This window comes from Pezoporus flaviventris, unplaced genomic scaffold (genome assembly GCF_033815535.1).
Source record: "Pezoporus flaviventris isolate CSIRO_AGI_PZ_B2104156 unplaced genomic scaffold, CSIRO_AGI_Pfla_v1 ptg000097l, whole genome shotgun sequence".
NCBI classification, from domain to species: Eukaryota; Metazoa; Chordata; class Aves; order Psittaciformes; family Psittacidae; genus Pezoporus; species Pezoporus flaviventris.
In genome coordinates, this window is record NW_026892645.1 from 6,131,988 (window position 1) to 6,408,944 (window position 276,957).

Below are 276,957 nucleotides of genomic sequence, written 5' to 3' on the forward strand. Positions count from 1 at the left end.
CTGTCTGAAAAACAAGATAATTATTTGAAGTCATCCGGTCATTAAATGAGCTATGGTAGTGTTTATGTTTGAGGCTTCATTTTACTACATACCTGATATATTTACTACATACCTGCCAAATGAAAGCTCTAACCAGAAGTTCGTGGGAAAACTGACTAATTACAAGTATTCCTAGGTAGAAAGAGAAATCACAAATAAAGACGCTTTCAAACTGGAATACTACAGTATTTATACTTGGAGTTATTCCGGAATAGCTCTGCCAATTAAATTTTTTATGTAGAAGGCCCTGAAATTATTCACAGGGGAAGTAGCTACTGTCTATCCAGTGCTGCTCTGCCTAAAGAAAGGCTGTAATTTCCTCGCAGCTAGGGCAGAAGCTCTGGTGCTAGACACAGTCCTTCTAATGAGACAAGAGATATGGATAGAAATTTGGGACAGTTACAGTGTTATAAATTTAAATGAATGCTGAATTGAAGTTTTAGGAGAAACATTGAGGGTAGAGCACTGCTGAGGACTAGGAAAAACTGTGTTTCTGTGGGTTCTCCTGCAAGGCAACTTCCAGATGATCCTCTCCCTCTTCACTCCTGGGAGCAGCATTTCTACAAGATTTATAAATGTTTGCTTTCCAGGATTTTAACTCTGGCCATTTCCCAAAATTCTTATTTCTCATCTCTTCAGGAGTTCTCCAGCAGGAAAACTCTTGCTGAATCCTAAACAAAGTTGAGTAACACTTGAAGATTTGGTCCCTCAGGAATAGCAGTAGAGTTTTACACTATGTGTATTCCATCCATTGTCTTGTTACCAAGTGCCAGCTGGTTTTGTGGGAATCATTAAAAACTTCCCTTGTTACGTAGAGCACCATTGATACCTGAACTCAGGGAGAACCACCTCTGTTTCTATCCAGAAAATATTAGATGAAACTAAGCAGTGAAGAGCCAGTATGTTATTTGCAGTTCTGCAGTTTCAAGTTGGCATTGCTCAAACATCTGCAGAGTGTCTTAAGTAGGAGTACAGTGACAGAAAAGGTGAAACAAAAAAGAGGAAAATATGTAGGGAACTGTTATATACAGGTTTTGCTATAATAATACATTGTACACATTATTCCTTTCATCTGAGAAAGTCAAAGCTCATTAAAAAATCCAGTTAAATATTAAAAGCTCTGTGAGGAAAGCAATTATTTTATTGGTAGGTTAACTGAATGTCAGTCATTCAGACTTATTCCTCATTAGCGCCTAAACAGAACTCAAGAATAGATTTAGTCTCCAACTTCAGCTACAGAAAATGCTGCGCAAGTTGCCAACAATGAAGATCTGCAAGTGGAATTTGGTTAATTGTGTCAGTCTGTAGGAACACGTATTATTTTTTGGTATTATAATAGGTCTGGGAATCCCGAGAGTTCTGAGAGTGTGATCCCTTGTGCAAGGTACTGCCTGAACACAAAGGTGGTTCTGGTTTGGAGGAATGTAAAGTCTTTCAGGACATAGTTTGACAAACTACGTTTCAGTGGAAGTTCTACTTACACATTCCCCAGCACACATTACTTCCCTCTTCTCCTTCTCACTGTCCCTGAATTGTGCCAGTGCAGGGTTGAGGTTTTTTGTAGCCTCGTGTTAAATCGAAGCAGGAAACTGATTTCAATTAGAAGTAGTCCCCATAAACCCCATTTATTTTTAACTCAGACTAGTGCTTAGATCTGCTGCCCTGGTGCAGATGAACGAACAATGACACAAAGAAAGAGGGTCCCTTGGAGGCAGGAATGAACAAGGAAAGAGTAAGGAACATGTTTAAGTCTTGCTTACTTAGAAGAGTTATTTGTCAAACTGTACCCTTACCATGACATGGTTGCAGTTGTAACTGGCGTGAGAAACAGCAATTTTGTTGTCTTCTTGGTAAGTTTTGTTTAAATTAACACAAGCGAGTGAAATATATCAATAGACAAACAGCTGCTCTGCCACCTCAGGTGACACAGTGTAAGCTTTTTCAGACTAAGATTTGAGATCATTGGCAAAAAGTCATCCTTCCCCTTTAGGATTCAAAAATGACATCTCTCAGAAGTACACGAAGGAAATAACCTTTAAATTCCGTGTTTGTTTTCACAGTGGTATGGCTGGAAAATAATTTCATCTGCCTTTGCAAAGGGGGTTGGAGATGGTATAAAACAAAGTAGAGACCATTTCCCTCTCACCGCAGTCGTATATGTATTATCTGACTCACCACTTGTGGGACTCCTTCTGGCAGCACTGCTTTTATTGAAAATTCAAGCATGTGAAAATATTGTCTATTTTCAGGTTACTTTGTTCACTGTTTCGTTCAGGTCACTGTTTCTTTCCTTTAGAGGTTTGGAACACTACATTCAGTAAGTGCTGGATATTGCTGTTCTTAAGCCTTGTGAGAAGGACCAGCACAGTGGAAAGGAAGGGGGGAGGGAAGGGAAGGGAGAAATGAAAGGGGAGGAGAGTCCATATCTGAAGAGAGACTCCAGACTAGAGAAATTTTACTGACATCCATTCAGTTTCCAGCAGGGTCTCCTTCAAGGGCTTTTACTGAGATCCAAAGGCCCTTGCAATTCACAGAGGCATTTACATGCAACGTTGCCCTCTGGGAGCTAAGGTATAACTGTACTCCTGGATAATAATAACAAAGAATACTACCAGACTCCTATTGAAATGTCAACCAGGCACTACTGTTGTAGAGGGTAACAAAGAGATGCTAATATAATTAATTATGAAGCCTCAGTACCCTCATTAACACATCTTTAGTGCCTGGATCTTTGAAAATCAGCTGTGTAAAGTGACTGTCAGAGTTAATTCCTTATAAATTGCCTCTTGTCACATCCCAGAACTGCAGCAAGTTCTCTCAGGCCTTATTGATGCTAAGAAATCTGTTAGGGCTTTTTTCCCCCCCCAGCACCAATGCAGTTATACTGGTGTTATTAAAGTTATAAGTTGTTGCATAAGCAGGAGTTTGTGAGGCCAGAATAGAGCAGAATAAAAATGCCTTTACTCAGTCCAGCTTCCACAATTGGCAGCATAAATAGGAAAAAGCTTCTATCAATTACATGGAACACTAAGGACAAAAGAAAAACAGGAATGAAAGGTGTCACATCATTTGGCATTAAAATGTTTCCTGACGCTACTTTTTCAATTGAGGATCGCAGCCAGTTTGCAGCTCTCCCTCCTCCTCCTGCCTTTACCACAGCGTTTCAGCTCCAGGCCTCATTCCAGTGCATCCTCCCTCCCTCCCCACCACTCCCGCTTACAAATATATATTTCAATAGACTTAGGCTACATGGAGTTCCAAAACCAGCATGTAATTGGTGCAATTGTCTTTTACACTTCTCCACAGAGAGCCACATTCATGTCTTCTTAAGCCCTGTTTTGTCATGTTTTCACTCCTCCTTTTTTTGTTTAAGTCAGACTGGCATCCGTACTTGTGTTGGGAACCCTACACACACACTACTGGAAGAAGTTACACAAGCTGGCTGCATTGGTGGTTCATTCTCTAATTTCTGAGCACCAGACTACTACACTCTCATTGTGAAAGATAAAGGTGCCACCTTACAGAGGCGATAAAAAGTGATCATTACAAATGACTTGGCATTTTCTGCAGCAGTCAAAACACTCACAATGACATACCTAATTTGTCTATACAAGAGATTCTGCTTCCCTTAATCTTTGTGTGCTTTGGAGAAGATGATAATCTTTCTGCAGTGCATAATTTTGTAAAGTTATCTCTGTGTGTGTTTGTATAATGTGCTCCAGGATCCTTTGGGTTCCGTGTTATACTTGGGATAAGAGACCAATCAAAACGGGATAGTTTGATTTGCCATTTCAGAAGTGGCTTTCATACCAAGTATAAGATGCTTTTGCTGGTCTGGCTACACAGCAGTATGCAAACCCTAAATGGAGGGGAATAAAAGGAGTCCTTGCAGATTTCTCTTTCTTACTGTGTAAGCTAACATGGTAGGAACACTATTTTATTCTCCACTCTTCAATCACATATCCACACCCCAGTAAAGCTATATGTACTGATCATTCATAGAAAAGATATAGAAGAAATTAAAGTAGTATGCTTGAAATGAAATACAGAGATTTCTGAAAAGCCATCAAGAACTATCATGCACATTCTGCTTGTTTGACGTAACTACAAGCCTGATGGTACTGAGTGGAATGGAACTACTTATTTCTCAATGTCCTATTTTGGACACTTCTGCAAAGGATAACCAGTTCTACTGAGATGAGTAATACCTGTCCGATGCTTTTTGAGACAGCCAACTGCTTTATACATGTCAATTAAAATTCCAGCAACTGTTTGAGGTACTGATGTACAGAACAGATAAGTAATTTTTAGCCATACATAGTTACTGAATATGGGATTAATTTAAGGGATCTCATAGTTTTCTTCCATGTTGTCAGCAATGCAAAGAGTCAGCTACCTTTTAAGAGTGGCGTACCAGACTGTACTTTCATTTCTGAGATTAGATGGTGTGCATGCTGGTATCATCTCAGCAGGAACTAGAGGCTGCTGGAGAGGGAGAGACACTGCCAGTCACCTTACTGACAGCATCAAGGCTCTGTCCAAGGCAGAGGCTCCCAGCTGCCACTGAGTTCAGAGCACTACAACAGCTAGGAATTGGGATCCAGAGCCTTTCACAGATGCCTCCTCTAATATGCCACAGCACTTGGTCCCATGCCAGCTCTTGCTTGCCATTCAAAAGCCACCAGCACCGTGTCTTTGCACCCCTGTGGTGGTAGCCTGCTGCCACCTGCCACAAAGCAAGCTTTCCCTGGGCTCCTTCCCATTGAGCTACCCTTGACTAAAATCTTTGCCTTATTATTAATGAATATGGAATAGGCAATACCTGTATAGTACAAGAAATCATACCTGTGATATTTAAGTAAGGACCCTCTCACTCTAATTCTACAAAGCATAATGGATCTGTGACTTTAATGGAGATGGATTCTTTTTATAATGTATCATGTCTCTTAGTGTATCAGAACTTCAGAAATGAGGCAACATGTTTTCCGCCTTAATTGAAAGTAGTTTTCAAAGCAAATAGGGCACAGCATGTGGAGGGACTTCTGGGACTGGGGACAGGGAAAAGGAGGTCAGAAATTAAAGAAAATGCACAAGCCCTTTACAAATGGCACTCGAGGACTCACACCGAGTCCACGCAAGGACCTGAACCTTCATTAAGTTACTGAGCATCTAGTAGGCTACATAGACGCTGTGTCCTCGACACTGCACAGCTGCAGTGACCTTTCTTCCCTTCATTTTAGTGAATGTGGAAGTACCTGATGGTTTAAAATCACAAATCTCTGACAAAAAGAAACAGCATGTGTACATTAGCAGTGTGTCCACAAAATGGATATGGCTGAAATACCACACTGCAATTTAGGAACTTGAGTCCTGTTCTTTCTTCTGCCATACATTCCCAGCATGATTCAGCAAGTCATCTAACCCTTCCAACTGGAGTCTTCCCTGTCAGAAAGGGGTTTCCCTTCTCCACCTTGCAGAGCACTGACAAGGGTAAAATAAACAGGTGGTATATTCCAAATAAGAGATGAGGAACATCACAGGTAATGCTGCAGATAAACAGGCTCCAGTCAATTCATTACTTCTTGCTCTTGCTTTTGAACTCCAAAATTACCAACTATGGTAGTGCAGTGTGGTGCTACTGTCACTAAAAGATTTCAAGAATGAGCTATACCAGACTATTGATGAAACTAGAGGTGTGCTTTTAAATAATGCTGCAGATGGTAGGGGTTTCCCAGTTATTTTGGGCAGTATCTCCATTTTTTTCTTGAGGGGTATTTCCATTTAATGCAGACCTCCACTCCTCAGTGAGACCAACTTCTACATGTAGAGCAAAGAAAACTCAAGCAAATGACAACATCTAGTTCAAAACTAAACAGTATGGGAGTAACCAGTCAGGTATTATCTAGACCCAAATAACGAGCACAAAGTGTCAGCATAAAGCAGTTCAAACTCTACGTTGCATACCTGGGTTAATTCAAAGGCAGTGCAGCTATCTACCCAGACCTCAGCCAAACCCCATATGTCATGCTAGGCAGTACAGCAGTGCACAGGTTTTAAATGAACTGGGGAAACCTAATAGGATCTTGCTGGTTATACTAATCTTACACTAGTTAGGGAGACAAGTAGGTTCTCTGATACAAACGTGTTTTATTTTTTGAAGAATTTTGTTGTTTGGCTGTTTTGTTATTAATAAAGGAGACTATGTAAAAAGTGCTGTCCCTCTGAAGAGAGCCATCAATCTGATCCCATTTCAAGCCCCACACTGCCAAACTAAACCCCCAAGAGCTTTTTCTCACGGCCAGACACTCCATCCGTGTTTGAACCATGCGTGTTGTTTTCTTCGTCCTTACTTGCATCTGTTTGGGGTGGCAGGAATGAAAGGGAAGGTGTAAAAGGGGGAGGCTCAGTTACGTCTGTTTTGGGGTAGAGACTGCTGCTTCGGCTGTCTGGAGCCTCAACAGAGCTCGGTTGTTTCATTTATCACAAACAGAGGGCAGCTGCTGCACCCACTAGTGGGTGAATTTTTACTGAGCTGTAGCTTAGACTATTTGTTTTGCTCCACGTCCTAGAAATCAAAGCCTCACTCGGTGTATGCAGGGTTGTATCTGTCCTGTTTCTGGTACTTTCTCCCCAGTGCTTCTTCCCACACTGCTTTCTCTTTACGTCTGTCTTCTCTTGTTCTTGTTTGTTTTCTGATGCTGATTTGCTCCATTATGTGAAAGTGAAAACTGATTAATACTGTGTCTCAGGAAGCACAAAGAAGAAAAGGCACAGATCAGCACTGCAATAACAGCCACTTTAGAGGGACTTAATAGCTTCAGGCTAGTAACAACCTTCCCTGATTAGCCCTCATTTTACCTTATTTCCAATGTAGTGTTACTATGACAAAACAAAGATCTCTACTTATCCGATAGTGCCATGACAGAAAGAAAAAGAAAGATATGATTTATTGAAATACGGTTGATATAGTGAAACCCCAGAAAATCAAGAGATACTGGGATAAAGAAAGGTTAAAATGCATTCTTTAAAAAGTCATTTCTTTGGAGCAGTTTGCTCATTTCTCAGAGCTCTTTGCTCCTCTCTCATCCTCAGGGAAGGAAGAGTCCAGACATGCACCACATTATGGGGAACCTGCACTACATTTGCAGTAACTTTGCATATTACTGCTGAAGAAAATGTTGATTTAGTTTTGGTCTGTTTCATATATTCAGATCCAGTTTTCTTATCTCTTTGCCATCTCAAAACCCCACCAACATTCTCCTTAAATTCCCTCTGCCAAGTTATTTAAAGTTTTTCAACTGCTGTTTGTGCTTAGCATTTTTATGATGCAGACTGGATATAAATTCACGCTTGTAATATTTACTCTCCTACCAAACAGTAATATTCCTTGGCAGTTCTAATCATACCAGTTAATTTAGTGGTGACTTAAAATCATCTATTTATAGATGATAAATCTTAAACGTTAAGATCCTCTTGAAAAACCCACTCTACTATTGGGCTCAAGTATTTAGTGTCAGTTATTCGACAAAGTAAATGCAGATTAGCATTTACTTCCTGCATTTATTTGCAGAAGAAAAACTCATTCAGCAACAGTCACTTTATGAACTTTTAATAGGGCTGTTGAATGGAAAATACGTTTATTTTTTCATTAAGGGATAGATTATCTTGTCACTGGTTTGTGTCTTCAAGCTGATCTCATAAAAACGAGGCATTTCGCAGTAAGTGCTATACTAGGATTTCACCAACAATAGCAGCAGAGCACTGGTTTATGATACAGCGGTTGAGTTCCTAAATGAACACACTGAGGCAGAACATCAAGTATTTTCTCCAGAGGAGGGTCTGGAATCCTGCTGTCACAAAACCAAGTGCATTGTTTCCAATGCTCTTTTAAAGTTGCTGTGTAAATGGATGTTTAGAAGAAGGTGGAAAGAGAAAACTGAATGAGAATTAAGATGGTAAAGTTGTCTCAAACTCGGGCCTACAGACCCTCGGTTGAAAATCTAGAGTCCCAGAGCTGTGGCTTTTCAGATATTTCACTTGTGTTAAAATTGGTACAAAGGACAACAGTATGCTTTCAGTGTTGTAATTCACATCCTAACGTTCTTAGCAGTGCTACGGAGCATTGTCAATGTCCACACGAACCAGAGGCAGAATCACAGGATTGAGAGATGGAGGCTTCAGTTCCATCAGGACCTTTTTTCCTTGCTTCTGAAGGAGGTACCACTTAACCTTTCCGCTTCAGTTTCACTGTCTGTAACAGCTCTTTATCACGAGTTTTAGGGACTCTTATTTCACAATTACTTGTGAAGTACTTCATATTCCTCAAAGCCACTGCGCTCAGCTCTGACACTGGATTCACATGTGCTAAAGCAGCACTGTGTCTGTTCCCACAACCGCCTACTCTGTATCCTGTAATCCCGGTCTTTACATAGAGGCCAAACTCCCTCCCAGCAACAGCAGCAGTAACGCTGCCGAAGTTAGCGCGTCTGTGCCTGCTTATGCGAGGGCTAAATTTAGCCCGTGTGTTCATCGTTGTTGTCCCAGTGGAGTTACAATTAGAAAAAACCCTTAAGCACAGTCATACCCATTAGGAATAATTACTTAAGGAGGCTGTGACACCACTAAGCGTTTCCGCAGACACAAGCAGCACAACCGTTGTCCGGCTGTACCCACACCGACAGGCAGATGTTGTACCCAGATACCTACCCCTCCCAGCGCCTGGGAGGAGAGCTGCCCAGCTCTGGCAACCCTGCTGGCGTGCAGCGAGTTCGCAGTGATGTTCACTAGTACAAAGCACCGTAATTCCTTCCTCCAACCCAACAGACGTAAAAAGGAACTCGATACGCACCAGGCTTTACACACACAGCTTCACTCCCCTACCCCATTTCCTCAGCAAGCACACGCTGTACGCGCCAACCCAAGCGGCGCGCTGCGCCCTGTGCTTCTCTCATTGCTGACAATTCCTCCTCCGGACGGCGGGCGCCTGCAGCGCGGCTTCTGCTGCCGCACCCCGCGGCCCCAGAGCACACAGAGGGACCACAGTCCGCACCGCTGCGGGACCTCTGCACCGCCAGCCACCGAGCCCCGGGCTGCTGCTCCCACCGGCGGCCTCCTCCAGCGCTCGGCTTTGTCGCCCCCTCCTCGCTCCCGGCGCCATCTTAACTCCTGGCAGCCCCCGCGCCCTCCCGCCAGCTCTGCCCCTTATGCCCGTGGCGGCGCGGCGGTCCCAGCCGGGGCTCAGCATGGGTATGGCTGGGGTGGCCGAAGGGGAGAGAGCAGGAGAACCCCCGGCCAACCCCACGGCGTTAACAACGTGGCGGCTGAGGCGCCCGCCGGTGCCAGCCCGTACCCCACATGGAGCCCTGCCCGCCCAGCACAAACCCTCACTGCCCTTCCCCAACATGGCATCCGCCCGCCTCAGTTTACCGCTTGCACGCCGGCAGCCCTGTCGCCCGGGTTGACGTCATCCCTCCGCGCCTTCCCCGTTTCCATGGTAACCGCAGAGCGGGCGGTGGGAGCGCGCTGAGTCGTGGCCCCCTCTCGCCGCCATGTTCACGGACACCTCCGCGCCCGGCGCCGATGTGGAGTCGCTGTGGAGGAGCGCTCGGAGCGCCCGCTGCGAGGCGGTGAGACCCCGAGAGACCCCGTGGGGCCTCGGACCGCGCTCTTAACACCGCCCCGAGCGGCCGGGCCGGGGGCAGCCGCTCCTTTCCCCCGTCATGAAGGGGCGGCCTTGTCCCTCGGTGAAGGCCCCCCAAGGTTCTGCTGCTCCAGCTCGGGGCGGAAGGAAACCTCCTCCTCAGTTCTTTACGTCCTTACCCCTTTGCAGCGTTTTACTAATCTAGGCCCTTTATATAATTTGGCAAAGAAAGAGGTGCAGCAGCCACAGAATTGGTACCTTGGGAGCTGATAACGCTGTGCTTGCCCTCATGTTTGCCATTTCTTCTGGAGGCTTGCATCCCTTTTGCTTTCTCTCACCCTCCCCATTCTATGCACGTGGCCCAAATTTGCCTGGCACGCAGGTGTCCCTGCCTCAGGTCAGATCAGATCATGTGAAGGTCACAAACGCATCACCAACACCCAGACGGTTACACAGGCACCCTCCTGTTAGCCGTGAACCAGAGGTGTGCAAACATGCTTGGGTATCTCTGAAATGCCAAAAAGGGGAAAGTGCTTTGAATGTTCTGTGCAGCGCTCTTTATTTACGTTTGCATTACAGACCCTGTCTTCTTTTACTAGAAAAGCTGCCAGACTAGGAAAATTTCAACAGTGGAAACCGCAGCGCAGGCTCGTACCAGCCGAGATGCCAGCGTGCAGACAGAGCAAAGTACAGATGCTCTCTGTGACTTCCAGCAAAAGGTCCAAGTAGATTATGCTGGCCTTCGGTCATTCCTTCAGAGGGTGGAGGACACTGTTATCAAAGAGCTAAAGAAAAACTGGGAAAGCCGTGCCTTTGATGGCTTTGAAGTGAACTGGACAGATCAGAACGAAAGGGTAAGTTGGCAGAATTCAGATCCTTGTCCTTACCCCAAGCAGAACCGGTTGCAGTGGCTCTAACTCGTTAGTTCTGTTTCTTACAGCTGTGATTGTTCTTGCCAGATTCTAATCATTAGTCATTACTAGATGGGTTTCTTCCCACCTGCTCGTGGCCTGGCCTGGTAAAGCTCTTCTTCCTACTAGCGACTGTGTTGCAGTAGCTTTGTGAGAATGAAGCCCACAGATGGTGTAGGCTTGTCCTCACCTTCCAGCAGCCCCTTTAGAGCATGCCAGGCAAGCAGGTATCTAGAAACAGCTGCAAACAGTTATTTGGCAGCTCTTTCTGCTTAAGTTATATTTGTTGGGTGTATGGTGCTCAAGAGTGGAAGCAATCTATATCAATCAGTGCGTGTTGGTACCATCGTTTGCAACCCATCGCTTGTGAAACAAGTGCTAGGCTCATACCTGGGGGGCTGTTATAAATCCTTATAGCACAGCTTTCCAGAGCTGTGGTGCAGCCCCTGAGGTGTGTGCTCTGTGAGAGGCAGTTACAAGGTGACAGTTAGATAGTGTCAGGTCTTGTGTGGGGATTTCTTCCCAGTAGGAATTCCACAACTTTTCCACATGTGCTGCTTGGGCAGAGAGGAAGCCGGCACTGTGCAGGGGTGTGCACAGCTCCCATTTCCCTGCTTCAGTGCTTGAACTCGATCTCTTCCAGGTGTTGTGTTTGCATACATTGTCATACCCAGAGGCTCAGGATCAAAACCTGCAGGTTACCAGCATCTCATGGAATGCAACTGGATCCGTTGTTGCATGTTCGTATGGCCGGTGAGTACCTGACTGGATTGAGAGTGCAGCAGAGGTTGAGCTGGCTTTTAAGATTGACCTGAGTTTTAAGTATGGTCACTTTCTCTGCATTTCTAAACTGTATATATCTATAAATAGGTACACCTTATGCAAGTTAAATAATTCATATTCAAAGAAACAATATCTTAGGGCAGTCTTAAATGACAGCTTGTATTTCTTCTGCCTTCCCCCTACCCCCAGAATGGATGCACGTACTCTCACTGGTTTATTTCTAGATAGATTCTGTTTGGAAAGAAAACATAGAGAGCAGATGCACTTGCAAATCTGTGTAGGTGAGGTTTGGAAGTACGTGCTTATCTTCACTGAAGATCCTGTTGTTTTAATGTGGTCTCTCGGCACCCCGGATGAACCTGGCACCCGTTCGCGCGTGCGCCTGGTGTCGTGGACGTGTGCTAACACACACTTCAGGATTTCTGACACGAGGGCTGGAAAAACGTTCATCGAATCCAGTGAACGTCCACAGCAGCTTCTCCCTTCTGTGCCTGGCTGCTGCCCTCATTAGTTTTTTATTCCACTGCCGTTTCTTAGATTAAAAGCCCCAGCAAAAAGGGTATCCACGAGGGAATGTGCAGGGAAGAGTAAAACAAGGCAAACCTGTATGGTACTTGCTCCTTCTGCTCTCCCAGGCTACAGCTGTTTTCAGATGAGAATGTGGTTTCTGTGTCTGTGGTTACCCTCAGTACAATTCCCTTCCACGAACTCCTACAGTCTCTGTGAATTTGTGTAAACCTGTAGCGTCTACAACATCCTTTAATAAGGAGCTTCACAGCTCAACTACCCGTTGGATAAAATCTGCTCCTTTTATTTGATCATATCTCTTCCAATAAAAGAATTAAGAGCATCAGCTAAAGGCAGTAGAAGTCAGGCTCAAAATCCTTGCTTCCTGTCCCAGCCACTGACTGTTCTGTAGATCTCTGTCCTCTGTATCATCTCCTTCTAGCAAGAAGGGGCATCACAGGGGTCAGCTTGGTGCTGGTGCAGAAATCCGTGTAACATTCTGGCAAGTGTGCAAGGAATGAACTGGATAGAAATAAAATGAAGTATCTGGTGGCTGTCAGCATCCCAGAGGAATACTTCAGAATCCACTTGTGGCAAACAAGTACAAAGGGCATGGGACTGGATTGAATTCTAGAGCTGGGGTGTGCAGCACGATTTGTGCAGGGTCACCCCCACCATTTGGTGGTTGTGAAGAACATTCTCTGCTCCTGCGGAGGCACCTGGGCTTCAAATCACGCTGCTTCTCTCAGGCCAACCGAGGCTGCTGTGAGCCCTCCAGCTAAGGTACTGTCCCACGGTGTATTCCTAGACCTTGGATCTTGCTTGGAGTGCTCCTTTAGAGGAGATGTGGTTTGCAACTCAGCAGCAATTCAGTCTCTTTAGATTTTCATTCCCAGATACTCACAGCAACTCTCTGTATGGACCCTTTATATTGTTCTCATTATTTGAATGCTCAGTAGGCCTTGGAATTGTTTCTGAGATTTACTTGCTGGTACTTTGTAAGTACACTGACACATACTGTATGTATACAAGCCTGCAGAGAGCTTCTATCACCTCATGATCCCCTCTCCTCAGTTTTCCTTCAAGCCACAAAGCAGAACATGTAAATGCCCAATGGACACCAGATACTGGATCCTCTGGAGCAGATAAGGCAAGACACAGCTTTCTCTTCTTCAGGTTGGACGATGGGGACTGGAGCACAGAGAAATCTTATGTTTGTACCTGGAATCTGGACAGAAGAGGGCTGAACCCAACGCACCCTGACCTAGTGGTGGATGTTCCCAGTTCTGTCATGTGCCTGGCTTTCCACCCTTCCCAGCCTTCTCTGATAGCTGGTGGGTTGCTCTGACTCTGTCTGAAATGCGCCCTCATTTCCTTCAGCTTGAGTCATTTTCTTCCTCTTACTCAGCTTCATTTGCTCATTTGTTCCGAGCTCTCTGACCTCAGTGTTCCACCTTTGTCCTTTCAGGTGGCCTCTTCAGCGGGGAGCTGGTGGTGTGGGACACCAGCAGAACAGAGGACCCGGTGATCTTGAGGACAGGGATGACAGATGACACTCACACAGATCCAGTCTATCAGGTAACAGAGAACGGCTGCAGCAAACAGGGCTGGGGCAGACGAGCAGTCCCATGACTATTTCACCCCTTCAGTTCCTGTCCACAGCCAGGCTGCTGGTTCAGTGGTTACGTTCTCTTGTGGTTGGCTGTTTTCCCCCAAATCCAGCTACTGAAACAGGCATTTGCTGAATTTGACACCCTGTAAAAAATAACTTCTCACTATTCAGGGCAAACAAGGAGTTGGCCTGTTCCTGTGCTGCAACTCTTTCTTGGTGCAGATGCAGCCAACACCACTTACGATCAGCAAAGTGTTGCTGATCCTTAGTTGGAAGCTTAAAGCTACACCCTTTAAGGATGTCGGAGTCTCTCTTCCTGATGCTTTTCATCCCTCTGGGGTCCTGTGACTGGGCAGTCTGTGTTATTTTCATTTCTGAAAGTCAGGAAAACGCTGTTTATGGCTGGGTGAAAGTGCTGTAAACACCATGTCTCAGAAGCGATGGCAGATGAACCACAGACGCTGCGATACCTCATGCAGCCCTGAACACCCAAACACGTTTCTATCCTAGCACTTCCATCCCTGCGCCAGCTCCCCGCTGGGTCGGTACCAGGATGGCTGGCTGCTGCTGGGCTCTGCTCCCGTGTCATCCTGGGGTGGGGTGGGGGTGTTAGGGGACTGCCAAGCAGGGGCTGGACCAGCGTGCTGATGGTGTTTGGAGCAGGTGAACTGGTTGCCTGACGCCAAGCACAGAAACCAGTGCCGGCTGCTGAGCGTGTCGACGGACGGGAAGATCCTGGTGTGGAGGGAGGAGCGAGACGGGCGGCTGGTCCTGGCTGAAGGCTTCGCCTTGGTGGCACAGCAGATCCCTCGTAGCTCTTGGCTGAAGAAGGTGAGCTCAGCGGTTCAGGGAGGGCTGATCTTACAAACCCACTCCTAATGCTAGAGCCCGTGTGGCAGAGCTCACATCCCATGTGAGAATGGTGAGGAAAAGCCCCTCTTGAACAGATGCACTAACCCTTGATCCCCATCTCCTTTCCCATACTGAAATCTCTCCTTGGAAGTCTGACAACAGGTGTGGTTTTGCCATGCTCTGAAGAGAAGCTGCTGGGATGAGGAAGAGAACTCGCTTGTAATGATATTAATTGGCATGAATCCCCTTGTAGGGGGGTTCTGCAGAGGTTAAAGGCTGAGCAGTGCTACAGATGTGGTGGCTGGTGCCAGCTGTGCTGCTCACTGGGTCCCTGGCAGGCTGGTTCATGCTGCTCCAGCTGCCCCTGTGTTCACTGGCGGCCCCGGCTCTCACAGCAGCTTTGTCTCTTCTCGCAGGTCGCCTGTGGAGAGGCGGCGGTCGGTGTGACCTCGCTGTCTTTCTCCCACTTCGATCCCCGGGTGTTCGTGGTGGGTGTGGAAGGTGGTTACTCCCTGCAGTGCTGCACGGCTGCAGCGACACCGGCTCTGCACCGCACGGGCAGCTCTGTGCCGCTACGGGCACCGGCAGAACTCGCCTTCTCCCCGCACGGTGGCCCTGTGTACTCCGTGAGCTGCTCCCCCTTCCACAGGCAAGTGCTGGGCAGCGACACTGGTGCTGCACCTCGGGCACAGTTACTGCCTGGCTCTAAACACCCAGTTTTCAGGTAGCCCCAGGGGTGGGAGTGTGTGTCCAGCAGCAAAAAATTTCTTCCAGACACCTAATATAAGCTCCCCTTGGTCAGTTTAAAGCCATGACCCCTTGTCCTGTCCCTACGTGCCCTTGTCAAAAGTCCCCCTCCAGCTTTCCTGTAAGTGATCTGCCCCTCAGAAATCTTACTGGTACCTGCCTGAATTTGAATTGGATCTCCCATCTCTGCCTGCAGTTTACCCACCACCCGCAGAAGAGGTCCCACACCGTGTTGCTGTGAAATGTGCTGACAGAGCTGGTTTGCATCTAATTTGCAGGAGACAAACGTGACTCCAACAAAGCCCATCCCTGTCTCAGCAGTTCTCAGGCCTCTGGGCCACACAAACCCTCATTAAACTTAATTGAGGGCAGTGACAAAGCTGCATCTCCACAGCCCAGGGTACGGGTTGGGAATCACTGCCTTAGGGTATCACTTAGGCAAGGCAGTGATACTGTCCAAGGTCACGCTCCTTGACTGATCTTTAGTCTGTATCTTTAAGCAGTAAAGCAAAGTAAGTTGTTTCTTGTTCCTCCCTCCCCCAGGAACCTCTTTCTGAGCTGTGGGACTGACGGACAGGTCCACCTGCACTCCATGCTGCAGACACAACCCCTCGTTTCTCTTCAGTTATCAAAGAAATACCTGTTCTGTGTACGCTGGTCTCCAGTCCGACCACTCGTCTTCGCAGCTGCGTCGGGTGAAGGCAAGTACCTGCAGGAGCTTGCTCTTAGAGAGGAAACTGGGATCATGCTGGGTATTAATTAGTCCAAGTCAGTTGTATTGATGACACTTCCTGGGAGCAGACAGCAGTGACCATGTCTGCGCTGTGGTATCATTGCAGTGGGTAACGTTTAACTCTAGCCAGGACTGCATCGGTCACGGTTGTTTCACTTTTGATGTATCTCTTCTGCTGCTGCCCCAACCACCCACGGGTGTAACACGGTGAGATCGCCCTCCTGCAGCTTACTTTGGTCTTCCTTGGTTTTCATGTTTGCTTCCAGAGCAAGATTTAAACAGGAACTTTTCCCTTAGCAAACTGCCCAAGTTTTGGGTTAAGGAACGGGGATGTGGCAGCACTTGGCTGCCTGGTTTCAGGTCTCTGACAGCTGAATGAATCCACGCTGTCCTGCAGTGATGTCAGCTGCCTGTCACAGCCCAGACACCATCAGAGGGAAGGGAAATGGGTTAAAGAGAACAGCTCTGAGCTCCAGGCTGAGTAACTACTCTGCTGTTAAACAGAGTGACCAGAGCTGTTAAGCTGCAGGAACTGTTTTACAGGAGAGGTGCACCTCTTTGACTTCGAGAGGAGCTCGCAGAAGCCGGCTGTATCCATGAAGCAGGCTGCAGGCGAACACCCCGTGTACTGTCTGGAATTCAACATGAAGCAAACTCATCTCCTGGCCTCAGGGGACGCCACTGGAGCCATCAAAGTCTGGCAGCTCAGTTCAGACTTCACTGAGCAGCGACCCAGGGAAGTGACACATCTGGAGCAGCTGGCAAGTGAGAGCACGGACTGAGGTGGCAGCACAAGCCTGGTACTTCTCTGCCTCCACAGGTTTTCCACTCACCTCTTCCACAGCATTGACCTGAGAAACACTTTGCTATGACAGTGGGAATTTCATCCATGCATCAGTTAAACTCTTATTTAACCATGAAACACCAGCCGCTGTGGTTCGACCAGTAACTTTTATTGAAGCACACTGCACCATGTTTTGTTTTCCCTAAGAGTTTTAAGCTAAGCAGTTTAAGGTTACATCATAAAGTAACACTGATTATTGTAGAGCACGAAGAGAGAGAGGGAGAGAGACACATGCAGAGCTACAGTCAGCAAACGTGAGCATGTCCTTCGCATCTTTTGGTACGAGTGGTGGGGGGGTGTGTGTCAGATCAATTCACAAAGAGTGAACGTGTAAATTCTATGTAGTCGTAGGCAGAAGGAAGTTCTCTGCCTTTGCCGTCCATGTAGGGCTTCATGTGGGAGATGCAGTAATCGGCTTGTTCCCGGGTCAGGTTCTGAAAGACACAAACACAGAGGTGGAGACGAACGCTGGGGCTGCGGAGGGGCGGAGGGCTCCGTGAGGAGCCGGCCCGTTCCCAGCAGCACAGGGAGCTACGCCCAGCCTGGAAATGCACTGGCTGCTGGCACAGTTGGCTGAGGTTGGAAGGTCTGACCTGCGCTTCCCACCAAAGAACACAGAGCAGGTAACTGATACGAGGAAGTAGTGCAACCTCTTTGTTTCTCTGCCAGCCGGTGGGTTCAGACAGGAAAAACCTGCTGTCCTGGCAGGGCAGCGAGAGGGAGGAGACGTTTCTACTGTCTGAGCTTAGCCTTAAGTTTCTCCTTTGCATCAGTGTCTGGAGAAACATCTCCCTCTAGTCTTCACAGTGATGAAAATAAAGTGTCAGTCTCTGAGGACAGTGAACAACCTCCCAGGCCTAAAGCAGCTCTTGTTTTACTCAGCCTCAGTAGTTCTTTGCCAGTTAAAGCTTTTCCTGTTCCTCTCAGAGCCAGGAAAGCAGGTAAGGGCTGTCACCATCATCCCTGCTTTAGCTGCAGAGGGCACCTTGGCAGGTTTGGAGCTAACACACCACCAGTGACTCAAACCTCCAAGCAACCGGTGCCCATCTTTGTTAACAACTTACAACCCCTCCATCATCCTTCCTCACTGGGCCCCAGCCAGCACATACCTGGTAGAGCTCCTCCTTGGTCACATAGGGCTTCCCCTCTGAGCTGAGGGCACGGAAAGCGCTCTCAATCTCCTCACTGGACTTCACGTTCTCTGTTTCCCTGCTGATCATGAAGGCCATGTACTCCTGCAGTGAGACGTGTCCATCCCTGCCAGGGAAACACAGAGTGAGCCCTGCTGCCCATCAACGCACAAAGCACAGCGCTTCCGTACCCGCCTGAGGGGTCTTGGCTTTTCTGGGAGGAGCCTTAAGGCAGGGGAGCATCAACACCACATCATTTCCTACAGTAAGTACCTGTTGGGATCGACAGTGTCAAGAATTGCCTCAAATTCTGGGTCTGGCTCTCCTTCCTCAACCATAGGCAGGTCGTAGCCGAGAGAGCGCAAGCAAGACTTAAACTCCTGGTGGTTAAGTCGTCCAGATTTGTCCTTGTCAAAGTGCCTAAAAACATAACACCAGAGCTCACATTTTTAAGTGTCAGTTGGTGAGTACCAAAAGCTATAAAGTGAGTTGAAAACCTGAAGAGATTACAACTAGTCCACTGTTCTGGACAAATGAGCTTGAATCAACCAATAGTTCTATCTCACGTGCACGAAAAGTAAGCACAAATTCTTTGCTTTGCTTAAAAAACATCCAGAAATGGCTGTATTCCCAGCCGGAATTCCCTGGCACTCCCGGTTCTTGCCCTCGTGCCCAGCAGAGGTTCTCTGTCTCTGGAGGCTCTCGCCATCTGGCAGCCATCAGAGCAGCTCAGCACAAACCAGGGCAGACAACAAAGGAGCTGGAAACAGCCCAGTCAGAGAACCCCATCAACAGGAGCCATCCACGCGCCAAGAAGCCTTTTCCGAGCGCTCCCCTGCACTCACTTGAACATCATGCTGAACTCCTTCAGGGCCTCCTCCGTCACTCCAGTCGTGTTTCTGAAAAGGAAGAAGCAAAACTGGTGAACAGCTCCTGAACTGCAGAACTCTGCTGGTGTCCACCTGCCCCAAGCCAGTGGCTGCATCAGAAGGTGAGGACAAGGAGCAAACAGCACATTACAGCACCACAGTTCAACAGAATCAGTCCATTCCTCCAAGATCCTGTCGCTGCTAATGGCTAACAGGAACTATATCCAAAACTCCTAACTTCATCCCTCTGAGGACAGCCAGGAGGTGGTGGGGATTTACAAGCTCCCTACATCCATAAGAGCATACAACTGTTAGCACAGACCATACAAGGTCTGTTTTTAGACATGGGCAGATGCCTCATCTTCTATCGCCCCCCCAGGCCCAACACACACATGAGCCAGGCAATACCGAGCTTGGATTTGCTGTTCCAGGTTGTGCTGCATTCTCATGCCCAGCTGGTCAAGCTGGTCCCACTGCTGGGCCAGCCCCACGGTGCTGTGTTCCGTGTATTTGTTGTCCAAGATCAGTGCCTCTTCCATGGCTGCTCCAAGGTCCTCGATCTTCTTCAGTTGGCTTCGCATAGCTCGGATCTCCTGGTGCTTGCGCTGTTGGGAAGGAAGAGGAGAGAAATCAAGTAGTGCAACTACCCCCTTAAAAGGTTGGACATAGGCTGGCAGGGGAGGGAGCGTTCTATCCTTTTTCTGCTGGGATTATGTATATGTATATTGGGATTTGTAAAATCCTACTCAACAACGTTCCTCCTTGTGCACACTGTTAGAAAACCACTTCTTGAGCCAAAACACTCTGACTGGGAAACGTGCTGGAAATACTGGATCCTCCCTGCCCCTACGCTGCTCATCAATAAACACAGAACAAAAAGGAAAATGGTATCAGTGTTGTTTTGTAGTTGTGATCAAACATCAGGTATGTGAATAGATAATCCCAAAGATCCCTTCAGTACTTGGAATGTGAGCAGTCACTTAGGATTTTACCATGGAATGACACGCATTGCCAGTCCCACCCCAATTCCACGTTTTAGCATCACTTACTTTAGTAGCTTCCAACTGTGATTCTAACGTTCCCGATTCCTCCACCATGCATGACCTAAACACAGAATCACAGTGAGAGAATGCACTTATCCCAGAAAAAAAAATGGCAAGTGGGGCTTGAAATTAACAGTCCTTCCTTGAAAATAAAGACCCTGACAGCAGTGTTGTTCTCCTATAGATATTTAAACACTGGTTTTGTGTTTTATTCTGACTCATCCTGTTTCAGACGGACACACGTTTGATTTTTATCTCTTTATACAGTTAATTTCTAGCCCCATTTAAAGGCAACACCATCAGCAGCCACACTTCATGCCAGATCCAAAGCACCCGCTTTACTGGACCTAATGAAATTAGGAACTTGGTGCAGTCCCACCCCACTCCCCCGTGCCCAGCACACACACACACACACACACACACACCTACAGGTGATTCCCTGGAGATGGGCAGCGCTTGCCAGTGGGGTACAGGGGCTCTACAGAGGGATGTTACATGAGGATAAAATGGGGGAAAAAGATGTTGAAAACTACTGGTTTGGTGTAAAAGTAATCCTAGTATGGCACAATCACTGCAGGAAGCCGCAGACCTCCCCTGCCCTGCAGGGGCTGGGGGACAGTTGCCCTTCCCACCCCTACTGTGATGCACCCAGAGCAAGTGAGGCATGGTCACTCTTCTACAGCTGATTTCCACACTGAGCTTCTAGGCACACCGCAGCCCCTGCTGCAGCAGATAAAGATCACACTGTGGTGATGGTCTGAAGATCTATTACATAGGGACTGGCTATGGGAAGTCTCTGGATGCTGCTTCCCGCCCCCCCCCAATATCCTAACATCCTTGAAATAGCGGTGGTTTAACAATCCCTGCCCTTCCAACACGTAGGGTGAGAGCTCACACTGAATGACCCGTGCATGGACAGCAAGCCTGGGCGCTGCCTCCTTTGACTCTGTGGTATATAAGTTCCTAAAACTTAAGTAGCTGGTATTTAAGTCACTAACGCCGGGGTTTTCATCCCCACTGAGGTTTATCCTCCTACACACCCTTAAGCTTCTTGAGGGAGATTTCAAGTGCTGAATCACTCTGTACCAAATATCTGGGGGTTTCTCACCACAGGGGTAAGCTCAGGTTCAATGCACATCTAAAGAGATGAAGCGCACGCACAGAACCCTGAGCAGGAAGCTGGGAACCACCCATGGAGAGAGTCAACAGGGAAACAAACCTCCAAGCATCTCTAAGGCGTGAGAGTTAGTTGGAAAGAAAGCGAGCCTTGGAATTAAAGAGTGCATTTGAAAACCAAAGTGAGGTAAGAAAATAAGAGGAAAAAACCTTCCAGATAGATCATCCCCAACTTCATACTGATAGACACGAATGACACGACGATATGCTATGCTAGTCAAAGAAAAGAAACCAGGTAAATTCCTTAAAAAGATGGAAGAGCGAGCAAAGGAAAGAACACACCGAAACACGGCCACTGCAGCGGAGCCACACTCCAAGCCAGCACCACCTTACAGCAAACACAAGCAAGTGCTTTAGGAAAGGAAATTACTCAAATGCTGGTTGCACACACACAAAAATAACGTGTTCTTTTTGTGTAAGTCACAACGACCGAGTCTCACTAAGAGACAAGTTGAAGCCCTGCAGTTACCTCCTCTACAGGTTCTTAAAGGCATTTATTCTTCCTGATCTCTGCTCTGGGCAGCAGAGATGTACACACTGCAACACCCATCTTGAAACTCCTCTGAGGCTCTGCCTTCCCTCTTGCCAAGGAAGGCTAAGCACAGTCAATGCCTCTTTGAGCTAAATCTGTGGTTTTAATCTATTCAGGCAGAATTAAGGACAGAGTCAGCCTGGCATATCAGCAGCCTTCTGGTAATGTGTTCAACAAAAGAGCCTGGCATGGTGATCTCGAACTCTGACCCTACATCTTTCAGTAAATGGCTCCTTTCTGCTGGCTTGTTCCTGGACACCAGAACTAATCTACAACACTGCTTCACAAAGGAGCAGGGAATTCAGCATCCGTTCCAGGAAAATCTGCTCGGTGCCATTAAACTGTACAACAAAAAATGGGGTAAATTATTTTTATCTGGCAGAACACAAGACACTGGGATCATTTCAGAGCAAATAAGCGGCAGTTATCTGCAAAGATTCCACCCTTTTATTATGAAAAGCCATCTCTCTCCATGTGAAAGGCTCTCTCACCCTACAGAGGGCTGACACACAGGCCCTTGCTCCAGGCCCAGACATCATTTGTTGGCATTTTATGTGATGTCTTACTACAAAGCTGCCATTGTGCTTTTAATACTGAGGAGATTTAAATGGACAGACTCACTTGCAGAGGGCTTGGCAGTCCAAAGACATTTAAAGATATTATTTCCTTTCCACTACTTGACAAATGACCAGCATGCATCCCTCCTCAGGAACTATTCCCTTGGACACAAAGTGGACTTAAAGCTGCCAGCATCAAACTGCCCTCAAAGCCAGGCACAGCCCTGGGTTCCTGTTGAAAGGGTCTGATTTCTCCTATGGAGGATTTAATCTTTGGGGAGTTATGTGGCAGTTTAAAAAATGGGCAGTTTCTATTTGCATACTACAGAGTTTTAAGATACATAATTTCAGTAAAGCCTCTTCATCAGAATCTTCCCTTCTCCTTACCAAAACCGGTCAGTACTTCAGAGCTTTAATTGTTCTGAGAACAGTTATAATGGAAAAGTTTATTTCAGTGATTCAAGGTTCAGAGGAATGCTGGAAAACTAGGAATGTCAGCTCTTTTCCAAAGGTAGACTAGTCCATGTCCTCACACACCTCACTGGATTAAGTCTTTTCTTGTACAAGCCCTCAGAGAGCACAAGAACAACAGTTGGGACCTGCATGGTATGCCAGTGGCTTACCATGGAAGTCATTTCTTCTGCTTTTGAGTACGAAATCACAACATTTCTACTGGTTTGTACTAAATCTAACCCAAAATCTCATTTCCTGTGTGTGCATCTCAGCCAGACTGCTCTTTTCAAATAAAAGGGTTTTAGCACAGCTTTCACAAGCAATGTAATGACAGAAGGAAGCACACAGACGGAGCAGAACACACCACCAAACATTTAAAGGTATAAAATTCAATACTAACCCATCTAGCAGGTATGTCCTGTAGGATGTGAAGATCCAAACATCAGGCAGCAGGACAGAGACAAGACAGTAAGAGAGGGACAGAGGTTTGGGTGGGAAGCAAACATCAACAAGTTAAAAATCATATCTGAATTTCATTATTTCATGAAGACGGAACTATTTGTAAACAGAGAGACAGGGGATCACAGGATTACACAGAAACAGAACTCACCTCTTAGCACAACCAGAGTGTGTCAGAACTGGCCAACGGCTCTGTCTGAGCACCGTTACTGCTGTTTACTAGAAACATGCTCTGCAGTTCACTGCTATTCTCGGCCTTGAGATTGTTTTATTTCTAACACAGTTCCTAAATCTTTACTCCCTCTCCCTAGGCAAGGGTATTACCAGACAGCACCCTGGGCAAGTGACAGAAGTAGATTAAGCTTTTTTTCACAGCTTCTTTCTCTACTGGAATTCTCATGAGGTTTCTACTATATCTTCAGTACAAAAGGAGCACTGACAGGAAAGCCACTGGCACTTCACAGTCTGCTTTGAGCTATTTATTTCCCACCCATCCAGCTGTGCTGCAAACTACTTCAGGAATAACTGGAGAAGAATGGAATCCTGGATAACTGGAATTACTGCAGGAAAATTAAGTCAGAAGCAGAAACATTGGTGTTTCAGAGCTTTCTCTTCCCTGTGGCTAACAGAGCCTCCCTCAAACCCCAACTGCAGGAAATGAACAAGCCCTGAATAGCTGTTTTTCAGCAAGAGATATTTACAACTTAGAACAAAAAGATGGTTACAAATATTAGCTGAGGAATCTCTAAGGGCAGCTCCTGGGAAGACAAACTATACCTGGTCTCCTGAATCCACTGATGGAAAGCATTAGCATGCTGAGCGAATTCCTGGCGTAATTTGTCGTTTTCTTCCTGCCTTCTCTGTTCCTTCTGCAGCTCCAATTCACGCTCCTGAGAAATGAACAACAGCAATTTCAAACAAAGAAATAACATGATTGTCCTTGGCCTGTAATAAAAAGCAAAAGCTCAGAGCTGCAGCTCAAAGTGAGACTGAGTGCTCCAGTGGTGTCCTGGATATCTAAACAGAATCATCTGAGATGACAACATAGAATGTTCCTACTTAAGTCTTGACACCTGGAACTGAACCAGCAGTTATTTTTCTGCACAGTATGGATGTTAAACTTACTTTATAGCTAGGAAATGAGGTACATCTGCTTTGTCTTTGAAAGACCACAGGTGGAAGACCATGAAACTAACTGACAACAGCACAAGTTTATAGCTAATGTAGCTAATGGAAATCTTTCTCTGCTCACAAATCTCAAGGTATTTCCAGCTGTGGAGACAAACTTTTATACTGATTATCTTGGAGGAAAACTTAAAGGGAAGACCTGAAAGGTTGTAACCTATGAAAAGAGTCCTTCTCTCTGACTTGCCTTGATAATTTTCTGCAGGTTCCTCCAGGTTTCTTCAAGAGCCTCCATAGTAAACCAAGTGTATGGGTTGGAGGCTACACGGAAGCTCTTGATCTGGCGGTCGAGCTCTGCCAGCTGGTTGAAGTCAGCCTGGGCAGAGCTAAGTGAAGAGCGGAAAGCATCGTGAGCTTCTCTCAGTGCTTTGATCTCTTCCAGCGAGTTACAGCGCACAGGATCTGTCAGGTCCTCTTCAGCATTCTCAAACCAGCTGTTAAAGGCAGATGCCTTCTTTGCAAAAGTCAGGAACAGATCCTCAACCTTGGAAAGAGAAAACAAACCAGTTCAGTTATGCAGTAATGCGAATGTTCTACACGAGTTGATCTGGAACTAACATCCATCAGTTACAGTTTGCCTTTATTCCTTTTTTCTTCCAAGCATCTACAAAATTCTTATGGTAAGTCTCCAGGATTGTTAAAATCATTAGCTACAAATGACAAAGCTACACAAGTTGCAAGTGTGATGTATGTGTTACAAAGAGACCGATTAGATGTTTGTAGCCCCATGGTTGATCACTCACCTTTCTGAAATGCTCCTGAGCCTCCAAGAGTTTCTTTTTCCTGGCAGCAGAATTGGCAAGTAGCTGATTCCACCGTTTCATGAGGGAAGCGTGCCGAGCCTCAATGGCCTTTGACTGGATGTGTTTGGCTGCTAGTAGCTGGTCTTTCAGAGCTGTGATGTTTGCAATTCCCTCCTGCTGGAAAGCCTGAAGTCCAGCATCAAAAGTTTCCTGAAGCATTAAAAGAGTATTTCAGACTGTGCTTTATTTAAGCATTCCAATACCCTGCATATATTTCAAACATAAGTACTAGATCTGTGTATACTGTAGAAGAGTTCTCCTGTTCTCTCCAGCACTTCCAGGGTGGGAGCAATATTAGCACTAACCTGTTTGGTGAGTAGGGTTTGCACAGAAGAGAGGTCACGTCCATAATCATCTGTCTTCAGACTGTTTTCCTTCTCACCTGGAAAATGAAATAAATGTAGTAAAAAAGTCAGGTCTCCTATCTCAAACATTCCCTCTATCCCAATCAGGTTACCTCCAAAGCAAATCAGTACAGCACTGCTGATTACTCTGGGTTTAGGTCTGCTTGTTACAACAGCAACTGAAAAGCTAGTTGAGGTCTCTTGAAATAGAGGAGTATTTTGTTTTCTCTGTGCCAGACTACTGTGCTCCATATAGGACATACCTATCCACGACTCCACTACATCTGCTTTCCAGTTGAACTGCAGGAAGGCAGAGTTCTCATCCAATTTGGCTTTCCTCTGAGCTGCTGCTTTCTCCAGATCTGACACCTTGCCTCTGAGGCCCTTCATCTTGGCTGTAATGTTCTCCACGTGGTGATTGTTCTACATGACAGGAGAAAAAAACAAATGCATCTCCTATGATGTTAAGGTCATTCAAGGCATCCAGTAAGCGGGTGACAGAGCAAGGGCTTCAGCTGAAAGATTCTGTCCAAGAAATAGCTCTGAAAGCACTTTATATCCACAGCTTATTCAGCTGCAAAAAATGAGTAAAAAGCACTTTCCAAAGGATGATGAATCAGTCCTCAGAGAAGAGTAGGTCTACTTTGACACAAAGATGTCCCTAGTAGCCTTTGAAGGTTTTTCTTTACCAGTTTATGCTCACCTTTTTAATGAGATCCTCCCCATTAGCACAAACATCGTTCACTCTGTCTTTGTGGACAGTGAAATCAGTCTCGAATGCTTCGTGCTTTTTCAGCAAGCCCTGCAAACATGAGACACAGGAACTTCTTAAAATCATTTCTCACCACTTTTTAAAAATCATTTTTGCAAAAGCTCATTTATTGGTAGATATCAGCTAACAGAAACTATTCCTCTTAGCTGGTTTGCACAACTTGCTGGCTTTCTGTGCACAACAGAAGTCTGATACTGACTTCCCATACAACTTCAGTCATTTCATTTAACCAGGATTGCTCACCAGCAGTCACGATACAACACTACACCAAACTGCAAGTCATTTCTACAGGAAATAACGTATTTGGGATGCTTTTATGAAGTTAATTCGTGTTTTTTTACAATTTAGGCCTTCTAAGGGAACCAACAATAACCTCTGAATTGGAAAGACAGTTAAAGAAAAGATTTGTTAAGCTCTAAGTGACAATAATGCAATAAGAACAACGACGAGCTGATAACTTTCTCCATACCTGGATAGCAGCAAGTGTGTCTCCATAATCCTCACTGGCTACCAGGGTCATTTTCTCATTTATCCAGGCTTCTTCTTCCTCAACATTTGCTACAAACTGCTGGTACTCCAGAGACTCCTCCAGACGCTGGCCCCTGTATGGGGAAAGGTAAAGTTAGTCACTGTGTTTCTTTATAGCTTTTAGACAGGAGATGTAAAAACAAATTACAGCAGCAGAACACCTAAGACCCAGTACATCCAGCTACTACAAGTCCATGTAACTGTTCTAGTTCATACTGAATTTTACAGACATCTCACACACCTTGCAGCTGCCAACTGCTTTAACTCTTTCCAGTGATCCACAAACTGAGCCAGTCTCTGCTGTATCTCCTCCTTTCCAATTGTGTTATCATCTGAAAGCTTCTTACCAGTGTCTAGAACACCCTGCAAAAGCAGAGATACATACAATTAATGGAATATCACCTCTTCTTATGCATTCTATCTGGATTACAGCAAACCTCTTCCTGACTTTCATGTTTGTCACCAGCAAGAAACGTGCCATTTACAGATAAGTCTGTCAGGGAGAGAGGCATTTACCTGGATAGCAGGTTCATGGGCAGCTAATTCTGCTTCTAAGCGCTTGTGTTTCTTCCTAAGGTTCTGCACACCAGTCAGGTCTCTGCCATAGTCCTCTGAGCTCACCAGTAGTTTCTTCTCTCTGAATTCAGGAGAGAAGGAAGACAGACAAAGATTAGTTCTATAGGTCAAACCTGACAAAAGGAAAAAAAAATTACTGCAGATCAGGAGCAGCTGCTCTGCACAGCACAGCAATCTCGCTAGAATAAATACTTCAAACTGAAAAAACGAGTTTTTGGTAGGAGCTTTCCCAAAAAGACTACAATCATGTTTCAGTTATCTAGGCCAGGTCTAAACAGCATTACTCTATCCAGTACAGAGCTTTCCTTCTCGGGGTTTGACCAAAGCAAACCCTAGATAAGAAGTCTCACCCAAGTAAGCGCTGAAGTCATTTTGAATACAGTTTTCCTTGAATGGGGGCAAAGGTGATTTCTTGTAGAGACACATTCTTGTGGCACACTATAAATCCACGCTGCAAATGCTGGTAGCAAGCTGGCAGTAAGCGCTTGTCCCATGCCAGAGCCTAGAATTTCTGAAATACGTACTTGATCCAGGACTCCTCATCATCCATATCCCGGAAAAACTGGTGCAAGCGGTGGGACTCATTCAGCTTTGCTCGGCGGGCAGATGCCATGCTCTTGATCCTCTGAAAACGCCCATTAATGGTCTCACGCTTATCCTTGACTTGGGATGTGTCAAAAGCACTGCTGGTCATCAGACTGTCAGCCTGGCTGTTCAGGTCCTTCAGACGATCCTGGAAAAAGAGGTGAAAAGGTGTGTGAATTGCTTGGATCTCATTTGTGTTTGTTAGGTCAGTATAAAAATCACAAATCTGATTGGTGGGCAGAGGCACATTTTTTATTAAGAAAATGCATTTCAACAAGTGTATGGCCACAGCCTGAAGTGGTATCTGCAGAATTTGCTGGTTACTATGATGTATCTTCCAAAACTAAAAGAGAAAGCAATACCTCATGAGCAGATATATCAGCTTCCAGTAACTGGTGCTTCTTCAAAAGGTTGTTAACTGATGCCAAGTCCTTCCCATAATCTTCAGATGCCAACAAAGCCTCCACCTGCAGGTGGGGATGGAGAACAAGTTGTGTTTTCACAAACCCCTTGAAATTACAATGTCTTTTAAACTGTCCAAATTAATTTTCTTCTCCATTTTCTATGGTGTGGATAAACCTTTGCCTCATCATCTGTTTAATTCCTAACAGATTCTAAGCTTCTTAAATATGCTTCTTCTCACCTTACTGCTTATAAATAACAACATAAGAACATCCACAAGGTTTTTAGCTGCAATAAAGATCCTTCCAAAATAAATCTAGACTTGCTCAAAGGTGGACTGTGCTCCACAAAATCTAACAGCAAAGGGAATCAACAGTTAGAAGAACAGGTCTTGCAAGTAAACAATCCAAATCTCAGCTACCTCTGAAAGCCAGAAATCGAAGTCCTTGATTCCAGTATTGAAATTCTGTTGCTTATTGGCTTCTTTCAGTTTCTGACTCTTCTCTGCTGATTTCTGGACCAGGAACTGCCACTGGTCAGCCAGGGCAGCTAGACGTGCCTGTTAGAACATAGAAAAGGTAAATGCTGCAACCTGAAAACTAAAGTTCTGATGAATGCAAAACCAGAATAATGCATGTGTTTGCCTGTTGATTCCAGACAGGCAAATGACACAGTCACTGTTTCGTGCTGCCTGGCTACAATTCAGTTCAACTTTTACATCCTCATCATTGATCAGAAAACTTCCCACCCTTGAGAATGATGCAGAATGATTACCCTGATTTCTACTGCAGAGCTGAAATAGAAAAGCTTCTATAAAACAAAATCTGGTAAAGGGACAATTATCCACAATTATCCAAACACTTCTCAAAGCAAACACTAAGCAAATCTTCTAAGACTTATTTACCTTCACAGCATCCTCGCTGCCAGCACACGCTCCTCTTTCGATCAGTGAGTTCCCCATATCAATGACTCCACGGATCCGATCTGCATTGGCATGGAGCTCAGCTTCAAAGGCTTGGTGCTTCTGGTGCTTACTCTGAGTCAGACAAAAATAGAACTGTTGGAGACTGGACAAAGGGCTCCTAAATTGTTCTCATGGGTTGAAAGGGCAGCATAAGAGTTCTTGACATAAAGAGGTTTGTATATAGCTTGATCTAAGGAAGTTCTCTCTCTCAGTAAGAATACTAACTGTTCACTCACATAGTAACTCTTGTTGATCTGAGTAACCACCAAGCTTTTGACCTAGCAAAACAGTCAGTGAGCTGACACATAACTCGGATAACATCCATCTGCATTTTACAGATGCCCAGGCAATGTTCCTGCATTACACTCAGCTGTTAAGTGAAGCTTTCCCATTTTCACTGCCATCACCCTTGAAAAGCAGCAACTGTACATACCCTAAGCAGAAGCACAGTTCATCAGCCTTTCTACTCCTATAGTAATTCCACAAATTTCTGTTTCCCTTCCTAATCTTAGAATGGTTTGGGTTGGAAAGGACCTTAAGATCATCTAGTTCCAACCCCCCTGCCATGGGTTACCTACAGGTAATGAAGACAAACCACTGCTGCAGCCTGTTTGCTTTCTGCACAGTTTTGATATTAGTCCCAAGTCATCCATGGCCACATTATACATTAAAATAATGATTTAACAATCAAAAACCTCTATAAAAATAACTGAAATATTTGAGTTTTTCTCTGCCTAGTTGAGAGCACCATGAGAACAACAGGAGCCTTGGTGTGGGAGGAAATATGCAGTTATCTCTCATATATACATGATCCATCCACCCACCAGGAAGATAACAATAGCACAAAAATGCCAAGACAGAATTTACAAGTATTAACTGGAAATGCTAGTAACATTGGACATGGGGATACAATGCCCTGAGAGAACGGAATGAAAGGAAATGTTAGCTTAAAAATAAAAGATGGAAAATACTATAGCGCCAGCATGAGAAATTCTGCATGAACTGCTGTAGTTTGGGAACTGATAATCCTGAGTGCCGATATTATAAAAACATCCTTCAAAGCAAGATTTACCAACATGTAAAACTCAATTAAAAAGCTGCCAATTGCATATCTCCACATAACTACCATGACAAACAAATCCCAGACAAGCCTTTTTGGTTTAATATCAAATTACCAGTTTTTTCAACTAAGAAAAAGCAATAATGTACAACAGCCTGAAGTGGCAAATGATGATGCTTTCCTTTCTTACTCGTTAGCTTCCCCGCTCTTTGTTCTGTTTTCTCCTTCCATGTATCCTCATTTTACTCCACCTCTTGCATTCCTACAAGTCCTGCCAGCCTTCCAGCTGGCACATCTTTTTCTGGAGTGTTCCTTCTGTACCATTCCCTTCCAATGCTACTGCTGTCTATCATTTTATTGAACCTCCCATCTTGAGTATTTGATTCTACAAAGGCAAGCTAACAGAGCTGGCATTATGCCATGTGTCAAATCATCAGTGCTGAAGATTCAGACAGGAGGATGATGGGCCCAATAGGCAAATTTCTGAATAAAGAGGATAGAAACCCGTTTTTTTTTCTATGGGCTAACTGCTAAAAGCCCCAAATGCAAAATAAATTCAACAGATCATGCAGAACACCTGCAAAATGAATACAGAAATAAATGATGCTGAATAGGCATTAAGAAAAAGCCACACCCGTGACATGAAGACCAATAGCTGTACCTGGATGGAGGTCAAGAGCTAACAGAAAACAAAGAGATTGCATGAACTGATGGATGGAGCGACAGACTGCAACCAGACCTTGTGCTCACACATAAGCTATACAAAGAAAACAAGTTCACATACCAGGGCTAGTCCAAACTACTTACCAGCAGTTTGGAAAGCTATAAAACAGATTGAGAGAAGTAGTTCAGTGCATTCATACTACTTCATAAACCAGTATTAGAACATAAGAGGTAACTTTAAGTATTATTCCTTCATACTGAAAAATAAATGAGACTTCACAGACCCAAAAAACTCCATTTCCTTATTATCTAGATGCTAGGAAAAAGACAGAATAGCTCCAGGGTTTCTTCAGGAAACTTGCTGGTGCAGATACCCCATATCTTATTAATTACATGCATCAATAATTACCAAGTGAGCTCTATTTTGGGTCTGCTTTCATGCATAATGTAACTTCCATTTTCTCCCTGTTAAACAGACACCATGTCCAATATGGTCTATTATCCTGTTATCACTGAACAAGAACTCCAGAGCAAATTTTTTCAGAGTACTGCTTTGCAAAGCTCAAAATCACATTTTGATTTTTCAGCTGAGAATCATATTCACCTGGATGTTTGTGGGATCCTTATATGACTCATCACTCGCAGTCTGGAGCTTTTCACTGATCCAAGCTTCTATTTCATCCACATCACGACTGAACTGCTGGAGTGTTTGAGACTCTCCCAGCTTTGACCTCTTTTCAATCATCTGAGCTTTCAGACGAAGCCACCTGTATGCAATTACATAAGTATGCTGAATGAAGAACCAGGGCTGCACACAGCATCGTGTTCAACCGCTACAAAATGTTGCCAAAGAGCATTCTCTCTCAGTCAGTATCTGCATCCCATCTCACAGGGCAATACTGACCTGTCCAGAACCTCATTGCGTCTGTTAGCAATGACTCCTTTTGCATAATGATCAGCAGAGATCAACTGGTCGGCAAAAGATTGTAAGACAGCAATTTTCTCTTCCTATTAAAAACAGAAGCCACAAATTAAAACTGTGGGTCCTTAAAGTCAAGTGGTGAGCAGGGTCTGGAGCAGAACAAGGCTTTCTTTTCTTCTTTCAAGATGGATTTACACAAATACCTGCCACTCCTCCTACACTGTTTGTAGACAGTGAAACATTCTTATCTGCAACAGCTGCTTCTAAACTTTTGCAGCAAATCTGAAATGGCTAAGTATTTAGAACTGAATTTTGGAAAGCACAGATGGTGGTAACTTCTTTTGCTAATAATCTGCGTAAGAAAAATTAAACTATTTTCCCCTTTCTTCAGCTACACTCCTCACCTGGACATTGATTGCCTTATCAAAGTCTTCATGTTTCTTGATGAGTGCCTCCACGCTGTCTAGGGAGTCTCCTTTATCTTCTGTATTGAGGAAAGCCTCTCTGGCAGCCATCCAGTTTTCAGCTTGCTCACAGTCTCGATGGAACAACTAGGGAGAAAAAACTCCTAAGCATGAGAAAGGCAGACCAACAGCACTGCTCATCACTATGAAAGAAGAAACTTTTTCAGGAAAGGAGGAATTCTTTTCTTTCTTAAAGTGCAGCAGAGTACCTGTAGTTCCAGACACTGGTCTAACATCATTCTGCGCTGGACCCAGGCCTTCTCTAGGTCCGTCCGTTCTTGATCCAGAGTATCCAGTTTCTCCTTGATCTCTGGGCTGGCATAGTGCCCATGTGCCAGAAGCTGTTGTCCAAACTGTTCAAATGCCTGGAAAGTGCCAGCCCTTGCATCGATTTCAGTGCGGTGTTCCTGAAAGGTTCAGAGATGAGTTACCAAATAAACAGATGGCAGAGCTAGAACAAATCTATTTTTGGAACTCTAGATGCAAAGTGTCGGGAAAAGAAACATTTGTTGATTTTTGATATACACTTATCTTTCACGTACCTGGTGCCTTTCCAGTAAAGCTTCAGCTCCAGTCACATCCTTTGCAAGTTCATCTGAGGAGACCAGGCCCCGGATTCCGTTGATCCAAGACATAAGGTCCCTGGGAACACACATTAATAGAAGATTTTTCCTTCCCTCCATGGAAGTAAGTCAGAACAGGGTTAAAACAGTCCTTTTTGGACACACACCCCCCCCGAAATACTCCTATAGAACAATAAGCCATATATACTTCACTAGTAACATACCAGACAGACAAACTGGGGGAGAAGGGGAATAGCACCTTTACCTGAAGTCACTGAGGAATCGCTGCAGGTCATGAGAATCTCCAAGCTTCTCTTTGCGCTGGTCAGCACGTTTTCCCAGACTATTCCAAGCCTGATTCAGCTCAGTACATTTTTCTTGGAGATCTTCAGCAGATTCTGGATGTGACTGGATCAGGCGCTGGGCAGTTTCACCGAGAGAATTCACCTAGAAAGAGAGAAAGGGAAATGAACACAACGAAGACAAAAAGGATCTTTTCTATGGATCAATCATTTCTGCTAGATAAGAAGAACGCTTTTGGCTTTGTCTTCCTCACAATCCCACCTTGTCTCCCAGAGCTGCTAAGTCTCTCTCAAAGCCTTCATGTTTGCGCTGCAGAGCCTGCACGCTGGCCAAGTCGTGTCCGTAGTTGTCTGTATTTAATGCTTGATTCTTCTCCTCTATCCATTCTTTTGTTTCATCAGCATCTCTGATTTGAGTGAAGGGAAGGCAAAAAGAGAATGAAACTGGAGGTTGTACTAGGGATCTCTGATACCACGCAGAGAACCAGAAAAGCTCATGTCATTAATGGCTCTATTTCACAAGATGACACAAGTGAACCTTGGTGAAACAGGACAGCAGTCCAGACCTCCCAAGCCCACAGCAATTCCATGCTTTCATGTTAACAAATCTGCCTTTTTTTCCTAGGAAGAATATAAAGAATTCTCGTGGGACCACTGGTGGTCTAACTTCCACTGAACAGACTGGGGATTGATGCATGATCTGTTTAGCGTTGGTCCCACCACAAAATCGGCTAGGTTGGAAAAGACCTTTAAGATCATTGTTACCCCAGGACTGTCAAGCCCACCACTAAGCATGTCACTATGGGCAAACTGATCTCCCCTCATGATTTCCAGTCACAGCCACCCCTCACAATGGCCCACACTATATGGCTGCTGCCCCTACCCCTCATGGCCACCCCTCATTTTTCCTCAGGATCTCCCATGATGGCTGCCCCTGCTCTCACCTCATGATCTCCTCATCACTGCCCCACCTCTCCCCTCATGGCCGCTCCTCCTGTCCCCCCATGATCTCCCCTCACAACCACCCCACCTCTCCCCTCATGATCTTCCCTCATGACTGCCCCTGCTCACCCCTCATGTTCTCCCCTCACCTCTCATGGCGGTCCCTGCTGTCCCCTCATCCCTTCATGGCTGCCTCTCCTGTGTCCGCTCCACCCTCATGGCCACCCTGCTCTCCCCCCTCATGACCGCCTCACCTCTCCACTCATGATCTTCCCTTCATGGCTGCCCCTGCTCTCCCCTCACCCCTCATGGCCACCTCTCCTGTCCTCTCACCATTTTCCCTCACCCCATATGGCTGCCTCTCCTGTCTCCTTACCTGTCATGGCCACCCCTGCTCATCCATCACAACCACCCCTGCTCTCTCCTTCACCATCTCCTCTCACCCCTCATGGCTGCCCCTGCTCTCCTCTCACCTCTCATGGCCAGCCCTGCTCTCCCCTTCATGATCTCCTTTTACCCCTCATGACTGCTCCCTGCTCTCCCCTCACGATCTCCTGTCACCCCTCATGGCGGCCCCTGCTCTCCCCTCATGATCTCCCCTCACCCCTCATGGCGGCCCCTGCTCTCCCCTCATGATCTCCCCTCACCCCTCATGGCGGCCCCTGCTCTCCCCTCATGATCTCCCCTCACCCCTCATGGCGGCCCCTGCTCTCCCCTCATGATCTCCCCTCACCCCTCATGGCGGCCCCTGATCTCCCCTCATGATCTCCCCTCACCCCTCATGGCGGCACCTGATCTCCCCTCATGATCTCCCCTCACCCCTCATGGCGGCCCCTGCTCTCCCCTCATGATCTCCCCTCACCCCTCATGGCAGCCCCTGCTCTCCCCTTCACGATCTCCTCTCACCTCTCATGGCTGCCTCTGCTCTCCCCTTCATGATCTCCTCTCACCCCTCCTGACTGCCCCCTGCTCTTCCCTCACCCCTCATGGCCACACCTGCTCTCCCCTCACCATCTCCTCTCACCCCTCATGGCTGCCCCCTGCTCTCCCCTCACCCCTCATGATCACCCCTCATGGCCACCCCTCCTCTCTCCTCACGGTCTCCTCTCTCCCTCTCCTGCCAACAGACACCCCTCCCACGCCCCGGCACCAGCACCATATTTAGGACTCCAACGCCTGTAAAGACCAAAGAGCTCACCTGTGGAACCTCTGCACCTCATGGGCACTGCCCAAGAGCTGGCTCCGCTCCTCCGCCAGCTGCTGCAGAGCTCTCCAGCGTTCGTTCAGCTCCTGCAAGCAAAGCAGCCCCACGGACACTGCAGGCTGTGCTGCAAGCGTGCCGAGAACCCTTCATCTGCACTCTTTATTTCAGGGCCTGAGAACCCTGACAGCAGTATTGGAACGTTTACCAAAGAGCCATGCCCTCCTCTTTTACAGTAAATAAACTTCAACAAGCAATGAGACAGCCAAGACTGGCCTTTCACCTGACTATCAATAAGATAGCCAAGACTGGCTTTTCCCTATAGGGGAACGCTACTTTCTTCTGCTCGGTTCCCGAAGAAGGCACAAATTCAAGCAGCCTAATTAAATATGTTTAAGGGCTTCCCCTGAGATATAAAACCAAATGATTTTATGCATGTAACATACTGATGTCACCTGAGAAGCGAATGCTATTTGTCACTGACAGCAAAGGCTGTCAATGCTTCTTTCGGTAAGTTGATTCAGAAGGGTTTATAAGGAGTAATGAAAGACAAAAACTATGGAAGGGGAGGGTAACAAACGTTGTCCACTCTAAAATCAGCTCAGAAAAAGCTGTATTATTACCTTGATCGAGCTAAAGGTTGCCACTGTGTGTACCATCAAACGCGCAGACTGTACGGAAAAGGCAGAAATAAAAAATGCAGCATTAAAGTCAACTCCAAGCAACTGGAGCAAAATCAAGACTGAAAACTCCTTAAAAATCCATAATAATTCAGCCTAGGTCAAAACTAGACTCTGTAAAATATATGTCTGCAAACTGTAGGAAGAAAGAAACACCCTAGATTTTACAGGTTTAGTGAAAACTGTTCATTCTTCATGTTTTTTTAAGAGAAGCAAACCGTAAGAAAATCAATACAAGTAAATTACAAAAGCAACTAAGAAAAATTAGCTGCGATACCAAGGTATTCTATAGATCAGACTAAGAACAGTTAGAAATTCACAATTGATTACTATGCTGTTGGTGTAAACTGAAACTAAACAATAGCCTTAATATGGACAAGGAAGAGGAAAATTTAAAGGCAACGTTCAGTGAGTGAATTAAACCCCAAGCTCTTAGCCATGGGAAAGGAAAAAAATCTTACCACCCAAATGGTTTGGCTCTTGGCTGAGTTTTTAACAAAAATCAGCTTAACAGTGAATTCAGATATTTTTAGAACATAATGAAAACTGGTGAAGGCTTATCAGAAAAAATGACAACCAATTCTCTCCAACACACAATCTACTTTTCTGACAGTGCTGCATTGCTTCCAAAATTCATCCCCTTGCACATATACATACAGAAAAACTTAGTTTGCTAAGTTACTATGCGACTTTTAGGAGTCAAGGTACACACGTACACCCTGTGCAAGAAAAAAAACTAATTGAGAAAATCACCAATTCTTGCTGACATGGCTGCATTTTCTACAACGCTGTCAAAATATTGCACTTATCTGGTTTTCCCCACATTCCCACAGCTTAAAAGATGTACAAGCAGCTTTAAGTCTAACAGGGTGATGAACATGAACCATGGGAATGAAATACTACAGAAAAGCACAATGTTGGATAGTGTCTAAGATACTGAAGATATTTTTGTGCATCAGCGGGTGACAGCTATTCTATTGTAAGCCATTAATGAATGGAGAAAGGCTTCTAGCTATCATAGAAAATGAGCTAGAGATGAATAATGGAAGACAAAGATACTGATATACACATACAACATATTCCTTACTAAAGGAATATTGATATAAATGGCTTTGACTTTCAGGAATAAAAACATTTCTTTCTGCTCACTACGTAAAGAAAGAACTCACGCTAAGCGAACAGGGACTATTGCGCATCTAGTGGCCATGTAACACCTAAAAACGTTGGTATAAAAACTGCAATCAGTCAAGCTCAAAACCAAATGGAGTTCTGCAGCAGAGGTAAAAAATGGACTGTTGGCAATTTCTATGGCTACAGAATTCTACTGGAAACCTATCTCGGTTATTATCATACCTGCAACTGGAGAGCTGCCAGTTACTTCACTATGCCTACATAGCTTTTATTTTTAAAACGAAGAGTACTACCTATGTGACATCCCTATATAGTGAGAGAATTTGTGTGCAGGTATATGAAGGTGAACTCCTGCTGAATGCCTAAACTTCACTAACACGCTTGTTGAAGCAAGCAAACAAAGTGAAATCAAAGTCACTAACCCTAAATCAACCCCAATTCAAATACTTGCTGACACTAGGTCACCATTAAAATCACTTTGTCAACAGTCTTAAAAAGGGGAGGGAATTAAAAAAGGAAAAGAAAAAGAGAGCAAAACCCATGAGAAGGTTTATGGTCTAAAAAAGATGATGTGCTGTACTTTTACTTCCCTCTTGTATGCTACTAAGTAATGACACCTACCTTCCAAGGAGAGGCTGTCTTAGAATCAGTTTCATCCTGTTTGAAAATGTGAAGAAACAGCTTTAAATAGGAAGCAAAATCTCAAAGATTTTTAGCATATTCTGATACTTTTTAAGTTCCCCACGTTCTTAACAAAGTAAATCTATTTCTACAAGTAAGCACTTGCATAATTTGGGGTTATCCTGCTCTGCACTGATTTATGATGTGGGGTAAGACATTCAGGAAATAAAGGGATCAAAGATAAGACAATCTTTTTATGTCCTTTCAAAGTCATTATTGAGTTCCTTCATGGAAATGAGCTACAATTATGGCTGAACTTCTACTTGTACATCCCAAACCTGTTCTAATTGCCACACCATCTCAGAAATTAACACTTACCCTGGGCATACCATAGACCTCCTGCAAAGAAAAAAGGACAAACAGAAATAACTTGTTATTTTCTAATGGAAAGAAATGTTTTTGAGAAAGGGAAGCCAGCAGGAGATATGCTTCCACCCTTCTACAAATTGGTTACCAGTGTCATTAAGCCAAATAGTGCTTGCACAACTAAACGAGTAGCAGAAATGAGTTTGAGTACTCAGCCACCTACTGCAGCCCATTGTCTCAGAGCTCAGCAAATAAACAGTAATTATTTATAATAGCACAAGTATGTGAAAAGCTGGCAAAAAAATAGGTTACTAAAAAAAACAAACCCCTCAAAACAGAAAACCCAACAAACCCCCTCCACTGCAAGTTGAGCTCTATTTTCTTTTTTGCCCACTGCACCACTTTTCCGGCTAATAAAGGCTGAAATTTCAGATTCCTACAAAGCAAAGCTAATGCACGGATTCTCCACGACTTTTAGTGTTATTTTAGAGCCTTTTCATTCCCCCCAAAAGAAAAATAAACCTCTAAGTGGTGCAATTTGTTATAGCACTATTTGAAAATAGAGTTTAAAGGGTACCCCTTGTGACGGCCACACTAAACAGCAGGCATTAAATATCTCTGGTTAGAATACCAGTATTATCAGACCAGTTGATAGAGATAATACAGATGAAGAGCTAGAACCATGCAATGACACACAAAGCAGAAGACAACAGACAAATGGAAGAAAGTCTTGTGCTTCTCAAAAGGATTAGACTAAGGCAGAGAAAAAGTGGACCTGTTGCTGTACTGCTTGCACTTCATCTGCCATCAACCCTTCTGACTCCAGGTCATGGGCAACCTTGTTAATGTCCTTCAGACGCGACTCGTTAGCTTTTAAATCCTGCACAGGAGAGTAAAATATCAGAGCATTAACACTGGCACAAGCAAAGCAGGTGGAACAAGCTGGCACAACAGGGGTGCCGAAAAGTACTTGGTTTATAAACAGCAGCAATTCAGCAGGCTTGACCTTGACAGTCACCACTGAATATATAATGCATGAGAGCCCGCACCAAGAAACCCTGGCTGCCAGCACCAGGCATCAACACGTTAAAGAAACTCACTGCCAGAGTTCTCCATACCCAGAGTTAATGAAACAATCAGGACTGGAGTACATTTTAAACTGCCAGGTATACAACATTACCACCACCATGAAGATCAAAAGCTATTAACCCTATTACTGCATGAATTAGCTAAGAGCCAACTTAAAAAGTAATTTTACTGTGACACCTAAATACTTTCAGCCAAACAGACTGATACAGAGCTTTCTGTAAAGCAGAAAGGGAACTTGGTTAAAAAAAGCAGTAGTAGGGAACTTGTAATTAAATTCTAACAGATGACAGATTCTAATTTCAACCATTAGCTTAATCTAAAAGAACCCAAACCCATAACTGCTATCATCTTCTCACCTACAATAAAAGGTTGGCTCAAATTAGCTAACTTTCAGGCTGTAAACATGGTAATGTCTACAAAACTGTCTTTTCAAATGTGAAAGGTCAGGCATCTTTGCATTTCAGTGCTCAGTATCTTATCAAAGTGGGCAGAATAAATACATCTGCCCAAGCAATTCTTTCCTATCTCATGCAAATAAAATAAATTAATAAACCAATAAATAAAACCTCAACTAGTATTGCAAACACTGGGAGATAAAAAAAGCAAGCTGAAAGCCTACAAGCATTCTGAAGCACGGAATGATGTTTTTCTCATCTTGGGAAAAAATGAACAGATGGAAATCAAAATGGATCTTTCCTTTCAATGAAAAGGAAGACTTAACCAAAGGTTATGCTTTGCACAAAATGAAATTCCTCCAGAGCTTGGCAGAGTCTATATTTGAATGTTCTGAAAGAGAACTTCTAGTCCTCTGGGAGCTGTGAAGCATGTAGCAACCTGGAGACTGTAACCAAACTGAAGACTTTTGAGAATGTGGAATTCTCTCTACCATCATAAAAGAAAACATCTCTTTTCCAATCAAAGTTATGTTTCCTTCTCAACTATTAAGGATTATCAGAGATATATGATCAGAAAACCTGACAGGAAAGGGCAAAACTAACATACCCATTATGCATCATTACAACACACCTTCTGAAAATCGTCAAACTTCTTCTGTAGCACCTCCACCTGCTCCAGATCAGCACCCACTTCCTCATTTGTGAGAGCAGCTTCCTTCTCATTGATCCACTGCTGAAGCTCATTGGCTTCACGGAAAAGCATGAATTTTTTGCAGCTTTTTTCCAGCATGCCTTTCCGCTTTTCTCCCAGCTCAAGAAGAGAGTGATACCTGGAACAAGCAGAAAAGGGAAGTGGGGGCAGGTTACAGTGAGCAGAGTCACAGTAATTTACCAAGTACTGGTCTCACCAGAGATGTGGGATATCCCTGCAGCCTACACTGTTCTTGTACAGAATGATCTACTTGTACATAGGTCGATGTAGACTGTACGTGTCTCTCCTCTACATGGATGTGCACACCAAAATGAGATCTTCCACATGCAACACTTCACTGGGTAAAAACAAACCCTAATCACAGCTGAGGTCAGGACAGGCTCTCAAGCTACAGCAGCACTGCAGTGCAGGAATGACTCCATAGGTCTTGCTTTACAAGAGGTGTTTCCCTATAGTACATCAAGTTTGCTACTGAATCATTAAAATCCACTACCTCCCAGCTTTTGGACATAAATGTTTCACCTAGCCATTATTCATTGCAAAAATCAGCTGGATATTTTTTAAAAGGTTTTTTTTTTTTGATAACACAACTACATTAAACTGGAAATCCATGAAACTCATTTCACATATACTGTTTTTATACCTGTGGAATTCCCAACATCATCAGTGAAATTACTTCTCATTTACATTAGAATAAATGCAAAGTAAAACCTCTAAAATGCTTAAATTGGCTTGAAGAAGCAAATAAACCTCAAAGGAGCAGTCAATGTTTTAAAACCACAAGAAAACCAGTGACTCCTCTTTGAGTCCTGGCAACCAGCTAAATACAGAGGATCCATCCTACAAGACCTTTCCCCAGCTATTGCTGAATAAAAGCCAACAGAAGCTTTAGTCATTGGTACTGAATTACAGATTTCTTCAGCAATGAATAATGCTTGTTTTTAAAGAACCTGCATTCAGAAAAGCCACATCCATTCTTACTCCTACCCTATTTTAAGTCTTCTGGAAGATGAGATATTCTGGCTGCATCTGGATGGCTTTTTATATCCTCCATCAGACCGCACATTGGTCTACTACAGTGATCAACGCAGCAACTGATTCTCATTATTAAGGCATGAAGATATTAATTTTGGTGTTATTAAATCAAATAATGGAAGACACTGCTGAGATACCTGCAGGGCCTCAAGTGGGGAAAGGGCAGCCCTGTAATGTTTTCATTTCCCACCTTGGAGCACAGAGGCAAACACCGAGCAATTACACCTCCCAGCTTGAAGAGTTCAATGATGCAGCATTTTCCTAGCAAGTAACTCAGAGAGGACAAAGTCTGTTGAAGAAAATCCTCGATACCCTGGGCTGTAATGTCTACACACCAAGCTGATAACCAACTCTAAGTCTTTCATGGAAGCAGCAACTTTGCAGTCTCCTGCCTACCCTGGTTTAAGACTGAATAGAATGGAACTAAGAATCTTTTGTATTAGGTTTGAATAGAAACATCCTACCCTGACTTGGGGAAAACCCTGTTTTGAAGCCTGCCCTAACTGCAGATGTTTGCCTCAGCATACAATTTTAGATATTAAATACTTGTGAAGCTCACAGAGGATCCAGGGCAGAATTCCTTTAGAAGCAGACCTTACCTCAAAGCTGCTTTGCAACACTTCAGAGGTTAACATAATACTTTCCCTTCTGATCCTCAAGAAATACATTCCCTATGAAAAGGCTGCCAGGCACAGCTGACGAACACCACTGCTTTGGCTCTCCCAGCAATTTCCAAGACTCACAACACAATCTTGGTGTTTTTTCAGGAGACATGAGCACAAGTTTGAAAATTAAATTACTTTCATAATAAAACCCAGTCATCCTATGTAAATAAACTAATGCTTTTGGATTACTCTGCATGTTATTTTATACAATAAACTAGGATAACTCCACCCTTTCCAAGCTCTGAGACACTCATGTGATGAAACACTTCATGTATATATATTATATATATATAACAAACTAGTATTTCTGTCTGCACCTCAGAAAAGAGATGGTTTTTTTTAAAGAGAACAGTCTAGGTATCACTAAAGCCTCATAAGGTAAGCAAAATCAGCATAATGGAAAACAACATCAACCCATTCAGCAGCACAGAGGTGACCAACAAGATAAGCAGCTGGCTGGGTAGCTGGCTATAAAGAACACGTACCATGACACTCGTCTACACTGAAACCAATTCACATCACAAATTGCTTCCTTTATGTCTCTTTGGAGCAGCTTTCCCAAAGAAATAAACAAACAAAGGAGAATGAACAGTGACAGTATGGAGACAGCATGGTTTAGAAAGGACTAATCCTACTCACAGTTCTTCGACCTGTTTCATACGCAGAGATACACTGCCGACTTCCTTAGTTATAAGAGTCCTGCACAGACAGAGGGAGCACAGCAAATGCATGCAAAAAATTAGTCAGATTAACAAAAATAATGAAAGCAGCAGCTCCATCCATGGGTTGTCTGTGGTAGGAGATGGTTAAGAGTTCACATTTAAATGGAGAAAATTAGGTGTCATTCAGAAGCAAACAAAGCAAATAAGACCAGGAGTACAATTCACATAAGGAAACTTCAGCAGTACAGTGCAACTCTCTCTATAAGGTCTCCTCGTTTCCTGATCATTGTGCCATGGGGTTGTAGACTAAAAGAGTGGCCCCCTCTCCTTGGCTCTAAAATACAGAACCCCTGTTGTAGTTCTTAAAAGCAGCATGAAAATCCATAGGGAAAACTACACATTATTAAAATCCTGAGTAATGTGTCAGTTTTCCAGCATCCTTTCTTCTCACTGGTACAAGCTTTTCGCTTTTTAATTCTAGAGCTAAAGGTAGTTATTATTGTATGTCATTGTAATAACTGGTGACTCAAAACAAGTGAGTGGGAAGATACTCTCATGCAGAATGACAGCAGAGCTGTGCAAACAGATGGGAGTATGCGTAAAACTTTCAGCTTTGGCTTCCAAATGGCTTGATAAGATGAGCCAGTAGCTCACAGCTATCACCCACAGCCCTTGCTTGCACTAATCTCTAACTACCACGTGCTTTAGGAGCCTTCTCTATTTGCAATGGCATGTTCCTCAAAAAGGAGGGGACACTTTTTAGCCCATAATGGCACAACATTTCAGGAACACAAGTAATGAGCTAGCACCAAAGAAGTCACAGCTCCTGAGGAGGTCACCTCCAGAGGCAGCCCTGTATAGGGAGGGCACTGTACTTCATGAAACCAAATTTAAGAAAGCTTTTCAAAACAGATCAAACATTAAGAAGTGACAATTACAAATACAAGAGCTGCTTAGGACAGATATAACTCACAAACAAGTTTTAAGTTGTTAAGTACAACAACAAAAAGAACACAAAATACTGAGGTCAGACAGCAAGTTGAGCTCTAGTGTCATGAGTTTTACAGTTAAAAAATGTGAAAAGCAGTAAGAAAATTTAGAATAGGAATGACTGAATACGGCGCCCTGGTAAAGAAGCCAATTGTTTTGCTCCAATTAATTACTCCCTAGTGTAACAGGCAGCAACCTCAGCTTCCGGCATATGTGAGGCAACGGCCAAGCCAGCAAATGCTGAATGGGTGTCATGTATCATCAGTTAAATCTTACTGGTTGTCAATTTGCTCCTGTCGCAATGCTATGCTGCCCTGCTCCTCCAGGAGGTTCTCTCGGGATGCAGACTGGGCAGGATCCAGTTTCTTCACATAGGCAGCTGGTACAAATCCCTGACGGTCATTAACTTCCACCTTCCACCAGTCCTGGAAAGAAAAAAACCCCAAATGACCACTAAACCAGCGATGCTCCCAACAGTTTGCTCTTTCGATGGAGATCGTTTCAAACAGTTTCTTGAAGACACCTATTTGTTACCTTCCGTGTCTCCCCTTGTGTTGGGTCAAAAATTCCACAACAATAGGAAAATAAGTTTTCTGACAGACACATGCCCTAGAACAGATGCTGTTTATCTGACTTGGAAGCTATAGAGGAGTCATGAGAATGAGCTGAAGAGGTATGCTAAAGCGCTGAAAGGGAACAGGGACTAAATATGCAAATTCTTTAACTTCTTTGAATGCTCTTTTTAATAAGACAAACCCAAAAGACCCCCAAAACAAGCTCTGCAGAGCACACAACCCCAAGTGAGCCAAGCAGCTCAGCAAAAACCAGAAGGCAAGAGTGTACCTTGTTGGTGCTGTTGAGTAAGGTGAGGATATCTCCCTTTTTCATAGTCACCTCCCGGGGACTCTTCTCTTGGTAATCATAGAGTGCCAGAACAAGCTCTTTTCCAGTTTCATCATCTGTGGGAGCAACTTGTTGCTAACAAAGAAGGAACACAAGAAAAATGAGTTATTCCATGTTTATGACAATCAATGTAGTTGTCCTAACAGCCTTAGTTAAAGCTACTGTAATGCCTTAAAATTACTCCTGTTGAAACAAATGCAGATAGACTTAGCTGAGGTGCTGTCTGGGCTCAAACCTTGAAAACCATATTACACTGTCTTCTTCTTAGGCAACACAGCTGTCTGCTGTAATTATAAAAACAGACCACTAATTCTTTTGAGAAAATCAAGTACAGTCTGCAACAGGTTCTCAAAAACAACCACTGTTATTAGGCTTTGTCTTTACCTTTTGCTGACCCAAGAATTTCAGCAACATGATTAGCATCTTTCCTTACCCTGCATGACTGGGCCTGTTCCCTTAAAGCCTGTATACTACTGCCGTAAGCAGAAAGATCAGACATCAAAGCTTCATGTTTCTTCAGAAGAGCCTGAAAGCGAAAGACAAAAACAACATGTACACCATTTTACAAATACCTCGCTGCTTAAAATACATACTTTGGCTCCATACACAGGGAATGTGTGTTTTTCAGAGCTGCCAGTCTTGTGACTCTCATGAGAATAACCACGTCTATTTATTCACAGGCTAGATAGTGCTCCAAATGCTTCTGGTGCTTTTGCTCTACCTTATCTCAGAAACATTCTTTTTGTTCTGACCAGGAATACCACGTATCACGCTGGAAATGGTGTTAAGTTTGAAAGTATGCCTTTAAACTGCACTTCAATTTGATGAACTGTCAGTCAGCAGTGTCTGGGATGTCGGGTTTGACTGCCGAATGACACTAGGAAAATAACTCTAGACAAAAAATTACTTCCAGAGCAATGAACTACTAAAAACCAGACTCATACTGAAATGCAACGTCACATAAAGAATTTGCTGACATTAGTCTCATTATACTTTATCAAAACCAAGCAAAAAAACCCTGTAAAAGAGCTGATGCAAAGTAAATGTAATGTTTCCTCACAACTGATTTAATATACTGAACAGGAAAATTTCATGTACACTAATGAAGACACAGGGAAAACTGTCATCTTTTGATTCGGAGCCAAAATTCAGCTTGATGCAAGAGTCTTCTGCCATTTTTTGTATGAATCTCAAAATCAGCAGAGCTCATTTTTTTACCACTGGACAAATCCTTGCTGTGTTTATGCAAAACAGATTCAAACAATCTCAAATACCTCAGCAGAGTCTTCATCTTTTCCATAGTCTGTACTGCCTACAATGGGCTCCTTTTCCCTCATCCACGATTCTGCCTCATTAGCATCAGCAAAGTACTGCTGAGCTTGCAGGGAATCCTCTAGGTCTTGTCGACGTTGAGATGCTTTAGCTTTCAGTGAGTCCCACTTTTGGTTTAGCTCATTCAGTTTGATTTTCACATCCTCAGCTGCAAAATGTCCTATGTAACAGAAGGAGAGGGAACTGAAGATTATCTGTACTTCTTGCAAGTCACAGAAATTAAACCCATTTAAACCTACATAGCCTATTCTGCCTAGAATAATGAAAGCACAACTCAGCTTGTCCTTTTGCCTTAAGACTGGAAAACACTGTACCTGTCAATCAAGCTGTACTAGGAACATTTGAACCATTCTAAACCAAAGAAGCCACATCATAATATTTCTTTTCAGTGATACAACACAAAAAGCCACCTTTTTCCAGGGGCAGTTTTGGCAGCAGACAAAATCTTACTTCAGACCAGCATTCTGAATCCTGGAATCAGGGAATTTGAGTAATCTGGTGTCAAGAAAACCCAGTTAGAAATAAAGATCCCTACTTATTTAAAAGCAGGAATAACTCGTATTGTCTTTGTGAAGGATTCTCTCTCACGTCATGACTATGTATCTCTGATATAAGCCTTTAATAGACTTAAAAATGGAGACTAAATATCATAGGCACAAAGGTGCTGAATACAGGCATCATATGTGCCTGCTGATATAAGCCTTTAATAGACTTAAAAATGGAGACTAAATATCATAGGCACAAAGGTACTGAATACAGGGATCATATGTGCCTGTCAAGAGCAGATGCACATCTGTGAAAATCATGACAGGTTCCCATCAAGGAACCTAGTTTTAGGTTGAAGAATGACCAGAAGTTCATCCTGCCAGCAGGTATCTGGATAAAAACAGGCACTGATCTTTAACCATACAGGACCAAAGTCCAGTATTAAGACTTCTGGATTTCTGAAAGAGGAGGAGTTAAAACCACTGAGACATACCCTCTTCAACCATAGCATTTCCCTTCTGTGTGACGGCTTTAATGCGGGGCTCATGGCCTGCAATTTCTGCCTGCAAAGCCTGGTGCTTCTTTAGCAGATTCTGGACACCGATTAAGTCTTTGCCTGAAAGAAAGAAAACAGTTCATCAGCTCATTCTGGGTCATTAACCAAAAATGTGAAGGCAGCTGCAACCAGCATTAGACAACCTGCAGAGTAAGTGCTATCACAATGAAGACAGAGCACTGAAAACTCCTACCCATTCAAATTTCAGAAGTAATGTAACAGTTAAAGAGCCATGGGTGATGGCAAATCTGGAACTCCAGGCAATGGCAATTACAAGAAACGTTTCAGAAATTTCTAGGGAATCTTCCGTAAAGAGACAAATTATAACAGAGCAATTTTGTCACTGAAATCCTGGAGGTACCAGGATGGACCAACCTCGGTTTGTTGAAGCTGCAATGGGTTCTTTTTCCCTAATCCAGGTCTCTTCATCCTCAATGTCACGGAAGAGCTGTTGCAGGCGAAGAGAGTCTGCAAGTTTCTGCTTTCGAGCTACCATAGGATCCTTCAGAGCTTCGTAACGAGCTACTAAAGCTTCTTGCTTCTTCTTGATATTGTCAGCATCAAAGTGCCCAGCATCCTGGAACTGGCGTGCCTGGATGGTAATGCCATCTATACGATCCTAAAATTAACCCAGCAATAGCATTATGTCAGGATTTCTCTAAGATGGCTGCAACGACTGTAAATATTTTCAGGTCTAAGTAAGTTATCTTGTGACAGAAGAAGAGAACTTCAGCTGCATGCTGCCAGTGCAACCAGTTTGGTGATAATTAGACCCCGCCTAATATTCAATGTTATGTAAATGCAATTGGTTTCAGTCTGTCAATTTCATAAAATAAAGATCCTTGAAGTTACATTAACCTTACAGATGTGCTACTCTACACAAACCATTTCTCAACTGTTAGCAATTAACTGGCAGTTCCAGTTGTGGAAAGCCAGATTTTGTTGATAGTCGTGCTGTGGATTTTATCCCCCTAAAAGATCATCAGCAAACGAAGGCATCATTTGCTATAAAGTGCTATATTTCAAAACTGATCTGTTCTCCCTTCCCTCCCGTTTCTTAGAGCTATAATGAAAACAAACTGAACACAAATAAGCTGTTTGCAAATGGAGAGTCTAAGGGAGAATTATTTCCTACGCAATGCACAGCACATCATTTTAAGTTGATATTCCCAGCACAAAACAACGCTGTGCTGTCAGCAGCTCACAGTATGGAATCACTGTCCTTTTTCAAAAGCTTATTTTTGTCAAAGGCACAAAGATATTGCTCTTAGAGACATACATTTACATTTCAGTTCAAAATTATTTCTGATAAATAAGCTGTAAAGCCCAAAACTACAAAATTCATGACAATCCAGACCTGCTAAGGTCTCTGCGGTGAGTACTTCTGAGTGAGGAAATCTGAAATGACAAGAAGAAAAATAATTTCCCTTACCTGATGGGCAGCAACATCTGCCTCTAGCAGGGCATGTTTCTTCTGAAGATTCTGCACATTAGTAAGGTCTTTTCCATAATCATCAGAAGCCAAGTGCCCCTCTACCTCATACAGCCACAGCTCAATGTCTTCCACATTGCGATTAAACTGTTGCTGTTGATTGGCTTCACGCAGTTTTATGCCTGACCAAGACAGAGTGGCAAGAGAAAAAAATGACTTATAGTTTCCACTTCATTTAACTCCCTTCCTGTCTTCTCCCAGCTAAACTCTCTAGCAAAAGAATTAGCCATATTCTTCTGAGCAAGTCATACCTTTGAGTTCAGTGGCCTCCAGAAGCTTTTTCCACAAGCTGATAACTTCATTCATGCGAGCTGCCACTTCATCAGATGCGTAGTGATTGACATCTATCAACTTCTGGCCAGCTTTCTCCAGTGCATCAATACGACTCTGATTAGCAGAAAGCTCTGCTTCAAAAGCCTGATGTTTCTGAACTTTACCTTGTAAGTTTGATGGGTCCTACAGATGAAGAAAGAAAAGAACCCTTCAGTCCAAAATTAGTATCTATGTGAAGAACTTTAAAATTAGAGTACACTCATTTACATGCCAAGATACTGCCAGAGGATTTGGTGCCAAAAATATGCCTAAATCAGAACGCTTAAGCTGTTCAATAAGCATGATTACAGCATGATGGGAAAATCCCCCTTGGGGTCAGGGAGAAATCACAGCTCCTTCTGTTGCCATTAATACTGCCTACTATCAGCAACATTTTGGCTGACATTGCTTCGTGTCATTAGGCTGATTATATTAAGCCTGGTATTGCCTTAAAATGACTCTAACATTTGTCTTTGTGTCTACCTTATATGCCTCATCTGTTGCAGTTTTCATTTTTTCATTAACCCAACTCTTCAATTCATCAGAGTCTCGGAAGAACTGCTGCAGGTGGAAGGAATCTGCCAGCTGGGCACGGCGGTACATGGCTCTTTCATGAAGGGCATTTCGGCGGCTCAGCAGCTGAAACAGAAGTAAACGTTTAAAGGTTTTTAAATCCCTCAAGCTTGTAAGAACCACCACTGCATTGTACTTTCATGAGAGCTCTGCTCTATTTGCTGTCATGTACTGCAGTCATAACATTTAAAATAATACAGAAAACTATGATTTGAAGTCTAGAGTACAAATGTGTTTTAGATACTTACAGCATCTCTGCGTGTAGCAACATCATCCATGGCATAATGGTTATTCTGAATCAATTTAGTAGCAAACTCATCTAAGGCCTAAAGAGAAAACAGGTTTCCATTTACTTGGGGTAATACACATTGTTAGTGCAAGTTTAGTTAGATTAGTTCTCAAAGGTTTATCACTGTAAAACTAACAAAACCCCATTCAGATAGCATTGTTATACCCTTCTTTAAGTGTACCATCATCTTACATGTGGAAGAATGCAGATTTTGACAAACCTTCATCCACATGGGTGCTGGCATGATATGAAAGTACTGGGTTACCCAGCTCTCTGAGGCAGCAATCAAGTCCTATCCTGTCTTTTCCATTATTTTCCATTTTAGAGACACTACACATAATTTAGAGATAATACATCCCACACAACAGTGGATCATCCTACAGAGCAAACCCCATCCTCCTCTGTCATTCTCCAGCAGTGTCTCCTCCCTAGGCAACAAATTCACTTGTTTTATTTCTTGCCCATTTAGTGATCACCTAATGTAAATGTCTTACTGTGATTTTCTCCTCTTGGGCACTTAGGGATTTCTCAAAGTCTTCATGCTTCTTTAGAAGAGCTTCCACACTATCCAGAGAATCACCAAGGTCTTCATTTAGAAGAAATGCCTGAAGTCAGGAAACAAACATATTTTTATGTTTCCATGCTTAGCTGCTCTAAGTCAGCTCAAGCAGCGACAGTGATGTTGAGAAGTAAAGGATGATGTATTGGGATAGTGTTCCCTGTATGCCTCTAACAGGTTCCGAATAATTCTTTTTAGCTTGTTATTCAACCATCACTTTACAAGAGTTAACATACACAAAAGCAATCTCAAGCCAACTTGTCACAACAGTTAAAACCTTAGATGGAAACAGTCATTGTAGCAGCTGGGGCAGTCAGATAAATAACTCTGCCCAGCACCCTGCTCCCTAGTGCATGTTTAGTGGCAGTCACTCCACCCATAAACCAATTGTTTTAAGTCTACAGATGCAGCCTTGAAATGAAAATCAACTGTATGTGGAGAGTTCAAAGATGTGCACTCACTTCTTGTTTGCTCATCCAGTTGTCAACTTGTTCAGTATCTCTGTAGAAAAGCTGCAAGTCCATGCACTGCTCGTACTGTTGCCTGCGAAGCTCCCATAGTTCTAGCAAGGCAGATCTTTCATCCGAGAGGATGGTCAGCTAATGAATTGGGAAGAGGAATACAGAACAGTTTTATCTAACAGTTTGGTTCACTTCTATCCCAATGTAAAGCCAAGTTGTGACTCTAAAAAAGCGGTTTAACACCAGACTGAAAATGATCTCCTGTGTAAAGAATCCTCCTATTACTGAGAGCATCAACTTCACATAGGGCAAGCCTTTTGTTAATTTATCAAGCTTCAACGGTGGCCACAAGTTTCTGACTTCAGCCAGAAACCTCTCCTTTTCCAAACTGCATCTACAGAGAGATATTTAATGGACAATCACATTTTTGACTGCAGAGCTATTTGTAAGAAAAGCTCTTAAATTCTTCCAGGAGCTCTTGCTCTCCACTTACCTTTTCTTTAACTTCATCAGAAGCATAATGCCCAGCAGCAAGCAAAGCCTGGCCAGACTCATCAGCAGATTTGAAGCTGTCTTCATGAGCATCAATTTCTCCCTATGAAAGAGGACATGAATGAGCTGTTACCAAAATTTATCTCGGGATAGTGTCAGAATATGAAAACTGCTACTGAAAATAACACCTGAATGATAAACCTTAAGCTATCTTTAAATACATTACCCTTAACAGGAAAACTAGAATGAAATGTACTACCTTACAGTGCAGGTAAGTATAAATTCATGTGTTGAAATGAAACTAAAGGTTGATTTTAAGCTGCACTCTCTTTCCGCTTACTTATTACAACTCCTCATGATGGAGAACTAAACCAGTCATTAGCCTGAATTACTGCTATCACATCTGATTTTTAATGAAATATTATCATAAGCATTCTTAAATATTTATTAATGTATACCTACTATAGAGAAACAAAGTAAAAACATTAAATCAGGACAGCCATCTCGTACTGCATTAGTTGCCTGATCAAAGGATTCTGGTGATAGAACATCAGCAGTTCTGACTCAGAGACTGTGACAGACATACAGATCAGCTATTGAAGGCTGCTGACTGGATTTGGCTGTATAGCCATTGTACCTTGTGTTCCTGATGTCTGTCTAGAAGGGCTTCTGCTCCAGCAACGTCATTGGCAAGTTCATCAGCATTTATGAGAGCCTTCATCTCAGTCACCCAGCTGGTGAGGTCTCGGAAGTCCGCAAGAAAGCGCTGCAGCCTTAGGAAAGCACAATGAAAAATGGTTGGGAATAATTAAGTTTGCATTGTTTCTCCATCCTTACCCCACAGAAGGTGTTGCAAACATAAAAGCTGTTCCTCAGATAGAACAAAACAATACCAATTCACAGTCGGAATATTAAGTAACTAAATAGGCTCTCCATCAAAAAAAGAAACCTTTTGTAGACAGAAAAAAGGTACATTCAAAATCAATTTCTCAAAGACATGTTTTACATATAACTTATCAAAGTAAAAGGAATATTCGTGACTACAAGCCTGTATGTTGAAGACAACAGAAATCAAAAGGCAGTTCTCCAGCAGAGCGTTTAAAGGTAGCCCACGGACTGCTTGTCACAATCGTAACAGTGTGGGGTGCAGACTGACAGAAAGCTTCAGCTGCACATGCCTCAGCCTTAAAACAACAAGCAAATGAATTCTCAAATTCCTTTCAGCATGCCTGTAAGTTATTTGGCACATGCTTATCAGCAAAAGTGATCCGTTTGTTTCCCTTTCACATTTGCTGTTAATTGATGTGAAGAGATGACAAGGAAGGCAAAGGAAAAAATTATTATTGAGTCTCCACCACCATAAATCTTGCATCATGAAAAGGAGCAAACAGCAGAAAAACAAAACCAAGAAGGGTGGAAACTAACCACAAGATTAGGTTAAGTTTCTTTTTAGTGTGGCTTCTCAATAGTGATCTAAAGGACTGTGTTACATAGACAGCCAGGCTTGTGTAGAAACAAGACTGGATGGAGACAAACCCCACAGCAACAAAGCAACTGCCACAGAAACAGGTATTTCGTTTTGTTGAGGACAATACATCAAACAATAATCTTCACTGAGAATCGTAACAACTTCATCATGGACAGATTTGCAATACGTGTATTAAAACAAAGCCACATTACTTCAAATGGCAGATACCAACTCAGATGGGGGAAAATAGAAAATCAAATATCCTAAAACATCTAGGTGTCTCTTCACATAAGTAATCTACACCCAGAGAATGACCTAAAGCTGTACGTATTTATCATCTATTTATTTTACTACAAGAAGTTATTGTAAAATATAATTTGGTGAACAAAACTGCTTCTGAAAACACCAGAACCATCCCAAAATGTTGGAAATGGCATCCCTTTTTTTCTCTTCCCAAGAGCATTCTGTCAAATCCAACTGAGGAAGAAAGGTCACTTCAGCATGACGGCATTCCTACCTGTAGGAGTCATTAAGGCGAGCATGCCTCTCTGCTGCCAGAGTTCGGATCTGTTCCCAGTTGGCGATCAGCTCCTCCCGTTTCACTTGAATTTGAGAGGCATTTATTGGGTGAGACTGCTGCAAACGGTCAGCTTCTGCACAAAGGGCTTTAACCTAAACCAGGTCACAAACAGGGAGTAAGCTTCTAGCCTTTTACAAGCAGCTTACTTCTTACAAATTGTAGGTAAGAATGCATCTCGCACGGGTACCTTATCTTCAAGAGCTGCAAGATCTCTCTCCAGGCCTTCATGCTTACGCAACAACGCCTGCACACTGGCAAGGTCTCTGCCAAAATCATCTGAGGCCATCAACTGCCCTTTCTCCTTAATCCAGCTGATTGTTTCATCCACATCCCTTCAGAACAAAGCACAAATTGAAAACAGTCTATCTTGTACCGAAAAGGGAAGAAAGCAGGATGTTTTCCTGTACATATGCCAGGAGTACTGGGAGAGACACCACAGTCAGCCCTTGAAAAAAATGGACTTTAAAAACCTCAAACCCCCTTGAAGTGTATTGGCAGCCCCTCTTCAGATGGTGTCACCAGATGCAAGCAAGGAATTATAGCACTACTGAGCACCACCACTTAGTAGGTACATTTCCCACTCCGGACCTTTCTCCAACTTAGTAACAGCAAATCTCAAAATGCTGTAGATGGGGATGAGCACAGCAAGACACTGTCCAAAGACCTCTGAGAACAATTGCACTGACATCCAGCTGACAATAAAAACCTTTTAAGGCTCATCTAGGACAGAACTGGGGGGGAAAGCCCTCAGAGGAAAGGAAAGCAAAACTGCCAAGTGTTGAACAGCTAAATCAGAATGACTATTCTAAGGCAATTCTAGAGCAACAATGCCCTCTTTCAACAAGTCATGAGGAAGAATAAAGCAAAACCGTAACAGACAACAGTAGCTCTTCTCATACTACTGGATAGAGCTGAATGCCTCATTAAACATCCACACAAATGTTACATCACTTCAGCAGATCCAGCCAAGACCATACCTGTTAAAGCGCTGAACTTCAGCTGCCCCAAAGAGTTTTCCTTGCCTCTGAAGGGCAAGTCCCTTCAGACGCTGCCAGCTTGCATTTACTTCATCCTCCTTGGACTTTATCAGTTCCTCTTCAGGGTGCTGCTCCTAGCAAGCAAAGGAAAAATGCTCTTTTCCCATGCTCTGTGGTTTTATCCACTGACAAAACCGAGACACCGCTGCTTTCAAGAGATCAATTTATCAATACTATTCTTGCCAGATGATCACTCAATTCAATAGCTTCCCTCAAGCCCCACTGTGTAAACATTCAATGCTCCTGTAGTAGTTCCCTATGTACTAATTAATCAATGGGAAGAGGACTGTAAACACTATCTTTTTTTTTCCTGGAAAGCAGTACTTCCTGCCCTGTCTCCATCCTTGGTCAAGTCCAGGTAACACACCAGAAGAGAAGATATGTTAATCCTGGTTATCCAAGGGAAACACATTTAACCCCAAATACAATTTCTTTGACTAATCACTGTTCTCCACATTTTCAGGAGCATTCTCAGCTGGAGCAACTAAAACTGTTAGGCAGAAGAATGAATGAATCAAATGACCACCACTAAGATGGCCAAGTATCTTGACACATGTAGAGTAATGCTTAAAAGATCAGCTACCAAACCAGAGGGAATACAGAGGAAGTTGCAGACAAAGCTTATTGTGTTACACCAGACCACCAGACTTGCCAAAAGGGATTTTCAACATACATTAATGTTTACCTGGATAAGTTTGCCAGCAAACTGGTTCACTTCATTTACTCTTTCCTCATGAGCTGCCAGGTCTGTCTGGAACTCCTCAAACTTCTTCTGCAAAACTTCAACGTGCTCTAAATCCTGCCCGAGTTCTTCTGAGGTCACTATTGCTTCCTAGAACATTGAGGGGAAAAAAGCAAATGTCAGTACATCCTATGGGAAATCACGACTGAAATGAGGAAGGAAACTGTTCTAATTTTGAGTAGGTCAAAGAGTTAAAATCAGTGCATTTAAAGGTGGTTTTAAAACTACAAAGTTTCCTCTGCTAAATCCCACTCCCCCTCCCAGCATCTGTCCATTACTGCAGCAAACATGCAAGATCACTAAGGGTATTAGTTTTTCCTCTTGCTTGTTCTTACTAATTTTTCAAGTTACTGAATATAATCAGTTCTTCTATCCTAAGTTTTCTGTTCTGTGCATGATGATCTGTACTACAATAACCTAAATTAGTGAAAGAAAATATACACAGAAAAAAACCATACTTTTTAAAGTACAAAATAACTGCCCATGTTATTGTGGAGTACACAGTGACTAGAACTTGGTTACATTTTTAGACTGTTTATTAGCATTTGCTTCCAACTCCAGATGAAAAGTGCACCATCATATTCAGTAACAGTTAAGCAGTGTTTACAGTTTGAACCCACAGTGACACAAAATAACAAACCATTATTAAGAAAACCTCTATGATCATTTGTGGCTTTTTTTTTCTTGATAGTGTGGTTTGTGGTCTGTTTCCTCAGAGTTCAAAGAATCAAGAGCCAACAGTTCTCCTGCAGCTCATGTCCTTACAATGAATATCTAAAGATATTGCAACCATTAAGTAATTATATGCACACTGCTTGCTGGTTTGGGCTGGCTACTTTCTAGAACTGGTCATTTAGAACATTTAGAAAACACATTTGCTTTTAGATGTTGTGTATTTCCCTTACAGGAAACGTGAATTTGATTACAGTGAGAAATATGAAGGTCTCCTCAAAGCAAAGAATTCATGTTTAACTATGCTTTCCTTCATGCAAGCTTCCTCTTAGTCCAGGTACCTTGTTTTGTGGCTGCAACAGAACACATAGCAGCTGGCATGCCTATTGCTTATGCAATATGAATAAGCTAAATAAAATGTACAGGTGCCTTTAAAAGCTTTCTTTGACTACCCAAACTCCAGCAACTATACAGTGATAGACAAATTCCACACAAACACATCACATTTCACACACCAAAGGCAGGTAATAATATACCTTGTCATTGATCCAGTCCAAGACATCTTCACATTCACGTAAGTACTGCACCAGCTTCTGTGCTTGCAACAGTTTGACTCCCTTCTCTCTCATCTTTTCCAACAGCAGTTCCCATAGCCGATGCAGCTCCTGCAGCCGAGTCTAGAACAACAGAATGTTGTTATTAAAATCCTGTATCAGAGAAGATCAGATTTGTTTCCTTCCTGACCTTAACAGATGATGATTTTTTCCCCTGGAACAGTACACGCTAATCCTCAGTTTAGACACAGGGTGGACAAAAGGAGTAAGTTTCATCTCCAGTCATTAGTTTTCAAATGATGTAAAGTGATCTAAACAACACTAAATTAGAAATTACTGAATAGTTACACATTTGTTCATAATTAACGAAGCTATCAAATAGTTACATTCACATAACTATGAGTTAAACATTTTGAAATCAAATTTGATTTAAATACTATGTTGACATGAAGTCAGATCAAAAATATGCTGCTGTCCCCTTCAAATGTTCAGTCTTCTAGAGGGAATTCAACTCCCAATAAATGAATGTTGTGCTCATTTTCATATTGATTTTTATTTAAGGTGACACATTTTGTTTCCAGCCAAACTTGTGCCACTTTACAGTATTTTAACCTTTTCTCTTAGCACTAATCACTTAATATATTTAGCCAACATGGTTAAGTAACATAACACTGGAATACTAGGAGCAATTACCAGCTTTAATATAGAGTCTCTCTCTGGCTACACCTCTGCCTTTCAAAACTGTTGGGAGCAACCATAAGTTTTATAGACAATTAAAAAGAAAAACCACACTCCCACACAGACACACAACTTGCAAAACAGGAAAGTATCTGCTCCACCCATCGTCTATAACGCTTTGCTCATCGAGAATTGAAACTTGAAAGTCATGCTGGAGGAGCTTTTGAACATCGAGCATGGGCGGATACCCGTTTAATCCGCTCAGTTAGGTAGGTTTCCAGAGGGTAAAGAGCTCACACTGCTCGGTTTCCTAGCACTGCAGAAGAGGATAGGGCAAATCATCAACCAAGGAAGAAAGGAGATACTGCAGAAAGAGGTTACACAGCATTGCAAGATGTTTCACCTACTCGGATGTGGGACCCAACTTGAGTTGCTGTTACTATTGGGCGCTGCGCAGTCCGGTACGGCGTGAAAGACTGAACCATTAAAAGGCAAATTACCACTCCAAACACAACACAAATGACCTTCGCTGCAGCTACGACACACTAAGATCATCCAATTGCAAAGCATTTTTTTTCTCCCCTATTTGGAGTAGAGATCCCATTGTGATCACATAAAATAAGCATTACCTTAGCAGGGCTTTATTAATGCATTAAAAGTAATACCAAGTTTTATTGGTTACCATCTTTTCTTAGTTATAATGAAATGATGAACATGTAAGTTTGATAACCCCTACAAAAACATCACAAGGGTTCTCCTTTTAAAAAGCTGTAACAGTTCACGTCTAAAACTTATAAAGGAAAATGCTTTAAACAACTTCTTTGCATTAAATTAAAATGCAGCCACAACCAACATGGAAATGAGGTGACGTCCAGAAACAGCAGCTTTAACAAAATGAGTCCTAGAAGAAGCAGCTGGTACGCAGAGTAAGTGTTTATTGGTGGCGTATGCACATGTATGTGTGCCTGCACACACAGAATGGTTTGGGTTGGAAAGGATCTTAAGATCATTCAGTTCCAACCCCCTTGCCATGGACAGGGACACCCCACACTAGACCACATCGCCCAAGGTCATGGGGGAGTAAGAGAGAAAACACTAATATAACCGGAGGAAAACAAGAATACATAGGAGAAGGAGTAAAAGATAACCAGCAAGTCATTACCTAAACCTTACAGTTTGCTCAGACTTTTTATAACATTGATAACCGCTCAAATACTGTCAAATGTAAACCTATCTAGCGCAGCAGCAAAGATGTGACAACTACATTTGTCACTGTATTACAGAGTTTGGGAGATTTAGAGAGAAATTAAGAAACAACAGTCTATCTCAGCAAGGGACTTAAAGCAAGCTTAGCGCTTGTTACTGGGGAAGCAGCTGTCCAGAGAGATGTGTGCTGCCAAATAAACAGAGCAGACAGAGCACTGCACTTGAAGCTCACAGGAAAAGCCGCGGAACACAAATTCAAAGAGACTCAAGCGTATGGGCAGTACAACTTCAGCAAAAAGTAAAGATCACAGAGACCTGATCTGAGCCAGAGCACATAGAAATTACACGCCTGAAGTTTACTGCTATGGTTACTTATATTACTTGGAATGACTATTGCAGAAGATGAAAATGCTCTACATCAGCAAAAATCGAGTGGTCAACATCCCTGACACCAGGCCTTGTGAATCTGCTGCTTCTTGGTCTTGTGTCATTTTGGAAAGAACCACAAATACAATTAATTATTTGCCTTGTGACTTTAAACACATCTTTGAATTACTGATGATTTTGCATTCCAAGTTCCTGGGCTCCATATGCAGACAGTTCATCTCAGAACTGGATCCAAGAAGAGATATGAGCTGGGTGTTCATGAAAGAGAAAAGTCAGCTTTACAAATACAAATTCTCTAGTGATTTCTCTAACCAATCACTTGTGTAATTTTTAGAAGTGTTTTAGAATGCAGAGTTATCTGTGCAATCTGCACAAAGTGTTAAAGGAAAAGGCTGTAAAAGGCAAAAAAAAAAAGAAGTTTTAAAACTCACTCTTATGGTTTCAGATGCAAAATGGCCTTCATTAATCATCTGATTTCCAGTCTCATCCAGTTTAACGATGGCCCCTGAATTGGCCTGCACCTCAGCTTCAAAGGCTTGGTGCTTCTGCAGCTTCCCCTACAAGTAAAACATGAAAGTACATGACAGATTTGGTGCACGGTCCTCCTCCACATCTCCCAGCATCAAGTATTTTTAGTGTATTTTACACATATTCACTACCAACAACCAACCAGCAAAACAGCAGGAAACATTCCTGTATTATGTGTTTCATAGCTGGATTCAAATATCCCAATTTTAGTTACTTCATTGTGTTTGCTTTGTAAACTGCAGTGTTCAGACACCAGCTAGCTCCACTAGCTTATTTTTTACATCTTTTTAGTGGAAACAATAAGAATTAATTCATGTTTGCTCACAAAGTGTCCAACAAATTCTAGGGTTAAACAAAGCTGGTTCTACACTACACAAAGTAACTTTTCCTATGCTGATTCAGCATCTGATCATTACTAGAAATACTCCAATTATATCAGCAAAGAGGCCAGGCTTTTGAAGAACGCTTTGGGAGGCTGTGGGTATCTGCATTCATCTCTCTTCACCGCTCTCAGATCAAGTTACATTTCTGTGTTTGTTCTATCCCAGCTGACCTGGTACGCCCTAAAGTTTATAGGACAGGAAACATGAGATGGCAGCAGGACTTGCCTGTAAATTGCTTGGGTCTTTGTAATTTTCATCAGATGCTATCTGCAGTTTCTCTTGGATCCATTTTTCAAGCTCATCTGCATCACGCTGGAAAAACTGGAATCGATAGGAATCTTCAAGTTTTTGGCGCCTTAGAGAAGATAGTTCCTTGAACCTGTGGTAACGGTCCAAAACTTGTTGACGCCTTTCTTGGATATCTTCTGCTGTTTCCAGCACTTTCACACCACTTGGATCCATTTTCTGAAAGCCAAAAGAAATACATTTTGTGTGTATTCTATGACAAAGGAAGGGCAGGAGGAGATCCAGGAAAGAAAAGCCTGCTCTTTTCAAACTTGCTTGTGGTTTACTCACAGTCTTACTCTGTGTGTGCAGGTATGCGCATACAACACAAGTATCACACACTTAAATAAAAGCACGCTTCTAGCAGAAAATAATGCGAAAGGAATATTTACAAAGACATTTAACATCTTCTGGAAAAATATGGCTGCAGTCATATAAAGGCCATGTCGCCTCAAACTGCAGCATGCAAGTCTAATACAAATGTGTTTCTGGGCATATACATATATATGTAGATGTGTAGACATAAAAGGTTTCTTGCACAATGTGTACAATCTCAAAACATTTAAAACAGTCAATATAAGTAAGCTGAAGAACACTAACTTTTTTTAATCAGCAGCTAACTGGTCCACAGGTATCTATCTGTATTATTCATATACACACATCCATGTGTGTGTGATGGTTCTCCTCTCTGTTCTCTCAATTAAAACATTACAAACCCATCCTGCCACTCCCTACATTAACTTTTCAAAAGCCAATACAGAGGCTCATGATGCCTCACAGATCTGACCTTAGACAAGTCAGTCAAGGAGCATTTCATTAGGAAGTGATCCTGCTCTGACCGCTTCAACCAAAAATCCTCATACATCACTTTATATACTAAACCCTGTCACTGTTACCACAAACAGCAAAGAACTGACTGCTCTGCTTTGTTTCCTTTCTATTAAGAGTGGGATAACCTTTAATCTTCAGTCCCTAACCTTCGTAAAAGCAATTTTTCAATAGGAGACCTGTGCATTAGACCAGAATGGTAACATAAAGTAAAAAAATAGGATCATAATTCTCATCAGTTTGGGTATTTACCCATTTATTTGACAGCTCACTCTGCGTATCAAGAAGCTGCTGCAACAAACACTCTGTGCTTGGACTAGTCTGTAATTAATGGCTTGATGTACAAGCGTTTACATGAATAGCTCACTTCACGTTTTTATTATAAATCCTGTAAGCATTGAGCTAAATGTACTTCTCATCAATGTTATCGAGGATAGGGAAGAAACAGACTACAACTGCATACTAAAAGACATGGCCAATCTCTTAAAATACATTGTTAAATATTAAAACGTGATTTAATCATTAGTTAGCCACATGCTTTACTTAAACATGCACCTTGCATAATCGTTTGAGAAACACCACAGGATGGAAAGCAATCTATATGGCCGCGTTTTCTGTTTGGTTTCCAAGAGCTTGCAACGGGACCAGCTGACAGAAAGGAACATATGGGGGCGAATTCACACATTCCTGAGCTCTCTTCCAAGAGTCCCACCCTGCAAGAGGACAGCCATTCCAGCGGCAATCGCTGCGCCCGTGAACTCTGAGCCCCAACTGCATTGCGGCAGTTGAAGGAAGGAAAGAAAAGGCAGCTTTGCTTTCCCTTCCAGGCCTGTTGTCAACAGAGGGCAAGGGAAAAAAAACAACCCCGTCTATGTAGGCTGTGTGATATAAATGAAACCCAAGTTTCACCTGGCAGTGGTACCAGAGGCTCCACCTGGTTAGAGTTATCCGAGTATTAAAAGATCAAACCTCCGGACATAACCTGAGCTCAACAACACCTCTGTTTCCCTGAGAAAGCTGTGGTTTCGAGTGCTCCTTCAAACAGCATTTTCCATCCAGGAGAGCAAGTTATTGCTAAAAATCTTCCTTTCCTGCACTGACAAACTGCGTGTGAACTCCAACAGGGCTTCTTTTAAACTGAATTGTGTTCAGGAATAATGAAGTGGCAGTGAATCAAAACGTACTGCAGGATGGTGGCCTGTCTCGCTGCTTATTCTGGTTATGAACATTACCAGGAGAAAACGAAATCCTAGTTTGTCTTTGGCACACTGTCCAGTCTTCTGCTGTCCACTTGTATTTCAGTATTAGTAATGATATCCACAGCCCAAGTGATTTAAAGTCTCTTTAAATCATTATTTACAGTATTAAATGACATGAATAGTTACATTATTTAAATTACAATTTAAATTAATTCTACATCTTTAAAAACCAAATAGGAGACCTGCTGTAATGTAGCCTGGTGGCTGGTTTGCCTCTCACCACACGAGTCATGCAATCTGGCTCATCTTTTTGCGGGAATTCGTTAAAAGAAAGGCTCCTTTTGTAGCTCCAGTAAGTCGAGCTAGTCAATTGTAAAAGAAGTGCTTTGGTCTAGCAATAATAGACTGTTCTTTCCTGCAGCAGATCAGCTGACGTCAGCAAGTCTGTGCTCTGCCAGAGCGCGATCAGCACTCACTGGGGAGCTCTGAACTCGAAAGTCATCGATGCTGCAGAACGATGCAGTCTACCTCCGATGGTTTCACGCTCCAACTGCGGCACGCTCCCTCTTGAATACAAAGCAGCCCTCCAAGATGTTTCCAAACCTTCTTGGTTCAACTGCACCATTTGAAGGCAGCTAGGGTACAGCTCTTTATCCCTAGCTCGAGAGCTGCCAACGGGAAGCTGCACTTTCTGCTTTTAACGTGAAAAACAACAGCTTACACTGGGCTGTGCGCAAGTGCCCAGCCCCGACCCCAGATAACCGGCCCTGTGCGCAGAGACAACATTCCCATCGCTGCAGCCTCCAGCCCCTCCCAGCACTGCCTGCGCTGGCTGATAAGGTCAGGCACCGGGGAACCTTCCCGGCAGGAGGGACAGCACCAGCCTTCCAGGCAGCCAAGGCAGGCGTCATCGCAACCACGGCCCCAAACCAGCCCATCTGAACTGTCCCGAAGGCATTCACACCGTACTTCTGTGCTGGAAGACTAACTTTAGAAAGGCACCTGTCAGCTCAGGTCTAACTGAAAAAATAATCAGAAATGACTGCACCATCGTGCTGGTATTTTTTTCCAGAAAAAAAAAAGAAGAAAAAAAGCAATAAAAAGTAGTAAATTTAAGACAAAAAAAACCCCAAACAAACAAAAAAGAACAAGCTTACTACTCTTATCCTTCAATCTGAAATAATCAGCCGTCTCCAGACAATACAAATTACACTGAAAAGTGCATGGGAATACACAAGTGCAGGTATTTATAGCCACCGCAGTGCAACAGCCATGATGTCAGCAACACCATTCAAGTTGAGGACCAGCGGTATCGAGGTGGGTTAAGCAGGAATTACAGCGGTGCCACCAGGGCAGACACACGCAAGAGCTGTCAGCATTTCCCTCACCAAAACATGTTTTCAGGGATTTAAAATCTTGAATCTCAAATACATTTGACGCTGTATGTAAGACTTCAGTGTATTTTTAAAACCAATCAGAAGAAGCTTAAAGAATTCAACTCCCTGAAAGGCAGTCAGGTATCAGTATATATAGTAAAATAATGACTTTCTCTTAAGCCAAGTCCTGATGCATGTTATGTACATTTAGCATACGTGACCCTGGTCGTAGTCTGCAAGAGAAGCACCTTCCCTATCAAACACTCCCTGCTTCCCACGTATGCACACAAACAGCTTGATGCAATAGTTTGTGTTCATCAATATTATACACCATAAGTCAAAAGGACTGATCTTGGCTACTCCCTCCTAGGGAATGGGAATGAATTGCTGAGCTTTCTTCTGTAAGCAAAAAAAAAGGTTTCTAATATTGGATGTGAAAATAACCTTCAAAAGGAAGGGACGGGGTGGGGGGGAAGTAGTGTGTATTTATTTCCAACCTTCATTTCCCCCATTCAGCTTCCTCAAAATGCTCAGGAAGCGGCAAAACACTATGTCTGCTTCGAACACAAAAGCATCACGACTTCCTAGTTCAGCGCTATGTTATGTACCAGAACTGCAGGGAACTAAAACATAATCCTTCTGGAAAGTATGTGCAGCTCCGGGTCCTGTGAAGGAAACTACATGAGCATATGGTGTTACAAAGAAGGAACTAAAGGATGTCGAATCATACACCCTATACTAGAGACTTAAAACACTAAGGAGACAAAATTAATGCCCTGTGCTTTGGTTTGTTATGAATTTAAACCTATAAAATGAAGACATTTTAAGGGTGGACTATGTGCAGCAGAACCCTGCGCCCGAATACCCCTGGTTATTGTTATGGGAAGGTCACCTCCAACCTCTGTGAATTCCAAACCAGAGAAATGGGGCAAGCGCTGCAGTACAAAAATCCAAGATGTGCTGAAGTCGCTGCTTAATGCCACAGGCTCACACACACCGACTGCAGCACAGGTAAAATTCAAATGAGCCCCAGAATTTAAGCAGGTGCTACAGGGACACAAGAAATAAGCACTAAAACTTAAAAGAAAGGTGAATTCTGTCTGAGGTAAAGCAGGCTGCAAAGCCGGTGATGTAGGCTGATTAGAGGGGCTGTGCGCAGCCTTAGCCAGGCACTGTTGGAATATGGAAGACGATTAAAGACCTGCTCATTTTTAGGCATTCAGTCTTGAAATCTTAACTGCATTATTCAAGCAGGAGCAGAATTTCCTACCTGCATTTGGTGCCTTTGTAAGGGTTTCTTTGGCTTTGCTTTGCATTTAATATCACCACAGAGCTTTGATAAAACTATGCAGAGCTGGCAAGGACCGCACTCTGCTGAGACTCCAGAGAAACTCCCTTGACTGCATTGCAGGAATGCAGAGTTTACAGGTAATGTGATCTTATATAATTAACCCCAGCATTTTCCAACCCCCTTTTGTTATCTTTCCATTGTAATATTAATTGCAGTATAAACATTTACATTACTATCCTTTCCAAATGAAACCTAGTTGCTTGTGTTGCCCAGCTGAAGGCTGGTCCCTACATCCTATTTATTTTACCACCAACTGGACAAAAACCAACAGAGAATATAAACAGTAACACCACAAAAATACAAAGGATTATAAATTCATGCAAGTGGATGGAACAGGAATGAAATCCAACTGCAGATGTGGAATGTTCCCCAATGTAAATCTTTTCACGGTTGCTTTGTAGAGGCTTTAAGTAAAAAGATACCACTCAAGTACTTTTTAAAGCTAAAATTAATCCACATCAAACCCCGACCAGACTGAAGTAGATAAAATGTTCACACGTCATGCACCACAGACAGGAATCAGGAAATTCAAAGGGTTAAAGGAAAGGCAGATCAGACTCAACACTGAGGTGCAAATAAAGCACCTGCTGTATAGAACAAATTCAAACAAATGGGGCTTTGTTACAAACAGGTCACTGCAATACAGACAGGCAAAGTATGGCGATGACACTTCATGCATGATGTAAAAATACCTGGACTTTGACTTTACGAAACGATGACAACATGATGAAGGAATGTAGAGTCTAAAAGGGAGGGGGAAATCAAGATAACGTTCAACTAATGACTAGCATGAGGACATGGCTTAATTTGTTTTCTCTTTTTCCCCTGACATCCACAGTCTGTCACAGCACACGTTTCATACTTCCCTTTTGATTCCTTGCCACATACAATTTGGCATTATTGTTCTGTGAACAACAGACCTTCCCATGCAAAAAAAAGGTTATAAATATCAACTGAAAAGTGAATTCATTTGGTATGTACTAACCTTTCCAGTTAGTTAAAAAATCCAACAAAACAAAGCAAAGAGAGTCATCTGGAATTGGAAAACAATGCTTCTTGCTGTGGCATGATCAAGTGCGGTCGCTTAATTTAACGACACAAGCTCAATAAGGAGGTTTTGAACACAAGTATCAATAAAGATGTTTATTTTCAACTACCACTGGAAAATATGCAGTAAGGTATTTTTGAGATGGCTGACGCTGTAGCTGCTCAGTGCATCTACCCACTCCATTTCTATCTGAACATTCTCTTGCCTCCCTTAATCTTACATTTTCCCCATGAGAGCACTGTGATCCCTGCAGCAGCTCGGGGCCAACTGCAGTTATGTGCCTTTGTGCCTGCTGAAGCCACTGCATGTCTGGCGTGGCATTTGCATAGCTTAACACGTATCAGTTGCAGGAGTGAGCAGGCAGCGCGCCGCTCCGCTTGATCCATGCTCAGCTACGGGAGCACAATGCTGGACTCCGCTTGGCAACCTCCATCAGCGGCATCTGCAGCCTGCTCCACCCCATTCTTCTGCTGCCTACACTCCAGGGGCAGATGGCAAAACCAAACTCCCACACTAGACTAACACACAGCAGAAAAAAGGGAGGAATTCGTATTATTTCCTCCAATGCAGAGGAAGCAATGAATTGCACCCAAAAGGCAATGTATTTATGAATAGAACAAATACAATCCCATAAACACATTCAGTAGACAAAAATAAGGCAGCAAAGGTACTAAGCCATTCGCATCAATTTGCTAAGGTTAATTATAAATGTGATAGTTGAGAATTAGCAATGTCAGACCATGAGGGACCACCCTGTCACAAGAGATTTAATGCTTCTCCTGCCTTTCTAACAAACAGGGGAAAGAAGTCCTAAAAACGCTTAAAAGCCAGTTTTTGTCATTCAACATTTTTGTTACTGTCATTACTTTCTGTTATTAAAAAATAAACCCAAATATGTTTGTTCACTTCATGCACTACGGATCTCGTAGAAGTATAACATCTAAATCTGACCTTAAAATGCAATTTCTATTTCAACAGCCAATTGATATATATATACATATATATAACATATATATATATTTTGTTTCTTCAATAGGAATGGAAATAAATTACTTCTTGGGAACAATGTAACCTGTTCTCTTGGTTTATCCACAGCTTAACAATTCCATTACCACAGTTGCAGCTCCTGCACACAACGCAGCAGAAAGCATCTCATTTTCAACCTTTTGTTCCTGCTTTTTCTCTGCACAATTTCTAAGTAAGGACAAATGAAGATTCCATGGAGGAACCCATTGCTCGTTGCATTTAAAAGCACACAAATCACACAGTGGGATTTGCTATCTGTTTTGAACAAATCCGAATCCCTGACCAAGGCCTTTCACTGAATACAGCCATCAGAATCTTCTGGCACTTTGCTGAAAACAAAATGCCAAAAGGAAATGGATTATCTGTTTTCCAGAAAGATACAGAACCATTTCAGGCTGAGCAGGATTTCTGGCTTTGTCTTTTTTTCACCCTCCTAATGTGTTCTGCTCATTCGCCATCTCCAGACAACTGCTCTCCAGAACCTACTTAAATATGTATGAAAGACTGCTCAAGAGTCACGTACCTTTTAGACTGGAACACGTATCTGTTTTACGGTAAAATATCTACTAAAACCCCAGAACAGTTAACATGGACCTGCTGAAAACACGTACAGTGATAAACGCTTAGGCTTTTCCTTAAATATCAGGGCAAATGATTACACTGGTGGTACCTATTTATGATCTAGCAGTGTAGATTTATATCAGTGTAAGCAGGTAAGGTGTATTCAGGCAACAAACTGAGAAACAATTGACTGTCATTAATTTATATTAAATTAAAATGGGAAAAAAGTTAATAAGAGAAGAAGAAATCCTGATTCTTTCATGAAAGAGACCGTAGTGTTTGCCCTATATATGAAAATGACATCTATGAACGGAACACAGGGTGGGAGGATTTCTTTTAAATGTCTCCCTGCTCGGGCAGACAACTCCGCTGTGCAAGCAATTTATGTGCTCCTCGTTTTAGAGACCCGAGCTCCTTGAGGAAAGGGCTCTCCAGCCACCACTGAACACCCAGCCCTTTTCTCCTCTCCCCTCACCCAGACTCTGCACTGCATCTCCTGACCTTGGACAGGGCTGGTGATTGCTGAGGGAAGCCATTGCTGTGCACTGAATCCCCTCCGCCGATGGAGAAGCTCCGAGTTCTCCATCTCCCCCCAGGGCTGCTCCTCAGGGGGGCGGCGGGGGTTTACCGCAACCCCCCCGGGGCAGCGGCAAAGGGAAGGGCGCGGGCCCCTCGCTCTGCCCACAGGGACGGGCCCTGCTGTCCCCGCGATCCCCCCGCCTGTTCATCCCCTCCCCAGGGCGCTGAATGAAATTCCAGCCGCGGGTCGAGGCTGCCCAGGGCGGCTCCCGCCGCTCCCTGACCGCCTGCCCTTAATCCGCGCCGCTCCCCCGCCCTTTATCTCCCTTCCCTCCCCCGAGAGACCCCGGGCGCCGCCGCGGCCCGGCTCTGCGCCCGCGGTAACACCCCCTTCAGGGCGGCAGGGCGAGAGCAGAGGGCAGGGCCGGCCTCAAGGCTGCCCCACGGCTGAGGGGAGCGCGCACCCGTACACCTGTCCCCGCAGCGGCGGAACGGGTGCGGGGGGGCTCTGCGTACCCGAGTGGGGCCGGATGAAGGCGAGCGCGGCTCCCCCCCGCCCAGCCCCGCCGCCTCCCCGGGCCGGAGCGCAGCGCAGCGCAGCCCCCGCCCGCCGCCTCACCCGCTCGGTGCGCAGCGTCCCCTCCGCCGGCTCCGCGCCCTCCGCTACGGACGCGGCGCGCCGCCGGAGCCCGCCCTTTTATAAGGCGGCCCGGAGGTGACGTCAGCGCCGCAGAACGGTCCCTACCCGGCCAGCGGAAAGAGCCGAAGGACTTCGGTATTCATCGGGAGCTGGGAGCGGGAGGGAGCGCTCCCACCCACCCGAGCGCCGCGGGCGAGCTGCGGGAGCGGCGCATGCGGGGAGGGCCGGAGGGAGCCGAAGAGATCCGGGAAACACCGAGCGGTGCCGGAAAGAGCCGAAGGGTGGGGCCGGGTGGGCGCGGGGCGTTCGTCCTCGTCGCGGTGCTGCGGCTCTGCGGATAGCGCTGTCGCGTCAGTCGCGACACGAAGTACAGGGTTCCATTGGGAGCCAGTTAACATGTCCGTGCAGCGTGGCAACAGCAGCGGTGTCTGCGCCCTTTTCCTCAGCCAGGGGCCGTTTGGGCTCTCGAGGTGCCGAGCAGTGCGGAGGAAAGGTTTTACAATTCAAATCAACAACAGCCCAGCCTCCAAGAAGCATTCTCATTAGTTTTATGTTGTTAAAAATCAGGCTTTGGAAGCAGAGTGCAGTGCCACAAAGCAGCCTGTCAAGGACACAGCATCAAGATGCTGCAGGCGCTTGTCAAGAGAAAAATCTATTTTTGAGAAGCTGATGCATAAATTCAAAGGAAAATGAGGCTTTAGTGCAAACTGGCTGTTCAAAATAGACACGGCAAAGGAGTTCTACTTTAATCGCTTTAAAAATAAGAAATTGAAGAGGCCTGGTAAGGCAGCAAGAACTTGATGGGATCAAAGAAGCGAGGGGGTTTGAGTGATTTTCGAGCTAATAACACTTTCTTCAATAAAAGTACTTAAATGGCAAAAGCACACTTGCAGTGCCATTGCATCACAACCCATGGGACTGCCTGGAACTATTGTCTCCAAGGAAGAGTATGACTCACGGCGATTTTAACGCATCTCGTCCTGAATGCACAGTATTTTCACAGCTGAGATGCTCTCCTTTGTCCTATTCACTACAAATAGCACAGGAACATACCAGAAATACATGCACGAAGACCTTACTTGCACTGCACCTTCACAACACTGAATGGCTAACACTGAAAAGCGCTCTAACAACAAAAAGCAGAAGAGCATAATACAAGGCAACCATCAGTTCAAGCAGGAGATGCAACCTTAAGCTGCATCTAAAAATAAGTGTAGATTTATTATGATTCTTTTGAAGTGCACTCGTTCAATTAGATTTCATCAGTTTTGACATAGTAGGTATCTGGATGCCCTTTACCGAGGCAGAAAAGGATACCGTGCTTGTTTCTTATAAAATATGTACTTAAATTCCCCCACAAATGTTGGAAAACCTGTCAGCAAAAAAAGAGGAAAGTCATTGTACCCAAGATACACATCATCAAATCGCTTCCTTGTGTTTTGGCACAGGCAGACAATTGTTCCTAACAGACAGTACCAACTACTGTCTTGGCAAAGCGAGTCTCCCAACATAACTGTAGATCTGCAAGATGTAATTAAAACATCTCCACTTGGTATAAGAAAACGTGAACATTTTCAAGTGTACTAATGGAAGTTGTATTGCTTCAGTGTTATCTGGTACAAGGATACTGGAAGGAGAGTTCCAGTACCCCAGAATAGTCACCGGTAATATTAGTCTAAAGAATTCCAGAGTCAGTTCATAAAATACATAAGCCAAATACAAATCTAAGTGCTTTGCAGTCAATTCTAAAGCCAAGGTTAAAGGTTTTAAAGGCCTGAATTCCAAAGTACATGTTACAGCCTTTTCTCAGGAATCTCAAGAGCTATATAAAAATCAGATTCTCATATGGCCTCAATTGTGCTTTCTACAGCCTCAAGTTGTGGTGCCTCCAAGAATAACAAACCTGATCTGGTAAAAAGAATGATTTTAACCTGCAGCAGTATATACAAAAATAACACACTGCTTTCTAGAACCCAGAAGCAAATCCTCTCATCTTAGAGGCCACCAAATAGCTCAAGGTCAGAAAAGTCACCCATCACTGCTCTCCTGTGCTATTTCCTGCATTCACCAAGAAGCTGTGGCTTTTCTTGACTACCCCTAAGAGAAAAACAACATTGCTCCCCTATAGAAAAAAAAAACAGAATCAGGTTCAGATTAAAAGGAAAAACCAAACTTTAATATTAAACATTTCTAGATTGAACTATTGGTACAAAAGTATTACAGTACAAAAAATACTATTATTATTAATGAGGAAGAAATTCATTTACATAGAGAGACCTTACAAAATGTACCTTAGGGAACCCATGTGAGGATGGAGGCACGGACCCAGAGGTAGAGTGCAAGCTGGCTCTTTTATAAAGATTACATGATATTTATATGCTTCCAAGCAATTAGCAAAGCACATCTATCTGATTTTCTTATCGACATCCTCTTTCCAGTTCCGACATCCTTGTTCCTTGCCAGTTCCAACATCTTCCAAGTACCAGTCAGGGACAGGTCACACTTAATTGCCAGCTGTAGTTTCTGCTTCCCATGGTCTCTGAGAGCTTTGATACATTCCAACCCCCACAAACACAAGCATGCCATATCCCCCACAAATGATGGCAGAACATCAGCCTAAGTGCTAGAGTGAATGCACCATTTTTCCACCTTTTAAAATAAGAAAAGGGCTTATTAGCTTCCATCCACCTGATGAAAAACAGGCACAGAATTTGTGTTGTTTCAGGAACTCTGCTCTTCCCCCATGAAGTTACCGTTGTACATTCAAACCTTTTAAAGCCATAAGTCTGCCTCTCTTAAATCAGGAGTAATCCCTTTTGGGGTGAAGTTACATTCAAGACGGGTGTCAGTACTGCCAGGCCAAACGCCTTCAATCTCACTGTAGTTTTAGGATGTTGTCAAGACAAACAGGATGCAAGTACATCAGCATAATCAAAACTGAATTATAAAAGATAGATGTAGTAAGTACAAAAATGAAGTTCTAGCAGTAATTTTGAGGTTGATTACCCCGTTAGGAGTTCATAAGGCTGTGAGGTATTTTCACTTCCATCAACAGAACAGCACTGTGCAAATTTTCAGTCTTTTATCTCTGTAGCTCAGAGGTCATCAGGATACTCTATTTACAACATCTTCCACATGTTTAAATGTATGAAGACTCTTCATATGTTTTTGCAACAAATGAAACACAAGTTTGTCCTGCCCAACGTAAGTCTTGATGAATTTAACATCAATACGTCAATGGAATATTTTCCTCCTGATTTCTCTGTATACAGAATAATTCTGCCTTTACTTGTAAACAGGAATCCAGGTCTGAAAGCACTGACATCCAGGGGGAAATAAACATAATCTGATTTATGATCTCCAAAAAGAAGACTGCAGAGTTCCCTTTGGTAATGGAATCTCCTTCTGCTGTAGACATTCCTGGTGGAAAAAGACAAAGAAGAAAGAAATGTGGGTCTTAGTTTGCCGTCTCTTCGCAGGAATTTTGACAGATAGAATCATAGAATACTTAGGGTTGGAAGGGACCTTAAGATCATCAAGTTCCAACCCCCCTGCCATGGGCAGAGACACCTTACACTAAACCGTATCACCCAAGGCCTCGTCCAACCTGGTCTTGAACACTGCCAGGGATGGAGCATTCACAACCTCCCTGGGCAACCCATTCCAGTGCCTCACCACCCTAACAAGAAAGAATTTCCTCCTCATATCCAATCTAAACTTCCCCTGTTTAAGTTTTAACCCATTACCCCTTGTCCTATCACTACAGTCCCTAATGAAGAGTCCCTCCCCAGCATCCCTATAGGCCCCCTTCAGATACTGGAAGGCTGCTATGAGGTCTCCATGCAGCCTTCTCTTCTCCAGGCTGAACAGCCCCAACTTTTTCTGCTGTCTTCATACAGGAGGTGCTCCAGCCCCTGATCATCCTCGTGGCCTCCTCTGGACTCATTCCAACAGTTCCATGTCCTTTTTATGTTGAGGACACCAGAACTGCACACAATGCTCCAGATGAGGTCTCACAAGAGCAGAGTAGAGGGGGCAGGATCACCTCCTTCGACCTGCTGGTCACGCTCCTTTGGATGCAGCCCAGGATACGGTTGCTTTCTGGGCTGCAAGCACACACTGCCTGCTCATGTTCATTTTCTCATCAACCAACACCCCCAAGTCCTTCTCTGCAGGGCTGCTCTGAATCTCTTCTCTGCCCTACCTGTAGCTGTGCCTGGGATTGCTCCGACCCAGGTGTAGGACCTTGCACTGCTAATAAATGCACCAAAATTCATTTTTAAATGAAAGTACAAGTTCTGAAGCTCTCATATTTTAATATCATAATCTAAGTCAATACAGAACAATTTAAATCAAATATTTTACAGGTTTGCAAGCTTTCTTAAAGAAAAGACGCAGAAATGCTCAACAAATGCTACAGAGAGAAGATCAAACTGTCTCCCTCCACATGTATCTGATCAGGGCAAGAGAGAAAACCAAGCAAACCACTGATAAAAAATAGCTGTTACAGAAATGACTCAGCAGAATCCTCCTCAGCATACACCTCTGCTCTTACTGCAGCCAAGCTCTCAGAACTTCACTTGTGAATAAAACACATTTTCTCAGAGAAAAACGAGATGCTAGGTAAGAAAGCAGCAAGATTTTTCACATCGTAACTATCATTAAGGTAATGCAGTAACTGAGAAGTTTCCAAAGAGGGGTTACATCATAGTGACAGGTCTGGACTGTCAGGAATGCTGCAAGCGGTGCTGGCCTCATTAGTCAAAATGATGCAGATTATCAAGCAAAGGGAGAAAAAACCCACAACCAAATTACTTGAAAACTAAAGAAAAAAACCACTTCTTTACCTCCAAGAACTGTCTGAAACGCATCAAAGAGCCCATCTGTCTAGAGTTGGTAATGGCTTCAATTCTGCAGAAATAACAGCGTGTTTCAAAATCCACTTAGAAAGGTGGGTTTGATTTATGAGTGGGTATGGGGGTGAATGGCAGAGGTTGGAAAAGATGAAGGAACCACTTAAGAGCAAACACAAAGTAAAAGCCAAGGATTATTTCACTTTCCTAAGCACAGATACCATACCTTGGGCAATAGTCGTCTTGGATAAGCAACATAATTTTCCAGAACTGAGCCTGATACTGTTTCATGAGAGCATTGCCACAAACCTGTGGTACAGAAATCCACAAAGACTGGGTTCAGAATTGCATTTCAGACTAGCAGGACACCTTCACGGGGCCTGTTCACTATCAACCACTTCATATTTCAACCAGACAGTTAAAGAAATGTACCTACACCCACAATAAAACAAGCAAATCCTCTAAATGCCATTAATGCTGCCACAACCACCTTCTTTTCTTGGTGACTGAGGGGTGGCCACTGATACCAACCTTACATTATTCTTCCTCTCATTCTAGTCTCCCTCCAAAAGTAACACCATTCCCTATTACCATTTGCTAGAATATACTCTGGTCATTTCCCCACTTCTATTACTGCAGTGTGGATTCATAAGCTTTCTTCATTCAGTTTACAGGAGAAATGTTCCTCAACCTTCACCACTACTAACAGAATCCCCACTTTACTTTTGTCATTTCCACTTTTACAAAATCCATTAGAATGCATGTGATAAGCAGAGAAGCTGCTTGTGTTCAACAGTGTCTCCCCAACTTCAACCTTTAACTGTGTTTTATCTAGCACAGGCCTATATCCTAGGATATAGGATAAACATACATCAGGCTCTATCCTTTTCAGCCTGAAAAAAACATGTTTTACAAACTAATTCAGGCTGAAGAACACAGGGCCTTACTGCATTGTACAAAGTGATGCCAAGTGCTCAGCAGACTTTATTCTTACAGGGCCACACATAAAATACCACAAACCTTAAACGGAACCAAATAAAACAACAGAAGGTGCATGTGTAAAACCTTTTGGTTTTAAATCACTCCACTCCAAAGCTGTGTTTGCAAGAACATGGAAATACTCACATTCCCTTCTGAAGGAAGTACAAACTGAAAACATCTGCTGTTAAAAACTCACAATGAACCTCAGCTCAGCAATGCCTTCCGAAACTAAAATGGCACCAGTTTAGCTACCACCAGTCTGCACCTCTTACCTCCAGAAAATCATACAGAAGTGTAGCTGTCACATCTGCTAGAGGCTCCATGTTCAACATCTGAGCAAGCCAGCGCCATCCGTGGTGTAGCCCATGAGGATGTGGCTATAAAGCAACAAAAAAACGACAAGCTACCCACCACTTGTTTTACGACCTGCAAAACACTATTATCAAACCAGGCAGCTTTCTGATTTACTTTCTTCTTTCTATTTTGCCATAACCTAACATAAAACTTAGTCAGTATGAAAATACAAAGAAAGGAATTATATGTCTACATTCCAAATGACTCTGCATTGCTTTGTTGATTATGGTTATGACCATCTCCCTCCAGATAAACTGTGAGCTGGTTTAAGTTCAGCACACCTTCACTACTAATCAAGTTTACAATGCATTTACTAGACTCTTGGGATAGTAATGCTGTACACACATACCCCTTGTTTGTTTCCATAAGGCCACCGGAGCTGAATGATAGCAGCATAAAGACGGATCAGTCCTGACATCCGTTTAAGAAAATGATCTTGCTCTTCCACCTTAGAATCATTAACTTGATATCCAAGCATCCTAAGTATGACAAAATGTTGCATTAGTTGTATTAGTACAGCAAAACACATTCACTTGAGTCCCTGCAGTTCTCAGCTTACTTTAAGTCAACTGTATTGAGTAAGGGATATGCCAAAACCACACAAGAATTACTGCAGAGGCTGACCATAACCCTCAGAATCACATGTTCCACTATTTTATACCATATAGAATATTTGGGTTCTGTACTGGATATCTCAATTCCAATCAAGCTATGTCTATCAAATGTTCTTTGAGAAGGATGAGGAAGAAGCAGCAAAAGCTAACTTCCAAAGCTGAAGGACACAGCGTCCTTCAGGAAACAGGGTCAGGGGAGCCACACACTTGTGTGTTAATCTCCAGAGTCTATGCTAACACATCACAGTGCCTGTGTAATCCAAGATGGGAGAAAGCGGAGCTCACTCATAAAAACACAGTCTTCACCCTTGCAGGGTTCATCTGAAGAAATCCAGTAACAAACTTACTTCTGATACTCTTCCATAGAAGTCCCCTCTTTCAATGCAGGGTAAAATGGCACAGCATAGGGGCACTTTTTGTGCAGATGAGCTAAAAAGAGGTCTCCAACTCGAGGGTGCATTTCCCAGATTCCTGAGGCCACCACAGCAATTGGGAAAGCTGAATCACGGTGAGAAGATACTTCTTCTTCTCCTTGATTCTGGAGAGGGGAAAGGGAAGTCAGTCTCCAAACCCTTCAAACTACTTCTCAGACAAAAAAAAACCTCCTCTTTCTTTGTGTAGTTTGCCTCTACTGAAGGATCCCACTGCTTCCATGTTTCCTTTCTTTTTGTTGTTCCTCCCAGTTCTGGCAAGGTTTTGAGTATATATATATATATATATATATATATATATATATAGCTTCGTGGTAGATCATAAATAAACTATCAACCAGTTCTCCACTAACACTGTACCTAACTAGATCAGAGTATGTACCATTTAAGCTTGGGATTTAAAATAGTTCTCCTAGGAGAGATGAAAGGGAGCTGGGAGGGAAAGAGAGACTAAGTTCTCACTTGTTTTTAATCCAAAAGATGCTTTCTCTAATCAATATGAACATTAATACATGCAAGCTAAACACCTAGTAATCTTGTTCTTAAGAGCCGAAGACAGAGGACAATGTCCCAAAGAACCTCTCAAAGCACCAGCACCAGAACATTTCCTCACCACAAATTTCTCCGCAAGTTTGTAATAAACAAAATCCAGTCCCTGTGGATGCTGAGTCACTGATACAGATCTCCCTCCACTCTGAACAGTCTTCCCAGAGAGCAGGTTATTGATCTTGTCAAATATCTCTCTCAGCTGAGAGCCTGCAAATATATCAGGAACGTATAGAGACAGAAGATTAGGAAACAGCAGACAAGCCTGGACCAGACCACATTAACTTAACAAAAAACTAGACCTACATCCTGAAGGGCAAGGCACCTCAAACTGCATGTTTGCTACATCTGATTAAAGAAACTTAATCATGATGAAGCAAGATGCCTCTGAGGGAAGCAACAAAACTTCAAAACATAAGCAAACACTGTGCTGCAAAGACTTGGACTGCATGCAAGCCGCCTTCTGCTGTAGGGATGATTACAGAAACATTAGGTATGTTGTGTTCTACTAAAGGCAGAAGGCATTTCAGTTGGATTGGGTTCTTGGTGTTTTCCTGACCTGCAATTCGAGAGATCTGGCTCACAGGGATCGTAGCTGCTTTCTGCAAGTCTGTTTTTATCTTCTTAACCTGCAGAATAAACAAACAACTTTACAAACCTTTACAGACAAGTAAAGTACTACGATAGTAGAGATTCAGAGCAACCCTGCAGAGAAGGACTTGGGGGTGTTGGTTGATGAGAAAATGAACATGAGTTGGCAGTGTGCGCTTGCAGCCCAGAAAGCAACCGTATCCTGGGCTGCATCAAAAGGAGCGTGACCAGCAGGTCGAAGGAGGTGATCCTGCCCCTCTACTCTGCTCTTGTGAGACCTCACCTGGAGCATTGTGTGCAGTTCTGGTGTCCTCAACATAAAAAGGACATGGAACTGTTGGAACAAGTCCAGAGGAGGCCACGAGGATGATCAGGGGACTGGAGCACCTCCTGTATGAAGACAGGCTGAGAAAGTTGGGGCTGTTCAGCCTGGAGAAGAGAAGCTGCATGGAGACCTCATAGCAGCCTTCCAGTATCTGAAGGGGGCCTATAGGGATGCTGGGGAGGGACTCTTCATTAGAGACTGTAGTGATAGGACAAGGGGTAATGGGTTCAAACTTAAACAGGGGAAGTTTAGATTGGATATAAGGAGGAAATTCTTTCCTGTGAGGGTGGTGAGGCACTGGAATGGGTTGCCCAGGGAGGCTGTGAATGCTCCATCCCTGGCAGTGTTCAAGACCAGGCTGGACGACGCCTTGGGTGATAGGATTTTGCGTGAGGTGTCCCTGCCCATGGCAGGGGGGTTGGAACTAGATGATCTAAAGGTCCTTTCCAACCGTAACCACTCTATGATTCTATGATAGTTTGGATGAGCAGACTGTTTACAGAGGCTGCCAAGTTAGAATTATTATTATTATTTGTTAATGAAAGCTGTCCTATTCCCCCTAGAAATGAAGATAATTGCTCTTCAGCAGTATTAATCATGTTCATACCTCATTGTTGTCTTTGCAGTTGCTGATTCCTCTGAAAGCAGCAACACACTGCTCAGCAGCATCTTGAAGCTGCTGGTACCACTGCATGGTACTTTCGTCTGCCTTAACTTGAAGTCCTGGTAAAAAAAAAATTAAGCAGAAGACTAAGAAAGACCAAAACCTCTAAAAGACCTTAAGAAAACTTAAAAAAGAAAATGCAAGCAACTAAGACCTGCAGGAATGGTCTTCCCCAGAATTTAGCTTAGAAAGTGCCATGGTTTAACATAAACGGACTACAGGTTTACTAAGCTGAAGTCCTTCTTCGGCTTAGTACCTTATAGGTGCAGGACATCAGGTTTTAACTTAGGAGGAAGCCATTTCAGTGATCTGTCCTTGTATGTTTTATTGTATTATGCACGACCCATCTACAGTGGCACCATGTTATTCTTTAATATTCCAGTATATGGCACACAGTCTAGGAAAGCAGGTTTTGCTTCAGTTAATACAGCCAATTTATGCTGCATCCATTTCATCTCACAAGTTTGCTGTCAGTGGTCCTATACCCATTTTGCTAGTTGGGCTAAAAGTAAAGGCTACAAGAAGGTATGCTGTCACAACAGGACGATTCCAAAGTAGTATTTAAACTAAGCGCATGAGGGAAAGGAAGAAACAAAAATCCTAACCAACCTTCCTTCTGCTGCTTTCCCCCAGCCTGCTGTGCAGGGGCAGGAGTCTGAGCGCTTGTCTGCTCTTTGTTCAGTGACCCTTTCTGCTTTTGTTTCGCTTCCTCTTCATCTCTCTTCTTTTTTTCTTCCACAGCTGCAGCAATTTCTTGCTGCATGCTGGATATCAACCCTCGCATCTCCTGCAGCGCTCGTTCAGTATTGGCCACATCTGCTTGAGTAGGGAAACCTTTCTGTCAAGAAACAGAGGAGGTACATACAGCATCAAACTTCGCTCTGCTATCCATAGACCAACAGCAAGAGCAAGGAGCTTTTGAAGCATCAGCCTTCAGATCATTGGGAGCTAACCACACATTTCATCCTCTTTGGTGAAAATACCATTTTCTCCTTTATCTGTACGTAACACAGGTCATAACATCTGTGAATAATGTTAGTGCACAACTAGATCTCACAAGACCTTGAACAACAGAAATTAACACCACACTGACAAGTCTAAGGGAAGCCCAATGCAGAACTTTGACAGCTCTCTCTGTGACAAGCTGGAACAGAGAACCAGCCTTCTCCTGTTTTATTTCTCCACGTTTGTATCCCACCTTTAAAGAAACAAGTTTTCAAGGAAACCTAGTTCCTGCACAAAGGCAGACAAGTACAGGAGAATCATCATGTATTTAACAATTTGTGAACCACCCCGCTTCCATGGTTGTCTCAAAAGGGAACTTTACAGCACCAAGAATTTATAGCATTTGAATACTGAATCTTTCTCCTGTAGAAATCCTCATGCATTTTTATAAGCCATTTTCAAGAGAACAGCTGAAGTGCCATAGTAAAGAATTCTCCTTTTAAATTAGATGCTTAATAGGACAAGTATCTAAAAGCATTTCTGTGACATCTTATTTAGCAGCCTCATAACAAGCTGCCTTTGAAGACAACAGCAGGAAGCTTTACGAAGGAATGACAACCAACGTTAGAAACAACTCTAGAGCCTTTACCTCACTTGTGGTGCGGATGAGTCCTGACACCAGCCCACAGATCTGGTTGCCACGATTACTGTATGCAGAAAGATCAATTCTTGGCAAGTCTTTGTGTTTGTAATTGGGATCAATCTGCTGGTTAAGCTGCAGCACTTCCTCCTGGATGGAATAAAGGCGACGCAATCTTTCCTGGCTCTCTTCCTTACGCTGACGCTCCAGCTCCTCCTGACGCTGCCTCTGCTGCTCTGCCTCACGCAGTTTGAGGTTTAATACCTGGGGAGAGAAAGACCCAAGAGACACAAAATACTTAAAAAACTCCAGTTTTACAGCTCCTTCCTGATCCGATGCCTCCGGTTTTACAGGTCCTTCCTGCTCCTACAATACATGTGCTTTTAACCACATTTCCACAACAACGCAGCAGGTGTCTAGGACAGCACCAGAAAACACTCCCACTCCAGGGGTGCATGTAAATACAAACAAATCAATCGGTCTTTCCAGTTCCCACCAAGTAGTCACAATCTCTTATGAAAGACAACTCTTAGAAGTCTCAGACCTTTGCTCTGTGTCGGTGTTCTTCCTTCAACTTCTCTTGCTGCCCTTGAGCCTCCTTTGAGCTACAATACACAAAGACAGAAAAACTCTATTCAAGACATGCACAAGACAAAATACAAACACACAGCAAGCTACTTTTCATAGAATCATAGAATAGAATAATTAGGGTTGGAAAGGACCTTAAGATCACCTAGTTCCAACCCCCCCGCCATGAGCAGGGACACCTTATGCTAAATCGTATCACCCAAGGCCTTGTCCAACCTGGTCTTGAACACTACCAGGGATGGAGCATTCACAACCTCCCTGGGCAACCCATTCCAGTGCCTCACCACCCTAACAGGAAAGAATTTCCTCCTTATATCCAATCTAAACTTCCCCTGTTTAAGTTTTAACCCATTACCCCTTATCCTATCACTACAGTCCCTAATGAAGAGTCCCTCCTCAGCATCCCTATAGGCCCCCTTTCAGACACTGGAAGCTGCTCTGAGGTCTCCACGCAACCTTCTCTTCTCCAGGCTGAACAGCCCCAACTTCCTCAGCCTGTCTTCATACGGGAGGTGCTCCAGTCCCCGATCATCCTCGTGGCCTCCTCTGGACTTGTTCCATGTTCTTTTTATGTTGAGGACACCAGAACTGCACACAATGCTCCAGGTGAGGTCTCACAAGAGCAGAGTAGAGGGGCAGGATCACCTCCTTCGACCTGCTGGTCACGCTCCTTTTGATGCAGCCCAGGATACGGCTGCTTTCTGGGCTGCAAGCGCACACCGAAGCTGGCTCATGTTCATTTTCTCATCCACCAACACCCCCGAGTCCTTCTCTGCAGGGCTGCTCTGAATCTCTTCTCTGCCCAACCTGCAGCTGTGCCTGGGATTGCTCCGACCCAGGTGTAGGACCTTGCACTTGGCATGGTTAAACTCCATGAGGTTGGCATCAGCCCACCTCACAAGCGTGTCGAGGTCCCTCTGGATGGCATTCCTTCCCTCCAGGGTATCAACCGAACCACACAGCTTGGTGTCATCGGCACACTTGCTGAGGGCGCACTCAATCCCACTGTCCATGTCAGCGACAAAGATGTTGAACAAGACCGGTCCCAACACCGATCCCTGAGGGACGCCACTCGTTACTGGTCTCCAGCCGGACATTGAGCCACTGACCACAACTCTTTGTGTGCGGCCATCCAGCCAGTTCTTTATCCACCGAGTGGTCCATCCATCAAATTGATGTCGCTCCAATTTAGAGACAAGGATGTCGTGTGGGACAGTGTCGAACGCTTTGCACAAGTCCAGGCAGATACATCAACTGCTCTACCCCTGTCCATCAGTTCTGTAGCCCCATCATAGAAGGCCACCAAATTGGTCAGGCAGGATTTCCCCTTAGTGAAGCCATGCTGGCTGTCACCAAGCACCTTGTTGTTTTTCATGTGCCTTAGCATGCCTTCCAGGAGAATCTGCTCCAAGATGTTGCCAGGCACAGAGGTGAGACTGAGTGGTCTGTAATTCCCCGGGTCACCCATCTTCCCCTTCTTGAAAATGGAGGTTATATTTCCCTTTTTCCAGTCGTCGGGAAGTTCACCTGACTGCCATGATTTCTCAAATACGATGGCCAGTGGCTTTGCAACTTCTAGATAAGCTAGAGGAACTTTAACTGTCACAAATACAGTCTTTTTCTCACCAATGAAACCTCAATAGCAGCCAAAGATCTACTCTGGAAAACAAATAGTACCAGGATAGTTAAGGTAAAAGCAGCAGGTGAGATTTTCAAGCACAAGAGACCAGCACAGAATTGTCCAGCACAAGAGTTAATCCTTATCTTGATTACATGCTATAGCACTTTAAGGATATCAGAGCTAATCTTACCTCTTCTCCATTACTTCTTGCAAATCTTGGAATTCCTGATGCTGCTTTAGCTCCTTCAGTTCATCAAAGCGCTTCAGTTGTTCACTGGCCAGGTCATACACTGCCCTCACCATCTGCTCTTGCTGCTCCTGCCGTTGCCTCAGCCCCTCCTGCAGATTGCAGAGGTGCCACAAGAACCACAGTAGGGTGATCACAGGAATTTAGACAGAAGAAAATACAAATTAAATTGGCCAAAGTCATTCAACATTTAGGATAACTTTAACCAGCGCATTGCTACACATGGTTATGTAGCTCTCCTGTGACTCATATACACCCTTTTCTTCTTTTACCTTTCCTTTCAGCCTGTGCATCTCCTCATACATCTGAATACAGCCTTCAACTTCTGTAACTTTAGATGGAAGAACTGCTCGGTAGAATTCTTGATCCACTTCCAGCAGATTGCGGTCATCACTTCCCTGTGTGGCCACCACAAGGCAAAATCAATGTTAGCAACTCCTGGAGGAAACCAAATCAAGTCTCCTAAACCGCACATTATTTGCAGAGAAACAGGCAGAGGAGTTAACCAGCGCACATTTAGGGTGGTTATATACCCCAGGAGCACAGCTGCACCACCTGGAGTGTCCTCCGTCATGTACACAAGGTTGGGATAAGTACTTTTCCCAATCATTAAAATTGGGAGTAGAGATATCAAAAGCCTATAGGACACTCAGGAAGACCAAGTGTCACCTAGCAGGCTTGACAGGCTCCCCATGTTCTGTTAACATTGAGTGAAGGTGTTAGACTACCAGAAGTCAAGACAGGTTTCTCTGAATCATTCTTCAGGAGGAGTCTTCAGACTCTCTTACAACTCTTATTAGATCTTGCAGCTTCATTAAAATGATTTCCTCACAGTATATTTCTTCAGTCTAAATGGGGCCAAGATGACGCAAAACCCTGCTGCTCAGTTTCATTGTTACGTGGTGAAGTCATCATTTAATGCATAGCAACAGATGCTTGTATTTGTTTCCTTTTCAGGTGCTTTATCAACTTCATTACCTCCACCACGCAACTGCTCATTCCCCAGCTTCCTACCCTATTGCCTTGTAAGAGAGCTGCAACACCTCTAAGTTATTTGGAGACTCCAGAGAACCCAAATGTATGAATCCCATGCTGCTAATCCATATAATTATACCGCTCCAACTAAATTTCCCTAATTACGATAAAAAAGAGAGTTTGCTTTGGCCTACTAGGAAACATTACTCTACGAAAATCGTGTTCATAACAATTTTATCATCAACTGTTAGCCTTAGTTGAAACTAAGCACATTTTCCCTCACAGATTTACAGAGCACCAACCAACCTTTACCAGGCAATTTATGGCAGCCACTTTGCTCACATACAGGTTATAATCAGAGCTACCTTTGTTTCACTTGGCGCTGTAGATGAAAGTGGTGAAAAGCCCTGTTTGCCAGCAGAGGTGATCTCCAGAGACGACTGTTTTGTGACAGGAGTGGCTTCTTCAGGTGTTGAACTTCCAGAGGGTGCCATTTCTTGGTCCGATTGCCCAGTCACTCTGTCTAGGACCCAGCCAGAATAAGGGGACAGCTCAAGAGGAGTTATGCATCCTTCCAAGATATCCTAGAGAGAAAACAGCTTCTGTGAAGGCAAAACTGTGAGGGTGCTGAGGCACTGGCACAGGGTGCCCAGAGAAGCTGTGGCTGCCCCATCCCTGGCAGTGTTCAAGGCCAGGTTGGACACAGGGGCTTGGAGCAAGCTGCTCTAGTGGAAGGTGTCCCTGCCCGTGGCAGGGGTTGGAGCTGGGTGAGCTTCCAACCTTCCAACCCAAACAAGTCTGTGAAACACATCAAGAAAGCAATGAAACATTAACACCGAACACATTTGCACAAGTCACCAGGTGCTTTATGACAGCTCACTACCATCCTTTACCCATCTCTCCTGCTGTCTCGTCAACACCTCTTCCAGGCTCCCTTAGTTTTGCAGGGCCGCCATGCTGGAACCTCCTCCCTGAAGCCCCCAAGGTTTAAACAGTGCAAGGGAGCCGGAACCCGACCTGCTGCAGGGGAGCAGAGGGGCCCGGCCCTGATATACCGAGCAGCACAGACCCCACAAGGGCGAGTTAACTGCTCCAAGCCCTCACAGGAAACCGAGAGATAACCCCTGGGCCGAGTCACGGATCCCCCCTCACACACCCACAGACCCTCTGTGGAGGCCCCCGCCGCCCGCCAGGAGCGGACCCTCACCTCATCCTGCAGCCAGTGCGGGCAGTACCTCAGCTGGCCCTTGCTGGAGGCGCGCAGGGCCGCCAGCGTGTCCCAGCGGAGCTGCCGCGGCTCCATAGCGACAACCGACTGCATGGCGGCCCCGGCCCGCGGCGCCCTTCTGCTTCCTCTCAGGAGCGGCACGTAACAGTGGCGGCTGCCCCCTGGCGGGCAGGCGGAGCCCCGCGCTCCGCGCCACGCCTAAAGACCCGAGTTCGAGTCCCGGGGAGGGCGCCTCCCAGGGGTCTGCGGTGGGGATGTTGTGTGGGGCACTGAGCCCACTTTGCCCTGCAGCATTCACAGCCTGGGTTACAGGGGAGGAAGAGGCCACCAACTATAAAACATGGAAAGGAGCCAGTTGCCTGCACCAACAGCCCTGGAATGTGTTTGTTTTCCCACAACACGGGGCCAGAAGACCCTAAATACAGCAGGATGAAGAGGAAATGGCCAACATTACCAATTCAAATGTAGTTTATTGCATGTCCTACCATAGCACCTTTAGGTTTTTTAAAGTGTTAAATACACACACAATTACAGAACTCTCAAAAAAATTATTAACTTAGGACAGCTTGATGGCAAATACTGCCTCATGAGCACAGCGCACATAAATAGGACTTAAAGGAGTTAAACATAGTTTTGAATTAGAACCATTTACTGGAAAGGACACCAGAGAGCACATGAATTTTAGGGATTCCATACATCGAAGACCTGATTTTTCAGGGGAAGATGCAGGCTAGGTTGATAAAGGAGTTGAGTATCCAAAGCTGCTCTTTAAGTGGCTTAAGAGCAAATCAGTATTTCATGCATACCCTGAACTCACATGGTATTCACATCACTGAAGTGCAACTGAGGTTAAACCACAATCTTTCTTTTGAAGTCAGATGTTTTTGGCTCAGTGCTGGGGATATTCAGGATCAGGAAATCAGGGCGAGAGGAGTAAAGCAACAGCAGCATCACACTCATCAAAAAAGGTGAGGCTCAGGGAGTAAAAAAAAACAAACCACAACCCAAATCATTATTTCTGGTACAAAACTGTTCACAAAAACTGTGGTTGTTCAGGAAATAATGTCATAGAAATGTAGAGCTCAGGCACTTCAGTTATTTTCAGCTTCACACTTCTGGTGGGTGGACCCTCTCCCACCATCCTGTCACCCAGTGCAGCAATACAATGTTCAATAGTTTTAAAAAAATATATAAACACCCCACCCCAACAACATAAAAACCCCACACGATCTCTTTGACAAATAGAAAAAGGAAGCGTGAAAAGGAAAGGAGCTGTTATAAACATTAACATGCTCAACAAACCGCTGACAGGTTTTAAGAGCTGAAACCATCAGGACTTTGCAGGATGAAAAGGACCTTCTCCATCATGTGCAAAAATATCTGGGTTTGGGGCACAGTTTATGGTGTGATGGCAACCTCACCTATTGCTGATATCCTACATTTAGGATATATGTCACCATCACTTTAGCATCTCATGCTGCAAGGAAAAGAGGAAAACGTCTCCTGACAGCAACCCTGAAATGCCAACCTACTTTCTAACATATGGCTTTGAAACAGGGCTCCTTTTGTGCTTAAAAGCAGAGGTGCAAGGAGAGCATTGCCCTCATGGAGAAGAACGAGAGTGGCTGAGGGAGCCCAGCAAGGCACTTTCTCCAAACACATTGGCATAAGAAGACTTGAGGAACTGGACATAGTTTTGCATGCTGCGGTTGGTGCTCTCCGACTGCTCCAACCGATCCTTTAAATCCTGCAGATGGCTTTCATAGCGGTGCTCTGCCTGCATAAAGAAGCACAAAACACAGGCTGAAAGACAGCAACATTCATCCCATTCCTGTTAAAACTGAAGTTGTTCCCCTAAAGTGCTGAAGACAGCAAGAATGAATACAGCAGTGGATGACATTACCATAGATGGTGCTATGATATTTATAACCCGTTTTGCTCATTTCCAACTCCACTCAGCACCCACTGATCAAACCAGGAGACAATGTGGCTGATCAGCTGAGCTTTTAAAACTGATTAGCTATAGTTATGAGGAATTAAACACACTCTGCTCTGAAAAGCTGCTTGACCTGATCTATATGCCAACCCAATTCCAAGTAAAACTCAAGCAGCAGAAGAAATAGGACATGATGAAAGATTCCCCTTCTTTCCTCTAAATTGCATTCTCTCTCAGAAAACCAGGCAGAGTAAATGAAGTTGATATCTGCTCATGACAGCTGATGCAAATCTTATTTGAATACAAAGGCCTGATTCTTTTCTTACAATCAATCACATAAGTTTGGAGCAAGTTCATGCAGATCATTGCTATAAGTAAATTAGAGTCCCCACTCTTGAATCAGTGACCTAACAGACATGCCATGCTACACATCTGGCAAGGTCACATACAACAGCATGTCATATTCAGACACAGCTCTGCGTGACCAGCAGTATACCCATAGAACTTTGGTTTACAGACTCCAGTTGCTGCCCAGGACACCACCAGCACAGCAACAGTATCCACTGCAGCTCACTCACATCATCTTTGCTCCGACGCAATTGGTTCATTTCCGTTTTATTCCTACTCAGCTGGGTCTCCAAATCCAACATCTTGGACTGGGCCGCCCTCTCTCTCGCCATTGCTCGTTCTCGGGTTTGTTCCACCTGCACGTACCAACAGAACAACTCTGTTAAAGGACTGTCTATTGCAGAACCATTTCTCCTACCCCATTGCCCACAAAAGCCCAAGAAAGTTTAACTGGACACGTCCTCATTCATAAGCAGCAGTCTTGTGCTTTCAGCTTTTGGTTGCAAACTGGAGCACAGAGTTCAGGTTTTTCAATGGTTTAACTGGTGACAAACAATACCAGCACATTTTATTATCTGTATTTCACTGAACATGATGATTTTAATGATTTTGGTCATAGGCTGAGGAGTATTTCCAGCATCGTCGCTCCTCTCCTATTACAGGCTGGGCAGTTTTGGGAGAATTCACAAACACAAGAAGTTTCTTACTTGTCTTTTGGCATCCTCAATGGCCATCTCCAGCTGACGTGCCAAGGAGCTACACTCCCGGGTCTTCTCATCTAGCCGCAGCTGGCACTGGTGGATCGACTCCTCCCGTTTTGCTATGACCTGAAGGAATTCTATGTTCTGGGCACTCGTTGACTCTAGTTTTCTAGGTTAAGACAATAACGTAAGGAAACCTATTCATTTTAAATGGAGTGTGTTCTAGTCTGCCTTTTTGTCAGATCCTGGCTAGTCTGGGAATAGATTCCATTGCTCCTTGAAAGAGGAGAGCCCCAAGAAAATTCTTCATTTCTCAAATACAGGATTCCAAAGACTAAAGGACAGAGAAAGTACCCACATACTTGCATTTCCCCCACACATTGTCTCTAAAAGGAATTAATAAATACAGGTAAAATTACTGGAACATGTAGTAACCTCAAAATTGTCAGGCTAAAACGGGCAAGGAACTGGTTTACGTGCTGTGTAAAACATCATCCTTTCTAACAAAACATTCACAACATGTGCTGCAAAAACATACAACTCTCCAGTGGACAACTATTGATTCGAGATCCTTCTGGGATAAAGAAACACAGAATCCAGGGGGCACATAAGGGACTGGAACAAGACTGAACCTGTTCAATCCCCTGAAAGAAAACAATGGGAAGAGGATAGAAATGGAAGGTTAAGAGAGCAAGAAAGCCTAATATTTCTAACCTTTCTAGCTCTTCCACCTTCAAGGTGAGCTGCTTTTTGTCCTCCTGGGCAGAATGACACCTCTCCCGTGTCATCTCCATTTTGTCCCCCTGGAGCTCAATCTAAAAATTACAGTGAGTAATTACTTCACAGAGTAGTCACTACACACCCAGGACCAACCACCTAAACTACATGCAGCCTGTCAGAAGGAAACATGCTCAATTCAGAATTTCTGGAGAATGCCAGAAAAGGAAGAGCAGAGAGAAAAGCAAAGCACTAAACATCCATTTTGCTGGTGCTTCCAGCTAATGTTTGGAAAGGTATGAGAAAGTTCTTCCATGTTGCAAATGAAAAGCCAGGTCTGTGAACACTTGCATGCAGAGCAGCCGCTGTAAGCACAGCAAAGCACACACATTAAAAGCAGCCATATACATGACAGCAGCCCACAAAGGCATTAGAGCCTGAAATACCAGGAAGGTTATAATTCCAAGCTAATCAGAGTAAAGCAGTTACACTGTGAGATCATTTGCTGAGTCTTGAGGCATGGCTGTAAAAGTCATGCCTGTTGTAATTGTCCTGCAATACCTAGAGAGTCCTCCTGGGGACAAAAAACAGGGATAGGGAAAAACACCTGAAATCAGTTGAGAAAGCAAGGCTGGGGTAGCACTATCAGCAGAAAAACACAAAAGGGAAAGCTGACAAGGTGATGGAAGTAACAGAAGCCAGCGTTGGCATTAGCAAGTGTTGAAACTGCTGCTATTCAAGACGCACTAAGTGCAGACCAGGGAATGAGGAAGCTTTCAAGTCGTCAGGAATGCCACTAGCTACGCCGCTAACTTCTCGCACAAAGACATGGCACACACCTTTATTTTGCAGTGCACGTTTAATCTTTTCAGAAAGAGACGAGAACAGAGACGAAGACTGAACCTTCCTGCGACTGGAAATTCGTGTTGGTTTCAGACTTCTGGAAAGCAGAGATGCCGGTAATTTCTGCTATCCCTTACCTGCTGCTGAAGATCTGAAATCTGGACAGACAGGTCGACGTTCTTCCTCTCGGAATTCTGAAGTTGCTCTCTATATTCTGCTATTTGTGATTCTTTCATCTTTAGGATCTCAGGCAGCTTCTCCAGTTCAGCAAGCCTGCTCTGCAGCTGCTTGTATGACTGTAATCAAAGGAGACAAAGAGAACGTGAGGAATCTTCAAATGTTCATAAGGTCCAGACTAAAAACATTTCTCAACTTCAATGAAGCTTTGTTGGAATGTGACCGTGGTGATAACGTGTGGGTATCTGGCCAGTGTTGGAGTTCAAAGCCTAAGGTCTTCTACTCCAAAAGGCTTTCTCTTAGGATTTGGCATTGCCTATGGACGGAGTGAGAACGAGTATTTTGGATCGTGGGCTTCTATTTTACTAGAAGTACAAGCTCTTTTTTTGAGGAGAGCTGCTCTACATCAGACGATGTGTGACCTAGTCAGCCCATTGTTCTAAACCACATTTTCTGCAGCAAAGGACATAGGAAGCAATTTAAACACCTCTGAAGAACACCATATAGCCAAGAAGCAGCTGCTAAATGTTCAACACATTTTGCAGAATGAACAAGTCCTGAGAAAAACTAATGGAAAAGGCAAATTCAAGCCTTTTATTTCCTCTTCACAGCCATTTTTCACTACATTCAGAACATTAAGATCCATGAATGTATCAGTCTTTGGAGGAATAGTTACCAGATCCATCTGGTTATTCTTTTCTTCCTTTAGTGCCTTGTTCTCTTTACCAAACTTCTCCAGTTTTGCTGCTGCATCTTCTGCTTCCATTTGGGTCCTTAATATCTGGACATCAAAAAAAAAATATCCCACATACTTTATCTGTCATATATATGCTCAAGGATCAGCAACAAGTTTCTTACCACACCAGCCACCACCCCAGAACTCTATCTGGAAGTTCACTTTCTGCTACCTGGATAATCTGGGCTTTCTACCAAATGTTTTCCCCTTTTGCCTTATCTTCCTACAGTCACAATATCCAAAATCCCTCCAAAAAAGCAGCCAAGGAACACTGCTTGCCACACTAAGAGGCAGAAATAAAGCATCTAACTATTTTTCTTTACCTTTTGAAAAAGAGCGCAGGAAAGTGAAATATTAAAACCATTCTTTTGTTTTTCATTAATCAAGATCTCTGTTATGGGAGTCAGCTCTTCCTAATGACCAAGTCATCAGCACATAGTGAGGAAGGCAAATCTTGCACACTTTGACATACAGCACATGGCAGTCTGCATGCTGCCAGCTGAGAAAAAGTCAGGCTAATAGAGACAAAGCAACCAAAACCATATCAAACTGCAACACCTCCAAGGTGTTATAAACGACAACAGTAAAGGGAGGAAACATGTCATTGCAAGGGCTGCTGGTTTTGGTAAGATGCCTACCTGTGATTTGTAGTTTTCAATCATCCCTTCGTAGTTTTTGACAGAGATTCTCAGCTGCTGCACTTCAGCCTGTGCTTGCTTCAGCTTTTCCTCCATTGGGGCCACACTAGCCTGAAAATAGAACAGATTTGGAAGTAACTATCACACTAAGCTGTCTAATGTCTAGACTAAGAAAAAAGGCTTTTGTCAAGTGTAAGTCGGCAAAACTTTCCAGGCTTCAGTAGATTGCCAAATTCACATCAAGAGAGCAGAGAGGTTTGGGATGGACGTGCAGTCTTTCCATTTGCCTGAATGAGCTGTGCTACTTGGATTAGGGCTACTCCTTATTTGGATCAGTGCCTGGCTTTCCAAGAAGAAAATGATGTAGGTTACCTACAAGATCACCAGTGGTAAGAGAAGACAGAAGAAATATACCAGCCACTTTTTGTTTTATTCTGGAAATCACCATTCTCCCTGCATGAGCTACAGTTGGTTGTTCTCTGGCCAGCAGTATGAAGATATAAAGACAAGATGTAAGAATCCAGCTGGAGGAAGCAGTACTTGAGTTGGAGATCCTCCAAACCAAAACATGGAAGAAACCCAGTCCTCACAGAATGTACATTTCCTTTATGTCTCTTCCCAGCACACTTGTCCTGTCACACTCAGGTTATGGAGAAACTGGTTTGAAAGTCAACGGGAGCGATGGGTGCAATTGAACTCTGTCATCAGAAGCCAAGCAACTTGTTGTAATGTCTTTCTTTTTTCCCCCCTAGCATTTCAGCTTCAAACCCCTAGAATCACTGACCTTTAGTCTTTCATTCTCCATTTTTAAATTGGAGGTCTCTGAACTCTGTCGATGCACTTTATCCAGCACCACATCTCTGACGTCCCGTACCTTGTCCTCCCGAGTTGCCTGCTCTTCCAGCAAGTCTGCAAGACGACTGCCATACAGAAAGAAAATCAATCCTTAAGTGGCAAGAAAAAATAAGGCTCCCAACCTTTAAACATTAGCTTCAGAAGCGAGGCTTTTTCCTATCCTTTCATCTTCCTCCTCCATATATGCACACCTATCTTCTATACTGTTCTACTACCTCAATATTAGCTTGCTGGAAATTAACTTGAGTTGTCTTCTTGGAGCTCAAATGCATTGCCTTCGAGATACACAGGGTGAAGAGGTACCTTTCTCTTGTCTCATAACTACCTCTTTTTTCCTGCAACAACAACTGTACTGCAGTAATAACACTACATTTATTGACCTTTGCAACAAAATAGACAGGAGCTACACTGCCTCTCTAATACCTTCAAGTTTCTCAAACAGATCTCAAAAGAAAAATAACCTTAATTCTTTCAAAGCATTACAAAATTGCAAAGGAACGGGGTTTTAAGGGTCAGCAAACCCTTAAAAAGTCTGCCTTTGCTGTGGCAAGTCAGCAGAAGAAGCCACATTGCTCTCTTGCTCTCTCTCTTCCCAAACTCTGCTCTAGCCCTTAGGCAATACTGGTTTTGCTTGGCTATTTACAGTCAATCCAACAAAATCATTTAATTTAATGGTATTATTCAATTCAGTTAAATTATCCCTGAACTTAGAACACATTCAGGCTTGTTACTCTACACTAGTTTTATTTTAACCTGGTCAGTGTAACAATCTCCAGTTCGAGGTCACTCTTGTCCTTTACTGCTCTATGGTGGCGGTTCCTCCAGGTCTCCAGACTAGACAGCGCCTCAGCAACATACCCATCCTATCAACCAAAAGAAATACAGGGAGAAAAGAGCAAGGGTGACATATGCGATATGCAGATAATATAAGGCATGGCTAAGATGCTACTAGTGGCTCTTGTCCCTGGGATTCAAAATACAAGGGATAGATAAAAAAATAATCAAGTAGTGTAAAATCCATGTTCCCTTCTGGTTTGTCCCAGTCCTAAACTTTCCTACTTTTCCTTGATATCCTTTAGTCATTTTTCCAGTAGGAAATTCCACTATGCCTCTAAGGCTTTTTAATTTCCTGCTCTAACTCCATTCAGAGTTTTCAGTCAAAATAGCAAGGCTTTATTTTACTGTTTTTTTTCAACCTTCAGATAGTTCTAAAGAACCACATGAAAAATCAGATCTGCTAGCTTAGTATTATCTAAGTTATGGCAAGTCCTACATTAAGGACATGCAGCAAATACAATGACAGCTGAGAAAACTGGTTTTGTTCTAAACTTAGCATAAATGGGCCAAGGCATCAAGACAGAAATAAATCTCATTAGTTGAAAGCAGAGACTCTCCCCAGGGCTGCTACCAGAAGTCAAAGGCTTAGATGCATGATTTGAAATGAGGTCTCTTCTCCTGTATTATCAGGTACCTTTTCTGTTAGCTGGGCAGTCAGTTGCTCTACATACTCTTCACTTCGCTCTGCACGCTCTTTCTGTGCACGGAGGGCTTTCTTCAGGGCCTCTTTGTCACTATCTGCCTTCTGCTTTACTTCTTTCAGCTGTTTCACGATACGTTCCACCTCTGCCTTATGCTGAGCTTCACCGCGCTCCAGATTCTGCAAGAGGGAAGAAAATACACCATATGGAATAATGCCCTTACATCTGCATACCCAAAGCAGCAACTCATTTCCTAGAACTGGTGGAGAGAGCTGGTTATAACCCCCCCAACTTTCAGGCTGGAGGTTCTTGCAATCAGGTTTCACCTACACAGTCCTGTCCTAATATTGAAAGACATGTCAGCATGACAGATCTGGCTTTCCTTCCAAGAGTCTTCCTTTTTTCTTTCATAACCTGCTCTTTAGAACACTTATTTCCTTTCCTGACCAAGATAAATACTGGTTTACCATTCTTTTGATCTACCCAAGAACATTGTCTTTATTAACGGGATTGCTCACATATATTAATGTTGCTTTATGCAGCTATATACCTTAAAGCTCCTCTAAACTATTACCACACATGTTCATCCTAACATCATCACAACATCAACAGATACGTTAAACATAAACCTTTGAGCAAAATATTGCTTCCCTTGAAGTCAATTCAGTTTATGAGTAAATGAAGAGATGATCCCCAGGGACCACTGCAAACATACCCGTAGCTGTACAGTCAGGCGGTTGTTCTCCGCTTCTTTGCCTCGCAACTGTGCTTGTAAATGGGCTTTCACAGCCTCCATAGATTTGGAGAGCTCCTCTGCTGCCTTTGCCTGGTCCTAAGTAAGGAGCAACAAGACACAGACCTTTTTCCTCAACAAGCTAATAGAAGGAACACTTCATAAAACCCAACAGTCTCAGATTTATTCACTGAAGGGTCTCCAGCCATCTCCTCTTTCCTCAGATGGACCCTCATGGCTCTTCTACTCCAACAAAATGGGGAACAAATAAGTAGCCATTAATTTTAAATCAGATGTGAATGACTGGCCTGAACGATTTATTCTAGGGCAAAACATCCTTCATGTGGCATCTCTTCCACTACATTTCCCTTTAAATTACTAAACAGAGGCACAGGCTGGAATTTGACATCAGGAACCAACAGGACCTTAAACAGAAAGGCAACTCAGTGATAAGCCCAAGCAAAGAGAATACTACCTACTCATCCTTGTGACAGATGTCTTATTAGCACAATATGGAATCCACAACTATGTAGAAATTGGTTTTGTAACTAAGCCAGTCATCTGAACTCTTAAAAAGTAATTTTCTGCAAATCCAAATTCATAGCCTGGACTATCTGTAGTTCTGCAGAACTCAAAGGTGGAATAGGGAGGAGAAAATGGAAAAGGAAACTACCTTTCCTGCCTGTATGTCATTGGCAAGACTCTCCATTTCTTTTTCTTTCTCCTGAAGCTTCATCTGAAGTTGCTGGGAAAACAAACACCACTTAGATGTTAAGTAACAAACACATTTAGGTTGGCAAGGTGGAGGAAAAGAGGTGTAACTGTCTCCCTCCCTCGCAGCTCTGATTCATGGCACTCTCTGGTATCCACAGCAACTGAAAAACAGGTGGCATTCTCCTCAAACAGAAAGCAGAAGGGGTACAAGCACTTGTGTAACAGGGCATAATGTACTCAGTCAAGAACAAGGACCTGACAGGATCGTATACCCCACAGATAAAAAAACAGGGCATTACCCGTCTCACAGCAAGTTTTATAACTTCATGCAATGTAAGAGCTCTTTTCTCAGTTTACAGATAAGGAAATGAACCAAAACTGGCACCAGATCACTCATTCAGTGACAGCAACAGATACAGAAAGCTTCCCCACTTTGTGCTTGTCACAAAATCACAGAATCATTTAGGTTGGAGAAGACCTTTAAGATCAGAGAATGTGGTAAGCAAACCACAAGCTCTTTGTTTTTAAGACCCTAGCCATTAAACCAGCACTGCCAAGTCAGCCACTAAACCGTGGCCCTAAGGGGCACATCTACACATCTTTTAAATGTCTCCAGGGACGTGACACCGCCACTTCCCTGGGCAACATGTTCTAATGCTTGACAACCCTTCTGGTGAAGAAATTTTCCTAATATCCCATCTAAATCTCCCCTGGTGCAGCTTGAGGCCATTCCCTCTTGGGTACAGGCAAAAGATGACCATTTCCCCTTAGATTATGAGGCTTCACTCTGCTGCTCATCCCTGTCTTCCAGCTCAGAGGGATGGGTACCCTGAGGACTGGTCTTACTATTAAAGACTGAGGCAAAGAAGGCATTAAGTTCCTCAGCCTTTTCCTCATCCTCTGTCACTAGGTTTCCCCCTGCATCCAATAAAGGATGGAGATTCTCCTTAGCTTTCCTTTTGTTGCTTATGTATTTATAGAAACATTTTTTATTGCTTTTTATGGCAGTTCCAGATTAAGTTCTAGTTGGGCTTTGGCCATTCTAACTTTCTCACTCAACCCTTTCATCACTATCATTAAGCTCTAGACAATCAAAATACACAGATCTACCCCACCACCTCTTCTTCCTTGCCTATCTCTTCTAAGGAGTTACAGCCATCCATTGCAGCACTCCAGTTGTCCATGCTTCTGTGATGACAACTGTGTCTTAGTTTTCCTGCTGCACAATGACTTCCAGCTCCTCCTGTGTGTTGCCCACGCATTGGTGTAGACACACTTCAGCTGGACTACTGATCATGCTGCCTTTTTGGGGGTAGAAGCCCTAATTCCTACATGACCATTCTCAGGCTCGTGGTTTCTAACACAAACTCTTGTGTCTTTGCTGCCACATATATCTCCATCCCCTACCTCCTCTGAGATGGCAGAGCAAAGGACCTCGCTAGCACACTGCTCCTCAAACATTGGTTTTACCCCTTTCCCCTTCAAATCTAGTTTAATGCTCTTTCAATGAGCCCTGCTAACTCCCATGCAAAGATCCTTTTTCCTCTTTGAGACAGGCCTGTTGCCAGCAGGCCTGGTGTCTTGTGAACCAACCCATGATCCACATCCCCAAAATTCTGCTGGTGACACCAGGCTCTGAGCCAGGTATTGATCTGTTGCCTATCTCTGAAGATAACATGATCACCATATAGAAAAAAGAAGATAATTTCCAAACTGAAAAATCCTATCCTGAGCATCAGGGGCATTTATTTCTGCAGTAGGTATTTTTTCCTCTCCCACCCCCAGAGTTTCCTTGTTAAAGAAACATGTAGTATAATTGTTGCTTTGTACATTCAGTACTATAAGAGAAGGTAAGCAAAAACATAGAATCATAGACCGGCTTGGGTTGGAAAGGACCTTATGATGATCCAGTTCCAACCCCCTGCCATGAGCAGGGACGCCTCATACTAGACCGTGTTGCCCAAGCCTCTGTCCAACCCAACTTTGAACACTGCCAGGGATGGAACATTTACCACTTCCTTGGGCAACCTGTTTCAGTGGCTCACCACCCTCACAATCATGTGTCTTAAACATAAGGACAAGCTTAAGTTCTTTTATATAGCGTGAATACTGTAAATCCTAATAGTGCTCTTCATGAAGATCTCACCTATGTTATCCCTGTTCTAAGCCCATATACTTCAATGGCTATGAAAGAAAAAGCAAAACAAAAACTCCAAAACCAAACAGCTTGTGGTTTGCTTACCACATTCTCTGCATCTGAGTCAGCCAGCCTTTTCAGAAGGATTTTTTGCTGCACCATTAACTTCCGAGCATCCTTCTATGAAGGAAATACATAAGTATTATGTATTACTAACTAAATTACTAACTAAAAAGTCAGTTACAGACAGTTAGTTTAAACAGAACTGGGCAAGTCAACCATTTGTTCCCAGTTGTAGCAGCAATTCTCAGAAGATATCCAGAAGCACCAAATAAAATATAATAAATATAAAATGTAAACTACAGAAAGAATAGCAAATTCACTTCTGTATTTCTCTTACAGGCAATATAGAATTGTTCTGTAAAAGCAGGACAGAATTGTTTACAGTCTCTCTGTTACTGCTCTTAGAGCCTACAAAAATAAGGGTCTGAATATCCTTAGGCTCCCATTAGCTAAGGTCACATCTAGTCCTCAGATGTCAGCCAATGCAACTGTAGCAGTTACATTTCACACCAGCACAAGCAGCTGTATCCAGAAGAGAGAGTTGGCAACACAGTAGTGCCTATACCTTTTAATATAGTCACTTGGATGCTCTAAAATCCTCACAGCAGAAAAGTCAGTCTTATTCTATGAAGTAGGTAGGGATAAAACCCAACAAAAACATGAAAAGTCCTACCCATCCTTTATGACACAGGGACAGCAGCAGGGCTGGGAAAAAGCATTCAAAGGTCTCAAAATGCATCTCAGCCCACAAGATGACACAGCCTCCTGTCCTCTGCCAAGTTCAAGCACACAGCATTGCTCACCTCCTTGTTGTGCTGCTCTTTGAGAAGCTGTCGTAAGGTCTGGTTGGTTTCTTCAAAGGTGGTCAATTTCTGGAGCAGAAGTTCTTTTTGCCTTGTCAGTGTGTTAATGTCTGAGCTGCTCATGTGCTTCTCCTAGAGAACAGTAAAAAAAGGGAAAAGAATTATTCACATGGAATGCGTAAAGCTGATACAAGCACGAGCAGTGCAATAGTGAGCACCATGTGCAGAAGGTGACTGGATGCTGCAAGTAAATACCCCACTTCCAAACAAAACTAACAAATGCCTCCACTTTCCCAGAGAAACAATTGTTACATTACATTTTTAAGACAGCCACATAACAGGACAATATAGCAAAGATAAGAACAAAACCAGACAACACCTACAGTGTTGAGTCTCCCAATTGTATTTTCCAGGGCACGGATCTGCCTGGCTGCTGCTGATGCATCCCTTTCTGCCTCACTCAGCTTGGACATCAAACACTCCTTCTCATGCTGCAGGTACTTCTTCTCTAGCCTGTAATGAGAATTCAAGCATCAGAGAAACAAGATGCTTTGACAACTCTACCAGCCACTATTGATATACAGTTGATTGGATTAAGAAACACCCCATAATTCAGTCCTCTCAGGGGTGTAGCCTCTAGTTTTCAGTTTCATGTTTACTCATTTGTTGTTTTACCAATATCATCACAATTCAAACAGCATCTCTTAACCTTCAAAATATAAATTGCAGAGCTAGGATGACCCTCCTGTAGGCCACACAAGCCAACTGCTCTCAGGTTCCTCTCAAGAGTAGTTTTTTTTTTCCAATATCATCCTATAACCCTTCTCTGCAGCTATTGCCATTGAAGTTCCCCTTCTAAAAGGTGACAAAAAGAACATGAGTTCTTAAGCAGCACTGCAACCCAGCATACAAACTACAACCTTAAATAATGTTAGCAGTAAAGGAGGTATTGCCCTGTAAATACCACTACTTGGAGTAACAATAGAGAACACAGCTGTCTTACATAGTCAGGTCTTTCTCTTCCCTTATGCGCTCCATACTGCGTCTGAGCAGCGTATTCTCATGCTCTGTTTCTACCAGCTCTTGTGTGACTTCATTTAGTTGCTCTTTCTGCTCCTCCAGGAGACGCTCTGTCAGTTGCTTGTGTTCCTCCTTTTCCTGCAGCTTGGCCTGATGAAAATATTTAAATAGGACATAAGACAAACTAGGTGCTTTTATAGTGATACACAGAGCCACATCTCAAACCACTGAACCAGCTACTGAGCTGCAAACAGAGGATCAGGCTTTTTCTTGCATTTTTTTCCTTCCTCCCACTCACCTTCCCCCTAGATATTTCCAGGTTGCTCGGATGCACAAAGAGCATAATTCAGCTATTGCCTTGAAGTACCTCCCATCCCACAAACACACGGAGATGCAAGCGTCCTGGTTTTAAGTCATATACCAAAAACTTGTCATCAGCCACAAGACATGTGAAAGGCCTCCAACATGGCAGGAAAGGAGCTCTGGTGGCAGTTCACACACTGGAAATGGCTCCAGTTGTTCCACTATTGCTTTGGGAGATCCATGGAACTGGGTGAAATCAACCTAACAGTCCCTAGCATTATGTTTCCATCTACCTGTTCCGTAGCAGCATAGTGTCACTGCTGGTAGTGTGACAAGTTGTGTACATAATACTTGAAGGCTGAATGGGGCTCAGAAGTTGGTTACTGCTCCCCATGAATGACACATGTACCCCATTTGGCAGTTAAGAGTGCTACAGACAGTGAAGATGTGAAAGAAGAAAGAACATAGAGGGGGCTTGAACCACTTCACCAGGCTTGGATTTTCTTTTTGCAGCAAAAAGTCACCAGAGATTCCCTGGCTTGCACAAAAATCAAAGCTAACAAAATTAATGTGATCTTACATCATGGATTTAAGTGACACCACAAACATTTAGATTCAATTAACTTATTAAAAGTATCAAAGTGGACTTTTATTTTACAGTCATGTAAGTAACTCCATTAAATTTTGTAGCATAAATAAAATGGAGAACGCTTAATGCAAGAATCTATTTGACTCAAATCCTATTCTTTTACATGGATTTGAACATCATAGTTTTAAGTAAAATAATATTACTTAAGATGTGTTACCCTCAGTGTTAACTCAAAGTTAAAAACACAGTTTGCCCCCACCATCATGCATCTGGGAACATCTCCTACCCACTTTTTAAGTGGTGTCAAATACATAAGATGTTACTTATCTGGAAAACACATCAGTGGGTTGCACATTTTTAAAGGGAATGAGAAGAAACAATCATGTTAAGTGGATTATTTGACACTGAAACAGCAACATACTGTATTTTTCACCTTTGGGAATAACCAGTTTTCAGACTTTGGGCTTGGGTAGAAGAAAGATTATTTGGAAACTGAAGCACAGCGACACCTTATTAAGCGGATAAGGTTTTACAATGTTTTATAGTAGGGCTTATTGAATTTCTCAGTAGGATAGTTCAGCTTTTCTAAACAACTTTAAACAAGCTACCAATGGCCTGGGTACTCTTCTATTGCACCAAGACTTGACCTCAGCTTCCTCCATCTCCTCACCTCCTTCATCATTCCCACTGCATTTATGAGGCTATCTATCTTCTTCTCATATTCATTCATTCTGCAGCAAACAACATCCTCCTCATCTGCAGAGAGGTCGCTCAGGTGCAACATTGATGGCATTTTGTCTGAATCTGGAGGTGCAACTTCTAGGCGGTGAGCTGGTCCCTGGTAGAAAATACCAGAAAGTCATAAACAGGATCCTAACCACAGCTCTGCCAGACACAGAGACCAGGTTGTATCACTGCAATAAGGCTGGTAGAGAAAACCAACTTGTAAACGTTCTTTCATTTCCATCAGGGAAAGGTCAAGAATGCACAAAAACTTGAACAGAAAAAGTAATGGAAGTTCAAGTTCTCATCTAGGAAAAGCCAGGAATACAAAAGGAAAAACTATCAACCCACAAGAAAGAAAATACACTACACAAATACTCCATGCTTTGGAAGAGACTAAGAACAGCAGCACTTCACTGTGCCTCTAGATGAGATCTTGAAGGGGACTACTAAAGCTACAATAAGCAAAGAAATTTCTCTGGCTTCTAAAGGCAGAAAGGCATGATATAGGCATAGACTAATAATTAATTTCCTATTTTTCTGTATTAAAAAGTGAAAAAGATTTATAGAAGACCCAATGGGTGGTAGGTAACAGTAGCATTCTTTCAGATCAGCCCAGCTCCCTCACTACAACATCAACTCTCTTCAACTTTAGACAGACCTTTAAAAGTTTTAAGGTTTTAAAGAGCAAACTCAGCCATACCTCCCATTTGCAGGTGGCCTCCCGGACAGATGTTTTGCCTGGGGGTACCCAGGGGGCTTTCGTTTTCACTCGGACACTTCGACACACGTTCACAGTATCCCCCTTCGCTTTCTGCTTCTGCTTTTGCTGAAAGAAAAGAGAAGATAAAATAAATCACAGACTTTTAAAGAACCATTTACAATTTTTAGTGATGCAAAGCCAAATAAAAGATGATTCATACAAAAATATCACAGTGTTATGCACGATACGTCACATAAGACTGGCCAGCAGCCATCAGAGGAGGCTAACACCAGCCTGGAGGAAAGGTTATTGCACATTCAGCTGACAGTGTATTCTTGTCTATCATGAAGAAGCTCTGTGATCCCTGGGATACCAGCACCTGTGATGTGATGAGAGCCTTACCCAGCAGGTCAGGGTGGGAGACTTGGGAGGGAAGAAAGTCTTCTCTGTATGGAGATGCACAAGAAAATATCACAATGCAACCCATTCATGTGAAGAAGGAACAACCTGAGAGATCCCTTCTCCATTCCAAGTTTGTCTCACAAAAGAGCAGATATATCACATGAGAACAGTACTATCAGAGAAAATTAAGAACAGGGCACTGTGATTGGTCCCGAAAAGCTTCTGAAGTGTTTTTGATGCTTTGTAGTCAACTAATAGATAGACATTTATTTCTATTGAACTCAAAGTGCTCTGACTGAAGGGAAGTTCAAGTGGCCTTGCACAATTCTGACCTTCAGAGAAAAATCTGATGTTCTAAATATCCCCTACAGGCAATTAATTAGTAAGAATCATTGATGTCACTGTCAGGCCCTACCCCACTATGATATGCACCATTAGCAACAAACACAAAATTAACAGAGGACTTAGAACAGGATGGCTGCACCTAAGGAAGAATGAGCATCACCTTTACATAAACATCCAACTGCGAAAGAGGACAGGTGACAGCTTGAAACTCATCTTCAGTCTTGCCTTCAGCCTGCTGTGGGTAAGGCTATGTAGAGATTTTCTTTGCTGCATAGAGCAGCAGACCGAGAAGGTGCTTAATGCCAGAAGATGGTTTGAATCCACACCCTTCTCCCTAAGCACAGTCATTTTAATGCAATCAAGATGGTATCTGAAACAGCTAAATATGACCTTTCCCCAAACCTTTCCTACAAAAATAAGGATGAAGCCAAAGGAAAATCATTATCAAGACACAAATCCAGGAAATAAAAGGAAAAAAAAAAATCCCCCAAACTATATCACATTGGAAGCAACGCCCCTCACAAACATACATGTGAACATGAAAAATACATATCCTAGATCAGACTCAAATCACCTTAAACATAGAAAACACATCACTGAAAATTCACCACTGAACACACACTCAAGTCTTACACTTAAAACACAACAGTAAAACAGACCTTGAAGATGGTGTGGTGCTTGTAAGACCATTCACCTTCCTCTTTGTAACCCTTACAAACACGTGGCTACACACTCCTACCTGGCATTGTGCAGGTGTGGTTTTCTGACCCTTTTTAATATGGACATGGACAGGGGTGTTTTCATCCACATGGACGTGCAAAGGGGGAGAGGAGGAACGGTTCTTCATGGCTCTTCTCCCACAAACGGGAAAGGGCAAGACAATGAAAGGAAACCTGTGGATAAGGAAACTGGAAATAACAACATTTCCCTCTGTGCCAGAAAGCAACAGTGGCCAGCCTTGGTTAAAGTTTGAGCATCTGCCATTTTGAACTGCACACTATTTCGCTGCAAAGCTGGGATTAATACAAGTAATTTCTCTGCTGCTGGTATTTTCTGCTTTGAACATTGCTATTAAGGAGCAAATACAGTTGGATTGGTAGCAGGTGTCTGTAAGAGTCATTAGAGTTCAAAGTCTTTGAGCACGCAAGCAAATCAAGGTTCCAATAACCAGCACCATCTGATTATGAAGAGAAATTTGAAGGGAGAAGAGAAGCGTTCTTTTAACAGTTTGCTTACAGAAAAATCAACAAGAGACCATCAGATCCTTCCATCCTAGAACCCTGACCCTGTAAACTCTTTCATGCAAGCTTTAAGTGTCTTCTGAAGCTAAACAAATGCTTAAAAGCTTTTGGATCACAGTATTTAATCTTAAATCTCCAGAAAAAGAGCACAACCTCAACCAATACCCAACACAAGATGGAAAAGCCTAGAGATGCAAGATTAAAGCCTCTATCTTTGAGCTCGATGCTTTGGTTAAGGTAATGGTATGATGCAATTGCAAATCCTACAAAAGTCCACCAGCAGCGCTAACCTGATACTGGCAGAAAGGGTTTTTTGTAAGGTAAATTACTTACACTTATTCTAATGCTCTTGGCTCTTCTGGACAGTGCGTTCTGTGCAGAGACTGAAGTCATTTCATTGTTGATGGATGAGGGACACCTGATACAGAAATAATAAAATGACCACTAATAAGAAAAGGTGTCAAGTTATGAACATCCTCCTCTTTTCAATTTAAAGGTCAAACATATCAAGGATATGGACCCAAACAACAGCGGCTGCTGTGTCCTGGCTTCCGCTGACAAACATGGGATGAGGGAAGGACAGAGATTGTAATTCCTTACCATAGTGATAATGAAACGTGGCTTCAACAGTGGAAACGTTTTGAACAATTACTCTATGGCCTTGCTCAAACAGTTACAAACTTTCAAATTCTAACTGCAATTTTAAAGCAGTTTAATATGGGAACAGGTTTGAACAGTTCTAGGGCATGTGTACATTCCCTCCCAAACCCCACAGCCTCCCCAAATCCAGCCATCATCAATAAATTCTGCAAAACTGCACTGAAACATTGATGGTTTAGGTTTATACTGTTGTGCAGGCTGAAGAGATACATCTGCATTAGCACTCATGCTGAAGGAAACCCAGCACCACAAAGACTCAGTCAGCTACAGCACGAGCATCTTCCGGCTGGGAGGACTTGAAGACTTGAAGAAATGGGAGTGCAGGAGAAGGGATGTCCAAAGGACTAACGCTTGCTGGGGAGGGACAGAGTACAGCTATTGGAGTGGTGGTAAATCAGCCTTAGCTAGCTGACCTTACGTTAACACTCCTCCACGATGCTACAAGTCAAGTCACACTTCTTAATGTGGTAGAACAGAATTTTTACAACACTTCTGCCAGACTGGAACCGAGATCATTCTTTATAGCTCATTGCTTAATTTACCAGCTTGCTGCGATTCATGTAATAAACTACTCTAAATAAACCTATTACTACTGCATCTGGTTTTAAGCAGGATGCATTTAAAACAAAACACACCTGTACATCACATAAGAGTAATGAAGATTACAGAGGGGAAGAGAGATAGATCCCCAGCTTCTAGCTATGAACAACTCCAAACACCACTGGGCACTTTAATCTTGTTTTCAAGAGAAGGGTTAAACTCCCCCCAGGCCCTGCATGGGTTAATGCACTGAGAACTTGCAGAGCTTTCGAATCCCAGACTGGTTTGCATTAGAAAGGACCTTAAAACTCATCCAGTTCCAACCCCTGCCACGGGCAGGGACACCTTCCACCAGAGCAGCTTGCTCCAAGCCCCTGTGTCCAACCTGGCCTTGAACACTGCCAGGGATGGGGCAGCCACAGCTTCTCTGGGCACCCTGTGCCAGCGCCTCAGCACCCTCACAGGGGAGAACTTGCTAAGATCTAAGGACCACAAGTGGTACAGAAAAGCAGTCACCAGCTTTCGCTAACTGGGTTTATTTCAGAAGTTTAAGCAACTTTCCCTGCCATCTCCGGAGGCTCTTCCGACAATCTGTCTGCCTCAGGCGAGCAGGGCCCTATCCAGGGCTCAATCTCCCACCCCAACCAGGTCCAGCTCCCAGCTCAGGGCAGTGCTCTCCCCATAACGGGCTGAGAAGCCTGCAGGAGCGGCACCACCCCCGAGCAGCCCGTCCCAAAGCCCCCCTCGCTACAAAGCACGTTTTCCTGTATCTATTCAAAGACGCCCGTTGGTTCCCGTTTACCGCTGCGGCGGGAAGGACCCCCCCTGAGGCGGGGGTACCCCTCGCCACTGACAGAGCGGGCAAAAGGACGCTTCCCAGGTGCCCGCCCCATCGGTCCCTCACCATAAACGCCGCGCAGGGTCCGCTGCCGCCTCAGGAGGTGGTCGCCGGCTGCGAGGAGGCGGCGGGAGGCGCTGTTGCCATAGAAACCCCTCAGGCGGGCCGGGCCGGGCCGGGCGGAGCGAGCCCGCAGCAGGTGCCGCAGCACTTCCGGGTCCGCCAACGCGCCGCCGCTCCCGGCTCCCCCATTGGCAGATTCAAACCCTCCTCGTGACCAGCGCGACGCCGCGCACGTCACCACGCCCCGCCCCACAACGGGCCCCGTCGCCATAGAGACAAGAAGCGGCCCGAGGGGACGGGCTTAGGGCCGCTATCCTCCGCCGCCGCCGGGACCCACCGCGCTCCTCCAGGGCCAGCCCCTGGCGACGCGGCCCCTGGGCCCCGGCACTCGCCGCCCCCGAGGGTGGCCAAGCCATCACCGAAGGGCTCGGAGCAGGTTCATGCAGTTGTATTCAGACTGCATCACTCGCTGTTGTGTCGATACTGCGGGATGCAGGCCTCAGTACAAGGCAGCTCTAACAAGAACACAGCAAGTCACAGAGCAGCAACCCAGCTGGTTTTACTGTAAACATCATTTTTGTCTATGCCAGACCATAACTGGGTTTGTAACTAGTCTCACATTCAAATAAAAGTAAAAAATACAACAACCAACCCAACAAAAGCCCCAAAACCCACCCCTACGACCTTTGCTGTTACACCTCCTCCCCAGCAGGGCCCAGCTGTATTACAGACCAACTCCAGCTGCACTCAGAATGTCTCAACAAAGCAGCTTCCCCAAACCTGCCCTTTTTCCTGGGAAAACAGGACAGTACCAAGGCAAACCCCAAGGCTTGGGCTCTGTAAAGGAGCCTGAATCATCTCGCGCTAGGACAAACATCCCACCGCAGCTCAGGAGACTTGTACATTACCTGCTGAGCCAGCTCCTAAACCCACTGGTACAACAGCAAATCCTTTGCTACTCTCACACAGCACAAACACCTACATTGGCGGCTTGCTCCTAATCCTTCTTTTTTCCAGAAAAAGAATAAACTGATTTCCCCAAGTGATTCTAATCTTTTGAGCACCAGCTCTGCATCAGTGCTTGCTGCATAGGGTGTGCTTCCCAGGTACAGTAAGAACTCACAGATCCCAGAGGCACACATTAAAGCCAGCCTTTATCCTTGCAGACTGTACAGCATCAAGTACCAAAAGAACCGTTTACATGGAAGAGCGAAAGCAGCAGTGACTGTGTCACGGGAAGGATGCCTCTCCCAGCACCCTGGATTCCTCCAGTTCCCTCAGCACTGGGCTTACAAGATTCTGTTGCAGGAAAAATTGTCACTTAAATATAAGTATCCAGTGTCTCAATCAGGAAAACACTTCAGGTGAGCAGCAGAAGAGAGCCCAAAGCAAAAGCTGCTCAGACCCATCGCATCCACTGTGGATGTAACACTCACTAGCAGAGTCTTGCTTTTACAGTAGCCTGCTCCAAGAATGGCTCTCACCTAAAGGAAGCCTATTTGCTGCATTCTTCAGAGCTTCTCCTTTCCAGCAGCATTCATCTTGCCTGTTCCCCTCCTTCTAAACACCATGTTCAAGCATACACAGCTGGATCCCTTGTGCTCACTGTGACTTGATATTCTAAGCGGGATGGTCTCTGTGCCTCCGTGTCAGTCCTTAGGTGTGATCAGCCCTTTCAACTCCTTAAAGATAAATGGTGTTCCTTCTGAAGTATTTTTTTTTACCATGCAAGTGCTTCAGGAAGGCAGCTGCAGCTGGCATCAGAACGCAACTGCAGCTTTTTGAATGGCTTCTTCCATGCGCTCGTACCAAGGCTGAATCTTGGTGTGAACCATCATGTCATCAAAGGCTTCCAGCCCTTCCATGACTCGCAGGACCCCGTACACTGCCTGCACCAGAGCAAAAAGAACAGAACACCACCAGCGAGTCAGTGGGGAACAGCTCAGTAGCCTGGCCAGTTAGGCTCTTTCCCCATCCTGCCATCTACTCCACCACTCCAATTAGCAGGGAAGACAGAAGGGCAGAAAGGTAGTTAGGAATATGCACGTTTTTCTATGAGGAACAGTGGTAACGTAAGGAAAGGTCAGGATCTACATGTAGTTATGGGTCAAATGTTCATCCCATCTCTGCAACAAGCCCTGTTGCGAAATGATTCCAAGGAAAACAGCTGATGCAGGGGATGAATCCTGCTCCAGCCCACACTGCTGCCCAGCAGCACCAAGTTTTGTAAAACCTGTGCGGGTGGGAGGCTTTATTCACCAGTACACAAGCCAGAGCAGTGTCCTGGCTTGTAACCTGCTTTTATCATGCTTCCATGTTAACAGCAACATCCACCTGCAGATGGGAACAGCATCTTAGGAAACACTCTTCTGGAGGAAAACAACAAATATGATCCTACTTAATCTAAGTCCCCTGCACGTGGGAATCGTATTACTGCACAGAGGATGTCAACATTCATCCCACCCAACCCACCTTCTCTACCTGTATTTAATTATTTCACACACATGAGTAACTAGGTAATGTGTAATACACCAAAGAATAAACGGAGGAATTAACCCCTTACCAAGTCAGCAAGGTTGGGCTGGTTTCCACCCATGAACAGTCGATGTTTGCCAACAGCTTTAACCCACTCATTAACTGCTTCATACAAGTCTTCTCGGACATCATCTTGAAGGTGATGTCTGGATAAAGAAAAGAACTACTTTGAAAACACTAGGTTGTTTCTTTAACCTTTTATCATCTCTCATCTTATGGGGCTGGTCCTTGCCTGGGGATCAGGAAGGTATCCAAGAGTGAAGGGGGCAGCTGGTGATTACATAGTAGATGAGTGGAGGGGTTCAGCACCTCCAGTTAAAGCAATACACTGTTACTCACATTGGATTAAATGGCTTGGTTTAAAACTCTAGGTGCTGCCCTTTTGGGGTTCACAGCTAAGGAGGTTAAGGAGCTATTCCTCTCATGTACTCGGTGCTCAGTGGTACCAACCTTTTCTTCAGCCTCTTGCTAACGAAGAACATGGCAACAGCCCCCACGTACTTGGCAAACAAACCCTCCATGGTGCCAAACTTCCCCTCACGGACAATGTAATCGAAAGATGCCAATGCTTCTCTGGGGGTACGGTAAACGTTGGGGGAGATGAGGTGAACAAGCCAATCATCTGCCCATTTTCTCCACTTCATTTCTTCCCTGGAAGCATTCAAGAGAAAGAAACTTTCAGTGAATGAAATACAGATTTCAGGTCTACAGGAGGGAGAACAACAGCGGCACTGTGCAAAGGTTCTGACAAGGAAAAAGGTATGGAAAACTCCTGCCCAGCCCGGTACTCTGGTCACCTCTCTGAAACACACTCAGGATTCTTCGGCAAGAATCCTCCAATCTTAACTAAAAAATCTTAAGTAAAAGTAAGACTAAGATAGAGCTTCTCCTCCCAACATGAGAACTAAAGCAGAAAGGGAAACCAGCCCTCCATAGCATTCCCCTGTGACATAAAGGAAAGGCCAAGAAGGGAACTGGAAGCAGCTGGCGGTATGACCATGATGGTGGTAACTAGGCCATCTAACAGCACTGTTACACAAGAAACAGCAAACCACTCTAACTGCTGAGGTTTTAAACACTAATTGCATGTGACAGGATTTGTCACCACCAGTGGGATTTTACATCCACATCATCCCTGAAGCACATAAGGAGGAGGCTGTAACCTTTCCTGGAACTTAAGGGCACTTACACTCTCACTTCTTTGACAGGATAGATTTGTTTTGTCTCCTTCTCATCCAGCATGAGCCAGTATTTATTCCCATACTCAAATACCTCCTTGCCCTGCTCAGACACAGTCTTCATAGGAGGGTAAAAGGACACAATCTCCTCTAAGCTATTCCTCCTGTGGACAGAAACACAGTTAGTGCTGACCCAGCTGCTGAAAACTGAGCAAGAGCAAAGGACAGTTTGAAAAATACACACTTTAAAATATATTATTCTAAAAATAAGACCACAAGGTTCCAAATTCTATTTAAAATAAGTTTTGAAAAGAGTGGAACAGCCACTTGCTAATAACTAGTATTAGCACATATACCTTTGGGTCAGAAGTTTTTGCAGGCATAAAACTTCCTGCCATTCCCAAGTGACCTAAAGGCCGCAGACACAGCATTTCCACTTCATTCTAGATGTTAGAACTGCCTAATTGTAAGCTTAGTCCCAGGATTAACTTCAGTCCATGTTTAAATAGGTTTTGTGCAAAGAGTAACAAAGTAAAGGTGAAAAAGCAGCTCTGGCAGGTAAAAGCTTTGCTTTACTGCACATGCATCACAATGCAACAGGTATCATCCACACTATCACAGCTCAGCTGGGTCAAACACCCAGAACTTCAGAGGTCATAGTCAGCAAGACACTTAGGACCAACTTCTAAATCTCCAGTCCTCAAGGGCCATTCACACTCAACTCTTCTCCCATCTCCCCGTCTTCTTACTTGGAAATGAGATAGGTCTTTATTGCACTGATGATCACCGAGGAGTCATTCAATTGCTGAAAAACAGAATTAAAACAAGCTTCTTTTAAAAGCAGTTGGTGAAATTGAAAAGGAAAGTCTTCAAAACCTTGCCCCCTGCATGCTGAGGCTCCAGGTTAGTACTTGCAGCCCCTTTCTCTGCCATGTACATCCACAGGAGTCCCTGCACATCTAAAGACAGCCCTACGTGCAAATCTCTTCTGTGACTGTTTCACAGCATCACCTCAAATTTGCTTTTCACTAGATAAGCTGAATCTTGAGTGTTCTTGAGATCTCATTCTTTTCCCACAAGACACAAGCAATTCCTGTTATGACTGGAACAAATTACATGTCCTGAATAAGAGCTGATAGAAGCTAGATAATCACTGCGTTACAGTCACTACACAAACATCCCTCATAAGAAAGAGCAACAATAAACTAACTAAGTCCAAGGCATAGGAAGCCATGAAGCAAGTAGCAAGTCTTAGGCTCTGAAGAGGACAAAAGATGATCTAAAGATTGCACTGTATGTGATATGTGTATGTGAAACCTGAGAGACATGACACAGACAAAGCCTCCAAACCACTGCTTGTGGGGAAATCAAGCTTTCAGCTTAGTAAGACTTACCAGAGGGCTTCCAGCATTGGCGAGCAGGATAGGCACCTTTCTGTAGGAAGAGAATTTGATCTCTTTCCTCATTATTGGGTTCACTTCCACAATTTCATAGGGCAGGCCATGATAATCAAGAAAAGCTCGGACTTTGCTGCAGAAAGGACACGTTTTATACTGGTAGAGAGTGAGCTGCAGGCTCCCTGCAGGCAGCTGGGGAAGGAAGAGACCAGAAGCTTCTATTTGCTACTAAAAACATAAATATTACCTCCCTTCAAATCTTATTTTTCTCATTAAGTCACAGTCATGGACATTCAGTTTCAACATCTGAGCATCACAGTATCTTCACTTAGAAATGCCCTCTTCAAATGGCATCACTATTGGTTCTATTGCGGCCAAATAGCTGGGTTTTAGTCTAAATAACTTAATCTGCTGGCAGCTACTCGGAGCCAAGGATAAAAACCAACAACCAAACACCAAGTTAAATCCAGTTTACCCTTCTATACGCAATTGTGAAACTAAAGAAAAGCACAAGAATATCTTAATAATCTGTAAATCAAACCCACAAGGCCTTTTTAACCCGTATTTTTATCCCCCCCCCCACCCGTCTGTTGAGGCCACAAGGTGGGAAGAGCACGAGAGTCTGCTGTTGATTACAGGCATGCATCTGCCCAAGTTCAGGCTCCTAGGATTACCAACCTGTGGGGAACTATGCCAAGGTGGGAGACCCCAGGGCAGCACATGCTGTAAGGCATCAATCAGGTGAGGAATGCTCCCCAAGACCACTACATTTCAGCCATCTGACAGGCCATGCCAAAGACTACTCACACATGATAAAACTGCAGCCACAGAGCCACAGACTGGTTTGGGTTGGAAGGGACCTTAAAGCTCCTCCAGCTCCAACCAGGGACCCCTTCCACTAGAGCAGCTTGCTCCAAGCCCGTGTCCAACCTGCCCTTGAACACTGCCAGGGATGGGGCAGCCACAGCTTCTCTGGGCACCCTGTGCCAGCGCCTCAGCACCCTCACAGGGAAGAGCTTCTGCCTGAGAGCTCATCTCAGTCTCCCCTCTTTCACCTCATTGTGCTTCTCATTCGCAATTTATTTGGTTACACAACCGTCTGTGGGTGCTGGGTAAGGCACCAACAAACAACGCTGCTTCGCATCCCCAGCAGGCTTCCACTTCCCGTCAGGAATTCCGTGCAGCCCCTCAAGGACAGCGCTGCCGGGGCCTCCTCCAGTTTTATGCGGAGCACAAAAAGCCGCTTGGTCGGCACACCGAACAGACCCCCGCGCCCCACCGCAGCTTTGCCTTCAGGGGCCCACCGCCGCGGCCGGGCAGGGCAGGCGCTCCGGGAACCCCGCGGGGAGGGAAGGAGAACGCGGCCCGCAGGAAGGGGGGAGCCGCCTCAGGCGGCGAGCGGGGCCCGGCGGCGCGTTACCTCTGCGGCCGAGTGCTCCCGCAGGCGCTGCCGCGCCGCCAGGTAGAGGCCGGCACCGCCGCCCACCGCGAAGGCAGCGCCCAGCAGCAGGCGGCCTCCCCCGCCGCCGCCGCCCGCTCCGCCCGCAGCTCCGTAGGCCCGGCAAGGGGCCCGCAGCCACCAAGACGATAGCAGCGCGGCGGCCCTCCAAGCCCTGCCGGCAGCCGCCATCTTCCCGGCACGGCGCGGGTGGGCACTGGGGAGGGCTTAAAGGGACCGCTCCGCCCCGACATGGCGGCGGCGAGTGCTGCTCGGGCGGGTGGGGATGGCCGGGTCCTCGCAGCGGTGGTAGAACACGGGTCCGCCGAGAAGACACCTAAAGGGGGAATGGGATATAATGTGTTCCGTGGGAGCATATCCTCCCTGTGACCAGCACGGTACCACGATGCGGAAGTCTTCAGAAGAGCGCTTCACGCTGAATGTCATAATCCTTTTCATTAAAGCGTGGTTATGTCTATTAATTAATCTCCAGTTCCTCTATATTGGGCCCAACACAGCAGCATGCAGCGGGGTTACCCCACAGAAAGGAGAAGAGCTGGCTGTGGTGGTAAATAAGGACATAACCTTTCCTTCTTTGCCCCAAATACCCAGTTAACAGCAGCGTCCTCAAACCGGGTTTACCTCCTGAGTGCTGCTTGAATTAATGCTCTAATTGCAAGTTATTTTCATCCCAGTGACATCAGGATGAGAAAACCACACAGCGATTGGATCTCCTGGGGCTGAGCGATGTAGGGGCCAAAGACAAGGAAGGACAAAGCCCGTAGCAGGCATTCCTTCAGGGTACAGGAGGTGTGGAGGTGCCCTGAGGGCAGTTCAAGCTGCTGAGGGGATGGAGCGGAGCTGGTGCCACAGCTGGATTGTGGAGCTCAGCAGCAAAGCCCTCACTGCTGCAGCCTCAGCACCCGTGGGTCAGCCCGGAGGCTCCTCGTGGTGGAGGTGCAGCTTGTCCGTATGGATGAGATGTCTTGGGAAAGAAGCGCTGGGTGCCGATGGTGCCCCCTGAGGGCAGCTTCGCTGAGTGCCCAAGTCATGGCCATAGAATCAACCGGGTTGGAAAAGCCCTTTGAGATCAAGCCTGCCTGCTCCATAGCACCGCCAAGGCCACCACTAACCCATGGCAATGAGGCCTCGTCTTCACGCTGTGTGAACACTTGCAGGGACGGTGACGGCAGCCCTGCCCTGGGCAGCCTGTTCCAGTGCCTGAGCACCCTCTGGGGCAGGAATTGTTCCTCAGCTCCATCTACACCTGCCCTGGCGCAGCTTGAGGCCGTTTCCTCTTGTCCCGTCACTAAATGTGTGAAGCGCAAGTGTGTGCTATGGCTGGGGCAGCCTGGCACCGGGGATGCGGACCCCAGGGTGCAAGGGCACAGCCTGGCACTGGGGACGCGTTTGGGGTGAAACCCCTAAGAATTGGAGAGCCCTGCCCGCCCCTCCCGCCCGCGCCCCGCGCCCCGCCCGCTAACCACAGGTTTTACCCCCGCGCCGGCCGGCCGGCCCTGCGTGACGCGCGCGGCTCCGAGCTCTCCCATTGGCTAGCGGCCCGTGCGGGCTCAGGGCCGAGCCGTGCGGGCGGCTCCGGCGCTGGGGCCGCGGTGTCCCGGCGGGATGTCGGGGCCCAACGCGGAGCCGCACGTGCCGGCGGGCGACGGCGGGGACGGGGACAGCGACAGCTTCGGGGAGGAAGGTGCGTGGCGGCGGCACCGGGCAGCGCCGCCCCCGGTGGAGCCGGGTGGCGCGGGGTCAGGGCCCCTCCTCCCCTCCCCGGCGGGCTCCCGTAACGGGTTGCTGCCTCAGCTGGGAGCGGGGCTGGGCCGGTCCTTGCCCGGCAATGGGGCGCGGAGCTCCCGCAGCCCTGGGGTGCGCGTTTCCTCCCGTTGTGACCCGTTTATCCCGTGCTACTGCGGGTGCGTGTAAGCGAGGAGGAAGATGTTTCGGTTTTGAAACCGCAGGATGCGTGACGTGCGCAGAGCTGGGAGGAGCGGTGGGGTTGGTGAGGCTGAAATCCAGCGCGGCTCGGCCCTCATCATAGGACGTGTGTGGCCAGAGCACATCCTCCCCTTCCTCCTCGCTTTCTCTGTTGGCTCCGAGCAGTGCTCCAGGCACGCACTGTGTGTGTCACCTTGGCTCTTGATGCTAGGGTGGAGAGGCGCCAGCCCCAGCCGGTGAGGTGTGGGCTTGTCCTACCCATACTTTCCTGTCCTGCAGCTCGCAAGCTCACAAACATCAGCCTGCGGGCACAGCTCAATGCCCGTGTGGCTTCAGAAAGGAACATGAGCCTGGCTCCTGAATAGCCTGTCAGCAATTTGTCTTTTCAGTCTTTTTGTTATTCTTTAGGATTGTGCAAATATCGCTCAGAGGAATCCAAAACCAAGTGTTTCATCACAGTAGCACAGCTGTTTTCATCTGATTAACAGTGCTAATGCACATCACTGAAATGCCATTGTAGCCAGGCTGACACTTTTGCACTTGAAACACGTGCTGTGAATAGGAAACTGTACCCAGAGAACCATCTGTCAGGGTCACACTGGATGAGTTCAGTTCTAATATGAAGGACCCAAAGCCTTACTGGTGCATGAAAACCCTGCAGTTGAACCCTGTGCCCCACACTTCAGAAGTAACAGTGCCTCCAGCAGCACCTTTGGGCTCATGCCTGCTCATGCCACAGCAATGGCTGTGCTGCGTTGGCAGCCTGATCCCAGCCAGGCACTTGCAAAGCACATTCCAGCCTGAGAGCCTCACACAGGTAATTAACAGAACGTTAATGTTTCACCACACAGTGCCAGAATGTCTCCACCATCAGGAAAGATGAGCCCTAAGGCATCTAAAAAGCCTCACTTGGGATTTATTTGGTGCTGTTGCAGTATGGCTTGCTGCATGCTAGCACTCAGCTATTTATATGTGAGATCAGAGGCTGCTGCATACATCAGCAGTGGGTTTGGGCTGCCCAGACCTTGGTACCCGTCCTCCAGCTGCCGGCTTGATCAGGGAACACAACACACACAGGATTCAGTTGCATTTTACTTCACCCACCCGTGGCAGATCAGGCACAGCCAAATTGCTGTGTGTTTTGCAGAGTTCTTGCTGCTGTCCCTGGCTGCAGTGACAACATACTTACATTGTTCAGTCTCTCATTTCCTTTCCTTTTAGAATATGCAGCAATAAACTCCATGCTGGACCAGATCAACTCCTGCTTGGATCACCTGGAGGAGAAGAATAATTACCTACATGCCTGCTTGAAAGAGCTGCTGGAGTCCAACCGCCAGACACGTCTGGAGTTCCAGCAGCAGAGCGAGCAGCAGAACATGGAAGCTGATGTGCACGGATCGCAGCCTCCCAAATAGTGTCTGTCCACAACCTCAGTATTGCTGAGGGAACTGGTCACTGATTTAAACTGTGCTTGTGTCCTGCCATTCACCTCCATGTTCTGTTTTTCTTTAGCTGTGTGATAGGTGCAGAAGCACACAGGTGGATGGAGGGGAGCTGGTTCTTTCTGCTACCCAACTTGGTTAAAGCTGGGTGTAAGGAAACCTGATGCCATGCAGGTTGTTTGTGAGCAGGTTCCTCTTCACAAAGAGGAAAAATGATCTCGGCTCTTTTAGACCATCAAGTCCAAGCAAGTCCAAGTGTTACAGCTCTAGCCTCTTCCCTCAAAAAGCACGTAAGGCAAGGGCTGTCCTGACTCCAGGCTTGCCCCTAAGTGTAACTCTGGTGACACACTTGGAGAGGGAGGCCCTAGACCAGCTCCTGCCTTAAAACCGCTGCTTCTCTGTTATTCACGTTAACTGGGATGTCCAAAATGTTGGCTGATGGTCCCAGATCACCAGATGCTTCTGTCCCATTCCAAACAGATAAGACAAGCTGCCAGGATGATGTTTTGACTGGTATAATTGGAAGCTACCTAACTCCTTAAGCTGCCATCAAGAACTCAGGTGATAGAGGGAATCAGAGCAGCCCAGTTAGTCCCCATCACTGCATGAGCTGTGCAGAGCAGTGACAAGACCTGCCTGTGGGCTGCTCCCTGTACGTTTTGGCAGGAGTACGTATGAGCATCCTGGTCTGAAACAGAAGTCTTGCCAGGATGGCCTGGGGCCAGCACTGCAAAACAATTCTTACTGTTCTGTAGAATTAAAGGAGCTTGTTTTGAAAGTTAAAGAAGTTATTTATAAGAAATCTGTTTTATTAAAATCAGTTTGAAATCAGATTTGTTCCCAAGAGCCTCCACTATGAGAACAGACTGTACTAGGCCTTGTAGCATTAACAGAGGACCAAGATGCATTCTTGCCCAGCTCAGGACACAGTGCTTGCCTAATGTGCATCTCTGAAAGGAAAGCGTTCTGAGAAGCAGAATTGGGCACACAGTCTTCCAAGAGACAAACTTTTCCTCTGCCTCGAAAGGAAATGAGAGGAACTACAAAGAATTACTAGTAAGTCTGCATCCATCTACTTCATGGACTTTGTCCCCTGTGACAATCCCATTTCCAGGTTCAACAATCCAAGCCTCAGTTTCTCCACACAGTTGCTGTATCCCAACCGTACAAGTAATAACCAACACCATCCTGTATTAGACACGCTAAAGCCAGGCTTCTTTTATTCTTAAAATAAAAACAGCAGTAAAGTTGAAGGTTTTTGCTCTATTAAAAGACTCAGAAAATAAACATTTCCAGCAAATATCATATGTAAAGGGCTCTCCCTTTAAGGCCACTCTATCTGGGTTTGTGCCTAGAAGAGCGTCTGCACCCAGCAGAGGTAAGACTGGCTGTCTCACCTTTGGCTAGGGAGGAAGGCTCTGCCTCTGCCTCATTCTGTGCTAAACCCCATCCACTCCCCAGATCCTGGCAGTCGTCTGTGCCTTCCCTTTGCCTGGCTGCATTGGCTTCCTCCTCCTCACACACGGTGGATGCCCACAACTCCCCTGCCGCGCGATTCTCCTCGGGGAGCGGCCAGTCGGCACTAGTGGTAGTGGGCTTGCGCTCTTCCTGTAGGTTCTCTTCGTCTACAACCATGATTCCACACACATCATCAGTCACACTGGCCAGGCCTTTGCCCTCTGCTACAGAGGTGGCCAGCTCACCCTTACCCTCCAGAGACCTTGGAGCTTGTTCTTGCAGGGCTGACAGCTCTGTGCCCCCTTTCTCTATCACACGATCATCAGTTTTCTTGCTGGTATCTGCTGCTGGAGCAGGAGGCTGTTTTGGATCATCCAGCAATTGGGAGCTGGAGCCCTGGGAATGCAAAGGAGCCTCGGGGTAGGCAGCTGTGGCACGATGCCTCGCTGCCTTGTATCTCTGCAAATACAAACAAACCAACATGAGAGACCAATCCAGCTCAGGCACTGCAGCAAGCGGCATCTGGTCCAGGAAAACCTGTACAAAAACAGTGGTGAGCAGCAGCTACAATCTGCAGGGGCACGACTTGTCTCAGCAGCTTTCCTGGCCTGGCTGCTGAGGCTTTCGAGCAGAGAAGGGTCAGCTCCTGTGAGGAAAAGTGGCAATATTAACAACTGCAATCCCTCTCACATTACTGAGTGCTGAGCGAGTGCATGGCAGACCCCTGGCTCCCCAGCCAAAAAAAAATCATGTTTTGGCAATGGTTAATCTTAGTCAGACTCAGGATTTTATGGATGTAACAGTGTAAGTGGCACCTCCTGCTTCAGCTACTGCCAGGATGTAACTCTGGACATGTTCCCTGGATACACAAGGCACTGCCCTCTGCTATAGCAGAGTGATTTAATGTTCACCAGCCCAAGCAAGACTTCAGTTGAAAGCTTAAGGTTTTTCCACTCTGTTGATACAATCTGTGCACTCAGTGAAACCGTTGACAGGAACACTAAGATACCAAGAATATCTTCCTGTTACAGGGCACTGAGGTTCTCTACAGAAGACAGGTAAGCATCTCATTGATAAGATGGCTCATTTGCACTCGCTACCACGAGGAACCAGTAGAGGTCTGTAAGGAGATTAAAATGGCCAACAGCCATTTGCAAGACTGGATTTCACAAAGACAGCAATTCTGTGTAACCATCCAACATGCAGCAGGAATCAGGTCTTCAAGACCCAGAGTATGAGCTGAAGATAAAACAATCCTCAGCAGTTCCCTCCATAATCAATTCACTTTTGGCTTTCTGCTTAACAGGTCCCTTGAACTGGCACTAGCATTAGACCTGACAATTTAGCAGTGCTCCCATAGTTTGTAGTGTGGAATTACAGCGCACCACACAGGCAGCTTCACATTGTAATTCAGTTTATCACTGCAGGCTTGTTCTTTCTCTGTCCTCAAATAGTGGGTTATGCACGAAATCATAACAGAATTAGATCAGTCAAGTCATAATGTAGCCAAACTGAACCAGATACAAGCACATCAACTTGTTTCCAGAGTGATGCTGTGAACTGCTTCACCAGCAGACAGTTCTCTGCTTTGAAACCCTCTGCTACTCAGATAGAGTACCCCAGAAACTAACAATGATTTAACTCAGACTGCAAGAACCCCAAGGCACCCTGGAATAATCGTTACTTGCCTGCAGGTATTTAAGGTTGGACTCTGTTATAAATAATCCCTCCAGGTCACTCTGGCATCCATATGAAGAGCATCTGATTTCAACTCTAAGTGGGCCAAAAGGGAGGCATAACACACCGCTGCTGCCATTTCACTCTAGCTGATCTAAAATAAGCCAGGAAGACTGCAAGGCCGATTCCTTCTTCCCTGAAATGTCTTACTGCAGGAGTGGGAGAGGATGAGCAACCATGAAGGAACAGCTGTGGTCTTCTCCTGGTATTTGCCATTCCAAATCTACTGCTAAGTGCTGGCTTCTGCAGCACCCACCCCTTACTGGAGGCAGGGACTGTTGACTAAGAATAGTTAACCTGCCTGAAGACTAGAAGAAAAACATGAGGTTTGGGGTGTGTTTGTTTCTTAAAACACTACCAAAAGCTGGTAGGGAAGCACACTGGCTTTTGTTGGAGCAGGTTTTGGGTGCAGAGGACAAAGTCAGTGTGGGAGCCTCCCTCCTTGCACAGGCAGGGCCCTGGCAGTGGTCATGGGAGAGGGCAGAGGCAGTGCAAGCCCTGTGTACCCACCACAAGGCCCCTCACCCCCTGGCAAGTCAACAAGGACAGAACAATGGAGGCAGATTCCAGGACAGCCCAGTAGGAAAAGCTTCTACAAAGCAGCAAAGGGCAGTATGGCTCCTTTAGGTGGAGCCAGTAAAGCAAAGGAACAGCATCAGTTGGCAGAGCTTTGTGCTGAGGAGCTTCTAGGAAAGGGCAGCAGACAGACAGACAGACAGACTCAATTCCTGTTGCAGGCTGACCCTGGGGACCAAATGGATTCTCACCAGCTCGTAGCGTCCATCACATAAAGAGTCTGTAATGTTAAATTTCCAGATATCTAAGGTGAGGATCTGATTTTACCAGGCTCCTTCATGGATGAATCACACCCACAATTTTGGCTAGTGGAGCTGCTCCTGCAGTATCACAGGCAAAGATGCATTATGTACAAGCTTTCTTTACAAGGAACAGCCCCTCTCTCTTGTTCTTTCCCCATCTAGACCCACCTGTAATCTGTCTAACAAAGAGGCCTAGACTGAACGATAGACTCCACAGGTTCAGCAAACAGAGCAGACACTCTGAGGAAGATTTCCAGCCAGAAATGGGCAACAAGATGACAGCAGCAGTAGCTGGGAAGCGGGACTGGACTGCTTTTAGATCTACAGGGGTGATGGGAGACAAACACAGAGCACACCAGGAGAAATCTATGGCACAACGGACACCAAGGATGATGGGAATGAACTGAAGACAGGACAGCTAACGTGGTGGATTGGCTGAAGAGACACGCACGGGGGGTAACAAATGCCAGGCCATGCAATCGCCAAAGGGTCTAACCTGAAAGTTCTCAAAATGCATCAGGGACTTGCAGTGTGCGAGCCGGGCAGCAGAGTCGCTATGGTAGAATTTGTGACACAGCCTGCAGAGGTAACCTGCGACGGGGACCAGAAAATCCAGGCCTGTGAAACGGGAGGGGAAGGGAAATCACAGATCACATTGAATGGAACTCAAATAATGAAAGCATGTTAAAGGGGAAAGGGTTGAAGGGGGAAGAAAAGTGGAAAGCTTTGCTTCTGTTAATCAGGGAGTTGCAAGACAACTTGCTGAATATCTCATCTTACCATGGAATGGCTGTGTGGTGGATATTCAGAGAGAAATCTGGCTGCCAGAGCAAAGAAACTACACAGAGCATTAAAGTGGGGGGGAAGGGAAAAAAAGAATACAATGGAAAACTACAGAGAACATGTGATCTAATGTAATGGGATCAAACCAAGCAGAAGACAGCAGGCGCGCAAGAGGAACACGCAGAGAACATTCACAGCATGAATCATTATTCCATCTGCCACACGATAGTGGAAGGTTACAGTGATATGGAAGATTGGTGTAAACAGAGCTCTCCTTGGGCACAAAACAGCCTCTGCAGAGCTGCCCTCCTCACAACACCAGTGGCCGTTAGAGGTTTAAAGTCAGAATCGCTTGCAGGGTGGGGATCAGGGACAGCCATCTGGAGGCAACACTGCCCACCAGTCCAGCAACATGTCTGAGTAAGTGCTAGGTGGAGCGTGGGGGTTCTGAAGCAGGGGAAACATGCACAGTTTGGGCTCTAGCAGAGAGCTTGATACTTGTCAGTACTGCTCAGTATCTCTGTACAAGCTACATTTCTGTTGGAAAGCATTCCAGTCAATATGCTTCCAGGCTCCATCTTTCCAGAGCATCTCTCATTTGCTACCTACTTTCTTCTCCTGCCCTACTCGTCCATTTCCTACCTTAGGCTCTCACCCTTTCTTCTTCAAAGCAAAAGGCTGCTGACAAACATCAACCACATCCTTATGATTTATCACACAGTAATAAAGCAATGTTTGGCTCTTTCTCCAGGCAGCAGTGACCTGCACCAGTCCAATGCAAATGCTGAAGCACCATGGCCCAAGAAGTTATCACAGCAGTAGGTAGAGACCATCTTCTCTTACAGATACAGTGTGTGGCCAGAGAAGGCTCTGTGGACCTTTGCTCTTAACTCTGCTTGCTTACCATAGGCTGTGTCTGGACAATACTTCTCGCTTCCTTCGTAATCCTCCAAAGACACTTCCTTCAGCCCAGTCTGGAAACCAAAAGAACATTAGTGCCTACTGTATCTATGCCAATTACCTTCCTGGGCTTTTCTGGTAAGCTTAGGAGCAAAACAGGATTCACATACCAGAGACAGAGCTGCACAGCATCTGGTTAGAGCCAGATACAAACCCCAGTGTCAGCAGACCACTCCATTACAGGGGTTAAAAACGCCCCTTGCACTCCAAGCCTGAAGCAGCTTAGCCATGTACCTCCTTCTTGGCAACTGCTCTCTACTTGTAAAATACTTATCAAGATAAACCTCCATACATACATTATGCTACAAGACCCAAGTACTGTGGGGCCATTCAAAGAGACTATGTCAGTGTCTGTCAGAAAGTCTTTCCCTTAAAAAACACTGCTTATGCTCCTCAACAACATGATAATGTTTGAAGACACCAGTAGGAGCTGTAGAGCACAGCAGAAACACCCTCCTGTATCCCACAGGTAGTGCCTGATTCTCCTTTGCATTCTCCTGCACGCTGGAAGAACCCCAGAGCCCTCGCACCCTCCTGCTGCAGGGTACAAACTTGACTGGACTCTCGAAACCTGGAGCTCAACCAATGAAGTCACAGGATCCCACAGCAGATTCTCAGACAGGTCATTCCTTCTCCTTTCGTATGGCATACCTGCTTAGCAGCAGAATCCTCATTCTCTATCAGCACTACATCAAGGTCTTCCTCCTCACCAGCTGCCCCCTCCTCCTCCTCTTCTTCATCATCATCATCTTCAAAACAGCCAACAGCATCCACTGTGATCAACTCCTCTGAATCTTCTGGGCTGCCCAACTCCTTCTCTCCTAGTCTCACCTGTCACATACAGAAAAGAAAGATCAGACCGACTTTGCACTCTCCATTTAACCAAAGACCCAGATTCTGAACAGACTGCACGTGATGAGTACAAGGGACTGCAAGAGAGGCACAGATCTATCTCATTTCTAGAGACAACTAACTCATTGTTCCTTTTTCACTCAATTTCTTTAAGCTCTAACAACTGAAGTCCAGCAAAGGATTAAAACTAAAACAGGGTTGGAAGAACTGCCTGTCTTCCTTTCTTCCCTTCAGTAGTCAGGGAGGCAGAAAGTTAACCTGCTCCACAGTGTAGCTGCCTCCAGTCCCGCACAGCTCTCCACTCGGGCAGGATTACCTCTTTGGCTTTCTGCTTGTGCTCAGCAGACTTCATATGCTCCACAAACTTGCGAGGGGTCTTGAAGTGGCGGCTGCAGACAGTGCAGAAGGGACGAAGCGAGCGTTTGGCCAGCTAAGGAAAGGACAATTCATTAAGTTACGAGAGAAACACTTTACAGACTGCCCACCAATTCCTCCATTCAATTGATTAGGTAAGTATGAGAGGCCATATTTATTGAGAAACGCCAAGAATTATAAACTAGAGATGCTTCAGGCCGTATTGACACAACTGGAAGCTCCAACAGTGCCAGTGTTCAGAGGCAGGAGGCAGCATGGCAGTGCCCTTCAACAGTGAGGATGTTACTAGCAGAATTTTACGTGCATCTCTCCACTCCAATTGCTCTTCCTTTGCTGCCTGGGGAGCAGGAGATGCTAGACACTTCCACTCAATCCCCAGGAAAGGTCAGTGCACAGATAAAATCCATGCTGTGGTTGCTACCTTGTGTTCTTGGGTCCTGCGATGTTTGATTAGATCCCCCGTGAAGTGTATCTGACAAGTGTTACACCATCGCTGCTGGGTCTCTCTGAAAGTGAGAACAGATATATCTGTAAGTCACACTTCCATGGAATACTGCAATTTGCAATCTGTTCCTGGCATTGTTTTCCCCAGCATTCCTATCTTTACAGGCTCGGATTTATCTTCTCCCCTTCCCACCCACTTATATAGGTTACTTTATCTCATGCTGACAGAAAGGCACCGGTTAAAACAAGACTCCAAATGGATCTACTGTATTAAAAACTACACAGCAGGTCAAAGTCAACCCTGGTATCCTTCAGCAGGAAGAAAGTTGCCTGAAGGAGATTAAGGCTCCTGAAACTAGAGGGATTTTGTACCTTATCTAGACAACAGGGGAGCCCTGGCACAGTGAGGAATTTCAGGTCCACATTCAGACTGAGCTTTCTAGTGCAAACCAACACTTACCCATCTTTTTCTGCTACTGCCTTCTGCTCCTTCACCATGGGCAGGAGTGAAACAAAACAAACATTGCTCATGTGCTGGATCTCCCCGAGTCTCTGCTGGTGCTGAATTCCAGCCATGTGGGATTGGAAATTCTGAGAGAGAGGAGAAAACTCCATTTATATGTATTCAAAATACAGAAAATAATAGGCATGAGCTACGCTTTCCATTCTCTTGACTGCTCTTTAACAATGAAGTGGTATGAAAGCTTAAGAGCATGGCTGCCTGTGGATCCACCCACACTGCTCTCAAGCAAGTTGCTTGCCAGCTCTGCAAAAGAGGTTTATTTTATCTGCATGCTTGTCTTTATTTTTTATGCTCTTTGCTCCTAAAGCGTAAGCTTTTGTTAATAAGCCTCCTGCTGCACCTCCCCACAGCAGCAGGCCACATAATTCACTTCTCTTGACCACCTATATCCCAGCCAGACCTGTGGACTTTTACCTGCTGACTGCAGCAGTTGGTCTTGCAGATGTAACAGTAGAATTTCAGGACCGATTCAGGGTTGGGATCAGCTGTGCCCACCTCACAGGTCCAGTGGCCTGGCTTCAGAGCTGTTGTACTGATAGCTCTGCTCTCACTGCTCTGCTGGATAGTCACTTTCAGTGAACCTCCAGAGCTCAACACCTGCCAAAAGGAGTCAAGATTAAGTCCAGTCTCTTAGTAGAAGACACTAAAAATCACATCAGCTTTTTGTATGTGACCTAAGCTCCCTACCCCTAATAAAAATATGTTTGAGCTTGAAACCGCAGGAGGCTGATCAGAGAGACTCTTGTATACACTCCTCCTCAATGCTGCTAAATCAGCAATCCCTGTGTCACAGCATCAGGCCTATTAGGTGGTTGTTCCTACAGCCTCTGTGGATACCGTATGACCCAGTCTCCGGAGACTGGAGCAACAACAGTGTGTTGGTAAGGGACACAATCAGTTTATGTTTCTCCACTGCAGAACTAAAGGCAACAGAGCACCGCACCTGATGGAGTAAGAAACTCAAACAAGGGCAGGAAGATACGTATGATCACATCAACAAATGTCTCCAGTTAAGGAAGACTATCAAAAGTCTGATTCACACAATAGGCTCACTCTTTACTTACAGATTTACACAGCCTAAGAACCTGGTTTAACATCTAGCATGTGGGCAACCTATTTCATGCAAGACTCTCAAGGTTTGCTGGCTTAACCTCTGTCTCATTTTTCCAAGCTGCCTTTGAAAAGCACAGACTCCCACTGTCTGCTCACACCTGCTGCAATGGCAAGTCCCACAGCAGCTCCTATCTTTTCACCTGATTTCATTTTACACCTGCTCTCCTGCAGCATAAAGATGTATTCAGCTACAGCTCTCAATACGTAAATTTTTCAGTGGTTCTTTCAATTCTATTTCCACCTTTCCAGATGAATACTGAAATCTTAACAAACCCTAGCACCACAAACAGCTAGCAGTGGGTAAGGTACAGCCTAGCAGAGGCACAAAAGCAGCAAGTCAGAGCAGACTGTGCACTAATTACAGACATATTATGCCTTATTGCCAGGGACAACAGCTTACAGCAGGAGACAGAGCTCCAGACGTGGGTGCCATCTGGTTCCCAGTGGCAACGGGCTTCTCTGGGATGGAGGAGGAGGTTTTATGTTCTGCACCACCCCTGCACAGAGTGGTGTCTACTCACCTCAGGAGCCTTTGGTTCCTCAGAGAATTTCCTCTCTTTAGAGAGATCTTCACCTGTGTACTCCTTTGCATTGTCTGTACCTAGGATGAGACAGTCTTTTTAGCTGCCTTAAATCAGAACAGCAATGACATTAAAAACAAAGCAGCAGGTGAATGAAGCCAGGGAGCTTTCCTCACAGCACTGCTGGCCATAAGCCCAGTTCACAAACCTTTCTCAACAAAAATGCCTTATTAAAGAGAGAAACTTTCCATCTTTTGCATTTGATAGGCAACAGGTTTAGAGGACTATGTTTGGATGTGGTTCCTAGGTTTTTTCCTCCTTTCCCCATCCTGTATCACTGGAGGAAGGACACTTCCAACAAGACCCACTGATCTACAGATGCAAGCTCCATCAAGGAGTCCCCTAAAAGTACAAGTCATGGTGCTTAGCAACTTACCATCAGCTCGGACACGGGCGCTTGACTCTCCTGCTTCCCTGCTGTCTGTGTCATCCTCTAATGCAGACTCCTCAGTCACACTTCAAGGATATCAAGAAAATAACCTTATTCACCATGTTACAGAGAGATCCAGCAGACACATCAAGGCACAGGCTAGGGTCTAAACTACCACACACTCCCACTAAATAAGCTACTGGGAGTGGTATTTCAGGCAAGGATTTTGGAAAATAACACAATGAAGGGGAAGCATTCTAGAACAGCTTCAGGAAATGCAGCCAAACAAATCTGGACAAGAAAGTTACCACTTTTTGGATCACTTTGGAACTCTGGATTTTTTTGATCACTGCCCTCTCCTGCCAGAGGCCTGCAGGGAAATAAGTTCACAGAGGAAATATTCTTAACAAGAGCTTCAAGAGCTCACTCCTGTCTGACCTGCAGGGAAACTGCAATACCCAGACAGTATTCCAGGCTGCTCTGTGCAAGAGGAAACAAAGACCCGTCAAAACTGAATGGGTTCACAGTGGTGTCTTACAGGGTTTTCATCATCACTGCCTGCTCTATTTGTATCAGTTGTATTTCATTCCAAAGGCCCTACAGTTCTGCTTGTGAGGGAAGTGGAACTGTACCATATGCAAATCAAAAGGATTTTGTTTTATTTGGTACTGGTGAACTGCTAAGGAGAAAAGAGATCTCAAGGGGACTGCTGAGACTAAACAGTTGGCTTCCATAGAGCACAAAGTGTACTTTACAGTATCTTTTTCCATCCCCTATTTTTCCATCAGGGCTAGCACATTTCACCATGGCTTGACTGTCTTTCCTCTGAGGCTGTCTCGATATCCCACCCCCTGGTGTCCTTCTGCCAACATGGAGCAGCATGTTCTGCACAAGCAAGAGTGCAGACTCTGCAGGTAACTGCATTCAGTGATCCAAACACATACATTCCCCATAACTTATGGGACTGATGAGTGACAATGTAACTGGGTTACACAGCTATAAATAAGCAGCAGGGTTTGGGCAGTGCAACCACAAAGCAAACAAGAGTGGCTGGCATTAACATTATTTGTCAAGTGCTGCCAGCAGGCTCAACACTACACCACACACAGATGGTGAGCACTTCAGGGCAGGGGTTTGCATTCTAAACTGCAAATCTAAGGAGCAACCTAAGGGAGCAAAAGGCATCACAAGGAGGAAATAGTATTCTATGGATACTTGTCAGGCCATGCTAGAAGTGGGTGTTCAAGAAGGATTTGAAGATGATGAGTGCTTTCTGTACTGGAATGAGGATGTTGTTCCAGGTATACAGATGGTACATAGGAGAAAAGGCAGAAGAGGGAAAAAACCTGAAATGAAGAAGGAGGCTGGTATTCCTGGCCAAAGGGAAATGGAACAGCAAAGCACAAAACAAAAAGGTGTGGACATGGATGAGGGAATGCCCTTCTCATCTGTGAAGGGCAATACAGAACAGTAAGCTATTTTTTCCAGAGATCCATCATCTGTTCATTGGAAGTAAACAAAAAGACTTTAAAAAAAAAAGCTAAGGAATTATCTATTCTAAGTAAATACCAGCCATAACAGATGCATCAAATCTGGCTGTCCCTGTCTACTGCTCAGGAAAGGCTTTTCCTAATAGCAGGCTTGCTGCAGTGAGACCTGTCATTCCTCAGACTTGAGTCTTTTTCCAGTGCATGGAACAGGACTTTGATTAATATCCTACTAAATATTAATGTAATTAAAATTAAATTAGCTTTGGCAAACAGATTAACAAAGCACACGCTCAAATGCATTTGACTTTGCTTTAATCGAATTTATTCACTTTCTTGCTAATCAGAGCCCATAACTGACAACAGTCCCTGCTCACATAGTATTTATCACTCTCTGATGTTTTACATGATCAAGGTAACATCTGAACATCAAAGTAATCCTGGAATATTCTCCCTAAAGCTAGCCATTAATCTCTAATCTGCAGATGGGAAACAGGGAGGTGAAGAAACTTGTCCAAAAGCACACAGTGAATTGTTAACAGCGACGATAAGAGGCCCCAGGAGTCCTGACTCACAGTCATTAACATATGTTGAGGAATTCTCGAATCAATGCCTCCAGAAATCTGTATTCGCTCCCTCCTCTTCTCCCTCCGCACCAGCTACGGGCGACAGCTCCGGGAGAGGTGCGGCGCTGTGCAGATGGCACCAGGAGCTGCCGTCCCACTAGATGGCAATGCAGCCCCGGCTGTCCCTGCCTGCACCCGCCGGGGAGGCAGGAGAGCCAAGCCGGGCCTGTAGGGCAGGCTGCTGCCCGCTGCGCAGCCCTTGCGGGTTAATAGGATTGCCTTTGTCTATTTTTACCCAGCAGACAGGGGTACTGGCAAGACAATCTTTGCAGAAGGGATGCAGAATTCAACGCTCATGGATACAGGCTTCAATACTAGGGAGTATCGAGTCCTTTCCCCTTCTCATTCCTCAAAATAAACTACCTTCTCCTACACCTACTGTAACAGAATTTTCCTCTCGCTGTTACACAGCTGCTCATTTCCCTTTCTGACATTTAGAGAAATAGATCAGGATAGAAAAGAACCTTTCTGCTTCTTATAAGAATCCTGGCAGGAGAACACATGAGCAAACTCCACTTTGTTGCACATTTACATGAGCTGCAGCTCTTATTTTTCATTCCCATAGCTGGATCACCCCCAGAAGAGACCCTGCAACATGCTGGATCTCAGACTGAGATTGAATTGTCCATGAGCATCTGAAATACCTCCTACATGCCAGACATCAGGCCAGTACAGTACAGCCCTAATCATTAGGAAGTAAAATGAGACAATAATTCTAAGCCCAGTAACTATTTCAGTACCCCAATTCAATAAATACCTCTTCAGTCTTTTTGCTGCAGGCTCAGTGTTCAACACAGATTCTATTGCAGTTCTTGGCTCTGCAGGAAGACAGAAGGAGATCTCCTTAGCAAAGCAGACCATGCCACCCTGAGCATGTTCTCTAACTGAATGGCCAATTCCAATAAAGCTCTGTTAGAGCGAATACTATACACTTGCTTATTCTGAATTTGAGAATGGTAGTGACAAGGTTAGATAATGAATGACCTGAGAGACCTGAGTTGAATTGCAGATGTCACTGGATGAGCTGTCATCCAGAAAGAAATCTGTATTTATGTCTACTAAGTGGGTTTTAGTCCTATACCTAAGGTGACAGGAGCCCCAATCATAGGAACATTAATTTAAGCCAAGGTGGCAGATCTGTCTGACAGCAACCATTTAATCAGGTAATTTTCACCACTGCACATACACTGCTCACAACCTCACATACACCTGCATTTCTAGATTAGGCACTCTTCAGCCAGAAATAACATCCCCACATCCATATTGTATCTGACACTGGAAAAGATTCAGTGCCAGAGTTTGCTCTGAGCTGGAGCACAAGTACTCTTTCAACTCATCCCTTCCTTAGCATGTTGACTGCAACTGATTCTGCATCATGTGTTTGACACTATGAGATGGGGAGTTCATCATGGGTAAGGCAATGAGGAAGGTCCTATTTCAAAGCAGGTTTTTTCTCCCCATCTTAAATGGCACTCACTTTCAAAGCGACTTCTGAGAGGCTTCCATGCAAGGGATATGGAAATAAGTATAAAACCTAAAAATATCCAAGTAAAAAGGATATATGAAGCACATATATCCTTAGAGGGCTCACAGGCAGTTTTTACAGTTAGAGAGAAATGTAGCTGATGAAGACTAAAGTCATCCCAGCCTTTGCTGCAGGAACAGCCAAAAGCAGTTTATAATGCCTACAAGCATTTGTTTCACTGCAGGCTCCCCCTTACCTGTGGATAGTGAGAAGTTGCTCCGCTCTGACCCTGCCTGCCCTCCCTCTGGGATTTCCATTTTCTCATCACCTTGGGACTGAGATGAAGAACCAGGATCTAATTCTCGCTTCCTGTCAGGCATCCTCTGGAAGTCCTGCAATGGGCAAAGAGTCACTGCCAGCTCTTGGTCCTTCCTCAAACCCAACATACTGCCCAAAGCACCAGAGGTTTACTGGGAGGAGCAGTAACAGGAATTCCAGCACACAGGAATGGGAAGGAGTAGATGGCTTACAGTGACATTTCTCTAGTGCTTTAAGTAGCAACTGTAGGAGACCCAGCTGCTTGCAGAGTAGGGTCACTTTAGAGGGGCTCTGGCAAGGGGTGCATGGGCAGGGAAAAAGAATAGTCCAAAATAATCCCCCTTCTTTTCGACTCTGGAGAAAGGACAGTCCAAGAATGGAAGTCTACCTTTATCCACTACATCTTTTTGACGTAATGGAATCAACTATGCAAAAGCTAATCTAAGAGGAGGGAAGTACTGGTCAATTAATCCAAGAACCATTTCCAGGACACAAAAGAGGTCTTAATGGTGAAAACTGAGAAAGGTTTTCACAAAAAAGCCCCACAGATCTTACAAAATCCACAAGAATAAATATGATCCTGATCTTGAAAAAAAAAGAAAACAGCCCAAAGGGGCAGAGTGGCATGTCCATGGTAGGAGCAAGTCATTTGGGAACAACAAACTGCTTTGGAAGGCTAATGGAGCAGAACTCTGGCCTCTGGGAAAAGCAAAGCACTCAGCCAGGATTTCTTCTATTGCAATAGCTTTGAAGCTGGCATTTCTAAAGGATCCTTTTATATCTTAGGTGTAAACCACTCTGCTATGAGGAGCTGTCTCTCTTGAGCAAGAAGTGACAAGAAACCTTCTCATCATAAATGTAAATATGGACCACAAGAACCCTGAAGATGGACTCATTTGTGCATTTCTGTGTCAGCAGCATGGTGCAAAATGCAGTTTTCATTGTAAGGCTCTCTCCCTGCTCTTTTGTTCTCCACCTACAATACAGTCAACTGCTGGAAGTGCAAAAGGAGCACAAAGCTCCTCAACAGCTGGAAACTGGAAGCCCACCTTGCGAAAATTCCGGTTCTGCCGCTGGAAGGGGTGGTTGGGGAAGCCCATTCGAGGCTTTAAGGAGACCCCAACGGGTGGTGGCCCCAGGAGGGAATGTCTTGTAGCCTGAGGGAAGAACTGCTGCAGTGCTGGCGCCGTCATGTTAAATCCACGCAGGTTTCCTATAAGTGCAAGCACACAGCACATCACCACCTTGCAGGGTGCAAAGGAGAAGAACATCCTTCACCTGTACAAGCAGGAGGTAGAGAGGAGAAGGGCTCCTCCACCCAAGACCCTTCACTGAGCACTGTATGGGTGCTCCATGCTCTTCAGCACACACAGAACAATTTGATGCGATAGCAACCATTACTATGTATCAGGCTATTGAGTTATAATTGTCACTGCAGGCTAAGATCATTAGAGCAATTAGTGGATCTGAGCACACTGCCGCTTGTGTTTGCCACAAACAGGGTCTCGTTTTACACAAATTCTCTGTAGAAAAGGAAAATGCATGGCACATTTGTGCAGCTGGCAGCTCACACCAGGACACGGATGCTGTTTAACAGATGCCAGTGACAGTGTTTCATTTAAAACAACACTGGACTCCTCAAACAAAAGATTCCCCAGTCTTCTCTGCCACCTGGGTGTCATGCAAGCTCAACATGGCAACCTCAACTCCGACACTTGAGACTCTGCCATTTCCAATTCTAATGCTCTTCTTGTTAGTTAATAGTCTGTGGATGCTGACAGAACTAAGTCTCAACAATTCCTTACGAAGGCAGTCCTTCCTATCCCCATTTGAGGGCTGAGGGAATGGAAGTGCCCAGATGCCTCAGCTACACCCCCAGAAGCTGTCCACCACTCTGGAAATCTGGATTTACACTCCAATTTTTCCCCCCTCACTTGAATTAATACACATTCTGCCTTTTCAGCAGCTGCCAAAACAGGGCAGGAAAGTTTGGAGATAGCCACTGCTTAAAGCCTGCAACACAGTAGGAAGTATACCCTCATGTTTGTCTTCAAAAGTAATCTAATTTTTTATTACTTACCATAAATAATATCTTACTGTAAAAGACATAGCTGTATTTAAAAACAGTATCTGTAAAGCAAGAAATCATTCTCCTCTCTGTTTAGTAGCTTCCAAGAGCCACACATCCATTTCAACTTGAAGTATTTATCTTTTCCTATTCCCACTGCTGAAGCCACACAGCAAATTAATTATTGATGCTGATGTTTTCCAGGTACAGAAATACTCCAGCATCAGATATTCTTACATGTAACCCAAACCTGAATGACCAGAAATACTCAGATCCTTAAGAAGGGCCACCCTGGACACTGCAAACATAATATTACCTGTTACCTGTGGCTACCTAGTGTAGAAGTCACAACTGAATGAGAAGTCACAGCTCAGCTCAGAGGTGAAAAGAGGAACAAGTACATGTAGAGTGTTCATTAGCATACCTTTATCCTGCTTTTGCATCTAATTTGCCTCAGGTCCTTGGCTCAGTAAGAGATGTTGCTTTAGGGAAAAGGTTCACCCATGCTAATATCAAACATATCTGATAGGAGTGTGGCTGACTGAAGCGGAGTCAGACTTTTTTCCTGTCACAAATATACATATATATGCCAATCTTCAGAGCATGGCGTGTCCTTTGTCACTGCCAGTTTCCCTACAACCTGAGGGAGATCTGTAGAGAGCCACAGGAGTCACTAGAGAGCCCTCTCATTTAAATGGACAAGACAGAACAAAAGGGGAGTTAACGACATGCAGAATAAATCTATTGTCTTCACATCTGGGCATGATTCACACGCAAGATAAAAACTGCAGGCGTTAATCTCAACTGCACTTTTAAACTATCCCAGGTACTGATTTTCTGTGTTGAAAAGGGCTGGCAGGCTGACATGAGCAAAAGCAAAACCAGCTACATTCCTGGTATCTTTAGTAGCAATTAAAGGCAGCTTCACACATCTATTTTGAAAACAGCACATCTGGCAAAATGAAATCCACTTGTGGAAACACAGTGATGGAAGAACAGTGATATTATCCACCACACAAATGACAGCCATTTCAGGGACTGGGAATTTTACATGACAACTGAAACCTGAACCGTTTTCCACCACAATATACTTAATTTGTTTGCACTGCATAAAGTTTGGGCAAAGAAAAGCATCTACAGCAAACCAGGTTAGTGTGTATGTAACAGACAACAAAATAAATGCTTTTAACTTTCCTACCAAGAAAGACAAGCAAATAATATTTTATATAAATATACTGATGAAAAAATACTGGCTCAAGTGAGTCTAAGAGGGAAGGCACATGGCTAATATCTAACCTGATACCTTCTAGTGCTATTCCCAGTTGTGACACACGGGATTTTCAACTGAAGAACCTTTGTGCTATGGACAAAAAACCCCAAAAGATGACAAATGGAACTGCCAAATACAAGGACTGCAATGGTTCAGCAAGAAATAGCCACACTCTGGTTTCAGTCCATGAAGGATGATTAAATAGCTCCAGTAAGGAAGCGTCTCCCATAACGACAGTACCTTGCATCTGCTGCATGAGTAAGGCCCGCTGAAGCATAGGATTGGCATTGAGCAGTGATGGTTGGTTTGTTGCCCGTAAGCTCAGCATCTGTTGCTGCTGCGGTGGTGGCAAACCCCTGGAAAAGAAGCATTAATCATAAGAACCCAGTAAAAGCTGTACTGTTCAATTCCAGACACCAAACAAGTGTAAAACAGAGGAGCAAAGAACATCTGAAATGCTGATTGCATGCGTGAAAAGATGCCATACACCAGCACTGTATCCTCTTTCCTCCACACTCTCCTGGAATTTCCAAAGCTGACAGATTGTCTATCAAGGAATTTGAGGTCAGAGAGAACTCCTTTAGCACCAAGCCCACATAAAGCCTCTCAAGCAGCATAAAAAAAGCCCACGAGCTGACTGCACTTCTGCAGAATTATGCAGCAACTCACCAGGAGAAAGGAGTGATCTAGATCAGCGGCCACATTTAACACAACAACAGAAAAGAAGTACTAAAGAGCAGCGAGTTTTCTCAGCAGCTTAAAGCACATTCTGCCTAAAATCAATGCCTCCCACACGGAGCCAGACAGGTCACAACTGTAAATGGTGCCCCCTAACTGCAAGAACCGCTTGGGAAAATAAAGCACGGCCTTGATATTTAAACCACGAGGAGGAAGGAGCGAGCGGAGGACTCTTCACTTCTAAGGAGGGTGGAGCAGACACGAAAAGTCTGAAGAAACTGGCAGGCACTTCTTCAGGCAATAGCAAGGTCAGGCCCACCTCTAAGCACAACTGCTGACACAGCTGAATCTGTCAGGGCTGGAAAGAGGTACAAACACGGATCGAAATAGAGACGCTGGTTGACAAACCCCAACCCTCTTAGCAGAATTTACAGCAGCTCATCTTCACGTTTGCTGCTCTAGATTGTTCTAGCCTCTGAGCTATTTATACCAGGAAAATCATACTTTTAAAGGTGTAAGATGCAGCCATGCTATCAGCAGCCAGCCCCATGCTGGCATTTTAAGGGCAACTTTGTTTACAGCATACAACATATGTTAATAGTTAAGTGATTTAGAGGATGTGTTTCCAGCAGAACAGAAAGATTCCCAGATTTACCTGAGACAGATGCCTTAGAATAATAATTATGACAATCGGTAAATTTTTTTCCTCAAATTCACACCCACTGATTTGAATGTTAAAGATAACAATAACTGCAAATAAACACATCATTTCTGAGAATCTGTGCCCCTTCTACAAATCTCGGCTCATCAGGGACAGCAATTCCCATCCAAGCCAGCCGGTTTTCAGGAAACCCCTGGTTCCCTGCCTTTTTATTTCTGGCAACTATCATTTGTCTCTTAACAAACAGGTTAAAACCATGATTTTCTCCATTCCCCGCTGCCCCTCAACGCTCTGTCACATCCTCAGCGCCCGTGCCACCGCACAAGTAAGTTCACTAATGTCAGCCAGGCCAGGAGACCCATCCAGGGAGAGACAATAAACAAGTAGCTTCAGCTCAGTAATGAAATAACGAAGTGGGTTGCTCCGTTCGGTGCACACAAGTGTTTCTGCAGGATAAGGCGCTTTCCCCCGGGCCCTGGCCCGCGGCGGAGGAGACACCCGGCCCCAGAGCATCCCCACACACAAAATGCTCTGCCCGGAGCCACCGTACGCTCCCTCGGGGGACCCCGCGGCGGGAGCGGCACCACCGGGGCACGGGAGGAAACGGCGAGCGGGCCCTCGGCGGGGTGCGCGCACCTACATCCCCCCCTTCCGCCCCCCTACACCGCCTCCCCTCCGGCCACCCGCTCCAGGCCTCCAGCCCCACGGCTCTGCCCCGATCGAGGCCTACGCCCCCGACCGCCGACCCCCGCCTCCCTTTGTCGCCTTCCCCGGTCAGGGGAGGACAGCCCCGCCGCGGCTTCCGCGGGCGGAGGGGGGGACAGAGGGGAGGGAGGCGGAGGAGCGCGGTTCCCCAGGGACAGGCCCAAGATCCCCGGCCTCGCGTAGCGGCGCTTACCGGCCTCCCTGCTGCGCCGGAGGGTGGTGGTGCTGCTGCTGCTGCTGGAGGAGGTGCTGGAGCTGCAGCAGCTGCTGCTGGAACTGCTGCTGGTTGAACATGTCTGGGGAGCCCCGAGCGGGGCGAGCCTGAGACAAAACACGGGAGAGCGAGGGAGGCACCGGCTGCGGGGCTGGCGCCTATCAGCCCAGCAGCCATTGAGCAGGGGAGCCGCCGCCGCTGCCGCCCATTCATTCACTGAGCCGATCCCCCCGTGCCTCCTCCTCCTCCTTCCCCCCGGGGTCATCGCAAGCAGCAGCCTGTGGAGGAGGTTTCCAAACCCCACCTCCCAAATCCGCTCCCACCCTCCCCTGCCAGCGGAGCCCGCAGCCCGCCCCGCTCCCCGCGGCGCTGCCGGACCGGGGCCCGCGGCTCTTTCCCGTCCCCGCCGGCACTCACGGTGCAGCCCGCGGCGATCACCGCTCCCCACCAGCCGCCTCCATCTTCCCGCCGGGGACAATGCCCACATGCCCGGCCCCAGGCAGCTCCTCCGGCGGGGCTGCGGGACCCTGCCGCCCCGCAAGGCTCCGGTCACCCCCGGAGCCACCTCTCAGGGCTCCCCAACCTGCAGCACCCCCATTTCTCATCACCCCCCACAGCAGCAGGAATGAGGTCTCTGGTCCCTCGAGAGGGCTGGGAGGGGATGGACACCATCTGTCCGGGGCTGGGCAGGGGGAATGTAATAAAGGGCAGAGGAAGGGGGGAGCAGATGGCATCCAACAGCGTGGGGTTTTCTGCTCTTTGTTTTTGTTTTTTAAATAGTCCAGGAGCATCTTTGGTAACCATCTCACTGAGAAGACTGGGGAAAAAAAGCCCTCAACAGAGCCTCTGTCTATCCGCTCTGGTCACATCTTGGCAATCTGGCCATGATAATGTGGGAGAAAACCAGGGACGTTTACAGCATTGCTCTGTGTTGTAAGCTGAGATGACTTTTCTATCAGGTCCATCCTTTGGGGGAAAGGAGAGTTTGCAGCAAAACCTTTCCTGCAGCACCTGGTTTCTGTAAGTGAATTTGTTTTAGGGTATTTAGTACACACAGCCCCTACATGCACATACACTGTGACTCATTTTTTCTTATATTAAACCTAGAAAGGATAATGATGCATTTCTGCTCTTGGCCACTCCAGAGAATCCACCCTGAAATGATTTACTTTATCTTTTTATTGTTCACACTAATAAAGACTACTTGATTAAAGGCCTCGGAATTGCTTGTTAGCTAAGGTATTGTAAGCTGAACGCAGCTACTGGTGATACAGTTAGCATTAATAATTTTCAATGCAGCAGCATATGTTGATTTTTCCTTTGGGCCTTTTTATACCATCCTGGTTTTACAATAATCAATTTGGAGATGACCATCCATATTAATCAGTGAGTGGCAGTGTTAATGCGCAGAGTCCCTTACTCACTCACAGCTGTCTGCACAGAGAGGAAATGCTCTCCTGTTAAGCTTGAAAGCTTAAGTAACATCCCAGGGCATACATACAGAGGAGGCCACAAAGATGATCCAAGGGTTAGAGCATCTTTTCTATGGAGATAGGCTGAGAGGGCTGGGCTGGTTCAGCCTGTAGAAGAGAAGGCTCCAGAGAGACCTTAGAGCAGCTCCAGTGCCTAAAGGGGCTACAAGAAACCTGGAGAGGGGCTTTGGACAAGGGCCTGTAGGGGCAGGACAAGGAGTAATGGCTTTAAACTGACAGAGGGGAGATTTAGATTAGATACTAGGAAGTTCTTGCCTGCAAGGGTGGTGAGGCCCTGGTACAGGTTGCCCAGAAGCTGTGGCTGCCCCATCCCTGGAAGTGTTCAAGGCCAGGTTGGACAGGGTTTGGAGCAACCTGCTCTAGTGGAAGGTGTCCCTGCCCATGTGCCCATGGCAGGGAGCTGAAACTGAATGAGCTTTAAAGTCCTTTCCAACCCAAACCAGTCTGGGATTCTGTATGTAACATTTGTAAATTTACAAAGCACCGTGTCAATGAGATGTGAATAACGAAGTCTGCAGGGTTTCTACTGTTAGATATTATATTCTGACATAGTCTAGAGGCTCCCCTCAAAGATCAGTCCTTCCTCTGTAAGGTCATATATACAAGTTATTCAGCCTGAACTGATGGGAAAAAGCCTACAGTAAAATATGTAGACACACTGCTACATTGAACACAGATCTGGATGTGGATTTAGGCCCATGCATGCACAATGCAAGTCAGGGGTAGGGCTGTAGGAGGTGAAGGCACATGCTGCTTTATCAACCTAAGCCTGATCTTCAGACATGCCTCTATGTGCCAGACAAACATCCCACCTACCAAAGATGGTTTAACTGAATCCAGAAGGTTCCATATTCAGTTAATCATACTGTTCAGTTTGAAAGTCATGCAGAGATAGAAGGTAACAGTGCAAAAAACTGGCCCAGGATCCTTTCTTTCACTAGAGGCAATAGAACAGTGTGTCTTACACTGACAGTACTTACTTAGCATTGGTGCCCACAGAGCACTGGTCCACAGACCTTGACCTCCCATCTTCTGACAGCTGTTTTTTCCTGCAATGAACATTTCCCTTTCAATTATTAAGCAATTTGCTCCTTAGTAAACAGTAGTAAATACACATCATATGAACACATGGAACCTTAAAAACAGCGCTAAAGTACAGACAACATCATCACTCAATAATAACCTAATAAGTAGGCAAAACTTGTGCCTCACTGACAACAGGAATGAATGAAAGAGTGAAAGTTCAAGGTAAGAAAATGACCTAGAAATTAGCTTGCAACAGAGATAATCAGCAGAGTTGTTGGACCATCACTGTAAGGCAGCCTGCATTACAACTCTATATGATTACATCAAGGTTATGAAATTTCTTGCAGACAAGAGGACAGACCATACAATGCTTTTTATTCAGAAGCTGGGTTGCATTATATAGCCAAGGATTGCTAGGCTGTATGAATTTGTTCCAGAGACCAGATCAGGTAGACAGATAACCAAAGATCTCTAGCTCCCAGCACATGACTGGACTGTGCAGTTGTATGTTTTAATTTTCGCTTTGGAAAAGACTTGGTATGAAACCCTTGAACCCACATAGCTTCTGAAAAATCCAAATGTTTCTCAGTGACAGCGCCAGGATACTGCGGTGCCCAAAATTTCTCTGCAATCCGCAAGGATAGTGGTATTACTCATCCATTTCACTAGGATATAACTAGTTCTCACCATAATGTCTTTAAACCTCCTAAACTCTTCAGAGAAAAATGCATATGGAGCTTTAAAGAACTTTTTCCTCCTGCTTTGGGGCTTATCTGTTGAAAGAAACTGGTCAGGTTTCATCAGACCTGCTCTCAGCAGGTGATATTGATTACTAGAATTCCATTGTTTTCCCTGTCAACTTTTCCCTGGAGGAAGGCTACATTCACACATGTGAAAGCAGCACCACGCAACATTGCAAAGCAAAATGATGTGTGCATTCAAGGACATTGCGCTCACTCTTTGTTCTATTGCTTTATACCTATTCCAAGTATTTCCTAATTGACAGGGCAGGCTCACAGGACATAAACTGAGATACTGGTTTTACACCCATTTTTCCACATGGTCAATCAACTTCTATCAGTGATTTTCAGTCTCGCAACGTAAAATATATTCCAGGAGCTATTTTGTATCATCTCACCGGATGTGGAAAGCAGAGAGAACTCAGCTTTGTTGCTAGTAAAGTGTTAATTTAAGCTCACATCATGTGCAGATCCTTTTGCTAATGGACTGTAACATTCAGTTTCTTATTTGTATTCTGGCTTTTTTGGAGCCACACTAAAGATAAACCTGGCCCAGTGTCTCATACACTGTATTTACCACCTTTTACCTCTTTCTGAGGGATTTGCAGACCAGTTCAGCAAATTTCCTGTTTCAGAACATGAGAGGAGGAAGTATTTCACTGTGTTTTTACAAAAGAAAACTTTAGATTTAAAACTCAGAAGTTAAAGGCTGCTTTTCTTTCAGGCAGCTTTTCCAACTAATAGGAACATTAGAGATCAACTTTTAATTTCTGAGCAACTGATATTACAAGAGATCAATGACGTTACTATCTGTATACTGTAGCATAGATAGTAGCATTTAAGTACCTATAAAATACTTGAATTGTTTTTATCTCTATAGGCAGCTGTACATAGTCATGTAAATGTAAGAGGCTAATTTCATTTAATTTGTTCCACTGCTTGTCAGCTGTAGAATGTATTCTCTATTGTTACAGTGACAACCCAGATTCTTTGTGGAACTGTACCTATAAACATGCAATTTAAATTCTTACCTGTCTTTATAGACATTTTTTAGGAACATCCCCTTCCTAACCCACTGTGACACATTCTGAACACTCACAGCTCTACCTGGAGAGAGCAGAAACAGTTTGCAGGTAACCAGGAGAATCGTAAGCTGATGGCGTTCCACGTTTTTTGCCTCTTTTTTCTCTGAGGACTAAAAGTGTTCTTTTGGCAAGGGCAAGGAATGAGGGCCAGAATCCAGCACTCAAGTGTCTATTTCTAATTATGCCAACTAAACTGGGAGTTCTATTTGCATGAGGTGACAAAATCAGTGTACAAAACTGTCCTTATGTTGATAGCCATACATAGAAACACATGCAGTTATGCCCACATTCATTTTTAGGGATTCACATTAAAGCACATCCAGAAATATTTATAGCATCTTGGGAGGGGGAATCTCGCATCCTTATTAGTTTTCTTTGCTCACATCTTAAGTTCTTCTACCAAAGTAGAAATAGATTTTTCCTGTCCACACCAGTTTGTAAAATTGTTTTCATTTCAAAGGACACTGTAGTTTTTCAGTATTTCCCATGGAGAATGATCACACAGTTGGTTTTCCTCTTATAACTGCTTCATGCTGCTCCATAAATGACAGTGGGAAGTATTATAAAATCAAAAGGCTCGTTTGCTGCTAACATCCTTGCAACTCAGTTTCTTGCAGGAGAGAAAATGGAAGGCTTTAGGAACGATTTTGAGCGCCTGCAGTTCTCATTTTCATCAGTGGGAGGTGTAAGTTTATAAAGCTTCTTGAAAACCAAGCGCCTGTCTCAGATCCCGAGTTTGGGTCTCTCTGGGCTGTGATTACAATTGCCGCAGAAGCAGTTAGAGCCCACAATAATAATGAGTTCTTGTAGGGGTAACGCTGCAGGCATTACACTGCGGTCTCATCTGCTTATGTGCAGGAGCACAATTTGTGCATCTCACAGTTTCACACTAGTATCAATCTGATGATAAATCTACATAACATTTGCAAGTATTTCTGCGTATTTTTACCAATTCCACCACTCCTTTTCTTCCTTTCTTGTCTGCCTGGAGAGCACCCTGTTAGCTGCCCCATCCCTCCAGTGCACTTTTGCCCAGAGACCATAGTCAGACCAATGATCCCCAATACCCACCCCAAGAACCACATTTCACAAAAATTAAGCACAATTTCCACAGAAAATAAAACCAAATAACATCATGAAAGAATACCTGCAAAGAGAAGGCACGAGCCTTTCTGCTGTACCAGCTCCTTAACTGGCAACATGAGCTTCCTTTCTTTCTCTCTATAGCTTTAAATATTAGCTGTTGACACACTGTACTTGCACAGTTCTTTCACAAACCTTTCTCAAAACAAATGGATTAGTTTAATTTCAGTTTTTCCAGAAAATGGTATAAACCTGAAAGATTATTTCTGGATTGGAGTAAGCTCATCCAGAAAAACACATGCATAGAGTACTAAATAGAGAGTAGAATACAATATAGGTTAATGTTTCTATTGTTAGGAAAACACTGATACCACAGTCAAATACAGTCGGTTTTGTGGCATTATTAAAGGCAGGAATAGATCCATAGAGTGGGGTATGGGGCAAGAATAGGAAAAACATCAAGTCTCTATGTACTAGCTAAGCAGTTAACACTGTTGTCCAGGAGCAGCAAGAGCAGGGCTACTCCCCAGTGGAAGAGGAGCAAGAGGTATTGCCCCTCAGTGTCCAACCCCACGGCATCCAAGGGAGACAAGCAGGATAGACCAAAGATAATAGCTAGATTCAACAGAAAGTCCAGATCCTAAGGCAACAGCGTGGCAATAAGGCAGGTCTAAGGTTAAGCAGAGGTACAAACCTGCAGACCAAGATTAGCTCTAGTGATCTCCAGACACATCTATAGCAATAAAACAGAGTTAGAAAGTCAGCCTACAAACTGAAATCAGAATCAAAGACTCCATAGGCACATAGGACTACACAACCAAGCCAGAGACCAACACTTTCCCATAATTCATCAAGAACTATTTGCCCAGGGCTGAGCTTAAATACAGCTCCTGGGCCTACAAATGTGTGGAGAAGTCCCAGGTGAGGCTAGTCAAGGCCATTAAGGCTTATTAGTACAACTCTTAAATTATGCGAGATGAGTGCAGTGACACAGCTGGTCAATCTTTTTCTGTATTGAAAGCAGAGCTGTGTGGGTGAACTTCAGGTTTCAGTAACCTCTAGAAAAAAAGAGTTTTCTTCTTATAGTTCTTCAAATAAAGCTTCAAAGATCCTTGTAGCCTGAAGTTCCCTGACCATGAGCTCTGATCCAGGGAGGAAAGTAACATCATTCTTCAAGCCTTTGATAATCTCCACTGTTCTTTTTGTGTTGACCTCCAGTGAGGAACAGTTATCAATTTTTGAAGGAAAAAAACAAAGGTTCCTTCAACATAAATTATCAGAATAGCTGCACATATGCTTAAAGACACAGTCTATATTGAGTTTCTTAAGCTTGTATCTTGAGACTTATTGGGCAATTTGCTGAGAGGAAAAAATAGCATCAACAGCCCACGTATGCCCTGCAGTGGTGTTACCCCTACAGATGGAGCTGCTCCCTTCCGTTCCTTCAGTGTTCTTACCTGCACACTGGTGATGTTTTCAGAACACCTTTCTTGGGCATGTTCACTGACGCAGTGAGGCGAGTCCACCCCCTCTGTGGTAGTTCCACTCTCTCTGTACGCCCAGGTAGGTATTTTTGCATGGATTACATTTGATGGAAGCCTGTGAAATCTTCTTTGGAATCATCATAACTAAAAAGTTGCTGTTAAAAACAAAACATAGAGCTCCAAATCTGTTGCAGTTTTTTGTTATTCCTTTCCCCCACCACCCCCAGCTCTCTCTGAGCTGTGAACAAGAGCACTGGGTAGCACGAACTGAGGGGTGTTTGAAATGCAGTGTTCCCCATCCTCCTGAGTCACTGCTAGCCATCGGCTGCTTTTCTGAGCACTTGTTTTTACTGCTGTACTTCCAAACCAAATATGGCCTCACTTTATATTCTTATTGAAACCCTAGCCCTTTTAAAAACACAAAATCAAACCGTTTCCTTCTTAGTGCAGACAACTGATTTTTAAACAAAGCACATAAAAGGAAGCACTTGTTTGTTTTTCTGCAAAACAAACACAGCAACATCTACTGTTTTGTAGCTATAAACAGAAATGGATGCATTTCTCATCCACTTTTGAATGGGGGTGAAGCAGCAGAAGCACAGTAGATGTCTTGTAAACATCCAGTTCAATCATACCAAGTAGTTTTGGTATGCTGGCAGTCCTGTGAGTGCTGTCCTGACACAAAGCCCTCCAGTGTGGGTGGGTCAATGAACTTCACAGGTTCTGAGAGCAAACTGCACCAGACGAATACAGGTGCAAAGACCAAACTGTGTGGTGTAATAACCAAACCATACAGGTACATTGACCAAATCATAGAATCCCAGACTGGTCTGGGTTGGAAGGGACCTTAAAGCTCATTCAGTTCCAACCCCTTGCCATGGGCAGAGACACCTTCCACTAGAGCAGCTTGCTCCAAGCCCCATCCAGTCATCCCTGTGTGTTGCCTGCGCTGTGTAGATGTAGACTGAACTCCGCAGGGATACTGACCCAGTTTGACAGGCTCGTGGACGGTAACCAAGCATGCACACTGACTGGGCCATGCACATCTAGGCTGGGCCATGCTGGTGCATCAACCAGTGTGTCAATCAGCCATGGCACCACACAAACACCGAGGCCTGCGGACAGCCTGTGCTGCTCTGGTGACGGGAGAAGCGAGCTGGCCTTCTCGCTTCCCCCTGCGAGGGGGAAGGCTGCCCCCGCCACCTCAGCCCGCCCGGACTACAACTCCCAGCATGCAGCGCGGCGCCGGCGCTATTAATGCCCTCTGGCGGCGGCGCGTGGCTGTCTGCAGGCGGGGCGGGCTGAGCCGAGCCGAGCCGAGCCCGGGCGGCGTCGAGCGGGGCGAGGGGTGCGAACGGGTGCCGGTGCCCACCGGCCGGGGCGGCGGAAGCCGGGAGAGCCGCCGGTGAGGGCGCGGGGAAGGGAGCGGTGTGAGTTCGCCTGTGTGAAGTAGCCGGTGCCGCGCCGCAGCCATGGGGAACCGCGGGATGGAGGATCTCATCCCGCTGGTCAACCGGCTGCAGGACGCCTTCGCCGCCATCGGGCAGAACGCCAACCTCGACCTGCCGCAGATCGCTGTGGTGGGGGGGCAGAGCGCCGGCAAGAGCTCTGTGCTGGAGAATTTCGTCGGGAGGTGAGAGAGAAACGGGGGGCCCTGGGCTTGGGGGGGGGACAGGGGCACAGCCGCCTCAGGGGCAGTGCGGTGCGCGGGCAGAGCCGCCTCAGGGGCAGCGCGGTGTGCGGAGAGCGCGGTGCGCGGGCAGAGCCGCCGCACGCACAGGCGGTGCGGGCAGTGCGGTGCGGTGCGGGTAGCGCGGGCAGTGCGGCTCACAGCAGCACGGCTCTCCAGCACAGCGCCGGGGTGCGTGTGCAGTGCGGTAGCGGGGCAGCGCTGCAGGACGCCCGGGCGCTGCGGTGCAGGGGCGAGGGGGGGGAGCGTTGGAGGGCTCCCCGTTTGTGGTGGGGGAATCTCCGCAGCGGGGTCTTCCCGTTTTTGCAGCACCTTCGCAGTGTCGTGTGTGTGTGTGTGTGTCCCAACCCGCGCCGTTACATAACGGGAGGGGATTGATGTGTCAGTGGGAACCAGCCCCATCCCCTCCCCGGCTCGCTGCGGGGCCGCCGGGCTGGGGTATCCCCTCGGCGGGGCTCTGATACATGGATGTTGTCATTAGGAATGGAGGGAGGAAGCTGCGGCGAGGTGGGGGGTGGTGGTGGTGTTTAAGTTTAATCTGCTCCATCCTCCTCCCGCAGCCCTGCCTCGCTGTCCTCCATAGCGGATGCCATGTCAGGAGCTGCAGGGAGGCTATAGGAAGGACAGGGTTGTTTCCCTCCTATATGCTCAAATCCCCGCGTGCTACCATTTTGTGACAGGCAATATACTGATGCTTTCCCTTCATGTGACCTTCGCATTCATCATCTGCAACTTGAGTCAATTGCAGCGCGTCCTGCCTGGCTATCTGGGCCAGTGTAGACACACAACACCTGAGGAGGGGAGGGGGGTGTTCCTCAGCTTGTTTCTGGCCTCGTTAATTAATGGTATTCAGTGATATCCAGGTTTTACTTAGCGAGGTGTTTTGTTATGCTATGAGTGGCACATGGGTCGCTGGAGACTTGCCTGAGAAGCCGTGACTGCTGTGGTACCTGGTCAGATGCTTGTGTGGGTTTTTCCTCTTCCAACAAACTGCTTTTGTGACCACATCTACTGGGTATATTTCCCCTACCGCTGCTTTTCCTTTTAAGCTGTTTGCTGCCGGGTGGCTTACAAAGGTTTTCTACTATCAGAAGGGTCTGTGGTGTGTATGAATTGCTTGTTTCCCTGCAAGTAGCCCCAAATTCTGGACCTGTGCAAGGGTAGCCTCGAGCACCGAGTGCGAGATGCGCTGTCTGTAGTAGAAAGGCAGCACAGGGATTGTATCTGGTGCAAAGAAAGCATGGTCAGAATAAGATTACTGTTTTTCTTTGCTATAGATATGCAGTCAAAGAGTTTGGGATCCTTTCTAGCTAACTTCCAGCAGTCCAAGAGGTATCCCCCAGGGATGCTGGGAATCATGCCAGGGGAAGGACATTGCAGGAACAATTTACTGAGCCTCACTCAGGTCATAGAGTATCCACTTATTTGTCCATAGACACAGGAAGAAAATAACAATTCCTGCCACCAAAGGGAAAAGCTTGCTGTGCTGTAGCTTTCTAAGAAGGGGGAAATAGGTCTCTTGAAGTACATGAGCAAAACAGGTTCACCTGTTGGCTCTGCTGTTTTCATGCTTTCAAAGCACTGGCAGCCTCCTCTCGTAAATCCTTTCTAGAGCATCTATGCAGTCAGTGCTGCAGTGGCGTAATATGTAATGTGTGGCTGTTGGGCTTGTGGAAGGGCAGCCAGTGCATTGGGGTTTGCTGCCCCTGTCTTTTGGACTAAGCAAACGGAAGGGAATATGTTAATCCTTGCTGTGTCTCCATTGCTCCAACTGAGAACCGGGGATTTTGTCTTGCCTGGTGGAAAAAGAAATGAATTCCAATTGTTTTCTGTCTCTTTCTGATGACTGCTGTCCCAGGAGAACTTGTGACCTCGCTGTGTCCCATCAGTCGTCTTTCTAGCAGCAAGTTATAGTGCTGTGGCTTTTAGAAAATGAAATAATGAAGGGTCCCCTGAGCAGAAGCTGAGACCTGTCTGTAGAAAAGCATTTACAGGAAATAATTGGAGTGGGAATGGAAGATATGTCAGAGTGAAGAGGTCTTTCTCCATTTGATACCCTTGAGTGCTGGCTGGTTTAGAGATTGGTAACTTGAGACATCTTGCCACAGAATGTGTGTGTATCTGCTGCAAAACCCAGTCGTGTTATAATAATGTTGGGGCTCTGCTATAGTGTGTAATTTCTCTTCTTTTTGTGTGGGTATTGGTAACCATGATAAGGAGCTATGGAAATGGTATCCAGAATAAGCGTGGCTCCTCAGTGTAATTGTGAGAGGGGTTCTTGTCTTGCCTGAATAGGCATCAGAAGGAATTGCGTGTAGGCCTACTGTGTACAAATACAACTATTGCTGTAGTGTGGATATGACATATGTCACTGCTCCAGCTTGATACCAGGATGGTGGTGCAGCTATTGCTCAGCAGCTGCTGACTGCACACTGAATGTGAGTGCTGATGAGTTTCTCTCTGAGTGGATGGGAATGTGCAAGGACAAACGCTGATACAGTTGGTACTGACTGCTGTGCTCCACGGGGACACTTCAGCAGAGGGGATGGTTTCCCTGCTCAACACCTGCAGGGCTCCTTTCGAATTGCCATCGAGCCATGCTCATGCCGCAGGGCAGCACACTTGCCCCCACTGACAGACCTGGCCTGTGGCAATGCAGGATTTCAGCCTGGGGCTGATGCTGGCACCTTGCACTGTATCCCACGCATGCTGGAAACCTCTCTGCACAGAGGAGGGATGCTGACTGCAATCAATATGTAGTTACATGGCTTACCAAACAAATCTTTATTCTCCTCCTGAACGTGATGCCTTAGTAGTTACTACTAATTGCTCTTCCAGTGTCACTTACTCTGCTGTTAACAGATTATCCAACAGTGCAGAGCCTGTATTTATAATACCAGATGTCAGTGTGGCTGCTATGTGTGCTTTTGCTGCCGGAGACTCAGCATGGTGACGGGGATACCAGCTAATGGTGATTAAAATCACTGAAGAGATGAGCAGCCACGTAGAAGCCAAACAGGTGACACATCTCTTGTAGGCTGGTTTGTCCTGGGCCCCAGAACTGCAAGGAAGTTTAATTGGGTCAGGTCCAGGTGTTTCCTGTTGGTGTGGTTATAACTCAGGTTGGAAGGGCCCTCAGGGGTCATTTAGTCTATTCTTGTGGTGTTGTTACTTCCCTGCTACCCTCTTTCTTTAATTAGAAGGTCTTAGGGCAGGCACCAGTACCAGCCAAATTGCTCTGATGAAAAGAACCAAGTGTGTGGGATTGCTAATTTGACTTGAGAGCCCAAAGGACTGAGAAGGGGGGAATGTATGAGACATCCCTCAAAGCTGTTCTACAAGCATTCATGTTCATGCTACTCTTATTTTACCATTTAAAAACTAACAAATATAAGCCAGGTTGAACGGGGTTTGGAGCAACCTAGTCTAGTGGAAGGTGTCCCTGTCTGTGGCAGGGGGCTGGAACTGGATGATCTTTAAGGTCCCTTTCAACCCAAACCATTCTGTGATTCTTTGAAGTGTGTGTTTTGTTTGGTTTTTGTTTTAAATTCAAACAGCTGAGTGCTGTTACACAAATCTTTGGGTTTGTGGGAGTATTACTGTTACCTCTGCTTTACAAAAGGCAAGCCCAAAAGCACTGGGTTGTGTTCAGATGGCTGTGTAAATGCACCTTGTGGTCTTGTTTGCTGATCTAAGGAAGTGCACTGCTTCAGCCCTGCAAGGACAGTTGCATTGTGCTTCATGGAGAAAACAAGGCACCTCTGGCTTCTGGAGAACAGATGGCTTAAGGGGGCTGCTGAGGAGGCAGTGACTAAGGACTGGGAATAGTAGGTGGAAGGACTTGAATGGAGGTGAAACCATCTCGTTTGTCAGGGGAGCAAAGCAGTGCCAAAGGTGTGGGAAGTGAATCAGCGTTTACTTGACCCCAGGCTGGAACATTACCCCAAAAGCTTCCTCTCTTGGGAGCTTTTTTTTGTCCCAAACCAAATAGGGGCCCTTAGGAGTCTGTCATTGGACTCTGATGGTATATGCTGGATTAGTTGATGTTTATACGTTACCTGGAAGGAAACTGACCTAAATGAAATTGTGTTGTATTAACTTGGTCTCTCCTAGCAAACTGAAATTTCAGTATAGGTAAAGAAGCAGGTAAAATGCAGCATTGCAATGCCTGTGGCAGTGGTAAGGATAAATACGTATTAAGCTTGGTACTTGTGCTGCAGCAATTGCCTTGACAAGACCAGGCAGTGTGTGCTGCAACTGTGGTTTTGCCTTGCAGCATCATATACTGAAAATGCAAAGCCAGATCTTGAAGTCACAGGGCTGAGTTTGGCTTCAGGCATAATAACTTGTTATAGCAACTTATTTTTGTATCTCAGTCTTCCCCAGTCGTTTAGAGATACTTACACCCCCAAGATACGATGAGGGAATGTTGCCTTTGATAACATGTACTTTACTTTGTCAGGGGAAGCTTCCCCAGCAAAATACCTCCAGAGACCAACAGCAGTATTTGGCAACTATCTAGAAGTGAAAGATCCTATAGGGACGCATGCGGTGTTGTGGGTACTTGGCCTGTTCAGATACTCCTGGAAAACTGTTTTGTCAATGATCTTTGTGCTTTGAAGCTGCTCAAGCTTCCGCTGTAGTACATGCTTTGAGTGCCATGAAGAGAATTGAAGGTTTAAGTCTCCTAAGAGCCATAGCTACATATATATAGATTGAGGTTGTCTGCTGTACTGGGGGTGCTGTGCATCAGTGCTGTATTGTAGTGGCAGGTTTGGGTAAGAAGATAGACTCACTAACTTGCCCTGCTCTGGCCACAGAAGGGCTCCTTAAATATTATTCTTCTATTTTATTGTTTTGATCTGCTTTGAGATACAGTTGCATGCCCAGAGTGTGAGCAGAGAGTAATTGCAAGTCATGGACCTGTAGTAGTTGTATGATAAATACATCTGTGAGCTGACCAAATCCTGTGGTGCATTTGCAGGTTAAAGACATAAGCATTGCTTGGGAGCTGACTTACGTAGGGTTGCAGAGGATGGTAGAAGAGCCAGGAGTAGGATTCTGCTCTTTAGAGAAACAAATTGTGGTCAAATAATAGTCATTCAAATGGCAGCAAGCCTTTGGTCTTCAGTGAAAAAAAAATACCTGTTTTTCACTTCTGATTAATTGAGGAAGGAGGAGAATCTGGACCACTGGGGGGAGTGAATAATGTGGTACAGCAGGCTGCAAGATAAGATAATTTACCTTAAAAGAAATCTCTGAGCAAACACTGGTGGGAGGAAGAATGCTAGGAGGAGATACATAATTAAGTTAAAACATGGAGTAATATGGATAGCTGTGAGGGAGGAAAACCATGTCTCGGAATCTCAATGTCTGTGGATGCAGCAGCAGTGTCTGCCTGCATTTGTCCTCTGACTACTTGCTTTACTGTTCTGTGGGTTGGCTCAAATAAATACAAGTCTAATATCTGTTCTACTTGGAGCAGCGGTTGGATGTTCTCTGCAGATCTATCTGTCTGACTCTATTCTTCAGCTTAACTCTTTAGTGATGATCTCATACTTCTGGTAACTGCCCACTAGCTTTATATGCACATGGAAGAGATCCTTATGGCATGTCTCAGATCATATCAGAATTTACCCAGGGAAAGGAAACTGGCTTTTATCTCCACTTTGGAAGCTGATGCTCAGTATTATGCAATTGGGGTTCTATTTTTAAAGGCTCCGAATTGTTTTCAGAAGGCAAAGTTCAATACCTAGTTGGGGATGCCAAGCCAAGTCCTTGAACCTATGTTCTCCAGATGCTCTGAGCAGGCAGAACTCTGCTAGACTTAAATAGAAGGTGTGGGAGTCTGCAGCACCTCCTACTGAGGCAGCTTCTGAAAATGTTATTCTAAGGCAGGAAGCTAATCCCCTTCCTGAGCTGGTGAGTTACTGAATGTCCCTGCTTTGTACTTCAAATTTGAGCCTGTTTATACAAGTGTGAGTAAAAATTCTTCAGAGTGAGGATTTCTTGGCATCTTTAAAATGAAACGTTGAGGAGAAATGGAAGAAGTTGACCACTTAGGCTAAGTTAATCAAGAAAAGGGTTCTTGCTGTGCTCTAGCTGCTGGGGTGAAACTCATTATGATGCCTTGAGCAGTGAGTTTATTAGACAAGAGCAAACCCATGTGTGCTCCACCCATGTGAGCCAAGAGTCAGATGTTTGTTTCAGGCAGTTCATTTGAGTGGCAAAACAAGATTTACTGAAGGGGTGGTGGGCAGTCACCTAGAAACGTGCAGTGTTCAGCCTGTATGCCCAATGTGAAATTGGCTTTGAGGTGACATCTGTGAAAGGAAAGTTACTGGTATTATGCAGGGGATGAACGTGTTTCCTTGATACACCACCAAAAATCTTTGGGTGTAAGGCTTTCCTTCTTGGACTCGCAGATCTGTAACTGTATGAGTCAGAGTAGTGCCGGTTGGGAGGAGAGCTGAAATGAAATCTAGTTCAGAATAGAAAGAAATCTAGTCACGTGTGAGGGGAAAACAGCTCGCTGATGGGACAGCTTCTCATTCCTCTTGAAGCTTACCTTTCCTGATCTCAGACTTGGTTTTGCACATCCCGATAGTGAAAGCTCAAGGTAAAGAAATACTAGCAGATGGGCATGTTCAGCCTCATAATAGAGTTCTGTTCTCAGCACTGAAACTAATTTACTTTATGACTAAGTTTCTTTTATACCACATTCTCCATCTGTAAAAAGGAGAGGCTGTTCATGTCATGGAGGTGTATATCATGAGTAGACACTTGAAATAACACTAGAAAAGGTTAACCGTAAAGTAGGAAACTCTCCTAACAACAAATGAAAACTCTGCAAGGGTGGCACAGGGATGTCTGCCTCAGCCCTCAAAACCTGTCTCTATAACTGGTGTGCCAAGAGCTTTAGCTGTTCATGCAGCTTTGTTTTATGGCTAGTCACGTCTGCTCTGCAGAGTTTGGGACTGGGGCAGCCACCTTTGGCTGCTGGCATAGATCAGATACTGGATTTGAGGAGTCATGGTATTCTTAGAAAGCATTGGGAAATGAGAAACTGCACTAGATGAGCTGGTAGCACTTCCATTTTTGAGCAGAGCCTTTCAGAGCAGGGATGGGTATCACAGCCTTATAGAGGAGTGTGCCCAAGGGTTTGCTCCTACTGACTTGAAACACCCAGATGGTCTGGTTAGACTGCAAGCAGGGCTGGTTCCGAAAAGCTCCAAGAAGCTATTTGTCCTCCTTTACATTTCTCTATGAGCCTTCTAAAGCATGCATCATGCTTGGTTTTGAGTGAATTGATGGAGTTTAGTCATGGCAGTTGGTTGTCTTGCTTAGGACTAACTGCTGTAAATATTGGGGTGGTTGGGAATAGAGGGCTGAGACAACATCTCAGCGTTTACTGAGGAGCAGTGCATCAAAACATTGCGACTGGCAACTGAGCACAGTGTTAGAGATTTAAACGAATAAACTTTGTACTTATGTCCAGCTTCTTGTTTTCAGCGTCTGGTTAGTGAAAACTTGAATAATAAGTAAATGTAAAGTGGCTCAGTAGTTTTCCTAAATCACCTTATACGGATGGACAGACAGACAGTGAAGTTGTTGACTATTGCTTCCTCTATGACCTTCAAGCTTGTCACAGCTCCTAGACTGGTGCTGACTATAATAGAGAAGTGCTTTTCTTCAAGACAGTAGAGGAAGAGTGAGCCCAGAGTCTGAGATCTAACAGTGTCTCTGATTGTTCTCTGCCATGTTAGATGCTCTGAAAGCCTTGGCAGCCCCAGCCACAACCAAATGGAAGCGAGATGGTGCTTCAGTCCCTGGTCAGTAGCTTCTTGCAGCTCAACACAAGATGCTTTTGGGAACATCTTGGAAGCAGACGTTATGCAAGCTCCTCAAGCTGTGTCTTGCTGACTGGAAGCAAACTTGCCAACTTCTGCCACTTTTCTGCAAGTCTTGTGACTTGTGTGGCTTTTCTTAGAGCCCTGGCCACAGCAATTCAGCTAACAGAGGAGCAGTGTAGCTTTTGTACTGAAACCAGCAATTTCTAACATGGATATTTGAGGGTATATTTTTTTCTTTAAAAGATGCTGTCTCTGTAAATGCTCAAGTATAAAGAATCCAGAAACTTCTAAGACCTCTGTTGTCAGCTTTTCCCTTCCTAAAAATCAGAGCTCAGTCCTAAAACTATAAGCTCTGCTAAAATACTTGTTTTAGTCGTAATGAACAATAAATTACACAAAATGAGGTTTGGAATAAGCCCTGCACCTCACTTGTGACTGAAATGGGAATTGAACTTGAGCCTCTGGTGGTGAAAATACCATTTTAATAATGTATTGCCTCAGCAATCCCCTTTAACAATCCGTTTCCTGTTTCTTATGGCTTTAGGTTCCATAGTTGCAGCTGTGTTGAAGGGTGAAGAGTTAATACTACTGTAAGAAACATGAGAATTGCTGGGATCCCATCTTGATGCGAGAGTGGCCACTGTAGTACATGGGATGCCTGAGAGAGGACATAGCTGGTATTTTGGCTGCAGAGCCAGGCAGTGTTGCTGTGGGGCTGTGTAAAAGCTGAGCATAAACTGCAGCCATAGTTCAGAGTAGATTTTCAGCTGTGTTTAAACTCAAAGCATCAATGGGCACAAATCGACAGAGATGCTGAGTAGTCACTTCTCAACATCTGCAAATGTTTTTATAGCAGAGCTAAGTTACCCTTGAGAGCACTAGCAAAAAACTACTATATTTGCCTTTTTTCTTTTGAGACCAGAGATCCAGGGATAGGGGAGGCTGTGCTGAATTTCTTAGAACAAGGAAAGAGGTGCCTAAAGGCAAAAATCCTGCAGTCTTTGTGTAGTTCCTTCTCTTTGCCTTCCTGCCACTTTTGCATGTGTAAATGTAGAGTAACTTATGTAGGATCTGGCTCAGTTCTCTGACCCTTACAGTTTTTATGCTGCTATTTAGCTCTACTAACTTGCTTATAATTTACTCTGAACTTACACTGGTGTGGGTCAGGGTGGGGTCCATCGATTCAAACACGTGTTGGGTTTTCTCTCTTTCAGGCTGCTGTGATCTCTTGAGTAATCTCTTGCTATTTCTTAAGCTGATTGTGCTTTTACTTTTAATAGAAGCTCCCCTATGAATAGCTGGGAATTGTTTAAGTGTGGTGATGGCCTTGAGAGGAGATCTGTCGCAGTGGGGTTATAGCTGGAGGTAAGGAGGAGACTGGAGCACCAAAATGCGGAATACCCTCAGGGACTGGTGCATGACATGTGTCACACTGCAGAGCTGGTGCTGCAGCTCCAGTGCCAAAGCTCAGGTCACCTCTTCTACATCAGTGCAGCTCTCAGCAGAGGTGCCAGCAATATTCTTCTTCCCTCTGGGTTGTCCTACTTTGATGTTCCTGTTCCTAAGCATTACTCCGTTTATGCCTTTTCATTCAAGATGTTTGTTATGCCAGGCCTGCAAACTACCCAGCACTCCAAACCCATCTTAGAGAAAGGGATCTATTTCCTGAATGAATTTGTATAGACTATTGAAAGAGCGATATTTAAGGAATACTTACTGCAAAAGAACAAGTGAAGCAGTGCATTATCACTTGATATTTTGCCATCCTCTGTTTGGACAAAATTGAATTCAAGCTGGATACCTGGACAGGCAAAAGCGAATGTTGTTAGAAATAAGAGTATTGGTTTGAAGGGGTGAAGGGAAAATACCAGGGGAAGGAAATACCCTTTACCTGTTGGAAACAGGGGAAGGAAGTACCCTTTACCTGTTGGAAACAGGGAAAGGAATGGAAGGCTGAAGATCCTGGCCTGATTGTCCAAGTCATTATGCCACAATTCTGCTGTAGATTTGGAGTGCCCATTAATAGGCAACACTAATTTTGACCCTTCTCGGCTTTCTGAATTTAAGCCCTTGAAAGCTGTCCATGAAGACATAGGCTCCCTTAGAAATGCTGTAGATGTGTATCTGTAATAGACATGCCCTTTTGTCATCTCCTGTGGTCAATGCTACTCTTGACCAGAGAAAAATGTTACCTGGGACGTGAGGTGTGTGGTTGGTCAAAAGGACTCCGGCAGACACATTGGAACCAGCTAGGAGGTCAAGCACTCATGTCTTCTGGGACTATTGATCCAGCTTTCTTTCTGGTATAATGGAGATGGCTTGTGTTTTTTGAAGTAGAGTTTAATGCCTCTGACTTTGCACTAGAGGTGTTGAGTAGTCATGTGTTGTTTTTACTTCAAGGGATGAAGCAGCAATGCCTCTGCACTGTGTTTCCAAGCCAGGGTTATCCTAATTATATCTAAAACTGCGGAGGTGCAGTGCATTGCCAGGAGCCTGGCACTGTTCCTGCATACTTATCTAGGCAGGGAGAGAGAAGCTGGCATCTGAAATCCCTTCTGCAGGACAACCATGCACCTGGGACAGTTTGATCAGGATGCTGGAGTGCAGCATAACTCAGTTACCCCACAGAACTCTGGCCTGCTGGAGGGGAAATAGCCTCCCTCCCAGTCCACAACACTGCATCTTACCACTGACCCAACATAAGTTATCAGGGTACATGCATTCAGTTTTATAAACTCACCACCCATGTCTGGCCATTCATAGCACATCATGGCTTGAGGTGTTATCTCCTTTCCTCATACAGCTTCCTCTTGGGTTTGTATTAGTGGGCTCAAAGTGATTTGGCCTTTCCCAATGAACTCTTTCAGTTGTCTGGACCCTTTATGGCATTCAAGCTCTGGGGAGACTGTTGCCTTTTCTAGCACACAGGGCTGTCTGGGAGTGCAGGAAGCGTCGCACTGCACTGATGTAATGTGCCTTGAGCTATGTTTGTTCTTCTCTTGGGTCTTGCAGCAAATACCACGATTCCAGAGGTGGTGGAGCTTTGACAAGAAATCGAAGCTGACAGTTACCATGAGTGTTTGGCGTCTTTACGTTTGGCATTGTACCTGGTTTCCTTCTCTGAAGGAGGGAAGGGCAATGATGGGGATAACCCCCTTTTAATCTAGAGGCTCTATGTGATGAATAGCTTGAATATGTTACTGCTGCACAGTTAGAGGTATCCCTGAAAACAGGAGAGCCTTTACTGCTGGACAGCCCTTATTCGAGACACTGCAGCCTGACTCCAGAGAGCTAGGACAGATTAAGACACTGCTGGTGGGAAATAGCAAGGTCAGCCTGTTGCTCATGGGTCTTAGCGTATGTTAATCCTAGGGTGTTATTGTGGCTGTGCCTTCCCATCAGTCATTCCCAGTGTTTGTGTACAGCTTACCCTTTTGTTTTCCCCCAGCTCAAGATGCAGGTGCTGTACAGGTTGTGGTTTTCAAGGCTGCAGCCCTTCTGTTATGGCAAAGGCAGGATTTGTCTGTAGTTTGTTTGTGCCAAAGAGCTGTGTTACTGCAGTATTATGACAGATCAGTGCAGCTTGAGAATGAGACAAAGATGCTGGATCATGGGTTTACCTTTATTGCTGTAACTAACTGTGCTTCTCCCCTACAGCCATCAGGACTGGACTAATTTGATGCTTTAGGGTGTTGAGGAGATTGCCTGGAAGTTGCAGGGAGATTCTGCAGATACAAATCTACGTGATGTTTTTTTTTTTGCCAGGGCATCCATCCTTGAGAAGGAGCAAAAGGAAAGCTTGCTCTCCTGCTATGATGGTGAGAAATCAGCAAGGCAAGCAGAAAGGTCTGGTTTACAACTTCTGGGGCAGAGAATACATCACGCTAGTGCAGCGTTTCCTGTGTCTCTGGAGGCCTCTGGACCCAGGCAGTGCTATTGCTTTCCCCTGGAATCCTAGTACTGTCACCCAGATCTAGTGTTATGTTTGTGTATTAGAAGTGAACACAGCCCCATTTTCCTGGGATTGTAATTCTTGAAATCAAAGCTGTGTTTTCCACAAACATGTAATCCTTAATCCTTATTGCTGCATCCATTTGGGACCCAACAGGTTGCTTATTACCTTGAGTTCCCAATACTGTCACGTAGAATCAGTGCTGTGTTACTCTTTACCTTGATATCCCAAGGCAAGAGCCAGGACTTCATTTTTCATTACCCAAAAGATCCCAGAGGAAGCTGCTCAGCAGCAGTGCTGCGATTTTCCACTCTCTCAAGACTCTTTCCTCCCCCAGCAGTGCTGCCCAGAGTCAATGCGGCGTTGCTATAATGGGCAGTGACTTTTTGAGATCAGGCAGTGCACTGGAGGCTCTACCACTCTGAGTAATCCTCTGCAGTGAAATGCAGAGTTCCAAACAAGCAAATCCCTTTACAGTTATCTGCAAAAGTACCAGGAGGAAATTGGCTCTCAAGTGCCCTTGAGGAGTTGGAGTGCTCTCCTTTCCCATTTGTGGTCTACATCCTCACGTGTTCTGGGCTAACCCATCTGCAGGGAGGGATCTGGCAGATAAGTCAGCCCTCAAAATGGAGGAGGGAAGGGATATTCCCAATTAATTTTCTCATAGCAGAGATGCGCTGAAGCAAATGACATCTTGTGCAGGGTAGTTTTGTATGGCAGGAGTACCTCTTGTTTCTCCTGCAAACTCTTGATTTACAGCTTTAGTGACTTGCTTAAAATCTCTCAGCCTTAGCAGCTTGGGGCTGATGCACAGCAGTGAGGGATGCAGGAGCTTTGTGGACTTCAAACTGATTTGTTTCTATGGAGACAAGTAGATTTCACCATGCTGTAGGGAAGAGGGAGGGGAATTACCCCCCTGGGCCTGGTTTGGGCTCTCAGAGTGGATTGGCTGCACTGCAGTTATAGAGCAGCAGCCCATGAAGGGATTATCTGTCTAGTCAGTGATAGGGAAAGAAGCACATGGATCCAGTCGGGTCCCATTGCAGGCTTCCTCACTGGGGATGGCACAAGGCACTGTCACTGTGTGCCAGGATTCCCAAGGTCACAATCCCCCATAGCACTTAAAAGCAAAGAATGTAACCTTGATCACTCAGCCAGAAAGGAGGCTTGTGACTGTGTCTCCTGCCCAGACATTGTGGTTAGGATGGTTAAGGTGATAAATTGTGTTCATACTTTAGCATACCTTCTTCTAGGCAAGACCCAAGACCTCTTTGTGGTGTCTGCAAGGGCTGAGGGGAGCTGAGATCTCTCAAACAGGCTTCAGGTGGTGCTTGCTGATGAAACAACTGTGTTTCCTGTTGTATTTGGTGTACAGCTTTCAGAAGGCTCCAGCACCTGAAGTCCTGTGGCTGGGGCTGATTTTGAAACCCGTCTTTCTAAAATGAAAGTTAATCTCATGAAATCAAAGAAACCAAAGCATGAATACAGATACTGATCAAACAGGTTCAAATAAGAACAGTGTCATAGAATCACAGATTGGATTGGGTTAGAAAGGACCTTAAAGCTGATTCAGTTCCAATCCCCTGCCAAAGGCAGGGACACCTTCCACTAGACCAGGTTGCTCCAAGGCCCATCCAGCCTGGCCTTGGACACTGCCGGGGGTGGTCTGTAGTACTGAGTCTGAATGGATACCAGATCCTAGTGCTGGCCCTTCAAAAGGGCTGACCAGAGGCCCCAGCAATGACTCTGGGAGGGAAACCTGAGGTTCCTAGATAAAAGGAAAGCAAACCATGAAAAACTGGCGAAAATGGTAACACCTTTGTGTGTCTGAGCCTCTTCCCAAGGTAATTCCTTGCCTGTTTTCTTCCCCTTCTACAAATAGAGCCTACAAATGTAGTGTGGGAGCTGTGTAACCTTCTCTAATGGAGAGAAATTCCAGTTGCTCAGCTTCTGTCTCCCCTCATTCTATTTAGGGACTTGAGTCCAAGTTCTGTAAACTGAGTCAGGGATGGAGTGCAGCTGTAGCAGAAATTCTTGCTTTATGCCTTGTAACGCAGCCAGAGGTGATCAGATGCGGTAACCCTTGGTTATGGGTTTGTGCATCAAGAATGTAGCAGCAACATCTCTGCCTTATTTCAGGTGATCTAAATAGATCCATAGTGCACCTCAAAAGTCAGGGTAGATCCTGCTGTAAGGTTTACCAAGCATAAAGCTGGAAGACTGCTGTAGCCATAGAGAAATCCCTGGGGCAAACTCTTGGCTGTGCCTCTTTACTCTGTGAGCTGGCAGACCCATAGACCATTAAATGAAAGTGTAATACCTCAAGTGTAAGAATCCTTTTGACCTCGTTGGATGTCTTTTGCCCTGTGGAACTGTACAGCCACAAAGCTCTGTAGTTCTGCATCAGATGAACTTGAGCGCAGAGGCTCCAGTGCAGCGATGACTTGGCATAATGCACTCAGCTGTCTTCCAGACTTTTGGTGTGTGAAAGAGAAAAATCAGCCCAAAGGAGTCAAATAAAAATAAACATAGAGAAACTTCTTATCTTATCCCACTGCTGGGACCTGCATAGGGGCATATGCAGGAGAGGGGCTGAAATAGAAAGGAGGGAGATGCAGAAAGAGGGAATGAGAAGCACTGCCTGCAGTGGCTCCTGGGAACCAGTCTGTGCAGTCAGAGATAAGCCAGAAAAGCAGAATTTAGTGAGCTCTGGGAGGGGTAGGGGGGAAGAGAGCTGTTTCTGAGCAAGTGTTTGTGCAGAAACCGCTCTGCACTTTCCTTTTTGCTGTAGCAGCGTTTGCAAAGGTGCTGCAGGCTGAAGTCTGAACACTGCCACTGCAGCTGAAGTACCAGTGATGTGAGGGAGCATTGCACGTATCTCCTTTGTAGTTGTCTGACCCCCTCAGCCCACGCTTGGCTCAACAAATGGGTTCTGAGTGGAGGAAACACATTTTTTGATTAACACTGTTGATGTTCAAGGCATGTGGGTCCTCCCAGAGACCCACAGGAACACGTAAATGTGACTGCATTTCGGTAACGAAAGGCTTATCCTGTTCTGTGGGAAAGAGAAGGTTTATGCTTTATCAGAAATTGCTAAGGTAACACAGGGCATAGACTGTCACCTCTGTATATCTAGATCAGTGGCCAAGTACTGCATCCTATGATAAGACAAGCCCTGTGGCTGAGGTGGGAGCTCCATTCAGCTGCTGTGTCTCCATGGCACATCATTTAGTCCCAAATGTCAGTGAAACAAACCTCACCATTATGTGTGTTCTCGAGGAACTGGCCTTGACTCGCCAGACTTGCTGTCTGTAGGCTTCCAAACAGCCAGCCCTGCACTTTTCTATGGAGCTGGATTCCCTTGGGGGGGGCAGTCTCCTGAAAGGTTTCTTGTCTTTTTGGCAAAGCCTGTGATGTGGGGTCATGATGGCTTCTGAAATGTTGCCTTTTGTAATAAATGTAGGTTGTTAATGTGGCTTTATTTACTCCATATGTTAACTCTGTGTATGCTACTTTGCCTTTGGATAAGGTGAGAGCACAGTATGGGGAAAAAGATGCAGGAACATGCAAAAAGATGCTCTGGAACATATGTCCTGGTCAGCTGTAAAAGAGACAGGGGAAACAAAACAGAAAGATGATTCTTAGTGTTAATTCTGGAGCAGTACATGTGTGTGAACGTGTAATAAAGCCTATTTCTATAATTTTTTGTTACAGTGAATTAGCATAATTGCTATCCTTTCGTGTTTGAAGACCACAGTACCCCAGTCTCTGTTAATAAAGGTATTGTAGACAGTGTACCCTTCACCTTTGCTGGGGACCTGTGTTGGCATCAACTGCAGTGCTGTGCAAGGGAATAGAAGAACTCGAGGCAGACAGGGGAATAGAAGGTGCAAGCTTCAGAAATTACTTTCTAGTTCATGATCTGTCCCCTCTGACGCTTGTTTGCAAGTTATTCAGTCAAATGCTATAAATTACTTCAGCTTACACTGGCATTTGTGCTTTGTCCTGCTCGGACAGCACCTATGAAGTTTGTGAGACAGTCTCTGGGAGCTCATCTTATGTACGGCAGAACTCCCAAACTTGAGAGGAGGTTTGCTTGGCCTTTCTTGGTTACTACTCTAGGTTGCTACACTGGGGACAAATAGCTAGGTACTAGAGATGCTGTCTGAATGCCAGAACAGCTTACCAAAGCAAGTGTCCCAAGCCAGCACAATAGTGTTAACCTCCCTTTGAGCTGCTGTAAGTAGGAACTCAAGGTACAAGGCAGTGGGAAGCCTTCTCTTGAATTGCATTGTTTCTGGTAACATGTATATTATGATGACACTCATGAACTATTGCCTGTCTTTATTTTTCACAATTGTATTCTTGTATAATGCATCATTGTGCACAATAATATTGCCAGTATGCTGGAATGTGGTGTACTTACAATAGATCTTTAGTTCTATATGTATCCATTGTGTGACCAGTACCAATTACAGCCTAAGAAATATTATACCAAGTGCTTATGGAATTTCTTTCTTTCACTGTGGGTCAAGACTAGGCCCATGGTTGTGCTGTGGGGATCGGTGGGTAAATAACACTCATCCCGTGGCTTAAACTTCTGAGTCTAGAAGTGTTAACCTCAATGGAAAGAAACGTGGCTACCTGGGAATGAGACTGACCACAGGACTGAGTCTGAAGGACTGGCGTCCTAAGGGCAGAATAAAGCAGAAGAGCAGGTTGATGGGTGCTGGTGTTCATAATGCACCTGCTTTTAAATGCTTGCTCTTTGTGTTGGCCTGTCTGGCTTTTTTTGTTTGAGAAGCGCTTTGGTTCAGGGAAGATAAGAGCCCATAGAGGCCACAAAGTCAGCAGGGAAGCAGAGCCTCAATCTGTAAGGCAGCCTTTGTGTTGACCTACTGGGTGATAAAGGAAAGAACAAATTTTTTCCTCTTGCCCTGTGTCCAAGTTCCAGAATTGCTTATGAGTGTACTTGTGTGTCACTTGAGCGATGAGAGCAGGAAGGTGCTCTCAAGGGCAGTTTCTGCATCAGGCTTCTACCTTCTGGTAGAACTAGATGATGTCTGTTACGAAGGAGCATGGAACTCGAGTTAGTGTCTAAGTGGAAGGCTATTACTGTTTGAGGTGTTTGTTTTAGTCCATAAGGTTAACAGTAATTATTTTTGACCATGCAGGTTTTGTATGGTTAATGTGTCGCATAGGGGCCAGCCTGTGTTTTAAAGATTCATTCAAGTCATACACGCAGGAGTAAGAATATGTTTGAAAACGTAGCTGCTGTGCTGTGAGATGAAGTGTTCTTCAGCGATGTGTATAAGCCATTCATAGAATGTAGCCTTTATGAGGATGGGATCCTTGCCAATCAGTGCAAGGATCAGAAGAGTCATAAAGGTACCAATACCCAAAGGTTGGCTTGGGATTCCTATAATGCTCTGTGCCATCATGAGCTCATGAAGAACTCGATCTGGATGCGTGTGAATTATCAGCTGCAAGAACTGGCAGATGAAGTGAAGGTGGTTCTAAGCTTAAGCAGGAGCAGGTCCAAACTTTGTAAGCAGATAGTAAAATCCATAAGGACAGGAACTGTATTGCTTGCTGTGTATTGGCATAGTGCTTTGTGCAGTGCAGTTCTGGTTGAATTGCTGTCCCTGGGCACCACCAGAACACAGGAAATAAATAGTGGATTGAAGAAAGCAAACAGCCATGTGGATCTGTGGAGGCTGTGTGAATCTTAATTTTTCTGAAATGAATATAATCCAAACTGGGAATTAATCACAGCCCTCAATGCCCCATTTGTCTGTAGATATTTAAGAAGAAATCAAATTGAAATGAAATGATCAGATGGTGGTGTTCACTCTTCTGTTCTTTACAACTACTTTTATGTCTTCATAAGCTGCTGGTTTGCCTTTTTAATTGAGGCTTTGCATTCTCCAGCGCATCCTAATCCAAGAATCTCAAAGGACTGACAAACAATAACTGCAGGGATGCTGTATTGGTATATCCAGACTAGTCCTAGATTGGTGCTTCAAAGCCCTGCATAAACAGCTTTACAAACCTTCCGGCTTCCTTGGGGGGCAGGAAAGTAAGTGGTGGTAGAAGCGTTTGATCCGTCCTCCATTTAGATCAAGAGATGGTACCAAGGACTCAGTTCTGTTCTTACCTGCCAATGGCTTTAATTACAGCTTCAGTGAAGACACAAATTATGCATGAAAAAGCTCTGTCACAAAGTCCTTTCAGAAGTAGAGATTACCAGTGGATGGTGAAAGGGCAAAACCCCTTCAGTTCTGCAGTACAAGGAGTAAATTATTTGTGAGGCTCAGTAAACCAGGGGCAAAATTAGTATAAGACTAATTTTTATACTTCATTATATTCTTTATTATAAAACACAGCACAGGAGTCCTCACTACCTGTCCTGTGAACTGCCAGATGCTCCTGGGTTTCCCTGTGGATATCATGTTGGTTTGAACTCGAGCTCTTGCTGGGTTGAGAGCTGGGCTTATAAGACTGCAGTTGTGGTGCCGCATAAAGGATTGCAGTAACCCCTCTTGTCCAGTCATATTGAAGTTTCTAGAATATATGACCAAAAAGAAAGTGCTTCAGATTATGCAGATCTTCAGATCTGCATTAATGCTGTTTCCTTTCACGAGTGTTTATAGCTAAAATTGCATTTAATTTTCAGTGCATTCCATACATGTTTAGTATTCATAACATTCAATATGTTGAATTATACAAGCAGTTTCCTTCCTTTTCCATACAGCATAGGTTGAATTATACAAGCAGTTTGTCAATCTCCTGCGTTTTATAGTCTAGTGGGAAATGTCTTTGGTCCATGTTACCTTAAACTTCTAATCCTTTGGACTGTGCAAGTCAGTAAATGAACTCTGAAACTTGTTTCTAGAGCAAATGTGCTTTTTCTGTCATTAACAGCACCTTCTTGTTCTGGAGGGCTCCAAGTTATCTTATGCATGGAAGTTCTTTGTACGGTGTTTGGCTTTAATTCAAAACACTAATAAGGAAACTTGAAGTCCCCAGTGCCCTGTTCCCAAATGTGTTATTGCATGGTATCGATTGCCTTACTGTGTTCCCAATGGGTTTGGATTTTGTTTGGATGCTGCTCTACAGCAACTGTTAGGTTGTTTGCTGTTCCTCAAATATTTTGGTTTTACTATTGCACTACTAATGCAGCTTTCAGCCTAAATCTGTGCTTTAATGCAGCTCTGCATACTAAAATAGAAATAAGACTAGAAGGGATGATGAGATGGGGTTTGCCCTGAGGTAGCTAGTCAAGAGCATGTGTAAGCATTTTGGAAGTGAGCAATGCAAAATGGAACAAAAAATGCCTTTTCAGGTCACTTCCCTGCCACAACTTCTCCAGCCTGAAGACCCATCGGGATTTGCATCCTTGGTTCTTTTTGTTGTCTTGATTTAGGAAAGGTGATCACTGCTCAGACCAAACATGTACCTAGCTCAGTGCTTTCTCTCTGACAGTAGTTAATAAAAGATGTGTGAGACATGTATAAATAAGGCTTCCAATATCTTGATGGGGAATTTTGAGTCAATAGCTAATCAAGAAAGATGCAAGCAAGTCAAGTATTTCTATTCCCTGAATACAGCTGCTATTTTGCTGTGCTTTCTGCATAAAGCCTTGCCTGAAGAACTGGCACGGTGGTATTCCTGCTTAAAAGCATAGGAAACCAAATGCCATGCCACTTCTGTGTTACAATAAAACAACAAGTAATTCTCAGTTTTTAAGAATCAAAGTGGAGAAGGAAACCATGGTGTTTGTGTCCTCAAACCTAATTGAATAACATATTTCAGGCACAAAGTCTTGAATAGTGATGTATGTAATGAGACTGCTTTTGGTGTCATGCTAGAGGCTGCCTTGTCTTACAAGAGGAATCCCTGCTATCCTTGTTGTGCCAGCACTTGGAGCCTTGCTACTGTGCATATGTGCTGGAGCTGAGGAAGCTGGTTTATCTAGCCCTTCTGCTCCCATCTGCCCAAGTCACCTGGCATGGGGTGGTTCTTACCTTGTCTGTTGTTTCCCTGATTCTGGCTTAGTTTCATCACTTTGTGTGTAGAGATTTCCCCCCTGCCCGGCTCCCAAGTGTGCTCAAAACTTGTGTTGAGCATCTTGTCCATTCTGCACATGCTCTGCTGTTGTAATTCCACTTACACAAGCAGTTCATTATGCCTACTGCAAGAGGGCAGGCAAGACTCCCATGCACTGCCTTCTGCCTGGTGCCTAGCTAGCTTGTCACAGTATTTACTAATCTAAACTTTTTAGTGTCTGATTTGAAAGGCTTGAGCAGGAAGAGGAGTTTCTCCAAAAGACTGTGGAGGAAAGGGAGGTGAAGAGTAAAATACAGGGTGATCCTGCATCAGCTGTGGGGGTTTTATGCAGCTTTCTGTCTGCAACTCCTAATAGGAGTCAAGTGCAGAGAGAACTCGGAAGTTGAATGGCATGTACCTCCCAATAGCACGTGGATAAGAGTGCACATTCACTTACTGATATTAGGGATCAGATTGTGCATATTTTCACTCAGAACTAAAGCAGCAGCACTAAACTTGTTGATTTAGGTGACTGAATTTATCTAATGGATTGGTTGTCTTGCCTTCTGTGAGGATTTAGTGTTTTCTCCTTGCAATAGCCCAGGAACTACTTCAGTTAACACAGGAAACTGGACCCCAGGTGCCACACAGGTTTTTTCATGTGCCTTTGTCTTGAGTTTTTGCCATAGTAGCTGTGACAAGGACAGCAGAGAAATCAGGGTTTTGGTTAAAGCAGAAAGCTTCAGGAAATCATGGAGCACAACATGAGTGGAACCTTAATCCCTGGGGAGCTCATGCTTGTAAATGTAGGTGGTGCTTTTCCTACAGTAAAGCAGGATTTGATAATGCAAGTTGGAGATCAATAACTGAAGTGTTGGCTCAGTGGGCTCAAAGTGCTTGGCTTTGGAAATAGCAAAAGTAAAGGAGAACTTGTTGGCTGTGGCTGCAAAGTCAGCATTTGGAGAAGGATGGTGAAGGGTTTCCTTCCTTTGAAATGTCTTGAAGTACACAAAAACTCAGGATTCTTGTGAATATAGAAGGAAGCTGCTATTGCTTTTGCCTTGGCAATACTTATGTCTCGAGTAGTTAGCCAAGAGAAACCCTGGGTAGAGGCAAGCCTTTGGCTGCTCTTTATTCTTTAAGATGTGTCATATGGTGCTTGCATGCTGGAGCGATGTGGTGTCTTCTGAAGCCCCAAAGAGCAGGGGATGGGGGGATTTGCTGTAGTTTGGGCAACTGTATCTTGTTAAAAGGCGCCACACTGGTTTGGGGGCTCTGCTTCAACTTCTTTTCTTTCTAATAAAAGAGATTGTTTTTTCCCAAGCTGCATTAAATGAGCTTGTTGGTTAACTTGGAATTTCATCTGAAGGAGCTACGGCTGTTACAGGATTAGAAGGAATGTGCTGTGAGTATAAGCTGCTTCAAAAGAAGCTCGCATCCTCTTTGAGGGGGGGCACTTGGTTTTTAGTGCCTTAAACTACTTTTTGTGACTGAGGCTCCCTGTTGGAATCTCCGTATGCTTGTAGAGGCAGAGCAGCTGTGAAAAGGGAAGGAAGCAATCGTTCACTCATCAAACTTCCTGGTTCATTTCAGGGATTTTCTGCCCCGTGGATCTGGCATCGTAACCAGGCGCCCGCTGGTCCTGCAGCTGGTAAATGCCAGCACAGGTAAGTGAGCACCTTCCCTGCCTATCCAGATGGATTGCTCTCTAAGAAAGGTCTTATTTGATCACTGGCACTGCTTGGTGTGCGTGTTTGTGAAATAAATTAGGATTTTCCCCAGTGAGAACGGCCTGCGGGTGGTTTTCCGTTGTACCTGTTTAATATGTGATGCATGAAGTGTTCAGAAGCAAAATGCTTCTTGGGGTTTTTATTCTAACTTCTTAGGCAAGGCTCCATGCATACACTTATCACAACTGTCCTTTGCAGCTGTGGCTGAGTTGTAAGGCCTAAGAGGCAGATCACCCTGCTGATAATCTGCTGAAATAAGGGGGTGAGATGACTTAATGTACTGAAAACCCCAGTGTGAGAATGCTGGAATGTACAGAAGAAAGGCTGCAGAGTTGTGTGGCTGCTCTTTTGGGCAGTTCACTGGTTTTGCTACTTGCAGCATATTTTCATTACCATTCCCCTTAAGATCTCATCCAGGAGATGGCAAGTGAATGTTTCAAGGTGCTTTTCCTCTTGTCAGGTGAACTTGGTCTATGCACAGCAGTCCTCCTGCCTTGTAAGGACACAATTTGACTTTTAGGAGGTTTTGAAATGGAAACAGAGGGTTCTTGGATTGGTTAGCCTAGTCAAGGACTGACACACAAAAAATCCCCAACCAGCAGCCAGCTCAGAGCCATGTCAAGAGGAAGTTTGAGGTGTTTTACTCTGGAGTCTGTTCTCATTATATAAAGAGACTGTTATTTACACCAGCACATCAATACAGAACTAGGCTAAATTTTCCTGTACCAAGATACCTCCCATGGGAGCTGTGCAAGTCACTGCTGCAGGTAGGTGCATGCTAGGATTGCTTTGTATTACCAGAGAAGGTCTTAGGTTATTACTTGAATGAAAACAAGTGAGGATCCATCTCTGCTGAGACAGAAGCTGAACTGTGAAGGTGTTGGGCTCTACTGAGTTCTCTGATGTTGATCAGATAATGTGACTGCAGTGCCAACCTGCAGGTCCTAGTGGGAAAGGCTCTAGTCAGATTTCATCCCTTCAACTGTAGTTTTGTTTTGTTTTGCTTAGGAACATGATGTTTTCATTACACTCTGAGTGTTCCTCTGACCCTGGTGACTATTTCTGACTCTCTGCTTCTATTTAAATAGAATATGGTGAGTTCCTACACTGCAAAGGAAAGAAATTCACTGATTTTGAGGAGGTCCGTTTGGAGATTGAGGCTGAAACGGATCGTGTTACTGGCTCCAACAAAGGGATTTCCCCTGTGCCCATCAATCTTCGAGTCTACTCTCCCCATGGTGAGTCCTAATGCAGCATCTGAGTCAGCAGAGAGATGAGACAGGCTGGTGCTTTGTCATGAAATAGACATAGAGCAGAGGTGAAATGGGGAGTGTGCTTGGTTTTGACTTTAATCTCCATGTGCTGGGCCATGCTATGTCAAATCATTAGCCCTGAACATACTGCTAAAAGAGGTTTATCTGCCAGCTCAAGGATCTGACTGCTGGCAGAAACAACTGATACCTGTGCAGAAGGTTTTTCCTGAGGTTGTTCTTTTCTATCAGTACGGGCATTCCACTGAAGAGCTGCTGTCTGATACTGCTTTACAGGGCAAATAAATGGAACAACAAATAAAAGAGAAATGGGGAGAGTAGCTTTCTTGAAGAGCACTTCTGCTTGCATGTAAATATGCACCTTGTGTAGTTCTTTCTGTGTAGTGCCTATGGCAAATGCTGCTGATCTCAGTGGAAGAATTCTGGGCAAACAGGGGAGTGACATAGTCCCAAATTGGCCATCTCGTTAACTGTGAGCAACACTCTGGGCATTCTGGAAGGCAGCAGCTCAGTGCTGTGTTTTCTCTCAACAAGACGAAGTTAGAGGTCTGCATATTGTAGTCCTGCAGGAGAAGGCCCAGCTGACTTTGAAGGAACCTTCCTTGAATAAGGATGGCAGGACTGAGTTCTTCAATACTGGGGACAGCTCTTAATGCATGGAACCAATTCTTCTGAATCTCCAGACTTTGCTATAAAGTCGAAAAAAAACCTGTACTGTTCTTCCTTCCTGTTCAGTATCGTCTATATGGAAGGACTTTGAGGACACAGTTTTCCTGATCAGGGTGGATACAAGTAATTTGAAAGGAAAGGTGATGACATTGACAATCACAACTAGTAACAGTAGCAACAAGATTTTACTGAGCAGTAACAGAATTAGAAAGCTGTGTGCATCTGTTATGCCTGTGATATACTTGAGACACTAAAGCTACAGGTGTTTACTTATAGACCAGAACATGGCTTATCTCAACACTCCCTTGTGCTGTCTTCTGTTTCCTATATCTAGTCCTGAACCTGACCTTGGTGGATCTACCGGGTATGACCAAAGTCCCAGTAGGGGACCAGCCCCCTGACATTGAGTTTCAGATCCGAGATATGCTCATGCAGTTTGTCACCAAAGAGAATTGCCTCATCCTGGCAGTATCTCCAGCCAACTCTGATTTGGCCAATTCTGATGCTCTGAAGATTGCAAAGGAGGTGGATCCTCAAGGTAAGTATCTCTTATTTAGGGTGACATTACTGAATAGTAGCCTGATTTTTCCCTTTACCTTTTGGTTGTGATTAGCTCAGTAGCTATGAGCTCCTGTCTGTTGTCTCAGGTTGTATCTTTGCCAACACACATTCTTCTGAGAGGTGGTGGTGTGAGTTGTCAGCTTGGGCAACCTGTAAGCTCTATAAGCAGAGGAAAATATTAAGTTGTTTGCTTGATCAAGTATGTCTCTTTTTTTTCCTTAGGGCAACGCACTATTGGAGTCATCACTAAGCTGGATCTTATGGATGAAGGCACTGATGCACGAGATGTATTAGAAAATAAATTGCTTCCGCTTCGTAGAGGTATGCTTCCTCATGTTCATTTCCTTCCTCTGTTTTCCCTATGTGAGGTGTCCTGGCCTCATCCTCTTCCTCCAGTGCATCCCCTTCCTGCAATATCTATCACAACTTGTGGTTAAGCCATTTCTGTTCTAAGCTGGAACTGAGAAAAGTCAGGGACTGGACTGCTGATAGCAATTCTTTAGGTATTTGTACTTAGATATGTAGTCCTAGCAGAAGCACAACCTTATGGTCTTATCTTTACTTTCCCTTTGCTTTTACTAAGGCAAGCTGCAAAAATATAAAACTCCTGTCTAAAAGACTCCTCATCTTTTATCTAGAATGTAATTGCTACATCAGATGAAGTAATTTTGCACTGTGGAACATGCTGTGTTAGCCATAGTGAAGTACCTATCCTGGGCTTTTAACAAAAGTCTCAAATGAATGAGGCTAGGGAATGCTTTGTGGCTGGGGGAAAACTTAGTAAGTAAGCTAATTCTCAGTTGCACAGTCATTTCTGTCCTGCATCCCCAACCATGCCATTCAGAGGAAATCCTAGTTTGAAACTCTTCCGATTAGTTCCTAATAACACGTTGCTACTAGAATTCCCCTGTTGCAGTGTTGCCAGCTGGATGACTTCCTTCTTAGTCTGAGTCCCATTTGCATTCTCATCCTTGCAGCCATCTGATCTCTTAACTGTGCTCTTACAGGTTACATTGGTGTAGTGAACAGAAGTCAGAAGGACATTGATGGCAAAAAGGACATTCAAGCAGCTCTGGCTGCAGAGAGGAAATTCTTTCTCTCCCACCCGGCCTACAGACACATGGCTGATCGCATGGGAACCCCTTACCTGCAGAAAGTATTGAACCAGGTACTGTCAACAGTTAAGAACTGCTGCCCGCTATGTCCTAGGAATGGCCATCGGGCCTCTTCTCAGATAGAAGTGCCTGCCTTGTATGAATATTGATACACAGTGAAAAATACTAAGGTCAGTTACAGAGCTTACACACGAGAGGCAGAGCACTGCTTTATGCTCTCAGTAACACTGGTGCAAAATCAGTAGTTGGTGCATCTGCACTATCAGAATGCAACATCTTTCTGGTTAAGCTAAAAGATGCCTTCTAAATTTCTAGTGGTCTCCATATCTAACAGTAAGCTGCAAAGATTGATTTTTAAATATGATTCTTGTAGTCATTTTCAAATCTATTAAGGCTATCTTGTCTCCTGTCTTATACAGTAGCAGTGTATTTTTGCTTTCCTCTCTGCTCCCTTGAAATGCTTCCTTAAGTGAAGAATTGCATTGGGTTTTTTTCCACCTTATTTAAATAATCATCTTTAAACTGGAATTTTCTACAGCTGTGCTCTGTAGAAACCCTCTTATTAGAGCCTTATCAGTGGTTTTGGCTCCTGCCTTGCCTTGAAGTGTTTATTGTTGTAAAAGGGTTTAACCACCACCTTTGGTGTCAGCGGTTTGCTAATCTGAAGATGGGATAGTCTTTACCTGTATTAGCTAATGCTAATACTTGCATGTGAAACTTATTCTTGAGGTGGAGACAGCAGGCTTGTGTGAATGGGAGTTTTGTACTAGACTAGAAGGTAAAATGAAGGGGATGAATTAGAGGGGTGCAATAGGTAGGAGCTGGAGAGGCAGGATAGACACAACTCATAACTGGTATCTGTCCTGGGATAGATTTGCTAGGACCGCGCAGAAGGATTGAGCACAGAAGAAAGGAGCATTCCTCTTTTATTCTGTGGTGTGGAGGTACCAAACTCATTCCAGTAACCACCCAGAGGTTTATTATCACCTTCAACCTTTTTCTTGTGTAGCAATTGACCAACCACATCCGTGACACCCTGCCAGGCCTGCGCAACAAGCTCCAAAGCCAGCTTCTCTCCATTGAGAAGGAGGTGGAGGAATATAAGAACTTTCGTCCTGATGACCCTGCTCGCAAGACCAAAGCTCTGCTTCAGTGAGTGGCCCCAGTGGCAAGTCCCTCCCTGGAGATGACTGCTCAGCCATGACTTCTACTTAATGCCTTGTGTTTTCTTTCAGGATGGTCCAGCAGTTTGCTGTGGACTTTGAAAAACGCATTGAAGGCTCTGGAGACCAAATTGATACCTATGAGCTGTCAGGAGGAGCTAGGATTAACCGCATCTTCCACGAGCGTTTCCCCTTTGAGCTGGTGAAGGTACTGCTGCCCTGTGCTGCTGAGATCCACTCTGTGATCTTGCCTGTTTTACCTCTTCTGTCTCCTTACTCCTCTTGGTATCTTTCATCATCTGTCTTTCCCTTTTGAATACTTTGTTTCATGGTATTCCCTTTAGCACTGTTTTTATTAATTTGGCTCCTTTATTAGAGCCTTCTTACACTTCTGATCTTTCCCTCAGTCCCCATCCTTGTGAAAAAACTTAACCTTCTCTTAAATTACAGTATTTGTCTTAATTTCTAAATGCTAAATTAAATGTGCAAAATAACTTCCACACAAACAACAGTAAATCGGTGAGTAAATGTTCTTGCAGATATGTTGTGTCAGAGCTCCTTTGACTGATTTCACATAGTATGAATGGTGCTGAAACTTGTACTTCCTTGGTCCTGAGCACCAGACTAGAGTTAGAGTTGCCCTAATAAAATATGCAAGAAGCTGGAAAGAGGATGTAGATACAGCTGGGATGACTTCTGTCTGTTCCCTGTCAATGGCCTAGAGGTGGGAATAGTGGAGAAACTGTTCTACTGTTGTAAGAGTTAAAGAGGATTTTAATTGAATTATAGTTTCTTTGGATGGCAGAGTGCACTAACCTGATCAGATTTGTCTGCATTTTGCTTCCTTTTCTGCATTTGAATAAGATGAGGCCTTTTGATGTGAAATACAAGAGTCTGCCTTGTATTGGATAATACATTTTTGTATGTGAATTGTAAATATCTGGTGTTCACTGAAAAAAAACATCAGCCAAGACCTTGGGCTGAATCTTGGGAGACAGAACTGTGGTTTAGAGAGCAATCTAGCACTTCAGTCAGATTGCTTTATCTCAGCAAAGCTCCTTGAGAGCTGCCGGGGCTTGGCATCTGTAACTGTAGGCCCTCAGCTATTTGTATTTGTCCAGCATGTCTGCATTGGCAATAGAAGCTTTAGGGCTGAACTCTGTATCCAACACTTGGGCTAATATCTCATCTGTCACATGATAGTGCTGGCGTGGGACATCTTCTCTTGTTGTTGTGGATCCTGGGGTTGCGCAAATAAGCGTCAGACAGTTTCTGATCAAATTCTCTCTTGGCGCAGATGGAGTTTGATGAGAAGGAGCTGCGGCGGGAGATTAGCTATGCCATCAAGAACATCCATGGTATCAGGCATGTATCACGCACTAGGCAGACCATTGGCTGCGTAGCCTTGTAAATACCTCTAGACCTTCTGAATGGAGTTGAAGACTTCAAAGGTACGGTAGGTCAGCCAAAGGGGAGGGATAATCTCCTTGGACCACCCCAGTAGCTTGAATCTGGGAGTAGGAGCAATCATCCAAGTCAGTTTGCTTTCTCTTCCCATGTGAGAGTCGCAGAAGGCTAAAAGGTAAAATTGCCTTGATGATGAGATTTTCACCTTCCTTCTTGTGTCTTGACATAAAGAATAGAAAGAGGGATACAAGTCCATGGTACTCTTTCATATGGTTAAAACTAAACTGTCCTGGTGGCTGAGGTGAAATGGTGGCCTGGCCTTGGCTGTCCAGCTGGGATCAGTTTTGCCTTCAGAATCTCCCTCCTGTGAGGTGCCAAGCATCCCCCATTTTCCATGGAGTCCAGTCAGGGCTTGTCCAAGGGGATGTGATGTTCACTCCCAGCCCCATGTGCCGGGTTTCAGTGATGGTGGTGCCTGCTCCAAGATGTGTGTGTAACGCTGTGACATTCTCCTTGCCCCTTCTCCCCCTCCTGCTTTCTCTTGTCCCCACCCTGGGTGTTTAGAACCGGTCTCTTCACACCCGACATGGCCTTTGAGACCATTGTGAAAAAGCAGGTGAAGAAGATTAAAGAACCTTGCCTGAAATGCGTGGACATGGTCATTTCGGAGTTAATCAATACTGTTAGACAGTGCACCAAGAAGGTAACCAGAGGCAGCATGGAGTTGGCACCTTCCACCCGCTCGCTGGCTGTGGCGCAGCATTGTGACCTGGGCAGGGACTTGCCTGCAGCCACACTCGGTGTTTCTAACCACCTCCTCAGCATGACTAGACCTGAGCGGTACCAGCCTGGAACGATCCAGCCAACAAGCCAAACAGGAAGGGAAGTGCTGTGGGACATGGGCCATGGCCCTGTTCCCTGCCTTTTTGAGCTGAGGGGTGCTGGAGACATCCCTGCTACCCATCTGTAGCATAACTCCTAATTCCTTCTAAAACCTAGGGTATTTCTTATGTGGCCACATTTGACTTCAAATTTAGTATCTGGGTTTATTTTCCAAGGCAGAAACTGGGATTTAAATGTTGTCCCCTCTGTTTTTGTAGAAGTGAGAGGATTAATCCCAAACTAGTCTTTGGGTGCTGCTGGGGACAAGTATGGGGCTGAACTTCAGAGGCTGCAGCAGTTACAGCTGTGGGCTGTGTCACAAGGAACCATTCCTGTGATGTTTGGCTTGGTTTCTGGTTGGCTTGGTCCATACCCTGTTCTGGTAGAGCAGCACATGGCTGAGAAGAAGCAAGTTAGAAATGTCCATCAGTCTCTGTGGTCCTCCTGATATCAGAGAGAGGGCTTCAGGTTTTGCTTTTTGGGATCCATACTGGTATTTGTTGGGGCTGAGGGAGGGAAGCTGCCTTGATTCTCCCCTTTGGATATGGCAGTTCTTGGGTTTCTGTGGTTGGGGTTGAAAGGCAGCAAGATAAGATGGCTTGTGTCATTCCTCTCAGCCATGGCTTGCTGCTTCAGGCAGGGCTAGGTGCTGGTGGAAAGGCACCTCAGTTAGGATGATGGTATGGGCACTGGAGACTGGAATCGCCACTGGCTATTACGGTGCAGGTAAATGGGCATCGCAGGAGGTGTCTGGAGAGTCTGACACCCTGTCTTTGCAAGGGTGGGGAAAGGTGCCCAAGTGGTGATACTTGCCATTGCTTGGAGGAATGCCTAGTCCTTAGGGCCAAGAGCCTCTACAGAAGGGCTCAGGCAAGCAGGCACGTGCTTTGCCCCCAGGACAGACTGGGAAAGCAAAGTGGATGCAGTGAGAGAGTGCTCAGGTTTCTAGAGTGCTGGAGGAGCTTCCTTTTTCCTTCCTGCTGTCATCTCCTGGGGTGTGTGACTGTGGGGAGCACCCAGAAAATTGCCATTAGAGCCTGGCGACAGGTAAGCAGTGGCCCTCAGGCTGCCAAGTATCCAGAGTCGCCTGCTAACTGGATCAGAAGGGCCCTCCTTTTTCATGCCCTCTGAAGCTTCTCTTGATTTGTTCTCCATTCCTCAGTTGCTATAACAAATCTCCCATTCATTCTTTCTCTTTGCATCCTTCTTTCCATTTTCCATGTATTTTTTTTTTCCACTGTTCCTTTTTGCTTCCTCTTTTACTGATAATTTCAGAATAGACCATCTGTTCTGACAGCACAGGTTCCTCAAGTGATCAGGTGGTGGGTAGCAGGGTGGGAAATAAGGGATGGGAAGAAGCCATGGGATGGGGGGAAGTGTCACAGATTCAGGATTAAAGCATTCCGTTTTAGCTCAGCTCCTACTGCAATGAATTTGATGGTTTACCTCAGTGCTAGGGTGTGCTCTAGTAGCCATGGCTACAGATTTGTATTTGAAGAAAGAAAATACTGTGATTCAGGTGATGTTCAGGTACTGGAAGCTACTGATGTATTAAAGATGCTTGGTTTTGTGCAGAGCCCTCCATGTCTGCTGCGTAAAACAGGTATTATTGAGCTTAGCAGGTCAAGTGCATTAGTAGAAAACTGTTGTTGAGTCAGAGGTTGTGAACGTTGGAAATGCCCTTGCTTTGCTCAAAAGAGGCATTGTTGGCACCTTGAGAGAGGTCCTTGGGTGAAGCTGAATCCTGCAACACATTCCAACTCTTTGCTGCTTGGAAGAGCAGCTAGTTGTAGATATTATAATAGTTGTTGGTCTTACAAAAACTAGCTGTAGGTTTTACAATACGTGCTGGGGAGTGTTTTAATAGTGCTGTTATTGCTTGGGGTCTTGCAGGTGTTATCCACAGAGGTGTGAAAGATGAAGATCAAGTAACTCGGTCTGTGTAACAAAGAGCATCCTGGTAGAAGATCTGAAGTGTTAAAGTTGTGCTGAAAAACTTCTTTGGGTACAATAGTCTTGAATTAATCTAGGCCATATTTTAGTAATTTTAGTTTCTATGGAATTCCTGCCTTTTCATAGTGGGGCCGTTGTGAATACAGGCCACTGGGTATCAGTGGAAATTAATGCTTCCTTATAAACCTCAACTGGCCTGTATTGGTCTGATGCTACAGCTTACCTGGGGCAGAATGGATGCTTTATATAGCTGTGGGTGCCCTGTAGTATGCTTGCATTTGCCTAAGTAACTGGGTGTATCTGTTCTGAAGAAGTTAATGTTGCAGGGAAGGTGAGTGAAATGAAATGAAATATGCTCAATAAGTGGAGCAGGTTGAATCCCTGCAACTGAAAGCCACAAATTCAGTTCAGTTCTGCTACAGCAAGATGTGACAGACCTTAACAAGTCTTAACTTGGATCCTGTTCTGGCTTCCTGCAGCTGGAATAAGGGAAACATGAAGAGGAGATAACTGTGGTGGGAAGGGGAGTGCCTGAAGCAAAGGGAAATGAGACCAGGTGAGCCTCTAGAAGAGAGGCAGTGGCTCACTGGCAAGCAGCTTTGTCTTAAAATCCAAAGAAGTTTTCCTTCTTGAGGAGATCACTTGATCCCTGGGGGGTTCCATCCATTCATCTTGCTCTTGACAGCTCACCATTTCACTGGCCCAGCCGCTCCTACCGCATTCCCCTTTGCCACTTCCATTTGCCTGTAGACTCTCCTGATACTTGGCAGTGCACAGGCCCCATAGCAATGCTCACCTGGTTCAATAAACTAATGGAATGAACCAAAAATCTCACTTCTCATTTTGCCTTGTGTTTTCTCTCTTTCCCCCCCTCTCCTTCCTTCTCTTTTTTCCTCCTTCCCACTCTTTCTCTGCTTCGCTTTCTTCTTCCTCGTTGCTTCCTCCCACCCTGCCCCTGCCATGCAGAACGGGTCTCTTCACGCCTGACCTCGCTTTTGAAGCCATAGTGAAAAAGCAGGTGCAGAAGTTGAAGGAGCCGAGTCTGAAGTGTGTGGATATGGTAGTGAGTGAGCTCACATCCACCATCAGAAAGTGTAGCGAAAAGGTAAAGAAACAAAACACGCAAAGAAAGCCCGCTCCGTTCCCACACACTTCCATGCGCTTTCTCCGCACGCACCCCTGGGAACTCCAGCAAAGCTAGAGAGAGGAAATGGGTATAAAGATGTAGCTGAAGGAAAGCAGCAACCTGCAGGTGTAAGAGCAGTTTAAAAGCAGGCCCAGGGAAGCGAGCATCAGCTGCTGGGCTCTTGAGCTGGGATCTAGCGGATTATTCCAGCATACACTTTCCCTCTGGCTGGCTCTGTAGTATACACCTCAGTGTGAATCAAACCCTTTGTAAGCCCTGTTTCTGGGCCACTGCCTGCACATTTGGAATGTCTTTTTTGTGAACCCCCTTAAAAAGTCCATATACTGCAGAAAAAGCTAAAATGCCAGAAAAGAGCTCACATCCCCCAGCATGAATGGTCTGCAGGTTTCCATCTTGTCTGCAGAGCTGCGTTAAGCAGTAGCATGTACAAAACAGTCAGGTTTTGAGGTGCAAGATGTTCTGCAAGAGATACTCAGAGTCAACAGAAGGTGACTGTCCCAAAAGGCTTGGGGAATAGCTTTTCCAGGCATTACACCCTCTGCATCATTCTCCTGCTGATCGCTCGCTCCATGACCTATGCTCAGTTGGAGGTAGTGTGGATACTTCTCCTTGTATGCTGTGAAGCACAGGAGGTGAAGCCTTAGGCTAGGAGAGGGCAGCAGTAGGTGGAGAGGGAAGCTGCCCCAAGTGATGTGGAAGGTGTTAAATAGTGCTTAGAGACTGGGGCAGGAGTGGGTTTGTTTCCCGGGCTGGTTTCCTCCAGGAGAGGGCACCACATGCCTCCATAAAAGAAAAAAAGGCAGTTGTGGCAATTGGTGTTAACCACACCAGTGAGGAGCCAGGGACATCTGTGGCACAAGAGGAGTATGTTCTGGAAGCTGAGTTGGAAAGAGCTGTTTCATGGGTTATTTTAGGACTTGATAATTACAGTTCTCTTCTTGCAGGGTTGCAGCCAGACTCACCAATGTATACCCCTAAGCTGGGAAGGAAGGGAAGATAAGAATTGATACGAGTTCAGAGTGAAGGCAAGAGCTGAGCTCATAAGGTCTGGTTGTATGTAGGAATACAGAGCTCACCACTGCTGCTGTTAAAGGGGTGACGTCTTAGACTGGGCAGAGCTCAGGGCATGTCTGTCTCTTGCTGACTCCTGCTGTTGCCAGATTGTGAGGGCTGATGTGGCAAGGCAGAGTAACTCCTTTCCAAGCCATTTCTCTTTATTTGATGGGTTTGGTTGTTGACAGTTTTTGCTGTATCTGGCTGGAGATGTCTGCTCTGGGTGGGGAGGGAGAAGGCTCATGAAACCCCCAAGGCTGTTGAATTCCGGTTTCTCTGTTGGATGACGTCTTTAGAAGGGCTGGATACCCACTTGCGCTGTGGATTATAACCTGTGATATTGTGGAGGACCGCATGAGGATGTTCCAAGGTGATGCAACCAAGGAAGGTGATAGTAGCAGTAACACTCTAAGAGACTAATAGCTGTAATAAAAGGCAGAGAGGCCAGGGAGGTAAATGTTAGAGATGTGAAATAACTGTCTGAATGGAAATATGTAGCAACAGTACTGGAACAGTACTAGTGCTTAAAGTCAAATGTCTACATGTATTAGTAAGGTTAATCTTGCCTGTATCTCCCCCTGGAAGAGTAGAAAGGAACTGCCATAGACCATTTTAGGATAGCAGCCAGCCTGAGATGGGGTCTGATAGCATAAGGTAGTACCAGCACAGGAACATAAGTCAATTTGCAATATTTATCTTGCATGTTATAGCCCTGCTTGATGTGGATAAGAGCATGTGCTATTTAGGGAAGACACCTGGAAAAGGCTACATGAGGACTGATGCTAATTGTAAGGTAATACCCAGCCTCCTGTGGTGCGGACTGATGCTGCCTTTCAGATGACAAAACCAAACCTGTAAACTCACTAGAAGCCCTGCAAGGCTTCTTGAAAGGAAGATCACTTGGGCTAACACCTCTTGAATTAGCTTAACAGTCCTGTAGCCTTGGTTTGCTGCTGACCTGAACTATTGTGTGTTGTTTGTGTGGTGTCACAATTATTTCATTTCACCCCAGATGGTGAGGAAATCTTTGTATGTGCAGCTGATAAAGCTGCATTGATGCAATAATATGAGACTGTCAATAAAGAACATGGAGGGCGGCAAACCCATCTGTTGTCTACAGAAGTAACAGCTTTCCTGTGTGAAAAGAGACTTGCAGTTGACTATTAGACAAAGTTGAGACCTGAAGAGAAGGTAGCCATTACCAGCTGTTCTCTGGGCTGATTCTGAGCTGCTTCCAGTTGGTTAAATGGAGAGTAGCTCCAAAATCAGCAGAAAGCTGGTGTAAGATGTAAGACCTTACGTTTAGGAGGATAATGTTCTAGCTAGTGTTTTTCCAAAAGCAGGAACCTTCTGTGCCAGACTGCACTGCAGCATCTCACAAGTGCAGGAAGATCTTGCAAGTCAGCAGCCTTCAGCTAAAGGTTGCTCTTTGGTGTGTTGGCAAGGTCTCCTGGAATCTGCAAAGAGGGGGAACTAAGGAACATTGGGACAAATTGGTTTTCAAAGAGGGCTGTAAGCTTGTAGTTTGATTAAACGGGCAAATGCAGCTAAAACAGGATTGAAAACCCAGTTGAGCTGGGACACGATCCCAGGCTGACAGACTTAACCCCTTGAAGGGTCGCCTGCTCTCCTGTCTTTCAGAGTCATGGCATTTCTGGGTGCTGTTTGTTCTGCTGGTGATAACTCCCTGCCCCTCTGTGCCCTCTTGCATGTTCCCTGGTGGTGTGACATCCTGTGGCTGCCTGTGTCCTCTTCCCTTGCCCACCCTTGCTTCTCCTTTGCATGCTTGGGGTTGCAAGCTCCTGCATGGGGACTGATGCTATTGATTTATTTTTTTGCACATGAACGTTGCTGGATTTGGACCTGGGTTTGGAGTAAACCCCAACTTGGTTTGCACTTTGTGGGCATTTGTACTGGTTGGGAGTGGGGCGGGAGGGGGAAGGTTTGATGTGTCTTTTATTTGACTTTTTTATTTAATTTGAAGCAAAGAAGCTGAGATTTGCTTAGAGGTTTTCCAACTTCCTGTTTTTGTTTGACATAACTTGCCCATCTATCCTTTGCCAACCCCCAAAGGAAACAGGAAGCTTTGCCTGTGTGTCTCTGAAGCAACCAGCTGCCTAAACCGTCAGGATCATGGAGAACACCCAGTTTGTGCTTTCAAGACAAGGTGGTGGTGGGGAACACCAATTCCATTTGTTTTTTCCTGCCTCTGCAGGGTCATTGGTGTCCAAAACAAACCACACATCTGAAAATAGGCAGTGTCAAAGCTAGGGCTCAGTGTCAGTTCCAGGCTATTGCGATTACTTGACTGCAAAAGTGCTGGGAGGGTTTGAGACTATCTGTAATCAGATGTTAGCAATATTGATAGTTAATGTCAGATCTGGCTTCCAGGAGCGATGCTGCACGCTTTGAGCCAGTTCCTTCTAACACCTTCTGACTGCTTACGTGTACAGAACAAAAAGCCAAACCAATTTAAGCAGCTCCTCTCATGTAAATTGAAGGAACAAAATGCAGTATAGATTATAGGCAAATGAAACTTCTTTATATACTCCCCTTAAGGGGGTATAAAAGACTGATATTAGGAAATGCTGCTTGACATTATAGTCAAATTAGAGGTAATATTAGGGAAAAAATGGGGGAAATGAGATTGGTGGGGGATAGGAAAAGTGAGGAAGAACAGGCTGGGTCTGGAGGATTAATCTCATTTGCCTATACTGGGCCTGACCTGAGAAGCATACAGTTACTGCTACTGAAATCACTAGAGGCTTATGAATGTAGGCAGGTAGATAGGTGCTGTGTGAAACCCAGAGGGCTTTAAGGGTGCTGATTCTGGCAGTGTCTCTTGTGCAGGATCTCTGTAGGTAATTCTTCTTCTGAATCACAGCTCATAACATCTTTGAAGTAGGAGGATTTCCTCCTCGGTAACATGCAAAAACTGTGGTATAGGTGTGATGTGAATACAGACCTCAGCTATGTAATCCTGCCCCAACACACACGGAGAGCAGGTAGAAGCAGCTGGATGCCTAGAGCAGTGTTTCTTGAAGACATGTACCCTTGAGTTGGTCACATCCTGTCTCTGCTTACAGATGTTGGAGAGGGCCAGATGCTTTCACATAGAGCCTTAGCAAGTGTGGATTGAAATCCACTTCATTTCTCAGGGTGACTTTCTGTAGTATTCACAGGTTATAGCAACAGGCCATTCACCTACTTAGCCTGCTACAATGAGCATTTACATCTAGGGTTTATCAAGTAGGTCATGCCAGGAAGAGTGTGGTGAGTTTGGCGCAGGCCTCCAGTGAGGCAGGAAGGTTGCTGCAAGAGTGCAAAGGGTTTTTTCCTGAAGCCCAAACCAAGAGGGGAATGAGCTTTGCTCCCAGCAGACCTCCAGGAACTTGGAAAACTTTTCTGCAAGTCCAGCTTTCTAGAACTTCCCTTGACAATACCTGATTGCAGGTGTATGTATGCATGCCTGTATGTGGGGGGCTGCTCCCCACTTCGTACCTCCCTTTCCCATGTGCACGTGTTTTCTCTCTCCTGCAGCTCAGCCAATACCCTCATCTGCGTGAGGAGATGGAGAGGATTGTCACGACTCACATCCGAGAGAGAGAAGGCAGGACCAAAGATCAGGTAGGGGATCAGGGGTGTGTATAAGAGGGGAGGTTGGGGGTGTGGAATGGGGACACCTTTGAAGGGCCAGTCTAGGCTAGAGGGGCTTGAGCCAAGTGGTGTCTGGCTGCAGAGGACAATCAGGTGAACAATGCCCAGGGCTCTGTCCCTGACTATTAGCAGTGCAAATCACTGATGTCTGTCTTGCTCTGTGCATCTCTTTGGCAGGTCATGCTTCTAATAGACATCGAGCTGGCTTACATGAACACAAACCATGAGGACTTCATTGGCTTTGCCAAGTAAGCACCCACAGCCTATTGCCTCCTCTTGTCTGTATGTTTCGTGAGGCTCTGTCCTAATAGCTGCTCCAGTAAATGGGTTGCAAAAGCCCTGGTGCGGATGCTGTGGTCCCAAAGTATGGCTCAGCTCTCAGTATTGCTTGGTTTTCAGTGGCTCTGTATTACAAGGCTGGGAAGGAGAACAGGGATTTAAGAGTATTATGGTTGTCAGGGAGGAAGAAGCAGAAGCTGTGGAGGGTTAGTGACCCAAGTGTGGTTCAGGTGGGGGTGTAATGAGTTGACCATGCTGAGAGAGCAGATGGAAATAGATTGGGTTATCAAGGCTTGGAATCCAGTGGTGAGGTGCATGAACTCACTGTAGCAGCAGTCTGATGGGAGCAGGATTCAGGTGATCAAGAGCCTGGGGGGTTTTGAATGACTCTGCTGTTGTTTGCAGTGCTCAGCAGAGGAGCAGCCAGATGAGCAAGAAGAAGGCAGCTGGCAACCAGGTAGGCCAAGTTCCATCTCCTTCACTGCTGCAAGAAGGGCATGTTTGCTACCTGGAAGCTACCAGGTAGACAAGTGCTGGGCTGGATGCAGCAGTGCTCCAAGTTGTTTTTATTCATCAAACTCCATTTATACCCAGAAAATACTGGTTTAGACTCACTGCAGTCAGGAAGAACTGAGCATGTAGCACCAATGGAGGGCAAGTATTGTAGAGAGAAACGATGCTTGATCATCAAGCTCTGGTCTTGCTTTTTCTGGTAGAAATCCCTATTGATGTTGTGTAAATCCCTGTTAGTTTAGCCCCTTCACTAGCTGTGCTCACCCCTCTTTTGAAGTGAGGGGTACAGAACACTAGGTGTGAACTGTTGCAGTACAGAATTGTCTGTTCTAGTTGTCTTTCCCACCAGTGGTACCTACTTTCTAGAAAGGGATTTCAAGAGAGTTTATGGACTCTGTTCTGGAGAACTTCACTGGAAGTACTTAAATCTCTGTACGGGGAGACAAAGGGTGATTATAGCCATGGTTGCATGGGGTATGTATGAGAACACACCCATGGGAGAAGACAGCAGCGGAGGGGAGGAGTTCCCTTATTCCCTCTGGAACTGTAAGGAATTAGGAAACTCAACTGAAGACAATTGAAAAGGGACTAATGATACTTTCTCCCAGATTTGCTGGGGGCATGGCAAGGCTGTCTAGGCTAGAAGATCTTGTAGAAACACAGTCTTATGAGCAGCTTTATGGAGAATGGAAGCAAATGCTTTTGTTCAGTCCTTTTAAAGATATTCACTCCTGATGTCCATCCTCTTTATAACGTTTGACCACCTTTCCCTGCACATAAACATGCAGATGGTTTTGGTACTGTTGGTGGGCCAGCAGGGGAGCAGCTTGGGCTTGGCCAACCATCCACCCCATGGGATCTTGGAGCAGCTGTAAGGAACCCCATCCTCTGCAGTACAACTGACAGAAGAGCTGAGTGTAAAAGAGTGCAAAGGGCAAACTCTGGATGTACCTGTAAAGCGCTTTGGCTTTCCCATTAGCAGACTTTATTTTGGGATGGGGGTTGCTTTTGTTAACATCTGGGGTAAAAAATTTGGTACCAGCTTCCAGTTTATTTTATTTTTGAGCCTCTCCTCCTGCTCCAGCTTTCCTAGTAACAATCTCTCCTCTCTTTGCTCCTCTCCTGCTCTCTGCTCTGCTGCTGTTGCTATGGTTCCCCTTTGCAGGATGAGATCCTGGTGAGTAGAAGGCCACTCAGCAGGGTGTGCTAATGAACATTAATGTTGCATCTGGGAAGGCAAGAACAGTGCATAAGCAAATTATTCCCTCTGCTGCTGAATGGGGAGAGGAGGGCAGCTGGCACTAGACACAGGTGAAGCAGAAATGAGGTTGGAAGGTCGTACGTTGAGGAAGAACTCAGAACTGCTGGTACATCTTGTGAGTGGGTGGAGATAAAAAGCAGAAATCCATGGATGTGTGGTTCTGTTTCACTGCCCCCTCCTGTCCGTAGAGAGAATAGGACTGCCTCGAGCTTAACAGTAGGCATGAGATGAAGATCCAATGCCCCTAAGTTTACCTTTATAGGATAAATTGACAATTAAAAGGACTGTGTACCTCTGTGGTAGGCTGCTCACACGGTGCAACTTGCTACTATGCAGTGCAGTTGTATGTTTTATTTCAAAGCCAGGTTGTTTTCACCTAGCACATCCATACAACAAGGTACACACACAATGCATCCAGATGCTTTTGGGTGTTAACAGTGCAGCAGTACATAAGAAAACTAATGCATTTAAGCTGATGCATACTTGCATTTGATTACTGCAGGTGTGAGGCTCTAAACCAGCACTTGGTGAACCAGAGTTTCCTAGAGAGGAAACCTGGCTTCTTTACACACGAGACCTAAAAGGAGCTTGTTTTGCCCTAAATTAATGACTACTTCAATACCTGGGTAGAAGTCCAGGGTACTAATTCCAGATGCACCGTTTTGTTCTGTTATACTTAGTGTCTCCTTTTACTAAACTCAGTTCTTTCTGGGTTGCTTGCCCATTTCTTCTTGCCCCAACCCCTGAGTTGAGTGAAGCACTCCACACGCTCAGTGTGCCCAAAGGTGTGCTGGCATCCTGCTTTTCTCTAGGCATGGCCTTTTCTGGGTGTGTTGCTGTGATCTGGTGTTTGTAGGTTGTGCCAGTATCCGAGGCACTCTTGATGCACTTCTTCCTGCATCTCTTTCCTCTTGGCAGGGGGTATAATGCACAGCACTGCCAGGCTCCTTCCTGCGTCCTTTTTATACTATTCCTGGCCCTTCTAAGGTGAAGACCTTCACTGGCCAGTTGAATGGGGGGCTCTTCTGGCAGCAGCAGAGAGCATGGTGTTCCTTGTCTTTCCATACTACTCTGTGTGTAGGGTTACCCTCTGATCTTTCCTCTGTCACCTAAAGCCAGGCTTTTAGGGCACATGTTAATGCTTACTGCTTCTGCCCCTCTAGGTCATCCGAAAGGGCTGGCTCACCATCAACAACATTGGGATCATGAAGGGTGGCTCCAAGGAGTATTGGTTTGTCCTGACAGCAGAGAACCTCTCCTGGTACAAGGATGATGAGGTGAGTAGCACAACTTGAATCTTGTACATCTGATGAGCATAAGGCCTTCAGTTCGCTGGGTGTTACAGATGTGTCTCCTCAGTACTGTCTGCAGCTTGTGACACAAGCTGAAACTGTCCTTGGGGCAGGCTCTGTGGTCTCAGCACTGCTGAGCATTTCTCAATTGATGTGAATGTGGCTTTTTTTGATGCACAAGGAGTAACATCTGTACTTGAAGCCCTGGCTCAGCAGAAGGTTGACAGACACTTGGAATGAATTTGACCTTTATTTGTCTTGCTCTGGCAGCTGCTATTAAGGCTTTGATGGGTTAGTTCCAAGATTTGGACTTTGCCAGCATTTTGAGGAGAGCTGTGATGAGTTTCCTGAAGGAATGTGGCAGAGGTTTTCATGCATCTCTCTCAGTCACAAGAAAGAAAGCATCTCCTTTCTCGGTATAGCAACAGGAGCTATGGACCTGAAGCTGCAGCTCAGATGCTGGCTTCTCCTGACTTGGAGTAATTACTTGCCCTCTCCAGGATTCCGTTGTTAAACCTGCAAAGCAGGAATGTCTTTCTTTAATGTTTCTATATTGAACATGCCATTAATGCATTACGTGTAAAACTGTCGAAGTTGTGAATGGTTAGAATACTGCTGATGTAAAGTACAGAGATGTGTGGAATATCACTGATAGGAACATGCCAGAATCCCTAATATTCAGGGGTTTCAAGCAACTCTACAATGTGTTGTGGGGTTTTTGTGCTCTAGTGGGAGATTATTTAAGCAGACAGAGTTGTCCCAACAGAAGTTATCATTGTCAACAGTGTGCTGCTTCCTGTGCCAGACAAAGGTAGATAATTGTCTTTTCTAATGACTTTGAAGAGAGAAAGAATAGCTGGATGGTTTTGGTAAGAACGCGATCAAAGGGGTTAGTCCTACTCAGTGTGCTTGAGGGATTAAAAATACCTGGTATGATTTTTGTCATGCGTTCTGAATTGATGGGGGTTTTTGATTGCAAATGAAGAAACTGCTCTGCCTCTTATTGTGGTTTGTGTCCCTCAGATGTTCTGAGGCGCACATTAATGTGCCTGGGAGCTGCAGCTAATCCTAGCTTCTTGTCTAGTTCCTATCAGTGGGCCTGTCTCATTCTCAGCAGGTGGAAACGATGACAAACCCAGTGATGAATCAGCCTCTAAATATCACTTTCTGCATGGAGACTGCTGCTGTGCTGCTATGGATGAGCAGGCAGTGATTTCCTAATTAAAGAACCAGGCACTGAAATGTCTTCCACTAAATCAGTGTGTCTCTGCTGTAAGACCCTTGCCCTTTCATTCAGATCTGCTTGGGGAGGCTTTCCTTTCCTTTAGGTTTGCATATGCAGGTCGACTGGTTATAAACATCAAGTAGTTTAATCAAAGCCAGCTGCCACATCTGCATTACAGACATGATCAGAACTCCCTGTCCTTCCCTGGGGAGTGGGAGGGAGGGAGGGCTGCAGTGGGGATGTATAAACTGTTGATAGATTCCAGTTGCTTGGGATGGGGATTAGACCTGCCTTCCCTCCTGAGGGAGGGCAGCCTTGGGGGTCAGTAGCAACTGGAGGTCTGCACTGTTTCCTTTCAGCATAGCAGAGGTAGAGCTGCCTAATGAAAACAGTTCCCTGCCAGCCTCAGTCCCTTAAACACCAGAGGACCAGTGCTGATGAGGTCTAAGCCGCCTCTGAGAAAGGAGTCTTTGTCTTCAGTGGAGTGGGAGCAGGGGGGAAAGGGAAGCATGTTTTTACTTGCTTCCTCCCCACATTCAACTCCTTGATCACTGACTGTTGTGAGGGAGAAAGGAAGCAACTTTCACCTGGGCTCCGCAGTTGTTTTAGGCCAAAAGTTGGTGCGTTTGAAGGGCAGCTTGGAGAGCTTTTGAGCATGGTGATTCCCATCCCAAACCTCAGTCCTGCACAGAGTCAGCTCCATTCCAAAGAGCTGTATGCAGTGCATGGTCCCCTTTCAGAGTTACCTTGGCATGTCTGTCCTAGAGCTTTCCTTCTCCAGCAGTTCAGGAGGACCCATGTCCTCTACAGCTCCTGAGACATTCTTGTGTGGTTTTTAAAGGCTGTACACCATGATCTTTCTTCACTTAAGCTCTGGGAGCAAGGGGGGGAGGCTTTGTCTGCTCCACCCTGCACTTCTGTGGGCTCTCTTGTCCCAGTTCCCCTGTGCTATGGCAGCTTTCCAGCGGGAATGAAGAGGGAGGTGAATCCATCTGGTGTGGATGGAGATGCTGATGGCAGAGCTGTGGGTGACGATGGGGAAAGAAGCAGGATGAGAAGGTGTGTGGTGGGTGAAGGCTAGGCTAGCACCTCTGTGAGGGGATTGGGGGCACAGCCTCTCCCTGCCCTGTTTTGCAAGCCAGGACCCAGAGCCTGTGGAATGAAGACATCTGGACCCCATTAGTGAAATACCACTCTTTCCGCAGGGCTGGCTTGTTTTTCTTCTGCCTCTGAAGAAAGGAACTGAAACTCAAAATGTCTTAAAGGGCCCAGCATTACATGCTAGCAGGGATATGTGGCTGTGGATGCTCTGGAGGGGCCTGAAGGAGTGTGCTGGGGAGAATGGGAGGGGAAGGAAAGAGCAGACCAGGCGGGGGTGGAAAGTTGGCTCCCCACTCAGCCTCGCTGCCAAGAGCATGTGTGTGTGCTCCTGGGCTCTGTTTGTCTTCCTGTCTCCTTCCAATGAGTCAAATGCTGGCCCCATGGAGAGCGGCCCCACAGAAAGCTGGCCTCCCAAGACCTGGAGACCCTCCTGAGGTACCTGCACCTCCTGAACCCTGTGGGATCATGCTGCAGCCAGCAGTGGGAAGGAGAGATGGGGAGGAGCCTGCTCTGGCTGTTGGCAATATAGAGTGAGATTTCCTTTGCTCAGAGAGGCCACAGTGTCCCCAGGGCTGGAGCAGCAGCACAGCACACAGGATAGCTGCTCAGCAAGCTCCATAGTGGACACAGTACAAGAAGCTGATTTGAATAGTCCTTCTGCCTGAATTCCTTACGAAATGCACAGTGCCCACTTCTCTGCAGGGCTTTCCTGCCTGCTGGAAAAGAGGGTCTGTGAGCTGGGCTAGAGCTGCTGCTGCTGCTGAGGACCTTGTAGGCAAGATGCAGTGAGCACTGTGCTCAGCGGTTCCTATTAGTAAAGCTTACTACCTGCTGGAGGGGACCCCTGCGTCGTCTGCTCTGCAAGGGTGACTGTATCTGTTGGAGTGACTGTGCTGGAGTGTTTGCCCAGCTGGGTAGATGGATATACCTGCTGGTTCCTTTGGGAGTTTGTGTGAATGTACAATACAGATGGGACCTTCTGTCCTTACTCAGGTAAATCATGTACTAGAAGGCTGGGACTCGTAAGAACAGGTGACATGAGAAGAATATGGCCTTATTTGCTTGTGTAAAAGTATGTGTTGCATGCAGTGTCGGAGGGTTTGAATCCTCTGGGTGTGTGCAGGAGGGCTGGGCACAGTGGTTTAGATACTTTCAGGTGCGTGGGGGATGCTTCTTTATACATCATGTTGATTCCTGCTGCAACAACTGTGCTTGAGCTCTTTGATTTCTTGGTCTTCACGCCTTCTCTTTTGCTTGAAGCACAAAGGTATTCTGTCCTGGGAAAGATGTGACCTTGTTGACAGTCACCAAATAGCTGCTTATTCTGTACCTGTCCATGTGCTGTACCCCATTCTAGTTTAAAAATACATTGATCAATACTGAGATTGTTTCCCCACTGCACACATACACACACCCCACTCCCCCCCCCAGCAGTCTGTGCCCTTGAGGCCCATCTCGGCTGGCAGAAATCCTTTTCTTTGCTCTGATGCTCACAAATGATCAGAAACTTGCTGATGGGTCTGGCTGCAGCCAGGGCTTTGTAGGAGCAGGTCTGCTCCAAAGCTCTTCCTGCCCTTCTTTCACACTACTCTTAGGTGCTCTCTGGAATGTGTTCCTTCTCTTTACATCCTCTGTGGAGCTCCTTCATTCATTCACTCCCTATTTTCATAAGTGCATATTTTCTCATGGATAATATCTCAATCATTCCTCACTTACTCTTTCACTGTTTCTCTTCTTTCTTTTCCAGACAAACACCAAAGCAAACACAACTTCCAGAGCATCCAAACCTTCATCTTTCAATCCTTTGTGGATTGAAATCCTTCTTTCTATTAATGACCAGCTTTCTTTTAAGATGTGAAATCCCCATTTTCCAATCACCTCTCTGTTCTTGATCCTGCCTTCTCAGGTAGCAAAGCACAGCGTGGTTGTGCCTCCCATGCGTCTGTCTCTGCGTTCTATGGCAAAGTTCAGCATGTGAAGCACAAGCCACTCTCAACACAGCTACCTGGGACAAGTGCATGGAACTGAAAGAAATAAGGGGATGAAAGAGAGATGGAGGGAGGAAGGGGAGGGTTGTGAGCAGGCTGGTTGGACAGGCAGGTAAAAGTGATGATCAAGCATTGCTCCAAAGGGTTATATCCTCCCAGGCTGAGGGATGAGTGGACTTTGCATGCAGCTATGCCCGCACCCCACCCTCTCCAAGCATGTCCCTCTGCCGTGCAGGTGATGCCGTCCCCGTGCAGCACTGGCAGTGTGAGGTGTATCCCAGCACAGCCTAACCAATGTGCAGACTACTGTACAATCTCGTAGTCCTGAACAGGTAGTCTGAACACTGGGCAGACGGAGTGGAGCCTCTGCAATCTGCTCTCCGGCTATCAGCAGCTCCATTAGTCCTTTTCCCCATCCATGCTTTTGGGATGGGGTTTGGGGGGCAGAGATGGGGTAAAAGAAAGTCCAAGTCGTCACTGAAAAAGCATCCACTTCTGGCAGCTGGGAAGAAGAACTGGTGTTCTCTGCAGGTTTCCACTTTGGAGCAAGCTGCCAAGCTCCTTCCTCTTCCAGTGCTGGTGTCAGGCTGGTACCTGGGGATATGCTGCACCTATATAGAAAGAGAGGAACAAGAAAAGTCAATTCCTGTTGTTTGAGGAGGAAATGCTGTGAAGTTTTGGCTGTCACCCAGGTGTGCAGAACTTGTTGCTTCATTCAACTCCTCTTCTTCCCTATGGAGCTGTGTGGGAGGATTCCCAGGCCCCATGCACCCTCACCTTCTTCTGCCCCATTCTGTCCTGATGTCCGGAGCAAAGCTCAAACAGGACCAACCTTTGCTTCCCAAAAGGGTCCTTTGACCCACGTTGGCCCATTGCCCTTGCAGCTCACCTCCAGCTACTTGCAGGAGCAAATCCGCATCCCCTCTTTTTCTCTCCCTCCCCCCCTCCACTATATCTGGCATTGCTGAGCTTCCCTCCCTCCTTTCCTCTGGTTTTTGCTCCCTCCCTTCTTGCTCCCCTTCTGTCCTTCTGCCTCAATTGACGTGGCAGTGGAAAGCTAACTAGACTCGAGGGAGGAGCTTGCTGGCTGCTGGGAAGGCCGGAGGTTGGCAGGAAGTGAGCGGGCTGACGGATGGGGTTGCGCGGGGGGAAAGGAAGGTTCCCTACCCCGCATGGAAACTTGAGGAATGCTGTCGCTTTCTGTGGCGCTTGGCTCCCATGTAACGATTCCAGATGTTAGCCTCAGCCCGTGCGGTTTGCTCCCTCTCTGCCTTAGCGCTGCAGGGATAAAGAGGGCTTTATGTATGCTGCGTGCCTCCCTTCCAGGATCCCCTTCTCCTGTAGGCATCCTGGTGGGCAGCTAGGATTTGTGGCCGAGGATATGAATGCCCAAAGCTCCCACTGTGGCTCTAACCATGCACTGGGGAAGGGTAACCAACCCTCTCCTTTCCCCAGCGGCGTGCAACACTTTGCATGCATGTTGTACTTCACCTCATCAAAGCAAGTCATCTACTCAAGGGAGGTTCATCCCTGGCACAGGGGCTGGTGTCGGGAGAAATGCCTGTTTGTCCTTTGCAAAGGCTGGTGAGCATTGCTGTGACCTTACAGAGGTCATAGCAGTGGGGTTTTGGGCACTGTAGCCTCTCTGAAGCGACTCAGTTTCTGCCTTGGTTTCTCATATGCCTTCTCATGGCTTCCTGGGGTTGCACTTCATGTGCACATTGAGCCGCACGGCTGTTTCAGCTGATGTAAATAGTCTTTGCTTTATGCAGGTGAGTTGATTACCATCGCTGTGCTTACTAAGCCAACAGTGCTGGCTGTGATTAATCACATGAGGCCAGGCCTAGTGTCTACAGAGCTTTTGAAGTAAATCAGCTTAAAATCTTAGGGTGCATTGTTTAAGTTAAACCGGTGCAGCTTTCCGATGTAAACAAGCCATTGCAGCTGCTTGGAGCAGTGATCACAGTGTGCTTGGTAAACTGTGCTCCGAGGGTAAAAGTGATGCAGGTGGGCTGTGGTTTAGAAAGCTGGCCTCAAGGTGCATGTGTGTTTGGGGATGACTTGGGCTTCCTGGAAGAATCACAGCTTAGAAGTAAAGCTCTTCTGATGTGCATTTGCTTTGCAAAGACAGGCAGAAAGTGGTCAGTAATGGGGGGTGGTTCAACTTCAAATCCTCAAATACCTTCAGTACTGCTTTCAAATACTCCAGTTTTTCAGAGGCTTCTTCCCAATACTCTTGTACTGTACATGCATTCGTGCAGTGTGTTATCATCCGTTATGATGTTAATGTGTTTCCATGTGAGTGGAGTTTGATTACAGCAGTTCCCGAAGTGCTGTGCATGTGTTTAATACAAACAGTCTGGCTGAACCTCCCTTCATCTCTGGGGCAGGTTTGTTTACAAGAAGTGCTTTGTCTTACAAGAATGAAAGGAGATTAAGAGGTTCAAACAGGATGAATTTCTCCTCATTACACATGGCCACCAGTTGAAACAATGGCAATGCTCTTTCTCCCATATCCACAGAGCCTTGTCTCTGTGCGAAATTTGTTTGTCATAACAGCTACAGGGAAACCTTGAATTAGTTTATTTGTGCTCCAAAAGCAAACTGAGACCTAATAATTCTGCCAATTACTTTCTTGTATTGCCAGTGCCAATTTCCAGCCTTAGGGGAGCCCACACATGCATCTGTCAGCTTCACTTTACATATATCCAAGAGGAGGAAAACGTAACTTGCAGTTGAGGCAGCCCAAGGAATGGAGGAGATGCTTTCAGTCAGGCTGGCTTGCTGCCTGCTGGATTTTGAGAACCTCCTGTAGGTTGTTACCTATAAGATAACAACATATAATTGAGATGATAGTGCAGACCATTGCTGTCTCTGACCAAAACCAGTCTCAGAATTTAGCCACCATCAGGAGATGTGTGGCCACGATATGGATATTGCAACATCAGGCTGCAACTGCAGCATCCCTCTTTATGTTTTTTCTCCAGCTATTGTGTTTCTTGCCCCACAGTTGGAATGGCTGGTGGATCCTGGTCTCCTCCTTGGCCATGTGTATTTTCTTTCTATGGTAGATGCAAAGTACAGAGCCATCTGGCTGTATCTGCACTGTGCTGGAGGCGGGGGAGTAATCCTCTGGCACTTATCCTGCCTGTGCAAGTAGCTTGCAGTCATCTCTTTCTGCAGTTCTCCATGCAAGCAGTGTGTCTCCCATTGGGAACAGCAGCCCTGATTATGGGTAAATAGCCCTGTGCCTGCTTCATTCCCTAACACTGAGCATCCATGTTCTGTTTATTACAACCAATCTAAATGCTTCTGCCACTTCACTACCTCTCCTTGGCCTCATGGCTCTACAGATTAACTCACAGCCAGCATGCACATTTTATACAACACCTACTCTGCTGCTGAGAGAGGTGTTTTTTTCCTCCTTCTTACAGATGAAGGGAGATACCTTACAAGGAATGTAAGCCTCTTGGGATCAGACTGCGGGCTTTTAATATAGTATTTCACAAACCACTTTCCCATTTCGATATGTGCTGGCTCTTCCTTCTCTCCCCTCCTCCAAGTCTGGAAAGCTAGAGAGAGAGAAGCCCTTTTCCCCTCTTGGCCAGGATGCTGTTCAGCCATAGCACATACTGCCAGATTGCTAACATATGGGCAGAGGGCTCAGCCAAAGTTTTGAGAGGCTCAGCCCTTGGCAGCTCATTCCACACTTTCCTGTCTCTACATTCAGGAAATGAAGTCAGAATGTTGATATAAAACAGGCTGGGTTGAAAACTGAGAAGCTGGAAAGACTGAAGTGGGGGACTGGTTAGGGGGAGGTGTGGGGTGATGGAGAGCCCCAGGGGCTTTTGTCAGTGTGCATTGCCCTGCAGCACGTGTGAGCTGGGGGGTTCTTGCCTTGAGCCAGTGTCATCCTTTTGACTGTGGTATTTTATGCTGGCAGACAAATGCATGCATCTTCCCTCTGGTGTATGGGAAGATCAGCATGCAGAGATGATGTTGTCTTGATCACGTGGCAGCATTTATGCAAGAGCTTGGAAAGGGTGAAAGTTGAAACTCTGGCAAAGAGCATGTATTTCCATATCTGGGACATGGGATTCCCTTACCTTTTGCTGCCTTTATTTTCCCCTGAAGAATGACTGCATTGCTAGATTTCCATGGAATAATATGGTTCTAATATTAAAGCCGCCTGAGAAAAATGATTTTACATCAGTGATTTCTTGTACTAACCCAGAGACACTGGGGTGGATGCAGGGACATTGAGGCAAGGGAGGCTGTGGCAGGGATGGTCTGACTTGCACAGGGACTTAGCAGTTGGTGTACTTCCCTTCTAGGTCACTAGTTCAGTCTACACCAGCATAATAATAATCCAAAGTAACAGAAAGCTGGAAGCTGTGTGTGGCTTACAGAACCTGAAGTGATCTGGCTCTGAGCCCAGTACCTGGCTGACAGATGTCTCATCACAAAAGCTCTTGCCCACCAGGCTGATGAACCATAGTAAAATATCCAGGGAAATTTGCTTGGAAGAGCTCTCATGCTTTCACAGCCTGGCATTTCTGCGAGAGAATGGAGAGTTTGATAGGTACCCAAGTGATCTCTTCTGGTTTCTAAGTGCTGGCTTCTGGGATATTCTTGTTGCTTGAATTTTGGAATGAACTTGTCTGATTTGATCTTTGGGCTGTGTCTGAACCGTGTAGTGGCTGCTGTCCTTAGCAAACTCAAGCCTATTTCACTGAAACTGAAGAGGGTGTCAGGCTGGACGGATGTCTGAGCTCAGCAGCTTTGTCGTCCTTATCTGCTGCTCTGCCCTGTCCCTCTTTCCTAGCTAATCTCTGCTCACTGACCATCTTTGTTTTCTGTTCTTGTTTCCCCTGAGAGCAATCGTGTTTTGTTGCTTCCAGCCAAGAAAGGTCTACAAACACGCAAGATGCTCACAAGGGGACAGTCACACATGCATGCTTGCGCACAGAAGTATGCTCTATTTCTATTTCAGTCTCGGGTAGCTGCATTCTGCCTTTAGGAGACCAGTGTGATGGCTCCCTCTCTTGTTATGTTGGGGTATAATACCCAGCTGGAACAAGATGTTCCAAATGGGGACCTTAAATCAAACTCACTTCTGTTAATTTGCTGTAGATCAGATTTGAGCAAGGAGAATGATTCTGCCTTAGCTTCTGGATGTTAAATGTGAAAATTAACCTCAAGATTCTTTGTTAAAGATGATATCTAGGGTCAGAAATGTTGAGGTTTGGTTTTGGATGCCTTGTTCTGTGTTTAGCAGTTGGGAGAGGTCTCATAAGAACCAGACTGGAGGGTTGTGGGTGCAGTTGTTCTGGAAAACAGATCCCTTCAAGCAATCTGAATCTGGTCACTAAAATTCCAGGCTCTGGTTTTGAGCATCCACCGAGCAGCAAACTGCCTGTACTGCTGCAGCTTCTCATCATTTGAAGCATGAGAGCTTCATTAGTGAGCATGGTTATTGATTTATGTTCTTTTTCCAACACAGGAGCCCTTGAGGTAACCTTACAGTAACCTGTGTTCTTATAGCCAGACTTGCTCTTTGATCTTTGGGTGTATATTTATTATTGCTTAATTAATACTTTAAGAGGGTTTGCAGTAATCAATAGTGTAGGACAGTGATAGGATGAAATGAGAAGGTCAGCTCTTCTGAAGAGGTGAATTTAAGTTGATGCAGTCTGTATCTGTGGCAAATCAGCTACTCTATCACATGTGTGGCTTTTCTTGAACCTGGATATAGGCTTGTCATGATCATAAGTAAAACACTGAGGTGTCAATAGTGAGGCTGTGAGGGCTGATTGCCCCTTCTCTGACCAGCAGCAGTTTTCCCCCACTTATGCTGTCCCGAGGATGGAGGTATCAAGTGGCTGGTGAGGGTCTTCGTGCTGATTGACCCCTTGCTGGGAAGATCGAGGGCCTTGGTGGTGATCTACAACCTGGGGAATTGGGTCATGCCATGCTGCTGCCTGCTCCTCGAGGAGTTAATGGGCCTGGGTTCTTGGGTCACATCACAAAAGCAGTCAGTAAGGACAAGAGAAAACAGGTCCCCTTTTCTCACAGATTGAACAGACCTGGTGAGTTGAGTGCCCTGGTGATGTGGGGCTGTATTGTTGACAGGCTTCTCTGTGCTGGCGGAGTAGAGGCTTTGCTGGAGCAGTGAGTGACTTGTTACTGATTCCTTTTTCAGGAGAAAGAGAAGAAGTACATGTTACCAGTGGATAACTTGAAACTGCGAGATGTTGAGAAGGGGTTCATGTCCAGCAAGCACATCTTTGCTCTCTTCAACACTGAACAGAGGTATGCTCACATCTCACCATGCCAAGCTGTTGAAGCTAGGGACAGCATTTATGTAATATTAGATAGGAGGGAGTAGATGAGTGTATTGGGATAGCTCTCCAGGGGAGAGCCATTCTTGGAGGAGATGGGGGGACTTCTTTTGACAGAAGAATAAGTCTGATTTCATCCCTTCTGGTCTTGCATATATGTACCATCTTTCTTCACCAGCGCATGGCCTGCAGGGTGACCTTAGCCTTCACCTATTTAGCGTGGTTACCTGGATCCAACTGGAATATATACTGATAATCAGTGTTCTTAATGAGTGACTAGGGAAAGCCATAGGAGATGGGGGACCCAGGCTAGCTGGAGAAGTCCAGCAGTGGGCAGAATTGAAAGAAGAATCTTATTCACACCAAGTTGAAACGCGCAGCTGATCTAGGGACAGTCCCTTCCCTTTTGCAAAGTCATGATGAGGATGCTAGCAAGGAGCTAAGCATCTCTGCCTTAGTCCAGGAAGCTTCTACAAGGCTGTGAAGATTCCCTGGTCATTGACATCTGTGTTAAATGTGGGCAAATCTCCGATTTGCAATAGAGAAGAATAAAATGTTTGTCTCTTTAGGAATGTTTACAAGGACTACCGGCAGCTGGAGCTGGCCTGTGAGACCCAGGAGGAGGTGGATAGCTGGAAGGCTTCCTTCCTTCGTGCAGGAGTCTACCCAGAGCGTGTTGGGGTAAGTTATAGCCAGAACTATGGGATCAGAAGGAACACAGCATAGCTGCATCATCCTCTTGTGTTACAAATAAGTTTGTGAAGGTTTTGTCTCTTTACTAAACCGGGCGTCTTCTGGAACAAAACTTTTTAAGTTTTTGGTATGTCCTGGTGCTTCCTTTAAGGAAGCTTGGGATAAAGTAACAGGTGGCTTCAAAGGGGGAATAAAGTAGGCAAAGACTGCCTTGAATAAGCCCTTCTAGCTCTCTTGCTTTGTGGGCATTAAATTCCCAATCTAAGTAGGACATTTAACTACCTGACTAACTGGTATATGCCAAGTTGCCATTCCTTTTGAGAAACACTGTACAGCCTTGTTAGGAACTTCTGGCTTAGTAGTAGTTGTTCTCCTGTTCCTTCCGTCACCCAGTTAGGGAGAGATGTTCTCTGAAGTTTCATTTTGCTTGGTAGATACCTTAATATACTATTTTAGCAAGGCCCCTTATCTCTTCCGTTAGCCTTGTCCTGTAACACTTGCTGTCAGCATTATGCTCTGCTTTAAAAGTACATTCTCTAGAATTGTGGTATATGTTCCTGTTCAAAGCCTTCCTGCTCTCTGAGAGGAAGCTGCTATTAATAGTTGTCCATTAGAAAAGTGATAATTGCTTATCTTTTTGCATTTGTTGCTTCTAATAGACTACTTGCATTCATTTTTCCTGTTACACTTGAAGATTGTGGGGTTTGCCTTAAAGTAGTTCCTGACAAACCGATGTGATATTAAATATCAGAGGATTAGGGAGAGGACTTTAACAGTGACATGACTTCAGACTGGCTTTGAACCAGACTGGGCCTCTTGAGCACACTCTGGTAAAGGACATGTGCCATCTATTGGTGTGCAAATGGAATGGTTTGACATAAGAATGCCGATTGCTAGCATGACTGTCTCAAAACCCTATGTAACAAAGAACAAGTAGGTGTTGTAGGTGAGTAAATTGCTCTGTGTTGCTGATAATCTGATTTTACTTGGTGTGCATCCCATTTTGATTGTCAGTGTAGCTAAACCATTAACTTGTTCCTCTTCCAGGGTAATCCAGGGATTTGTGTATTTTAGTGGGGTTGAGCGTTGCTTGTTCAGTGCTGTGATGGGATCTTCTCCAAATTCTGAGACCAATTAAAAGTCTTTTGTTTTTTGTCCCTTTTTGTTTTAATTTTTTCCACCTATGCTCAAACTGGCCTGCCAGGACAAGGACAAAGTAAGTCTGACCCTCCCTGCCTGCGGTGCCCGCTGGGGATCTCACCAGATAGCTCTCTTGTTTTTTACCTTTTGTCACAGTTTCCTGAGAGGCATTTGCTTCTTCTCCCTCTTTGTGCCTTCTGTTGGATTCCTGCTGCTTGTTTCTGTTCTTGGTTTGAATTTTCCTTTTTTTCTTGTTATTCCTCCCTTTTTGTACCGCTTCTGAATCTTAGTGCAAACTTATTTTGGGGTTTTTTTTGACCCTTGTGTTTTTTTAAGTTGCCCTGTTTGACATCCACTTCCTTTTCTTTGTGTCTCTCTGAGACCTTGTGTTCCTTCATTATGTAAGATCTTCCCAGGAAAAGCTCAAATGAACAAAAGAATTTGCCCTTTCTCCTGTATTTTGTTCCCCAAAACAAAAGATAAGGAACTGCTGCAGAACCTTCAGACTGGGATGGTTCTTACAAGAAAGATTTTTCTTTATAAAGTCAAGGTTGGTTTGTTGCCTTTTTTTAATAAGCATTGAGAAAGAGCAGTCTTTCATGCTTTGCTGCTTTGAAATTGATCCCAAATGGAAGAGCCTTGGTGATTGCTTGCTGTCAAACAGCATGGCCCAGGTTTTCCCTTACAGAAAGCTAAACAAAGCATTTCAGGCAGGCAGAGATTCATGTGCTTGGTGTGAAAGAAAAGCTAATTGACTTACGATGGAGGATTTGCAATTAAAGTGATCAGGAGGGGTTTCTAGGTTATTCCATCTACTGTGGTCTCACTGAGACAAGCAGTTATCTCGCCTCTGTATCTGTTTTCTCATTTGTATAATGAGGATGAAGGTGCAGTGTATCAGAGCCTGGGAGGCTTAATTTATGGTGACTAATTCTCAGGACTGAACTGAATCTGAGGGTGGGAAAGCCAGCTCAGATGAAGAACCTTTCAGGAAGCTCTAAGCATTGAAGGCAAAAATGCAGCTTTGAGTATTCACTAGAGCCATAACCTGTGAACACTGGTCAGGAGTCCCTGTTGCCTTTCACCTTTGTGTAGTAACTTTCTACCAGGAGAGCAGCTTTACTGTTAAAGCTCCTTAGATCCGAGGTGAAGTCTATATAAGCTGAGCTGTGCGTTGACAATCACAGCTCAAAATGTAAGCTTAAGCTTTATTTATTGCATGCGCTTCCTGTACATTCCCTTTATTTTCTCTTACCTCTCCTAAAAAACCAATTTTGTGTTACAATTGAAGCACCAATTGTTTCTCCTTTTCTCTGCAGGCCAGTGAAGCAGAAGAGAATGGATCAGACAGCTTCATGCACTCCATGGATCCTCAGCTGGAGAGACAAGTGGAAACGATCAGGAACCTGGTGGATTCCTACATGGCAATTGTCAACAAAACCATCAGAGACCTCATGCCGAAGACAATCATGCACCTCATGATAAACAATGTACTTATCACACGGTGGTCAGTGGAGGTGGGGAGACCCAGAGAAGGGGAAAAATAGGGAGAGAAAGAATGAAGAAAAATGGAAGGCAGCTTGGAAGGAGGAAGAGGTGGGAGAGAACGGAATGTTTTGAGGAAGAGGGTGAAAACTGATTCCCTCTTTGTGCTCCTTTACAGACCAAGGACTTTATCCATTCGGAGCTGCTGGCAAACCTGTACTCCTGTGGTGACCAAAATACACTGATGGAGGAATCGGCAGAGCAGGCTCAGCGACGTGACGAGATGCTGCGCATGTTCCATGCCCTGAAAGAGGCCCTCAACATCATCGGGGACATCAACACCAGCACCATCAGCACCCCAATGCCCCCACCGGTGGACGACTCTTGGCTGCAGGTGCAGAGCGTACCATCTGGACGCAGGTACCAGAGGCTCAGGGGGAGAGCCCCGCAGACCTGCCTGATGCCTCTTCAGTGGCTAGCTGGGGCCTCCTACTGAGACAGGGAGTCCTCCTCTTGTCCTCTTCTCCCTGTGGATGAAGAGTTCTGGGTATTTGTGTTGGAGGCTCCTAGGCTTTGGAAGCTACGTAGGACTGATACATCTTTAGAGGATGCTGAGGGTTCTGAACCCTTAGGTTACATAGGGCCTGAAGTAGCTTTGAAGGCAACCTGATGGTCCTCGAAAGGGTGGTACATAAAGTGGTGTGAAACTAAAGAAGGAACACTGAAGGTGGCATATGGGGACCTGGTGGTGAGAGAGGGATCTCAGGCCTGTTGTTGCAGTTGAATTTCTTCTGTTTGTTTGCCAGGTCCCCTACGTCCAGCCCCACACCACAGAGGAGAGCTCCTGCAGTGCCACCCGCCAGACCTGGGTCTCGAGGCCCAGCTCCTGGACCACCTCCTGCTGGTGGGTCCACACTGGGTGGTGCACCCCCTGTGCCCTCCAGGCCAGGTGCCTCTCCTGATCCCTTTGGGCCCCCACCTCAGGTTCCTTCTCGGCCTAATCGTGCTCCTCCTGGTGTTCCCAGGTAAGTCCTGAGATGCTGCTCCACGCAGGTGGGATATGTCTGGTTTTGGGGTAACATAATTGACAGCATTTAGCCTGCCTGGGCCATAGAAGGAGAATGGAGTGCATGGTGTGGGTACAGTCTTTGGATATTTGAACTGGGTCCATAGGCAGGAGCATCATTGTCCACTGAGATCTCATTATACAGATGAGGCATTGCCAAAGCAGCTCTCAGGAACAGGGCAGCGTCTTCTCTGTTCACATCTCTGTGCAGATAATGGGGGAAGAGGACCTTGCACCCAAGGGCTTTATTAAAGCAATCATAGCAATGCCTCTGCTCACAAGTAGATGTTCACAAGAAAAATCGCAGGACTGGAGTGACAGTTTCCCTCTGTGTAGGGCTCCCAAAGTGTGAAGTTGCCCCTTTTCTCCTGGCCCAGAGTTCTTCAAGGTGAGTTGGAGACCTTTAAGTTGTTCGGTTGTTTTTTGGCTAGGAGAATGTTGCAGTATCACTGGCAGATAAATGGATTTAATTTTTTTTAGCCTTTTTTTATTGCTTTTGTAATTGACTTGAACATTTTCCAGTCTAGAGCATTAAAATCACACAGCTTTTCTTTCCTGCTGGGAAACTCAGTTCCTTTCCTGTTCAGTCACTTCAAACACACTTCAATATAGTAATTATGTTGTGTACATTTCCTAAGCACATGTTGCTGAACAGGACTTAGGAAATAGTTTGGAACAGGGAATGCTTTTTGTGTTGAGTACTTGGCCTCCCTGTGAGGAAGAGAAGGTAATTGCTGAGTAAAGAATGAATATAATCAGAAACACCTCAGTGGCATGCCAGAGGGATCACTTCCCTCCTGGAAAATACCTCCTCTCTGGTGGTTGCTGGTGGCACATGTCTGAAGCTTTGCCATTTCTGGTGGAAACAGCCAGCCTGTCAATGGGTGGTGATAGTACATGGCAGAGGCAGTTCAGACTTCCTCCTGTTATAGTGCCCCAGCTGATATGTGGTGCTGCCTGTTTAGAGGGGACATATTCTCTGCCAGGCTGTATCCAGCCCAGAGGTGGATGAGTCCATATTGATTATAGGCCTTGTTATCAATTATAACCCCACTTTCTGACTTTGGTGTGTGCAAATGGTTTTACTTTCTTGGTGCCTCTGCCCCCAGTCCTCCCTCTGCACCTTGATGCAGCTCCCACAGTCACTTGTCCACACATGCCTCAGTGTTGCCCCAGGGAGTCCAGTCCTGCTGGTGGCACCTATGGATGTCAGCATGCTTCTATTGTGTATTTTGGCTCTTGCTTCCTGTGACCCTGCTTTTCCATCTAGTGTTACTTTGTGGTTTTATTTTTAGTGTACTTACGCTTCTTTCTGTCTCCATCTTTCTCCTTTCACTCAGTTTCATTTCTTCACTCATGAAAAATATTCTATATACCTGATTGTCACAATAGGATTCCCCAAATGGGCTGAAATGAATTGGCCTCTCTTTTTGAAGAGATCTGTCATATTCTATCTTAATGTCTCTTCTGCCATTTGCATGAGGGTTTAATTGAAGATAGGGAACAGTACTGAAGCAGAGAAAGAAAGTGTTTCATACTGAACCAAGCAATCCCTTGCTTTAGGGGAGAGATGGTAGGTTGGATTGCATGTTACTGTCTGCCCTGATCTGGAGTTGAGAATGTAATTCCAGAAGCTGTGAAGTGATGCTCATTCCCTGATCCCCGTCTCTGATTCTTCCAGTTGTTCATAGACTCCTCCGGATCCTGATACCAGCTTGTCATTTGAGTTCACTGATGAATGGAGAATTTCCAATGACAAGGGACTCTTTCTCTTCCTCTCCTGTATATAGAATAAGAATGTTCCCTGCTAGCACTTGGACTCGGGTCCTTCTGACATGGGTGAACGAATGCCATCTCCATTGTTGCTTTTTTTAATACTCACCTTTTCCCTTGCTAACCAGGCTATGCTGTTGTGTGAGGGGAACAAAGCTCTTGTAGATGGAGTGAGTGGGCTTTGCTGCAGGAGTTGGTGTCGTGTAGTGAACTGCAAGTGTGTGGTGGCGGCTGGATGTGCTTTGTGTGTATGCACACACCCGTGTAGAAATGTGGCAGGTTTTGTGTCTCCAGTTTGTTTGAGCATCTGATTTTATGAATGATGAACTTAGATGAGTGTCACTGTACTTTTCTCAAACATAACTGTAGACACATGCTTTCACATATAAACACCACATGGCCCATTTTCTTGCACAGGAAGGTTTTCTTGCATATAATTAAGGACATATAAAACATTGCCATCATGCCTGTGTACTTGGCATTTATTCAGTCTGCTATGGAAGTCCATATTGCCAAATACATACAGAGTTGAAGCAATATAAGGTCCTGTTTGGGTGCGATTAAAGGCTGTATGAGGACTACATGCTTATTGGAGCTATGCAGGAGGATTTGCTCTGGGAAAGAAAACTCTGAAAATACTCCTCCATTTAGGCTCTTCAGGTTAAAATAGTTCAATAGAAACTAGTTCAATAGAAAAGGTGAAAGAGCTTTGGCAAACTCAAAGGAGAAGGAAGAATGTTAAAGTGAAAAGGCTTGAACCATTGGAAAAACCTGTTGAAGGCATTAATGGGTTCTCCATTCTTTGGTACATCTAAGGAAAGAGATGCAAGTGATCAGCATCACTGTAAGCATAACATCACCCAGCTTTGACTGGAATTATTTAGGAGGTCGGAGTGGCTGATCTCATTATTTGTAATGTCCAAAACAGAAGCCTTCACCTGCTTCTTCCCTTTTTGGGTAGCACTCAGGACTGCATCTCTCTCTTTCCTGAGCTGTTTGTTTCAACTCTAGCATTTAATATGATCAGAGACAAGTTATGCTACCTGTGCTGAGACCGAGATATACTGTTGGTTCAGCAGGTATGAGCATCAGCCTGGATGTGTGAGTGGACTTGGTGGGTGAGTGAGCAATGGCCAGTGGATGTGCAGACAGCTTTCATGCACCGCTGTGCACAGCAGGGTTCTGGATGTGTGCAAAGATGAGGCTGTGGTTGTGTGTGTGAAGTCCTGACCAGCAGCACACACTGATGCTGTCTTCTGCAGGGAGACGTGCAATGTGTGTCTGTGCATGCATGTGTCTCTGTTCCACGTTCCTGACAGTCTGTGTGGCCTGTGCCTTGAACTGTCTGAACTGCCATGTTGATTTCATGTTGTCTTTCAGAATCACTATCAGTGACCCCTGAGGACTGGCAGCCACGGTACGTTTTGCACTCTCCCTGCAATGCATGAGTCATTGTGTCCCATCCTCCATCACTCTGCTCTGCAGCTCTGCTGCCTAGTTCTTGTGTTAGTAACAGAGTCCCTTGTCCAATGAACCACCTCTGCCAGGATCTCGTAAAGGGAGGAGTCTTGAACAGAAAAACTGGCTGATGAGAGTCAGAGCAGCTGCTTGAGCTGCAGTAGCTGGGAAAGCCTCAGTACCTGATTGAAGGTCACTAGAGGACCCTTTCTCTGCCTTTAGATAGAGGAGGTGGGATGGGGGAATGAGCTCTGGCACAAGGTCTAAACTGTGTGTGCCTCATTTGCCTTATATGTGCCCTGACTGGGAGATCAGCTGAGGGAACTCTGATTTGATTTGGTTTGTCAGCTCTGTTAGAATCAAGATTGAGACTCGGGGCATAGTTCAGACTCCTCTTCTTACATTCAAATGTCTGGTTGGAGGAGTCCTCCCATCATCACTGTGTTCCCAGCGCTCATGGAAGGCAGGAGTTAGGGTCATTAATATCAGGACTTCCATGTCTTGAGTGTAAGGTAACTCTGACATTGAATGTTCCCCGTAATCCTTGTGTCCTGTCACAATTAGAAGCAAACTCCCTTTTGCTTGTTCTCCACTTGACCCTTTTACGTTCCAGGTTACTCTTCTGCTTCCATTCAGACTGCCTTCTCTCCTCTGCCTTCTGCCCCTGTGAGAGTTAGGCTTTAGTGATCCATGTCCCCCAAACACTGCCTGTCCTGCCTGTTTCCTTTTCCTGTCTCTCCCTGCATCTTGCAGCATTGTACTTGTTCAGTGATGTAGCAGGGTACTGGGGCAGGCTCATGCATACTGCACTGGCCCAAAAACTCTTCCTTGTCCTGTTAATGCTGAAGAGTGGCGTTGTGCAAATTCTCCGGAATCTTTTCCCTGGGAAACTCCAGCCCTTATTGATAAAGGGACAGAGAGGCCAGAATAGGGCAAGTGGGGGGGGTGGGCCCCTTCTCCTTTTCTCTGTGGACTTCCTTTCTTGAAGTGAAAGGTCTGAGAGGGGCACAGCAGCATCTCCTGTAGATTCCCTTGCTGCTGGCTCTGGCAGAGAGAACTGAGGGTAGCAGTGTGTGTTGAAGTACTATCTTAACGGGAATAGCAAAAGATCAAGCCCTTGTTCCAGAGTTCACAGCTAGCCCCCATCTTGCAGCAAGTTGGTGTCTGTCACTGCTGCATGTGACTGCAGTTAGAGCTCAGAGGTGCCACATCCCATCAAACCAATGCAGTGATTGCTCAGCGATTGACATCTCTGAGGACGTCATCCGCCAGCCCTCCTCACTGATGACACACTGCAGAGGTGCTGGGAGCAATCAGCAGATTCCTCCAATACTCTGCCTACTGCAGACATCCCTGGCAGCCCTAGAAACATGCATCTTGGTGAAGAACCTCGGTGAAGAGGCTTGCTGTTGTCTGCACCTCATTCTGGGACTCGCTGTTATGGGGCGTTCTGTTCTAAATCTGGCATCAAGAGCACCAAGGAAATGAAAGTTAAAAACCAAAACAGCACCAAAAGAGCCAAACCACCCCCAAAATACCACCCAAATCCTTTTGAAGTCCAAGGGAATAAATGTAATGTTTTACCATCTCCATTAGGTCCTTATCAGCAGAACTCCCAATTAGCCCATTGCTTCCTAGGTATGATGAACATAGGGTCTGGGTATAGCTTGAAAGACTGACTTCAAAGGATGTGACAGTCACTATAACTGGTCTCCTCAGGCTCCTGCCAGGATTCAGGTCTTACTTCCCAGGACTAGAGACTGCTGCAGGCTTCCCCATGAGCAAAGCTTTGTTCCTTGTTGTCCTGACTGAGGAAAGGGACTTTTCAGTGACATAAAAGGCCTTTGCTAATGATGCAGTGAGACAGCCTGAAGCATTTTGGGTGTAAATGGACTTCTCTGCCCATTTCAGCCTTTGGCAGCCTTAGCAGGCAGATTCTGCACCTGTCTCCAGAAAAGCTGAGCACAGACAAAATCTGTAACTTTAAAAAGTGGCAGCCCTTCCCCCTGAAAGCCTCTGAGTGTCTGCAAAACTCAGTCACAGCACGTTATGAAAAAGCAGCCCATCTACCTGGGAATTATTTGTGTTCCTTTCAGCCCTGTTTATTCTGGTAGGGTCAAGTGGCCTCTCTTGCCAGAGCACATCACATAGTCCAATGATTTTAAGCATCCTTTTCATGTAAATCCACAGAGACTGTTAGAACAACCTGTCCAAACTCCTGAAATGCAAATAGTCCTTCAGACTTGTCCAAAAATCCCTTTTGACACATGGGACAGTGCAGCAACATCTCATTAAAGGATGAGCTAGAGTTTTGTTGGGGTTTAATTCAAGTACTATTGCTGTTCCAGTGAGGGTAGTAGCCATCAGTTGGTTGGTGTGGCTGCAGTTACACCAGGAGCACCCTCTAGAGAGAATGCAGGGATGCCATGTGACATGAAAACAAGTATCACAGGTTCCCCAGCTGTAACATCTCGTCGTAAGTTTTGCTTCTGGGAGACAGTATCATTTCAGCATCCTTCCGAGGTGGTTGTGATTTCCGGGTTAGCTCAATCCCATCCTTAATTGCTGTACAGGAGCAGTAACTTAACTGACATGCTGACAGCGGGGTCTTGTAGTCCCTGTTGACGTTACCAGCCAAGGAAATAACATTTGCAGAATGTTTTGCTGTCTGAAGCTTTTTCTTATGTATCATTTTCCAAGGCAGGGAACAAGTGGTTGTAATTGTTTTGAGATTTGGGGCTTAATAGATATGGAGCAATAAGTTCTTCTGAGATCTAATAAACAGGACTGTAGAATTGCTCTGGTTCATTTGCTATGATGAGGGAGCTTGCCCTGGTTTATAGGAGCAGAGCTCCGCTGGTACCAGCATGACTATAGGCTTGCAGTCAGTGCACAACAAGACTTCTGTACCCCAGAGGACTGTATTGGTGCAAATATCCTTCTCTGCCTCTCTTCCCCTCCTCGCCTCCTTTCCATCGGGCCCTTTGTTAGGGAAGGACCACGATTTCCAGCAGGCAGTTGATTCTCTGTAATCTAAATTAAAGCTTGTCAGTGTGGAATTGTTTGGCATTAATTCTGGGACGCTGATTCTGTGTGATCAGTGCAAATGCTTCTCTATTTGGGCTGCATCCGGTTATATTTGCTCTTTGCATTTCAGGCTGTTTGGATTGTAAAACTACTCTGGCTTGATGCTGAGCAATTTAATTATCATAATGATACACTATCATGACGCTGTTTAGGTTGCAGACACTGCAGGGAGTATGCTTTAAAGGAGGAACATAGATTGGACTCGGTGACATACAGAACACTTTTAATCTGTAAACTGTAGTCTGTCTGAAGTGATCTTCTGAGGAATGACTTAGAACAGCAGGGGTGTTGTCTTGTGTTTTCCCCAGTCCCTTACAGGAAGGAGATCCTAGAATACTTTATCTCTGCAGAGGGCAAACACTCACATTGCTTCCCACTTGATGAGCTAAAGGACTAGCAAAAGAGCTGAAACAGAATGGAGTAGCAATGGTCGAATTTCCTTTTATTTAAGTAGAAGCTGCAATTGCTGAGCACCAGAACTAGAGAAGTGGAAGCATCAAGCTTGCCCCGAACATCAGTGTCGTGTATTGCAATAGGGAATCTCAGGCTTGCAGTAGCCTCAAGGGCAGGGGTAGAAGGTGCTCCACCAAACCAGCCAAGAGCCTCTGACAGCAGCGTGTCTCAGAGGGCCCCATCCATGCTATGTGACTGTCATGTGCTTGATACAGGAGCTCACTGTTGTCCATGCTTCTCAACGCTCATTCCAGAGCCACTGCGCTCACCGATAATAAACCTCTGCACTTCCAAATTCCAGAGGGAGAGCAGAAATGGCTTTCCAGCAGATTGCTTTACTGCTAATCCATGCTGTGCAGAAAGGCCAGTGTGAGGCCTGATACAAACCTGCAAGTCTCCTTTGTGGAGCTGCATCTGGTACTTTGCGCCTTGAGTTTTATTCTCTTGCTGGCTCAGGCGAGGTGGAGAAGCATGAGTGATTGTGACTGCGACTGCTGTGCTAACCACGGTGTGTGTTCTCTTGTTTTTGTTTTCTGCTTTTTCACAACAGAAGGGGCCCTGCCTCACCTACTCGACCTACCATAATCCGACCGGCTGAACCGTCCCTCTTAGATTTATAACTCGAGGCTGTAGACAGCTGGCGACGAATGCCGTGCTGGCGGCTGCCCCATCCCACCCTCCCTTCCACAGTCACTCCTCTCATCCATCCCACATCTCTGCCTCCCACCCACCCTTCCTGGTGTGTCGTAAAACACTAGCCTAGTGATTGAGCTCTTCGTCTTCACTCGTGCGTCCTGTATTGCTTTGTGAGCATAGAGTAGCCTTCATTCAGTGGCATGGATCCCTGAAGTACACGGGCTCCTTGGAGAGATCAGCTGCAGGGACATCCTTAAGCCCAAGTGGTGGCTGTCCGTCCATCTGCCTGGTCTAGCCTGGATAAGTGTCCTGCCTGCATCCGTTAGCTGTAGCACCCGGACTGATCTATAGCTCTTTTCTTGTAGTTAAGACTAAAGTGTGACTTAGAAGAACAATACTATCAAAACACGTGACACCGTTAGGAGCAGATTCAATGTCCTGTGTATTAGTTTGACTTCTAAGGTGCAAAAATTCATGTTGGGAACAGTGCAATCAACCTTCTATCCAAGTGAGGCAGGGAAAACAAGGAAAGGGGGGGACCTCAGTGGATCGGCGTAGTCCTGCTAGAGTGAAGACTGAGATAGCGCACACACCTCAGCGTGCAGGGGGCACATGGACCTGCTCACACTCGGCTCCCTTATAGCTGGGGCAATCCTGCTGGTGATGCAGTGCTTTTGCATCATCGCTTTTGGCTGACTTTCCTGAAGCCAGCAGGGAGAGGGGAATAGATCCGCTGCTCCCCCCTTGCAAAATGGACAGCCAAATGTTTTCAGGGAGTTTTGCTGTGTAATGTTTTGTTCAAAATCTTTCTGCTTTGGATAAGCACATCTTCCAGTGTGGTTTGGGTACTGTGGTGACTTCTTCCGTAGCCTTTTCTTCTTGCATGTGGATGGTACGTGTTTGGGGAAACTTGTAACCGTTGTTGATCGCAACTCATCTTCTTAAGGTTTGGTTTCTACTTTTCATGCTACATGTATTAAAAAATACTTGAGAATTAAAGATATGTCAACCCTGTCCATCTCAGATGTCATGTCTCTACCAGAGCTGAATGAGCCATTTGTGTTGCAGGCTTTCACCAAGGCCTGATTCAGATTTAACTTATCTCCATTTCAGTGCTATTGCTCTGTTGTGGATCCTCTGTTGTTCTGATGCCAGTTCCTTTCTGTATTTTAACTATTGTTTTACTACTTTTCCCCCTTTTTCCTTCCCTTTTTCCTTTGTTTTCCTTGTCTTTACCCTCCAGCCGGCCGGGTAAGGCCAGTCCCTCCCGCCCGGAGAGCCCAAAACCACCATTTGACATGTAGGCCTGCTCCCTCTGAGACTCTTTGCCTGCCTCTTAGCTGTTCTGTCCTGGAATGGTCTGACTCGAATCTCACCCATGGCTTGTTCTGTTTGTATTTTGTGACACACACACATCAGCTGTGATTGTAGTAAAACTGGGTTCTTCATTTTCTTTCTTCCCAGCTGCTTAAAGGAGTTAAACAAGTATATTGTAGTAATGAGAACCATATCTTTACTGTTATAAATATCTATAAATATATATATAAGATGAAAAATCTATCTATGTCCAGGTGTTTAAAGCCATTTGTGCTTCCATGTGGATTTTAGGAAATACTTAAGTAGGGAAAGAATATCTATATACATATATATATATATGTACACACTTACATGCAAAAAGCTAACCAAATCCCAATGTTGTTTTTGAGCCGATTGTTAAATTCTCTGCTGTGTGCAGTTGGGTTATTGTATTACCCCAGACTTGTGGGTGAACTGTCTCAGTGCTGGTAGTAGCTGTGATGCAGTTTGTGATCTACCTGTCACTCTTGTTTATTGGATGAAATAAACTATCATTTCTGTATAATGAAGGTCTCTGACTAGAATAAAACCATCTCTCTTGCTCTTTCTCTGGGTGATTTTCAAACTGTGTTTAATTATTACCTAATCTTTTCATCCCATAGACCTTAAAAAGCTGTACATGCAAGCAGGTGCTATCACTGGTAGGGAAGGTGGAGCAGATCTGCATCAAGCACTGAGGAGCTGCAGTAGTGAAACACCTTGTCAGACATGGAAGTTAAGTTGTAAAGGATAAAGCATGGAGGTGCTTCAGAGACTGGACATACAGAAGGTGGGAGTCTTGCACACAATTGCTTGGTTCTTACAAGGGTGGTCTTGCCAAGGCTGTTGAGTTGTAGTTTCTAGTCTAACATGTAGCCAACTCCTAATGGGAGGTTGCTTTTAGGCTGAAGTAGGATTTCTCCCCAGTACAGACTGGGTAAACCCATTCCTGCTGTCTCCATGCCAAAAGCGTGAGTGCTCTGGGGTTTGGATCATGGTTGCTGCTTCTCACAGTAGCAGTCATGTTTGTCCATAATTCCTGAACTTGGCACTGCCATCCCAACAGTTACAGTGGGTTCCTTAAGGCCCTGTGTCCTGGGGCTCCACCACTACATCTGAAGGAAGAGACCAGGAGCTTTGGGGCTGCTGACTTAAATCAGTGTGATACTGAAGCCTGTTTTGGCCCCGAGTGCTCCTGGCTGCAGCTGCTGTGGTACTTGTGGAATCTCCCTGGCAAGACTTGTAATAAGCTGAAACTCCTCTGGAAGGTTTTATTCACAGTAGGTCCTGGTGGGGTTGAAGGAATTCTAACGATTCCTTCCTCTGTGTGTTTAAGCTGTCTCTTTCTTGCCTGTTTTTATGGGTTGCAATGTCAGCTTCTCTGCAACTGAGGCGCACTAACCAGTGCTTGCCCTACCCTGTCCCGTTTCTTTCCTCACTGGAACTGCTCCATCTATCCCTGGTGTTACATTTAGAGTTGTTCCTAAAGGATATTCTGTTTCTGAAACCAAAACTATATTTATTCCAGTTAAGTATTAGAGCCTTATTGTGCAAAACCAGAAACCTTTACTGGCTGTCAAAGGTTAAGTATTGTTCTGATGTGAATTCCAGCTACCCTTCCCACACAAGAGCAGCTCATGTCCATTGATTTGGCAGTGTCCTGTTCCCTGTTGTTCAGTGCTTTATGGCCTTTAAGAAGCATTTTTCTCCCTTTCCTCAGCTTAGAGGTGCAGAAGCAGTTCACCTGCTCCAATTCAAAGCTAGTGGGTGTTAGCTGAACAGTAATTCTGCTCTTAGCTCACTTCAAGTCCAAGGTGTGGTCAGAGAAAACACTCCTGAAGGGAACAGAGTGAAAACTGAATCCGAAATGCTGGCCAAGAGAAACATCTTGGGCTTGTCAGCATTTTGGCTACAGAACAACACTCAAGAAAGCTCAGTGAAAAAGGGGCATCAATGCTCTGTACCCTCGTTAGTTGTGGTACAGATTTATGAATAACCTGGGCAGGCCTTAACACTGCAGAAGTCTCTCTCCAAGGAATATACAGTGTTTTACATAGATATACTATGGACAGAGACCCAGAGCCAGGAGCATGGAGCCCACATCACTTCTGTTGTCCAAGTAACAGACACCACTACTGCCATTCACATGAAAGGAGTTCAAAAACCAGGGTGCATCTTCCCCTGGTGGGTTTGCAGGGAAGGGCACGTTATTCTGTGACTGCTTTTTCAGTTGTGTATGGAAACAGCAGGATGAACCATTGGGAAAGACAGACTGGACAACTCCAAAAACCATGTTCCTGTGCTTCTGTCTCAGGGAGAGGTTAACAGGGACAAGGTGTGTGCTTGTCCAGACCCATGCAGTGCTGGTGGGTCCCTTAAACCTCCCCTGCAATATTCCTTGAAACTCCATTGCTGGAACTAACCTGACTAAGGAACAGGCAGTTCCTGCCTGGGAGGTAGATGCAGTTGCAAGATACTCACTTGTACACATAGGGCATTGGCTTTGTTGCTGCTTCAGGGCTTCCTTCTCCTCCCTCCATGGTTTGCTTGCTCTTTAGACTTAGGGCTGTAGCTTCAGGGCACTGCCCAGGGATCCTACTGTTGCTGATGTATGTCCCAGGTACTTAAACAAGGGCCACAGGAGAATTCCACCCACTTAATGCAACCCTTACCCAACTTGGGAGAAGAGGAAAGTTAAGGCATGAAGAAGTAGAACTCCTGGAGTCCAGAAATTCAAAACAAAGCATGTTTATTAAGTGGCTTCCTTTTACTTATTTCTCCCCTTTTTAAAATAAATAAAACCTTCAGACACATACAAGTGAAACACATCCTTCAAAGTGCAGTTACATTTCCACCCCACTCCCAAGAATCACATAAAGCTTTGTCAAGTAACCAAAAAGACTCAAAAGGCAACCCTGGGTCCTCACCCTAGCACTGGAAACAGCCAGGAGCCTCTACCTGTTGGCTGTTCAAGGCTGGTTTCAAATACAGTTGCAAGAGGCAGGCTGCAGAAGAAAGAGGGAAGTTTAAGATACATAGTATGAAACAGAAATAACCTGTTTACTGTCCAAAGAGTTCATTACCAGAATAAGTTAGTTACTTTGGGAGCCCTGGAAGGGACTAGGCTGATGACAGTCATGAGTGATGGATCAGAACCACTGCTGGGAAGCTGGCTGCTGGCACCAGAGTCCAGCACAGGGGATTCAGTCATTTGCCCCTAGTCATGGAAGCCCCTTTCCCCGGCCAAGCGCCAGCACCAGCTGCCTCCCAAGGTTAGTTTGAGCTCCAAGCACACCAAGTAACAGAAGAAAGGGAAGATGAGGGCTGATGCTCAAGTTCTGGCTGACGCAATCCCTCTTTCCTGATGTCTTTAAGCATCTGTTCTGACCAAGGGCATCTGAGCAGAGGTATGGGCACGTACAAGTCACTGAAGTCCTTTCAGGCTCACAGAAAACTGCTGTGAATAAGGTTTAGCACCTCTTAAACTACCATGATTTTGACCTCATCGTTCTCATCCGCACGGTAGAAGAAGGGAATGCAGGGGTTCTCCAGCAGGGAGTTCAGCCTCTCCTGAGGGTTCTGGATTTCTCTGAGAAGCTGCATGATTTGCTTTGCGGTGGAGTCCTCCTGGCTTGGCTGAGCAGCTTTACTGTCAATGGGGGAGAAACCGGATTGATGCAGAACTGCAGCTTCTTGTTCCATTTCATCTGATAAACTCACATCTCGTAGCCCTGTAGGGAACACAGACAAGGCAGGAAGCTCTTCCCAACACTGGGACCTCGGGTTGTTCCACTTTACCCAGCTTGTCCTGGCTGCACCTTACCTTCTCCATCAGTAGCGTTCAGTTCAATGCGCCTCTCCACTGGCGATACACCTTCAGTCTGGCTTGCCAACAGCTCTGGGTTTTGAGCAGCTGCTACATACTTGCTGTACCATTCGTTTCTTTCCCTGACCACACGCATCACTAAATCCTGTAGTTCCAGTAGTTTCACCTGCACCAAAGTAAAGGAAAGCCTATGAAACATGCACACAAACAAGACTACAGTTTGCAGTCTTGCCTCTGTCACAGAATAAGCAGCTTCCAAGTTAAAGCCAGCTCAAGAAGAACACACAAAGGTTTAGAGTGTGCAAGCACTCCCTAGGCCTGCCCTGCTTAGAGCAGTGCTATAGAAGAAGATTCCTTGCCTTCATATCTTCCTTATCCTGAGCCAATCTGCTGATATACTCCTCCTTCTCCTGGTGTCGCTGTTTGAGGATAGCCCTTTGACTCTGGTACAATGCGATGTACTCCCCTGGAGTACAAGGGAAGCATAAGGAGTGTTAGCAAGATTTGGGTACAAGCCTTACAGTAAGCATAGAATTGTGTGATATGCGGATCCAGACTACTCAGGCAGCAATACAGACATGAACTGGTTGGTGGGTGGAGGGCTCCAGCTCCAAAGGCTGCTGGGGACTTCCTCCTCCCCATATACCTAACACACTGAGGAAGCTTTAGCTTGTGCTGGTGTTGCCTAAACATACCAATGGTGTCTGTTTCGCCAGAGAGCTGGATGCAGCGATGCTCCAACTCCTCCAGCCGCTCCTTCATATCAGCCTTCTCGTGCATCAGGTCTGTGAAGCGGAACTGAACACACAAATCGGTATCAATCACCTCAGCTGCTCACATACAGAGAATCTGTGTTAGAGATAACTCCCTCCCTTCACACTGGTTGAGCCTAGGGAACAAAGCCCACTGCTTTTGCTCCTTTTTAGCATCGAATCAGAGACAAGTTGTAGAGAGGGTAGAGCTAGAGAAGGTATAAAACAGCACCTCTGCATTTCAGGAAGCAGAAGGGCTGCTGGAACAAAGAGCCTTTTAACCTTCTCATTGCTGGGACAGCACAGCTCTGGTCATGCTCAGTGCCAAGACTGCAGAGCAGCTGCTTCAGCTCAGAAGGGTGAAGATACTCAGTTTGGTTTTCAGTGATTGCTTTAGAAGAAGGTCACAGGTTAGTGTCAGGCCCTTACAGGCTGAGGATGAGGCAGGCAGAGGAGTTACTACTGAAGCTTACCTGCATGAGACCAGCAGTGAGCAGCATTTCAGGAAGCAGCTTATTATTATGGCATATCTGCTACTTATTCCCCTGAAACTTGTCTGTGTGTGCTGTAAGAAAGTCTGACACTGGATCAAAGCCTCACTGAGCAGCACAGCAGGGCTGAAAGAGGAGACCCTTTGCTTACCTGTAGTTTCTCCATGGCAGTTTTCAAAGCCTCGTGAACCTCCACTGGAACAGTATCCGTAGCAGAACCTAGAAGGGACACGTGGAATTTACAGTTCCTCCTTGGACACGAGGCACTCACAAGGCCTGTAGCAGTGAGGCAGCTGGCCAAGGCACGCCTCGCTGTTCACACTGTCCCCAGGTTTTTACCTCCACCCAGCGGGACGTGATGTTGCTGCTCCTGCCTGAGAGCTGCTATTTGCTGCAGGAGGCCTCTGCACTGCTGCCTCTGAGCAGCCAGCTGCTGCCTCAGATCTTCTCGCTCCTTCTCCACTTGGGACATGGTCGATGTCAAGAAATCGACCTACAAAGAATCCCAGATCATGCATGGCAGAGCTACTCCCGTGTGAAGCACGATCAGCAGAGCAGCTCAGGACAAGCACAGTAACAGTTGACCCCATTTTATTTATGGGTATGAAACCAAAGTACTAAGTGACTGCCCTGGAGCTAAACCAGCAACAACTACTGCAGTCTTTGTCATTCCCGTGTAGTACCAATATGCAGGTTAAACACCAGCTGCCATGAGGACACGTATTTGATCAGTCTTTTCCAAATATGACTCTATTTTATGTTCAGTACCATTTCCAAATGCCTTCCAGACTAAAGAGAACATCATCATCATCATCATTACAGCGCTCTCTGCCAGCTGAGTTGTCTCAGAATTAAAGCCACTGCCAGACTTCCACCCTCTCTTGCAAGGATGCTGCCGAAATCTTGGGGTTGTTGCTACTATGCCGAAGGAGCTGTTAAACTTCCCTCATTACTGTGCCTCAGCTGGAAGGGATCACAGCTGATAAACAGCCTGCTCCATGCACCCAATGGAACGTCTCTCCTGCCTCTTTTTCTAGATGTTTGTGTAGAACTAAACCCAAAGGCTTTTCTGCCCATTAGGACTCACCATTTCTTCATGGCTTTCAAACTTCTCTGGGATCACAAATGAAGATTTGGGGATTTCTTCAGTCATTGCTTCACTTTCAACTCCATCTCCTGTGAAGGAGGAAGGTGAACAAGGAGGTAATAACCCAGAGAGCTCAGCTCTATCTCCTTCCTGAAGACCAGCTGCAGCTACTCACCCTCTAACCGGTGCAAAATCCTGCCATCCAGGTCTGCTGCTAACTGACTGATCTGGGCCTGCAGCTCCTTGTTTTCCTTAGCTACAGCTTCCAGATTTTCCTGCAAGAGAGAAGCAGGTCACTGAAGCTTGCACAAGCCAGACTGTGAACAGTCACTGCATCTTCAGGCGGCAGCACCACACACACACACACACAAAGGCAGTGCTTCTGCTCCAGACATTTATCAGTCCACCTGTATTGTACAGGATGTAACCACAGAACAGCCCAGGTTGGAAAGGACTGCAAAAGATCCAGCCTTCCCCTTAATGAATACTTAATGTAATTAAGCATGTTTCCTCCCATCTTTCTACTTCCCCTTTTCACTGTTACCTTGGTCTGCTGCAGCTCCTTCAGGTGCATTTCCACTGTCACCTTCCCCTGAACCTCCTCATGCTGTAGCCGATCCATAAGCTGTGTCTGGAGCAAGTACTGTTTGTGCAGCTCCTCCTTCTCAGCAGACAGCTGCTGGTAGGCCACAGTGTACTGCTGCAAGTGGCTGTAGTAGAGGTCCCGCTGCTCCTGCAGACCCTGAGCCTCCTGTGTTTTCAGCTCCAGCTAACAAAACACCACCGAACCATCACATCAAACCATTTCTGCCAGAGAAGCTGATCCGTGTGACATGTGCAAACTGTCAACAGCACCCCAAAGCCACCAACCAGGCAGGCAGCCACCATCTGCCCCACACGCTGGTCCCCCACATCGGACAGCAGACGATAGGGGGAGGCTCCCAGCTTGATCCTTACAATCCCGATTTCCACCCTTCCATCAAAGTTTGGGAAGCTGCCAGCAGTCTGCATAAACCACTGCAGTACCTGCCCTGCCATCCTCTCCTGTCCCTTACCGTCTCTTTGAGGTCTCCCAGGTTCTCCTGCAGCTGCCCAAGCTTCTTGGCTAGCTCTTTCTTTACATGTTGCTCTGACTGTAGGGCACTGGTAATCTCCATGTTTTCATTTGTCTGCAAGACAAGCACCACTGTATAAAGAAACCGCCCCAACCACCATAAACACACATGCTCCGTAAACCACGTTCATTCCCAATACAACAGGGTGCCACCCCCGAGTTACCCTGGGTGTAACTAAGGGCTATAAATGGACTGTTCAGGACAGTAAATAACTTACAGAAAGGTTCAGAAGATGGGAAGAGAGCGAGGAAAGAGCCAGGGGAATGGGTGCTGGGATGGTGCCAAGAGGAGGCCTGGCACATCACACAGCCTGTCAGCTCCAAACAGATGGGTTGTATGAATATCCCAAAGAGAGCAACAGACAATCAAAACCAAGAAGAGTTCAGAAGGAACTAAAGAAAAAGCAGCTAGACCATGTGTCAGCTTGCCAGGGCCCCAAAGGGAGTAAGAGTGACAGCAGCAGGAGGAAAGATTGCTGAGAACTTCCTCATGGGCAAATGCAGGGAACAGAAAATGGGAATCTTCAATGGTGAAAGCACAGGAGGAAACAGCCTGACTGCCAGGGGATGAGGGGGAGAAGGAAACTGCTCTGGACAAAGATAGCGGTTCCTTTGCCAAAGCACCTGAGGGAGTAAGGAATGACAGGGAACCTCCTGGCATGGCAGTATGCATCACAGAAGATGGAGCATCCATAGTCTCAGAGGACAAGAGATGGGTAACGCTTCTGCCAGGTTCCTACATCTGTGCTACAGAAGGACTGCACCAGTGAGGGGAGCAGCAGGAAGAGATACAGAGAAGAGACATACCAGTTTGACAAACCCATTCTGCAGCTCAGCCAGCTGCTCCTTCAGGTCCCGATTCTGGCTCAGTGCCCTGCTGATTGTGGCCTTGTCACTCTGCATGTCCTCCAGGATCTGCTGCCTGTCCACAGACTCCTCGTTGTAGCGCTGCACAGCCTTCTCGAGCTCCAGCAGCCGCTCCTCCTGCTCCCTGTTGAGGTGGCTCAGCTGCTCGTTGTCCCGGACCTGGGCCTGGTACTGCCCATGCAATTCCTCTTTCTCTTGCTGCAGCCGCTGGATCTCTTCCTGCAGACTCAGCTCAGCTGCTGTGGGCCTTTCTGGTGAGGAAGGTTCAATATCCATGGGCTTAACTGCTATGGAAATGGAATCAAAAGCAGCTCTGTCAAAGGCTAAATCCCTGTATAATACACATCACTATTACATACATAAACCATACCCCAGCCTATAGGGTTCTACCCAATCCTCACTGCAGGGCACCGAGGGGAACAAAGGAGCAAAACTACCCCAAAAGCAAGCACAGCATCATGCCGACTCCTTCGCAGCCCTAGCAAGAGCATCCTGCCAGCATCCTGCCTTCCCAAACTCCTGAGCCAGAGAAGCTGACGGTGCAGTCAGGCAGATACTAAAGACATGAACAGTCATTAGCTGAAGTAGTTCACTTGCTGTTTGCTAGGATGGAAGGCTCCTTATGGTCACCAGGCTTTCAGCTGCCTTCACAGCTTCAGACCTACTTGTATCTCATGCACAGAGGGGACAGTTAACCAGCTGGCACTCTGCAGTGTAAAGCCCCACTTTGGAAGCCCTACCTGATTTGCTCAACAGCTCTGTCACATTGGCTTTCAGCTCCCGAATTTGGGCCATATGCTTCTCCTTCTCCTCTGCCATTGTGTGAACCTGCAAGGCCACATGAGAGGAAGTTAAAACAAAGTTCATGGTGCTTCACTCCTGTCTGGGTTTGTCAAAAGCAGCTATGATGCTGCCCCTGATGTTACCTGCTCAGAGAGCTGCTGTACCCGCTGCTGCCAAATGCTCTGCTCCTCCTTTAGTTTCTCTACGTACTGATCTCTTTCTGCCTGGAGCTGCTGAAGTGACTCTGAGAGCTGTTCAAAACAAAGTAAAACCCAAAGAAAACTGCATTAGCCAAATAAATTAGGCAGTGCCTGCTTAAGGGATAAAGCCTGAGGAACCAGTATTAATGCAAAGCTCAGGCTTCATCCCTTAAGTAGACAATCCCTGTGAATCTTATGCCACACAAATTTCATTGAAGATTTGGACCATATTTAATACAAACCTCTTACCTGAGCAACCTGGGCTTCCAGGCTTGCCTTCTCCTCCAGTGCCATCTGCAAGTGCTGGTTTGCATCCAGACTCCCTGCCTGACTTGAGAACTGCCAAAAAAACCCCACAGAGTTAGGGCAAAATACTAATACTCAGGTTCTGCTTTGCCTTTCCCCTGACAGTAACCTGCCACATGCTCCATGCTGTAACCTTCTACAGGTCTTTAAAGTGCTCCAACTCACAGTGAAGTTCAATGAAAGAATAAAGGGGGAATTAAAATCATAAAGCTTAGGGTTTAGCCCTGTTAAACCAGACTGAACTGGGCAGCTCCTTCTTACCAGTTTTATACTTACTTACTTTAATTAAGAAAATAGGCTTTAATCCAACAACTGGGCTCAGAACCTTTGTGTATTTCAAAGAGTCTGTATTACACAGCCAGATCAGACGGTATAAAAGCCGGTGACCTTAAAAGTTGTCAAACATGTCATGAATTCAAAGCCAATGTCTCGAACATGCCAGTGGACTCAGCAGCAAGGCTGGCTCAGCTGACATACAGTACCCTGAAGAGCAGCACTTGGCTTTATTTCAAGGGTAACTTGGGCCACTCTCTGGGGAAAAAATAAAAGCCCTTTCTTCCCTCACCGGCTCACCTTAGCAGCAGGCTGCTCTCTGAACTGCTACCAGCTGGCCTCATGCATTCATTCCCTAACTGGCTGCTTCTCTTAACTTTCCCCAGCTGACCTTCAAGTTGCCACTGTCCAATTCGCCTTCCTCTGCCAGGTAGGTACAGACACCACCCCTACTCAACTGATTCCTCAATGAAACTGCAACAGCTGAGTAACCAAAAATGCTGAACAGATCCAAGCAGGAAAGGTCACCTTGTGTTCACACTTCTGTTCCGTCACCTTCTCATATTCTGTATCATTCTTTTAGCAGACCACTATCACAATATCTCTCAAGCTACTGCTCCAGCTCCTTAGAATACAGACCTTCTGTTCCTCAGAGGCCTCGCTGAAAGCCTTTTACTACAAGGATGTTTACTAGGGTGTGTGCTTTTACTAGAGGATGTTTTTACTAAGATGAGATTCTGTACCTTCCTTTAAAAACCAGACTTCAGTCTTGCCCCTACTGTCAGAAGCAAGATCTTGCCATGATTAGAGTGATCTACCCTCCCATCCCAGAAGGATTGTGGTTACCTGCTGAATCATCAGTTCAGCCATTTCCAGCTTCTTATGCAAATCCTCCATATCCAACTTCATAGCCGAGTTCTTGGAAATCAGTGAGTGAACTTGCTCTGACAGCTCTGAATTCTGCTGCTTTATTTCCTCACTACTTTTGCTGAAACAAGCAAACAAACACAATAATAAGGTGTCATCATTCTGTGTACTATGGCTCTGCTCGTGTCCATGTCATCAATTTACCATCCAGTTTTTCACAGCAGTTAGAGTCACAGGAACATCCTATCTAATGACTTTTTAAATGAAGTTCCCACTTGTGCTCCATGCCCCTTGTTAGGTTTTGTGGCTCTACTGTGTAGTTACTCTGCAGCTAAGAGCGGAATGGACTTACCTTTGTTTGTACAGTTCCAGCTTCAGGTTGTCTCGCTCCTTCACCAACTCTTTGTTATGCTGAAATAAAAATGAATTACTGATTCATGTCCAGACTTAGCCAAGCAGATAACTTCATTTCACCTTTAGCAGATCAGCTCAAGTGGGAAAGGTCGTAACTTTGGCAAAATTCTCATATCAGGTTTGCTTAGAACCTCCTGAGTTTGTCAGGAGTAAGTCTGCTCGGTCCTTTCAAATGTGATGCTGATAAATGAATATGAGGTTATTTCTGCAAGCTTCTGCATTAATATCAATAGTAAAGTGTCTGTTTGATGGAGACCCTCCTGGGACAAGGTCTCAGTGAGGCTTCTGTTGTGTGGAGCTGGTGAGACTAACGAAGTAAGGTATCACATCTGAAGACAGCACCTGGACTGTATGATTAGTGGTCACAGAAACCTGAATGAAGTTTGCCTTGATCATGGAGAGTGCAAGGCTATACAAGGTTAATTTCTGCCTCTTCTCTAAGTACGGATGACAGTAGTGTAATGACAAGCAAATAGCCAAAGGTAGAACTGCTGGTTAAGCATAAACAGAGGTGACTCTTACCTTCTCTGACTGTTTCTGCTGCATAGAGATGGAGGACAAAGTACGTTCCAGCTCCGATACCCTCTGGCGAGATGAATGTAAACGAGCAGCAAGGCTTTCAGCTTCTCCTGAACAAGTCAGAGCAGAGTCAGTTGAGACTAGATCACAAAGAGCTCTCTGGAACTGGCTGAACAGCACCTTCTACTTTGTCAACAAACTCTTAAGGCAGCACAGAGCTTTGTAAATCAGTGGACCTGGTTCCACTCCTGGCTCTACAGGTGATACAATAGCAGCTCTGGGCAGCAAAGTTCTCTGAATGCCTTCCTCGTTTTTAGAGGAAGATAACGAAACTTCCTTTGCAGAACAATAGATAATATGCTATTTGGGGGGTTTCCTAATAGAATAAACTACTCAAATCTAGTTCAGAATGAAAGGCTTGGGTAAAACCTACATTAACATGACAGCTGTGTGGGAGAACGGACAGAGAAAAGGGAACTAAGTTTTAAAAGCAACAGAAGTCAGAAAGGAACAGTCTGGGGTAGTCATCAGGCCCAAACAGGGCTGACAAGGCTTTAGTGATGCACAAAAGAACCTCAACTGCCATGGGCTCAACATGCTCCCATTTGGGGGCAGCCATGATGACAGAAGCAGTGACGGTGCCAACTATTGCTCATTAAGGAGTGCTGTGAGCTGCCTGCCAGCAGCTATCATGCCTGGGACTTGACATCCACAGTTTAAGCACCAGCACGAGCTGGAGCACTCACACTCAATTACCTGATTTCTGCCGTGCTGCTTGCTGAGTATGTCCAAGGGCTGTCTGCAACTCAGACTTCTCAGAAACCAGAATTCCAATTGTCTGGATATGAACCTTTAGGAAAGAAAGATCAGCTCAGCACAAAGCTTCTTTGCTTGTCACTGCAACATCATCGTTGCCATGAAAGGATAACTCAGTAAAGGTAAAGAACTCCTGCAGTTAAGCACAGTCTGGCTGACTGACTCTCCCAGTTTTCCTGAAGGAATGGACTCAGGGCTCCCACAATAAAGACTATGAGTGGTCAGTAATGCACAAAACAGCAGAAGCCAGGTAATCTTACTGTAATAGAGGCTCTGTCTTACCTGGAGCTGTTCCCTCAGTGCTGCTTGCTCCTTAGAAAACTTCTGTTCAAACTCCTTCTTTTCCTGTAGAAACAAACACATAACCAGTTAACCCTTGTTGGTTTATGCCAGACTAAAAAAGCAGTGACTCACTGGTAGTACTTCCAGCATCTAAATGATACCAGGATTTCTAAAGACGTGCTTCAGTCTTCCATCATTTGAACTACTTCATTATTTATCCATCCTGGAACAGCGATGACAGCATAGTGCAGTCACTGCTGGCACAACTGCGGCAGTGTCTGGAATGCAAGCTCCTGGCACAGACCTGAACTGTGATCTCCTGCCTCCACTGTGCTCCTCCAATGCTTGAGCTTTTAAATATGAGCTTTTGTCAAAATAAGAACAGTACCTGCCAGGCCTAGCTCATGAAGTCAAAATATTCAACCTTATGCTACAGATGAAACTGAATTTAATGTAAGATGAGATGACACACACCTGTGTACAGTTCACTGTGCTTTTTACTCCTCAGAGAAACAGACACCTATTTCTGTATGTACCCAAAAATAGGACACACTTTACCTTCTCCAGCTGATTCACTGCTTCTTCGTTCTGCTGTTTCTATGGAAGACAATTGATGTATTAAGGGCAAATATTCTCATATTACTGAAACACATTTTCACTTCAATGAAGTAGGACACATGCCCAATGAATGCAAACAGAATTTCCATTATCCTTTCTGTACAGGACTGGGAACATCATCTTGGCTAAAAAAGTAACAGATTTGGGGCTCCCTTCACTAAGGCACTTTATGTGCCAGATAGGTTTTTCATTGCTCAGTACATTACCACAGTTCTTCTCTGATAGCACTGCTGAAACCCCTGTACTTTTATATCTGAGCATCCACCACCTTCAGTTAAACTTGCATCCCACATGGATGCAATTCATCGTAGTAATCCTGCTGTATTATGATGACCACCAAAATGCTTAGAAAGAAACCAAAACCCAAACAACTAAACCCACTTTTTTTCCTTTAGCTGAGTCTTTAGACCTTTATCCCACTTCAACTGGCCTTTGAGTCACGCAGAGCCACACTTACATTGGCAGGCTTCTGCCAAAGGTGGTACAAGAGAGTACTGAAGCCAGATATAAGGAAAAGGGCTAATTCTGTCCTATCCCACTTCAACCTCATGGGTGGTATTTAGGTTTGTTAACCACACATAGTGCATCTTTAGATACGAAGTGAAGGAGCCCAAAGCAGCAGCTGCCTGCCCAGGCTGCCACACAAACTGTGCTGCTGTGTTTGCTGCTGTTGTCCCCTGGCACTTTTCTCACAGATGCCTCATAAGTAACTACAGAATTGGTACTTTTTTCCCTTCCCACAGAATGAACATTGGCCAAACAGCTTCTTTACTGCTACCACTTCAGTGCATTTTGAAACATGACTGCAGATGGAAGGGTGATGAGTTAGAGAGTTTGGTTCTAGCAATGCCCATGCACAACACAAGCAAGGAAAAGCAAAGGGCCTACATCATTCCAGGCAAACAAGGAGAATCTTGGGTGGGCAATGCACTATACCAGGTAGCTCTGCAGCCCAGCTAAAAGCCAAAAAGAAGCAATGGAACAAAAATAACACGAAACCAAACATAAACCAAGAGTGCTCATGGGGTACACTGGGAAATGCTGAGCTTCGGGAAAAGTGTACTTTAGGGAGGAAGAAAATGGGGAAAAGCTCTTTTCAGACCATGCAAGTCCACTGAGCTGCATTTCTTGCAGTGTTAAAGCCCAAGGCTGAAAAGCAGCAGCAGGAACCCATGCAGGACACAGGACAAAGCAGTTCAGTCATCGTGCCAAGGGAAGCTGAGGATATGATCAGCAACCAGCCCCAGGCTCTCTCTTAGACCTATTGCTCCCACTCTGCTGATAAATTTAGAACAGCATCACCACCTGCAGAAACAGGTTTCCTCACTGCTGCCAGCACCAGAAGTCTGTACTTCAGGGATTTGGAGCAGAAATCCCTGGTTTATCAGGATGCTTTGGTCTAAGCACTTTGTTCCTTACAAAGTGCTGTGTAAGCAGCTTTCCTTGTGGCACCATGAGAGAACCCATAACCTTGCAGACACCCAGAGAGCAGGGAGGAGCAGCAAAGACAACGGCAAACTGGTGGCTTGGATTGTTTCTTACCAATTCCTCTATCTTTGTAACGAGCTGTTTGTTAGTTAGATTGCTGGAATCCAGGGCTACTGCCAGCTCCTGGTAACGTGTCTGTCGGGCACATGCACACACGAGAAAAAGGAAGGAGCAGAAAAGGAGGAGGGGAGGAAAAAAGCAATCATTAAAAAGGACAGAAAAATAAATCATTATCACACTTTGGTATTTTTTATCCATTTCTGCTGAGGCTTCATTTTGACATAAAAGTGAATCTAAAATGAGAACTGTGGTTGCAAGGAAGGTGGATTATCCCCAGTCCCCAAACTGCAAACACCTCCAGTACCCATCTCTTACTGTAGATCACAACTACCAAATTACAGCACAGGCCCACACTTGACAATGATGTCTGTGAAGTGTGCAGTCAGGTCTCTTTGGCACTGCTCTAAGTACAGGGTCACAATAAGAGATCAACAGTAGCAAGTAAGAAGGAAGAAGAGAAAAGATAAACTGAGAAGAACTTACTTCCATTTCCTTAATGTTTGTGGAAGAAACAGCACTTTCACCATTCACATACGATGTAGACTAGAAGCAAACCAGTCAAGTAAGTCAGTTTTATTCCTCTAGGCAACAAATCACTACTGACTATCACAGTAATACTTCTTATGGCACCTTTCTCTTCATATTACCACACACAGGCACAGAAAACATATTTTCCTAGCTAAGGACACATGCAGTCTCCTCCTGTGACAAGCTGATATGAATTATGCAGATTGAAATCAAATTCTTTTCTACTGAATCAAGAATACCTCTTTCCATGAATACATACTGTTCATTCATCCCACTCTGGCTTTTCTTCCTACTGCTGAAACTTTACATTCCTAAAACAGGCTTTTTTGCTTCTCAATGCTTAAACCTGATACTGTTTAGTAGGATGACTGAACACACCTCTGGGACTGAAGAGTGTTTTCCTGAGCTGACTGCTCAAAGCTCCACATCAAACATCAAGAGAATTAATAGGACAAATGGATCAAATGAGGCCATACCTGAGAAACGAGGCCATTGAGTTGTTCTGACAACTGCCGGAGACTTTCTGTTGAGGAGAAAGACCTGGGAACAAGGAAATGAAATGAAAGGGTTTCCCAGAGAACAGCCCAAATCATATCAGCACTGGGGAGCAATCAGACCTTAATGTGTTGGGGTCCTGTTGCAAAACTGATAAACACACACAGACACTCACCTGTTCTCATCCAAAGCATTTTTATGGTCCTCGGTGTCATGAACCTGTGGATTAAAACACAAAAACTTACAAGCCTGTAAAAGAAGATGGGAGTCACCCTCATCAATGTGTCACTAACACCTGATTACATCTGGGCTCAGGTTCCATGGTACCTGTAATTACTGCTTCCCAAAGGAAGATGAGCTTCCAGCCACCAACTCAGTCCTGGCTTACACATAATGACTGAGTGGTGTGAGCCTGGGCTTCTTGGAACAGAGAAACTTCAGTGTTCCAGGCTCTATGTTTGCTGTTACTATTTATCAGCATAATCAACACTTTGCTTTGCTAGAAAAACCTTCAACTGCATCTTTAAGTACTGAAAGGAAACACAGACTGAGCTGACTGGAGACCTTCTGTCTCATTAAGGGTACTTTCTGCTAATGAAATAGGAGAGAACAGGAAGGAAAACAGCTCTGGAAGCTGCAGGGGCATGTGTGTGCTGGTACTCTCTCTGCTCTCATAGACAGATGACGACAGGATGGGGAGTGCAGGATGTAGTATTTTTAACAGCAGAAAATCTAAGCTAGTCATGTCATATTTATGAAGATCATCTCCCTCAAAACAAGAAGTGGTATTGCTAACCACGGCTCGGTGGCGATAGTCGGGGTAATTCACAAACCTGTGTCAGCTGCATGCTCCCAGGAGCAGGCAGAACAGAACCACAGCTAGGTAGGCTGTTGCTGTTAGATAGCACAGGGACATCGGTAGCAAGCTGTTCAGCATTACGAGTGGCAACATCACTGTCAAAGTATGCCTGTCACAAAACACATACAGGAATTACAGCCTTCATGCACAGTGAACAACACCACACGTGAACACATCACCTTGTGATCTGCCTGTGACAACTAGACAGATGTGAGCCATCAACCATTGGGAAACATGTGGAAGGGAATCTGTGTTCTCCCCAGAGCGAAGAGGTGACTGCATCAACCCACAAACACTGTCCTAGACCTGAGCCCTCTCAGAGCCAGTGTCCCATAATCAAACTCCTTTAACACAGGCAATAATACCTAATACTGGCTTCCTTTCCTGCAAAAGGTTGGACCAGATGATCTTCTGAGGTCCCTTCCAACCTGAATGATTCTATGGTAATAATATCCCCCAGGTCTAAGTTCACACGCTAGATTTACTGGAAAGCATCCCCCAAAAACCAAGCGAGGTTGGTTGTGACCCTGATGGCTGTGACCCTGCCTTGAAAAGCACTGCCTTCAGGATGCGTCTGGGGAAAACACGGATCACTGTATGCAAACTCAGATGGGAAAGAACAGGTTAGTGAGTACTTGGAAACTGGGCTGCTCAAACTCAAAGGCTCTGTCTCAAGCTCAGTGAAACCTGGGGCATGTCATGAACCACAAGTTTAGAAGCAGGACATTTCTGAACAGGTCAAAGTCGGTGTGGCTGGGAGCAGGTGCCTGGGGCCCTGCTGGTGCTATGAATCCCATGACTACAAGAATCTAAATGGAAAAGGAAGAGCCAAAAAACTATTTCTGGACAGAGATGCAAGTTCTAATCCAACCTTCGTGGGAGGATGAAGAGGATCTGATGACACCTCTACCAAGCCAAAGTGGACTATTTCATCTACCTTGTACAGCATCAGAGAGCTATAAAGGCCCCCTAAAACATGCACAGATGTTTTATGGCATCTAGATGCTTTATTTCATCAGCCAGCTCTGCTAAGTCATCATTAAAAACCCTACAAAGCAAATGAGATAATCTTGTAACATTCAACTCCACCATTCAGCTCCAACTGCAGCTCTCTGCAATTCCATCTGAACAAATTCCCTCTTACTTCGGTCACTCCCTTCTTGGCACTTCACAGAAGACAAGAAATCTCTCTCTTGGCATTCCTTGTTTACCTGCTCAGCACTTCACTCATGAATCAAGCAGCAAGAGGAATACAGGAACAGCAAAGACATTTAGTGAGATTTAATGAAAGCAATGAGCTGAAAGATTGCAGAGGGCAACAAACAGAATTCTCCCCATGTCTTTCCAGCAGGACAGATCCTTGTGCTCTCAAGGAGCAATATATGTGAGGTGCTTACAGGAAGGTCAGGAATTCCCTTACTTCTTCCAGCCACAGGTTACTTCACCTTTATTGGTTCAAACACTCATCAATATATAACATCGGGTGGACAGGAGGAACCCGTTCCCCAGTCCATCTCAATTTCTGTTGACCAAGACATTGTCTTAGCTTAATGCTTCAACCAGTAACATGCCTTGACCACAAGAACTCCTTCTTCCTCCACAAGAAAGAGTTTAGAAATGATTCCTTCAAAAAGCCCCAGACTACTGGAGCAGCTGAATTTGTTGGAAACAAAGGAAGAGTTAGGAGCAAGAGACTAAATCATGCACTGTGAGGTTCTGTAATGTCCAAGGAGAAGTTAGTAATTCTGCTCAGCTTAGCATATAGTAGGATCCATTTGCTTTCACACAAAGGCTCCTATTTTGCTGGGTTTTCTGTGTTTCACAGCCAAGAGAGCTCAAGTGGGTGAGGTGGGAGGGCTCTGCCTCTCATTAAGACACCAATGGCAGCAGCAAGCAGCTCAGATGCTAACAGCAGCTTTTCTGCCCTATTAGCATCAAGTGAGTTTCTGAACAGCATTTTCCTGACTCAGGGTTTTTGCAAGACAACAACTGGAAGGAGAAATCCTTCTTTCATTACATACTGCAGTTAGACATTAGTTTTCACATTACTCCTAAATCCACAAATTCCACAACAGACAATCAGATACAATATATCTCTCCCTGATAAGGGCAGAATGGGAGAACAAGAATGAATAGAAGTGCTGAACTCTCCAATAGCAGAACAGGACTAAAGCTGCAGACACTGGAAGGCCACCTCAGCAGCAGCACAGGACCACCCATCTCCATCTCACCCTCCAATGTGAAACAAGTCTCTCAGGTAAAACTCAGGAGTATTAACAGAGCAGTTCCCCATGACATGAGTGACAATTCAATCTAAACACATGCTTGGTGCTGCCCGACAGGCGCATCCAGCACCCTCAAAGCTGGCAAGGTGTCTGCACATCACTCACCCTACACAAGCAAGGTCTAGCTGGAAGAACTTACTGCTCTTTGCTACGTGTTGGACAGAAGAACTGCTGTGTTGTCAGGAGCAAAGGGATACAAAGGCAATTCAGAGCTAACTCCATTCCATCCTGCAGGTTTCTCAGTTTGACTTCCCTGAGTTTCTGTCACAAATGGAGCCTTATTTAAATAAACTACCTGAAAATAGGCTGGGGTTTTTTAAAGCTGCTTATTTACATTTGCTCCCGAACACATCTCTGCTCTTACCGACGTACTGCCCTTTCCCCTGGAAACGTGAGGACGCTAGAGCCTGTAAATACTTGACCTGAGGTATCTGACTTCCTGCCTAAACATATTTAAACCCGTGGTCCTTGCCAGACTGTACATCAGCTGTGCAACTTTCATTGCCTGTCTTAAAACGGGCTGGCTGGAATAACTAGGAAGTTTTCCCTGGGCAGCTGCTCTGCCTGGAGATGAGCAGAAACATGCCCTTCAGAAACAAGGCTCTGGGAAAGAAAGCAATGACACACGGAACGGGAGCAATACAGACTAAGAAAACACCACCTCTTCCTTAGTTGATTGCCTAAATTCCCGGTTCTCCTCAAAGCTCAGCTGTCTCAAGGAAGAGTTTTTGACAAGGTTCACTTTTCCACATGTTCAGTTTGACCCAAACCAGAAGGAAACAAGCACGAGCAATGGAAATGCATGGTAATGAAGAGCTCCATGTTAACAGAAACAGCAACAAAACCCAAGCAACTGATGGTCAGGACAAGGCTCCATCCAAAGAACTCAAGGTCAGTGTAAACAGAACCCGAAGCATGCAGTAGGGAGAGGGAGTGACTGCGAAGGACACGAGCACTGCCTCACCTTCCTCTTGTCCAATGAGGGTATGGCTACCCCATTGGAGCGGTTAAGGTCTGACACCAGCACCTTCAGAATGTTCTGAATCTAAAGGAGGTGAAAGAAAAGGGGTAAGAGAAACGGCTCAGCAAAGGACAGAGAGAAAACGTCAATCAAAGGCAGGCAAAGAAACCAGCATCCTCCATCGGAGCATGCACCTCAAAACAGCAGCTCTAGATGCACCCAGGCCTCTGTGACCGCATCAGACACCGCTTCAGCACGTACCCTGACTCTAGTGTGTACCTTCCAGGAGAGGTAGTTGCCAACTGCTGTAGTGCTGTAGCACCCTGGCCACACAGGCACCTGCACCATTCATCTATCACACCCCCATAACCATTTCCCAGTCTCAGCCATGCTGTTTGGAAAACCAAAGACCAAGGAGGTGGGAAATGATGAGGGAGAAGGGATGAGCACTCACGTTCTCTGGAGGCTGCTGGTCGTCAATGGGAGGAGTTTCTGCTCGACTGTCTTCTTTAGTTTTGCGCTTTTTCTTTGTCCCTGCGGTTGCTCCGGGGTTGTTCTTCTGCTGATATTCCTTAAGCTGTGAAAAAAGGAATACTCTGAAGTCCAGACAGAATAACGCCTTCTCTATGGTCGAAAAAAGCCCCCAGCCCAAACTCCACTGGGTGAAAAGACAGATCCAGTGCAAGGAGAAATGCTGTTCAATGAGCCAGAAAAGGCAGATTGGATATAAGGAAGATATAGGTTGGATATAAGGAAGTTCTTTCCTGTTAGGGTGGTGAGGCACTGGAATGGGTTGCCCAGGGAGGTTGTGAATGCTTCATCCCTGCTGGTGTTCAAGGCCAGGTTGGACAGAGCCTTGGGTGAGATGGTTTAGCGTGAGGTGTCCCTGCCCATGGCAGGGGGTTGGAACTGGATGATCTTAAGGTCCCTTCCAACCTGAACTATTCTAAGTCCAGAGAACCCTGAAGCAAGAACGAATGTGATGGGTTTATGACAGTGGCTGTGAGTTGTATATGTTCAGCTTCTGTACACAGCTAACACTATTGTTGGGAAACAATGTGATGCCACAACTAAAAGGAGATTCAAATATGTATTTGGGGGGCGGGTTAGGGTTATAACTAGGAGGAATAAGCAAAAACGTAAACGGGCAGCTAATCCCGAATGCAAAGTGAGAAAGCAGGGTCTGGGAGCAAGATCTTCCACTCTATCAAGGACTTCAGGGAGGAAATGACAATCCCCACGGGCAGATAACACATGAGCACAGACACTGCAATACCACAATGAAGGGAGAAGCAATCTGCAGTCGGGTTTTGAATCCTATCGCCTGCACCCAGGCAAAGCCACTCTGATAAAGCCGGAACGTGGATCCTGCCGGCTCTGACGGCCTTTGGGGTGTGTTACTGCACACCTAAGCCCCAAACGCAGCTTATGTAAACAGCCCATTGGCACCAGCCCCCTGCCGCCTCTGGCAAACCCCTGTCCCCGCTGCCAGGCCGGTGTCGAGGTGGAGGTGGAATAAATAGGAAGGATCCCATTATTGGGAGGATCTCAAAATGGAAGCCTCAACTGCTCCAGGACACTTGAGCTGTGACTTTGACACAGGCGCATCCCACCGGGACGGACGGGGCCGAGCGGCCGCGGGGGTGGGGGGAATAAAGGAAAATAAGGGAAAATAAGGGAAAACAGGCGGGATGGAGGGGAAAGGGAAAGAGCAGGGAGAGAAGGGGCAGGGAGGGGAAACCTCCGGCTCGCACCGCAGCAGCGCAGACCCGGCCTCTCCCCGGCCACCTCCCCCGGGCTGCGGACACCGCGGGGGCTCCCGGCGGCTCCAGCGCGGCTCGGCCCGGAGCAGGCCCAAACCCGTGCCCCTCGGGGGGGAGGCCGGGCCCGGCTCAGCCGGGCTCGTTCCAGCGGCTCCCATCCGCCCTGTGCCCATAGAACCCGGCCGTCGCCGGCCCGGCCCTCACCGGTCCCTCACCTTCTTCTTGGCCGCCGCCAGCCTGCTCTGCCTGCTGCCGTCCGCCATGTCCGCCCCGCGCCCGGGCCACGTCAGCCGCGGCGGGGAGCGGCGGAGGCGGCCGCCAGGCTCCGCCCCGGCCCGGCCCGAGCTGCCGCCGGAGCGGCCTCACCGGAGCTCGTCCATGGGGGGCCCGGAACGCGGCTCCCGGCGCTGCTCCCCGGGCTGCGTGCGGCACCGTGCCCGGCTCCCCCGGTGTGCTGCACCCGGCCCCGCGCCCGGTGACGCCCCGCGTTCCTGCGTTGACTCAGTCGCCCGGGGCAAACGCTGGCTGGAGAGCAGCCCGGGGAGCTGGGCAGGCTTCCCGCGTCCTTCGCGGGGCACGTCCTGCAGAGCCGCGTGGCTTTGGCTGCCCGTGCATCGCTGTGATGATGCCACAGCGCTGCCTTTGAAGCCGCGGTCAGCGCGGGCGGATGGGTCCTGCGGGTGTTTGATCCCGTTCCCGAGCTCCTTGAGTTTCCAAGTGTGGCAGCTGCAGTGTTTGGGTTGTGCGGTCAGCACAGGGAACTGGCCCCTGGCACTGCACCAGACCCCTCCAGCACTGGTCCAGGAGTCATGGAATCATAGGATACCAGGTTGGAAAGGTCCAACCTTTCTGGGCAAAGCATGACCCACACTGGATGTGCCAGCATAGAATCACAGAATGGTTTGGGTTGGAAAGGACCTTAAGATCATCCAGTTCCAACCCCTTAGCCATGTTGTCCATCTGAACATTACGTGTCCAGTGTGGCCCTTCTCTGGACCCTCTCCAGCCTGTCCACATCATACAGCGGGGACCAAAACTGAGCACAGTTTCCAGGTATGGCCACACAAGCGCTGAGCACAGTGGGACTATGACAGCTGTATCTCTGCTGCTGATGTTCTTGATGTTCCCAAGCATCCCAGTGTCTTCCTTTGCCACAGCTGCTCACTGTGCTCTCCCTGGGGAGCTCCATAAGGCTCTTGTCAGTCCATCCCACAAGGTGGCCGTACGGGCTGTACGTGGCCGGGCCCCCCGAGACCCCATCCCAAACGCAACCCCATAGCCGTCGGGGGCAGGAACCACGGCCAGGCCGTGTCGGGGGGGACCGGGACTACAACTCCCAGCATGCCCCGCGGCAGCGGGGAGACTACGGCTGCCCGTAGGGACGGTGGGACTACAATTCCCGACGTGCCCCGCGGCAGCGGGAGGACTACAGCTCCCATCATGCCTCACGGCGGCAGCGGGACTACAACTCCCAGCATGCCCTGCGGCACCCGGTGCCGGTGCGGCGGGAGGCAGCAGCCGTGGCCGAGCGGGTTTCACCGAGCGCAGGCCGCAGTCCGGCCCCGCCGCCGCGGGCCCCGCTGAGGAGGTAGGAGCCGGTCCCCGCCGCCCCTTCCCCTCACTGTGCCGGAGTCCGGCATCTGATGCGCGTCCCCTCTGCCTTGCAGGGCCTCCGGTGGCGGCCGGCGGAGCGTTGCTGCCGGCTTCAAGTCACCGGTGAGTCCCCGCCCGCGCTAGGGGTGGGCTGAGGGAGCCGGACTGGTTCAGCCTGGAGAAGGGAAAGCGCCTTAACGGGAGACCTGAGAGCAGCTCCAGTGCCTAAAGGGGCTGCGGGAAACCTGGAGAGGGGCTTGAGACAAGGGCCTGCAGGGACAGGCCAAGGGGAATGGCTTTAACCTGCCAGAGGGGAGACTGAGATGAGCTCTTAGGCAGAAGCTCTTCCCTGTGAGGGTGCTGAGGCGCTGGCACAGGGTGCCCAGAGAAGCTGTGGCTGCCCCATCCCTGACAGTGTTCAAGGCCAGGTTGGACACAGGGGCTTGGAGCAAGCTGCTCTAGTGGAAGGGGTCCCTGCCTGTGGCAGGGGTTGGAGATGGATGAGCTTTAAGGTCCCTTCCAACACAAATCATGCTGGGGTCCCATGAATACCGTGTGAAGCAAGCTAATATTGCCAAGCAAGTAAATATTTCACCAGTTTCCCTCCACTCCCTGCCCAGGAGGTGTTTTATCCCTTTTTGACTTTTCTCCAGTGACACATCAAGTATTCTCTGATTAGTGCCCTCCACCCAGCACCCAGCATCTTATGCAGGGCTGAGTTAGTGTTAAACATCCTCTGTGCTCCACAGATCCCATCTCCAAGGCCCTGCCAACCCAATAGAGACAACGAATCCCTCCGGTATGAAATTGAAGAGCTGAAGCAGAAAGACCTTGCTCTGGACCAGGAAATTGCACAATTATTGTCTGAGTATGTCCTTGGCAAGCTCCGATGCCTCCTTTGTTCTGAAACACAACCTGATGCGGGGGTTAGAGCCAAGAGCTGACCTCCTGTGAGCCTGGCTTTATCATGGTGCTCTACAGTGCTGGTTATGGTGTGGGTTTGATTTATGGGGCCTGTTAAAGACAGGAGGGAATTTTCTGCTGTATTTGGTGAAGCAAAGCAAGTTTGACCAGGAGCTTGCATAAGAGGGTTTTAACTTTACCCCAGATGGTGCTGAGGTAATTCATGTGGCTATGGGAATGGATAATTTTAACCATGAGGATGACACAACCCTGGGAAAGCTTGTTCCTGTGGGAATTGAGATGGAGACGATTAATTTATCCCAGATAAAACTGTTTCCTTTCCTGTTCCATCTTGATCAAGACTCTGCTTACATTGTGCCTGAGGCAGGTTAAGCCTTCATATCAAGAAGCTGAAGTGTTTGCCAGGCAGGCAAGTGGCCTGTAGAACGCTTTGGCCTGATGGGTGCTGCATTACAGGGTAGTGCAACCGTGTCATTGTGGTTTCTGATGACGCACTGTGGCAGCTGCTTATTAGCAACTGGGTTGAGATAAAATTGCTGCTTGGTTTGAAAGAGAGGGGGGAGCCTCTGGGGTATTGGATGCAAAGGAGTGGCATTTTCTAGGGTAACAGGTAGAGCATAGAATGGGAATGGTAGAACAGAGGTTGTTCCAAAAGCTGTTCTATACTTAAGGTTAAACAGATCTTCATTCCTTTCCCTAGCTATAGGTTAGAGACACACACAGCTTGGGGTCACCACTGCCTATTCCCGTTTCTGCTTGATTTTGGGTGGATTTATTCTGCTAAGTCTTGATGTAGCCAAAACCCCTCAAATTGAGGATCTGCTCATTTACAGCTTGCACCAACTGAACTTGCTGCCTTCAGGCTCTGCTTTTGAGGTGCCAGGCTTGAACACCTCTAACCCCCTCGCTGTGCTGGGTCAGCCGTGGCTGCACTTGCTGTGCAGCAGCAGGAATCCCTCTGTGTCGTTTTGACCTTTTTGGTTTTATCCTTACAGAGGCTACAACCTGGAGGAACTGGAGAAGCACATCTCTCTGCTCCACGAGTATAACGATATTAAAGATGCTGGGCAGATGCTGCTGGGCAAACTGGGTGAGGAAGGGGAAAGCTATTGAAGACCTTGATAGTGCTTTCATATAGACAGAGAGAAGCTGCTGGGTTCTTTGCTGTGGGAGGCTCTGTGGGACTGGGGCTACTGGGATGCAAGCACAACTTTTCTGACTGATCTGATCTCTGCTTAATGAAAGCAATGGTGTTTCTTTCTTTTCTAGCTGTTATCCGAGGGGTTACTACAAAGCAGCTCTACCCTGAGTATGATCTGGAGCTTAGTGACTAGTGTTGAACCTCAAGACTGCCACATCCTGCAGAAATGACTGTTACTGAGCTCTTATGCTTTTGTTGTATTGGTTTAGAACGGACCTAAGGTGGCCTTGGAAGTATGTGTGTAGAGTTGCAACAGAGCATGGATTAACAGCCTTCTTTCCAAGAAGCTCTGAACATGAAAGTTGTTGAATCTGTCAGCTGTTTCCTGCTTGTGGGAAAGGGATGTAGGGCTTTGGATAACTTGTCTGCTACCTGATTAACAGTATTCCTTTATGGGAAAGGTGGTAATTCCAGGTGGTTGATGTTAAGACTATTCCCATGGAGTCTTTGCTTCTCTACTGCATCCAGCAGCTATTTGGTTACTGGATGTATAGAGGAAGTGAGGGCACACATGTGCGATGTAGTGGTTGCTTTGAAAGACAAAAAAAAGCCCTCAGAAGTAGGAAGAATTCCGATGTGGTTTGGTTTATGATCCAATCTGGGTAACTCTGGGTGTTCTGTATTATTTACTCTGGTATCTAGAGGTTCTGTACCATTCCTGTAGCAAATGGCAAAATGTGAAGTTGTGTTGAGCTGTCTGAATAAAGCAGCTATCACATTCCTCAGTAACTCGCTGTAAAAGCCTATAAACCATTGCATGAACTGGGAACAAATCCTTCAGCTGTATTCTGAGACATCTATAACATCCATTATTCAAGTGTTTTCTGAGGACTCTTAATGGAGCAAGCGTGGCAACACTACCCAGCAATGGGTAGGTGCAGAATTACCTTTAGTCTCTTCTAAATGCAGCGTCACTGTGGAAACAAGAGGTGCCCTAAACACAGAATGTACCTGGAGAGCAGGAGTGTTTCAATGTCAGGTTTAGGATTGACGGTGACTTCACAGCCTAAATTTGGCTGCTTTGGGCAGTTCCAAGTGATGGAGCACCCTGCTGACTGCAGAGCTGGTGTCCCTTTCTCACTCAAGCTTGATGTCCTTCTGCCCATTTCTACTTTCAAAGACTTTCTAACCAGTAAGTGTCCCCCCTGCTCTCTTGCTGCAGTCTCTGCTCTTTATTTCCACATTTAAATCAAACGAATCTGTGCTTGGAAACCAGAAAACAGTCACAAGGCTGCTGAGAACAGATGATTGTCTCTGTGTTCTTGGTTCTGGACCAGGCACAGAAGCATCACTGACAAGTATCTTGTTTTGCCACAAAAGCTGTGGGGAGGGGTCTAAAGCAGAGGGTGGACAAAGCCTACGTCTCTTGGGATGTATTCCAGCAAGTCCAGCTGTGCTTCTCTGGAGGGTTTTTACTGGGGCTATGTAAGAACACTCTCATGGGTACAGGCATCTTGTCCCCACCATAACCCCCCCTTGCTAAGTGCTTTAGGAGTAGTTTTAAGGGAAGGAATAATGTCACAAGGCAGCCAGGACTGGGAAATGCTCTCTTTGTTCTCAAATGCCCACTGCTGTTCTGGCTGGTATTTTGTGTGTGGAAGAACCAGTTTAGCCTGGAGTGTTCCAACCCAAATATTGGCCTGGCAGTGGCACACCCAACTGGAAGTGTTTTTTTTGCAATGGGATGTGTGTACACAAATTCCTTCTGTTACTGTTAGGTGTAAGCCATGGGGGATGAAGTATTCTCCATTACCAAAGCAGCTGAAGGGTATTTGGGGACTGAGAAGTCCATGTTTTCTTCCCCTCCTTGTAGGAGCACAAGGATTAAGACTTCCAGCTGTAGCTATGCAAGTGCCTGGCTCCAGAGCTCACGCTTCTGCAGTGATGGGTTTAAGCTTCACTTAGCACAAGGCAGTTGTCCATGGAAGGTGCCCTGATCCCAGCTCATCCATAGATGATGAATGCTTACAGAACCAGTGAGCTGAGGTAAGAGCAAGCTGCCCTTGGGGAGTCCCATGGTCCTGTGCCACATGGTGGCACCTACGCTCCACTGCTGCTCTGTGCAGAGCAGGGAAACCCAGAGCTGAAAGATTCAGGGTCTAAGTTAATGATTCCTGGGGTGCTCCAGGACAGGACTGCGCACACAGGACTCCCCTTACTGCTCCTCTTGCACCTTAGTGGCTCTCATCTGGAGGATGGAATAATGCTGGGCTTTGTCTAAAAGCAGGAGAGGAATAGAACAAATCATCTTCTACTTTCTATAAATACATCTCCATACTCACTGATTGTCAGCTGGAAGAACAGTGAGTGTACTGAGTGCAGTATGAATTGTAACTTCAGTTTTAACTTGCATTTAGAAAGTATTTCTGCTAAGTCAGACCCAGCTGTAATGAGCTAACAGGGAACAAGTGGTATTACAGAGCTTGCAGAGCTCCACTGAAGGGCAGTACATGCTGTCTGCATGGAGCTGCTGCAGAGCAGGATACCAGAGACCTCTGAACACCCTTGGTTCCCTGGGGAGGGGGGAAAGCATCCTCTTTTTTAATGAGTCAGTGTATGCATGGATGAGTAGAGCCAAGAACCAGCCTCTTCCCCTTTACCCTCCCATTTAGGGCACTTTCAGTTTTATTTCTTGTGTATCTTGCACACCAACCCCTATTACAAGGCACTTTCCCATCACTCACGCCTACTCTGGATATAACTATTTCCTTGCATTGCTTTGTGTGAGCTGTGTTTCCTCCAGCACATCCCTCTCTTAGTCTGATGTTGAGCTCTTCAATGCCTGAAAGCAGGGCTAATAGAAAGAGAATGCTTTAGGACAACAGAAGGAAAACAAAGTGGGTAAGTTCTGCTGCTCGCAGCAAGGAACAAACAAATCTGTGCAATCAAGTGACTGCAGCTCTCCAAGGCGCTATTTCCTGCTGCTAAACAAATTTGGGGATGGGGTTTGATATCCGTTAGCAACCTCATGTTCCCGAAGTCACCAGGAATCTGGTCACAGCTCGCTCCTGTTAATGAACTGTTTGCAAGGCTTTAAGAAAATAACACAGCCTGTCACTGGCAAACTGCCTCCCTGCTTCAAGTCATCTCAAGGAGAAGGGTGGAAGTGAACTGCAATTAACCTCCTTCCTACCGCTGTCCATCACCCTGTCAGCGTGCAGCTGCGTTCCTGTGCTCCAGAGATTGCTTGGGGACGTTCCCTGCGTCGCACGCACTCAGCTGTCCGCAGCGTGGGCCGTCTCCACGTCCAGCTGAGGAAGGTCACTGCCATCCTGATGGCCCAACGTTCTCTCTATCTCTGCTTGCACCTTGGACTCACAGCTCCAAATTGCGCTGCGTACGTTCTGCAGGCTCCACTGGCTCCTCAGGAGAGCATCGTCCAGCGTGAAGACGCCATCGCGTGTCCTGCGCACTTGTGTGCACACCGCAGAGGACTTCAGCTCCAGGCCAATCTCATGGACCATCTTCCGGAGGTACTGCTGGGTCTCGTGCAAGCAGTGGATTTCTAGAGACACAAGAGAGGTTCCTTCAGGAGCGGCAAAGTGTTGGCAAACTCAGACCTTGTCTGTTAATGCAGACATCAATCACAGTCGTGCTGAAGAACAGGTTTGGTAGAAGAGGCTGTTTAAGATACAGCACAGGGGGACTGGGATTTTCTGGAATACTTCAGGCTGTCCTAACCCCCACCAAGGTGAACGTTTTAGAAACAAACCCATAGATAAGGGAGTAATGTGGAAACTGAGGTATTTCAAAGTGGGTAAGAAAAGGTACCTTTTAAATAAGCCAGTCTGTGAGGAGTAGGAGACTGGCCGCAGCAAAGCAAACCCTGCTTTAGAAACCAAACCAAACCAACCCAACACTAATGCATTGCACTGAACCATTGGGATAAGGAGTCATTTTGTTGCAGGAACAAGAAACTCAAGTTTTCCTGACTTATTTGCTATAACACATACTCAGGCTTCCCCATTATATATATTTGGTACCTACCTAGCTGGAATTCTGGAGGTGCAAACTGGAGGCATCGGACTGCTGTGATTATGGGAGGGCTTTTCCCCATGGGGCGAATCAAGCCTCTGACAGCCAGCTCATAGGCCTCTTGTGTTTTCATATCAATGTTAGAATGCCTGCAACAAAACCAAAAGGGAGCAGCGCTGACACTGAGCACTTCCATTTGATGGGACTCAAAAATATCCCCACCCCAATAAAGCAGAGCTGCAGGTTTTATTCTTACATCTGTGTGTTGAGGTTTTGCACACATCCTAATGGTGTCTGTTCTGTCACAGTGTAGCACAGCTTGAGAGGGAGGTACTGGGTCAAGTCCACACGACATTGGTGTGCCCATTGATGCAGCTAATGGGTCCTAAAATAGCTGGACATTCAGGATACAACAGGGACACTTAACTGTGACCTCCCACCACAGTACAGAGCACTCTGTACTCTTCTCTCTGTTCCTGTCTAGCACTCCAACCTTTAAAGGCTTTGATTATGGCAAACAAGATCATCTCCTTTGTTTTAAGGACCAGCAAATGGCAGCTGGATGAGGTCGGCTGCATTTCCCCACTGGATACCTACATCAGCAGGGCCTTATGATTCGTCCCTTGAATGACAGCAAGAATCCGTTCCAGCTTCTCCCTTGTGATATGATCTGCAAATAGAAAGGTAGAAAGGAATCTCAATTATCCCTCCAGAAACTGGGAAGAGCCAGTGGATGGAATGTGCCGTCAGGGATCAAACCAGGCTGATGGGAACTGCCAAAGGTGGCTTTAGCAGAGTCACTTCTGGCTACACCACGGTGATGCACAGAGCAGCAGTGCTTGACCACAGAGGCAGGAATCATTTTCTTTAACTGATTTCAAGACCTTGGTTCCAGTTTTTCTTATCAGGTGTTGAAGAGTTTCACTGGACAGCTTCTAACCCCTATATGAGTGTGATTTATGGAGAGATCCAGGTCCGAGGCACTCCAGCAGCAATCACTGTGCTCAGGACTCATCCTGGCTTTGTGTTGTGGCTGTATTTACAAACAGGTGAACTAACACCTCACCCTGCACATGGGCTGCATGTAAATGTAATGCCTAGAAAGCAGGTAACCTTTTAGCACTGTAATTCACCTGGTTAAATGCTCTGCAGGCAGCACTCTTTGGTGCTCAGATTTTGGTAGTTTTAAAACCACATCAGTTCAGTTCCTTACCAAATGTCGTCTTCTCCACCAGCTTCCCTGTGTCCGAGAAGTCATCAGTGGCTTTGCCGAACAGCCCACCGACAGTGTAAGCCTTGAAGGAAGGCAAAGAGTGCAAGTGGTCACAGAAATATTCCAAGTTACTGAGCAGCAATAATGTGCCATGCTGCTGTGAGGAGGTGCAGGCTACAGCAGCATCCTCTGCTCATGTGCAGATGCTCACGTGAAGGATGAGGTTCTGGACCCCGAAAAGCTCCCAAAAGCATTGATGGGTTTGAGACTTGAAGCAGAAGGTCCAAAGGCCCAGTTGGGCCCTGGGGCAGGAATCAAGCGTGATTGCACTTGGATGTTCTGAGGCTGCTGAGAGCCAACACTTACCCTGCTCAGGTGGCAGTTGTACAGGTCAGTGAGCAGCTTGTTCCCATGGCCTATGCCAAGAACTGAAACACACAAGATGGGAGGGAACCCGTTACTCAGCCACATGGGAAGTTACTGATGAGCATTCACACAGCGCTGTCAGGCTCACACTCTTCTGCTTGCCCTGGTCAGGGCCACATCTCCTTAGAAGTCACATCTGAGGTGAGCAATCAGGCCCCCAGTCACCCACCACCTGCCATTAAAGCTGCAAGGCTGTGAGCAGGGCTCTCCCCTTGCCCCAGAGCTTTCCACCTTCAGCACAAACACTCAGTGAGGCCGTTTCAGGTGGGGTTAAGTGGCAGGAGCTTGGTGCCCCCCCAGCAGAACCCCGTGTGCAGGGGGAAGGGGTTGCCCCCATCTCTTGCCACTGCTGGGATCCCGGGGGATCTTTTCTCCCATGTCTTAGCACAGCGGGCTGGGGCCGGGGCCGAGCGCCCGCCGCTTCCTCCCCACATGCACACCCATCCCCTCGCAATGCGCCGGGACGGGACCCACCGAAGACCCCCGACGCCTTCACGTCCAGCCGGTGCCCGGCTCCCATCTTCAGCCGCCTGAACCGCGGGCCTCGCACTGCAACGGACACCGAGTCAGAGCCCGCCCCGGCGGGGCTCCCACCGTCGTCCCCGTCCCACCCCGGGGGCCGAGGCCCCGCTTACCGAGGGGGTGCTGGGCCAGCACCGGCACCATGGTGGGCACCAGCTCGGTGGCGCCGTCGCGGCCCGGGGCCGGCAGGAAGCGGACGCGCTGCGGCAGGGGACGGCCGGGGCCCTCGTTGAGCTCTGCAAGGGAAGGGCTGGGTCAGGGGCAGCCGGTAACCGGGGGGGGGCTCCCGCCGTCGGTCCCCGCCGTTCTCACCGCTCAGCAGCCGCGTCTCCACCGCGGCGCGGACGCGGCCCCACGCCACCCCCGCCGGTTTGTACACGGCGAAGAGCCCCGCGGGCACCGCTCCCGCCGCCATTGCTCGCTCCCCTTCCCGCCCCGCCCCGGGTGCGCAGCACCGACGGGAGCTTCCGGGGCCGGCGGTGGCGGCGATGCTGCTGCCGCTGCTGCTGCTGCGGCGGGCGGCGGCGCGGGCCCCGCTGGTGCGGGCGGGTTCCGGTGCCCCAGGCAAGTGCCCCGCTCCTGTTCCCCGTGGGCAGCCCCGAGGGTGTCCGAGCGCTGCGCGCCCAGGGCCGGTTCCTCACCCCCGCTCCCCGCAGGCAGCGCCGGTCTGAGCCACAGCGAGCGGCGGGCACGGCAAGGACACGGGGAGGAGGAGGAGGAGGAGGAGGATGGGGGGTGCTACCGGCTGTACCCCGGGCACATCCCCACCAGCCCGCTGCAGAAAGCGCTGCTGGCGGCCGGCTCGGCCGCTATGGCTCTGTATGACCCCTACAGACACGGTAAGCGCAGCCAGGGAGCTCCTTCCACCCAGCGCCCTTGGTAACGTCCGGCGAAGCTTGCCCCGGTCTCCTGCGTGTTTCTGTGTGCCTGCTGCTGTTGGGTGAGACGTTCACTGATGCAGCAAGCACAGAGCTGTGGAAGAGAGGGGCTGAGGGACCCCGAACACCCCGCAGTGATCTCCTGACTCCCTACAGTGCCACCCAGCCCCATTTCATTCCTCCTCGCCCCCCCCCCCCCCCAGGCCTCACGCCTGCTCCTGCATCCCTCCATGCGGGTGGCACCGTGGCAGAGCACCCCCTGAGGCTGAAGATCCACGGTTTGTGGGTCCCTGCTTGGCCGCAGCCTGCTCCCGGCCAGGGCGTTCATTGCCCCATTGCTCACCCGCGAGCAGAGGGCAAGGGGCTGTTGTGGAACCGTCTCTTGGGTCACTCTCTGCTCTCTCTTTCAGACATGGTGGCAGTGCTGGGGGAGACCACGGGCTGCCTGGCCCTGCCCAACCTGCGCGACAAGATGAGGCATCACCCTGAAGGTTACCGCATCCTCCAGTGCGTCCCTCGCATCCCTCCCTGGCCCCGTGGGTTGTGGTGGGGAGGGAGACACGAGGCCCAGCGCGTTCCTTGGGCCCTGTGAAGGGGGAGCACAGGAGTCTGGCAGCTCTGAGCCTCAAGCTGTTTGTTTTACTCCATCGCAAGGGCCCTGGGGCAATCTGAGGGTGAGAGCAGCAGCAGCCGCTGGGCCCAGCCCTGTTTCACACTGTTCTGCTTCGCTGCTGGAACTGGCAGGTGCCAGCACGAGGAGATGCAGCAGCAGGCGCAGGGGAGGATTCCGTGGATGCTGAGCACTGATAAAACCCCACCACATCCATGGGTTTCTCCCCTGTGCCTGCTGCTGCATCTCCGCATCGGAGACTTCATCTCCACTGGTCTCCCTCCTCCTCAGACACCTCCCTGCTTTCTTTCCTGGTGCCTGCAGCATCTCCCCAGGCTGTGAAACGAGGCCACTTCTCGTCTTCCTTGTTAAGCCTTGATCACTTCTGTTTCCATGTCTACAGGGACTTGTGGAGCGCAGCAGGGCTGAGGGCCAGGAGGGACTTCATGAGCCTCTTATTAACCAAATCCTACTGCTTGTTTGCTTGCCTCTCCCCGCTTCTCATTACATACCAAGCCTGTTGCTTGTGTAGCGTTTGGGATGTCCCGTTGGGATGTAGGAGCTGGGGAATAGCTTTTGCCCTGTGTTTGTGCAGAGCAGCCTGGTCCTGACTCCGGGCACTGACCCAGCAAAGCACCTGGAGCACATAGATGGGACTGGGACCCAGAGGAGAGGGGACAGCAAAGGCACCAAGGGCTGGGGAGTGAAATCCCCCCTGCTCCTTGCCCTGTGTTGCTCCTTTGAAGCCCTGGCTGCTTTGCAGGGACACCAAAGGGCTGGCTGTGCCTGGCCAGCAGCAAAGGTTTCAATGCAGACATCAGTGTTTCCCAACCAGAGCTGCAGCAGGGGTGCAAGGTGAAAGCTGTTTTATTGCCCAGGCTTCAGGTAGAGCCTTTAAGCATCCCTGCAGCGAGGATCCATGTGAGGAAGGGCAGAGGCAGGCAATGGGGTTACCAGGGGCTCCTTTTCTCCAGGACCAGGATGTGAATTCATTGAGTTGTGTTTTGCTTCCAGGGAACGGCCCCGCATCCGTCTCTCCACCCTGGACATGTCCCGGCTGCGGGGGCTGCCAGATGGGTCGCTGGGCAGGGAGTACGTCCGCTTCTTGGAGGACAACGTGAGTGTGGGGTTTGGGGGGTGCCGAGGGCTGCACTTGGTCACTGGGAGCACAGATTTGCTTTAGAGGGAGGTTGGAGCAATGGAGGAACCTGTGGGGAGCCCTCCAGGAGTGAGGGACTGGGGAGATGGGATGGATGCTGGTGTTGGATGATGCTGGATTTGTCACCAAGGAGCAGCCCTTGGGTTTTGTCTATGTAAATGATGCTTCCTCCCATCATTGGGGACTGGGAGTTGTGCTGATGGAGGGAACCACTGATAATGATGATGATAACAAGAGAGATAAAACCCAACAAGTGATGCAAATGAAAAACAATTGCTCACCAGCAACCGATGCCCAGCCTGCTCAGTACCCAGTTTATGTTCCAACCATGACACCATATCGTGTGGAATATCCCTTGGATCAGCTGTCCCAGCTGTGTCCTTTGTGCCTCCTCAGCCTCCTCATTGTCAGGGCAGCAAGAGAACCTGAAAAGTCCTTGACTTAGTATAAACACTACATAGCAACAACTAAACCATCAGTGTGTTAGCGGGGTTCTTGTCATCCTCAATCCGATCCACAGCACTGTACCTGCTGCTAGAAAATTAACTCCACCTCAGCCAAAACCAAGCCAGACTTGAGGTTTGGAAGGGGCTGGATTGGACCTCTTTGGATTTGCAGAAGGTTTCTCCGGACACCCGGATGCCACCCAAGTTTGTGGATGATGAAGAACTGGCGTACGTGATCCAGCGGTACCGAGAGGTCCATGACATGATGCACACCCTCCTGGGCATGCCGACCAACATGCTGGGTGAGCAGCAAGGGGCTCGCAGGGCCAAACCCCACCGGTGGTGCTGGGAGTGGGGCAGGTTGGGCTGGTCGGGCTCCTCAACCTCAGCCCCATTTGGTGTGGGAGGAGGTTTGGACCCACAGCGCGGTGCCCCACTGGCTCCGTGGTGACCAAGAGGCCATGGGAAGTCACCTTTTCCCTGCTGGGAGATGCTCAGCCCGAGCCCGAGGTGCTGTTGATGGGTGTTTGCTGCCTGGCAGGGCGGGTGACACAGGGCGGGGGGACCACGTTTCGCAAGCTGCGGGTGAAGGCAGAAGCTGGGGGTTCCGGGTTGTTCCTGATCTGCACAGCACCGTGTCCTTTGCCCTCGTTTTGTCTCTGACTCAACAGCAAGTTGCAAGTCAAGCCTTGCTGGTGCCTGTGAGAGCTGGCTCCTACGCAGGCTGTGCCCGAGCCCTGGCAGCGTTTGGAAAGGTCTGTCCTGTCCCAGGGGACAGGGAGAGCTGTGTGTGGGATCAGGATGCAGTAACTGCATTGCTAAAGATCTGCAGGGAACCCAGAGGTGTTTCCCAAGCTCATGAGACATCGATGAGGCCCTCGGTGCCATGAGTTAATGGTGGCCTTGGCAGTGCTGGGGTAAAGGTTGGACTTGATCTTAAAGGTCATTTCCATCCTGGTCGATTCTGTGATTCTATGGCTGCGGGGTGCTGCTCCCGTGGGGACTCTGAGCATCCCTCTTCGGTGGGTGATGCACAGCAGCGCTCATCCTGGCACAGGGTGAAGCCATGGGCAGACTTGGGAAGCATTCCCAAGTCCTGCCATGGAGACAGAGGGTACAGGTGCATGGCCCCCCTTGGGAAGGGGCGGATGATGCAGCCCGTGCTGCAGCACCCCATGGCCCTGGCTGGCCCTTGCCCCTGGTGTCCTGCCCGCTCACAGCCTCTCTGCTCCCTGCCAGGCGAGGTGGTGGTGAAGTGGTTCGAAGCCATCCAGACGGGGCTGCCCATGTGTGTCCTGGGAGCGGCGTTCGGCCCCATCCGCCTCAGCGCACGGTAGGCACTCACCGGTGGGGATGTGCCAGCCTGGGTGATGCTTCCTGGTGTCCTCTGGGGACGCAGAGGGGACGGTGCTGAGGCTGCAGGGGGGGTCCGTCAGGGGTTCTCTTGTGAACCTCTGCTTTGGCAGAGCCTGGTGCTTCGTCTGCTTCCAGCACTGAGTCTCTTGTGCTGGGAGGTGCAATGCCCAGGCCTGGCTGCCCTTGGCTGGGCAGGTATTCAGGGCCAGCAGGACCCTCACCACACTGATGGCCATTCCCTACCTCGTGGCCCAGCACAGTTTGGGCATTGCAGAACCTGAGTTCTGCTCTTGGGGTTGCTGCTGACCATAACCTCCCTGGCACAGTGTCCTTCCCAGTGCCTTAGTTTCCCCTGGGAGTTAAGCAGGAGGGTACATGGGACACATGGGTTTGGCACCTGCCTGCACTGGGGAATTGGAGGAGGGAATCCACCACAAAACATGGAAATCGGAGCCGTCACCTCCTGTATCGTTTGCTGCAGGAAGCTGCAGGTCCTGGCCACCGAGCTCGTTCCCTGGGCGATCCGGAGCGGGCGCAACGCCAGCTGCATCCTGAACGTGTACTACGAGCAGCGCTGGGAGCAGCCTGTGGAATCCCTGCGGGAGGAGATCGGCATCTTCCCTCCCCCGGCCGTTCGCGTGTGAGAGCTCAAGTACGGGGAGGGGACGGGGCATCCCCGTTGGCAGACAGCACAGTCCCTGTGTGCTCCATCTCCTCCTGCCCAGGAGCACAGCATGGCTCTGATTCCAGACACAGCGACCCAAGGGCTGAGGTTTCCCTTGCCAAGAGGCCAGGTGACAAAACTTGCCTCTTTTTGCTGTTGGTGACTCAGTGGAGGGATGCGTGGCAAGGCTGGGTTGGTTCCCATGGCAGCAGTGCTCAGGTACTGATGCTCCAGAACATTGGCATGGGGATGGAGCAGAGCTGGTTTACAGCACACTGCAGCAATGCCTTGTCCTTCTGCAGCTCCAGGGCTCTGTAGGTAAATCCCTTCTTCCACTTTCCCTGGGAAGATCCAGGCTTAAAGTCTTGGGGCTGCCCTGGGCCGGAGCTAAAGCAGTGATTTACAGAGCAGCCCAGGGGCAGGTTTGGTGTGTGCAATGTGGACATCCCATCTTCTGCTGGTGCCTAACTGGTATCCTGATGTGGCTCATGCCTTGGAGATCGGGCAGTGTGTGATTGCATGCCCACAGGAACGGGCACGGAAATACCTTTGGATATTATCCCTGCTGGATTGGCTGTTCAAGAGCTGATCCTGACTGCCATGTCCCATGTGTCCCCGTCCCCCCCGCCATCAGAAAGGCTGAAATCCACGTGCTTGTGCTGTGTTTTCAGTAGGAATCGGCCCTTCCTTGGCCAACAAAACGATGTGATTGGAAATAAGGAGCTGAATCCTGAGAGTGCAGAAACGGCGGCTGCTTGTGCAGCGTCAGGGAGCTGATTGCTGTCTGGGTTAATTAAAGAGGGCTCCAGCAGCAGAGCGCAGAGCTGTGGGATGCGAGAACACAGAGCCACACAGCCAAGGGCTCTTTGTACGTGTGGGTTTGCTGTCGAAACTCCGTCTTGCTTAATAAAAGCCAGTGTGGAGCTTGTGGTTCCGTACTCGTCTCCTTCCACCCCGTCTCCCTTTCTCGGGGGAGATCTGATGTGGAACCTCACCCCTTTCTGGCTCCAGCAGAGTCTGCTGTTGTCTGCGGTGGTGGGTGACGGCTTGGGTGCATGGCTGCACCCATGGGGATGGGACACAGGATGGGCTGTGGGGATGCATCTTTCCAGCTGGGGCAGGAGCAGGGGCTGACTGCAGCCAGGGGTTTGCTCCCTCCCAGGAGGCTGAGCAGAGGCAAGACTCTTGGGTTTAAGTGCAGGCACTGGCATACAGGGGCTTGCTTGCTTCCTGCACCCCCAGCTGCCTGTTTTCACCTTCTTCCATCCCTGTCCCCACCAGCCAGACTTTGTGTTTGCCTCCAAAACCAGGCTCGTGCCTTTCTTGGCCTCTGGAGTTGTTTCAAGCAGATCATAAAGGATCTCGTATAAACACATCCTTCAGCTGCTGGTAAAACACAGCGCGGTGCTTGTCCAACTGCACTGGTCGAGATGAAAGAGCCGTTTAGCCCTAAACCAACCCGGAAACGTGCTGTTCTGCAGCAGACACGTGTCAGAGCTTTGGGGTGATTAAACCGAAGGGCAGCAAAGCTTCGCTGCTTCCAAGGGCTGAGAGCAGCAAAGGCAGCAGAGGAAACGATGGCTGAGAGAGGGTTTTGCTGCACTCGGGGTTCGTGCAGCCCTCGCGCAGCCGCGGGTGGGCTGGTGACGGGTGCCAGCGCGTCAGCAATGGCACAGCATGTAAATGTGACTGCGTCTGCTCAGCCCCAGCGCTTCACCGCTCCCGTTTGCCGCAGCCGTCGCTTGTCGAGCCTGCCGAAGGAAGGCAAAGGGGGGAGGACGGGGGTTTTGGCAGGTTGGACGCAAGCCATGTGTAAACGCTGCTTTGGGGAGGGATGTATTCGCCGTGGACATGCGGCAGCTCCATCGCCGCCATCAGCAGTGGTCGGTGCCGGCGCTGCTGGACCCGTTTTGGGGCTGCGATAACAATAATAACCGGGAGCGGTGGCGATGATGCTGCTCAACACACGGACCCACCGCGATCCATGCGCATTTACGGATAACCGGGAGAGCCGTGCCCGGAGCTCCTCTCCCCGTCACCATTACCGGGCCCACCACCGGGCTCCTCGCGGCGGCAGCGCCCGGCGGTTCCGTTCCCCCCCGCCCCAACCCCGGCCTGCTGCAGTCGCGGAACCCCAAGAGCGATCCCCACGGCCCGGCGGCAAAACGCGACTCTGGTGGGACTCGAACCCACAACCTTTGAATGACTCCCCTCACACACACACGCTAGAAGTCCAATGCGCTATCCATTGCGCCACAGAGCCGTCCGTGTGCGCGCTGCCCTCGCCGCCTCCTCCTGCCGCACCGCCCCGCCCCGCCCCGCCGCCGCCCGGGCCCGCACCCTCCGCGGCGGGGCCGCACCGGCAGCACCGGGCGGGACTACAACTCCCGGCGGGCCTCGCTGCGCGCCCCGCCCCGTGCCGTGCCGCAGCGGCGGGCGGGCCCCGCTCCCGGTGCAGGTTGCCGGGCCGCAGCGGACCGCCCGGAGCCCGGTAAGAGCGCGGCACCGGGCTTACCCCTTCCTCCTCTCCGACACCTCCCGGCTCCGCTCCGCTCCCACGCGGTGGCCTCGCTGCCTCCCCGCGGGCGCTCGGGTGGGGCCGCCGGGGCCCACGGTGTCCCCGTGAGGCGCCGCGGCCCTGCGGGCGGTACCGGAGCCTTTCCGAGCCCCGATCTCCCCGTACAGCGCCGCGGCCCTTGTCCGCAGCGGGATGCGGGGCTCCCCCACCCCCCCCCCTTCCTCCGGGCTCTTCCGGGGCCTGGCCGGGGCTGGGGGAGCAGGGACCCGGTGTGGGGCCCGCATGGGTCTCCCGGTTCTGCAGCCCCCATCGGATGGGGTGGGGGGGGTGAGGCAGGACCGCGTCCCTCCCGTTTGTCTTTCCCCGCGGGCGGGGGGCTCATCCCCATCACCGTGCCCAGGGACAAGCCAGGGCACGGTTGCCGCCCATCTGCTGGGGCTGGGGAGATGCCCCCGGAGGCTTCTTGGGTCTTGTGCCCGCCTTTGGCTCCCCGGAGGCTCCTCACGGTGCCCGCGGGCGATGGATCCCTGCGGTTTGCGTTGTGCCCGCTGGAGCCACGGGCAGGTCTTTAATCGTGCCTGTGCTGATGCAGGCAGACAAGCGCTGAATCCCTAACGGCGGGGCAGGGCCCTGCGGTAACACCGGTTACCCGCGGGAATCTGCCGTCGGTAACGTCTCGCCGCCGATCTCTCGGTATCGCGCCGGTTATCTCCTGGCGGGAGGCACCGGGCACGCCGGTGTGAGGCACAGATGTGAGAGCAGGATAACGAGGGCCTGTCTGGGCCCGTCTGGCCTTCCAGTGGGAGATTAAAAGCACCTTGCTGCCCACACGGAGCGTGGCTCCCCCGCTGCTGGCTCTCCATGGCCGGCTGCTTGATGGGAGCGTGTAACGAAGGGCTGAGGTGGAGCACTTAATGGGATCTGAGAGATGCTCCGTTTCACCGCGGGGAATGGCCCCTGGGTCCTGCGATGCTGTGGGACGTCAGGCCTGGGAGGTGCTGGGGGACCCGTGGGCAGGGGCTATGGGTGGCCCCACGTGGCAGCAGCATTGGGTGCTGTGGTGCTGGTGCTGAGCCACGCGCGTGACATGCCAGGGCACGGTGACCACGTGGCGCTGCCTCGGCTCCCACCCACCAACATCTGCCAAAGCCACAGGGGCTCCCCTGGACCCGGGGGGGAGCTGCACGGGGCAGGGGGGAAGCCACAAGCATGGCTCGGGGCACCACGGCCTATGGCTGAGGCCAGCGGGGGCTGACGGCTTCAGAGCAGTGAATCCACCTTCAGAGGGAAAGGGAAATGACGTTGAGTGTTTCCTTCCTCTTCGGCTGGCGTCCATGCCAGCAGGGACCCGTTTTATCGAGGAGCCCTCGAGCTGTGACGGTCACATCGCTGCCACTTGTCCCTGCCCGATGCTGGCACCTGAACAGACCTTTTGCTAGGTCGTGGTCTCCTGCGAGTGTCAGAGCCGCATCTGGGGGTGTTTGGGGTGGGGACAGAGGTACCGGTTTGGGGGGCTGTGTGTCAGAGACTTGAGTTGTTACACACAGGGCAAGAGGTGGGGGTCTGGGATGCTCCTGGCAGCAGTGACAGCCCTTGTTCTGCCCTGGTCAGAGCATGTCTGTGCCTGGCTTTGTCCCCAGCCTGCTCTGGCAGCGTCTCCAGCGGAGCTGCTCACTGACACAAGGGTTTGCAAACACAAGCAGAGCTCAAAGGACCAAGTTTCCTGTCCCTGTTCCTGTGCTGGGGAGCATGCAAAGCTGTGCTCTCCCACCACCCATTCAGGAGAGCTGGTTCTGGGGAGACCTGGGTTATATGGGCACAAGAGGGATCCTTGGGATAGGGAAGAATTTGGAGCCAGGCTGGGAGCGATGGGCTGAGCCAACCCTGCCTGGCATCACCCTGCTGCCTTCCAAACATCTGTACAAGGTCTCCTGCCATGGCTCTGCTCCCGCATCCATGAAGTGACTTCATCCTGCAGCTCACGCTGCTGGGGCGCAGCCGTGCCCCTGGCTGCTGGTGTGCAGGATGTGGCTCTCCAGGTGGGAATGGCTGGGCTCTCAGCTGGCACCAAGCAGTGCCATGCTGGCAGCTTCACTGCAGGCTGTCCCCAGGGCCCCGTGAACCTCTGTGGGAGCTCTGTGCTGCCGGGTTGTGTCCTCACTGCCAGGAGGAGCCATGACTCAGGGACCTCATCCAGGAAATTGGGGGCTGCGAACGAATCCCCCGCCCATGGGTTTGTTATCACCACGTCCAGGGCGTGCGGGTTGATGGCCGTGGTTTCTCTCCCCACAGGCCACGATGCTGCGCCTGGCTGCCTTCGCAGCGCTGCTGCTGTTCTTCAGGGTCAGCCTGGAGCTGTCCTGGGTCCAGGCCATCCCTGCTCTCTTCATCTTCTACCTGGGATCCGGCGGATGGGACTTCTTCCTCATATTCATCAAGACCATACGAAGGGATGTCCAGTAGGTGTCCTGGCTGGGGTGGCCCCAACCATCCACCCTGCCCCTGGCCCAGTATATGTGTGAGCACAGCCGCCAGGTCCTTGCAGAGCCCTGTGTTTCAGCTGGCACCTGGCCTAGCTGGAAGGAGATCTGCCTCTGCCAGGCCCAGATGGCTCCAAACCGTGGGGCAAACCTTGCAGGAAGGATAGATTTCAGCTGAGCTCTGAAGTCTGGTGCCTGTCCTTGTACTTCACCCTGTCCCTAAAGCTGCTGGCGTGGCACCAAGTGCCTGGGCAGGGTTGGTTCTGAGTTGGTACCGGGCTGTGCCAGCTCCTGGCAAGGGTGTGTGGGAAGGGAGCGGCAACACCTCTTGGAGAGCACTTGAGGCTCAAAGATGCCCTTTTGATTGGGGACGTCCCTGTCTGCAGCCATCCAAAACGCATCGCTCCCTCTTCATCAGTTCTTGGCTATGAGCATCTATGCAGATGAGCTCTGCCTTTGTCCTTGCTGCTCAGGGGAGCACCCAGAGTAGGGCCTGGAGCAGTGCTGGGCTGTTGCAGCTCATGTGAAGGTCCCCACGCTGTGCTGGCTTTGCTGGAGGGAATGGTTTTGCAGTGCTCACTGAGCAGCTGCCCTCTTGCTCCTCTTCCTTTGGCAGCACGGGCCTGGTCCTGCTGCGCGTGAAGTGCCAGGTATGGAAGCACGTGCGGGAGAAGAACACCATTGCCAAGATCTTCCAGAAGACGGCAAGCAAATACCCGGAGAAGACAGCGCTGATCTTCCAAGGCACGGGCGAGAGCTGGACCTTCCGGCAGCTGGATGAGTACTCCAACAGAGTGGCCAACTTCTTCTACAGCCAAGGCTTCCGCTCGGGCGATGTGGTGGCTCTCTTCATGGAGTCCCGCAATCAGTACGTGGGGCTGTGGCTCGGCCTGGCCAAGATCGGAGTGGAAACGGCCCTTGTGAATTCCCACCTGCGCATGGAGGCCTTGCTGCACTGCGTCACCATCTCCAACTCCAAGGCTGTGGTGTTCGGGGTGGAGATGATGGAAGGTGAGGAGCAGGCACATGTGGCCGGGGCGCTTGGGACTGGAGGGTGTGGCTGTGGCTGTGGATTTAGTGTTCCTTTCCTGCCCACCGCAGAGCAGGGATTTGGAAGAGGGTGGACAGTTGGATTATCCAGGAACTGGATCTGTTGTTGGTCCCTTTGGATAATGAGCAGGATCTGGAGCTCAGTGCTGTCTGACTCCCAAGCAGCTATCCTGGGTGTGAGGATCCTTCCTTGTGCCTCTTGGGTCCATTCCCCGCATGGAGTCCTGGGCTGGGCTCCCCTTGCTCTCCATAGCCGTCAGCCACATCCCTACTGCTCGGCTCCAGCTCCTCATGCGTTTCAGCCCACGCCTCTGAGGTTGATAATGTCAACAGACCTCTTGGCACCAAAGAGGTTTTGGCTGCTGAGAGGTGGGGAACAGGATCTTCTGGTCCCTGAAGAGGCCTGGGCTGTGGCCACAGCATCTGTTAATCGTGGGAACGACACCCACCTGAGGTGGATGTCAGCCCTTTGGGGACCCCGCTGAGCACAGCGAGGGTGCTGCTGCCTGGGGCTGTCTGGGAGGGCAGGGGTCCCTGTGCTGTAACCAGCCTGCAGTCCTCCTCCATCTCTCCTCTTTACTTCCTCAGCAATGCAGGAAGTGCAGCCCTCCCTGGAGAAATCCATCCATCTCTACTGGTCCGGGGAAGGGAGCTCTGAGCCTGCGCTTCCTGGTGCGAAACACTTGGACCCCCTCCTACAGATGGCCCAGAAGCACCAGCCCACCCCCCCTGATAAGGGCTTTCTTGGTACGTGGTCAGCTCTTGGGGGCCAAGCTCGTGGTGGTGTTCTTGTGGATCAGCCAGTTTCAGCACTGACAGGAATGTCTGCTTGGGATGCCAATGGCAGACATCTGCAGCAGGGCATGGGGTGTTCAGGATGGGTCTTGCTGTGGTGTCTGTACCCTGTTGTGCCCTCCATGCATCCGTCAGACCTGATCTGCCCAGGGTAACCCCATATGTTCTTGGTGCTGTCACATAAAGTTCCGGCTCAGCAGGCACAAGCAGAGTGTAGAAATCTGACCTGTCCCCCCCTCCAAGCTCAGCCAGCTCCTAGGTGGGGTTTGTAACCTTGTCTCCTCATTGCTCTCCAGATAAACTCTTCTACATCTACACCTCTGGCACAACGGGGCTGCCCAAGGCTGCCATTGTGGTGAACTGCCGGTAAGACCGTGGGCTTCAGGGGCTCCAGGGAGGACGGGGCTGAGCTCTGCCCTGTTGCAGCGCAGCACCTCTGGCCCTGCTGCTGATGCACCTCTTTCTTCACCCTCCACCCCAGGTACTTCCGCATGTCCAGCTTGGTTTTCTACGGCTTCCGCATGAGGCCCGATGATGTGATGTACGACTGCCTCCCGCTCTACCACGCTGCAGGTACCTGTGCCATGACTCCATGGCTCCCTGGCTCAGGCTGCAGGCTGGTGTAGCAGCGATCTCCCGTTGATTGCTGCTGGCAGTGTCTGAGCAAGGCTTTGTGCTTTTTCCCCGGGAGCCAAGAATCGATCTGGCTGACCTTTGGAGTGGGGAGTGAAAGCGAGGGAGGGGGGTGGTGGTGTGTGTGTTATCCCAGCTCCTAGGCTGGCTTTCTATCTGCTCCTTATTGCTGCTCCCCATTGGAAGTCAAGGGAAAGGGAAAGCAGTGGCTGAGACATGCTGGGATGTCGGGGTGCAAAGTGCTGCCCCACATCCCGCTGCCGCCCATCTCCCCCCCAGTACCTGTGGTCCTGGGGGCTTTGGCGAGGTTGAGCACCCATCAGATGCAAGCCAGATTGTGGCATCCACCTTGCCCTGCCGGGCCTCTCCCCGAGCGGGCTGGGCTGGACGTGTCTGGGGACTGAGGGCTCCTCTGGGTGCCTCCCTGCAGGGAACATCGTGGGGATCGGGCAGTGCCTGCTGCAGGGCATGACCATTGTCATCCGCAAGAAGTTCTCGGCCTCGCACTTTTGGGAGGACTGTGTCAAATACAACTGCACGGTGAGGCCGTGGGGCGAGGGGCCGGCAGGGAGTGGGGAGTGGAGCATCTCTGCCATGCTGGGGAGGGGGGAGGCCTGGACCAGCTCCGCCTGTCCATCCCAAACCACCTTCCTTGGCTGTTCGTCCCACCTGGGGTGTTGACTCCTTGTGTTGAAGCCCTTGCCATGCTCCAGCATTAGCCAGGAGGTCTTGGGTTATGCGAGGGCTCCCAGTGAGTGTTTCCCCTCCGTCCCCCCCAGATTGTGCAGTACATCGGGGAGATCTGCCGCTACCTGCTCAACCAGCCCTACCAGGAGGCGGAGCGGCAGCACCGGGTGCGCATGGCACTGGGCAACGGCCTGCGGGCTTCCATCTGGAGGGAGTTCATGGCCCGCTTCGGCATTGCCCAGGTAGCAGAGTTCTACGGGGCCACCGAGTGCAACTGCAGCCTGGGGAACTTCGATAACAACGTAAGGCCCCACTGCCCTCGCCATGACCGCTGGTCTGGGGCAGGGCTGGAAACCCTGCTCCTGGTGTCTTGCTCCGGGAGGCTCGGTGTGGGTTGCTCTCCACCCGGAGGGGTTTGGGTGTTGTTGGGCGATGCCAGCTCGCTGGTATCCTGGATGTGTGTGGGCAGCAGCCTCGGGGCAGGAGAGATGTCCTTGCTACCCACAGCTCTGAGCTCTTCCTGTTCTAGGTTGGGTCATGCGGCTTCAACAGCAGGATCCTGCCAGGTGTGTACCCCATCGGCTTGGTGAGGGTGGATGAAGACACCATGGAGCTGATCCGGGGACCAGACGGTGTCTGTATCCGCTGCAAACCAGGTGAGGCAACTACAGGGATAAATCTCCTCAGCCCTGTTCAGGTCTTCCCTGTTAGTTCAAGACAATTTACCTGGCTCTGAGCCTCTGCTCAGTTAAACCTCACCAACTCTACTGGACACACTCCTTGCTTGGGTGCAGGCGGTTGTGCCTCCCTTCATCCACTCTTTTCTCCCTGCAGGGGAGCCAGGGCAGCTGGTGGGCCGCATTGTCAAGAGCAACCCCTTTCAGCACTTCGATGGCTACCTGAATAAGTCAGCCACCAACAAGAAGATCGCCAGGGACGTGCTTGCAAAAGGGGACACTGCCTATCTCACAGGTGAGGCAAGCAGGGCCCTTCTGGCCACCGAGAGCAAGCAGAAGGGTACCTGGATGCATGTGGGGCTGGTCCAGGCTAATGGCACTGCCCTGAGATGCACCAGGGTTGCTTTTAACCCCTTCGACAACTAACTTCTTGCTCATTCCTCCCTTTCCTATAGGGGATGTCCTGGTGATGGACAAATACGGCTACATGTACTTCCGGGACCGCACCGGGGACACATTCCGCTGGAAGGGGGAGAACGTCTCCACCACAGAGGTGGAGGGGACGCTGAGCCACATCCTCAACCTGACAGACGTGGTGGTTTATGGGGTGGAGATCCCAGGTAGCTGAGAGGGAAGAGCACAACCAGGGGAGGCAGGCAGGCCTCTGGCACTTGAATGTGAGCGTGTCCTGCACGTCCAGCCTTGTGGAGGCTCCTGTGGGGAGATGCCACTGTGGATGTGCCCATCAGGAACCAGAGGGTTCCCTCCCTCTCTTAAGCTTTTAGTTTGGAAGGACCCTGTGGCCTTTCTGAACTGGCTGCAAGTGCCTCCTGTGGGAGGAGGTGACCGTGACCAACAGGGTGTCACTGATAGCCTCAGCCACAGGGTGGTGACACAGCTGGATGTGCCAGCGCTTCGGGACAAAGCGGGGTCTGTGCCAGAGGCCTTGTTGGTACGGGGCAGATGGAGATGGTGCTCTAAGAACAGTGTGTCTGAGTGTTCTCCCTTCTTCTGTGCCGCTTAGGGATTGAAGGGAAGGCAGGAATGGCAGCCATCGCCGACCCGGAGAACTCCTGTGACCTAGAGGGCTTTGCCAGCAAGCTGAAAAAGGCGCTGCCGCTGTACGCGCGTCCCGTCTTCCTGCGGTTCCTGGACAAAGTCTCCAAGACAAGTGAGTCAGAGAGTGTGCATCCCCACTGGGCACGGAGCTGGGGGAGCCTGGGAGGGGAAACTGGTTACGGAGACCAGTCTGTGGTAGTGTCAGGATGCTCCTCTGGTGGTTTGGAGGTGCGAGGCTGGGTTTGATGAGGGTGTCCAGCCAGTGATTCCTCATTCCTTCCCCTCTCCAGGCACTTACAAGTTCCAGAAGGTGGAGCTGCGGAAGCAGGGCTTTGACCCCACGGTGGTGAAGGACAGGTTGTACTTCCTGGACTCCAGGCAAGGTCGCTACCTGCCGCTGGACCAGGCGGCGTTCGACAGGATCCAGTCGGGGCAGCAGAAGCTGTAACTGGTGGGGCTCAAGCGAGGCACCTCCCCGAATCCTGCTGGGGAGAGGGGGGCAAGGCAGGCACAGGGGAAGAAAAGGTTCAAGGAGTGATGTAAAGGCATGCTAGAGATTTTATTTGACGCGTTTCACGGATAATGGTTTGGGGGGAACGCAGGGGGACCGAGGGGAGGGGGATGGTTTCATACCAAAGCATAGACTCATTATGGCTTTATTTCCTATTTGGTACAGCGGTGGTGGTCCCGTGCCATGGGAGGGGCAGGACCCTGGCCAGTTAAGGAGGAGTGGGGTGCCCCTGCCATTCCACTTTGCTTTTCCTCTCTTTCCCTCCCTTTTCCTGCCTGCAGCCACCCTTCCTTGTGAAGGCCATGAAGGGACCAGTGCTGGGCTCTTTTCCCCACTCCTCCACCAAGCAGCCAGCTCCTCCTTGGCACAGGGCCCCCAGTGGCAGAGGGAAGCTGGGTGCCAGGCACAACCCCTGCCCCCTTGTCGTGTTTCTACTGTGAATCAGGGGAGCAGGGTAGTGCTGGGCTCGGGAGAGGGACAGGGATGTGTTTCTGCCATGCCTTGCTCTCTCCTGGGGGTGACATTTCTATATTTCACAATCACACGCACATTCTGTTCTATTATATATATATATATTATACATGCTGACTTATTGTTTTTTCATTCTTAATTTATTGTCTGTACTTTTGAATGTGTCCTGGGTTTGTGCAGTAGGTGGAGGAATAGCCCAGACCTGGCCTCTCTTGGAGAGCCCTTTTCTCTCACAGGGAGACAGGCCGCTCATCTGGGACTGATTCTCCTCTTCCAGCGTGGATGCATCTCTGTGTGTCCTTGTGGCCTTGCTCCATAGTGAAGGACATGAGCGAACCCCACTCTTGTGGACACTTCTCTGGGTCTTTTACTTCCACCTTTCGTGGATGCAGCTTTGTTTCGTGCACCTTTTTCCTTGCAGAAAGCAGGTGGGAAAAGCAGGAATGAAGGGTCTGGTTTTGCCTTTGCTTAGATGCACTCAGCACCATGGAGCAGCTCTCGGGGCTTTGTCTGCTGGTTGATGTCTATGCCCTGAACGTGGGAAGCAACTTGCCATGGGGAGAGAACGTCCTCCGGAGGAGGGTGGTGTGTGCGAGAGCCTGACTTCACTTGCTCTGCATCCCTTCCCGCAAGAGCCCTCCCTGTCTCCACTGCCGGAGGTGGTCCCAAAGTGAAATGTCCGTGTTAAACACCTGACTTTGCGCTACTTGAACTCCCCGCGTTGTGTCTGACGTGAAACGGCCTCAGCAGCGATGCCCAGTTCCAGGCCTCGAGGACCATGCAGAAACGTCTGTTCCAGAGAAAACTCTGGGTTGGGGTTTATTATTCTCCCCCCCTCCTCCCCCCCCCCCCCCCTTTAACGATTTGGTTTTATGCTTTTAGCAGGGTTACTCCTTAAAATGACATCTGTCTTTTGTGAGGGCAGGGTGTGCCTGCTCTTCCAGCTGTGTTTCCACACCACCGTACCTGCCTGCCCCAGTCTGTCCTGTCCTCACAATTAAATGCGAGTATGGGCTATGCTGGAGTTTCCTACCTCTTCCTTGCGCAGTCCTGCTCTGTGTGGGGAGGTGAGGGACTGTGCTCCTTTGGGAACTGCCTCTCCAGAGCACAACCTCCCTGTGGGGATGTTCGCTCATCTCGGAGCAGGGTTGGGAAGCAAGCCCCTTGCTGCTGCATTTGATGACTGTGGGATAACCAGCTCTTCATGAGACTCTCCCCACATCCTTCCACTGACTTCCCACTTCCCCTTTATCCTGTCCTGTTTGTCCTGGCCCACTCCTCCCTGTTTACCATGGCCTGACTGGCTCCTTCATACCTCTCCTGTTCTCTTTTCCTGCTGCTTCTCTCTGTGTTTTGGCCATGCTTAACCTCCCAGCTCATTTCTGCCCTCACAGACAAGTTTTCTGGTACCCATTCCCCTTCCCTTGCTACCAGAACCATCTTTTAGACCCCCTGCATTCAACCTTGGGATGGGAGAAACCAGATCCTTCATGGCATGTGTGTACCAGGGAGAAAGGTCTTGCATGAGGCTGGGTGAAGCCTGGTGCCTGTTGAGAGGCACCAAGGGAAAAGCGCTGGAAATCTGCATCCATTTTATACCAGATGCACTTCCAGGCATGTTCGAATTGATGGCTTCTCCAGCATCTCTAAGCTAAAAGCTTCAATTTAGCCACTGGATGCAGTGACTGTGGGCAAGACCCATCTCAGAGCTGCATCTGACCTCTTCTGCAGCCAACTCCAGCTCAGGCTAGGTGAGGACCCGGAGCACGGAGTGGTGGAGCAGCGTGGTCCAATACTGCTCCTGGAATGATGCAGCTCTTGGGACAGCCTCTGTGCCAAAGCATCACCCCAGCTTGGTGGAAAACAGCCTTGTCCCCATGGTCCTGCAGTGCCCGAGGGCTCAGCCTTCAAGCAGGGTGGCTTTGGCACTGGGGGTTATACAGGAGGGCTGCTTCAGGGTGCGCAGCAGTGGCTGTGACCTCTGCGGATGTTCCAGTCCCACCTTTGGATGCTGTTCCTCCCGCAGCCACCAGTGGAGGGCAGGCTGGGCTTAGCAAACATCTCCCCTCAGGGGAGACCTCTTTAGGAGCATCCTGAAGGGGGTCAGAGCCCTGGAAAGGGGAGGGTTGCCCACCATGGGACAGGTCAGGGCCTGTCTGAGGTGCAGAGGAAGTTTTGGGTGCAGGTGATGGTACTGGTGTTCCCCTGATGAGGACCTCAGCAGCACCGAGGTCACCTCCTTGTGCCGGGCATCTGGTGGGCACCAACCCGAACTGCCCAGCATCACCCAGCCCTCTGCTAAAGGGAAGGGGTGAGAGCTTGGCCTCCCCAAAATCAGCCTTAGGGTGGTGGTCTGGATATGGATGAAGCGGTACAGGAGGGTATGGGAGCACTGTGCTCCCTTCCTGGAAGAGGTGGTGGTGCCATCCTGCACACAAAGCTGCTCTGAAGGATGAGGGGCACAGGGCAGGGCTCAGCACCGTGTTTTATCTGTCTGAGAGCTGGTTAGGGTGAAAAAGCCAAGCAGAATCTGCATTCAGGATTTGCAAATGGCTTTGGAAGCTTGTGGAAGTATGGTTGTTATTTACTTGCATGTAAGCCCATCCAAGCGGAGACCAGCTTGTAGTGTTGGGGTTTGGAGATGGGTGGGGATTTTAAGCACACCTGAGGCCTGTGAAAGGAGCAGGATTTAGCCCTTGCTGGTACTGACACAACCAAGGGGCTGGGACCTGGCTGGAGCATAGCAGGGAGCTCAGCCCAAGCCCCATGTTACCGGTTGTAGTTACAGGGTGCAGGCAAAGAGGAGCAGGATGTGCCCCCCTCCCAGGGTGAGAGCTCCTGTTCTGGGGAGATGGGAGGTGCTGAACTGACTGGGAAACAGCTCAGCAAACCACATGGGGGGCTGTGATACACGGGCTTGGACAGAGGAGACCTGCAGAGCTCAGTGGTACCCATGCAGCACGGTGCTGTGCTGGAGGGCTGGGGTGTGCACGTAGGCACACCTCTGCCCTGAGCTCCCAAGGAGAGGGGAGCCCCATGAAGGTGTGCTGGTAGCTGTGAGGCGATGCTGACAGCCCTGGGGCATTGGGGAGTTAAAAGTAGCATCTCTGATCCCTGCTGGAGAAGCGGCTGGTGACAATTCCCTGTTTTCCCTGTGTTTGTCCGTACTGAGGAGGGTTGTGTCGCTCTTGGCACTGCTTGAGCCTCCCTGCGGAACCCAGCTGCAGCAATTAGAGTTGTCCTCCTGTCAGCTTTGGGTTGAAATCCCGGCGTCTTTTTAATGTCCCAGCTCCTCTGGAAAAACGAAGCCTAGGTTCAAGCATCCCTGCAGCTCTCAGGCCAGCAAAGCAAGTGCAGGACTGAGCCTGGGATCAATGCTGGGACAAACCCCTTCCAGCAGAGGAGCGTTTGGACAGAAGCAGTGCTTGATCGTACTCTGCTCCTTTCTCATTTCTTTGTATTTGTGAGATTTTAAGGAAGAAGCTGCTTGAATCTTTTTCCTATGATTAGAGACACCTTGAGAGACTTTTGTCTCTCCTTTGATCAGTGTGCTCGTCTGGCTCAACAGCTGCGTGCAGATAAAAGCACTATGAATAAAGTACAAGGTATTGTTCTTTTTTAATTAAAATACTTTAAAAGCTCTTTGCATGAGGTTAAGGAAACATCAGGATCCTTTCCTGGGTTATTATTAGCCTATTAATTTACGCAAAGCCTAAGAGCTTTACAAACCAAACGTACTTTTCACCATGGAGATGGCTGCTTCTCCCAGACTCCTCATCCTGGACAATGACAGGAATACCAAGAAAAACAAGGCTGAAACTTCCTTTCTGCTCAGCAGCTCCAGGTCCAGCTCAGCCAGGCCCTGTTTGGTGTGAAGAACTGCTGTTTGTTGTAGCTTAAAGGTAGGCAGGGGGGTTGCAAACGGCTCAGGACCTTTCTGGGGGAAATCTCTGCTGAGAAAGTCCATGAGAGTCTTTAACAGCACAGCCCTTCCAGCCTCCTCCTTGGTGTGCTGGAGCTTCCCAGACAATGACAGCCACTCCTGCACACTGAGCTAGCTTTGCCTTTAGGCAGCGACAGGGAAATATTCTGCACTAAAGAAGGGCCTATCCTTTAGAAATGGAAATACGTGATTCCCATCAGTGGTCCCAGTGGAACCAGGAGCAGGGCCAGGGACAGCTTTTCCCCCTTCAGTTTGAAAGGGCAGGGGATTCTACCAAAATGATGGTGTGCAGGGAGTGCCTGCACCTCGTCATCCTGGGAAGGGATGGGATCTTCCATCTGTAAAGCAGGAAGGCTTCACTAGGGAAGCAAGTGTCTTTAGGGCTGTTCATGGCTCAGCTCCTGGTCAGCACAGGATGGTTGGGCCATGCAGCAATGTTAGGCTTGGGGAGCAGGGGATGGGACCTGCTCTGCTCTTTTCAAGCCTTGCCTGTTTTGTGGCAAATCCCACCTCCCAAAATAACCCAGGCTTTGGCCCTCTTTTCTCCTGCCACCCACAGGCACAAATGATGCCAGTTAGCTCTGGGGGAGACCATGCAATACAGACTGGCAAGCCCAGGAATCACAAGAGAAGGCAATTCTGTCAAGGCTGGGATATCCCCCTGCTCAGGAAGGGGATCTGGCCTGGATGTCCCCAGATCCCTCCAATAAACGATCCCAGGTGTGGGATGTGACCCCTATTATACCTCCTCCTCCCCCTCCTTATGGCACTGCCATCCAATAGCCCCAGCCTCAAGGGTGCAGAGCAGCCCTTCCTAGGGATGCCAGTATCTTCCCAGCCAGAGCAGGAGTCAGGGCTTGGTTCCGGGCACTTCCAACCCCCGGCACACCCCAGCACTGTGCCAGCAGAGCCAAGGGGAGTGACAGTGGCAAGAGCCTTCCTCCTGGCCCCTGGCCATCCAAGTGGCCTCCAGCCTGTCCGCAGGAAGAGGCTAACGGCGGTCGGGCGAGCCACCTCCTCAGCTTTGAGTATCACTTTCAGCTATTCTGAAGGTTAAACGCCTGTTTAGAGCTCCCTATTGACGGTAGGGCCGGGGGTGCAGCATTGTGCAGGCGCCCTCCCGCTTTGTCTGCCCGCTTTCAGGGATGCCCTGAATGGGAAGCGGCCCCCCCCGGCCCAGCACCCCGGCAGAAGGGCCGGCTCCTGGGGGAGAGCCGCTTCCTCCCGCCCTTAATGACATTCAGGCCTCCATCGGTTCAGCTCCCGCTTTCTTTCTGCTGCAGTTTAACCCGGGCACAGAGGCCGGGCTCCATCTTACTGATCTCTGCTTGACACCCAATTACCACATGAATGGGAGAGAAAGGCTGCAAAAGGCTTTAACTCCCACTGACCCTCCTTCCCCTCTGCCTGCTTCCCCCCGCCCTTCTCCCCATCCTACCCCCTCGGCGGAGGGAGTTCAAAACTGAGACGGGGGAAATCAAACAAAGCCCCGAGCGAGGAAACCCATTGTCACCGCCTCCGCCATGGCTCCCCTTTCGCCAGCCATTGTTCGCCGGGCAGTTTGCCTTGCTGTGTGGAAGGATGCGAGCAGCTGTTGGTGCATTCCCCTGATGTTTTATGGAGAAATAATGGAATCGCCAGCGCGGGGCTCTCGGATAAAGCTTTTCCTCGTAGCGCTGGGCCTTGTGTTTATGAACTGCGTTATCCTCTAAAACACGATGGAGAGTCTCCTCCAGAGTAAACCTTCAGAGGGGAGATGGAGGCATGGCCCTCTCCTGCACTCAAAAGGAGAGAAAAAGTGTGCAAATGGCAGGGTTGAAACTAAAGCCAGGGCTGAGACAAAAGGAATTAACCCCTCCTTATTGCCAGGTTCAGTTTCCAACCTGTTCCTTTGTTTGGGCACAGTTGGCTTTGCCAGGGCATCCTGCTCGGTTGCTGTATAACCAGGGTGAACACCACAGTGCCCTGGGGATGGCCGGTCCTGCCCGGTGCCATGCCATGCTTGGGACTGAGTCAGGGATCCTCCATAGACAATAGGGTATAAAAAGAGGAGTTTAGCTTAAATAAAGCACAGTGGCACATCCTTGGGTTTGAACGAGAAGATGGCATGTTACAGCAAACCGTACCCGGAGCACGCATTCACAGCAGGATCCTCGTCTTCACCTCAATTTGCTTTATTGTACCTGCTTATCAAACACCATCGATGTTGACAGCACTCAGAAACAACAAGGGCAGCACTACTCGAGGAGGTTACGTGCTTGCTTTCCCCATCCCCAAGCATATGCCAGAGAATTTGGGATGCTCTGATTTCCAGTACGGAGATGGGACCCGCTCCTCTCCCAGACACAGGATGTCCATAAGAACGTCCCCTATATCGTACATGCTTTGACTCTATTTCCAGGGCAGTCACTAGCAATAATCAGCTCTAAATGCTTGAATGAGCCAAACTGGTGTTGATGATTACTGTTCTCTTCCTTTTTCATTTATTTTTGGGTTTTTTTTTTCAGTACTAACATTAAATCTGTAATATTTTGCTGCATTTCTGTAACTCAGGAATCGAGATTCCTTTTATAAGCCAGGTCTGCTATTATTTGGCCTCATAAACGATTCCTGGAAGCAAGAAGAATAGCCCATATAAAACCATAACTGCAAACACTGATCTGGAGTTCAGATTACCAGGTCCTCTGTATAGAGTGCTTCAGTCGTTTCTGAAGTGTATAGAAGTAAGCTTTTGGTCTGAGGCTTCTTTCCTCAGCCAGTTTCCAGCACAACCAGTTCCATATCCTCCCAGATCCTCAAAAACCCCCTTTGGGATTTAGAGACATTTCAAATCCAGCTGGAATTCTGTGGATGAAGACCATGGTCAACAGCTTCACGTCACCCCGGCAGCGATGGCAGCATTCATCTGTGCTGGGGACCGGCCTTTCCTGGGGCCCAGCCTGGAGAATGATCTCCTCTGAGAACAAAAGGCCATTACAAACACCACCACCTTCTGCTCTCGGGGTTAGGCATACCCTGACCCCCGTTAGCATAAACCAAGAGCAATCTGTCTGTGGAAATTTACGCCCCTTACACATCATGCACCGGGTGTATGCTGTATATATTACACTGCTACGTGCCTGTGTGCAGATATAAGCGTATACACTAACACACAGAGGGAGGTTCAGGGGTGCAGCCCAGCGCAGCTCCATGCTGAGGGGGGGACAAGAGCCTGCGCCATCGCAGCCCCAGCTGTCACCGCCATGGCTGCATCGCGCCCGGCTCCACGCTTCCCCCTCTGGGGACAGGAGGGGAAAGCAAACAGGGAACAGATGTGAGCCGGGCGGGACGGGGCTACTGAACCGCCGCCTCCTCCGGCGCATCTCCATGGCGGTGACAGGAGCGGCCGTTGCCGCGGCCACACCGCACATTTAAATGAGGCTGGGTTTGTGCAGCCTTTGTGCAGCTCTGCCCCAGCCCTGGCAGTGCTCAAGGCCAGGTTGGACACAGGGGCTTGGAGCAAGCTGCTCTAGCGGAAGGGGTCAGTGCCCGTGGCAGGGCTTGGCGCTGGAGGAGCTTTAAGGTCCCGTCAACCCAAACGCAAAGAGCCCACCGTGAGGGCGCACCTCAGCAGGCACGGGCCGCCCTTCCAGCAGCGCTAACGGGAGCCTAAACCCGTCCTGAGCCCCGCTGTGGGCTCCCCTCAGGCCAGGCCCCATCGCCGCTCCTCGGTAGAACCCATTAGGCCCCAGCGCCGCTCCCCGCCTTGAACCGCCGTTGCCAGGCAACGCGGCGCGGCCCGGAAGCCGGCGCGGTACTTCCGGCGCGGCCCGCGCGCGCCGTCCCCGCCGCTGCCAAGATGGCGGCGCCCGTGTCGCTGCAGGTGGAGTTCGGGTGAGCGCGGGCGGCGGCGGGGCCTGGGGAGGCAGCGGGGGACGGGGGGGGGGGGGGGGGAGACGGACGGGGACGACACCGGAACGGGCCCCTCGGTGATGCGGAGCTCCTGTGGAGTGCGGGCTGTGCGGCCGCGACCAGCCTGTCTGGGCCCGCGGGGCTCCGGGGCTGCGGCCCGGGGTGGCGGTGCAGGCGCTGCCCGGTGGGGGCAGGCAGCGCCGGGGCGGTTTCCCGGCCCCGATAGAGCGGCCCTGCCCTGTTCTGAAGGGAGGCGGCGACACGGCCTCGCCTGCGGTTGTGTGAGCGTCTTGTGCCGGCGCTTTCCTTTCTCCCCTTCCAGCCCTTGCTTGCTTTAATGATTAAAACGATTAATTGAAACCTTCCACTCGTTTTTCGGCTTTTTTTCCTCTCTATTCCCGTGTGTGTACGTGTGTGCTCGCTTCGTGTCTCAGGTTATTTCAGGGCAAAACAGCCTTTGTGGTGTTTCAGGTCTCGGCTGCCGTAGGATCCGCGTTGCTCCCCAGCGCTGGCGCTGGGAAGTTCAAGTGTTTGCAGTGGAAGCCAGTGCATATTTGTGGAAATACTCGTGTTATTTTCGTTAAAGCCTCCTTTTACCAGCAGCTAAAAGGCTGCTCTTTATTCGCTTTTTCCCACCCTTTCACAGCACAGAAACGCCATAACCCCTCAAATGCTCTTCTCCTGAAGAATCCTTTCCTCAGTCTTTCCCACTTCCAGCTGCAGGAGCTCTCCTAATTTTTCCCAGAAGAGTGAGATGCATTTTTGCTCCCTTTGGAAATGCATAAATGAGCTCTCTATGTAGGAATCGCAGCTGAGGTCCCCACGGCTCGCGCATTACAGAAGGACCTTATCTTGCAATCTACATTTCCCGCTGTAACAAAGTGTGACCTTGTTTTCGTGACATCAAAAAATGTTTTTCATATAATCCTTGTCACTTGTCCCCTCGCATGAATCCCCCCTCGTGCTCATAATCGCCGCTTCAATTGCCACATAGCTATTTTTTGTGTGAGCTGGGGGAAGGACACCAACAGAGTGCTCTTTAGGAGACTCACTGCATATAAGTAATGCTGCCGAGGGCATAACAAGGCTTCTGTTGTGCTCTTCCATTGCAGAGCCAAGGAAACCTAGTGGGGCATTTTGAGATACTGGATTTAAAGGAGCTTTGGAACGTCTGGATGTGTCTTTTGTTGATAGGCTAGGTGGGGATTATTTAGTTGAAATACCTCTCTTTCTTGTGCTGCTTCCCAAGGGATGTGAGGCACCAATGAGTTTCCAGACAGTAACTTCCTAAGGTTATCTTTTTAAATTAGTCAGTGTTTGAAGTTGGAAAAACGTTTTGCCACAATTATAAACCCTTTGAAATCGGCTTGGTCATTTTTCTACCTTGGTTGGGTATCAAATGAGTTGAGGTTCTTGGGAGCTTCCTAATTGTTAAAGCTTTGGCCATCCTGTTCAGTCTAGGGTGAAGAGTTTGTTCTGTATCTTAAAAGTAGCACTCGTGTTTATTATCCGTGTCCTTACTCACATGATAAAGTTTCACAATCTAAGGCTGAGTTGTCCTGTGGCCTCACAACATCAGGAAAACTGATTGATGTTTGTAAAGCTCCAAGTTTCCACAGTTGTCCTTTGGGCAAAAAAGGGGTGTTTTGAGGAGCTCCTGAGCCTTGTGAGTTGCAGTTCCAAACAATGGAGGATTTTTTTGGAGCAGCCTAAAGGAGATGAGGTACCTGGACCCAATTTAAATCCCATTCTTTCGAGGTCCTCCTGTCCTTCCCGCCTCTGCATATTTTGCTCACACCAGAGGCCATCAGTGAGTTATCTGGGGCTGATCCCTCAGTACGTTCTGACTGTCAGAAGAGGGATGTTCGTCAGGTTGTTCCGTGGAGGATTGTGTGTTTGTTTATTCATTTTTCACTTATCATCGTTGTCATTTGCTTCTCCCACTCAAGTCCCTCCCAAGAGGGAATGTTCTGTAGCAAGCAGATCAAGAAGAGGTTGCCAGGGCTCAGGGATGCTGGCTCTGGTTGCTGTGTAACCTCCTGTGAGTCATTTCCTCTCTGTTCACAAGTGGAAATAGGGGATTATTTAGAAGGATGCTACAGTTCTGTTAAAGGCCTCGAGGCTTGTGACTATAAAAGGTGCTGAGGACGAGACGTGGGATGTCATGTGGTGGCTGTAATGCTGTTTGGGCTGCAGCAGTGCCGACAGCTGGAGGCATTAGGCTGGATGCTGCGTGGCCGTTTGTTAGCACATTGAACTGGGAACCATCTTCCTGTTCTGCTGGGATGATGCCTGGCACCGTGGGGTTCTGGCCCTCAGCAGAGCCTCCTGTGGGAGCTGGCGATGGGAGATGGCAACTTCCCCTATGAACGTGTGGTTTGCAAGAGGAGGAAAAAGACAAAGAGAATCCTGTGCTAAATATAGGCTGTGTCATTTGTTTTCTCCGTTTTGGCATCTATGTAAATCGCCTCTTTTGTACTGTCTTCCTTTTGACAATAAAGCAAAATCTCAGTGGTTCATTGTTTTTATTTCAGAGGTGGTGCAGAATTCATGTTCGATGGTGTCAAAAAGCATCAGGTGACTTTGCCCTGTCAACCAGAGCCTTGTGAGTATCAGAACCTGTTGGATAACCTGAAAGAAGGACAACAAATGAAACAAAGCTGGTTTGTACGGCAGTTTCATGAGTTGGCAACAAGAACTGATGTATTTTAAAAGCACTTTCAGGCATGCTGTGGATCACAAAGCTTGGCAGAAAACAGTCCTCAAAGTAAATACCAAGCAGAAATAGTCGGAGCATCTTTCGTCTCCTCTAAGCACTTGTCTTTTGCCTTAAGACTTTTTCCTCCTTCCTCCTGGGTAGACAACAGCCTCTGATTGCTTCCATCAAGTCTACATTTGTCTTGCTTGAAAGCACCGATAACGTCTTCTCTCTGTTTTTTTCTTGCCTGTCCTGAGGTTTTCAAGAGAGATATAAGTGTGTGTGCGTGTATATGTAGTGAATAGATACGTGGGGGTGTGTACAGCAGTGTAACATAAATGCATTTTATCTACTAATTGAACTTACAAGTATACGTACTTGTTCTATATTAACTGTGCAGTTGAAAATGGCAAAGCTAGCACTTGAATGTGATGCTGAACATCCTGTCTATAGCCTTCCCTATGATAGAAAATAGGACTTGAGTGTCCCAGTGATAAACAGTCATCATTTCAGGTTTGTGATTTGGAGTATCAGTACTGAGAAGTGCTGTACTAACTCTCTTGTTTCTCCTGATGCGTGTACATACTTCAATTGCAACATAATTTTGCCTCAGGTATGTTTTGAATTCTCCCAGCTAGAGAGGAATGCTTTGTGCTATTTGAGAGTGGGATTATAAAGCAAAATAATACAAAGCATCAGGGAATGTTAGCAAGTAATATCTCATGAATGGCTAATACTGTAATATATGTGCTGTGAACATTCAGGCCTGAAATCTTCTTGCCGTGCCTGGAAGTAATTAGAGATTGGTAGAAGCGCTTTTGATGTTTGGACATAAGTATGTGTAATTCATATGTAATAGGAGCACTGGACTGGTGTGTTATCTTGTGGTTAAGACAGGGACTAGGGATCCAGAAACATGACCTGATACTGATTTGCTTTGTGACTTTAGTCATGTTGCTTGACTTTCCCCTGTTGCTAGTGAAGTAGTAGTGCTGCTTTCATGTATCGCAAGAGAGTTCAGTGTTAAATTCCAGCACTATTCAAGCACTTAAGATCCTGGAATGGAAAGCAGTAAAGAAATGCCAAAACATTCATTTAGTTGGTTTATAAGCTTCAGGGCTAGAGCATAATTTTCTTCAGTGTTCTGTAAATGTAAAATACCCACTGATGTGCGCATCAATGCATTGGTGGAGTTCAGATCACAGTCAGATCCTCAGAAAGATGGGGTTATTACGTGGGATGTTTATTTCTGCCAGGAGAAGAGGGGAATTAATATCAAAGCATGATTCTTCCAGCCCGATGGTTGTCAGTGGGGCAGTTGTATGTGGCCTAATCCATTCCCACTTGCAGTTGGAAGACTTCTACAGACTTCACTAGGAGCTAGGTTTACCCTAAAGGATAGATCTTTCCCTTAAGGTCTGGCCCAGTCTCAGGGTTCAGACTCATGATCTCCAGTGGCTCATTCCCAGTTCATCTAGCACATTGTTGCTCCCAGCTTTCCAGGCTGCCTTGTTCTTCAGATGCTGCTATTCCTATATCAGGAGTGGCAGAATGGACAGTGTGCCCCCTTGCTAGCTCCCCCCATTTGCAGCCTCCTGTTTTCATGTGCATTGAGTGACAGGGGGGTTTCAGCTTTTGGGTTGAGTTGTGAGGCTTCTGCTATAGTGACGTTTACACCCAGCATAGGGGTGGGGTAGGGAGATGTGGGGTTGATGTCTGATATCTGGAGACACTCCTCAAAGTATTACCAGATGGGAATTATGTTGTAGTGGTGAGGAGTCAGTAGAATCACATCAGAAACATGTGAATAAGGAATTTGGTAAATTCCTGCAATTTTACATTGTTCCTAATACCATGTATTTTCCTCATTCACTCTAAGAAGTATTAATTCACCTCTCTCTGGGTAAATAAAGATATATGTAGTATGTTCCCTGCTGCCCTCGTGCAGCCAGAGTGACAGTGGTTAGAGAAATAAACCAGCTCAGTTATACTTGGTGCATCCTGTTGCTTGCCTTACCCCCTACATCCGTCACTTAATGCTCTGGGGAAAGAGCTGTAGTATGAGCAGTACTTGAAGACCTGTACTTCTAACCCCATTTTAACTGGTTTCATTAGCCATCAGGCTTATTTTGGGCCATTTTGGCCTCTCTTACCTACTCTTCTTCTCTTTGTAGGTTATTTTTGTCTTTGTCCTCCTTTTTGCAGAGCAGCTACTTCTCTCTGGGACATTGGGCCCAGCTATATTTTAATTGTTTAGGCATTTTTATATCTATCCCAGAGGTGAGGGGAGGTGGAAAATGAAAGAAGAGATATTGACATGGATAAACCAAGCTGTGCTCCATAGTTGACAAGGGCAGTGTTCTCTGAGAGATAATAAAGTTGGACAAATTTTTACGGGGTTGTTTCCTTTTTCCTGGTCACAGGCACCAGGTGAGAAGTAGGTGGGTTCCAGATCCAGTTAACTTTTACGAGAAGATTTGATTCCCTGTCCTTTTCTGAGGTGTGGAGATGGGCTCCTGGAGGGGTTTGGAAAGGCAGGAGGGAAGAAACTGCAAATGGGACAAGAGCAAACCACAAGGGGTACAGCCGTGTGGTGGGACCTATTTTTATTACCCAAGGGGCTTTTTGTATCCTAACACCAGTAAGAGAGCAGTTCTTTATTTCCAAAGCAGAGCTGTCTTAGCCTACATGGTGAAGTTTTGAAGTAGGAACTGACAGAGGTGTGATCCATGGCACAGGGAGACAGATTTACATCAGTCACACTTTGTGCTGGACCGTGTCATCTTTTAGAGCAGTTGCAGAAAGAAGACTTCAAGTTAAACAAGAATCTTATCCCAAATTGCTGGCTGTTTTGATGATCTCATTGATAAATTTGTTAGAGGATCTAAAGGCATTATGCCCTGTTGGTTTTTTCTGCATAAAGACTGTGTGTGTGGGAGAAAGCTGAGGGAATAGTGGTATTTGTCTCATGGAGAGAGGATTAAATTGGCAGGGAAATCAACTTTATTTGCAAGCATCTAAGAAGCTATTAGAGACAATGGAGCATAAAAGAGAGAAACCCTAAATTAAAAACTGAAAATGTATTTGGCAGCCTCATCCTGAAATAAGCCACAGTAATTTAAGCAAGTGCTCCAGTAATCAAATAGGTCATTGTATGACTGCTCTGCAAGCGATGCCGGAGCTCCTTCCTCCATCTCGCTGGGACACACAGTGATGGATTTGTCTATGGCCAAGTGAGTTGCATGGATGCTGTTGGAAGGGTAGGAAGTCCCTGGCATTGTTTAACCCTTGTAGCCAAGTTCAGGTTTAGCTCAGCAGCGTTGTGCTGATGACGAGGGTTTACAAAACCTCTCTGCTGTGCTGCCTGCTGGATGCTGCATCCAGAGGTTGGGGCTGGTTGCAGAGTCTGGCAGTTGTGCTGCTCAGCTGCTGATCGCAGGCCTTTGAATTCCAACTTCTCCTGTGGTTCCAGTGATGGGACTTGTGTTTTGGAACAGCAGTGACCAGCTGCAGCAGCGATCATTTGGACCTGGGGTAATCCAGAATTCACGGTGTGTTTTGGCATTTACAAGTCTGGAAAGATACATTTTTAATCAGTGTCTTTTGGCAATTGTTGTGTGGTTTCCCTTTACCAAAACCCCAGGGAAAAAGCTTTTGCTAATATTTATTTCTTTTTTTTTAAGAGGAAAATATATCTGCCAAGTGCTGCTTATGTTAAATCCCTGTAGAGAAGAGCATAGTCTGCTCCTCAAGAGCTTAGCTTTCTAGAGGCCTTGTTCTGCACAGCATGGAGGGAGTTGGGAGCATTCATCTTCTCAGAGAAGAGCCTGGGGATCTCAGGAGATCAGACCTGTGTTACAGGCAGAGTGGCTTAAAAAATACAGCATGGCCTGTGGTCAGAGTTGACTGGGTGCTGTGCCAAAACAAGGTGTAAAATCAAGAGCAGTAGTTGGCATCACTTGCATGTAAATGCCCAGTGCTATTGGTAGGTAGTATGCTGCAGTTAAGTTATTAATATTCTGGAATGCTTTTATTGCTCTGTTTATTATTCCTAACATTTTAGAACTTGCTCCAAAGAGAGAATAAAAACATATTTGGTAATGCAGCTTATTAGAATGATAACAAAAAACCATAGCTCTATGGAACTTCACGCAGTCACATCTTTAACCACAGTGCCTGGTGCTCACAGGTCTCAGAGGAGTCTGGGGCTGTTCCTGGACTTGTGCATCTCTCTTAGACAGGGTATATATATTGTTGGCAAGGAAAGGGGACTCAGTGGGATGCTCAGGGTGGGACCTGAGGCTGGACAAGCTCAGTTCTGGATCCTGGCTGATCTTTCCAGTGATCAGTGTGAGCAACCACTTTTGCACCACTGGGAGCCCGGTGGGATGCTGCTGGGCTGCCACCACCGCTGTGATCCAGTGGTCCCTGCTGTGCTTGCAGTCATGGTGTGGGACTCGGTGGCACTGGGTCACTCTCCCAGCTTCTGCACGAGGAATGAGTCCTTCAGAGAGAACAGAAACAACCGTGTGCCCTCACCAGAGCAGTGCCAGCACTCACCCAGGAGGCCATGGAGCCACGTTACCAGCTCGGCTCATCCCAACTCCTTGTCGAAAGAGCTTCCCAGGCATCCAAACCCCAGCTCTTGTGTGTGACCAAATCCCTGGCATAACAAAGCCCGGCTGTTCCACCCTCCTTCCCAGCCGCTGTAATGCAGTGCGGACACCTAGCAGGATAACCTTTCAGTGCCGGCACGCTCCCCCCCTGCCCTGCTCTGCCTTTTCTCTCGGTGGGATTTGCTGTGCTGACAGCACTGTTCAGAGGGTGGCAGCGGAACAGGGCTGGGGAGGAGGATCCGGGCCCTTTAAACCGCTTAGCATGCGGTTCACACGGCTCCGGGCCAGCTGTTCCTTTCTCCTCCTGCCCTCACTCGCAGGAGTTGTTTGCTGAGCTCAGAGCTCCTGTGCAAAATTGCTTTTCAAAAGAGCCACTTTCTGCTTAATTAAACAATGAGCCGCCGTCCCTCTGCACATCTGTAAAGCTCCCTCTGCAGCCCCTTTATCCCACAAACTGCTCCATTCTTACCTCCATTCACTTGTAAATCTTACCCCCCTTCTCCTCCACCCTGATCATCTCACTGGCCCTTTCTTTTCCCCTTTCAAGTAAGACTGAGGGGGCTTGGAGTATCTGTGGGGGTGGCTGGGTTGGGTGGACAGGAATCGGTTTAATGGTGCTTGCCCTATATGAAAGTCTAATAATAGCAAAGCAGATCCGAGCCTGAAAGTGCGAGGTGAGGGCTGGATGCCGCACGATTTCTGTATGTAGAGCAATAAAATCCCAGCAGTTCGTGAGCCGAGACATTGACTCATCCTGCAGCCAGAGGGGACAGCAGCCACCAGCCAGGCTGGGAGGGGGGCAAAGGATTGACTCGAAGGCGCTTTCTGATCCAGCTGGCAGTGCCAGGGAGAGCCCAGCCCAAGGGATTCCCTCGGCCAGCCTGCGTGTGGGGCAGTGCCAGGCTGCCAGGGAATCCCTCTGCACGCTGGCAGCAGCAGCCACCTTCCTCTGGGGTCTCGCATCAGCTCTGTTGTAACAGGGAGAAGGTTTTCCTTTTCCACCCTCGCTGTGCGTGCACATGCACAAAACCCGGGAGCTGGGGAAACAAGAGAGAAGGGAAATGTTAAGTCCTGATGTGTTTTGGCAAAGCTCTGTGCCCATGGTTAGTAATGCAGTCTCTGAATTGTCTTCCTGAGCAGCTCAGAAAAAATTAACCAGCACTATTCAAGGTTAAACAGGATAAATGGATGGAAAAGCGATGAGGTGGGCTATCTCCTTTATCATTGGGAAGGACAGATTATAGCCAGGGTGACGCAATATTATCCAGCAGAGATTGATAGGGAGGAATGAAGAAATGGGAGTTTGGTGCATTAGCGGAAGATTTCTGACTGCAAAAACTATTTGACCGTGGCACAGTCTCCTTGGGGTTTGGTAGCAGGTCTACATTGCTCAAGCATCTTCAAAATCAGAGTGGGAAAGGCTTGGGATGGTCTTTTGTTGGGAATCATTCTGCAGGGACAGAGGGAGAAAATCACGGGACCTGTTAGTGGGGTATTATTTGTAGTGTCTGCAATTCCCAACCTGGAATCCTTCCTTTGACAGTTTGGAACGAGAGACAAGACCCTGGGCCAGCAGTAGGGATCTGTGATCCTAATTAAAAGAGACAGTTTGGTGCAGTGGCATTTATTTGGGAGCCTGAAGTGACAATAGCGTTGGGTGTTACGGGATTAGGTGCTCTGACTTTGGAAATGAGTAGGGATTAGGTTTACCCTGAGAATCAGCTCAGAGCTGCTTTTTCTGTCACAGGAGCTCATGGATCTGGAGGCTTGCTGCTGGCTGGCGAGTGGGATCGGAGATCCCTTGAACTTGTGTTCTCCTACCAGCAACCTGTGGGGAGTGCAGGATCCCAAGCAGCTCCTCTCTAGTTCATGAGCGCTGTGATTAAAACCTCAGGGCTGGGTAATGGCTGGGATCTGAGTCTTCACTGCTAACGGGAGAGGGCTGTGAAAGACCTCTGAGATCCCTTCGCCTTTTGTGGGTGCAAGAAAACGAAGAGCAGCGTTGCTCTTATAGCTGAGAAGTGAGAGGAGGATGTCACAGCACAGTTAAAAATTAGAGAAGCCAAGACCTTGGTGTTCGTTTGGAGCAGACAGGAACAGATAAGAGCAATGATTGGGATTCTCTTACGTCTGGCTGTAGTTATCCCCTAATTTTTTCCCTAGCACTTAAATCACTGCCCACTCCAGCGCATGGCAGGGTTGGCTTGGGCTCTTGTCAGGGAAAATGGATGTTGCACTTGCTGCAGAATCTTGCCTCGCTGCTCGCTCTGTGTAGTAGCGAAGCCGTTTGCCTGTGGCTTCATTTATATCAGCTATTCCAGGTCTTCTTCTGCAGTTCATGGCACACCATCGTCTGCTTCAGCGAATGATTTGCATATCAGATGGGAGGCTGGAGGAGCTTGAAGGATCCCTTAGGTCAGGTTTTGTAACAAGCTCTTTTAGAGAGCAGATTCCTGGAGGATTCAATAGCAGAGAGGAGACGCGCACCTAGAGGGGCAGCAGGTATTGGGAGCTGGTTCATCTGTTTTAAAAACAAGCTGCTTCAGGCCAGGAAAAGGGGCATACAAATTGTCTTTCCATACATTTCCATGCAGGCAGGGGGAATAATGGCAGAGGAGCTGCAGGGAAGGGGCTTTGTCATGGTTACAGGCCGGTGGCTGAGAATGTGGGTGGAGCGGCGCTCGTCCAGAGTTAGTGACCTCAGCAAATTGGAGCTCAGCCATGGTCAGTATGATAAATGATCTTATTCTGGGTCAAAGAAATGGTACCCCACAGGGAGCTATCCGCAAGGGAAAGCGCTGTGCTCTTGCAGCACTGACCCCTTAGTGACCAGTGCTGCATATATCTTGTTTATTACGGACCAGAAGGGAATTTTCCATGGTTCAGCCTTTATAGGGCTCCCCTATTTCACACTTCTGCAGCCAAGGCAAGAAGATGGGTGGAATTACAGCCTCTGGGTGCTCTTCGAGGCACTGTGTGCTTTGTGCAGGTTTATATGTGCATTTCAAGACGGGGGACACGGGGGTGTCTGCTCACTGCATGTGTGTGTGAGTCTGTCAGTGGCCTGTGCAGCTCCCTGGGAGCTCAGAGCCCATCCTTGTCAACTGGGGTAATGGTTGCCCAAAACCCTCCTGTGTTTCTGTACGTTTATCAGTTCAGTGCGAGATCCTTCTGGTGCAACTTGGTGTTTCTTATTCAAGGCACCCGGTTTCCCTCTGCACACAGCGAGTGTCCTCTTTGCTGATGAATCTGTCAGGCCCAGGAGGTTTTATTGAGCTAGGGAAGATCTATGGATTCCAGCCGTGGGTTTGAGGGTGCAGATGAACCCAGGCTCTTATTGCAGGCAGTGCTAAAATGGAGTCGTAGCTGTGTTTCTCTTGCAGAGGAAGCTCAGCAGTTTCTTCATCGAGGAGCAGTTGGGGTGATGCAGAAGATCAGGCCTTGGAGGGTAGGCAGGAGGACGGAGCAGGCTGCGCCGTGCTGTCTGCCACAACCAGGAGCGGTTGTGATGCAGCTGGGCTGCAAATGAGCCGAGGCTGTTGGGTTTTGTATGCACGCTCGCTGCAGATCCTGCATCCTGCCCGCTTGCGTGACAAGCCAATGACTCTGTGGCACTGCAAGCACACACTTGGTTTTCCTGAGCGCTGCCTTCTTTGCTCTCTGTGTGTATCGTGGATTCGAGCTCCCATCAGTGCGCTTGAACTAAAGCAGTTTTCTCAGACGTTTGCTGGGTTCCTTTATTTTGGTTTCCTAATGAACTTTAGGTTATTTTTCCTGTGAAGCGGCAGAGGTTTGAGGTGCTCTGAGCGCAGGCAGCAGAAGCTGTCTCTCTATACAAGTGACACAGGGATTTCCTACCATGTGCTTCAGTCCCTCCTTTGCAGCTTGAGACTGTTTCAGCTTCCTTGGCTGGTTCTTGCCTCTCTGCTGATGCTGCCAATGGTTAAGGATAGAGTGGGGTTTTTGGTGTGGATGTTTGTTTGCTGTGGATGAGATGGAGCAGGCTACCAAAAGGATTTCACCGAGACCATGCTGGGGTGCTAAAACTGTGGCGTTACTGGGATTTGCTGCACTTGAGCTGGAGATGGGAGAGTGAAATGCTGTGCTGTCACAGAGAGCACCTGACCCTCACTCCTGACCCAAAGAACTGGCTGCTTTCGCAGCCGAATGGCAGCACATGTAGTACAACTGTGCTCCTGCAAACAGCCACTGCCTCTGTTTTGTGATGGGGACCAGCTTCTAAGCAACACGAGTGTGAAATTGCCATGGTTTAACCTGTCAGTGGATGTGGTGCCTGAGCAGGTTGAGATTTAATTCTTTCCTTATATGTCGTTTGTGGAGGACCTGCTGGTTTGCACAGCAAATCCTCAACCCAGGGAGCTGGAAACCTGTTAGACCCATAGTGTAGTATCAGAAAGAAAATGTCTTAGCAATGCTATGTATGCCAACTGCAAGAGATAAGCAGTTGTGCTATAATTTACCTCTTATTATTTCCATCATGATATCGCAGAGAGTCCTGAGCTGTTGATCAGAACTGCTATTCGAGGCACTGAGCTGCAAGATGGCTTCTCCCCAGACCCCTTGCAATGGAAGTAATCTTGTTCCTTTTCAATATCTTCCTTGTGGGAGATGATTTTGGTGTGGCTCTGGTCATTTTTGATCCTTTATAATTGATTTGTTCTAGTTAGATTGGTGTATAAAACATAGAGACATGAAGGGGGGGGAGGAATTCAATGCTGAGAAAGCAGCTGATGAAAGTATTATATCTAAAGGTTGGCTTTGGACAAGGGGGTCTTATTTTTTGTGGCTGTTTGGAGTGGGGAAGCTGCAGGCACGCACAGGGGTGTTGGGTCTGGATTCTTCAGTGTGTGTGTAGGGAGGAATAAATGAATGTAGGCTCAGGTGGGGCTGAAATGAGCATTTATTATGGAAGGAGTAGGGGTGAGCCTTGCAGCTCAGCCTCGAATAAATCAGTCCTCTCTCCATCCAGGCTGCTTCGAGGTGGCTGTCTTTTATCCAGCTGGTGCAGCGTGGTTCTGTTTAAATGATCTCTCCTGAAAGGTCCCAGAGGAAAGGGCTGCTTATTCCACGCGAGGAGAATGGTATCTGGCACAGCTCATTGTTGTGTGCCCTGCTGCAAGTGCATAAATATGAAACAGCTCGCGGGCGCTGCTGCGCTGGGGCTGGGGTCCCCTTTGTGCCCCCCTCCTTCTCCTGAAGGCTCCTCTCCCATCTTCCTCTCTGCCTTTCATTACTTGGTGATGGAGAGCAGGAGCTGTTTGGGTGTGAGATCCTGAGGGCTTTGCATTGCAGCAGCGGGTTTCAGGGGAAGGTGGATGTGGTTCACTGCTGTTCTGGTGGCTGGCTGACCGCCGGGGTGTACGTACACCTTTTGAGCAGCGCTCGCCATCCAGCCCCAGTGCACGTTGCTAGGAAAGCAGCAGAAAATGGTCTGGTTTGTGCTCTTAACTCATTACAAGGGAGCTGTGGGTTGGCCCCAGGCAGGTGATCCAGCTTGACGGGTGGTTTTAAGGCACAAAGCAGGTCTTTTTGCCCTGGTCAGAGCGCTCAGTGCTCACTGCAGTGCTCAGAGGCAGCAATACCTGTTGTGCTCCCAGCCGCCCTGCAGTGATGTGCCAGGGGGAAAGCTGCCATCCAGAGACACCCGTCAAACAGGGAGGGGATGCAAAGGGAATCTCAGAGCATCCTCCTCCCCTTTTCCTTGGGAAAAGATGACCCCATCTGCCACAGATGGACACGTCCCCGTTGCCCGCTTGATGTGCACCTGCCTATGCCAGATTCATCCCTGGTGTGGCAGAAGTGGTGGGGTAACGTTATCCAGAAGATCCCCAGCTCTGCTCTGTAGCATCCACAATCCCATAGAATCTTGGGATAAGGCAAGAGCTGAGTCGAGCCACTACACACACATTTCATTCTGCTGGTTGTGAAGCAAACACATAAGGAATAGTACACAGAGCCTGAGTTTAGCTTAGAGAGCCGTGTGTGGAAGGGCTCCCTGTGACTGCATCAAGAAACACGTGAGACAGACCTGGAAACCTATCCAGACATCCCTGCTCCTCCTGTGAGCAGGGCTCCAGCCCTCACTGGTGGATTTGTGCCTTCAAAAAGCTTCCTCACGCCTGGAAAACAAACAAAACTCTTTGGGGGCTTTCAAAGGGCTGTTTAAAGGAGCCCCGGGAGAATAACTGATTGTGGATTCAGAATGATGAAGTGGTTTGAGGATCAGTGAAATATAGAGGCAAATGCAGGAGAACTCCACATTGCAATTTGTCAGCATCTCTAAACCCTGTAACGGATTATCCCATCCCCCCCCCCCCCCGTCACTCCTCACCTCTCCAATAGGAAATTAACTGATGCTATCACTAAAGAAATTGTTTTTGCCTCAGAAAGTAAAATTGATACTATAAAAACCCGCCAGCAGTGTCTCCTCCTCCTTTTACATGAAGACAAATCCTTCCTGTCACCTACTGAAATGAAAAGATAAAGGCTGAGCTTTAATAAAGAACCTATAAGAGCAAAGTATAGAGGGAGGGAGCACCACGGCAGCAGGTGGGATGCTGAGGAATGTTCCAAGTGTTCAGAATACAACTACTGTAGCAAGTGCTTGTGTGCGTGTTTAATGCATGGTTGTGCACATTCTGTGCCCCAGAACTCATGTTGCCAGGGGTTCGTGCTGGTTTTGGTACCCATAGTGTCTGCCTTTACTCCTTTCAGGTGCTTAGGCTCATTTGTATGGACTTTAAACACACAGAGAGTTAACAATCAATTTGTTAGGTGATAATGCAGCAAGGAGGATATGGGATGTGTCAGTCTCCTGCTGGATCAGTGCTTCTGCATCCCTTCTTTGTGGGATTCATTTTCTGCTGCCAAACCATGGAGTTTGGAGCAGAGCCCTGAGCTCCTTCGGGGCAGAGCTGCCTGTTAGGTACTGCTAAAGGGGCAATCCCGTTGGGTGGGTTCTTTGAGTGGAGGTTTGCAGCTATCCCCTTCCACCCTGCATGTTCCTCATCTCTTTTGTGGATAAACAAGCACTTTGTTCTGGCATCAGCTCGGAGCTGTCAGCCAGTTTGTAAACTGCTGTCCTTTCTCCTTTCAGGGGATATCAGAAACCTGCTGCAGTGGATCAAAGAGAATCTGCTGAAAGAGCGACCAGAATTATTTATGCAAGGGGAATCTGTGTAAGTACAGCTCTTCTGAATCCTCCTTGTGGCTTTCTGTTCGTCTCCACTGTTTGGGATGCGTTTTCCCTGTTGGTTTGAAGCAGCACGTTAATGACAATGAAAATAAGGGATCTGCTAAAGTGATGGTGGGAGGTGTCCCCCACTGCGCTGTTCCATTGAGACCCTCTTCTGCAGCCCTCACCCCAGCTCTTTAAACCCTAAACGTGAAGCAGAGCCACATATACTTCCTCTCTGTTGTCACCTGGAGCAGCATAGCGCATGTATCCTCAATCCAGGAGTTCTAACAGGTCTGTCCGTCCCCTGCTGACATCACTGGCACTGAAGCAGTCACTCGGAGAAATGCCAACAAATATTCCTTCTGGGAAATGTATTTTTATTGTCAAAATGGGGCCGACCTCGTGGACGGACGCGGGGGGAAGAGTAAAAAGCCAAGAGAAATGGAGCAGAGGGAGCTGTGCTGCGGGGTGGCGCTGGGGGTGCTGAGCATTCGTCACGGATCTTTGTGAGATGAAGCATGTGCCAGGTCCCCTGGTAACAGGAGAGACAATTGCAGGACACTGAAGATCAAAGAGGGGGGAATCCCTTTGCTCGGAATCAGGGGCTGGGAGTGGATCCCCGGGTGTTTAGTGCCTTCGGTAGGGGCACTGGGATGGCTTTCCCTACCTTCACATCGAGCTCTCTGCGCTCGACTGGAGCGCGTGGGTTTTAATTACCTGGCTTTCCTACATCGAAGGGCAATGTAGTCATCTCAGAGCATCCTCAGGAATGGTGCATTTTGATTCAAATGAGCTTTGGGATTGCTCCTGCCTCCCCTTTATTTGATCTAGAAAGGGCACAGACTGTACCTGTTTCCACCTCCGTGCTAGGATTCCTTTTTCTCTTTGGCTTTGCAGGCAGTCAGCTCGTGATCTGTGCTCTAACATCCCTTGTTTTTAACGAGTTGTGTCGCTTTTTAGCAGCCCTGTATCCTAATTATTTCCCTCTGTTCTGCAGGAGGCCGGGAATTTTGGTGCTCATCAACGACGCAGACTGGGAACTAATGGTCTGTACCCCTTCCCTTTGACTTTCTTTGTTGAAAATGTTACTCTTATCTGTTCTGTGGTTGCTCTCAGAGAAGTTCTTTCTGATTTCTTGCCCCAAGCAAAGCGTCTCCTATTTGAAGGGGAAGGGGCAGGCTGGGATCTCTCTCCCTGTATTGTGCTGGGGCTGTTTAGAAGCCTGGAGCCTTTCTCTAACCTGCTGAGGCTCATCAGCCAGGCAGTGTTTCCTGAAGAGAGATCTTCCACACATTCCCCCCCCCCCCCCGGTTTTCCCTGGCCTCTGGCTGCAGGCAGGTCTCCCCCACACATGGGGTAACAGCACAGTGGCAGCTCCACAGCCCCAAGCAAGCCACCTTCACCAGGCCAAGGTGCAGTGAAGCCCTGGGGAGATCTCTGCTCAAACAGGCAACTGGTAAATACCTTCCCTCCTCAGCCCACTGTTGTGCTCAGACAACAAACAGCCACCAACCATTGTCCTGCCTCAGGCAACCA

General features: G+C 46.9%; 13 protein-coding genes, 3 long non-coding RNA genes and 1 other non-coding gene across 58 annotated transcripts in view; 6 read left to right on the forward strand and 11 right to left on the reverse strand.

The window, feature by feature from the left end:
* The first annotated feature begins 9,511 nt into the window (after nucleotides 1-9,511).
* Nucleotides 9,512-16,773, forward strand: DYNC2I2 (dynein 2 intermediate chain 2). Of its 2 annotated transcripts, XM_061477032.1 has the most exons (9): nucleotides 9,512-9,665; nucleotides 10,279-10,533; nucleotides 11,234-11,343; nucleotides 13,057-13,214; nucleotides 13,349-13,458; nucleotides 14,156-14,323; nucleotides 14,761-14,993; nucleotides 15,635-15,792; nucleotides 16,368-16,773. In XM_061477032.1, exons 1-9 carry the CDS (start codon nucleotides 9,588-9,590, stop codon nucleotides 16,604-16,606), a joined length of 1,509 nt encoding a protein of 502 aa, XP_061333016.1. In that variant the 5' UTR covers nucleotides 9,512-9,587; the 3' UTR covers nucleotides 16,607-16,773. The 2 variants fall into 2 exon arrangements, with proteins under 2 accessions (XP_061333016.1, XP_061333015.1); XM_061477031.1 differs by lacking the exon at nucleotides 16,368-16,773 and having other exon boundaries at nucleotides 9,527-9,665; nucleotides 10,284-10,533; nucleotides 15,635-15,869.
* On the reverse strand, nucleotides 16,757-68,143 carry SPTAN1 (spectrin alpha, non-erythrocytic 1). Of its 10 annotated transcripts, none has more exons than XM_061477021.1 (58): nucleotides 68,012-68,143; nucleotides 59,425-59,664; nucleotides 58,720-58,845; nucleotides 56,000-56,140; nucleotides 54,735-54,881; nucleotides 53,990-54,123; nucleotides 53,200-53,344; nucleotides 52,950-53,104; nucleotides 51,602-51,737; nucleotides 50,966-51,067; nucleotides 50,473-50,610; nucleotides 49,947-50,057; nucleotides 49,412-49,489; nucleotides 49,074-49,229; nucleotides 48,530-48,734; nucleotides 48,219-48,400; nucleotides 47,162-47,405; nucleotides 46,724-46,846; nucleotides 45,687-45,904; nucleotides 44,846-44,938; nucleotides 44,353-44,487; nucleotides 43,786-43,934; nucleotides 42,497-42,556; nucleotides 40,077-40,275; nucleotides 38,737-38,841; nucleotides 37,974-37,994; nucleotides 37,596-37,631; nucleotides 35,787-35,834; nucleotides 35,161-35,252; nucleotides 33,283-33,427; nucleotides 32,984-33,165; nucleotides 32,698-32,797; nucleotides 32,365-32,562; nucleotides 32,096-32,242; nucleotides 31,674-31,777; nucleotides 31,374-31,536; nucleotides 30,914-30,928; nucleotides 28,987-29,118; nucleotides 28,504-28,641; nucleotides 28,043-28,147; nucleotides 27,620-27,828; nucleotides 27,036-27,156; nucleotides 26,761-26,882; nucleotides 26,461-26,593; nucleotides 25,923-26,021; nucleotides 25,483-25,642; nucleotides 25,181-25,257; nucleotides 24,816-25,025; nucleotides 24,260-24,556; nucleotides 23,665-23,777; nucleotides 22,829-22,846; nucleotides 21,037-21,099; nucleotides 19,717-19,771; nucleotides 19,076-19,272; nucleotides 18,644-18,697; nucleotides 18,072-18,218; nucleotides 17,778-17,925; nucleotides 16,757-17,102 (listed from the first exon to the last, which is right to left on the reverse strand). In XM_061477021.1, the coding sequence occupies exons 2-58, from the start codon at nucleotides 59,659-59,661 to the stop codon at nucleotides 16,977-16,979; spliced, it is 7,494 nt and encodes a 2,497-aa protein (XP_061333005.1). In that variant the 5' UTR covers nucleotides 59,662-59,664; nucleotides 68,012-68,143; the 3' UTR covers nucleotides 16,757-16,976. The 10 variants fall into 10 exon arrangements, with proteins under 10 accessions (XP_061333005.1, XP_061333003.1, XP_061333007.1 ...); XM_061477019.1 differs by lacking the exon at nucleotides 68,012-68,143 and adding an exon at nucleotides 64,931-65,204; XM_061477023.1 differs by lacking the exon at nucleotides 68,012-68,143 and adding an exon at nucleotides 61,754-61,949.
* Nucleotides 68,144-70,186: 2,043 nt separating this feature from the next.
* LOC133281442 (uncharacterized) lies at nucleotides 70,187-71,187 on the reverse strand. Its single transcript, XR_009747515.1, has 2 exons — nucleotides 70,596-71,187; nucleotides 70,187-70,323 (listed from the first exon to the last, which is right to left on the reverse strand). It is a non-coding gene; the product is annotated as an uncharacterized LOC133281442 (long non-coding RNA).
* Nucleotides 71,188-71,194: 7 nt separating this feature from the next.
* GLE1 (GLE1 RNA export mediator) lies at nucleotides 71,195-83,745 on the reverse strand. Its single transcript, XM_061477030.1, has 16 exons — nucleotides 83,615-83,745; nucleotides 82,773-82,991; nucleotides 81,705-81,830; nucleotides 81,376-81,524; nucleotides 79,521-79,581; nucleotides 78,986-79,240; nucleotides 78,001-78,229; nucleotides 77,335-77,450; nucleotides 76,371-76,440; nucleotides 75,879-76,021; nucleotides 75,182-75,372; nucleotides 74,570-74,699; nucleotides 74,139-74,243; nucleotides 73,112-73,194; nucleotides 72,880-72,943; nucleotides 71,195-71,452 (listed from the first exon to the last, which is right to left on the reverse strand). Exons 1-16 carry the CDS (start codon nucleotides 83,726-83,728, stop codon nucleotides 71,384-71,386), a joined length of 2,124 nt encoding a protein of 707 aa, XP_061333014.1. The 5' UTR covers nucleotides 83,729-83,745; the 3' UTR covers nucleotides 71,195-71,383.
* Nucleotides 83,746-85,205: 1,460 nt separating this feature from the next.
* ODF2 (outer dense fiber of sperm tails 2) lies at nucleotides 85,206-102,277 on the reverse strand. Of its 4 annotated transcripts, XM_061477062.1 has the most exons (20): nucleotides 102,174-102,271; nucleotides 101,339-101,492; nucleotides 99,853-99,978; nucleotides 99,097-99,264; nucleotides 97,518-97,684; nucleotides 96,898-97,027; nucleotides 96,515-96,646; nucleotides 95,754-95,828; nucleotides 93,471-93,542; nucleotides 92,780-92,896; nucleotides 92,058-92,243; nucleotides 91,340-91,449; nucleotides 90,516-90,651; nucleotides 89,732-89,842; nucleotides 89,034-89,138; nucleotides 88,318-88,476; nucleotides 87,335-87,435; nucleotides 86,627-86,789; nucleotides 86,150-86,275; nucleotides 85,206-85,412 (listed from the first exon to the last, which is right to left on the reverse strand). In XM_061477062.1, exons 2-20 carry the CDS (start codon nucleotides 101,444-101,446, stop codon nucleotides 85,239-85,241), a joined length of 2,466 nt encoding a protein of 821 aa, XP_061333046.1. In that variant the 5' UTR covers nucleotides 101,447-101,492; nucleotides 102,174-102,271; the 3' UTR covers nucleotides 85,206-85,238. The 4 variants fall into 4 exon arrangements, 3 of the variants coding, with proteins under 3 accessions (XP_061333046.1, XP_061333047.1, XP_061333048.1); XM_061477063.1 differs by lacking the exon at nucleotides 101,339-101,492 and having other exon boundaries at nucleotides 102,174-102,277; XR_009747522.1 differs by lacking the exons at nucleotides 85,206-85,412; nucleotides 87,335-87,435 and having other exon boundaries at nucleotides 102,174-102,270.
* Nucleotides 102,278-105,076: 2,799 nt separating this feature from the next.
* PTGES2 (prostaglandin E synthase 2) lies at nucleotides 105,077-110,700 on the reverse strand. Its single transcript, XM_061476547.1, has 7 exons — nucleotides 110,472-110,700; nucleotides 109,049-109,243; nucleotides 108,404-108,459; nucleotides 107,666-107,818; nucleotides 106,927-107,127; nucleotides 106,505-106,622; nucleotides 105,077-105,830 (listed from the first exon to the last, which is right to left on the reverse strand). The coding sequence occupies exons 1-7, from the start codon at nucleotides 110,679-110,681 to the stop codon at nucleotides 105,702-105,704; spliced, it is 1,062 nt and encodes a 353-aa protein (XP_061332531.1). The 5' UTR covers nucleotides 110,682-110,700; the 3' UTR covers nucleotides 105,077-105,701.
* Nucleotides 110,701-112,038: 1,338 nt separating this feature from the next.
* BBLN (bublin coiled coil protein) lies at nucleotides 112,039-113,904 on the forward strand. The gene is made up of 2 exons (XM_061476826.1): nucleotides 112,039-112,194; nucleotides 113,658-113,904. The coding sequence occupies exons 1-2, from the start codon at nucleotides 112,116-112,118 to the stop codon at nucleotides 113,849-113,851; spliced, it is 273 nt and encodes a 90-aa protein (XP_061332810.1). The 5' UTR covers nucleotides 112,039-112,115; the 3' UTR covers nucleotides 113,852-113,904.
* A 1,165-nt stretch (nucleotides 113,905-115,069) lies between these two features.
* Nucleotides 115,070-134,203, reverse strand: CIZ1 (CDKN1A interacting zinc finger protein 1). Of its 4 annotated transcripts, none has more exons than XM_061476825.1 (16): nucleotides 134,003-134,203; nucleotides 133,364-133,491; nucleotides 131,367-131,482; nucleotides 128,838-129,001; nucleotides 127,727-127,862; nucleotides 126,763-126,823; nucleotides 123,899-123,978; nucleotides 123,463-123,542; nucleotides 122,243-122,425; nucleotides 121,766-121,896; nucleotides 121,283-121,367; nucleotides 120,803-120,916; nucleotides 120,286-120,465; nucleotides 119,579-119,648; nucleotides 118,388-118,509; nucleotides 115,070-115,795 (listed from the first exon to the last, which is right to left on the reverse strand). In XM_061476825.1, exons 1-16 carry the CDS (start codon nucleotides 134,186-134,188, stop codon nucleotides 115,214-115,216), a joined length of 2,418 nt encoding a protein of 805 aa, XP_061332809.1. In that variant the 5' UTR covers nucleotides 134,189-134,203; the 3' UTR covers nucleotides 115,070-115,213. The 4 variants fall into 4 exon arrangements, with proteins under 4 accessions (XP_061332809.1, XP_061332807.1, XP_061332806.1 ...); XM_061476823.1 differs by lacking the exon at nucleotides 134,003-134,203 and having other exon boundaries at nucleotides 115,070-115,503; nucleotides 115,588-115,795; nucleotides 133,364-133,703; XM_061476822.1 differs by lacking the exon at nucleotides 134,003-134,203 and having other exon boundaries at nucleotides 115,070-115,732; nucleotides 133,364-133,703.
* A 7,393-nt stretch (nucleotides 134,204-141,596) lies between these two features.
* Nucleotides 141,597-206,142, forward strand: DNM1 (dynamin 1). Of its 21 annotated transcripts, none has more exons than XR_009747470.1 (24): nucleotides 141,598-141,928; nucleotides 163,433-163,506; nucleotides 164,658-164,807; nucleotides 165,844-166,047; nucleotides 166,293-166,391; nucleotides 167,078-167,238; nucleotides 168,195-168,337; nucleotides 168,421-168,556; nucleotides 169,646-169,713; nucleotides 170,320-170,458; nucleotides 178,331-178,417; nucleotides 178,625-178,695; nucleotides 179,132-179,183; nucleotides 180,405-180,416; nucleotides 181,664-181,777; nucleotides 192,309-192,418; nucleotides 193,017-193,128; nucleotides 194,345-194,356; nucleotides 195,600-195,770; nucleotides 195,944-196,185; nucleotides 196,572-196,790; nucleotides 197,168-197,219; nucleotides 199,985-200,021; nucleotides 204,153-206,142. XR_009747470.1 is itself a non-coding variant. In XM_061476728.1 (23 exons), exons 1-22 carry the CDS (start codon nucleotides 141,768-141,770, stop codon nucleotides 197,181-197,183), a joined length of 2,553 nt encoding a protein of 850 aa, XP_061332712.1. In that variant the 5' UTR covers nucleotides 141,598-141,767; the 3' UTR covers nucleotides 197,184-197,219; nucleotides 204,153-206,142. The 21 variants fall into 21 exon arrangements, 12 of the variants coding, with proteins under 12 accessions (XP_061332703.1, XP_061332707.1, XP_061332712.1 ...); XR_009747471.1 differs by having other exon boundaries at nucleotides 205,482-206,142; XR_009747476.1 differs by lacking the exon at nucleotides 199,985-200,021 and having other exon boundaries at nucleotides 141,597-141,928; nucleotides 195,944-196,159; nucleotides 205,482-206,142.
* Nucleotides 144,741-155,209, reverse strand: LOC133281368 (uncharacterized). Its single transcript, XR_009747490.1, has 3 exons — nucleotides 155,034-155,209; nucleotides 151,556-151,639; nucleotides 144,741-145,046 (listed from the first exon to the last, which is right to left on the reverse strand). It is a non-coding gene; the product is annotated as an uncharacterized LOC133281368 (long non-coding RNA).
* A 2,163-nt stretch (nucleotides 206,143-208,305) lies between the features above and the next one.
* On the reverse strand, nucleotides 208,306-227,646 carry GOLGA2 (golgin A2). Of its 6 annotated transcripts, XM_061476801.1 has the most exons (28): nucleotides 227,443-227,641; nucleotides 225,919-226,041; nucleotides 225,468-225,548; nucleotides 222,193-222,327; nucleotides 221,535-221,578; nucleotides 221,341-221,404; nucleotides 220,820-220,879; nucleotides 220,331-220,411; nucleotides 218,729-218,767; nucleotides 218,171-218,233; nucleotides 217,829-217,922; nucleotides 217,076-217,182; nucleotides 216,492-216,550; nucleotides 216,119-216,260; nucleotides 214,943-215,032; nucleotides 214,637-214,744; nucleotides 214,451-214,538; nucleotides 213,651-213,994; nucleotides 212,785-212,898; nucleotides 212,274-212,498; nucleotides 211,905-212,004; nucleotides 211,730-211,818; nucleotides 210,982-211,135; nucleotides 210,794-210,861; nucleotides 210,095-210,197; nucleotides 209,759-209,865; nucleotides 209,397-209,565; nucleotides 208,306-209,304 (listed from the first exon to the last, which is right to left on the reverse strand). In XM_061476801.1, exons 1-28 carry the CDS (start codon nucleotides 227,488-227,490, stop codon nucleotides 209,054-209,056), a joined length of 3,150 nt encoding a protein of 1,049 aa, XP_061332785.1. In that variant the 5' UTR covers nucleotides 227,491-227,641; the 3' UTR covers nucleotides 208,306-209,053. The 6 variants fall into 6 exon arrangements, with proteins under 6 accessions (XP_061332785.1, XP_061332780.1, XP_061332779.1 ...); XM_061476796.1 differs by lacking the exons at nucleotides 208,306-209,304; nucleotides 209,397-209,565 and having other exon boundaries at nucleotides 209,624-209,865; nucleotides 213,651-213,961; nucleotides 227,443-227,646; XM_061476795.1 differs by lacking the exons at nucleotides 208,306-209,304; nucleotides 209,397-209,565 and having other exon boundaries at nucleotides 209,626-209,865; nucleotides 213,651-213,997; nucleotides 227,443-227,643.
* A 5,892-nt stretch (nucleotides 227,647-233,538) lies between these two features.
* Nucleotides 233,539-237,496, reverse strand: TRUB2 (TruB pseudouridine synthase family member 2). The gene is made up of 8 exons (XM_061476759.1): nucleotides 237,394-237,496; nucleotides 237,195-237,317; nucleotides 237,034-237,108; nucleotides 236,500-236,561; nucleotides 236,134-236,215; nucleotides 235,518-235,590; nucleotides 234,933-235,069; nucleotides 233,539-234,450 (listed from the first exon to the last, which is right to left on the reverse strand). Exons 1-8 carry the CDS (start codon nucleotides 237,494-237,496, stop codon nucleotides 234,161-234,163), a joined length of 945 nt encoding a protein of 314 aa, XP_061332743.1. The 3' UTR covers nucleotides 233,539-234,160.
* Nucleotides 237,497-237,555: 59 nt separating this feature from the next.
* COQ4 (coenzyme Q4) lies at nucleotides 237,556-242,226 on the forward strand. The gene is made up of 7 exons (XM_061476578.1): nucleotides 237,556-237,649; nucleotides 237,742-237,920; nucleotides 238,370-238,466; nucleotides 239,584-239,686; nucleotides 240,347-240,476; nucleotides 241,414-241,507; nucleotides 242,012-242,226. The coding sequence occupies exons 1-7, from the start codon at nucleotides 237,570-237,572 to the stop codon at nucleotides 242,172-242,174; spliced, it is 846 nt and encodes a 281-aa protein (XP_061332562.1). The 5' UTR covers nucleotides 237,556-237,569; the 3' UTR covers nucleotides 242,175-242,226.
* A 2,136-nt stretch (nucleotides 242,227-244,362) lies between these two features.
* On the reverse strand, nucleotides 244,363-244,457 carry TRNAR-UCU (transfer RNA arginine (anticodon UCU)). The gene is made up of 2 exons: nucleotides 244,421-244,457; nucleotides 244,363-244,398 (listed from the first exon to the last, which is right to left on the reverse strand). It is a non-coding gene; the product is annotated as a tRNA-Arg (tRNA).
* Nucleotides 244,458-247,004: 2,547 nt separating this feature from the next.
* SLC27A4 (solute carrier family 27 member 4) lies at nucleotides 247,005-254,094 on the forward strand. Its single transcript, XM_061477120.1, has 12 exons — nucleotides 247,005-247,171; nucleotides 247,809-248,203; nucleotides 248,831-248,989; nucleotides 249,334-249,403; nucleotides 249,519-249,610; nucleotides 250,101-250,210; nucleotides 250,450-250,659; nucleotides 250,887-251,013; nucleotides 251,192-251,329; nucleotides 251,490-251,654; nucleotides 252,059-252,205; nucleotides 252,384-254,094. The coding sequence occupies exons 1-12, from the start codon at nucleotides 247,011-247,013 to the stop codon at nucleotides 252,539-252,541; spliced, it is 1,932 nt and encodes a 643-aa protein (XP_061333104.1). The 5' UTR covers nucleotides 247,005-247,010; the 3' UTR covers nucleotides 252,542-254,094.
* Nucleotides 254,095-260,776: 6,682 nt separating this feature from the next.
* Nucleotides 260,777-276,957, forward strand: part of URM1 (ubiquitin related modifier 1) — a 16,649-nt gene continuing 468 nt past the window's right edge. Inside the window, exons 1-4 of the mRNA XM_061476760.1 lie at nucleotides 260,777-260,891; nucleotides 263,444-263,514; nucleotides 275,341-275,422; nucleotides 276,419-276,467. Coding sequence (XP_061332744.1) covers nucleotides 260,857-260,891; nucleotides 263,444-263,514; nucleotides 275,341-275,422; nucleotides 276,419-276,467 — 237 coding nt within the window. The 5' untranslated portion in view covers nucleotides 260,777-260,856. The remainder of the gene's footprint in view (nucleotides 260,892-263,443; nucleotides 263,515-275,340; nucleotides 275,423-276,418; nucleotides 276,468-276,957) is intronic.
* LOC133281338 (uncharacterized) overlaps nucleotides 275,782-276,957 on the reverse strand; it is a 1,444-nt gene continuing 268 nt past the window's right edge. The window contains exon 2 of the long non-coding RNA XR_009747481.1: nucleotides 275,782-276,248. This is a non-coding gene — a long non-coding RNA (uncharacterized LOC133281338). The remainder of the gene's footprint in view (nucleotides 276,249-276,957) is intronic.

What these genes read in the sequence shown, in the direction of transcription:
- TRUB2 (XM_061476759.1), bottom strand. Translation starts at nt 237,496, where the DNA reads ATGGCGGCGGGAGCGGTGCCCGCGGGGCTCTTCGCCGTGTACAAACCG. An exon ending in GGTGGAGAAGACGACATTTG is followed by an intron (nt 235,591 to 236,133) that starts GTAAGGAACTGA and finishes TTCTATTTGCAG; the next exon opens with ATCATATCACAAGGGAGAAG. An exon ending in ACCTCCAGAATTCCAGCTAG is followed by an intron (nt 234,451 to 234,932) that starts GTAGGTACCAAA and finishes TTGTGTCTCTAG; the next exon opens with AAATCCACTGCTTGCACGAG.
- CIZ1 (XM_061476825.1), bottom strand. Translation starts at nt 134,188, where the DNA reads ATGGTTACCAAAGATGCTCCTGGACTATTTAAAAAACAAAAACAAAGA. An exon ending in CCAGAGACCTCATTCCTGCT is followed by an intron (nt 133,492 to 134,002) that starts GCTGTGGGGGGT and finishes GTTTTGTCTCAG; the next exon opens with GCTCGCCCCGCTCGGGGCTC. An exon ending in CCGGCGCAGCAGGGAGGCCG is followed by an intron (nt 131,483 to 133,363) that starts GTAAGCGCCGCT and finishes CTTCTTTTCCAG; the next exon opens with GGGTTTGCCACCACCGCAGC.
- SLC27A4 (XM_061477120.1), top strand. Translation starts at nt 247,011, where the DNA reads ATGCTGCGCCTGGCTGCCTTCGCAGCGCTGCTGCTGTTCTTCAGGGTC. An exon ending in CCCGCTCTACCACGCTGCAG is followed by an intron (nt 249,611 to 250,100) that starts GTACCTGTGCCA and finishes GCCTCCCTGCAG; the next exon opens with GGAACATCGTGGGGATCGGG. An exon ending in CTGTATCCGCTGCAAACCAG is followed by an intron (nt 251,014 to 251,191) that starts GTGAGGCAACTA and finishes TTCTCCCTGCAG; the next exon opens with GGGAGCCAGGGCAGCTGGTG.
- DNM1 (XM_061476719.1), top strand. Translation starts at nt 141,768, where the DNA reads ATGGGGAACCGCGGGATGGAGGATCTCATCCCGCTGGTCAACCGGCTG. An exon ending in TCGAGTCTACTCTCCCCATG is followed by an intron (nt 164,808 to 165,843) that starts GTGAGTCCTAAT and finishes TCCTATATCTAG; the next exon opens with TCCTGAACCTGACCTTGGTG. An exon ending in AAGAACATCCATGGTATCAG is followed by an intron (nt 169,714 to 173,556) that starts GCATGTATCACG and finishes CCTGCCATGCAG; the next exon opens with AACGGGTCTCTTCACGCCTG.
- GLE1 (XM_061477030.1), bottom strand. Translation starts at nt 83,728, where the DNA reads ATGCAGTCGGTTGTCGCTATGGAGCCGCGGCAGCTCCGCTGGGACACG. An exon ending in CAAGAAGTAATGGAGAAGAG is followed by an intron (nt 79,582 to 81,375) that starts GTAAGATTAGCT and finishes TGTGTATTGTAG; the next exon opens with CTCAAAGGAGGCTCAAGGGC. An exon ending in AACACCGACACAGAGCAAAG is followed by an intron (nt 79,241 to 79,520) that starts GTCTGAGACTTC and finishes TTCTCTCCCCAG; the next exon opens with GTATTAAACCTCAAACTGCG.
- SPTAN1 (XM_061477019.1), bottom strand. Translation starts at nt 64,963, where the DNA reads ATGTTGTCATCGTTTCGTAAAGTCAAAGTCCAG. An exon ending in AAATGCTATGGTTGAAGAGG is followed by an intron (nt 45,905 to 46,723) that starts GTATGTCTCAGT and finishes TCTGTTACATAG; the next exon opens with GACATTTTGCAGCTGAGGAT. An exon ending in GATGAGGAGTCCTGGATCAA is followed by an intron (nt 27,157 to 27,619) that starts GTACGTATTTCA and finishes TCCTGAATTCAG; the next exon opens with AGAGAAGAAACTACTGGTGA.
- DYNC2I2 (XM_061477032.1), top strand. Translation starts at nt 9,588, where the DNA reads ATGTTCACGGACACCTCCGCGCCCGGCGCCGATGTGGAGTCGCTGTGG. An exon ending in GGAGCGCCCGCTGCGAGGCG is followed by an intron (nt 9,666 to 10,278) that starts GTGAGACCCCGA and finishes TTCTTTTACTAG; the next exon opens with AAAAGCTGCCAGACTAGGAA. An exon ending in ACACAGATCCAGTCTATCAG is followed by an intron (nt 13,459 to 14,155) that starts GTAACAGAGAAC and finishes TGTTTGGAGCAG; the next exon opens with GTGAACTGGTTGCCTGACGC.
- ODF2 (XM_061477062.1), bottom strand. Translation starts at nt 101,446, where the DNA reads ATGAAGAACCGTTCCTCCTCTCCCCCTTTGCACGTCCATGTGGATGAA. An exon ending in ATGACATACAGGCAGGAAAG is followed by an intron (nt 92,897 to 93,470) that starts GTAGTTTCCTTT and finishes CTCCTTACTTAG; the next exon opens with GACCAGGCAAAGGCAGCAGA. An exon ending in TTTCAGATCTTCAGCAGCAG is followed by an intron (nt 87,436 to 88,317) that starts GTAAGGGATAGC and finishes TGTAATTTTTAG; the next exon opens with ATTGAGCTCCAGGGGGACAA.
- GOLGA2 (XM_061476801.1), bottom strand. Translation starts at nt 227,490, where the DNA reads ATGGCGGACGGCAGCAGGCAGAGCAGGCTGGCGGCGGCCAAGAAGAAG. An exon ending in AGCAGAAACAGTCAGAGAAG is followed by an intron (nt 216,551 to 217,075) that starts GTAAGAGTCACC and finishes TTTTTATTTCAG; the next exon opens with CATAACAAAGAGTTGGTGAA. An exon ending in TGGAAGCCCAGGTTGCTCAG is followed by an intron (nt 214,745 to 214,942) that starts GTAAGAGGTTTG and finishes TGTTTTGAACAG; the next exon opens with CTCTCAGAGTCACTTCAGCA.
- BBLN (XM_061476826.1), top strand. Translation starts at nt 112,116, where the DNA reads ATGTCGGGGCCCAACGCGGAGCCGCACGTGCCGGCGGGCGACGGCGGG. An exon ending in CGACAGCTTCGGGGAGGAAG is followed by an intron (nt 112,195 to 113,657) that starts GTGCGTGGCGGC and finishes CTTTCCTTTTAG; the next exon opens with AATATGCAGCAATAAACTCC.
- PTGES2 (XM_061476547.1), bottom strand. Translation starts at nt 110,681, where the DNA reads ATGGCGGCTGCCGGCAGGGCTTGGAGGGCCGCCGCGCTGCTATCGTCT. An exon ending in CCTGTCAAAGAAGTGAGAGT is followed by an intron (nt 107,128 to 107,665) that starts GTAAGTGCCCTT and finishes GAATGCTTCCAG; the next exon opens with GGAAGAAATGAAGTGGAGAA. An exon ending in AGCCCAACCTTGCTGACTTG is followed by an intron (nt 105,831 to 106,504) that starts GTAAGGGGTTAA and finishes GCTCTGGTGCAG; the next exon opens with GCAGTGTACGGGGTCCTGCG.
- COQ4 (XM_061476578.1), top strand. Translation starts at nt 237,570, where the DNA reads ATGCTGCTGCCGCTGCTGCTGCTGCGGCGGGCGGCGGCGCGGGCCCCG. An exon ending in TCCGCTTCTTGGAGGACAAC is followed by an intron (nt 239,687 to 240,346) that starts GTGAGTGTGGGG and finishes TTGGATTTGCAG; the next exon opens with AAGGTTTCTCCGGACACCCG. An exon ending in CATGCCGACCAACATGCTGG is followed by an intron (nt 240,477 to 241,413) that starts GTGAGCAGCAAG and finishes GCTCCCTGCCAG; the next exon opens with GCGAGGTGGTGGTGAAGTGG.